General features: G+C 57.3%; 4 protein-coding genes, 1 long non-coding RNA gene and 1 pseudogene across 5 annotated transcripts; 2 read left to right on the top strand and 4 right to left on the bottom strand.

The window, feature by feature from the left end:
* Positions 1 to 48,525: 48,525 nt before the first annotated feature.
* LOC142364756 (acrosin-like) lies at positions 48,526 to 50,603 on the bottom strand (annotated as a pseudogene).
* A 22,713-nt stretch (positions 50,604 to 73,316) lies between these two features.
* LOC142364755 (acrosin-like) lies at positions 73,317 to 74,871 on the top strand. Its single transcript, XM_075444882.1, has 3 exons — positions 73,317 to 73,572; positions 73,875 to 74,020; positions 74,506 to 74,871. Exons 1-3 carry the CDS (start codon positions 73,317 to 73,319, stop codon positions 74,869 to 74,871), a joined length of 768 nt encoding a protein of 255 aa, XP_075300997.1.
* Positions 74,872 to 75,564: 693 nt separating this feature from the next.
* Positions 75,565 to 77,879, top strand: LOC142364749 (uncharacterized). The gene is made up of 3 exons (XR_012766340.1): positions 75,565 to 75,644; positions 75,993 to 76,090; positions 77,805 to 77,879. It is a non-coding gene; the product is annotated as an uncharacterized LOC142364749 (long non-coding RNA).
* A 21,981-nt stretch (positions 77,880 to 99,860) lies between these two features.
* LOC142364754 (acrosin-like) lies at positions 99,861 to 101,932 on the bottom strand. The gene is made up of 4 exons (XM_075444881.1): positions 101,754 to 101,932; positions 101,177 to 101,420; positions 100,712 to 100,834; positions 99,861 to 100,226 (listed from the first exon to the last, which is right to left on the bottom strand). Exons 1-4 carry the CDS (start codon positions 101,930 to 101,932, stop codon positions 99,861 to 99,863), a joined length of 912 nt encoding a protein of 303 aa, XP_075300996.1.
* Positions 101,933 to 110,138: 8,206 nt separating this feature from the next.
* LOC142364753 (acrosin-like) lies at positions 110,139 to 112,210 on the bottom strand. The gene is made up of 4 exons (XM_075444880.1): positions 112,032 to 112,210; positions 111,455 to 111,698; positions 110,990 to 111,112; positions 110,139 to 110,504 (listed from the first exon to the last, which is right to left on the bottom strand). The coding sequence occupies exons 1-4, from the start codon at positions 112,208 to 112,210 to the stop codon at positions 110,139 to 110,141; spliced, it is 912 nt and encodes a 303-aa protein (XP_075300995.1).
* Positions 112,211 to 117,161: 4,951 nt separating this feature from the next.
* LOC142364752 (acrosin-like) lies at positions 117,162 to 235,446 on the bottom strand. The gene is made up of 4 exons (XM_075444879.1): positions 235,413 to 235,446; positions 120,984 to 121,129; positions 120,318 to 120,498; positions 117,162 to 117,178 (listed from the first exon to the last, which is right to left on the bottom strand). Exons 1-4 carry the CDS (start codon positions 235,444 to 235,446, stop codon positions 117,162 to 117,164), a joined length of 378 nt encoding a protein of 125 aa, XP_075300994.1.
* Positions 235,447 to 279,866: the final 44,420 nt, after the last annotated feature.

The following is a 279,866-nucleotide window of genomic DNA, read 5'->3' as shown; positions in this document are numbered from 1 at the left end:
CAGCACACAAGTTGTGGCTGTGGATGGCCCCTCCGTACCAGCGGCTGCTGTTGCAGAGCTTGATATCAATGAGGCGGACCTTGGCCTCCTGCAGGACATAACTTGGTCCCCCAGCTGTCAGCACAGAAAGGAGTTAACAGCCAGCAGCTCGCTGCCACTTCTCCTCTCCTCCCCCCTCCCCTCGCCGGCGTCTGGCTGAAGCCCTGCCCTAGGGCTGGGCTTTGCGTCTCCAGAGGCACTGTGCCGCTGCTGTCTCCCTTCTGTCTTGCTTGGGGTAATGGGCCAGGCCCACCTCTCCATCGGCATGCACCCCGCAGCCCGACTCTGGCTTTCGCCTCTGCTGTCAGGAAGCCCACCCCGCCTCCCCAGTGTGCCCAGCCTGCGCTCAGGACACCACTCCCTTTTGGGAACTCACCTCTTGCAGTCGTGGAACCCCAGCCACTGACGTAGCAGCTTCTCAGCTGCGACACTCTCAGCCAGGCGTCGGGCACACAGGCAAGCTGCACGTAGTAGCCGCACAGGACAGGCCGGTCCAATTCCAGCAAGGCAATGTCGTTCCTCTGCGTGATGTTGTAGTAGTGCTCGTGAACCAGTAGCCGCTTAATAGTGCGCACTTGGGTCTCAGGGCCCAGCTGAGTCAAGTGGCTGGCCCCGATCACCACGTGCCACATAGTGATGTGCCTGCAAGGCAGGTGGAGAGAGGGGTCAGAGGGAGCGCAGCCCCGTGCTGCAAGCAGCCCAGCAGTTGCCTGCCTTCTGCTGCACAGGGCAGAGAGGAAGGCAGCGCTACGGAGGGTGCGACTGCCCTAGCACGCCTTGGGCACAAGGAGTGTCGGGCGGGAGGCTGCTAGGAAGCTGTGGCGTGAGCCCAGCCCTCTCGCGAGCAGTCTCTCAGCTGGGCTTGGCAGTGCCCAGGCACTGGGCGTGCTGCAAGGGAGCGGGATGGGATCCGAGGTACAGAAATGACCACAGTGCCGCATGCAAATACAAGCCTAATTTCATGCACAGTGATGTTATCATGTCATAAGTCGATATCATACAGTACAGTAAAATCGTCTGCCTGACTTTTTCCCCGAGGTAATAAACAGCACGGCAACGAACACATAAAGCAAATATGGGTTTAAATACCAGAGACATTTGATCAAAGTCATAAACATTTTTATCGGCGACTATTTAACTGACACAGAAAAATGATTATAACATAATTTAACAAAATCTAAGAAAACTGTTTTAACTCCCGCTTCTCAGCCCTGCTGTTATTTCCGCGCCACACTTGTGTGCCATATTTAATGTTCTTGTTTGGCTGCAGCCGGCAACAAAAGCGCCATGTGGCCACCCCTCCCCCCCGCCGGGGTGCGGAGGAAAATGGAAAGAAACAGGCAGAAAACTGGTGGGTGGGGATAAGGGCAGTTTAACAGAACAGCAAACAGAGGGAACAGCAACAACAACGTTACAGATGAGGAGAAAAGCACAAGACAAACCGCCCAACCCAGAGAGTCGTTCTCCTGGACCGGACCAGTGCCCGCGCTCCCGAGCCGCGAGTGAGTTCCCGCACCCAGCTGCCCCCCACTGGAACCCAGCATGGTGGCACATGCTATGGAATACCCTGTTCCGTTTGGTCAGGTGGGGTCAGCACCCCCAGCTGTGCCCCTTCCTGGAGTCCGGTGAAAATTCACCCTGTCCTGGCCAAACCCAGGACACTCTGGAACAAAACTCATCTTCTGTCCTAGCACATGCGCACTGTGTGATGCGTCTACCCAGCATGCTTTCTCTTTCTGTTGTAGTTTGCCTTGTGCATCAAAGCTACTGCTTCTTTCTCTTGCAGGTCAAGGTCCAGAATATGGGGCCAGTGGTAAGGATGCCCTGAGTAGGATCCAAAGGCTGATGGCAGAAGGTGGCATGACTGCTGTGGTCCAGCAGGAGCAGAGTACCACCATGGCGTCCATGGGCGGCTTTGGCAACAAAATCATTGTGAGCCACCCGATCCACCGCAGCTCTCAGACTGGTGCAGAGTCTGCCTTCGTTCTGGGCACCGCAGTCCAGCTCACAGTAGCTGGCAGCCGAGCTGGAGGGACGGATCCTGTCGGAGTCTATGCAGCTGTCAGAGCATGGCCTGAGCCCGCGGACAGCCCCTGGTGGGAGTGAAGGACAAAGCGCTGGGGATCGGGACATGCTGGAGCAGGCCCAGTCCTCCATGGACACTGAGGGACCAACTGAGTATGGTGACCTAACTAATAATAACCATCTTCCTGACAGTACCAACTTCTACAGGAATGAGAGCACCAGTGGGGAGTGGCGGAAGAGGGAGAGACTGAGCCGTGTGTTGGTGCTACCCTTGTACTGCTCAGCAGAGACCTGTACCTCACAGCTGGCCAGGAGCTGGAAGAGTAGGGACGTGTGGCTCTGACAGGATGCTGGCGGTTCAGAGGGCTCCTTGATCCTGGGTGAGTGGGAAGGGACAAGGACTGCAAGGGAAGCCATGGGGAAGAAAGCATACTTCACTTGCAACATTCCCACTGCCAAAGCGTTGGCAGGAATATGAACCATACTGGCTGCACATCATGCAGATTTTGAAGCCCCATGGGATCCCCTGAGCTCAGCCCTAACCCTGCAGTTCGGTCAGTGTCATCCTTTGTAAAGCTGCTTTCCTTTCCTCTTTCCTGCCCTTATATGCCTGGGGGCTGGTGAGTAGAGTGAAGAAGGCCTGCAGCATCCTTCTGGAGACAGGCAGTCCTACTGGGCAAACCTGGGCGTGGTGCTCCAGCTCCATCGCTGGAGTGGAGGAGTCTTCAGGCCATAGCCCCGCTCCATGGCACACCACTGCTTGCCCTTTGGAGCATGCTATTCTGAGACCTGTTCTGCCCGCACTGTGGTCTTTTTTGGGAAGAACGGGGCTTTGGCGAAAGCTGCATGGCTCAGGATCTGCTGCTCAGTTGGGGATCTTTCCTTTTTAGAGAGTTAGTTTAGCACTTGGTGGGAACCTAAGCAGAGCTTCTGTACAGAGGGGTAGAGGGACAGCGGCTGCTGCTCTCTAGTCAGGATGCAGTTCGTGCAAGGATGTTCTAAGCTGTGCCAGTATTAACGTGAATGAGCCGTCCCAGTGGCGTGGTGCCAGGACTGAGCTGCACCTCCTTGGCAGGGGGCAGGAAACGTCTTTCAGCTCCAGGCCAGGCTGTGAGGTATGGGTCTGTGATGTAAGGTGTTGCATGTGAAAGCTTGACCTTGTACAGGTAGTTTATAGTGGAGATATCAAGGCTCTGGCATTTTGGTTTTAGTCTCAAATGTGATTTTCCTTTTCATTTGTAACTCTCCATCCCTAGCAGGCTTGTGGAGGAAGGACAGGGAGAGCGTGAGTGCTAATGAGGGAAACACCAAAGATCAATGTCATTAAAATATGACAAACCCTTGCTTGACCTACTGTCTTCATTTGTGTGGTGATTGTCTCTGTGTTCGGCCGTGGGGTAGGTACATCCAGCTCAGAAGCTCAAGGTAGCTTACAAATGTCAGATGATGACCACCCCCTTCGCAGGAGGAAAACAGGCTTAGCCTTTGAGTTGGAAGCCCAAAACTGGGAAATGGGGAGGAGCATTTGGGAGTCTTGCTTGCAAATTGTCTTTTAACCAGTCTAGAGATGAGCAGGCACTTCTGCGTTTCCCACCATTCAAGTACTGCAACAGGGAGAAAGAGGAGCGTTGCTCCTGTCGTGCTTAAAAAGATATGTAGAGATGAGCACCGTCTGTCGTAGGCAAGCAGAGAGTGGTCTTTCTTGCTGACCTCAGAGCAGAAAAGTGGTGCAGTATCTGGCTGTCCTGGATAAAGAAATGCATGCCCTGGTGTTACCACTCTGTGGTGAGGGATGCTTCCACTGCCATCTGAGCACCTGCTGGCAGCTGCTGTGCTCCTGCTCAGCTCCTCTAGACTCTGCGCTGCAAAGACATTACAATAAATAAGGCTGTCATTAGGCAGCACTCAAGCTCCCAGTCAGAAGAGTCTGTTAGAGAACATTAAGCAAATCTTCTCTTAAATCACAGCCTGGAAATGAATCTTAAATCAAATCAGCTGCTGCCAGGCCTCATTGCAGAGTGTTAATGAGTCTCTAAAACCTGCCCTGAGCCAAGCACATCCCTGATCTGACAGGAGAGCAGCCTGAAAAATGGGATTCCCTTGTGTGGCGAGAAGGGTTTCGGGCATCCCTGATTGCCCCAGTGTGGGGTGGCCTGAGGATGTGCTGGCACTTGGGGGCAGGAGGAGCTATGCCTCAGCTGCAGGCTTGGGCAGACAGGGCGGTGCAGGCCTAGGTAGAGCTGTTTACTGCTCTGCTTGAAAACACATTAAACAGAGCCTGGAAAAAAAAACTGCTTCTGTTTCAGCTCAGCCTGGCATCTCCTCTTCTCTCTCCCTGCACAATTCCTGGAAGAGCCTTGAAGGCCTCTTCTTGGTAGATGTGTTGCAGAGCATTTGCAGATGTCCATTTCCATAGCCAGAGCCAAGTGACCTGCAGGACAATTTCCATCACAGTTGGAGAAAGGTCTTCTGGGATGCCTCTCTCTGGCAGATTCTCAGAGACCTGGCACACACCATGGCTGGGCACTCTGGCCTTGGCTGCTGTGCAGAGGCTTGAAACCTGCTCTGCTGAGGACTTCCCCTTAGTCCAGTCCTGCCCCCACTGGAGACAGTGGCAGAGCAGGCAGTGAGCTCCAGTGGGAGCAGGAGCAAACCACAGCTGCTGTCTTTGGACGTGGACTTGTGACATCTCTGAAGCTCCAGAGCAGCTTTTTGTTCGAGGCTTCTAGGGAAACTCTTCCAGATGAGGTAAGGATGGAGGTCTGGTCAGAGCAGGCAGGTTTGATGTTTCTCCTGACCCACTTTGTAGCTCTGGGCCAAAGGCTGGTAACAGCTGCAGCCTGACTTCTGTGTTCATACAGGTTTTAAGCAGGAACAGTGGGCAGGGTGGGTGTGGGTGGCCTTAATCTTCACATGCTGCCTTGGACATGCTTTGTAGATGACCTGCTGTGGCCATACAACTAAGCAGGTGCTCTCAGTGGTGGTGGGCTTGTATGTAAAGAGAGCAATGCTGTTTTTTTGAGTTTCAAACCTAGAATCTGCCAAGCTCAGTTTCTGTCCCTGCCTGAGACCTGATGGAGGGGGATGGGTGGGTGGGAAGAGTGAGGATGGGAGGGAAAATTGAGCACACTTATGCCATGGATTCACTTCCCCCCCCAGTGCAATTTACTTCTGATGCCTTCCATGCTTGTTGTGGAACAAAACTCTCTCTCTGCCTTGGACTACCCTGTTCTGGCCCAGCAGTCTTCCTTGGTTGGTTTGGGCAGGGCTGAGCTGACCTTGTACCCTCAAACAACACCCCTGAACCTGAGGCACAGAGCCCTGCGTGGAACAGGAGGTGGTGGGATTGCCCGGGTCCAGGACAAGCACAGCAGCGGCATGGAGCTCCTTCCCCAAACCTCGCAGCTTACCGGCTCACTGCAGTGTGGTAACGCAGCGCTGAGACCAACACCCTGACAGGAGCGATGTGGAAATTCAGCAAGAGCTGCCCGAGGAAACCAAACCAGAGCTGTGCATGCTTGCTGGCCCAATTAAGGAGGCAAAATGAGAGCTTTGCTGCTTAGGAGGAGGAAATCACCTTCAAAACCAAAAGCTTTCTCAGCCTTAGCCTGTCAGGAGCCTTTAAATGCGATAACAAAATCCTGGGGAAAGGAGAAATACGGTGCAGAGAATTTTATTTAGCTTTCAAAAGGCTTTTGATAAAGTCCCTCAGAAGAGGCTATTAAAGAAACTTGGTCACCTCAAGGGCGAGGGGTAGAGTCCTCCTGGAGATGGAAGCTGTTTGAGGTGGGAATTGGAGTCCAAAGTAACAGCCAGTTCTTGGTGTGGAAAGAGGTTAATGGTGGGTTGGACGGGTTCTCTAGAAGTCCTAATGAGCTGTAAGAGGAGGGGAACAGCTGAAGATATAACATTATTTAGGTTAGCTAGGAAGAGAGAAGGTGCCAGAAGCCTTGGGCAGCAGGAGGAGGTAATGGTTGGAGCTGCTGTGCTGGAAGGGGGCTTTTGTATGAATCCTTCACAGGATTGACCTGCTCGGTTGTTACTGAGCCGGCGGATGCTCTGGCACCCCCGATCCACCTAGTCGAATTCGATCAGCAGGGACATCTTCCAGTAGACCAGGTTGCTCCAAGCAAGCATGCGGATCTAGTTGGACTGGATGACCTTGAAATGTCCCTTCCAACCCCAAACCATTTGATGAGTCTACGACTGGAAGGGTTCCAGGTCAGGCTGGATGGGGGTTGGAGCAACCCCATCTACTGGAACATGTCCCTGGTGATCCAGTTGGACTGGGTGGACCTTGAAGGGTCCCTTCCAACCTCAACCATCCAATGAGTCTGTGATTGGCAGGGTTCAAGGTCAGGTTGGACGGGGCTTGGAGCAAGCGGATCTCCTGGAAGATGTCCCTGGTGATGACTGGGGGGTTGGACTAGGTGGACCTTGAAAGGTGCTTCCAAAGAACTTTCCAACCCCAAACCATTCTCTGAGTCTGAGACTGGAAGGGTTCAAGGTCAGGTTGGATGGGGCTTGGAGCAACTGGATCTTGTGGAAGATGTCCCTGCTGATCTAGTTGGACTGGGTGGACCTTCAAAGGTCCCTTCCAACCCAATCTATTCGAGGAGTCTATGAAGGTTCAATAGACCAAGCCACCGATAATGGTGGCAGCGGGATTCAAAGAGGGATTGTGGGACCAAGACAGCACGGACATTCGTGACGTGGGCACCAGCCATGGCGGAAGAAGCCGGTGGCAGCCCTGTCACCAATGGCAACAGGTCTGTGGGTGCCACGCACCGTGAGCAACGAAACAGTGGTGGCTGTGATGTCACTATGGGTCTCTGACACGGCCACACAGGGGTAAAAAAGGGGTCGCGCGGTGGTGGGGCCTTCACTCTGGAGGAGCCCCCGGAGGAGGAACACAGGGATGAGCTCCCCCGTGGCTATGACCGGGAAGGGGCAACCCGTCACCGTCCGGCGGACCAAGGTGGACTTCTGGAACGGGGCGGGGGTGGGGCACACCTCCATCATGCCCAGCATCACCCCTGAAGGTACAACTACCCACCTCCCCTGCAGCCACATCGTGGTGGCCAACGGTCGCGTGGGAGAGATGCGGGGCTGCGGCCATATCCGGGGTGGCACCATCTGGGGCAGGCGACTGTGACGATGCGTTGCCGCTGCCACCACACCGCGGCGGGAGGAGGCGTGGGAGCGCGGGGTGGTGGTGGATGGTGAGCGTGACCTGGTTTTCTTCTGCTTTCCAGAGCGAACAGCCATCTGGGACAGGGTGGCTGCCTACGTTGAAGAACGTCTCCTGCTGCACAAGGTAGTCCAACACCCGTTGTCCTCCTGACCCACCCGGACATGTGGGGTGACCCCCATCGCCCCATGGCGTGGCCTACACTTACTCTTCCCCACCCCAAAAAGCTGGAAACTCGCCCCAAAATTCCCCCGTCGATGGACAAAAAAGGGCTTGGGTGAGGGTGGGATCACCTCTGGTAGGTGCTCTTGGACCTCAGGGCTGGTCTTGGTGGCTGGAGACCCCCCAGGATGCCTTTTCTCGCTTCTCACGTGAATTGTTGCGCAGACTCAGTCACCCTCTGCCATTGTTCCTTTCTGAGTAGGGGGTCAGTGAGTCAGTGGTCACCATCTCCCCGTGCCGCAATCACCTTTTACCTGTCAGGCTCGCAATCTTGGCAAACCTGGTCAGTCTCTTCAGTCCGTTTCACAGAACCACACTCCATCATTTCTCTTGACAAAAACACAATTACCCACTAGGGTTAGCGTTAATGGTTACCTGGAGAATAGACCTCTGTTCCCAGACCTAATGTCCAGGTGGGTCGGGCTGTACCAGGAACATGGCAGCACTGTTCTTGTTTATGGTCAACTGATTCTATCACCCTGGTTACAGAGGGACTTGGCATCCCTCGCCACTGCCCCGCCTTCATGTCTCTGAACAAGGAAGGGGGGCAAGATCCATCCCGAAGCACCATCCGTGGTCAGGGCCACCTCCAGCTCTTCCCACTGGCCAGTCCTCACCTTTCGCTCCTTCTCTTCTGCTCCAGGGGATCCGAATTCCCACCCTCGGGTGCTTCGACCTCGTCAGTGAGCAGATCCAGGTTGGAGAGGAGGTCGTGACTATCCACTGGCCGGTGTTTCGTCTGGCCAGGAACCTGGCGGAGGTCCGGAACCTGCCGGAAGTCCACAACCTGGTGGACGACAAGGCCTACCTGCCTGGTAAGGTGGTGGATTAGATCTTGGTTGGTCACGCAGTCATGGAGTCCCTTCCCTGGGTCTGAAATTCTTCTCTAAAGCAACTCCCGCTCATCAGAGAAGTCCAAAAAATGGGGTTTTTCTGGGTGACGTGATGGGAAACGCCATCAGAAGGACCATGGCGTGAGCGTCTCCATCCTCATGTGGGTTTTTTTCCAGGCCACAAGGAGCTGGAGCCCCTCAAATACTTCAGGGTGGCCACGGAGGCCTCCGTGTCCCGGAGGAAGGTGGAGGACTGCATCCACGGCACCACGTCCCAGCTCTCTCACTGCTTGGGGACTCGGGAGAACATCGCCTTCATCCTCAAGGACGTTGGGGTGCTGCTGATCGATGGCACGAAGGTGCAGATGAAGTTCTATTACAACTTCATGAAGGCGTTTTCTGGGAAGGAGAACTTGGAAAAAGTCATCTTCAAGGTGAGCGTTGTGGTTTCTCCGTGGCACGGGCGGTCCAATGGCGACGTCCCCGGCTGTGGCCCACCAGGACATGGCCAACCACTCAGGCCAAGAAGGAGCTACAGTCGTCCTACCAACTGCCTCAGGCTCCTGCGATATTGAGTGCCTCAGCCATGTTGAAGACGTCCTGCCCTCTTCCGGTTCCTCCAACGCTGGGTGCCTTGTCCATGCTGAGGACGTCCTCCCACTGTTGGGGTCCTCCAACACTGAGTGCCTTGTCCATGAGAAGGATGTCCTTCTATCTTTGGGCTCCTGCAATATTCAGTTTCTCAGGCATGCGGAGGATGTCCTGCCCTCTTCACGTTCCTCCAATGTTGAGTGCCTTGTCCATGATGATGACATCCTCCCATTTTTGGGCTCCTCCAACGCTGGGTGCCTCATCCATCAGGAGGATATCTTGCCACCTTTGGGCTCTTCCAACGTGGAGTTCCTCACCCATGCTGAGGACATCCTGCCATGTTTTGGCTCCTCCATGACAGGTCCCCCAGCTGCTGGACATGATGGAGTCGTGGCGGACACCTGTGGCTTCACTGACCTCATCTGGCCGTGCCATCGTCTTTCCCGAGTGAGTACGTCGGTGGCTGCAGCCACTGTTTGACGCAGATACAGTTGGTCCTTGTGACCACGGGTGGCCTCTTGATGCCCTCAGGTCGTAGTCGCTCCCAAAAGGGAGATCTGACGGGTAAGAGGGCGATTTAGGCAATGCCTTCTTCCCGTGGTGGCCTGGTGACTCCGTCTCTCTGGGTTGTCCATGAGGTGGGCTTGAGAAAAACATGGTGGGCTTGAGAAAACTGTGGTGGGCTTGGGAAAAGGTGGTGGGCTTGGGAAAACGATGGCCTTCACGACAACGCCAAACATCTGCCCGCGCCTCTTGGGTTACGCCAGTGTCTTCTCCTCGCCTCCAGGTTTGAAATGGAGATTGCGGCCAAACTACCACCCAAGAAGACCTTGAGGTGCGGCTCCCACGATGAGGAGTGGATGAGACGAGAGACTCTGCCACGTCTCGGAGGAGGCCATGAAGGTGAGGCAGCTCCCGGTTCCTTTCCGCCACGCGCAGGAAACCAGACAGGGAACTCACCGGTAATTTCTCCTAATGACTCGTTTGCCTCCACCGAAACGGAGCCCCAGGGTGGGATATCCTCAAGAGTACGGTGGGAGGAAGGTCACCCAAGACCCTTCCTCCTCGGAAATGACCTCCCCCGGCGTCACCCAGCTCCTCGTTCCCAAACCCGGATAGGGGCTGCGAGGGGAGCAGAAGGTCCCTGCGTGTCACCGTCACGGCGACGCTCTTCTGACAAGGTGTCTCCTCCTTGCTTCCAGACGGATTTCCTGGTTTTCGCTTTGCCGACAGCCCAAGGCCGGCCACCAGTCCGGTACCACCATGCTGCAATATCACAGTGAGGCAGAAGAGGAGAAGGTCCCAGGGCAGGTGAGGCTGAAGACTCTGGTGTCTGCACGGGGTCGTTTCTGCCCCAGGAGGTGGGAGACGCCCCATCCCTGGGAATGTTGATGATCAGGTTGGATGGGGCTCTGAGCAACATCATCTACTTGAAGATGTTGAAGACTGGGTGGACCTTGAAAGGTCCTTTCCAACCTCAAATCATTGAAAAGGGTTCAAGGTCAGGTTGGATGAGGCTTGGAGAAACCTTGTCTACTGGAAGATGTCCCTGCTGATCTAGTTAGACTGGGGGGACCTTGAAGGGTTCCTTCCCACCCAAACCATTCCATGAGTCCGTGATTGGAAGGGTTCAAGGTCAGGTTGGATGAGGCTTGGAGCAACTGAATCTACTGGAAGATGTCCCTGCTGATCTACATGGACCTTGAAGGGTCCCTTCCAACCTCCAACCATTCCAGGAGTCTGTGATTGGAAGGGTTCAAGGTCAGGCTGGACGTGGCTTGCAGCAGCCTGATCCAGTTGAAGACGTCCCTGCTGATGGCCGTGGGGTTGGACCCGATGGACTTTAAAAGGTCCCTTCCAATCCCAACCTTTCTACGGCTTTCTGACCCAGCCCCGAACGCTCATGGGGGGAAGGCAATGCCCGGAGGGGTGGAGCTGCCAGGACCCACCCCATTCCCTAAGGCCGGTTCTTCTCCAGCCCTTCAGGAGAACCCCTCGAGCATCCTTAGGTAAGACCTCTCTTGTTGCGTCCCTCCAGGGCGGTCTCCGCTACCAAAATCCCACCTGCGGCCAACCAAGCTAAGGACAAACGCCAGTGGAAAGTCCAAGAACTGCAGCAAAACCCCAAAGAACAAGAAAAAGAAGGAGGAGGAATAGAACCGAGCGACAAATTCCTCATCAATATCGCCGAGAAGATGGTCTTCCCACAGCACGCGGTCTGCCCCTCGATCTCTCCCAAGGACCATGAAGCAGTGCGGGAGTCCTCCCTTCGCACTGCGCATTCAAATCAGTCTCCTGCGGGTGCCATGGACCACAGGAAAGGCTGCCACAACCCGTTGCCTTCCTTGCAGACCCTGAAAGCCATGTACACAATGCTGGAGGAGCTGGTGCTGAATTGTCCTGCCTGCAGAGTCGGCGAGGAGCTGCAGAATATCTTGCAGGTCTGGCATGTGCAAAGAGTCGGCTCCACAGGGGCTGCTCCTCAGCCTAGGGCAGGGGGTGTCCGCTCTTGAGGGGCCAGTCCCCACCGCAGCGCAATGCAGAGAGAGCACACTGCGGGGAGGGTGCCCACCTCCCTTGGGTAACCAGGGGCTGCCCACCAGGCTCTTCTGGGGCACAGTGCCTGCAGAGGGGGTGGCTTCCGCCTCCCTGCAGGGCCATAACATTGGCCTGGGGCCTTTGTCTCAAGCCTGCGAGGCACGCACCACAGGCTTTGCTGGAGGAGATCAGAGGAAGCCTTGATGGACCGTGAGAATCCAGTGTGGGAGTTGAGCAGTGCTGCTTCTGCTGCAGCGGGTGTCTGCCGCTAGGGCTCACCAGCGCTTCTCTCTTCCCAGATGCTGTTGCCTTTCACCAGCTCAGAGAGAGCAGTAGTGGTGCGTAGGAGGACCCTGGGCAGGATCAGGAGCCTGAGCCACTTGCTGGACAACTATCACTCCCTGAAGGTAAGGACCGGGCCCCTGTCAGCCAGACCATCTTCCATTCCCTGCCCAGCGCAGCAGCCAGCAGCTCAGAGGTGCCTGCAGGGCAAGCCTGGGCACGGGTCTGGGCTCTTCACCGGCCTCTGTGCTGCTGCAGGGGTCTTGGTCCATGGGCTGTTCTCTCCAGGACCCCCCTCTGTGCCAGGAGCCAGCTCTGCCCCCGGTGCGCTGTGGGATGGGACAGCCCGGGGAGCGTGGTGGAAGCCCAGGCCTGGCAGCTCTCCCTGCGCGGGGCTGCTGCCCAGGTCGAGCTGCTTTGGGAGTTGGGGCCGGCAGGGCCCTGCACAGCTCTGACGCACCTGCACCAAGCCCCCCAAACACGCTCTGGGGTTCAGGGCTTTGGCCCCAGGTGCCTGTCCTCATCCTTTCTACTGCTCTTCCTCCCTTGCCCAGGCTGCTCAGAAAGAGGACAGCCCTGCCTCCTGCGGACAGATCCAGATCCTGATCCTCGGACAGCTGCCTGGATGTTTCCTCCTCCACATGTCGTTCAAGGAAGAGGAGACTGTGGCTGTCTGCTCCCTCTTCATATTCAACCGCCAGCAAAAATGTAAGAGAAGCTGTGGTGGGCTGCAACCATCCACACACCAACATCACCCGATACATCTGCTTGTCTTCCTGGGTGCTGAGATGGGCCATTCTTGTGCTTGGTGGAGGCACCAGCATGTCACCAGCACGGCCTCTGCCGCTGGCCCACACGCTCTCTCCCAGACTGTTCATCGTCCCATCTGGCCAGAGCTGCTCCTTCACCCAGGAGCAGCCCAAGCCCACATCTTCCCCTCTGCCCTGAAGAGCCTGAATCCCTGCCCCGCAGCCCTCCAGCCGTGTCAGCTGTCCCCCACGTCACCGTTATCCCAGCCATGGTTGAACGGTGGGACAGCACGCAGAGCTCAGCTCCTGGGAGTTTCCCAGGCCAGCATCATTGGCACAAGGACACGGGAGGCCGGGTCGCCCTTTCGTTGATACCACCGTGCACCACCTCCTCCCCTGACTGTGGGCCATAACCTCCCTCCTTAGCCACTCCCAGGTCAGAGCTCTTCCCAGTATTTGGGAAGCTTGCTGGCCCAGCTGCTGTGTCTGACGGACTCTTGTGCGTTTGTCCTGCTCTGCGGGCACGGCACTGCCAGAAGAGACGGCGCAGCTCCAAGCGGAGTGGGAAGCGGAGAGCAGCTCCCTGCGCTCTTTGCCCAGCGCCCGTCACGTTACCGAGGTAATGAGCTCCCCCCTTGCTGGGGCTCTTGTCTGTGGACTCAGCGGGGGGCTTGGGTGAGCAAAGGCATCCAGAATCAGTGGTGATGGTGTGGCCTCTCTGTCCCAGGTGAGAGGGTTCTGGCTGTCCGCGAGCAGGGAGGATGTGAGGGCTGCACTCCAGTGTCCCAGCAGCAGCTCCTGGCCACCAGCAAGCCCTGGTTCTCTGTAGGGCCAGCACACTGTGTCCACTAGTCCAGCCTCCTCCCTCACCCTGGGGCTCTCTGTGCTTATCCTTCCCCGTGCAGTGACTGCAGCCCCAGCTGCCAGCTTTCCGGCGGGCACTGCCACCAGCACTGCCGGGCATCTCTCGCAAGGGTTGCTTGCGCTGCCCAGCTCAGCAGCACAATCAGGGTACTCGGTGTGACTTGTCTTTGCTCCATGCCTTCCTCCCATAGACCTTGGGCAAATACCTCCATCCTTCTGAGAGGACAGACATCCAATCTGTCTCTGAGAGCAGAGACACAACCATCTACCAGATGTCTGAGAGGAGAGACACAACCTTGGGCCAATACCTCCATCCTTCTGAGAGGACAGACATCCCATCTGTCTCTGAGAGCAGAGACACAACCATCTACCAGATGTCTGAGAGGAGAGACACAACCTTGGGCAAATACCTCCATCTTTCTGAGAGGACAAACATCCCATCTGTCTGTGAGAGGAGAGACACAACCATCTACCAGATGTCTGAGAGGAGAGACACAACCTTGGGCCAATACCTCCATCCTTCTGAGAGGACAGACATCCCATCTGTCTCGGAGAGGAGAGACACAACCATCTACCAGATGTCTGAGAGGAGAGACACAACCTTGGGCAAATACCTCCATCCTTCTGAGAGGACAGACATCCCATCTGTCTCTGAGAGGAGAGACACAACCATCTACCAGTTGTCTGAGAGGAGAGACACAACCTTGGGCAAATACCTCCATCCTTCTGAGAGGACAGACATCCCATCTGTCTCTGAGAGCAGAGACACAACCATCTACCAGTTGTCTGAGAGGAGAGACACAACCGTCTACCAGAAACAGGTGGCCAGTAGCGTGATGGATGTGGTCATGGAAGACCCTGACTTGTGGCTGATGGACGCAAGTGGGCTGTGGCTGGATTGCCCTGCCTTCGGCCCCACCAGGCCTTGTTCTGCCTCCCTTTCCATCCCTTCCTCCCTCCCTCCCAAAGCTAGCTGTCTCGGGCACCTGAAGCCACTTCAAGCTGCGTTAGCATGTTAGCAGCCAGGGCCTGGGGTGGTGGGTAAGGTGGTGGCTTTGCCTTGGCTGGCAGTCAGGCGGTGGGGTGACGGCTCCAAGCACCCTCCCTGCCGTGGTGGGGCCCAGTGGCTGCCTGGGGACCTTTCCAGGCACAGACCTTTTCATAAGAAGGAAGTTCTCTTTTGCATACAGGCCAGAAAAATGCAGGTCCTCCTGCCACACCTGATGGAGGTCCTGCAGAAGGGTAATGAACATATCAAGACAAAGGCCCTGGTTGTTACCCAGAACATAATGGGTCGCCTGAAGAAGAGGGAGGCCAGCTCCGTCGCTGTGCAGCTGGCAGAGAAGCTCCTACCGCTCTTTGATGAGGTGAGGCTGATGGGGCAGCCCGAGCCCCGCAGATGGGCACTGGGCAAGGGCAGCTGCCCTTCAGCCCAGCCCTGCGAGCAGCGCTTGGAGCAGCCTCTTCTCCTCTGCTTTCTGCCCTGGGCTCCTGTGGGATGGCTTCGGGTTCTGCAGCCCAGCCCAGCTTCTCCCTGGCAGCTGCTCCCAGAGCCCTGAGGGCTGCCCAGCTGCACTGCGGGGCAGGAGCAGACGTTCTCCCCAGACCACAAGGCAAGGGGCTGAGGCTGAGCTGGTGGGGCATGGCCCGGAGGCATTGCTGAGCACCAGCCCCCTGGTCTCCTCCTCAGCCCGTCCATGGGGAGCTCTTCTCCAGCATGGCTGGTGCCGCTGGTGGGGAGTGCTGGGTGTCTGGGAGAGCGCTCTGAGGCACAGGCTCTGCCTGGAGGAAATCTCCTGAGTGGCCTTTCACGAGCCCATGGCCGTTCAGCTGTGGCTGCAGGTCTGGCCCACAGCTCCCGTGAGCAGAATCCGACTCGGGAGCACCTCCCCTCCCATCAGCCATGCTAACGCTTCTGCTCACATTGGGCAGAGAGCTACTGTTGCTGAAGTCCTGCTGTTCTTCTCCCTACCAGGAGTTCAGCCAGCTGAGAGAGCTCTCCATCAGCCTCTTCAGAGACCTGATGAAGACTGTGCGGGGGAACAACAAGAGGCGGATGAAGACCAATGAGCGAATGGGCCTGCTCCCGCTGTTCTTGCGCATGAGTGACCAAACGCAGAGTGTGTCCAAGGTACAGCTGTCAAAGCTCAGCAGTGGTGCAGGGAAGAGAGCCCCAGCCGCGTGGGCCAGGGCACGTCCCAGCTTCCTAAGGGTGGGATTGGCCCAGGAACAAAGCCAAGAATGGGGGACGCCAAGTCTCCTTCCCTGGCCATGGTGCCATCTCTCATCTTCTGCTGCTCTGCAGGCCTCCGGGGAAGCCCTCCTGGCTGCGGCGAAGCTCCTCGGGTGGAAGCAGCTCAAGCGCCTGGTGTGGACCCAGCAGGCGTGGAGGATCGGCGAGTGCTTGGTGAGGACAACCCCCAAGCCTTCGGGCCCAGGCTGGGTGAGGGCTGCTCCCTGGGTCTCAGCAACGGTGGGTGCTGGAGGAGGGCCTGCTCCGGCCTGCCGGGGAGGCTCTGCGACGTGGCCATGCCCATGTGCTCTCTGCAGCTGGTGCGGGACAGGAGCAGGGCTGAGGAATACCTGGAGCAGAGCCTGTCATACCTGCGGGATGCCCAGGCCCCCGTGCGAGAGGCAGCCATCAGGTTCATCGGTGAGCCACCGCCCCCGGTCCGTCTCTGGGCAGCCTGGACCCAGCCCCCGCTGCTGCGCTGGCAGCGAGGAGCATCCCTGGGGCTGCGGGAGCCCCGGCTGCCCCGTGCGGGGCCTGGGCCTCCCTCTGCCCCGCTGCCCACGCCGGTGGGCTTGGGGGCACCTTGCTCAGCCCCCCTTGGCTGCTGCTCCTCCCGGGGGTCACCCTGCTGATGGGGTGAGGGCGTGCAGCCGAGGCAGCAGGGCCGGGGGCTTCGCTGCTGGCAAGGTGCTGGGGAGCGGGGGGTCTGACGCAGCTTTGTGCCTAGGGCTTGCTGCACGGCCCCTGGGGAAGCAGAACAGGGCGATGGTCTGCGAGATCTGCAGCGGTGAGTAGGGAGCCTGGTCTGGAGGGGATGCCGGGGGGTCTCTGCAGGCACGGGGGCTCATCTCGGCTCTGTTTCTGTCGGTCACAGCCATGCAGACCCTGAAGGAAGACTGCGAACCCTCTGTCCGTGCCCTGGCAGATCAGACCATCCACATCCTGAGCTCTCCCTGGGCGCAGCCGACATCGAGATGGACCCTGCGAGCGCTGCGCTTCTGGCGCCGCTGAGCCGGGCAGAGGGGCAGCTCCTCTTGGGACCGCGGCTCTGTTTCAATAAAGCTGGCACAACAAGCCCAAACCCCCAGTGTCCTTCAGATGTGCAGCGCCCTGAGGGTGCTGAGCCGACAGTGTCGCTCCTGGCCTCTCCCGCTGCCTGCAGGACAGCTCATCCCTCGGCACACTGTGGCTGTCGTTGTGTTTGACACATTGACCCCTCGGCTAGGCTTTCCCCCAAAAGTCGCTGGGTTTGCTCCCCCCTGGAGAACTCTCTTCGTTAGCGGGGCAGGGAGAAAATGGTACATGGCAGCCCCCGGGGGAAGCAGGGTTGCCCAGGGAGCATCCCAATGCCATCCCTTCCCAGCAGCCCAAGGCAGCACAGCGCACGCTGACCCTTGGAGTCCTTACAGCAGAGCCCCAGCTGCCCCCACTGGAGCACAGAGACCCGGAGGGGAGGAGGAGGGGAGACGCTTTAGGCAGCCTGCCCCCTCCCCAGACACCCCCGGGCATGGAAAGGCCCCGCGCCCTGCCAAGCCGGCGAGTCGCCACTCGTGCCGCTGTGCAGAGGCGGCCACCTCCTGCGTGCTCTGGGCTGGCGCAGCCTTGTCCTGAGCCGGGGGAAGGTTCCCTGTGCCTCAGTCCAGAGTCCTCACCTGCAAAGCCTCATTTTCAGGGCAAAAATCCTCATTTTGGGGGCCCCAACCAGTCTGTTCTTGCCCACAGCCGCGTATTTCCCTGTCCCACTTCACCGCTCTCCACAGCTTCCCCAGGAGGGGACGTGAGAGGGAGGTGCTGAGCTCTTCTGCTGGGGTCCAGGAACAGGACGCGTGGGAATGGCTCAGAGCTGCGTCAGGGCGGGTTCAGCTGGGCTCAAGGATCCGTTTCTGCACCGAGAGGGCGGCCGGGCGCTGGGACAGGCTGCCTGAGAGGCGGTCGGTGCCCCCGGCCTGTCCGTGCCCAGGAGCCCTTTGGGCAGTGCCCTCCATGCTCTGCTGTCTGGCCGGGCCAGCCCTGCAGGGCGGGCGGTTGGACGGGGCGATGGCTGCCGCTCCCTCCCCAGCGGAAGCTCCCTGCTCTGCCGTGCCCACAGGGTCACCGCGAGCACCCAGCCCACCCTGTGGAGTCCATCACCACATCGCCTGGGAGCAGGGCAAGCACCGGAGGAGGGGAGAGCGGCCCCTCAGGCAGCCAATAGCGGAGAGCAGCACCTCAGGGGAGGGTGGGCCCCACACCATGGCAGAGCGACAGCCCAGGTAGCCAATCAGAGGTCACATTTCAAATGAAGGGCAGGCACCCAGCGGGGCAGCCTGAACGCAAAGAGGGCCAATCAGAGGCAGCAGCACCTCAGGGGAGCAGACTGACAGCCCTCCCGACCTCTGCCGGCCAAGACTACACTGGAAGGAGGTGGGCCCCGATTGCAGCCAGGCCCAGCTTCACCATGGCTCCTGTGGGGCCTGCCCCGAGGCCGAGCAGTCCCTGGACCAGGCCCAGGGCCCCTCCTCCCCCCTTCCACCGCTCTTCTCTGTCTCCTCTGCACCCCCCAGCTGTCCCCGTGTTCTGGAACCCCCCGTCTCCGTGATGCTGAGGCCGCCGGGGTGGCGGTGGGGTGGACAAGGCTGGGTGGGGGTGATGCTTGCCCTGGGGCCATCGCCTCCCCCACATCCCCTCCCCGCAGCCCCATTGTCCCCGCAGCAGCCTGCAGGGTGGTGAGGAGGGGCAGGACGTGGCTGCCGTCCAGCGTCTGCCCTGAGGTGGCGAGGACGGGGGGGATGTGGGGCTGGGGTCTGCCCCCCGAAGCAGGGGCGTCCCAGGGCTGATGCTCTCCCCCATCCCCACAGCTCCTGCACATCATCTCCTTCCTGAGGCTGCCCGCCCTGCTGAGACGGGGCCAGACCTGCCGCTTCCTCCACGAGGGCTGCGACAGCGAGGCTGCCTGCACCTCCTCTGCACCGCTCTCTGCCCCGCCGCCGCCAGTGCCTGCCCCTGCAAGAGGGCCACCATCCTCAGCTGTGAGTCTGTCATTGCCAAGGGACGGGGTGGGGGTGGCGCTTGGTCTCCAGGACTCATCTTTAGCGTCCAAACTTTTATTGTAGGTTTTAATGCCTTCTTTTTAGGACCCAAAGCCTCCTTTTTAGGGTACAAACCCTCATTTCTAAGTTCCAAACCCACCTTTTAAGGTTCAAATGCTCATATTAAGGGCTCAAAGCAACATTTTGAAGGTGCAGAGCCTCCTTTTCAGAGTCCAAAGCATTGTTTATAGGGTCCAAAGTCTCCATTTGAGGTCTCAATCCTCATCTTTAGCTTCAAAAGCCTGCTTTTCAGGAGCCAAAGCCTCCACGTAGAATGAAAACTGCTCCTTTAGACTTAGAAGCCTTGTTTGTTTAATGTCCCAAGCTTCATTCTGACGGTCTAAAATCCCATTTTAACAGCACAAAGCCCTAGTTTTCAAACCCAAAGCATCACTTCAGGGCTTAAAACCATCAGAATTTCAGGGTTCAATACCTCAATGTAATTTCCAAAGCCCCATTTTCAGGGCCCAATGCTCCATTCTTAAGCCCCAAGCCATCCTTTGGCGGGTCTAAACTCTACTTTGAAGGGTCCCAAGCCCTCTTTTACACCTGAAAGCCTCCACTGGAGTGCCCAGAGCCCTCTATTTGGAACGAAATCTCCATTTCTGGAGGCCATGGAGGAACCAAGTCATTCCCCTCCTTTTCAGGGTCTAAAGCGTCCCTTGTACATCTAGCCTATCCTTTGGAGTGCCCAGAGCCCCATTTTCAGGGCTGAAGCCCTCATTTATGGGATCCAAACCTGTCTTTTATCACTCACAACCTTCTTTTAGGGCCCACAGTTCCATTTTGAGGTCCTAACTCTCATTTTAGAGGCAGAAAGCCTCTTTTTAGGCTCCAGAGCTATATTTCTAGCATCCAAAGCATCATTTTGACTTTCCAAAGTCTTAGCTTTGGTGGCAGAGCAGAGAGCAGCCTGGTCCCACTGAGCGCAAGGCTGCTCTCCCGCCTCGGCTGCCCTCAGCCCGCCGTTGCTCTGCACACCGCTGCCCACGCGATGACCCACAGAGGTCCCTTCCAACCCCTAACACACCGCCCTGGCAGTTTGCCTGTGGAGCGCTGGGGACAGCTGCCCAGGGGAACGGGGAGATGGCTCTGCCCCGTCCTGCTGCGAGAGCAGGGCTCGGCCCTGGTGCTGAGGGCACTGAGCGTCTGCCTTGCTGCTCTCCAGCTCCTCCGGCGTGCGTGGAGCCCTCCGTCACCAGGCATGGGAAGTGTGCGGCTCCAGCGTACGCACCCGTGGGTGTCCCAGGGCACACGTGGAGATCCCGCCTGGACCCGGGGAGTGACAGCTCTGCAGCCGCTCGTTCAGGCGAGGTGAGCACGCTTTGTTTTTGCCCTGCGTTAGTGGGGCACGAAGCACTCAGCCCAGCCCTTGAGCGAGCTGTGCATGCTTTCAGCCAGCTGGCACTTGTGCCGCTGCTCAGGAGAGCCCCTGCAGGTGAAATTGCCGCCTTGGCTTGAAAAACAGGCCAGCACTTCCCTGCTCTTGGGCTGTTGTCCTCTGCCCTAGGTGATTCCTGCCCTGGCAAGTCCAAGAGACGCCTCTGTGAATGCCCGCCTGTGCAGTGCGTGTCCTTCTGGCCTGGGGCCGTCAAAGCAGATCTCCCTGCAGCTAAGTGATGGCTGGGAAATGCGTAGCCTTGCAGCCCCAGTGTCCTCCAGTGACAACCTGCTGGTCAGCTGAGTCACCAGGGCTGGCTCAAAGCCTGCACAGTGGGACGCAACTGCTGCCTCACAAGACCTCTTTCTGTCCTACAAGAGGTCGATGGTGATAGCACCATCTGGAGGGCCCAAAGCCTTTTTTTAGGGTCCAAACCCTCCTTTGCAGGGTCAAACCCTCATTGATAAGTTGTAAGCTTCGCTTTTACAATTCACAGACTCTTATTAAGGGACCAAAGCATTCTCTTGAAGGCCCAGAGTCTGATTTGAGTGTCAAAGGGCTCCTTTTTAGAGTCCAAAGCCTTATTTGTAGGGTCTAAAGTCTCCTTTCATGGCACGAAAGCCTCATTATCTGGATCCATAGCCTAATTTAGAGGATCCAGTCGGCAAGATGGAGGGCCCAAAGCCTCATTTTAGCATCCAAACTGCTCATTTTGGGTACAAAGCCTCACTTGTTTAATGACCGAAGCCTCATTTGGAGGCTCCAAAGACCTGTTTTTAGCATACAGAGCCCTAGCTTTTGGCACCAAAACATCATGTGAGGGCAAAAGTCCTGATTTGAGGGTTCAGCATCTCATTTTCATTTCCAAAGCCTTATTTTCACATCCCAACGCCCCATGCTTCAGGCCCAAACTCTTTTTTGGAGAGTCCAAAGTCTCACTTCTAGGACCAAACCCCTCTTACAGCTCTAGGCCTGCACTGGAGTGTTTCGTTTTATAAGGCAACAGAGGAACCAAGAGGTTCCCCTCCTTTGCAGGGCCCAAAGCGTCATTTGTAGACACTCTCCATCCATTTTAGATCCCAGAGCCTTATTTGCAGGGCGAAAATCCTCATTTTTTTGGGTCCAAAGCTGTCTTTTATTAGCCATAGTCTTTTTTAGGGCACACCGTTCCCTTGTTAGGGTTTAAACCCTCACTTTCAGAGCAGAAAGCATCTTTTTAGGATCCAAAGCTCTATTGGTAGTGACCTCCCCAGGGCCAGGACTCTGCGCTTCCCCTGGCTGCACTTGTTGGGGCTCTGCTGGGGCAGGGTGCGACCCTGGGCTGGTGCAGAGAGCAGCACCACGTCGTGACTCTGTGCAGGAGCAGGGTTTTGGGTGCCACCGTCGCGAGGCTGCGCCCAGCAGTGCAGGCTGGTCGGGGAGCAGCGCCCCGAGACGTGGGGGCAGAGGGTGAGGGAAGAGGGGGACAGGCGTGGGGTGCTGAGCGATGGGGCACGGACTGGCCCTGGAGCCCCCCGGGCTGGAGACATCTGCCCCAGGACCAGTGCAGAGCTGCAGGCCTGGAGCTGGGCAGCACTTGCCTTGGGGAAGAACAACAAAATAGTGCCTGGCACGCGCAGAAGGACCCCTCAGCGTTCACATCCCACCCCTCCCTGTAAAAGAAAAGCTAAAAAGGGTGAGGACAGCAAAGCCATCTGCACTGTTGGTAACACTGAGACTTTTTCTGTCATTTGCATGCGTTTCTTTTATTTGGCTAATGGGATCTGGGAGCCCTTGAGGGCCAGCGTGTGGCGCAGCTGGTGGCCCAGTCCTGGTTCGGCCGTCTGGCGAGGGCCCCTCCAGGGTCCCTGGTGTGGTGCTGGCCTCTTGTTGGCTGGAGAGTCCTCAGAGCTGCTGGTGCTCCACTTTGGTGGTGGCCGTGGCCCCCCGGGGGCGTTCCCTGCCCCAGCTGGTAGTGGAGGGCCTGGGCACAGCCTCCCCAGGCTCCTCCTGGGACTCTTCTTGCTCCGTGGGGATGGCAGCGGGAGCAGCGGGGCAGCTGCCAGGTGCCCACCAACAGCGGTGCATGAGGTGCCGAGGAGCTCGTCTGTGCCGGATGTCGCAGGGCTGCCGGGGGAGGCAGAGACCCTCCTCAGGAGGCAGCGGGGCTGGGGGCATCTTGGTCAACATGGCCATGACGGTGTCTTCCACCATGGCTGCCTCCAACCCCCTGTTGTCAAAGATCTGCTCCAGCTCCTGCTGGACCCAGGGCTGCAGGGTCTGCAGGAGCATTGGGTGGTTCTGGAAAAGGTCCATCCCATTCGGGGTACAATATAATACAGACAATAATAAACTGTATAGCGCAGTCCCATACCTACCATACCCACAATACCCACAATGGCTGCAAAACAATAAAAACTACACAATACGTACTGTACAGAGCAATGCATACTCTACATACAGTAAACGACATGCAACATATTATAAAACAAAATACCTTAGAAAACTAAACACTCGAGAATGACCAAGCGCCACCCCCACCCCGTCCCTTGGCAATGACAGAGCCAGCGTGGAGCGTGCTCCATCTGTGTTTCGCTGTGCTTTGTGCAGGACAGGATGGCAGTGCTTGGCTATGCTTGGTTGATTTGGCTTGCACATCCCTGCTTGCCTGCCGCGGCTGTAAGCAGATTGGCTCTTCAGCCCCCAACCAGGTGCCTACTGCCTGTAGTAGTTCCGTTCTGCGGTGTCAGTTTCTTTGGGAAGGACCTGGTGGCAAGCGGCTGCGCAGAGCGGGGTGGCAGTGAACTTCCCAAAGAGGCTATGGTGCCACACTTGGTTTTCCCGGCTAGCTGTTAGCAGGCAGCACTGGGAGGCAGGCGCTGCTGCCTGCCACGAGGTCTGCAGAGCCTCGTCCCGCAAGCAGAGCATTCAGCGGGGGTCTGCTGGGGGTGTCCGAGCCCAGCTTCTGCCTCCCCTCCTGCTCGGAACCCTCCATGTTGCCCGCCCCCCCCTAGAATCCACCGTGCCTAGCACCCGGAACCAGCCACTCTGTGACATCAGCCACGGGGCCAAGGGTTCCCTGGGCAGCGGGACTGCTGCAGGCACTACGTCGGCTGCTGCACTGCTGGCCACCAGCTCTCGCTTCTTGCAGCTGCCACGTGCCGCTGGCAGCCATGAATTTTCTCCCCGTCCTGGTCCTGCTGGCCGTGTGCTGGCCGGCGTACGGCATGTGGGACAACTGTGGGTAAGTGGCCCGAGGCTGTGGGAGGGAGCTGGGGCAGCCCTTGTGGGCTTCACTGGCGGGTGCTCGCTTTTCCCCCTGGCCACACCAAAGCTTCCCAAACGCCATGTGGGAGCCTCAGTTCCTTGCCAGCAGCCAGGCCGCTGGCACAACTCGCCTACGGGGCTCAAGCACAAACAGGGGTAGATGGACGCATGCCCCACAGGGTTCCGCGGCCCTGCTGTCCATGCAGCGCCTGGTGGGGGGGAAGGGGGCTGACCTGCAGCCTCAACAGCAGCAAGCCACCGAGCAGGACATTCATCAGTTTCTGCTTACAGAGGGACCTGCGGGCACCGGCCCATGGATTCTTACTACGGCATGTCACGCGTCGTGGGTGGCACCGATGCCCAGCTAGGGGCCTGGCCCTGGATCGTCAGCATCCAGAAGCCCATCATAGGAGGCATAGCGCATGTCTGCGGAGGGTCGCTCATCAGCCCACAGTGGGTGCTGACAGCAGCCCACTGCTTCATCACGCCCGGGTAAGGAGGACCAGGGAACAGCCCCACAGCACTAGCACGTGCCCGCTCCACAGCAGCACGTGCTAGCGCCATCCCGCTTCCTTGCAGCACGCCCAGTGCCTGGGCACTGCCAAGCCCAGCTGAGAGACTGCTCGCGAGAGGGCTGGGCTCACGCCACGGCTTCCTAGCAGCCTCCCGCCCGACACTCCTTGTGCCCAAGGCGTGCTAGGGCAGTCGCACCCTCCGTAGCGCTGCCTTCCTCTCTGCCCTGTGCAGCAGAAGGCAGGCAACTGCTGGGCTGCTTGCAGCACGTGGCTGCGCTCCCTCTGACCCCTCTCTCCACCTGCCTTGCAGGCACATCACCATGTGGCACGTGGTGATCGGGGCCAGCCACTTGACTCAGCTGGGCCCTGAGACCCAAGTGCGCACTATTAAGCGGCTACTGGTTCACGAGCACTACTACAACATCACGCAGAGGAACGACATTGCCTTGCTGGAACTGGACCAGCCTGTCCTGTGCGGCTACTACGTGCAGCTTGCCTGTGTGCCCGACGCCTGGCTGAGAGTGTCGCAGCTGATAAGCTGCTACGTCAGTGGCTGGGGTTCCACGACTGCAAGAGGTGAGTTCCCAAAAGGGAGTGGTGTCCTGAGCGCAGGCTGGGCACACTGGGGAGGCGGGGTGGGCTTCCTGACAGCAGAGGCGAAAGCCAGAGTCGGGCTGCGGGGTGCATGCCGATGGAGAGGTGGGCCTGGCCCATTACCCCAAGCAAGACAGAAGGGAGACAGCAGCGGCACAGTGCCTCTGGAGACGCAAAGCCCAGCCCTAGGGCAGGGCTTCAGCCAGACGCCGTGGAGGGGAGGGGGAGGAGAGGAGAAGTGGCAGCGAGCTGCTGGCTGTTAACTCCTTTCTGTGCTGACAGCTGGGGGACCAAGTTATGTCCTGCAGGAGGCCAAGGTCCGCCTCATCGATATCAAGCTCTGCAACAGCAGCCGCTGGTACGGAGGGGCCATCCACAGCAACAACTTGTGTGCTGGCTATCCGCAGGGCGGCATCGACACCTGCCAGGTAGGAGCGTGCTACAAGTCCACCCCCAACAGCACAGACAGCCCTTTGGCAACCGCCCAAACCTGCCCCAGCGTGTGCTTTGCCTGGCAAGTCAGCCTGCCACTGCTGGGTCCCCTCCACTCTTGGGGTTCACCTCCCCTTTCCCAGATGCAGGTCCTTGCCCAGGGCCGCCCTTGTCCCAGAGGCCTGGCTCTCTACCCACAAACCCACGGCAGCACAGCTCACGCTGACCCCTGGAGTCCTTACAGCAGAGCCCCAGCTGCCCCGCTGGAGCACAGAGACCCCGAGGGGAGGAGGAGGGGAGACGCCTTAGGCAGTCTGTTCCCTCCCCAGACACCCCCGGGCACGGAAAGGCCCCCGCACCCTGCCAAGCCGGCGAGTCGCCACTCGTGCCACGGTGCAGAGGTGGCCACCTCCTGCGTGCTCTGGGCTGGCGCAGCCTTGCCCTGAGCCGGGGGAAGGTTCCCTGTGCCTCAGTCCAGAGTCCTCACCTGCAAAGCCTCGTTTTCAGGGCCAAAATCCTCATTTGGGGGCCCCAACAATGGCTGCAAAAGAATAAAAACTACACAATATGTACTGTACAGTGCAATGCATACTCTACATACAGTAAACGACATGCAACATATAATAAAACAAAATACCTTAGAAAAGTAAACACTCTAGAATGAATAAACTGTTATAAATACTGTACCATACAATAGGACAGGACACACACAATGCATACAAGGCAATGCAAGAAAAAAACATGCAATACAATACCTACAACGTGGTGTACAGTATGTACAAGACAATACAGAACAATACAAAACACAGTACCTTTTTTTCAATACGATACCAAAGCAAGGCAAAATACAATGCACAGAATACTATAGAATGCACAGTAGAATGCATCAAATTTAAAACATACTGTATGATAATACATATAATAACAAAATACCCCACAGGACATTAAAATGCACAGATACAGTACAATACATACCATCCCTTACAACACAACACATACAATACATTCCATGTCTTTCAGTAAACAACACAAAATTCACAGTGCGGTGCAAACAACACAAAATGCATTACATGCAATACAGAACACTATACCTACCACACATGCCGTACAAGACACACCATACCACATGTAGCACACGGTACGTAGCATACCATTCCGTACCATACAATACATATCATGAAATACGTACCACACAGTACGATCAGTGCAGTACAGACAATTCACTACATAGAGTAAGCTACGTACATACCATACCCTACAATACCACACGGTTCATAAAATACAGTGCATACAGTACAGTAGATACAATGCAAGAGCACAAAGAATGCAATACAATACAATACAATACAATGCAATACGTACAATACAATAAATACGATAACGTCATATGATACATACGATACACAGTGCAATACACTCGGTAGAATACATACCATACAGTAAAAATACAACACAAAGACATTCAGAATGCCACAGAACACAATACAAAACAATAAATGCCACACCATACAATACAGTGTGTACAACACAACACACACAATGCATGCAATACAATAAATGCCATATCACACAATGCAAAATGCAATACAGTACAATACAGACAGCCCGATGCAAACTATAATGCAATGCGTATAATGCAAAGCAAAATACCATACAGTGCCATGCCATATTGTACCATACCATGCTGCACCACACATTTCCATGCCATACCATACAGTGCCATACCGTACCCTACCCTACCACATCACACCACACCACACCACACCACACCACACCCACCTGTGACGGATGCCCTCCTCCTGTCTGACCTAACTGAACTCTGGTCCAGGCAGGTGCTCAGCAAGTCGGCCTGGCCAAAGTTACTCCTGTTCTGTGAGTGGTCAGTGACAGCTCAGCACCCAAACCAAAAAAAGTGGTTTGGCTGGAGACTTACCTGAGAAGGGAACGAAACTGCATGAACCCAGCAGAAAATCTGACCACAAATCAACCACTTGACGCCCTAAGTATCTGCAGTCATCAGAGTCCGCTGAGCTCTCCCTCCATAGCAGCTGGCTGCGTGGCCGTGATCTCCCCTGGATCTCCCAAGGTCACCCCTCGAGGCTGAGAGGTCCCTGACCTGACCCCAGACACTGGTGGCTCAGTAAGTGACATTCTATGCACGCGTGTGACATTTAAGACACACTTAGTAAGCTTACGCAATAGTCGTTGTATCCCGTACTGCTCCCAATGTAGCAGATGATAGCAGAGTATTGACCGCCAGTCCATCAGTATTTATTAAATATTTTGCATACCGAAATGTACTGATTAGAACTGAATGAATTAGCTGCCAGCTCAGATCTCAGTGATCTCTGACTCTTCTCCTGCGACAATACCATACCTACCACACATACAATACCATACACGCCAAACAAAACCATACATACCATAGACACCCTAAATACCGTAGCTTACCCTAAGGACCATACAATGGCATACCGTACCATACCATACCCACAGCATCACACCGTACCCACTGCATAGTACAAAAGACACGACACCTTACAAAACAAAACACTGTATGTACCATACCATGCCTTACACATACAACAAATGCAACGCAGAATGGAATACAATGCAAAATGTAACGCAAGACGCACAAAACAATACCGTACCGCACCCAATGCCATACCATACCCTCAACCAAAATACCATACCATACCATACCATACCATATGTACCAGACAAACAGTAGAACATACAGTACCAGACCACGCCTACCATACCTACAAACCGTGCCACAGAAACCGCACCACACAGGCAGTGCATACCAGACAATCCTACCAACCCTCACTATACAAAACACAGCACATTGCAAAATGCAACACTGTAAATGCCGTACCATACAAAATAACACAAAATATTGTATGAAACACGCTACACACAGTGCAATAGAAACACGACGACACAAAAAAGACGATACAACACAAAATACAACACGTACAATGGAGCCTATAGCCCTCCATCGCAGCACTCCAGCTGTGGGACTCATTCCGCCGTGTCTCGCTTATCCCAGTGGATCTGCGATGGAATGCAGTACCTGCTGTCTGCACTCTTGTACAAGACAGTCTGCAATACTGCAGGGCCATACAACACAAACCAAAGTCCAGTGCAAGCCATACACTACAGGCTGTACGGTCCAAGCCACGCCACACATAAAGCACACTGCAAAACACATTGCAACGCAAAATGCATTACAGTACGTACAATACAATAAATACCGTACAATACAATACAGTATATAAAATACAATACAAAAACCCCACAATACAATACAGAATTCAATACAATTCAAAATACAGTACGCACAACGCAATAAATACAACACCACGCCCTACAGTACATACCATACAACACCACACACGCAATCCATACCATACAACACATGCATTAACATAATGCCATAGCATGACGTACAGTACATGCAATGCAACGTAACGCAAAAGCCACAGAGTACATACATTCAATAGAAAATACAACACAAGCAACACAACACCTACTATAGCACACACTATATATGTTACATACTATCAAATGCACACAATACAATACAAAATACAGTAGAAAAGAAATTACAGTACCTACAGCACAAAACACACAATATAGAGAAGACAATACACATCGCGCAATACAATACAATGTGTACACAACATACAGTACCCACACACTGTACAAGCTATACAATACATACCATAAAATAGAATACAATCGATACAATGCACAACATAGAATACAATGCACACCATACCATGCATACCATACCATACAATGCATACCATACAATACAGTTCCCAGTAGACTAGAAAATTAAATACAATAAAAAGCATACCATGTACTACACCCAAAATAATACATGGAATACATACAATAAAATAAATACCGTAACATACATTAAAGAAAACACATAAAATACAGTATAGTACATCAAATACATAAAATTCAATGCAAAATACAGTACAATGCCATACCATACAATGCCAGACCATAAATTACCATACCATACACTACCATACTTTACATTACATACCGTACATTACAATATAATACAAAAAAAATACATAAAATACAATAAAAATTAAACCATACAATGCAGACAATACTTACAAGAAATAAATACCACACCTTTCAATACATTGCATACAATCAAAGAAATGCCATACCATAAAACAGAATACCAAACTTACAATACAAACAGTACAATGCAATACAAAAGAGAATCAAACCCCACACAATACACCCAACACAACACACAGAACAGACCAGACCCAGTACTACACAAAACCCCGTGCAATACATCACATACCATACAGTCAGTACCGTTCTGTATTCCACACACCATACATGTAATACAATAAGAAATGCAATGCATAATGAAGCACACCATACAAAATAAATACAATAGAAACAGTTAGACAACACACTGCACAGAGAACAACTGCATACTATACAATAAATAAAATACAATTGCAATAGAAAAATAAAACACAAATTAGAAACATACAACACGATGCAGACAATGCCCTACAATAGATAAAACACAAAACAATACCCACAGTACCATACCATGCCTACCAGACCATACAATACACACAGTACACTACACAAAAAAATAAACAATACAATAAAATTACAGCAGAAAATACATGATGGAATGCAATACAGAAAATAAAATAAATAGGATACAATACAATGCATACAGTACGGTACATACTCTATGACACCATACATACCATTCAACATATGCAACACATACCATACAGTACAACAGACACCACACCATACAACACAGACAATAGGACACTATAAGTAACTTGCCCTTCGATGTACAGCACACCGTTCATGCCAAACAACACCCTGCACGCCAGACAACACCATACACCCCAATGCCACATCCCCAAGACCATACCCCCAATGCCAACAACACAAAATACACCATACTGTACAAAATACACAACATAGACAATGCCGTACACACCACACCATGCATACATTAAACGCAATGCAAAATCTAACGCCAAAAAAAATGTAATGCATGCAGCACAGCACCACACCCCATACCATGCCCAGCGCTGTGCCATACGGGCAGTACAAAACTGAATACAATTCTTACAGTACAGACCATACCGTACCTGCAATACAAAATACCCTACCATACAAAATAAAAAAACATACTATACCAGATACAAAACCATACCATACAAAATACAATAATACATAATACATACCATACAATACATGCACACACTGCACCATGCAAGGCTTACCATCCTATACCATCCTATACCATTCAAAATGCCATCCACACCATCCAAAACACCGGACCACACCATAAATACCTTATCATGCAGTAAACTCCATACCATGCGACAGACCCAACACACAGCAGAGGGTACAGCGCACAACACAGAAGACAGGACACAACACACGCCATCCCAAACAACGCCGTGCCAACCCTTAGCTCACCTCCAGCTCTCCCATGGGTGTCCTCTGACCCCTCCATTTCCGCTTCAAGCCCTCTCCATCTGTCCCGCCGGATGACCGGGGCTGTACCCACATGCCCGGGGCCTCCTCCGATCCCACCGAGGTCCCTGGGAGAGTGAGGAGTGTTCCCCTGACAGCCCCGAGCAGTGACCTGCTGCCACCCCTGCCCAGCCGTTCCCTGTACCTTCCTCCCGGCACACAGACGGCTCCTGGCCCTGCCGCGCTGGCCGACCACACGCCGAGCTGGGCTGTGTGTGCCGCAGATGGCAGAGCCCAGCTCCATGGCTCGGGGTCCCTCCCGGACACCCCTCCACCTGCCCACCCCCTCCTGCAGCTCAGCCCCCGGGCAGAGCCCCACGTCTGCCTGTGGCACCCCGGCCGGCCGGCTGGCTGTCACCCCTCCGGGAACAGCCCCGCGCACCCCTCCGCCGGACCCCCGGGCAGGCGATCGCCTGCGGGGACAGGTGCTGGGGCCGGGCGGCTGCGGGGGCTCTGCCAGGCGCAGGCAGCCCCGGGGAAGCTGAGGACGCCGCGTTCCACCCGCTGCCGGCGCCTGCACTGCCACGTCCCTGGGCATCGCCGTGCCGATGGGTCTGGCCGGCCTCTGTCTGCCGCGGGGCAGTGCCCGTTGGTGGCTGTTGGTGGCTCCGCCCGCTGTGGGTGGTGACCGTTGGTGGCTCCGCCCAGTGCTGTCTCGGCCAATCCGCGGTCTGGACCCGGGGCTGGGGGACCGCCCCCTGGGCCCCACACAGCACAGCAGCCAGCACAGCACTGACAGTGTCACACAGACCATGGGCACAGGGCAGTCGGTACCACAGAATGCAGCAGCACAGCACAGGGAACGCGACAGAGAGCAGACAGGGCAGTGAATCCCACAGCGCAGCACACGCTGCACACCACGCAGTGCACAGGAACGCAGCGCAGAAATCAGGAACATGAAATAAAACGAGGAGCTGACATGTGACTGCTAGTGACGTGCTGTGACAGTTAACGAGTGCATCCTATGTGACACAATTCCTTCAGAGGATGATGTTGGGGTAACACAGAGGTGTTTTTCTCCCCTCTCTCTGTTCCAGGTTTTCTCCAGTAATCGCCAGTCTGACGCGACTCATTCGACAGAAGCTTGCCAGCAGGCGTCACTGTTCCTGTTTGTGGAGGTGAGTTTCTTGTGACAGGGCTGTCTGCCCCAGCGTTTCCTTTTCGGAAGCATCTGATGTTCAGCTGAAAGAGAAATCAAAAATCTTCCACTAAAATTCACGCTTTTCTTTGTTCCTTCTGTTTGGGTTTATGGTCTTGGATCGTTAATTGGCTGGGTACGTCCAACGTGAAGTGCAGGAGCGCGTGTTTAGGAACACGGTGGAAACCCTGGTGCAGTGATGGAGCTCTGGTTTCAGCAGCAATGGAGAGATGTGTCATTCCCGCATTTTACCAGAGTGGTAGTAACTACAGTTTTTACTTGTGTTCTATTGTGGATGTTACATGATGTCCTTCATCTGTTGTGGCTGCTTTAGTTCTTGACTCCATCCAAATCAACTGTAGTGCTGGAAGTTGCAAAATGTTCTCCACTTCTTCTGTTATTTGGTGGTTGTTCCAACCACCAGACAGCTCTGTGCGGCTGTGCTTTAGCTTTGCAATGTGCAACATTTTTGTCAGCAGATTTCCAGTAATTGCTAGAAATGCAACTGTGGTGTTTGGTTTGGTTGTTGCTTTTTTTTATAGCACTAAGTTTTAATGGATTTCATTGGCCAAAGTCACAAGGCATGATTGCACCTTGCTGTTCCAAGGGAAAGTAGTGAAAAGTGCTACAGAACCTCTTTCAGCTTCCCCCCCTCCCCACCCCGCTACTAAAGCTGCTGTTGCTCTTTCAGATGGAAGGGCTGTCATTTTCACAGGGTGTCTTTGTCAAGTTTGGCAAAAATCCCATTCTCTGCTCTGCCACTCCTTACTGGGTACTGTCTATATGCACACATGACTGCATTCAGTGAGCAGAATTACGGTAAGGAATTTGCAGCAGGCTGCTGTCGGCAATGGACAGTGCTACGAAAGAAAATATGGAGAGAGGCAAAGTCGTTATTTCGGCAGTAGCCAAGTAGAGCTGTGAAGAAATGTGAAGTGCACTGAAGTCTGGTGTGCCTTGAGACGTTTGGTGATGTAGACGTAGCATGGGATTCTTTCTTCCTCACAGCCTTGGTTAACCTCTCATCTGTCTGTGTGTCTGTCCCAAGGGCTGGAGTCGTCAATTAAAGCTGCCGAAGGATATGGCTAATGAGGTCTGCCCAGGGGCTTGCCACCACACATGGTGAAATCTCAGGAGTAAGACTTTGCTGGGTCCTGCTGGCGTGCGGGAGAGGGCACTGGTCTGCCAAGATGATGTGACATCCTCAGAAGAGTTTGGTGTCTTTTCTCACTTTTGGAGTGTTGCCACGTTACGCTCTTGGCTTCCTCATTCTGCTCTGATCTTGCAGATGGTCGGTCCTTCTTTTGTCCTTCTCCTGGGCACCTTTCTGGAGAGCCATTCCAGAGGCCCGTGGTGTCTGAGCAGGGGCTGTGTCCCTTAGCGTGGTGGCTGTTGGCGAGCTGTCGGCTCACAGGGGCTGGTGGCTGTCACCCCCTCATCGTGTGAGGGACGCGGAGCAGAAGGGACCCCGTGCTCTCCTGGCCTGACTGGATGTGTGCTTGGCAATGGCTGCTGAGTTGAGAAGAAATAAGAACACCTCTGAGGTTTACTGTGTGAAACTCTCATCCCTTGTGAAACAAAGGAGATGCTTCTGAGAGTGGAAGGCAGGGCAGGGAGGAGCGCCCCAGGGCATGCTGGGAGCTGTAGTCCTGGGGCCTGCCCTGGGGCAGGGGCTGCTGGGTGGCCATGTTATTTCCCAGGACATGCTGGGAGCCGTAGGCCCGGGGCAGGGGCTGCTGCCGGCCATGTTGATGGCCCTGCGAGCAGCACTCAGAGCAAGGCCTTCTCTTCTGCTTTCTGCCCTGGGCTCCTGTGGGATGGCTTCTGGGTTCTGCAGCCCAGCCCAGCTTCTCCCTGGCAGCTGCTTCCAGAGCCCCGAGGGCTCCCCAGCTGCGCTGCAGGGCAGGACCAGACGTTCTCCCCAGACCCCAAGGAAAGGGGCTGAGGCTGAGCCAGTGGGACGTGGCCCGGAGGCATTGCTAAGGAGCAGCCCCCTGGTCTCCTCCTCAGCCGGACCGTGGGGAGCTCTTCTCCAGCACGGCTGGTGCCGCTGGTGGGGAGTGCTGGGTGTCTGGGAGAGCGCTCTGAGGCTCAGGCACTGCCTGGAGGAAATCTCCTGAGTGGCCTTTCACGAGCCCATGGCTGTTCAGCTGTGGCTGCAGGTCTGGCCCACAGCTCCCGTGAGCAGAATCCGACCCGGGAGCACCTCCTCTCCCATCATCCATGCTAACGCTTCTGCTCACTGTGGGCAGAGAGCTGCCGTTGCTGAAGTCCTACTGTTCTTCTCCCTGCCAGGAACTCAGCCAGCTGAGAGAGCTCTCCACCAGGCTCTGCAGACACCTGATGAGCACTGTGGTGGGGAACAGCAAGAGGCAGATGAAGAAGAACATGCAAGGGGGCCTGCTTCTGCTGCTCTTTCATATGAGCGACCAACCGCAGAGCGTGGCCAAGGTACAGCTGTCAAAGCTCAGCAACGGTGCAGGGAAGAAAGTTGCAGCTGTGTGGGCCAGGGCACATCCCAGCTTCCTAAGGGTGGGATCACCCCAGGAGCAAAGGCAAGAGGAGGGAGACACCAGATCTCCTTCCACAAGCCATGGTGCCATCTCCCAGCTTCTGCTGCTCTGCAGGCCTCTGGGGAAGCCCTTCTGGCTGCAGCAGAGCTCCTCAGGTGGAACCAGCTCAGACACCTGGTGTGGACCTAGCAGGCATGAAGGATCAGCGAGTGCTTGGTGAGGACAACCCCCAAGTCCCCGGGCCCAGACTGGGTGAGGACTGCCCCCCGGGTCTCTGCAACAGGGGGTGCTGGAGGAGGGCCTGCTCCTGTGGCCGGGGAGCCTCTGTGACGTGGCCATGCCCACGTGCTCTCTGCAGCTGGCGCGGGACAGGAGCAGGGCTGAGGAATACCTGGAGCAGAGCCTGCCGTACCTGCAGGATGCTAAGGCCAGCTTGCGAGAGGCGGCCGTCAGGTTCATTGGTGAGCCACCGTCCCCGGTCCCTCTCTGGGCAGCCTGGCCCCAGGCCACCGTCCTTCCTGGGGTCACCCTGCTGAGGGGGGAGGCCGTGCAGCTCAGCGGGCAGGGCTAGGGGCCTTGTGTGCTGGGTAGTGGGGGGGTCTGATGGGAGCTCTGTGCCTAGGGCTTGCCGTGCAGCACCTGAGGGAACAGCACGGGGAGAAGCTCTGTGAAGTCTGCGATGGTGAGTGGGGGCAGCACTGGTGGAGCTGAGAACAGACCGGGGACGGGTGCTGCCATGCCTTGCCCAGCTCCAGGGAAACGCTTCACGGACAGGGGTACATCTCGGGGGCGTTTGGAGCAGCAGCTTCCAACTGACCCTTGTGTCCCACCTGCTCCTCCTGGCCAGGGAAAGAGAAGGGTGGGCCTGGCGTGCTCTGGAGGGGATGCCTGGGGGTCTCTGCAGACAGTGGGCTTTCATCTCATCTCATCTCATCTCATCTCATCTCATCTCATCTCATCTCATCTCATCTCATCTCATCTCATCTCTTTCTGTTGCAGCCCTCAAGCTCTTGGAGAAAGACACCAACCCCTCAGTCCGTTCCTTTGCGTCTCAGACCATCCACATCCTGCGATCTGCAAGGGAGCAGCCAACATGGCGATGGACCCTGTGAGCACTGTGCTGCTGGCCCTGCAAAGCCAGCCAGAGGTGAGGCTCTCCTGGGAGAAACAGCTGCCTTTTTGGTTAAAGATGGATCCACAAGCCCAGCCTCCTGGCATCCTTCGCATGGGGAGCACCCTGAGCGTGCTGAGCAGACACGGTCGTTCCTGGCCTCTCCCACAGCCCGCAGAACATCTCATCCCTCAGCACACCCTGGCTGCCCTCTTGTTTGACAAGTTTACCCTCAGCTAGGGTTTCCCCAGAAGTAGCTGGGTTTGTTCCCTCCTGGAGAAGTCTCTCCTTTAGTGGGGCAAAGGGCAAAGGGGACATGGCAGCCCCTGAAGGAAGCAAGGTTGTCCGGGGAGCTTCCCGATGCCGTCCTTTCCCAGCAGCCCACGGCAGCACAGCGCACGCTGACCCAGGGTGTCCTTGCAGCAGAGCCCCAGATGCCCCGCTGGACAACAGAAACACAGAGGGGAGGAGGAGGGGAGACGCTTTAGGCAGCCTGTCCCCTCCTCAGACACCCCCGGGCATGGAAAGGCCCCCGCGCCCTGCCAAGCCGGCGAGTCGCCACTCGTGCCGCGGTGCAGAGGCGGCCACATCCTGCGTGCTCTGGGCTGGCGCAGCCTTGCCCTGAGCCGGGGGAAGATTTCCTGTGCCTCAGTCCAGAGTCCTCACCTGCAAAGCCTCATTTTCAGGGCCAAAATCCTCATTTTTGGGGCCCCAACCTGTCTGTTCTTGCCCACAGCCGTGTGTTACCCTGTCCCACTTCACCGCTCTCCACAGCTTCCCCAGGAGGGGATGTGAGCGGGAGGTGCTGAGCTCTGCTGCTGGGGTCCAGGGACAGGACGCGTGGGAACGGCTCAGAGCTGTGTCAGGGCAGGTTCAGCTGGGTACGAGGATCCGTTTCTGCACCGAGAGGGCGGCCGGGTGCTGGGACAGGCTGCCTGAGAGGCGGTCGGTGCCCCAGGCCTGTCCGTGCCCAAGGGGCCTTTGGGCAATGTCCTCAATGACTCAGTTTGACCTTTGCTCAGTCCTGAAGGTGTCGGGCAGTTGGACTAGATGGTCATTGTAGGTCCCTTCCAAACGAAATTATTCTATTCTATTCTATGCTATGTTTTTTCACCTGCGTGTTGACAAGGCTGGGCCTCCATCCTGAGAACTCATCTCAAATGACAAGGACATAGTCAGAATTATAGGATTAAATTAATCAAGTAATTCTGCATCTGAATGAAGTAAATCTGCAAATTTTCAAGCGGCCCACAGAACAGACCTAGCTGAACAAAAAGAAATGTCTGTGAATTATATATATCCTGAATTTGTGGGGACTGTTGGAGAAGAAAAAGAAATCACAGCTGAAGTTTCTTAACTGTTCTTGTAAGATGAGACTGCCCCTTGGCAAGGGTGCATTTCCCTTTCCTACCTGATTCTTCACAAATCTGGAAATTCAATTGCTAGAGAGTTTAGAATCAGAGAATCATAGAATCATTTAGGACAGAAAAGACCTTTAAGGTCATCGAGTCCAACCACAAACCTCACACTTGATTCGAAGATGCGGTAGGAAAAAAAACCTCACAGTACAATGTATACAGTTCAGCAGGTATTCTTTATTGCGGCGCCGGGCACACGGGGGATTTCTCCTCCAAACGTGCGCGCCAGACACCCTGTTGCTTCAGCTTAAATGCAATCACACAGGTAAATATTCATTATATTTCTCGGAACTAATTAGCATATGTAAATATCTTTCACGCATGTCTGTTAGCATCTTTGGGTGGTCTTCAGGGGTCCCAAGATGAAGGCCCATCCTCTTCATCACGCTGTTCACTGATTGACATTTGTTTCTGCGCAAACTCAGTTCCAGGATCACCTAGATCATGTCCTTCAGGTCGCTTGGCTCCGGTCTTGTTGCCCTCTTGGTGCCTTCTGATCTCTGTAGCTTGGCGCATTTGCCCTCCCAAGGCTGAGCTGTCTGGAGTAGAATCATTTAGGAGTCTCTTTTATCCCACAATTATCCCAATTATTTGCTGAGAACCAAGACCACTTTTGTTTCACTTAATTATTTTGTCTAACGACTAAGTGATAGCTGGTGCCCATGTCCTTTCACTACATTCCTTAATGAGAAAACAGGGATTAGTGCAACAGCCACATCGTTAGATCACTATGCATGCAGAAATACAAGTTACAGTACTAAAGACTACTAAAAACTAGAAAATATTAAGGCTTTTTTGTTATAGTTTCACATTTCTTACAATCCCCTCTATCACACTGCCAAGTCCACCACTAAACCATGCAGACCCCATCCGCAGAAGACACTCTCTTGTTTCGGTCATTCAAGCTGCTCTAGGATTTTGCTACAAGGAAACAACTCTGTTCATCATCTCTGCAGTCACACAGAGACAGCGTTTTCACGGGAACTTCTCCCTACAAGGCCACGCAGGACGCTGCTACAGAGTGGGACCTGCCTGCAAGCTCCTGTGTCACAGGGAGCTGCTGAGGTTGTCCTGCAGCCAAGGGATCTGTGCAGTACACACAGGTCTGAAGGCCACGCTCCATCTACATTGGTCTTCTCGTCAGGGTCAGAGCTCAGGTTTCCCCGGGAGAAGACTGTGCTCCCCCCTGATGCCACCGCTGAGGTGCTGTGGCCCAAACGTGCCCTGCCAGGAGGAGCCCCGTGGCTTGTCACAGCATGGTGGTGTGTTTGGATTCAATGAGATGTGGTGGGACAGCTTGATGAGCTGTGGTGCTGCCGTGAGGACACAGGCTGTGCCGTGGGCAGTGGCGGGGAGGATGAGGACGGGGGGATGTCCCCTGTGTGACGGAGCAGCTCAGATACAGGGAGCTCCTCAAGGAGAGGGGCTGCAGGCTGCATTAGCATGTGCGAGTGAGGATGTCCAGAGGCTGTGGAACATCTCCAGGGACAGAGCTCCACCAGCTCCCGAGGCAGCCTGTGCCACCGCTCGTCACCAGCACAGCACCCTTTGCCTTTCCCCTCGCTGAGCTGCACAAGGCCCCCGCCAGCCCATCTCTCCAGCCTGCCCAGGTCCCCCAGGATGGCGGCATGACCCCCTGGCCTGCGCCGCTCCTCCCCGTCCGGTGCCATCTGCCACCTTGCTGAGGGTGCGCTCGGCCCCACCATCCAGACCCCCAGTGCAGGGAGGTGTTACGCAGGATCGGGCCCGGGCCTGGCCCCTGGGTGGCACCGCCAGCCACCGGCCTTTCCCTGCACTCGGTGCCGCGGAACAGCACCCTCGGGCCCGGCTGTGCAGCCAGTGCTCAGTGCCCCTGGCTGCTGGCTCGTCCAGCCCGTGTCCGCTCGGGGGACGTGAAACCCGTATTTAAAAAGAAGAGATGGCACGATGGGCACATGCCAGCAACAGTACTTTCAAATCCCAAGACACAAACCTCCCACACCAATTGCCCCAACACCTACAGAGACGAAAACACGGCACGAATCTCACAGCCAAGGCCAGCAAGTGCTTTTAATTCCAGCTTTGACCTTTCTGCCAGTCCCCACTGCAGTGCCCTGAGTGTTTGCTCAGCCCGCATCTCTAGGGTACTAAAACCCTCCTCTTCCTCCTCTTCCTCCTCCTCCTCCTCCTCCCTGCTGAGGAGTCGTAGTCCGTGGTGTCCATAAACTGGCTGCGGAGATCACAGCTCTGCCACGGGGATCTGCTCCGCTGTCTCTGCCTCAGCAGGGTTTGCTCCCGAGCAGCCCTGGGTATGGGAGCCCACCCGGAGCTGGCATTGGCGGGCCCTGCAGCTGCATCATCCTCTGGGGCTTGGTCACGATGTGGAGGACCTGCTCTCCACCTCCTGGTTCTCCTCGCTGAGCGGTGGCAGTCCGTGTTCTCCATGAATCGGCTGCGCAGACCATAGCCCTGACCCAGGGACCTGCTCTGCTCTCTCTGTCTTGGCAGGGTTTGCTCCAAAGCAGCGCTGGGTGTGGGAGCAAACTGGGAGCTGCTATCAGAGGGCCTTGCAGCTGCGTCGTCCCTGGCAGCGTGGACACGACTTGGAGGAGCAGTTCTTCTCCTCCCTCTTGCGTGCTCGTAGTCCGTGGTGTCCACGAGCCAGCTGCGGAGATCCCGGCCCCACTGCGGGGATCTGCTCTGGGCCCTCTCCCTGGCACCGCTCCTCTGGCCACGGGCAGCAGGGATGTGTCTGTGCTCCTCTGTGCTGCTGCCCTGTGTCCCGGTGTGCAGCATACAGTCGCATGGCGGACTGCAGTCCAAGCACGCAGCTGTCCTTCTGAACAGCAGCCTCGCACAGCTGCAGAAGAAGCGGTGCAAGCACGAGCCCACTCTGGAGGTGATGCTGAGGCTGCTTGGCCTGATGGGGCACAGCCAGCCTGCAGACACCTCCCGTGCGCCTGCCTCGGTGAGCTGGCTGGGGCTGGCTGGTGCAGAGGAGCTGCTGTCCTCTGGAGAGTCCTCCGTGCCCACCGCCACGTCCTGCAAAGGAAGCAGTGAAAGGTGAAAAGGTCTTCCTGAAAGGATCAGCACAGTGGGGAACAGTGGGGAACCCCCAGAAGCTCTGTCAGGGGACAGCTCAGGGCCTCCCAAAGGCCCTCTCGGATGGCTGCAAAGGCAGAAAGGCCAACGGCAGACAAATGGGACAGATCTCTGTGGGATGATCTGGGAGGCAGTAGAGTTGTGGCTGTGAAGCCAGCTGCAGTGTGTGAGGGAAAAGAGAGCAAGGCCTTGATTCCAGAAAGCAATCCGCCGTCCATCTGGTGCCCTGACCCACCCCCCAGAGTTATCTTAGTCCGACGAGGCAGACCCTGTTACCTAACAGAACCCTAACTGCTTGCTGCCGGCTGCCCACCAACTGAGGAAAGCCTGGGCATATGATGATGCCGGTGAAGGAGAAGTCCTTTCTCCAGTTCACAAATCAGAGCACCTGGAGAAAAAAAAAAGAGTGATCTGCTTTTAGAGCTGCTCTTGCAGCCTCCCCTGGGGTTCAGTCATTTTCTTGGAGCAGTTTCTATGACAAAGAGAAAAGGTAACCAAGACTCCCAATGGGAAATTCGATTGGGGTCTGCCCACCAGGGCTGACCCCATTAGAGCAAGACCTTGTCTTTACTCCCCTTATGGCCTCCATTTCACAGAATCATAGAATCATCACATGGTTTGGGTTGGAAGGAATCATCCAGATCCAACCCCCTGCCACAGGCAGGGACACCTCCCACTCGATCAGGTTATTGAAAGCCCTGTCCAGCCTGGCCTGGAACACTTCCAGGGAGAGGCATCCACAGCTGCTCTGGGCAACCTCTGCCAGTGTCTCACCACCCTCACCGTAAAGAACATCTTCCTAACATCTGACTGAAACCTGCCCTCATTCAGTTTGGAACCGTTACCCCTCGTCCTGTCACTATGCTTCCTGATAAAGAGTCCCTCCCCATCTTTCCTGTAGGCCCCCTGCAAGTCCTCTTCTCCACACTGGCCGGCTGCAGACAGCAGACAGAGAGTAGAATGCTGCAGGGCAGCAGCCTACAGCCCAGGAAGGAAAGATAGCGATTGACGTGGGGTATGTCAGAGTCAAGAGAACTGAGTGATGCTGGCAGTAATTCTCTGCTGTGAGAGAAAGAGAAACACTCGGAGGATGAGAAGAAAACCAGCAAAACCAAGGAAGGAAACATATTCTAAACAGATGTCATTACTTGTTATTACCTGATATAAAACAGCAGATAAGCTTGCTGCCTGAGGACTTTCTTGATGTCACAAAGAACCACAGATGCGTCGTCCATCATGTACCACAGCACATTGCTGGCCTGCAAAGAAGAGATATCTGGAGACGAACTGCATGTCTTCTTAACAGAAATCAGAAAAAAACTGCAGAACCATGAGTACATCAAAACAAATTCAGTCCAGACCGTAAGGAGACCTTCTCTCACCAAGAATCTTGGCTGCCAGTAACGCTGCCATCTCTTCCCCAGCTCACATTTTTCTCTTGTTAGGAAGGAAGTTGCTCTTTACCTTTCATTAGCAGAAATAGTGTCCTGCACGACAGTTGCCACCGCTGTGTACCAGGACAGCATATAAGGTGTAGAGCAGAGGTTCTCCAGTGATCTGAGACATGTATGGGCGAAGATACAAGTACTCGGGATATTCCACAATCTATGGAGAGACCGAGGGGGCTCAGAAAAGATCCTGACCTACTGCAGGAAAGAGCCTTCCAAGACTAAAGGCTGGAGGTGTAGAAATAAATCTTTAGGGATCACAGCAACTGGCTTTTCCCTAAAGCAACGTGTAATGCTTTGCGTGGCAGGAAACTGCTCTCGGCGAAAGCAGCTCTGCTGGAGCAGAGGACATGCTGGTCTTCCCACAAGAACTCTCCTCTCCACGGCAAGGAAGGGGAAAAACCCAACATGACCAACTTGTGAAAGAGACTACTGCTTTGGGAAATCTCCTGCTGCAGGCAGAGAAAATTGCACCCCAACTGCGCACACAGTTGATCACCACAGTTCCCAAAGAGGTAGTGCAGAGGGGACGTGCCTAGGTGGGAAGCAGCCTTCTTTGCTTCAGTCTTCAGTGTCAAGGCAGGCCCTCAAGAATCCCAGGCCCTGGAGGTAAGAGAAGAAACCTAGAGAGAGGACGACTTTCCCTTGGTTGAGGAGGACTGTGTGAGGGATCGATTAAACAATCTGGATACCCACAAATCCATGGGCCCCAATGGAATGCACCCACAAGTGCTGAGGGAGCTGGCAGATGTCATTGCTGAGCCACTCTCCATCATCTTTGAGAGGTCCTGGAGGACAGGAGAGGTGCCCGAGGACTGGAGGAAGGCCAATGTCACTCCAATCTTCTAAAAGGACAAGAAGCAGGACCCAGGGAACTACAGGCCGGTCAGCCTCACCTCCATCCCGGGAAAGGTGATGGAGCAGCTTATCCTGGAGGCCATCATCAAGCAAGTGGAGGAAAAGAAGGTTATCAGGAGTAGTCAGCATGGCTTCACCAAGGGGAAATCATGCCTGACTACTCTGATAGCTTTCTACGATGGCATGACTGGCTGGCTAGATGAAGTTAGAGCCGTGGATGTTTTCTACCTTGACTTCAGCAAGGCTTTCGACACAGTCTCCCTTAATATCCTCCTAGGGAAGCTCAGGAAGTGTGGGCTAGATGAGTGGTTGGTGAAGTGGATTGAGAACTGTCTGAATGGCAGAACTCAGAGGGTTGTAGTCAGCGGCGCTGAGTCTAGTTGGAGACCGGTAACTAGTGGTGTCCCTCAGGGGTCAGTACTAGGCCCAGTCTTGTTTCACTTCTTCATCAACGACCTGGATGAAGAGTTTGAATGCACCCTCAGCATATTTGCTGATGACACCAAACTGGGAGGTGTGGTATATACACCAGAAGGCTGTGCTGCCATTCAGCGTGACCTGGATAGGCTGGAAAGTTGGGCAGAGAGGAACCTGATGCGGTTCAACAAAGGCAAATGCAGAGTCCTGCTCCTGGGGAGGAACAACCCCATGCATCAGTACAGGCTTGGAGTGGATCTGCTGGAGAGCAGCTGTGCGGAGAGGGATCTGGTTGTCCTGGTGAACGACAGGTTAACCATGAGCAAGCAGTATGCCATGGCTGCCAAGAAAGCTAATGGGATCCTGGGATGCATTAGGAGGAGTGTGGCCAGCAGGTCGAGGGAGGATTTTCTTCCCCTTCACACTGCCCTGGTGAGGCCCCATCTGGAACTGTGTTCAGTTCTGGGCTCCCCAGTTCAAGTAAGATGAAGAGCTACTGGAGAGAGTCCAGCGAAGGGCTACGAGGATGGTGAGGGGACTGGAACATCTCTCCTATAAGGAGAGGCTAAGGGAGCTGGGCTTGTTCAGCCTGAAGAGAGAAGGCTGCGAGGGCACCTAATATATACTTACAAATATCTGCAGGGTGGGTGTCAGTAGGATGGGGCCAAGCTCATTTCAGTAGTGCCCAGTGACAGGACAAGGGGCAACGGGCACAAACTGAAGCACAGGAAGTTCCATCTGAACATGAGGAAGAACTTCTTCCCTCTGAGGGTGACAGAGCACTGGAACAGGCTGCCCAGGGAGGTTGTGGAGTCTCCTTCTCGGAGATATTCAAGACCCGCCTGAACAAGGTCCTCTACAGCCTATAGTAGGTGACCCTGCTTGGGCAGGGGGGTTGGACTAGATGACCCACAGAGGTCCCTTCCAACCTCTACCATCTGTGATTCTGTGATTCTATGATCAACCTCCAACATGTTTTTTTTTTTCAAAATTTAGTTGATACTGGTTCAGACAATTACCGGAAAAGTTAGTGCAGTCATGTTATGACAGTTCTGAATTTCTTCAGTCTAGTCCTCTCAAATACCCAAGCTGCACACAAGCCTCTTTCAGACAGTCTGTTTTATCTATTATTGCAATGTCAAGATAGTCCTTCATTTGTTATAGATCGATTGTAAGGCTGGATTGCATTTTGAGATCTTCAAGATAAATCAAACCCCGGGATCAACCCCACAGATTATATAACATATCAAATTCAAAGTAAAAAAATAACAATTCAGGGACAAGAGCAGGCCAAAGACATCTTCATGAGGCAACAACTCAGGAAGCGTATGTGGAAGAAGGTAAAAGAAATTTGAGAGAAGATTAGTTAATATGGGTGCAGTGCTCTGAAGATCAGAAGTGTGAAGCATGAAGTGTACCAAGGAGTGGCAGAGGAGGGGTGGGCACTTGGCCCATGGGGCATGGGAGTCTGTGAAGCATGGGCAGCCTCCATCCACAGGCACAAAGCTGAGTCTAGGGAGAGAAGGCTGAGTGAATTTTGCGCTTTATTTTATGGTATGGCATTTTCTGTATGTATTCTATTGCATGGCATGGTATTTATTTTTCGTAAGTATTGCATGTGCTGTATGGTATATACAGTATGGGGTTTATTGTATTCTATGGTATGGTCTGCTGGTTTTTATTGTATTCTTTGTATTGTAGTTTGTATTATATTGTACTGTATGTTATCTATTGTATGGTATGGTATTGTATGGTATAATGTTACACTGCATTTTGTATTGCATTTTATGTATTTTATGTGTCATAATGTATTTTACGTGTTCTCTTTAATGTATTGTACAGTAAGGCATTGATTTTATTGTAGGTATTTTATGTATTATTTTGTACAGAATATATGGAATGGTGTTTCTTGTACTGTATTTTCTCGACTACTGGGATTTGTATTGTCTAGTATGCATTGCATTGTGTGTCACGTATGATCTATGGTGTATTGTATTTTATGTTCTGAACTGTATCTATTGTATTCTATTTGATGAAGGTTAGGGTATGCACTGTACTGTATGCAGGCATTGTATGTACTGCATGCTGTGTCGGTATTGTATTGTTTATCGTGTGGTGCCTACTGTGTGTTGTATGGTATTGGATGATACGGTGTTGTATGGTGCGGCGTAGATTGCCTTGTCTATATCCTGTGTTTGTGTTGTAGGCATTGTATTTTGGTTTGTATTGTCTTTTGTACTGTATGCATTTGACTGTATGCAGTACACAGTGTATGCTGTAGCATGTGTTGTATGTGATGCGTGTGTTGTATTTTCTATTGTATGTGCTGTGCGTGTTGTGTTGTGGTGCTGGTGTTGTATCCTATATTGTGTTGTATGTCATGCTACGGCATTATTGTAATGCATGTGTTGTATTGTACATATCGTATGTGTTGAGTTGCATGGTATGTATTGCAGGGCCTGGCGTTGCGTTTATTGTACGTACTGTATTTTTTATTGCATTGACTGCTGTATGGTGTTTTGGTTTGTATTGTGGTTTATCACAATCAAAATCAAGTGCTATTAAAGAAAACAAGCAGTCTGTACCGCACCGCAAGCTAATAAGCTTAATGCCTTGGTGATGTGTTTGACCTTTGCTTCTGGGACTTTTTTTCCCCTCTTCTTACTCATTCCATGTTGACTCTGTGAGGAGTCCCCTCTGTGTCTTCCTTCCACTCCAGCCTTCTGCTGCAGGCAAAGACAACAGACATGTCTATGCCATGCAATATTGTGCATTTTAAGAATTGCAAGGCACTCTCACGATCTACTTCTGTCAGTATGACATGGAATTGTACCTTGCAGAAAGAGCTGCTTGGTTGCCTATGTATTGTACTGATTTTAGCTCTGAGCACAGTGCCATGCTGACACAGCTACACGTGGCTTCCAGCTCAGGGCCCGCTTTTTTGTCACTTCCCTGGGAGATCTCTCATCTCTATTCCACTGTGTGACATGTGAAAAAAAGAGAAGTGATCGAGTGTGGTGCTGTTCTAACTTATATTTCAGCATCTAAGGAAACAGGACAAAGCCAACTCAAAACATCTCAGACATCGCTGGAGACTTCAGATGGTGTCTTGATATTCTAAAACGTTTTTAAATTGTACGTTTTTCTAAACAAACTGCTGGGACATGAGGCTAAAACTTTGGTGGTGTATGAAAATGAATATGTGAATAGTCTTCAGACTGCCTGTAAGGAATGGAGAGTGGTAACACGGGGTCCTTCTCGTGCTCCCAGGCGAGAGGCACCTTTATGGCTGGCAGTAAGAAGGGGTTTTAGCCAGTGCGTCCTTCTGCTGCCTCTTTTCCCAGCACCCACGCACGAATTACAAGAAAAGGAAAATGCAAGCAAATCCCTCTTGGTAACAAGAGAGCCGGGTGTGGGACCTGTGGCTGAGCTCGGGACAGGGAGCACCCCTGGAGCAGCCTTGGGGCTTGCTGCCAACCTGCCTTCAAATGAGCTCTCCCAGCAGGTTGGTGCCCAGGAGTTACTTGGAGTTTTGCTCTTCTCCTTCAGGAACCACGTTCGATGCCAAGCACACCCAGAGCCAGGAGAGGACTTCTAGGACAGCTGGGGCTGATGGTGACAGTTCCCACCAGCTGCCCAGGCCAGGGAGATGCAGGTGAGATAGCAGGGAGGAGACACCAACTAATTGCCTCTTCTCTTGCAGGAACAGGCTTTAGCAGCAGGAGAGAGCCAGGCACAAAGGGCCTCTGAGGTCAAAGAAAGTGTCACGCAGCCAGAGCACAAAGAGGCGAAAGGAGAGAAATAGGTGCAGGTCCCATGGCTGGGACAGTGCTTTCAAGGTACCACCTGCCATCGAAACACGAGAACAGCGAAAGGCACTGGCAGGTGATGGAGTGACTGGGAAGAGTGCCTGGCAGAGGGAAGAGCACTGAGAGACAGGAGACAAGACAGAAACGGAGGTGAACCAGATGGTAGGTTGAGACTGAGGGTCTACCAGCTACATTGCTCTTCTGGGCCAACACTGGTGCGGGCAGTCGCACTGCCTGCTATGCGTGGCCACAGACGTGCAATTGGAAGCAGCATGGCTTCATAGGCACTAGAAGACGTCCCCAAACAAACCGCACTCCACGCTGCTTTGGTTTTCAAAAATTGACCTGAAGGTGGTGCCCGATATCTGCTTAGAGCAGGCAGAAGGTGGCCTTGGAGAACGTCACTTGTCTTCTGTGGATACTCTGTGATGCCAGCAGCAGATTTTTGCAGGTGGTTAAGACGGAATGGTGTGAGAGGTGGGCACACTTCAGCAATATGTGAAGGAAGAGCTGGGGTCATTCTGGGGAGAGCACTCTGGCAGAGACAGCTTTGCTTGTTTGGCTGAGCCCTGTCCCTAATCACCACAGCCCCCAAACAGGTAGTGCAGAGGGGACGTGCCTAGGTGGGAAGCAGTTCGGGGTATGCGTGGTCAAGCACCTCCAAGTCCTTCCTGACTCCAGCAGGTGGAGATGTGGCCGGTGGTTGGCAGGCCTGGTCCTCTTGTAAGGTCTGTGAATGCTGGGGCTGATCAGTCAGGTAGGCTGCAGCCACATGCCACCCACGGGACTGAAAAGGTCTCTGTCCTCTTGCTCGAGAGCTAGGCCAGCTTCAGGTTCGCTAGTGCACTGCGCACGCACACAACGCTCCCACCAGGAGCTGGCCCGAGACACTCGGTCTTTCCAACTGCGGGGTCCCTATGACCTGTGTTCCCTTCTGCCATCGCCAGCAGCCAGGCCGCTAGACCCACCCCTCTAGCAGGTACAGAGCGGGGCCACACAGAAAAGGATGTGGAATGGCTCTCAAGAAGAAGGTCGGACAGGCTGTGGGGAGTAGGGACAGGGTTCAGCCAAACAAGCAAAGCAACCGGCACTTTGCTTATGCTCAAGGACGAGCTTCTTGACCCCTCCTTCTCTCCATTTTCCACACTTATTCATCCCCCTCGACTTCCTTGGCTCCTCACTTTCTCTGCCCTTGTCTCCTCCCAATCAAGGGACCTAGCCCCGCCTACTAGTCCCCCTTGCTCCCAGGTCTGTCACATCTGGGAACAGATTGGGTCTTTCAGGGGCTGTTAGCTAGGTCATCTTGGCCTTGCGTGGCATTACTGCAGTGGTTTCCTGGCTACAGCTGTCCCTGCCAGAGTCCTCTCCCCAGAATGACCCCGGCTCTTCCTTCAGATATTGCTGAAGTCTGGCCACCTCTCACACCATTCCCCCTTAACTTCTGGTGACATCTGGCTCTTCCTCATGGCACTGTAACTCCTGCCAGCTTTCTTTCATCTTTCCATTTAGCAAAGGCTTCAACCAGGTCCTAATCATCATCCCCAGAGTTGTCTGCATGTCACATCATTATTTTGCATCCTCTTTCTAGCCTCAATGTGCCAGTCTTCTTCATGCCACGGTGGCTCTGAGCACGCTCCTGTCTGACCAGGCATGGTGTCAGCCCTGCTGAGCGACTCTTGCCCTTTGTGCCCTCCTTGACTGCCTGCAGCCCCATTTTGCTAGGCGTGGAAATGCTTGCCTTGCGCACGAGAGTGAATTGGACTCAGGCACGGTTAACTGTGAAACCTGGCAACTTTATTCCAAGAACTAAGTCAGCTTCAGCATTTGTGTGCACTGGGAAGTGTTGCGGAGGAAGAACCGGACTCGACACGATGATCAATGTGATCACGTACAAGCCGTTTATTAGCCTCAGATAGCTCACTTTTATATTCCCCACTACATACGCGGCGATTCCCCATTGGTGATAATCAATTTAACTCACATAGTAACTCGATTATGATTGGTGTGCATCACTAGCTCACGCGCAGTGCTCGTGGCCTTCTTGCAGGCGGCAAGTTCCTCTTCGGCATCTGGGAGTTGTTTGTCTCTGCATTCTTACTTCCTCATTCCAACTGCAGTTTGTCGTCTGGATGCCCTTGCGGCCTTATGCTAAGGCTCTGCGGCCTTAGGCTAAGGCTTCATGGCCTTCTAGAGAAATGCTGGATTGCTCACATGTCCCCAGTCCTTTAATGCTTCATCCTCCACAGGGAGGAGAGCGGGCAGCACAGAGCAGGCCTTTGATGCTGAGGCTGCCTTTGGAGCAGCAGGCATTGCCCCAGAAGGAAATCATCATGGTCCAGTGCAGCCTGAGCTGGTTCCTGTTGATCCTGCTCCTCAAGCCTTTTTTCCCCTGAGGAACTGCAGGAGCTCCTTCAGAAGAGTAAAGAATTCCACCAGCTTCTGGCGTGGAAATGGACAGGAGCTAATGCTGCCCGACTGTGTTGGTGCTGGTGTTGGCCTTGGCCTCTGAGAGGGGCTTGAGGTGGAGAGAAAATGATTCCATGGCTGTGCTGTTGGAGTATCTCTTCTTGCTGAGCACAGTCCCATCTGTAGCAGGATCCAGTCGTAGAAGTGCTGCGTGGAGGTGTAGACTCCAGGCTGGTTTGGTCTGGCACAGCCTCTCCCCCAGCTGGTCACTCCAACAAGCCAGAAGTAGTCGTTGGTGTTATCTTTGCAGACCAGAGGACCACCGCTGTCACCCTGCAGCGAAGGAGAGAGGGTTAAGGTGGTGTTGGGTGGCCCCTGTCAGCACTCTGTCTGGCTCCTTCTCTCCTGCAACAGCTGCCAGAGCTGTCCTGACTGCACACAAAGGCTCTGCTCAGGTGCTGGAGCCTACAGAAACTTGTCTGTCAGGGGTGGTGGGCCAGTCAGGCAGGGCTCTCTCTCTGTCCTCTTTGCACAGTGATCCTGGATGTGTGGAAGGGGGATGTTGCAGGACTGGGCTCTGGAGCTGTGGGCTGCCAAGAGCACTAGATGGGCTTTGTGGGCAGAGAGCCAGGCCTCTGGGACAAGGGCGGCCCTGGGCAAGGACCTGCATCTGGGCAAGGGGAGGTGAACCCCAAGAGTGGAGGGGACCCAGCAGTGGCAGGCTGACTTGCCAGGCAAAGCACGCGCTGGGGCAGGTTTGGGCGGTTGCCAAAGGGCTGCCTGTGCTGTTGGGGGTGGACTTGTAGCACGCTCCTACCTGGCAGGTGTCGATGCCGCCCTGCGGATAGCCAGCACACAAGTTGTGGCTGTGGATGGCCCCTCCGTACCAGCGGCTGCTGTTGCAGAGCTTGATATCGATGAGGCGGACCTTGGCCTCCTGCAGGACATAACTTGGTCCCCCAGCTGTCAGCACAGAAAGGAGTTAACAGCCAGCAGCTCGCTGCTAGTTCTCCTCTCCTCCCCCCCCCCCCCCCCCCCGGCGTCTGGCTGAAGCCCTGCCCTAGGGCTGGGCTTTGCGTCTCCAGAGGCACTGTGCTGCTGCTGTCTCCCTTCTGTCTTGCTTGGGGTAATGGGCCAGGCCCACCTCTCCATCGGCATGCACCCCGCAGCCCGACTCTGGCTTTCGCCTCTGCTGTCAGGAAGCCCACCCCGCCTCCCCAGTGTGCCCAGCCTGCGCTCAGGACACCACTCCCTTTTGGGAACTCACCTCTTGCAGTCGTGGAACCCCAGCCACTGACTTAGCAGCTTCTCAGCTGCGACACTCTCAGCCAGGTGTCGGGCACACAGGCAAGCTGCACGTAGTAGCCGCACTGGACAGGCTGGTCCAATTCCAGCAAGGCAATGTCGTTCCTCTGCGTGATGTTGTAGTAGTGCTCGTGAACCAGTAGCCGCTTAATAGTGCGCACTTGGGTCTCAGGGCCCAGCTGAGTCAAGTGGCTGGCCCCGATCACCACGTGCCACATGGTGATGTGCCTGCAAGGCAGGTGGAGAGAGGGGTCAGAGGGAGCGCAGCCACGTGCTGCAAGCAGCCCAGCAGTTGCCTGCCTTCTGCTGCACAGGGCAGAGAGGAAGGCAGCGCTACGGAGGGTGCGACTGCCCTAGCACGCCTTGGGCACAAGGAGTGTCGGGCGGGAGGCTGCTAGGAAGCCGTGGCGTGAGCCCAGCCCTCTCGCGAGCAGTCTCTCAGCTGGGCTTGGCAGTGCCCAGGCACTGGGCGTGCTGCAGGGAAGCGGGATGGCGCTAGCACGTGCTGCTGTGGAGCGGGCACGTGCTAGTGCTGTGGGGCTGTTCCCTGGTCCTCCTTACCCGGGCGTGATGAAGCAGTGGGCTGCTGTCAGCACCCACTGTGGGCTGATGAGCGACCCTCCGCAGACATGCGCCATGCCTCCTATGATGGGCTTCTGGATGCTGACGATCCAGGGCCAGGCCCCTAGCTGGGCATCGGTGCCACCCACGACGCGTGACATGCCGTAGTAAGAATCCATGGGCCGGTGCCCGCAGGTCCCTCTGTAAGCAGAAACTGATGAATGTCCTGCTCGGTGGCTTGCTGCTGTTGAGGCTGCAGGTCAGCCCCCTTCCCCCCCACCAGGCGCTGCATGGACAGCAGGGCCGCGGAACCCTGTGGGGCATGCGTCCTTCTACCCCTGTTTGTGCTTGAGCCCCGTAGGTGAGTTGTGCCAGCGGCCTGGCTGCTGGCAAGGAACTGAGGCTCCCACATGGCGTTTGGGAAGCTTTGGTGTGGCCAGGGGGAAAAGCGAGCACCCGCCAGTGAAGCCCACAAGGGCTGCCCCAGCTCCCTCCCACAGCCTCGGGCCACTTACCCACAGTTGTCCCACATGCCGTACGCCGGCCAGCACACGGCCAGCAGGACCAGGACGGGGAGAAAATTCATGGCTGCCAGCGGCACGTGGCAGCTGCAAGAAGCGAGAGCTGGTGGCCAGCAGTGCAGCAGCCGACGTAGTGCCTGCAGCAGTCCCGCTGCCCAGGGAACCCTTGGCCCCGTGGCTGATGTCACAGAGTGGCTGGTTCCGGGTGCTGGGCACGGTGGATTCTAGGGGGGGGCGGGCAACATGGAGGGTTCCGAGCAGGAGGGGAGGCAGAAGCTGGGCTCGGACACCCCCAGCAGACCCCCGCTGAATGCTCTGCTTGCGGGGCGAGGCTCTGCAGACCTCGTGGCAGGCAGCAGCGCCTGCCTCCCAGTGCTGCCTGCTAACAGCTAGCCGGGAAAACCAAGTGTGGCACCATAGCCTCTTTGGGAAGTTCACTGCCACCCCGCTCTGCGCAGCCACTTGCCACCAGGTCCTTCCCAAAGAAACTGACACCGCAGAACGGAACTACTACAGGCAGTAGGCACCTGGTTGGGGGCTGAAGAGCCAATCTGCTTACAGCCGCGGCAGGCAAGCAGGGATGTGCAAGCCAAATCAACCAAGCATAGCCAAACACTGCCATCCTGTCCTGCACAAAGCACAGCGAAACACAGATGGAGCACGCTCCATGCTGGCTCTGTCATTGCCAAGGGAAGGGGTGGGGGTGGCGCTTGGTCATTCTCGAGTGTTTAGTTTTCTAAGGTATTTTGTTTTATAATATGTTGCATGTAGATTACTGTATGTAGAGTATGCATTGCTCTGTACAGTACGTATTGTGTAGTTTTTATTGTTTTGCAGCCATTGTGGGTATCGTGGGTATGGTAGGTATGGGACTGCGCTATACAGTTTATTATTGTCTGTATTATATTGTACCCCGAATGGGATGGACCTTTTCCAGAACCACCCAATGCTCCTGCAGACCCTGCAGCCCTGGGTCCAGCAGGAGCTGGAGCAGATCTTTGACAACAGGGGGTTGGAGGCAGCCATGGTGGAAGACACCGTCATGGCCACGTTGACCAAGATGCCCCCGGCCCTGCTGCCTCCTGAGGAGGGTTTCTGCCTCCCCCGGCAGCCCTGCGAGATCTGGCACGGACGAGCTCCTCGGCACCTCATGCGCCGCTGTTGGTGGGCACCTGGCAGCTGCCCCGCTGCTCCCGCTGCCATCCCCACGGAGCAAGAAGAGCCCCAGGAGGAGCCTGGGGAGGCTGTGCCCAGGCCCTCCACTACCAGCTGGGGCAGGGAACGCCCCCGGGGGGCCACGGCCACACCCAAAGAGGAGCACCAGCAGCTCCGAGGACTTTCCAGCCAACAAGAGGCCAGCACCACACCAGGGACCCTGGAGGGGCCGTCGCCAGACGGCCGAACCAGGACTGGGCCACCAGCTGCGCCACACGCAGGGCCACCTCAAGGGCTCCCAGATCCCATTAGCCAAATAAAAGAATCGCATGCAAATGACAGAAAAAGTCTCAGTGTTACCAACAGTGCAGATGGCTTTGCTGTCCTCACCCTTTTTAGCTTTTCTTTTACAGGGAGGGGTGGGATGTGAACGCTGAGGGGTCCTTCTGCGCGTGCCAGGCACTATTTTGTTGTTCTCCCCCAAGGCAAGTGCTGCCCAGCTCCAGGCCTGCAGCTCTGCGCTGGTCCCGGGGCAGATGTCTCCAGCCCGGGGGGCTCCAGGGCCAGCCCGTGCCCCATCGCTCAGCACCCCACGCCTGTCCCCCTCTTCCCGCACCCTCTGCCCCCACGTCTCGGGGCGCTGCTCCCCGACCAGCCTGCACTGCTGGGCGCAGCCTCGCGACGGTGGCACCCAAAACCCTGCTCCTGCACAGAGTCACGACGTGGTGCTGCTCTCTGCACCAGCCCAGGGTCGCACCCTGCCCCAGCAGAGCCCCAACAAGTGCAGCAAGGGGAAGCGCAGAGTCCTGGCCCTGGGGAGGTCACTACCAATAGAGCTTTGGATCCTAAAAAGATGCTTTCTGCTCTGAAAGTGAGGGTTTAAACCCTAACAAGGGAACGGTGTGCCCTAAGAAAGACTATGGCTAATAAAAGACAGCTTTGGACCCAAAAAAATGAGGATTTCAGCCCTGCAAATAAGGCTCTGGGATCTAAAATGCATGGAGAGTGTCTACAAATGACGCTTTGGGCCCTGCAAAGGAGGGGAACCTCTTGGTTCCTCTGTTGCCCCATAAAACGAAACACTCCAGTGCAGGCCTAGAGCTGTAAGAGGGGTTTGGCCCTAGAAATGAGACTTTGGACTCTCCAAAAAAGAGTTTGGGCCTGAAGCATGGGGCGTTGGGATGTGAAAATAAGGCTTTGGAAATGAAAATGAGATGCTGAACCCTCAAATCAGGACTTTTGCCCTCACATGATGTTTTGGTGCCAAAAGCTAGGGCTCTGTATGCTAAAAACAGGTCTTTGGAGCCTCCAAATGAGGCTTCGGTCATTAAACAAGTGAGGCTTTGTACCCAAAATGAGCAGTTTGGATGCTAAAATGAGGCTTTGGACCCTCCAGCTTGCCGACTGGATCCTCTAAATTAGGCTATGGATCCAGATAATGAGGCTTTGGTGCCATGAAAGGAGACTTTAGACCCTACAAATAAGGCTTTGGACTCTAAAAAGGAGCCCTTTGACACTCAAATCAGACTTTGGGCCTTCAAGAGAATGCTTTGGTCCCTTAATAAGAGTCTGTGAATTGTAAAAGCGAAGCTTGCAACTTATCAATGAGGGTTTGACCCTGCAAAGGAGGGTTTGGACCCTAAAAAAAGGCTTTGTGCCCTCCAGATGGTGCTATCACCATCGACCTCTTGTAGGACAGAAAGAGGTCTTGTGAGGCAGCAGTTGCGTCCCACTGTGCAGGCTTTGAGCCAGCCCTGGGGACTCAGCTGACCAGCAGGTTGTCACTGGAAGACACTGGGGCTGCAAGGGTACGCATTTCCCAGCCATCACTTAGCTGCAGGGAGATCTGCTTTGACAGGCCCCAGGCCAGAAGGACACGCACTGCACAGGCGGGCATTCACAGAGGCGTCTCCTGGACTTGCCAGGGCAGGAATCACCGAGGGCAGAGGACAACAGCCCAAGAGCAGGGATGTGCTGGCCTGTTTTTCAAGCCAAGGCGGCAATTTCACCTGCAGGGGCTCTCCTGAGCAGCGGCACAAGTGCCAGCTGGCTGAAAGCATGCACAGCTCGCTCAAGGGCTGGGCTGAGTGCTTCGTGCCCCACTAACGCAGAGCAAAAACAAAGCGTGCTCACCTCGCCTGAACGAGCGGCTGCAGAGCTGTCACTCCCCGGGTCCAGGCGGGATCTCCACGTGTGCCCTGGGACACCCACGGGTGCGTACGCTGGAGCCGCACACATCCCATGCCTGGTGACGGAGGGCTCCACGCACGCCGGAGGAGCTGGAGAGCAGCAAGGCAGACGCTCAGTGCCCTCAGCACCAGGGCCGAGCCCTGCTCTCACAGCAGGACGGGGCAGAGCCATCTCCCCGTTCCCCTGGGCAGCTGTCCCCAGCGCTCCACAGGCAAACTGCCAGGGCGGTGTGTTAGGGGTTGGAAGGGACCTCTGTGGGTCATCGCGTGGGCAGCGGTGTGCAGAGCAACGGCGGGCAGAGGGCAGCCGAGGCAGGAGAGCAGCCTTGCGCTCAGTGGGACCAGGCTGCTCTCTGCTCTGCCACCAAAGCTAAGACTTTGGAAAGTCAAAATGATGCTTTGGATGCTAGTAATATAGCTCTGGAGCCTAAAAAGAGGCTTTCTGCCTCCAAAATGAGAGTTAGGACCCTCAAAATGGAACTGTGGGCCCTAAAAGAAGGTTGTGAGTGATAAAAGACAGGTTTGGATCCCATAAATGAGGGCTTCAGCCCTGAAAATGGGGCTCTGGGCACTCAAAAGGATGGGCTAGATGCTACAAAGAACGCTTTAGACCCAGAAAAGGAGGGGAATGACTTGGTTCCTCCATGGCCTCCAGAAATGGAGATTTCGTCCCAAATAGAGGGCTCTGGGCACTCCAGTGGAGGCTTTCAGGTGTAAAAGAGGGCTTGGGACCCTTCAAAGTAGAGTTTAGACCCGCCAAAGGATGGCTTGGGGCTTAAGAATGCAACATTGGGCTCTGAAAATGGGGCTTTGGAAATTACATTGAGGCATTGAACCCTGAAATTCTGATGGTTTTAAGCCCTGAAGTGATGCTTTGGGTTTGAAAATCAGAGCTTTGTGCTGTTAAAATGGGATTTTAGACCCTCAGAATGAAGCTTGGGACATTAAACAAACAAGACTTCTAAGTCTAAAGGAGCAGTTTCGATTCTACATGGAGGCTTTGGCTCCTGAAAAGCAGGCTTTTGAAGCTAAAGATGAGGGTTGGGTCCACAAATGGAGACTTTGGACCCTATAAACAATGCTTTGGACTCTGAAAAGGAGGCTCTGCACCTTCAAAATGATGCTTTGAGCCCTTAACATCAGTCTTTAAACCTTAAAAGGTGGGTTTGGAACTTAGAAATGAGGATTTGTACCATAGCAATGAGGATTTGGGTCCTAAAAAAAAGGCATTAAAACCTACAATAAAAGTTTGGACACTAAAGATGAGTCCTGGAGACCAAGCGCCACCCCCACCCCGTCCCTTGGCAATGACAGACTCACAGCTGAGGATGGTGGCCCTCTTGCAAGGGCGGGCACTGGCGGCGGCGAGGCAGAGAGCGGTGCAGAGGAGGTGCAGGCGGCCTCGCTGTCGCAGCCCTCGTGGAGGCAAGGGCAGGTCTGGCCCCGTCTCAGCAGGGCGGGCAGCGTCAGGAAGGAGATGATGTGCAGGAGCTGTGGGGATGGGGGAGAGCATCAGCCCTGGGACGCCCCTGCTTCGGGGGGCAGACCCCAGCCCCACATTCCCCCCGTCCTCGCCATCTCAGGGCAGACGCTGGACGGCAGCCACGTCCTGCCCCTCCTCACCACCCTGCAGGCTGCTGCGGGGTCGCTGGGGCTGCGGGGAGGGGATGTGGGGGAGGCGATGGCCCCAGGGCAAGCATCACCCCCACCCAGCCTTGTCCACCCCACCGCCACCCCGGCGGCCTCAGCATCACGGAGACGGGGGGTTCCAGAACACGGGGACAGCTGGGGGGTGCAGAGGAGACAGAGAGGAGCGGTGGAAGGGGGGAGGAGGGGCCCTGGGCCTGGTCCAGGGGCTGCTCGGCCTCGGGGCAGGCCCCACAGGAGCCATGGTGAAGCTGGGCCTGGCTGCAATCGGGGCCCGCCTCCTTCCCATGTAGTCTTGGCCGGCAGAGGTCGGGAGGGCTGTCAGTCTCCTCCCCTGAGGTGACGCTGCCTCTGATTGGCCCCCTTTGCTTTCAGGCTGCCTTGCTGGGTGCCTGCCCTTCATTTGAAATGTGACCTCTGATTGGCTACCTGGGCTGTCGCTCTGCCATGGTGTGGGGCCCACCCTCCCCTGAGGTGCTGCTCTCCGCTATTGGCTGCCTGAGGGGCCGCTCTCCCCTCCTCCGGTGCCTGCCCTGCTCCCAGGCGATGTGGTGATGAACTCCACAGGGTGGGCTGGGTGCTCGCGGTGACCCTGTGGGCACGGCAGAGCAGGGAGCTTCCGCTGGGGAGGGAGCGGCAGCCATCGCCCCGTCCAACCGCCCGCCCTGCAGGGCTGGCCCGGCCTGACAGCAGAGCATGGAGGGCACTGCCCAAAGGGCTCCTGGGCACGGACAGACCGGGGGCACCGACCGCCTCTCAGGCAGCCTGTCCCAGCGCCCGGCCGCCCTCTCGGTGCAGAAACGGATCCTCGTGCCCAGCTGAACCTGCCCTGACACAGCTCTGAGCCGTTCCCACGCATCCTGTCCCTGGACCCCAGCAGCAGAGCTCAGCACCTCCCTCTCACGTCCCCTCCTGGGGAAGCTGTGGAGAGCGGTGACGTGGGACAGGGAAATACGCGGCTGTGGGCAAGAACAGACAGGTTGGGGCCCCTTAAATGAGGATTTGGGACCGGAAAATGAGACTTTGCAGGTGAGGACTCTGGACTGAGGCACAGGGAATCTTCCCCGGCTCAGGACAAGGCTGCGCCATCCCAGAGCACGCAGGAGGTGGCCGCCTCTGCACCGCGGCACGAGTGGCGACTCGACGGCTTGGCAGGGCGCGGGGCCTTTCCGTGCCCGGGGGTGTCTGGGGAGGGGGCAGGCTGCCTCAAGTGTTTCCCCTCCTCCTCCCCGCCGGGTCTCTGTGCTCCAGTGGGGGCAGCTGGGGCTTTGCTGCAAGGACACCCGGGGTCAGCGTGCGCTGTGCTGCCGTGGGCTGCTGCGAAGTGATGGCATCGGGACGCTCTCCAGGCAACCCTGCTTCCGTGGGTGCTGCCATGTACCATTTTCTCCCTGCCCTGCTAAAGAAGAGACTTCTCCAGGGGGGAGCAAACCCAGCGACTTTTGGGGGAAAGCCTAGCCGAGGGGTCAATGTGTCAAACACAACGACAGCCACATTGTGCCGAGGGATGAGCTGTCCTGCAGGTAGCGGGAGAGGCCAGGAGCGACGCTGTCCGCTCAGCACGCTCAGGGCGCTGCACATCTGAAGGACACTGGGGGTTTGGGCTTGTTGTACCAGCTTTATTGAAACAGAGCCGCGGTCCCAATAGGAGCTGCCGCACTGCCCGGTTCAGCGGCGCCAGAAGCACAGCGCTCGCAGGGTCCATCTCGATGTTGGCTGCGCCCAGGGAGAGCTCAGGATGTGGATGGTCTGATATGCCAGGGCACGGACGGAGGGTTCGCAGTCTTCCTTCAGGGTCTGCATGGCTGTGACCGACAGAAACAGAGCCGAGATGAGCCCCCGTGCCTGCAGAGACCCCCCGGCATCCCCTCCAGACCAGGCTCCCTACTCACCGCTGCAGATCTCGCAGACCATCGCCCTGTTCTGCATCCCCAGGGGCCGTGCAGCAAGCCCTAGGCACAAAGCTGCGTCAGACCCCCCGCTCCCCAGCACCTTGCCGGCAGCGAAGCCCCCGGCCCTGCCGGCTCGGCTGCACGCTCTCACCCCCTCAACAGGGTGACCCCCGGGAGGAGCAGCAGCCAAGGGGGGCTGAGCAAGGTGCCCCCAAGCCCACCGGCATGGGCAGCGGGGCAGAGGGAGGCCCAGGCCCCGCACGGGGCAGCCGGGGCTCCGGCAGCCCCAGGGATGCTCCTCGCTGCCAGCGCAGCGGCGGGGGCTGGGGCCAGGCTGCCCAGAGAGGGACCGGGGGCGGTGGCTCACCGATGAACCTGATGGCCGCCTCTCACACGGGGGCCTGGGCATCCCGCAGGTACGGCAGGCTCTGCTCCAGGTATTCCTCAGCCCTGCTCCTGTCCCACGCCAGCTGCAGAGAGCACATGGACATGGCCACATCGCAGAGCCTCCCCGGCAGGCCGGAGCAGGCCCTCCTCCAGCACCCACCGTTGCTGAGACCCAGGGAGCAGCCCTCACCCAGCCTGGGCCCGAAGGCTTGGGGGTTGTCCTCACCAAGCACTCGCCGATCCTCCACGCCTGCTGGGTCCACACCAGGCGCTTGAGCTGCTTCCACCTGAGGAGCTTCGCCGCAGCCAGGAGGGCTTCCCCGGAGGCCTGCAGAGCAGCAGAAAATGAGAGATGGCACCATGGCCGGGGAAGGAGACTTGGCGTCCCCCACTCTTGGCTTTGTTCCTGGGCCAATCCCACCCTTAGGAAGCTGGGACGTGCCCTGGCCCACGCGGCTGGGGCTCTCTTCCCTGCACCACTGCTGAGCTTTGACAGCTGTACCTTGGACACGCTCTGCATTTGGTCACTCATGCGCAAGAACAGCGGGAGCAGGCCCATTCGCTCATTGGTCTTCATCCGCCTCTTGTTGTTCCCCCGCACAGTCTTCATCAGGTCTCTGAAGAGGCTGATGGAGAGCTCTCTCAGCTGGCTGAACTCCTGGCAGGGAGAAGCACAGCAGGACTTCAGCAACAGTAGCTCTCTGCCCAATGTGAGCAGAAGCGTTAGCATGGCTGATGGGAGGGGAGGTGCTCCCGAGTCGGATTCTGCTCACGGGAGCTGTGGGCCAGACCTGCAGCCACAGCTGAACGGCCATGGGCTCGTGAAAGGCCACTCAGGAGATTTCCTCCAGGCAGAGCCTGTGCCTCAGAGCGCTCTCCCAGACACCCAGCACTCCCCACCAGCGGCACCAGCCATGCTGGAGAAGAGCTCCCCATGGACGGGCTGAGGAGGAGACCAGGGGGCTGGTGCTCAGCAATGCCTCCGGGCCATGCCCCACCAGCTCAGCCTCAGCCCCTTGCCTTGGGGTCTGGGGAGAACGTCTGCTCCTGCCCCGCAGTGCAGCTGGGCAGCCCTCAGGGCTCTGGGAGCAGCTGCCAGGGAGAAGCTGGGCTGGGCTGCAGAACCCGAAGCCATCCCACAGGAGCCCGGGGCAGAAAGCAGAGGAGAAGAGGCTGCTCCAAGCGCTGCTCGCAGGGCTGGGCTGAAGGGCAGCTGCGCTTGCCCAGTGCCCATCTGCGGGGCTCAGGCTGCCCCATCAGCCTCACCTCATCAAAGAGCGGTAGGAGCTTCTCTGCCAGCTGCACAGCGACGGAGCTGGCCTCCCTCTTCTTCAGGCGACCCATTATGTTCTGGGTAACAACCAGGGCCTTTGTCTTGATATGTTCATTACCCTTCTGCAGGACCTCCATCAGGTGTGGCAGGAGGACCTGCATTTTTCTGGCCTGTATGCAAAAGAGAACTTCCTTCTTATGAAAAGGTCTGTGCCTGGAAAGGTCCCCAGGCAGCCACTGGGCCCCACCACGGCAGGGAGGGTGCTTGGAGCCGTCACCCCACCGCCTGACTGCCAGCCAAGGCCAAGCCACCACCTTACCCACCACCCCAGGCCCTGGCTGCTAACATGCTAACGCAGCTTGAAGTGGCTTCAGGTGCCCGAGACAGGTAGCTTTGGGAGGGAGGGAGGAAGGGATGGAAAGGGAGGCAGAACAAGGCCTGGTGGGGCCGAAGGCAGGGCAATCCAGCCACAGCCCACTTGCGTCCATCAGCCACAAGTCAGGGTCTTCCATGACCACATCCATCACGCTACTGGCCACCTGTTTCTGGTAGACGGTTGTGTCTCTCCTCTCAGACAACTGGTAGATGGTTGTGTCTCTGCTCTCAGAGACAGATGGGATGTCTGTCCTCTCAGAAGGATGGAGGTATTTGCCCAAGGTTGTGTCTCTCCTCTCAGACATCTGGTAGATGGTTGTGTCTCTGCTCTCAGAGACAGATGGGATGACTGTCCTCTCAGAAGGATGGAGGTATTTGCCCAAGGTTGTGTCTCTCCTCTCAGATATCTGGTAGATGGTTGTGTCTCTGCTCTCAGAGGCAGATGGGATGTCTGTCCTCTCAGAAGGATGGAGGTATTCGCCCAAGGTTGTGTCTCTCCTCTCAGACATCTGGTAGATGGTTGTGTCTCTCCTCTCCGAGACAGATGGGATGACTGTCCTCTCAGAAGGATGGAGGTATTTGCCCAAGGTCTATGGGAGGAAGGCATGAAGCAAAGACAAGTCACACCGAGTACCCTGATTGTGCTGCTGAGCTGGGCAGCGCAAGCAACCCTGGCGAGAGATGCCCAGCAGTGCTGGTGGCAGTGCCCGCCAGAAAGCTGGCAGCTGGGGCTGCAGTCACTGCACGGGGAAGGATAAGCACAGAGAGCCCCAGGGTGAGGGAGGAGGCTGGACTAGTGGACACAGTGTGCTGGCCCTACAGAGAACCAGGGCTTGCTGGTGGCCAGGAGCTGCTGCTGGGACACTGGAGTGCAGCCCTCACATCCTCCCTGCTCGCGGACAGCCAGAACCCTCTCACCTGGGACAGAGAGGCCACGCCATCACCACTGATTCTGGATGCCTTTGCTCACCCAAGCCCCCCGCTGAGTCCACAGACAAGAGCCCCAGCAAGGGGGGAGCTCATTACCTCGGTAACGTGACGGGCGCTGGGCAAAGAGCGCAGGGAGCTGCTCTCCGCTTCCCACTCCGCTTGGAGCTGCGCCGTCTCTTCTGGCAGTGCCGTGCCCGCAGAGCGGGGCAAACGCACAAGAGTCCGTCAGACACAGCAGCTGGGCCAGCAAGCTTCCCAAATACTGGGAAGAGCTCTGACCTGGGAGTGGCTAAGGAGGGAGGTTATGGCCCACAGTCAGGGGAGGAGGTGGTGCACGGCGGTATCAACGAAAGGGCGACCCGGCCTCCCGTGTCTGTGTGCCAATGATGCTGGCCTGGGAAACTCCCAGGAGCTGAGCTCTGCGTGCTGTCCCACCGTTCAACCATGGCTGGGATAACGGTGATGTGGGGGACAGCTGACACGGCTGGAGGGCTGCGGGGCAGGGATTCAGGCTCTTCAGGGCAGAGGGGAAGATGTGGGCTTGGGCTGCTCCTGGGTGAAGGAGCAGCTCTGGCCAGATGGGACGATGAACAGTCTGGGAGAGAGCGTGTGGGCCAGCGGCAGAGGCCGTGCTGGTGACATGCTGGTGCCTCCACCAAGCACAAGAATGGCCCATCTCAGCACCCAGGAAGACAAGCAGATGTATCGGGTGATGTTGGTGTGTGGATGGTTGCAGCCCACCACAGCTTCTCTTACATTTTTGCTGGCGGTTGAATATGAAGAGGGAGCAGACAGCCACAGTCTCCTCTTCCTTGAATGACATGTGGAGGAGGAAACATCCAGGCAGCTGTCCGAGGATCAGGATCTGGATCTGTCCGCAGGAGGCAGGGCTGTCCTCTTTCTGAGCAGCCTGGGCAAGGGAGGAAGAGCAGTAGAAAGGATGAGGACAGGCACCTGGGGCCAAAGCCCTGAACCCCAGAGCGTGTTTGGGGGGCTTGGTGCAGGTGCGTCAGAGCTGTGCAGGGCCCTGCCGGCCCCAACTCCCAAAGCAGCTCGACCTGGGCAGCAGCCCCGCGCAGGGAGAGCTGCCAGGCCTGGGCTTCCACCACGCTCCCCGGGCTGTCCCATCCCACAGCGCACCGGGGGCAGAGCTGGCTCCTGGCACAGAGGGGGGTCCTGGAGAGAACAGCCCATGGACCAAGACCCCTGCAGCAGCACAGAGGCCGGTGAAGAGCCCAGACCCGTGCCCAGGCTTGCCCTGCAGGCACCTCTGAGCTGCTGGCTGCTGCGCTGGGCAGGGAATGGAAGATGGTCTGGCTGACAGGGGCCCGGTCCTTACCTTCAGGGAGTGATAGTTGTCCAGCAAGTGGCTCAGGCTCCTGATCCTGCCCAGGGTCCTCCTACGCACCACTACTGCTCTCTCTGAGCTGGTGAAAGGCAACAGCATCTGGGAAGAGAGAAGCACTGATGAGCCCTAGCGGCAGACACCCGCTGCAGCAGAAGTAGCACTGCTCAACTCCCACACTGGATTCGCACGGTCCATCAAGGCTTCCTCTGATCTCCTCCAGCAAAGCCTGTGGTGCGTGCCTCGCAGGCTTGAGACAAAGGCCCCAGGCCAACCTTATGGCCCTGCAGGGAGGCGGAAGCCACCCCCTCTGCAGGCACTGTGCCCCAGAAGAGCCTGGTGGGCAGCCCCTGGTTACCCAAGGGAGGTGGGCACCCTCCCCGCAGTGTGCTCTCTCTGCATGGCGCTGCGGTGGGGACTGTCCCCTCAAGAGCGGACACCCCCTGCCCTAGGCTGAGGAGCAGCCCCTGTGGAGCCGACTCTTTGCACATGCCAGACCTGCAAGATATTCTGCAGCTCCTCGTCGACTCTGCAGGCAGGACAATTCAGCACCAGCTCCTCCAGCATTGTGTACATGGCTTTCAGGGTCTGCAAGGAAGGCAACGGGTTGTGGCAGCCTTTCCTGTGGTCCATGGCACCCGCAGGAGACTTATTTGAATGCGCAGTGCGAAGGGAGGACTCCCGCACTGCTTCATGGTGCTTGGGAGAGATCGAGGGGCAGACCGCGTGCTGTGGGAAGACCATCTTCTCGGCGATGTTGATGAGGAATTTGTCGCTCAGTTCTATTCCTCCTCCTCCTTTTTCTCGTTCTTTGGGGTTTTGCTGCAGTTCTTGGACTTTCCACTGGCGTTTGTCCTTAGCTTGGTTGGCCGCAGGTGGGATTTTGGTAGCGGAGACCGCCCTGGAGGGACGCAACAAGAGAGGTCTTACCTAAGGATGCTCGAGGGGTTCTCCTGAAGGGCTGGAGAAGAACCAGCCTTAGGGAATGGGGTGGGTCCTGGCAGCTCCACCCCTCCGGGCATTGCCTTCCCCCCATGAGCGTTCGGGGCTGGGTCAGAAAGCCGTAGAAAGGTTGGGATTGGAAGGGACCTTTTAAAGTCCATCGGGTCCAACCCCACGGCCATCAGCAGGGACGTCTTCAACTGGATCAGGCTGCTGCAAGCCACGTCCAGCCTGACCTTGAACCCTTCCAATCACAGACTCCTGGAATGGTTGGAGGTTGGAAGGGACCCTTCAAGGTCCATGTAGATCAGCAGGGACATCTTCCAGTAGATTCAGTTGCTCCAAGCCCCATCCAACCTGACCTTGAACCCTTCCAATCACGGACTCATGGAATGGTTTGGGTGGGAAGGAACCCTTCAAGGTCCCCCCAGTCTAACTAGATCAGCAGGGACATCTTCCAGTAGACAAGGTTTCTCCAAGCCTCGTCCAACCTGACCTTAAACCCTTTCAGTGATTTGAGGTTGGAAAGGACCTTTCAAGGTCCACCCAGTCTTCAACATCTTCAAGTAGATGATGTTGCTCAGAGCCCCATCCAACCTGATCATCAACATTCCCAGGGATGGGGCGTCTCCCACCTCCTGGGGCAGAAACGACCCCGTGCAGACACCAGAGTCTTCAGCCTCACCTGCCCTGGGACCTTCTCCTCTTCTGCCTCACTGTGATATTGCAGCATGGTGGTACCGGACTGGTGGCCGGCCTTGGGCTGTCGGCAAAGCGAAAACCAGGAAATCCGTCTGGAAGCAAGGAGGAGACACCTTGTCAGAAGAGCGTCGCCGTGACGGTGACACGCAGGGACCTTCTGCTCCCCTCGCAGCCCCTATCCGGGTTTGGGAACGAGGAGCTGGGTGACGCCGGGGGAGGTCATTTCCGAGGAGGAAGGGTCTTGGGTGACCTTCCTCCCACCGTACTCTTGAGGATATCCCACCCTGGGGCTCCGTTTTGGTGGAGGCAAACGAGTCATTAGGAGAAATTACCGGTGAGTTCCCTGTCTGGTTTCCTGCGCATGGTGGAAAGGAACCGGGAGCTGCCTCACCTTCATGGCCTCCTCCGAGACGTGGCAGAGTCTCTCGTCTCATCCACTCCTCATCGTGGGAGCCGCACCTCAAGGTCTTCTTGGGTGGTAGTTTGGCCGCAATCTCCATTTCAAACCTGGAGGCGAGGAGAAGACACTGGCGTAACCCAAGAGGCGCGGGCAGATGTTTGGCGTTGTCGTGAAGGCCATCGTTTTCCCAAGCCCACCACCTTTTCCCAAGCCCACCACAGTTTTCTCAAGCCCACCATGTTTTTCTCAAGCCCACCTCATGGACAACCCAGAGAGACGGAGTCACCAGGCCACCACGGGAAGAAGGCATTGCCTAAATCGCCCTCTTACCCGTCAGATCTCCCTTTTGGGAGCGACTACGACCTGAGGGCATCAAGAGGCCACCCGTGGTCACAAGGACCAACTGTACCTGCGTCAAACAGTGGCTGCAGCCACCGACGTACTCACTCGGGAAAGACGATGGCACGGCCAGATGAGGTCAGTGAAGCCACAGGTGTCCGCCACGACTCCATCATGTCCAGCAGCTGGGGGACCTGTCATGGAGGAGCCAAAACATGGCAGGATGTCCTCAGCATGGGTGAGGAACTCCACGTTGGAAGAGCCCAAAGGTGGCAAGATATCCTCCTGATGGATGAGGCACCCAGCGTTGGAGGAGCCCAAAAATGGGAGGATGTCATCATCATGGACAAGGCACTCAACATTGGAGGAACGTGAAGAGGGCAGGACATCCTCCGCATGCCTGAGAAACTGAATATTGCAGGAGCCCAAAGATAGAAGGACATCCTTCTCATGGACAAGGCACTCAGTGTTGGAGGACCCCAACAGTGGGAGGACGTCCTCAGCATGGACAAGGCACCCAGCGTTGGAGGAACCGGAAGAGGGCAGGACGTCTTCAACATGGCTGAGGCACTCAATATCGCAGGAGCCTGAGGCAGTTGGTAGGACGACTGTAGCTCCTTCTTGGCCTGAGTGGTTGGCCATGTCCTGGTGGGCCACAGCCGGGGACGTCGCCATTGGACCGCCCGTGCCACGGAGAAACCACAACGCTCACCTTGAAGATGACTTTTTCCAAGTTCTCCTTCCCAGAAAACGCCTTCATGAAGTTGTAATAGAACTTCATCTGCACCTTCGTGCCATCGATCAGCAGCACCCCAACGTCCTTGAGGATGAAGGCGATGTTCTCCCGAGTCCCCAAGCAGTGAGAGAGCTGGGACGTGGTGCCGTGGATGCAGTCCTCCACCTTCCTCCGGGACACGGAGGCCTCCGTGGCCACCCTGAAGTATTTGAGGGGCTCCAGCTCCTTGTGGCCTGGAAAAAAACCCACATGAGGATGGAGACGCTCACGCCATGGTCCTTCTGATGGCGTTTCCCATCACGTCACCCAGAAAAACCCCATTTTTTGGACTTCTCTGATGAGCGGGAGTTGCTTTAGAGAAGAATTTCAGACCCAGGGAAGGGACTCCATGACTGCGTGACCAACCAAGATCTAATCCACCACCTTACCAGGCAGGTAGGCCTTGTCGTCCACCAGGTTGTGGACTTCCGGCAGGTTCCGGACCTCCGCCAGGTTCCTGGCCAAACGAAACACCGGCCAGTGGATAGTCACGACCTCCTCTCCAACCTGGATCTGCTCACTGACGAGGTTGAAGCACCCGAGGGTGGGAATTCGGATCCCCTGGAGCAGAAGAGAAGGAGCGAAAGGTGAGGACTGGCCAGTGGGAAGAGCTGGAGGTGGCCGTGACCACGGATGGTGCTTCGGGATGGATCTTGCCCCCCTTCCTGGTTCAGAGACATGAAGGCGGGGCAGTGGCGAGGGACGCCAAGTCCCTCTGTAACCAGGGTGATAGAATCAGTTGACCATAAACAAGAACAGTGCTGCCATGTTCCTGGTACAGCCCGACCCACCTGGACATTAGGTCTGGGAACAGAGGTCTATTCTCCAGGTAACCATTAACGCTAACCCTAGTGGGTAATTGTGTTTTTGTCAAGAGAAATGATGGAGTGTGGTTCTGTGAAACGGACTGAAGAGACTGACCAGGTTTGCCAAGATTGCGAGCCTGATAGGTAAAAGGTGATTGCGGCACGGGGAGATGGTGACCACTGACTCACTGACCCCCTACTCAGAAAGGAACAATGGCAGAGGGTGACTGAGTCTGCGCAACAATTCACGTGAGAAGCGAGAAAAGGCATCCGGGGGGGTCTCCAGCCACCAAGACCAGCCCTGAGGTCCAAGAGCACCTACCAGAGGTGATCCCACCCTCACCCAAGCCCTTTTTTGTCCATCGACGGGGGAATTTTGGGGCGAGTTTCCAGCTTTTTGGGGTGGGGAAGAGTAAGTGTAGGCCACGCCATGGGGCGATGGGGGTCACCCCACATGTCCGGGTGGGTCAGGAGGACAACGGGTGTTGGACTACCTTGTGCAGCAGGAGACGTTCTTCAACGTAGGCAGCCACCCTGTCCCAGATGGCTGTTCGCTCTGGAAAGCAGAAGAAAACCAGGTCACGCTCACCATCCACCACCACCCCGCGCTCCCACGCCTCCTCCCGCCGCGGTGTGGTGGCAGCGGCAACGCATCGTCACAGTCGCCTGCCCCAGATGGTGCCACCCCGGATATGGCCGCAGCCCCGCATCTCTCCCACGCGACCGTTGGCCACCACGATGTGGCTGCAGGGGAGGTGGGTAGTTGTACCTTCAGGGGTGATGCTGGGCATGATGGAGGTGTGCCCCACCCCCGCCCCGTTCCAGAAGTCCACCTTGGTCCGCCGGACGGTGACGGGTTGCCCCTTCCCGGTCATAGCCACGGGGGAGCTCATCCCTGTGTTCCTCCTCCGGGGGCTCCTCCAGAGTGAAGGCCCCACCACCGCGCGACCCCTTTTTTACCCCTGTGTGGGCGTGTCAGAGACCCATAGTGACATCACAGCCACCACTGTTTCGTTGCTCACGGTGCGTGGCACCCACAGACCTGTTGCCATTGGTGACAGGGCTGCCACCGGCTTCTTCCGCCATGGCTGGTGCCCACGTCACTAATGTCTGTGCTGTCTTGGTCCCACAATCCCTCTTTGAATCCCGCTGCCACCATTATCGGTGGCTTGGTCTATTGAACCTTCATAGACTCCTCGAATAGATTGGGTTGGAAGGGACCTTTGAAGGTCCACCCAGTCCAACTAGATCAGCAGGGACATCTTCCACAAGATCCAGTTGCTCCAAGCCCCATCCAACCTGACCTTGAACCCTTCCAGTCTCAGACTCAGAGAATGGTTTGGGGTTGGAAAGTTCTTTGGAAGCACCTTTCAAGGTCCACCTAGTCCAACCCCCCAGTCATCACCAGGGACATCTTCCAGGAGATCCACTTGCTCCAAGCCCCGTCCAACCTGACCTTGAACCCTGCCAATCACAGACTCATTGGATGGTTGAGGTTGGAAGGGACCCTTCAAGGTCCACCCAGTCCAACTGGATCACCAGGGACATGTTCCAGTAGATGGGGTTGCTCCAACCCCCATCCAGCCTGACCTGGAACCCTTCCAGTCGTAGACTCATCAAATGGTTTGGGGTTGGAAGGGACATTTCAAGGTCATCCAGTCCAACTAGATCCGCATGCTTGCTTGGAGCAACCTGGTCTACTGGAAGATGTCCCTGCTGATCGAATTCAACTGGGTGGATCGGGGGTGCCAGAGCATCCGCCGGCTCAGTAACAACCGAGCAGGTCAATCCTGTGAAGGATTCATACAAAAGCCCCCTTCCAGCACAGCAGCTCCAACCATTACCTCCTCCTGCTGCCCAAGGCTTCTGGCACCTTCTCTCTTCCTAGCTAACCTAAATAATGTTATATCTTCAGCTGTTCCCCTCCTCTTACAGCTCATTAGGACTTCTAGAGAACCCGTCCAACCCACCATTAACCTCTTTCCACACCAAGAACTGGCTGTTACTTTGGACTCCAATTCCCACCTCAAACAGCTTCCATCTCCAGGAGGACTCTACCCCTCGCCCTTGAGGTGACCAAGTTTCTTTAATAGCCTCTTCTGAGGGACTTTATCAAAAGCCTTTTGAAAGCTAAATAAAATTCTCTGCACCGTATTTCTCCTTTCCCCAGGATTTTGTTATCGCATTTAAAGGCTCCTGACAGGCTAAGGCTGAGAAAGCTTTTGGTTTTGAAGGTGATTTCCTCCTCCTAAGCAGCAAAGCTCTCATTTTGCCTCCTTAATTGGGCCAGCAAGCATGCACAGCTCTGGTTTGGTTTCCTCGGGCAGCTCTTGCTGAATTTCCACATCGCTGCTGTCAGGGTGTTGGTCTCAGCGCTGCGTTACCACACTGCAGTGAGCCGGTAAGCTGCGAGGTTTGGGGAAGGAGCTCCATGCCGCTGCTGCGCTTGTCCTGGACCCGGGCAATCCCACCACCTCCTGTTCCACGCAGGGCTCTGTGCCTCAGGTTCAGGGGTGTTGTTTGAGGGTACAAGGTCAGCTCAGCCCTGCCCAAACCAACCAAGGAAGACTGCTGGGCCAGAACAGGGTAGTCCAAGGCAGAGAGAGAGTTTTGTTCCACAACAAGCATGGAAGGCATCAGAAGTAAATTGCACTGGGGGGGGGAAGTGAATCCATGGCATAAGTGTACTCAATTTTCCCTCCCGTCCTCACTCTTCCCACCCACCCATCCCCCTCCATCAGGTCTCAGGCAGGGACAGAAACTGAGCTTGGCAGATTTCAGGTTTGAAACTCAAAAAAACAGCATTGCTCTCTTTACATACAAGCCCACCACCACTGAGAGCACCTGCTTAGTTGTGTGGCCACAGCAGGTCATCTACAAAGCATGTCCAAGGCAGCATGTGAAGATTAAGGCCACCCACACCCACCCTGCCCACTGTTCCTGCTTAAAACCTGTATGAACACAGAAGTCAGGCTGCAGCTGTTACCAGCCTTTGGCCCAGAGCTACAAAGTGGGTCAGGAGAAACATCAAACCTGCCTGCTCTGACCAGGCCTCCATCCTTACCTCATCTGGAAGAGTTTCCCTAGAAGCCTCGAACAAAAAGCTGCTCTGGAGCTTCAGAGATGTCTCAAGTCCACATCCAAAGACAGCAGCTGTGGTTTGCTCCTGCTTCCACTGGAGCTCACTGCCTGCTCTGCCACTGTCTCCAGTGGGGGCAGGACTGGACTAAGGGGAAGTCCTCAGCAGAGCAGGTTTCAAGCCTCTGCACAGCAGCCAAGGCCAGAGTGCCCAGCCATGGTGTGTGCCAGGTCTCTGAGAATCTGCCAGAGTGAGGCATCCCAGAAGACCTTTCTCCAACTGTGATGGAAATTGTCCTGCAGGTCACTTGGCTCTGGCTATGGAAATGGACATCTGCAAATGCTCTGCAACACATCTACCAAGAAGAGGCCTTCAAGGCTCTTCCAGGAATTGTGCAGGGAGAGCGAAGAGGAGATGCCAGGCTGAGCTGAAACAGAAGCAGTTTTTTTTTCCAGGCTCTGTTTTAGTTTGTTTTCAAGCAGAGCAGTAAACAGCTCTACCTAGGCCTGCACCGCCCTGTCTGCCCAAGCCTGCAGCTGAGGCATAGCTCCTCCTGCCCCCAAGTGCCAGCACATCCTCAGGCCACCCCACACTGGGGCAATCAGGGATGCCCGAAACCCTTCTCGCCACACAAGGGAATCCCATTTTTCAGGCTGCTCTCCTGTCAGATCAGGGATGTGCTTGGCTCAGGGCAGGTTTTAGAGACTCATTAACACTCTGCAATGAGGCCTGGCAGCAGCTGATTTGATTTAAGATTCATTTCCAGGCTGTGATTTAAGAGAAGATTTGCTTAATGTTCTCTAACAGACTCTTCTGACTGGGAGCTTGAGTGCTGCCTAATGACAGCCTTATTTATTGTAATGTCTTTGCAGCGCAGAGTCTAGAGGAGCTGAGCAGGAGCACAGCAGCTGCCAGCAGGTGCTCAGACGGCAGGGGAAGCATCCCTCACCACAGAGTGGTAACACCAGGGCATGCATTTCTTTATCCAGGACAGCCAGATACTGCACCACTTTTCTGCTCTGAGGTCAGCAAGAAAGACCACTCTCTGCTTGCCTACGACAGACGGTGCTCATCTCTACATATCTTTTTAAGCACGACAGGAGCAACGCTCCTCTTTCTCCCTGTTGCAGTACTTGAATGGTGGGAAACGCAGAAGTGCCTGCTCATCTCTAGACTGGTTAAAAGACAATTTGCAAGCAAGACTCCCAAATGCTCCTCCCCATTTCCCAGTTTTGGGCTTCCAACTCAAAGGCTAAGCCTGTTTTCCTCCTGCGAAGGGGGTGGTCATCATCTGACATTTGTAAGCTACCTTGAGCTTCTGAGCTGGATGTACCTACCCCACGGCCGAACACAGAGACAATCACCACACAAATGAAGACAGTAGGTCAAGCAAGGGTTTGTCATATTTTAATGACATTGATCTTTGGTGTTTCCCTCATTAGCACTCACGCTCTCCCTGTCCTTCCTCCACAAGCCTGCTAGGGATGGAGAGTTACAAATGAAAAGGAAAATCACATTTGAGACTAAAACCAAAATGCCAGAGCCTTGATATCTCCACTATAAACTACCTGTACAAGGTCAAGCTTTCACATGCAACACCTTACATCACAGACCCATACCTCACAGCCTGGCCTGGAGCTGAAAGACGTTTCCTGCCCCCTGCCAAGGAGGTGCAGCTCAGTCCTGGCACCACGCCACTGGGACGGCTCATTCACGTTAATACTGGCACAGCTTAGAACATCCTTGCACGAACTGCATCCTGACTAGAGAGCAGCAGCCGCTGTCCCTCTACCCCTCTGTACAGAAGCTCTGCTTAGGTTCCCACCAAGTGCTAAACTAACTCTCTAAAAAGGAAAGATCCCCAACTGAGCAGCAGATCCTGAGCCATGCAGCTTTCGCCAAAGCCCCGTTCTTCCCAAAAAAGACCACAGTGCGGGCAGAACAGGTCTCAGAATAGCATGCTCCAAAGGGCAAGCAGTGGTGTGCCATGGAGCGGGGCTATGGCCTGAAGACTCCTCCACTCCAGCGATGGAGCTGGAGCACCACGCCCAGGTTTGCCCAGTAGGACTGCCTGTCTCCAGAAGGATGCTGCAGGCCTTCTTCACTCTACTCACCAGCCCCCAGGCATATAAGGGCAGGAAAGAGGAAAGGAAAGCAGCTTTACAAAGGATGACACTGACCGAACTGCAGGGTTAGGGCTGAGCTCAGGGGATCCCATGGGGCTTCAAAATCTGCATGATGTGCAGCCAGTATGGTTCATATTCCTGCCAACGCTTTGGCAGTGGGAATGTTGCAAGTGAAGTATGCTTTCTTCCCCATGGCTTCCCTTGCAGTCCTTGTCCCTTCCCACTCACCCAGGATCAAGGAGCCCTCTGAACCGCCAGCATCCTGTCAGAGCCACACGTCCCTACTCTTCCAGCTCCTGGCCAGCTGTGAGGTACAGGTCTCTGCTGAGCAGTACAAGGGTAGCACCAACACACGGCTCAGTCTCTCCCTCTTCTGCCACTCCCCACTGGTGCTCTCATTCCTGTAGAAGTTGGTACTGTCAGGAAGATGGTTATTATTAGTTAGGTCACCATACTCAGTTGGTCCCTCAGTGTCCATGGAGGACTGGGCCTGCTCCAGCATGTCCAGATCCCCAGCGCTTTGTCCTTCACTCCCACCAGGGGCTGTCCGCGGGCTCAGGCCATGCTCTGACAGCTGCATAGACTCCGACAGGATCCGTCCCTCCAGCTCGGCTGCCAGCTGCTGTGAGCTGGACTGCGGTGCTGATGTGCCCTGAACGAAGGCAGACTCTGCACCAGTCTGAGAGCTGCGGTGGATCCGGTGGCTCACAATGATTTTGTTGCCAAAGCCGCCCATGGACGCCATGGTGGTACTCTGCTCCTGCTGGACCACAGCAGTCATGCCACCTTCTGCCATCAGCCTTTGGATCCTACTCAGGGCATCCTTACCACTGGCCCCATATTCTGGACCTTGACCTGCAAGAGAAAGAAGCAGTAGCTTTGATGCACAAGGCAAACTACAACAGAAAGAGAAAGCATGCTGGGTAGACGCATCACACAGTGCGCATGTGCTAGGACAGAAGATGAGTTTTGTTCCAGAGTGTCCTGGGTTTGGCCAGGACAGGGTGAATTTTCACCGGACTCCAGGAAGGGGCACAGCTGGGGGTGCTGACCCCACCTGACCAAACGGAACAGGGTATTCCATAGCATGTGCCACCATGCTGGGTTCCAGTGGGGGGCAGCTGGGTGCGGGAACTCACTCGCGGCTCGGGAGCGCGGGCACTGGTCCGGTCCAGGAGAACGACTCTCTGGGTTGGGCGGTTTGTCTTGTGCTTTTCTCCTCATCTGTAACGTTGTTGTTGCTGTTCCCTCTGTTTGCTGTTCTATTAAACTGCCCTTATCCCCACCCACCAGTTTTCTGCCTGTTTCTTTCCATTTTCCTCCGCACCCCGGCGGGGGGGAGGGGCGGCCACATGGCGCTTTAGTTGCCGGCGGCAGCCAAACAAGAACATTAAATATGGCACCCAAGTGTGGCGCGGAAATAACAGCAGGGCTGAGAAGCGGGAGTTAAAACAGTTTTCTTAGATTTTGTTAAATTATGTTATACGCATTTTTCTGTGTCAGTTAAATAGTCGCTGGTAAAAATGCTTATGACTTTGATCAAATGTCTCTGGTATTTAAACCCATATTTGCTTTATGTGTTCGTTGCCGTGCTGTTTATTACCTTGGGGAAAAAGTCAGACTGATGATTTTTCTGTACTGTATGATATCGACTTATGACATGATAACATCACTGTGCATGAAATTAGGCTTGTATTTGCATGTGGCACTGTGGTCATTTCTGTACCTCGGATCCCATCCCGCTCCCTTGCAACACGCCCAGTGCCTGGGCACTGCCAAGCCCAGCTGAGAGACTGCTCGCGAGAGGGCTGGGCTCACGCCACGGCTTCCTAGCAGCCTCCCGCCCGACACTCCTTGTGCCCAAGGCGTGCTAGGGCAGTCGCACCCACCGTAGCGCTGCCTTCCTCTCTGCCCTGTGCAGCAGAAGGCAGGCAACTGCTGGGCTGCTTGCAGCACGGGGCTGCGCTCCCTCTGACCCCTCTCTCCACCTGCCTTGCAGGCACATCACCATGTGGCACGTGGTGATCGGGGCCAGCCACTTGACTCAGCTGGGCCCTGAGACCCAAGTGCGCACTATTAAGCGGCTACTGGTTCACGAGCACTACTACAACATCACGCAGAGGAACGACATTGCCTTGCTGGAATTGGACCAGCCTGTCCTGTGCGGCTACTACGTGCAGCTTGCCTGTGTGCCCGACGCCTGGCTGAGAGTGTCGCAGCTGAGAAGCTGTTACGTCAGTGGCTGGGGTTCCACGACTGCAAGAGGTGAGTTCCCAAAAGGGAGTGGTGTCCTGAGCGCAGGCTGGGCACACTGGGGAGGCGGGGTGGGCTTCCTGACAGCAGAGGCGAAAGCCAGAGTCGGGCTGCGGGGTGCATGCCGATGGAGAGGTGGGCCTGGCCCATTACCCCAAGCAAGACAGAAGGGAGACAGCAGCGGCACAGTGCCTCTGGAGACGCAAAGCCCAGCCCTAGGGCAGGGCTTCAGCCAGACGCCGGGGAGGGGTTGGGGGGAGAAGAGGAGAAGTGGCAGCGAGCTGCTGGCTGTTAACTCCTTTCTGTGCTGACAGCTGGGGGACCAAGTTATGTCCTGCAGGAGGCCAAGGTCCGCCTCATCGATATCAAGCTCTGCAACAGCAGCCGCTGGTACGGAGGGGCCATCCACAGCCACAACTTGTGTGCTGGCTATCCGCAGGGCGGCATCGACACCTGCCAGGTAGGAGCGTGCTACAAGTCCACCCCCAACAGCACAGGCAGCCCTGTGGCAACCGCCCAAACCTGCCCCAGCGCGTGCTTTGCCTGGCAAGTCAGCCTGCCACTGCTGGGTCCCCTCCACTCTTGGGGTTCACCTCCCCTTGCCCAGATGCAGGTCCTTGCCCAGGGCCGCCCTTGTCCCAGAGGCCTGGCTCTCTGCCCACAAAGCCCATCTAGTGCTCTTGGCAGCCCACAGCTCCAGAGCCCAGTCCTGCAACATTCCTCTTCCACACATCCAGGATCACTGTGCAAAGAGGACAGAGAGAGAGCCCTGCCTGACTGGCCCACCACCCCCTGCCAGACAAGCTTCTGTAGGCTCCAGCACCTGAGCAGAGCCTTTGTGTGCAGTCAGGACAGCTCTGGCAGCTGCTGCGGGAGAGAAGGAGCCAGCCAGAGTGCTGACCGGGGCCACCCAACACCACCTTAACCCTCTCTCCTCCGCTGCAGGGTGACAGCGGTGGTCCTCTGGTCTGCAAAGATAACACCTACGACTACTTCTGGCTTGTTGGAGTGACCAGCTGGGGGAGAGGCTGTGCCAGACCAAACCAGCCTGGAGTCTACACCTCCACGCAGCACTTCTACGACTGGATCCTGCTACAGATGGGACTGCGCTCAGCAAGAAGAGATAGTCCAACAGCACAGCCATGGAGTCATTTTCTCTCCACCTCAAGCCCCTCTCAGAGGCCAAGGCCAACACCAGCACCAACACAGTCGGGCAGCATTAGCTCCTGTCCATTTCCACGCCAGAAGCTGGTGGAATTCTTTACTCGGCTGAAGGAGCTCCTGCAGTTCCTCAGGGGAAAAAAGGCTTGAGGAGCAAAAAAGCTTGAGCAGCAGGATCAACAGGAACCAGCGCAGGCTGCACTGGACCATGATCATTTCCTTCTGGGGCAATGCCTGCTGCTCCAAAGGCAGGCTCAGCATCAAAGGCCTGCTCTGTGCTGCCCGCTCTCCTCCCCATGCACACAAATGCTGAAGCTGACTTAGTTCTTGGAATAAAGTTACCAGGTTTCACAGTTAACCGTGCCTGAGTCCAATTCACTCTCTTGCGCAAGGCAAGCATTTCCATGCCCGGCAAAATGAGGCTGCAGGCAGTCAAGGAGAGCACAAAGGGCAAGAGTCGCTCAGCAGGGCTGACACCATGCCTGGTCAGACAGGAGCGTGCTCAGAGCCACCATGGCATGAAGAAGACTGGCACATTGAGGCTAGAAAGAGAACGCAAAATAATGATGTGACATGCAGACAACTCTGGGGATGATGATTAGGACCTGGTTGAAGCATCTGCTAATTGGAAATATGAAAGAAAGCTGGCAGGAGTTACAGTGCCATGAGGAAGAGCCAGATGTCACCAGAAGTTAAGGGGGAATGGTGTGAGAGGTGGCCAGACTTCAGCAATATCTGAAGGAAGAGCTGGGGTCATTCTGGAGACAACATCACGCAGAGGAACGACATTGCCTTGCTGGAATTGGACCAGCCTGTCCAGTGCGGCTACTACGTGCAGCTTGTCTGTGTGCCCGACGCCTCGCTGAGAGTGTCGCAGCTGAGAAGCTGCTACATCAGTGGCTGGGGTTCCACGACTGCAAGAGGTGAGTTCCCAAAAGGGACTTGTTTGGCAGGCACAGAGTGACTTCTGCCAGCCCAAGCCCTTACCAAAAGAATGAAGTCCTTCAGCTTCACCTCAGGCAGGCCGGCGTTTCACTGGTCATTTGGCCAACAGAGAAAGTGATGGAGGAAGGTGGGGTCATCCCAGATCACAAAACAACTCTTCTCCAGAGCTGAAACTCAGCTTCTGGAATCTCCTGGCTCCTAGTCCTGGGTAATGTGCTTGATACGTCTGGGCAGAGCTCCTGAATCGTGAAGCAAAAGGTTTTCTTTGTGTAGGGGTGGCGCGACCACAGGTATTTCCAACATATTGTACAACCTCTCTTCTCCAGGAGAAACCTAGACTGAGAGAAGAAATGTGGAAATATCACCAGAGGAGGAGAGAGAAGGAGTGTGAGCTCGGGAAGGTGTGGATGCTGACAAGAAGCAGGTGCTCAAATGTTACTGCTTTGCACACACCCTGTGTGCTCACCTTCTCCCAGAATCCCACAGCTGTGTAGCAGGAGGCTTTGGTAGGGCAGTGTCAGCCTCACCTCAGCTGGGGCCTGGAGCAGAGCCTGCCCCTCCGACACCAGCATGGCTGCCTGGCAGCTGGGTGGGAAAATGGGAAATGGCAGCCCCCGGGGGAAACAGGGTTGCCCGGGGAGCATCCCAATGCCATCCCTTCCCAGCAGCCCACGGCAGCACAGCTCACGCTGACCCCGGGAGTCCTTACAGCAGAGCCCCAGCTGCCCTGCTGGAGCACAGAGACCCCGAGGGGAGAAGGAGGGGAGACGCTTTAGGCAGCCTGCCCCCTCCCCAGACACCCCCGGGCACGAAAAGGTCCCGCGCCCTGCCAAGCCGGCGAGTCGCCAATCGTGCCGCGGTGCAGAGGTGGCCACCTCCTGCGTGCTCTGGGCTGGCGCAGCCTTGCCCTGAGCTGGGGGAAGGTTCCCTGTGCCTCAGTCCAGAGTCCTCACCTGCAAAGCCTCATTTTCAGGGCCAAAATCCTCATTTTTGGGGCCCCAACCTGTCTGTTCTTGCCCACAGCCGCGTATTTCACTGTCCCACTTCACCGCTCTCCACAGCTTCCCCAGGAGGGGACGTGAGAGGGAGGTGCTGAGCTCTGCTGCTGGGGTCCAGGGACAGGACGCATGGGAACGGCTCAGAGCTGCGTCAGGGTGTGTTCAGCTGGGCACGAGGATCCGTTTCTGCACCGAGAGGGCGGCCGGGCGCTGGGACAGGCTGCCTGAGAGGCGGTCGGTGCCCCCAGCCTGTCCGTGCCCAGGAGCCCTTTGGGCAGTGCCCTCCATGCTCTGCTGTCAGGCCGGGCCAGCCCTGCAGGGCGGGCGGTTGGACGAGGCGATGGCTGCCGCTCCCTCCCCAGCGGAAGCTCCCTGCTCTGCCGTGCCCACAGGGTCACCGCGAGCACCCAGCCCACCCTGTGGAGTTCATCACCACATCGCCTGGGAGCAGGGCAGGCACCGGCGGAGGGGAGAGCGGCCCCTCAGGCAGCCAATAGCGGAGAGCAGCACCTCAGGGGAGGGTGGGCCCCACACCATGGCAGAGCGACAGCCCAGGTAGCCAATCAGAGGTCACATTTCAAATGAAGGGCAGGCACCCAGCGGGGCAGCCTGAACACAAAGGGGGCCAATCAGAGGCAGCAGCACCTCAGGGGAGGAGACTGACAGCCCTCCCGACCTCTGCCGGCCAAGACTACATGGGAAGGAGGCGGGCCCCGATTGCAGCCAGGCCCAGCTTCACCATGGCTCCTGTGGGGCCTGCCCCGAGGCCGAGCAGCCCCTGGACCAGGCCCAGGGCCCCTCCTCCCCCCTTCCACTGCTCCTCTCTGTCTCCTCTGCACCCCCCAGCTGTCCCCGTGTTCTGGAACCCCCCGTCTCCGTGATGCTGAGGCCACCGGGGTGGCGGTGGGGTGGACAAGGCTGGGTGGGGGTGATGCTTGCCCTGGGGCCATCGCCTCCCCCACATCCCCTCCCCGTAGCCACATCGTCCCCGCAGCAGCCTGCAGGGTGGTGAGGAGGGGCAGGACGTGGCTGCCGTCCAGTGTCTGCCCTGAGGTGGCGAGGACGGGGGGGATGTGGGGCTGGGGTCTGCCCCCCGAAGCAGGGAGGTCCCAGGGCTGATGCTCTCCCCCATCCCCACAGCTCCTGCACATCATCTCCTTCCTGACGCTGCCCGCCCTGCTGAGACGGGGCCAGATCTGCCGCTGCCTCCACGAGGGCTGCGACAGCGAGGCCGCCTGCACCTACTCTGCACCGCTCTCTGCCCCGCCGCCGCCAGTGCCCGCCCCTGCAAGAGGGCCACCATCCTCAGCTGTGAGTCTGTCATTGCCAAGGGACGGTGTGGGTGTAGCGCTTGGTCTCCAGGACTCATCTTTAGTGTCCAAACTTTTATTGTAGGTTTTAATGCCTTCTTTTTAGGACCCAAAGCCTCCTTTTTAGGGTACAAACCCTCATTTCTAAGTTCCAAACCCACCTTTTAAGGTTCAAATGCTTATATTAAGGGCTCAAAGCAACATTTTGAAGGTGCAGAGCCTCCTTTTCAGAGTCCAAAGCATTGTTTATAGGGTCCAAAGTCTCCATTTGAGGTCTCAATCCTCATCTTTAGCTTCAAAAGCCTGCTTTTCAGGAGCCAAAGCCTTCATGTAGAATCAAAACTGCTCCTTTAGACTTAGAAGCCTTGTTTGTTTAATGTCCCAAGCTTCATTCTGAGGGTCTAAAATCCCATTTTAACAGCACAAAGCCCTGATTTTCAAACCCAAAGCATCACTTCAGGGCTTAAAATCATCAGAATTTCAGGGTTCAATGCCTCAATGTAATTTCCAAAGCCCCATTTTCAGGGCCCAGTGTTGTATTCTTAAGCCCCAAGCCATCCTTTGGCGGGTCTGAACTCTACTTTGAAGGGTCCCAAGCCCTCTTTTACACCTGAAAGCCTCCACTGGAGTGCCCAGAGTCCTCTATTTGGGACAAAATCTCCATTTGTGGAGGCCATGGAGGAACCAAGTCGTTCCCCTCCTTTTCAGGGTCTAAAGCGTCCCTTGTACATCTAGCCTATCCTTTTGAGTGCCCAGAGCCCCATTTTCAGGGCTGAAGCCCTCATTTATGGGATCCAAACCTGTCTTTTATCACTCACAACCTTCTTTTAGGGCCCACAGTTCCATTTTGAGGGTCCTAACTCTCATTTTGGAGGCAGAAAGCCTCTTTTTAGGCTCCAGAGCTATATTTCTAGCATCCAAAGCATCATTTTGACTTTCCAAAGTCTCAGCTTTGGTGGCAGAGCAGAGAGCAGCCTGGTCCCACTGAGCGCAAGGCTGCTCTCCCGCCTCGGCTGCCCTCAGCCCGCCGTTGCTCTGCACACCGCTGCCCACGCGATGACCCACAGAGGTCCCTTCCAACCCCTAACACACCACCCTGGCAGTTTGCCTGTGGAGCGCTGGGGACAGCTGCCCAGGGGAACGGGGAGATGGCTCTGCCCCGTCCTGCTGCGAGAGCAGGGCTCGGCCCTGGTGCTGAGGGCACTGAGCGTCTGCCTTGCTGCTCTCCAGCTCCTCCGGCGTGCATGGAGCCCTCCGTCACCAGGCATGGGAAGTGTGCGGCTCCAGCGTACGCACCCGTGGGTGTCCCAGGGCACACGTGGAGATCCCGCCTGGACCCGGGGAGTGACAGCTCTGCAGCCGCTCGTTCAGGCGAGGTGAGCACGCTTTGTTTTTGCCCTGCGTTAGTGGGGCACGAAGCACTCAGCCCAGCCCTTGAGCGGAGCTGTGCATGCTTTCAGCCAGCTGGCACTTGTGCCGCTGCTCAGGAGAGCCCCTGCAGGTGAAATTGCCGCCTTGGCTTGAAGAACAGGCCAGCACTTCCCTGCTCTTGGGCTGTTGTCCTCTGCCCTCGGTGATTCCTTCCCTGGCGAGTCCAAGAGATGCCTCTGTGAATGCCCGCCTGTGCAGTGTGTGTCCTTCTGGCCTGGGGCCGTCAAAGCAGATCTCCCTGCAGCTAAGTGATGGCTGGGAAATGCGTACCCTTGCAGCCCCAGTGTCCTCCAGTGGCAACCTGCTGGTCAGCTGAGTCCCCAGGGCTGGCTCAAAGCCTGCACAGTGGGACGCAACTGCTGCCTCACAAGACCTCTTTCTGTCCTACAAGAGGTCGATGGTGATAGCACCATCTGGAGGGCCCAAAGCCTTTTTTTAGGGTCCAAACCCTCCTTTGCAGGGTCAAACCCTCATTGATAAGTTGCAAGCTTCGCTTTTACAATTCACAGACTCTTATTAATGGACCAAAGCATTCTCTTGAAGGCCCAAAGTCTGATTTGGGTGTCAAAGGGCTCCTTTTTAGAGTCCAAAGCCTTATTTGTAGGGTCTAAAGTCTCCTTTCATGGCACCAAAGCCTCATTATCTGGATCCATAGCCTAATTTAGAGGATCCAGTCGGCAAGCTGGAGGGTCCAAAGCCTCATTTTAGCATCCAAACTGCTCATTTTGGGTACAAAGCCTCACTTGTTTAATGACCGAAGCCTCATTTGGAGGCTCCAAAGACCTGTTTTTAGCATACAGAGCCCTAGCTTTTGGCACCAAAACATCATGTGAGGGCAAAAGTCCTGATTTGAGGGTTCAGCATCTCATTTTCATTTCCAAAGCCTTATTTTCACATCCCAACGCCCCATGCTTCAGGCTCAAACTCTTTTTTGGAGAGTCCAAAGTCTCATTTCTAGGGCCAAACCCCTCTTACAGCTCTAGGCCAACACTGGAGTGTTTCGTTTTATGGGGCAACAGAGTAACCAAGAGGTTCCCCTCCTTTGCAGGGCCCAAAGCGTCATTTGTAGACACTCTCCATCCATTTTAGATCCCAGAGCCTTATTTGCAGGGCTGAAATCCTCATTTTTTTGGGTCCAAAGCTGTCTTTTATTAGCCATAGTCTTTTTTAGGGCACACCGTTCCCTTGTTAGGGTTTAAACCCTCACTTTCAGAGCAGAAAGCATCTTTTTAGGATCCAAAGCTCTATTGGTAGTGACCTCCCCAGGGCCAGGACTCTGCGCTTCCCCTGGCTGCACTTGTTGGGGCTCTGCTGGGGCAGGGTGCGACCCTGGGCTGGTGCAGAGAGCAGCACCACGTCGTGACTCTGTGCAGGAGCAGGGTTTTGGGTGCCACCGTCGCGAGGCTGCGCCCAGCAGTGCAGGCTGGTCGGGGAGCAGCGCCCCGAGACGTGGGGGCAGAGGGTGCGGGAAGAGGGGGACAGGCGTGGGGTGCTGAGCGATGGGGCACGGGCTGGCCCTGGAGACCCCCGGGCTGGAGACATCTGCCCCGGGACCAGTGCAGAGCTGCAGGCCTGGAGCTGGGCAGCACTTGCCTTGGGGGAGAACAACAAAATAGTGCCTGGCACGCGCAGAAGGACCCCTCAGCGTTCACATCCCACCCCTCCCTGTAAAAGAAAAGCTAAAAAGGGTGAGGACAGCAAAGCCATCTGCACTGTTGGTAACACTGAGACTTTTTCTGTCATTTGCATGCGTTTCTTTTATTTGGCTAATGGGATCTGGGAGCCCTTGAGGGCCAGCGTGTGCCGCAGCTGGTGGCCCAGTCCTGGTTCGGCCGTCTGGCAAGATCCCCTCCAGGGTCCCTGATGTGGTACTGGCCTCTTGTTGGCTGGAGAGTCCTCGGAGCTGCTGGTGCACCGCTTTGGGGGTGGCCGTGGCCCCCCGGGAGCATTCCCTGACCCGGATGAAAGTGGAGGGCCTGGGCACAGCCTCCCCAGGCTCCTCCTGGGGCTCTTCTTGCTCCATGGGGATGGCAGCTGGAGCAGCGGGGTGGCTGCCAGGTGCCCACACACAGTGGCAGATGAGGTGCCGAGGAGCTCGTCCGTGCTGCATCTCGCAGGGCTGCCGGGGGAGGCAGAAACCCTCCTCAGGAGGCAGCGGGGCCGGGGGCATCTTGGTCAACATGGCCATGACGGTGTCATCCACCATGGCTGCCTCCAACCCCCTGTTGTCAAAGATCTGCTCCAGCTCCTGCTGGACCCAGGGCTGCAGTATCTGCAGGAGCATTGGGTGGTTCTGGAAAAGGTTCATCCCGTTCGGGGCAAAATATAACACAGACAATAATAAACTGTATAGCGCAGTCCCATACCTACCATACCCACAATACCCACAATGGCTGCAAAACAATAAAAACTACACAATACGTACTGTACAGTGCAATGCATACTCTACATACAGTAAACGACATGCAACATATAATAAAACAAAATACCTTAGAAAAGTAAACACTCTAGAATGAATAAACTGTTATAAATACTGTACCATACAATAGGACAGGACACACACAATGCATACAAGGCAATGCAAGAAAAAACCATGCAATACAATACCTACAACGTGGTGTACAGTATGTACAAGACAATACAGAACAATACAAAACACAGTACCGTTTTTTCAATACGATACCAAAGCAAGGCAAAATACAATGCACAGAATACTATAGAATGCACAGTAGAATGCATCAAATTTAAAACATACTGTATGATAATACATATAATAACAAAATACCCCACAGGACATTAAAATGCACAGATACAGTACAATACATACCATCCCTTACAACACAACACATACAATACATTCCATGTCTTTCAGTAAACAACACAAAATTCACAGTGCGGTGCAAACAACACAAAATGCATTACATGCAATACAGAACACTATACCTACCACACATGCCGTACAAGACACACCATACCACATGTAGCACACGGTACGTAGCATACCATTCCGTACCATACAATACATATCATGAAATACGTACCACACAGTACAATCAGTGCAGTACAGACAATTCACTACATAGAGTAAGCTACGTACATACCATACCCTACAATACCACACGGTTCATAAAATACAGTGCATACAGTACAGTAGATACAATGCAAGAGCACAAAGAATGCAATACAATACAATACAATACAATACAATAAAATACAATACAATAAATACGATAACGTCATATGATACATACGATACACAGTGCAATACACTCGGTAGAATACATACCATACAGTAAAAATACAACACAAAGACATTCAGAATGCCACAGAACACAATACAAAACAATAAATGCCACACCATACAATACAGTGTGTACAACACAACACACACAATGCATGCAATACACTAAATGCCGTATCACACAATGCAAAATGCAATACAGTACAATACAGACAGCCCGATGCAAACTATAATGCAATGCGTATAATGCAAAGCAAAATACCATACAGTGCCATGCCATATTGTACCATACCATACTGTACCACACATTTCCATGCCATACCATACAGTGCCATACCGTACCCTACCCTACCACATCACACCACACCACACCACACCACACCCACCTGTGACGGATGCCCTCCTCCTGTCTGACCTAACTGAACTCTGGTCCAGGCAGGTGCTCAGCAAGTCGGCCTGGCCAAAGTTACTCCTGTTCTGTGAGTGGTCAGTGACAGCTCAGCACCCAAACCAAAAAAAGTGGTTTGGCTGGAGACTTACCTGAGAAGGGAACGAAACTGCATGAACCCAGCAGAAAATCTGACCACAAATCAACCACTTGACGCCCTAAGTATCTGCAGTCATCAGAGTCCGCTGAGCTCTCCCTCCATAGCAGCTGGCTGCGTGGCCGTGATCTCCCCTGGATCTCCCAAGGTCACCCCTCGAGGCTGAGAGGTCCCTGACCTGACCCCAGACACTGGTGGCTCAGTAAGTGACATTCTATGCACGTGTGTGACATTTAAGACACACTTAGTAAGCTTACGCAATAGTCGTTGTATCCCGTACTGCTCCCAATGTAGCAGATGATAGCAGAGTATTGACCGCCAGTCCATCAGTATTTATTAAATATTTTGCATACCGAAATGTACTGATTAGAACTGAATGAATTAGCTGCCAGCTCAGATCTCAGTGATCTCTGACCCTTCTCCTGCGACAATACCATACCTACCACACATACAATACCATACACGCCAAACAAAACCATACATACCATAGACACCCTAAATACCGTAGCTTACCCTAAGGACCATACAATGGCATACCGTACCATACCATACCCACAGCATCACACCGTACCCACTGCATAGTACAAAAGACACGACACCTTACAAAACAAAACACTGTATGTACCATACCATGCCTTACACATACAACAAATGCAACGCAGAATGGAATACAATGCAAAATGTAACGCAAGACGCACAAAACAATACCGTACCCTACCCAATGCCATACCATATCCACAACCAAAATACCATACCATACCATACCATACCATATGTACCAGACAAACAGTAGAACATACAGTACCAGACCACGCCTACCATACCTACAAACCATGCCACAGAAACCGCACCACACAGGCAGTGCATACCAGACAATCCTACCAACCCTCACTATACAAAACACAGCACATTGCAAAATGCAACACTGTAAATGCCGTACCATACAAAATAACACAAAATATTGTATGAAACACGCTACACACAGTGCAATAGAAACACGACGACACAAAAAAGACGATACAACACAAAATGCAACACGTACAATGGAGCCTATAGCCCTCCATCGCAGCACTCCAGCTGTGGGACTCATTCCGCCGTGTCTCGCTTATCCCAGTGGATCTGCGATGGAATGCAGTACCTGCTGTCTGCACTCTTGTACAAGACAGTCTGCAATACTGCAGGGCCATACAACACAAACCAAAGTCCAGTGCAAGCCATACACTACAGGCTGTACGGTCCAAGCCACACCACACATAAAGCACACTGCAAAATACATTGCAACGCAAAATGCATTACAGTACGTACAATACAATAAATACCGTACAATACAATACAGTATATAAAATACAATACAAAAACCCCACAATACAATACAGAATTCAATACAATTCAAAATACAGTACGCACAACGCAATAAATACAGCACCACGCCCTACAGTACATACCATACAACACCACACACGCAATCCATACCATACAACACGTGCATTAACATAATGCCATAGCATGACGTACAGTACATGCAATGCAACGCAACGCAAAAGCCACAGAGCACATACATTCAATAGAAAATACAACACAAGCAACACAACACCTACTATAGCACACACTATATATGTTACATACTATCAAATGCACACAATACAATACAAAATACAGTAGAAAAGAAATTACAGTACCTACAGCACAAAACACACAATATAGAGAAGACAATACACATCGCGCAATACAATACAATGTGTACACAACATACAGTACCCACACACTGTACAAGCTATACAATACATACCATAAAATAGAATACAATCGATACAATGCACAACATAGAATACAATGCACACCATACCATGCATACCATACCATACAATGCATACCATACAATACAGTTCCCAGTAGACTAGAAAATTAAATACAATAAAAAGCATACCATGTACTACACCCAAAATAATACATGGAATACATACAATAAAATAAATACCGTAACATACATTAAAGAAAACACATAAAATACAGTATAGTACATCAAATACATAAAATTCAATGCAAAATACAGTACAATGCCATACCATACAATGCCAGACCATAAATTACCATACCGTACACTACCATACTTTACATTACATACCGTACATTACAATATAATACAAAAAAAAATACATAAAATACAATAAAAATTAAACCATACAATGCAGACAATACTTACAAAAAATAAATACCACACCTTTCAATACATTGCATACAATAAAAGAAATGCCATACCATAAAACAGAATACCAAACTTACAATACAAACAGTACAATGCAATACAAAAGAGAATCAAACCCCACACAATACACCCAACACAACACACAGAACAGACCAGGCCCAGTACAACACAAAACCCAGTGCAATACATCACACACCATACAGTCAGTACCGTTCTGTATTCCACACACCATACATGCAATACAATAAGAAATGCAATGCATAATGAAGCACACCATACAAAATAAATACAGTAGAAAGAGTTAGACAACACACTGCACAGAGAACAACTGCATACTATACAATAAATAAAATACAATTGCAATAGAAAAATAAAACACAAATTAGAAACATACAACACGATGCAGACAATGCCCTACAATAGATAAAACACAAAACAATACCCACAGTACCATACCATGCCTACCAGACCATACAATACACACAGTACACTACACAAAAAAATAAACAATACAATAAAATTACAGCAGAAAATACATGATGGAATGCAATACAGAAAATAAAATAAATAGGATACAATACAATGCATACAGTACGGTACATACTCTATGACACCATACATACCATTCAACATATGCAACACATACCATACAGTACAACAGACACCACACCATACAACACAGACAATAGGACACTATAAGTAACTTGCCCTTCGATGTACAGCACACCGTTCATGCCAAACAACACCCTGCACGCCAGACAACACCATACACCCCAATGCCACATCCCCAAGACCATACCCCCAATGCCAACAACACAAAATACACCATACTGTACAAAATACACAACATAGACAATGCCGTACACACCACACCATGCATACATTAAACGCAATGCAAAATCTAACGCCAAAAAAAATGTAATGCATGCAGCACAGCACCACACCCCATACCATGCCCAGCGCTGTGCCATACGGGCAGTACAAAACTGAATACAATTCTTACAGTACAGACCATACCGTACCTGCAATACAAAATACCCTACCATACAAAATAAAAAAACATACTATACCAGATACAAAACCATACCATACAAAATACAATAATACATAATACATACCATACAATACATGCACACACTGCACCATGCAAGGCTTACCATCCTATACCATCCTATACCATTCAAAATGCCATCCACACCATCCAAAACACCGGACCACACCATAAATACCTTATCATGCAGTAAACTCCATACCATGCGACAGACCCAACACACAGCAGAGGGTACAGCGCACAACACAGAAGACAGGACACAACACACGCCATCCCAAACAACGCCGTGCCAACCCTTAGCTCACCTCCAGCTCTCCCATGGGTGTCCTCTGACCCCTCCATTTCCGCTTCAAGCCCTCTCCATCTGTCCCGCCGGATGACCGGGGCTGTACCCACATGCCCGGGGCCTCCTCCGATCCCACCGAGGTCCCTGGGAGAGTGAGGAGTGTTCCCCTGACAGCCCCGAGCAGTGACCTGCTGCCACCCCTGCCCAGCCGTTCCCTGTACCTTCCTCCCGGCACACAGACGGCTCCTGGCCCTGCCGCGCTGGCCGACCACACGCCGAGCTGGGCTGTGTGTGCCGCAGATGGCAGAGCCCAGCTCCATGGCTCGGGGTCCCTCCCGGACACCCCTCCACCTGCCCACCCCCTCCTGCAGCTCAGCCCCCGGGCAGAGCCCCACGTCTGCCTGTGGCACCCCGGCCGGCCGGCTGGCTGTCACCCCTCCGGGAACAGCCCCGCGCACCCCTCCGCCGGACCCCCGGGCAGGCGATCGCCTGCGGGGACAGGTGCTGGGGCCGGGCGGCTGCGGGGGCTCTGCCAGGCGCAGGCAGCCCCGGGGAAGCTGAGGACGCCGCGTTCCACCCGCTGCCGGCGCCTGCGCTGCCGCGTCCCTGGGCATCGCCGTGCCGATGGGTCTGGCCGGCCTCCGTCTGCCGCGGGGCAGTGCCCGTTGGTGGCTGTTGGTGGCTCCGCCCGCTGTGGGTGGTGACCGTTGGTGGCTCCACCCAGTGCTGTCTCGGCCAATCCGCGGTCTGGACCCGGGGCTGGGGGACCGCCCCCTGGGCCCCACACAGCACAGCAGCCAGCACAGCACCGACAGTGTCACACAGACCGTGGGCACAGGGCAGTCGGTACCACAGAATGCAGCAGCACAGCACAGGGAACGCGACAGAGAGCAGACAGGGCAGTGAATCCCACAGCACAGCACACGCTGCACACCGCGCAGTGCACAGGAACGCAGCGCAGAAATCAGGAACATGAAATAAAACGAGGAGCTGACATGTGACTGCTAGTGACGTGCTGTGACAGTTAACGAGTGCATCCTATGTGACACAATTCCTTCAGAGGATGATGTTGGGGTAACACAGAGGTGTTTTTCTCCCCTCTCTCTGTTCCAGGTTTTCTCCAGTAATCGCCAGTCTGACGCGACTCATTCGACAGAAGCTTGCCAGCAGGCATCACTGTTCCTGTTTGTGGAGGTGAGTTTCTTGTGACAGGGCTGTCTGCCCCAGCGTTTCCTTTTCGGAAGCATCTGATGTTCAGCTGAAAGAGAAATCAAAAATCTTCCACTAAAATTCACGCTTTTCTTTGTTCCTTCTGTTTGGGTTTATGGTCCTGGATCGTTAATCGGCTGGGTACGTCCAACGTGAAGTGCAGGAGCGCGTGTTTAGGAACACGGTGGAAACCCTGGTGCAGTGATGGAGCTCTGGTTTCAGCAGCAATGGAGAGATGTGTCATTCCCGCATTTTACCAGAGTGGTAGTAACTAAAGTTTTTACTTGTGTTCTATTGTGGATGTTACATGATGTCCTTCATCTGTTGTGGCTGCTTTAGTTCTTGACTCCATCCAACTCAACTGTAGTGCTGGAAGTTGCAAAATGTTCTCCACTTCTTCTGTTATTTGGTGGTTATTCCAACCACCAGACAGCTCTGTGCGGCTGTGCTTTAGCTTTGCAATGTGCAACATTTTTGTCAGCAGATTTCCAGTAATTGCTAGAAATGCAACTGTGGTGTTTGGTTTAGTTGTTGCTTTTTTTTATAGCACTAAGTTTTAATGGATTTCATTGGCCAAAGTCACAAGGCATGATTGCACCTTGCTGTTCCAAGGGAAAGTAGTGAAAAGTGCTACAGAACCTCTTTCAGCTTCCCCCCCTCCCCACCCCGCTACTAAAGCTGCTGTTGCTCTTTCAGATGGAAGGGCTGTCATTTTCACAGGGTGTCTTTGTCAAGTTTGGCAAAAATCCCATTCTCTGCTCTGCCACTCCTTACTGGGTACTGTCTATATGCACACATGACTGCATTCAGAGAGCAGAATTACGGTAAGGAATTTGCAGCAGGCTGCTGTCGGCAATGGACAGTGCTACGAAAGAAAATATGGAGAGAGGCAAAGTCGTTATTTCGGCAGTAGCCAAGTAGAGCTGTGAAGAAATGTGAAGTGCACTGAAGTCTGGTGTGCCTTGAGACGTTTGGTGATGTAGACGTAGCATGGGATTCTTTCTTCCTCACAGCCTTGGTTAACCTCTCATCTGTCTGTGTGTCTGTCCCAAGGGCTGGAGTCGTCAATTAAAGCTGCCGAAGGATATGGCTAATGAGGTCTGCCCAGGGGCTTGCCACCACACATGGTGAAATCTCAGGAGTAAGACTTTGCTGGGTCCTGCTGGCGTGCGGGAGAGGGCACTGGTCTGCCAAGATGATGTGACATCCTCAGAAGAGTTTGGTGTCTTTTCTCACTTTTGGAGTGTTGCCACGTTACGCTCTTGGCTTCCTCATTCTGCTCTGATCTTGCAGATGGTCGGTCCTTCTTTTGTCCTTCTCCTGGGCACCTTTCTGGAGAGCCATTCCAGAGGCCCGTGGTGTCTGAGCAGGGGCTGTGTCCCTTAGCGTGGTGGCTGTTGGCGAGCTGTCGGCTCACAGGGGCTGGTGGCTGTCACCTCCTCATCGTGTGAGGGACGCGGAGCAGAAGGGACCCCGTGCTCTCCTGGCCTGACTGGATGTGTGCTTGGCAATGGCTGCTGAGTTGAGAAGAAATAAGAGCACCTCTGAGGTTTACTGTGTGAAACTCTCATCCCTTGTGAAACAAAGGAGATGCTTCTGGCGAGTGGAAGTCAGGGCAGGGAGGAGCGCCCCAGGGCATGCTGGGAGCTGTAGTCCTGGGGCCTGCCCTGGGGCAGGGGCTGCTGGGTGGCCATGTTATTTCCCAGGACATGCTGGGAGCCGTAGGCCCGGGGCAGGGGCTGCTGCCGGCCATGTTGATGGCCCTGCGAGCAGCACTCAGAGCAAGGCCTTCTCTTCTGCTTTCTGCCCTGGGCTCCTGTGGGATGGCTTCTGGGTTCTGCAGCCCAGCCCAGCTTCTCCCTGGCAGCTGCTTCCAGAGCCCCGAGGGCTCCCCAGCTGCGCTGCAGGGCAGGACCAGACGTTCTCCCCAGACCCCAAGGAAAGGGGCTGAGGCTGAGCCAGTGGGACGTGGCCCGGAGGCATTGCTAAGGAGCAGCCCCCTGGTCTCCTCCTCAGCCGGACCGTGGGGAGCTCTTCTCCAGCACGGCTGGTGCCGCTGGTGGGGAGTGCTGGGTGTCTGGGAGAGCGCTCTGAGGCTCAGGCACTGCCTGGAGGAAATCTCCTGAGTGGCCTTTAACGAGCCCATGGCCGTTCAGCTGTGGCTGCAGGTCTGGCCCACAGCTCCCGTGAGCAGAATCCGACCCGGGAGCACCTCCCCTCCCATCATCCATGCTAACGCTTCTGCTCACTGTGGGCAGAGAGCTGCCGTTGCTGAAGTCCTACTGTTCTTCTCCCTGCCAGGAACTCAGCCAGCTGAGAGAGCTCTCCACCAGGCTCTGCAGACACCTGATGAGCACTGTGGTGGGGAACAGCAAGAGGCAGATGAAGAAGAACATGCAAGGGGGCCTGCTTCTGCTGCTCTTTCATATGAGCGACCAACCGCAGAGCGTGGCCAAGGTACAGCTGTCAAAGCTCAGCAACGGTGCAGGGAAGAAAGTCGCAGCTGTGTGGGCCAGGGCACATCCCAGCTTCCTAAGGGTGGGATCACCCCAGGAGCAAAGGCAAGAGGAGGGAGACACCAGATCTCCTTCCACAAGCCATGGTGCCATCTCCCAGCTTCTGCTGCTCTGCAGGCCTCTGGGGAAGCCCTTCTGGCTGCAGCAGAGCTCCTCAGGTGGAACCAGCTCAGACACCTGGTGTGGACCTAGCAGGCATGAAGGATCAGCGAGTGCTTGGTGAGGACAACCCCCAAGTCCCCGGGCCCAGACTGGGTGAGGACTGCCCCCCGGGTCTCTGCAACAGGGGGTGCTGGAGGAGGGCCTGCTCCTGTGGCCAGGGAGCCTCTGTGACGTGGCCATGCCCACGTGCTCTCTGCAGCTGGCGCGGGACAGGAGCAGGGCTGAGGAATACCTGGAGCAGAGCCTGCCGTACCTGCAGGATGCTAAGGCCAGCTTGCGAGAGGCGGCCGTCAGGTTCATTGGTGAGCCACCGTCCCCGGTCCCTCTCTGGGCAGCCTGGCCCCAGGCCACCGTCCTTCCTGGGGTCACCCTGCTGAGGGGGGAGGCCGTGCAGCTCAGCGGGCAGGGCTAGGGGCCTTGCGTGCTGGGTAGTGGGGCGGTCTGATGGGAGCTCTGTGCCTAGGGCTTGCCGTGCAGCACCTGAGGGAACAGCACGGGGAGAAGCTCTGTGAAGTCTGCGATGGTGAGTGGGGGCAGCACTGGTGGAGCTGAGAACAGACCGGGGACGGGTGCTGCCATGCCTTGCCCAGCTCCAGGGAAACGCTTCACGGACAGGGGTACATCTCGGGGGCGTTTGGAGCAGCAGCTTCCAACTGACCCTTGTGTCCCACCTGCTCCTCCTGGCCAGGGAAAGAGAAGGGTGGGCCTGGCGTGCTCTGGAGGGGATGCCTGGGGGTCTCTGCAGACAGTGGGCTTTCATCTCATCTCATCTCATCTCATCTCATCTCATCTCATCTCATCTCATCTCATCTCATCTCATCTCATCTCATCTCATCTCATCTCATCTCATCTCATCTCATCTCATCTCATCTCTTTCTGTTGCAGCCCTCAAGCTCTTGGAGAAAGACACCAACCCCTCAGTCCGTTCCTTTGCGTCTCAGACCATCCACATCCTGCGATCTGCAAGGGAGCAGCCAACATGGCGATGGACCCTGTGAGCACTGTGCTGCTGGCCCTGCAAAGCCAGCCAGAGGTGAGGCTCTCCTGGGAGAAACAGCTGCCTTTTTGGTTAAAGATGGATCCACAAGCCCAGCCTCCTGGCATCCTTCGCATGGGGAGCACCCTGAGCGTGCTGAGCAGACACGGTCGTTCCTGGCCTCTCCCACAGCCCGCAGAACATCTCATCCCTCAGCACACCCTGGCTGCCCTCTTGTTTGACAAGTTTACCCTCAGCTAGGCTTTCCCCAGAAGTAGCTGGGTTTGTTCCCTCCTGGAGAAGTCTCTCCTTTAGTGGGGCAAAGGGCAAAGGGGACATGGCAGCCCCTGAAGGAAGCAAGGTTGTCCGGGGAGCTTCCCGATGCCGTCCTTTCCCAGCAGCCCACGGCAGCACAGCGCACGCTGACCCCGGGTGTCCTTGCAGCAGAGCCCCAGCTGCCCCGCTGGACAACAGAAACACAGAGGGGAGGAGGAGGGGAGACGCTTTAGGCAGCCTGTCCCCTCCTCAGACACCCCCGGGCATGGAAAGGCCCCCGCGCCCTGCCAAGCCGGCGAGTCGCCACTCGTGCCGCGGTGCAGAGGCGGCCACATCCTGCGTGCTCTGGGCTGGCGCAGCCTTGTCCTGAGCCGGGGGAAGATTCCCTCTGCCTCAGTCCAGAGTCCTCACCTGCAAAGCCTCGTTTTCAGGGCCAAAATCCTCATTTTTAGGGCCCCAACCTGTCTGTTCTTGCCCACAGCCGTGTGTTACCCTGTCCCACTTCACCGCTCTCCACAGCTTCCCCAGGAGGGGATGTGAGCGGGAGGTGCTGAGCTCTGCTGCTGGGGTCCAGGGACAGGACGCGTGGGAATGGCTCAGAGCTGTGTCAGGGCAGGTTCAGCTGGGTACGAGGATCCGTTTCTGCACCGAGAGGGCGGCCGGGTGCTGGGACAGGCTGCCTGAGAGGCGGTCGGTGCCCCAGGCCTGTCCGTGCCCAAGGGGCCTTTGGGCAATGTCCTCAATGACTCAGTTTGACCTTTGCTCAGTCCTGAAGGTGTCGGGCAGTTGGACTAGATGGTCATTGTAGGTCCCTTCCAAACGAAATTATTCTATTCTATGCTATGTTTTTTCACCTGCGTGTTGACAAGGCTGGGCCTCCATCCTGAGAACTCATCTCAAATGACAAGGACATAGTCAGAATTATAGGATTAAATTAATCAAGTAATTCTGCATCTGAATGAAGTAAATCTGCAAATTTTCAAGCGGCCCACAGAACAGACCTAGCTGAACAAAAAGAAATGTCTGTGAATTATATATATCCTGAATTTGTGGGGACTGTTGGAGAAGAAAAAGAAATCACAGCTGAAGTTTCTTAACTGTTCTTGTAAGATGAGACTGCCCCTTGGCAAGGGTGCATTTCCCTTTCCTACCTGATTCTTCACAAATCTGGAAATTCAATTGCTAGAGAGTTTAGAATCAGAGAATCATAGAATCATTTAGGACAGAAAAGACCTTTAAGGTCATCGAGTCCAACCACAAACCTCACACTTGATTCGAAGATGCGGTAGGAAAAAAAACCTCACAGTACAATGTATACAGTTCAGCAGGTATTCTTTATTGCGGCGCCGGGCACACGGGGGATTTCTCCTCCAAACGTGCGCGCCAGACACCCTGTTGCTTCAGCTTAAATGCAATCACACAGGTAAATATTCATTATATTTCTCGGAACTAATTAGCATATGTAAATATCTTTCACGCATGTCTGTTAGCATCTTTGGGTGGTCTTCAGGGGTCCCAAGATGAAGGCCCATCCTCTTCATCACGCTGTTCACTGATTGACATTTGTTTCTGCGCAAACTCAGTTCCAGGATCACCTAGATCATGTCCTTCAGGTCGCTTGGCTCCGGTCTTGTTGCCCTCTTGGTGCCTTCTGATCTCTGTAGCTTGGCGCATTTGCCCTCCCAAGGCTGAGCTGTCTGGAGTAGAATCATTTAGGAGTCTCTTTTATCCCACAATTATCCCAATTATTTGCTGAGAACCAAGACCACTTTTGTTTCACTTAATTATTTTGTCTAACGACTAAGTGATAGCTGGTGCCCATGTCCTTTCACTACATTCCTTAATGAGAAAACAGGGATTAGTGCAACAGCCACATCGTTAGATCACTATGCATGCAGAAATACAAGTTACAGTACTAAAGACTACTAAAAACTAGAAAATATTAAGGCTTTTTTGTTATAGTTTCACATTTCTTACAATCCCCTCTATCACACTGCCAAGTCCACCACTAAACCATGCAGACCCCATCCGCAGAAGACACTCTCCTGTTTCGGTCATTCAAGCTGCTCTAGGATTTTGCTACAAGGAAACAACTCTGTTCATCATCTCTGCAGTCACACAGAGACAGAGTTTTCACGGGAACTTCTCCCTACAAGGCCACGCAGGACGCTGCTACAGAGTGGGACCTGCCTGCAAGCTCCTGTGTCACAGGGAGCTGCTGAGGTTGTCCTGCAGCCAAGGGATCTGTGCAGTACACACAGGTCTGAAGGCCACGCTCCATCTACATTGGTCTTCTCGTCAGGGTCAGAGCTCAGGTTTCCCCGGGAGAAGACTGTGCTCCCCCCTGATGCCACCGCTGAGGTGCTGTGGCCCAAACGTGCCCTGCCAGGAGGAGCCCCGTGGCTTGTCACAGCATGGTGGTGTGTTTGGATTCAATGAGATGTGGTGGGACAGCTTGATGAGCTGTGGTGCTGCCGTGAGGACACAGGCTGTGCCGTGGGCAGTGGCGGGGAGGATGAGGACGGGGGGATGTCCCCTGTGTGACGGAGCAGCTCAGATACAGGGAGCTCCTCAAGGAGAGGGGCTGCAGGCTGCATTAGCATGTGCGAGTGAGGATGTCCAGAGGCTGTGGAACATCTCCAGGGACAGAGCTCCACCAGCTCCCGAGGCAGCCTGTGCCACCGCTCGTCACCAGCACAGCACCCTTTGCCTTTCCCCTCGCTGAGCTGCACAAGGCCCCCGCCAGCCCATCTCTCCAGCCTGCCCAGGTCCCCCAAGATGGCGGCATGACCCCCTGGCCTGCGCCGCTCCTCCCCGTCCGGTGCCATCTGCCACCTTGCTGAGGGTGCGCTCGGCCCCACCATCCAGACCCCCAGTGCAGGGAGGTGTTACGCAGGATCGGGCCCGGGCCTGGCCCCTGGGTGGCACCGCCAGCCACCGGCCTTTCCCTGCACTCGGTGCCGCGGAACAGCACCCTCGGGCCCGGCTGTGCAGCCAGTGCTCAGTGCCCCTGGCTGCTGGCTCGTCCAGCCCGTGTCCGCTCGGGGGACGTGAAACCCGTATTTAAAAAGAAGAGATGGCACGATGGGCACATGCCAGCAACAGTACTTTCAAATCCCAAGACACAAACCTCCCACACCAATTGCCCCAACACCTACAGAGACGAAAACACGGCACGAATCTCACAGCCAAGGCCAGCAAGTGCTTTTAATTCCAGCTTTGACCTTTCTGCCAGTCCCCACTGCAGTGCCCTGAGTGTTTGCTCAGCCCGCATCTCTAGGGTACTAAAACCCTCCTCTTCCTCCTCTTCCTCCTCCTCCTCCTCCTCCCTGCTGAGGAGTCGTAGTCCGTGGTGTCCATAAACTGGCTGCGGAGATCACAGCTCTGCCACGGGGATCTGCTCCGCTGTCTCTGCCTCAGCAGGGTTTGCTCCCGAGCAGCCCTGGGTATGGGAGCCCACCCGGAGCTGGCATTGGCGGGCCCTGCAGCTGCATCATCCTCTGGGGCTTGGTCACGATGTGGAGGACCTGCTCTCCACCTCCTGGTTCTCCTCGCTGAGCGGTGGCAGTCCGTGTTCTCCATGAATCGGCTGCGCAGACCATAGCCCTGACCCAGGGACCTGCTCTGCTCTCTCTGTCTTGGCAGGGTTTGCTCCAAAGCAGCGCTGGGTGTGGGAGCAAACTGGGAGCTGCTATCAGAGGGCCTTGCAGCTGCGTCGTCCCTGGCAGCGTGGACACGACTTGGAGGAGCAGTTCTTCTCCTCCCTCTTGCGTGCTCGTAGTCCGTGGTGTCCACGAGCCAGCTGCGGAGATCCCGGCCCCACTGCGGGGATCTGCTCTGGGCCCTCTCCCTGGCACCGCTCCTCTGGCCACGGGCAGCAGGGATGTGTCTGTGCTCCTCTGTGCTGCTGCCCTGTGTCCCGGTGTGCAGCATACAGTCGCATGGCGGACTGCAGTCCAAGCACGCAGCTGTCCTTCTGAACAGCAGCCTCGCACAGCTGCAGAAGAAGCGGTGCAAGCACGAGCCCACTCTGGAGGTGATGCTGAGGCTGCTTGGCCTGATGGGGCACAGCCAGCCTGCAGACACCTCCCGTGCGCCTGCCTCGGTGAGCTGGCTGGGGCTGGCTGGTGCAGAGGAGCTGCTGTCCTCTGGAGAGTCCTCCGTGCCCACCGCCACGTCCTGCAAAGGAAGCAGTGAAAGGTGAAAAGGTCTTCCTGAAAGGATCAGCACAGTGGGGAACAGTGGGGAACCCCCAGAAGCTCTGTCAGGGGACAGCTCAGGGCCTCCCAAAGGCCCTCTCGGATGGCTGCAAAGGCAGAAAGGCCAACGGCAGACAAATGGGACAGATCTCTGTGGGATGATCTGGGAGGCAGTAGAGTTGTGGCTGTGAAGCCAGCTGCAGTGTGTGAGGGAAAAGAGAGCAAGGCCTTGATTCCAGAAAGCAATCCGCCGTCCATCTGGTGCCCTGACCCACCCCCCAGAGTTATCTTAGTCCGACGAGGCAGACCCTGTTACCTAACAGAACCCACCTGCTTGCTGCCGGCTGCCCACCAACTGAGGAAAGCCTGGGCATATGATGATGCCGGTGAAGGAGAAGTCCTTTCTCCAGTTCACAAATCAGAGCACCTGGAGAAAAAAAAAAGAATGATCTGCTTTTAGAGTTGCTCTTGCAGCCTCCCCTGGGGTTCAGTCATTTTCTTGGAGCAGTTTCTATGACAAAGAGAAAAGGTAACCAAGACTCCCAATGGCAAATTCGATTGGGGTCTGCCCACCAGGGCTGACCCCATTAGAGCAAGACCTTGTCTTTACTCCCCTTATGGCCTCCATTTCACAGAATCATAGAATCATCACATGGTTTGGGTTGGAAGGAATCATCCAGATCCAACCCCCTGCCACAGGCAGGGACACCTCCCACTCGATCAGGTTATTGAAAGCCCTGTCCAGCCTGGCCTGGAACACTTCCAGGGAGAGGCATCCACAGCTGCTCTGGGCAACCTCTGCCAGTGTCTCACCACCCTCACCGTAAAGAACATCTTCCTAACATCTGACTGAAACCTGCCCTCATTCAGTTTGGAACCGTTACCCCTCGTCCTGTCACTATGCTTCCTGATAAAGAGTCCCTCCCCATCTTTCCTGTAGGCCCCCTGCAAGTCCTCTTCTCCACACTGGCCGGCTGCAGACAGCAGACAGAGAGTAGAATGCTGCAGGGCAGCAGCCTACAGCCCAGGAAGGAAAGATAGCGATTGACGTGGGGTATGTCAGAGTCAAGAGAACTGAGTGATGCTGGCAGTAATTCTCTGCTGTGAGAGAAAGAGAAACACTAGGAGGATGAGAAGAAAACCAGCAAAACCAAGGAAGGAAACATATTCTAAACAGATGTCATTACTTGTTATTACCTGATATAAAACAGCAGATAAGCTTGCTGCCTGAGGACTTTCTTGATGTCACAAAGAACCACAGATGCGTCGTCCATCATGTACCACAGCACATTGCTGGCCTGCAAAGAAGAGATATCTGGAGACGAACTGCATGTCTTCTTAACAGAAATCAGAAAAAAACTGCAGAACCATGAGTACATCAAAACAAATTCAGTCCAGACCGTAAGGAGACCTTCTCTCACCAAGAATCTTGGCTGCCAGTAACGCTGCCGTCTCTTCCCCAGCTCACATTTTTCTCTTGTTAGGAAGGAAGTTGCTCTTTACCTTTCATTAGCAGAAATAGTGTCCTGCACGACAGTTGCCACCGCTGTGTACCAGGACAGCATATAAGGTGTAGAGCAGAGGTTCTCCAGTGATCTGAGACATGTATGGGCGAAGATACAAGTACTCAGGATATTCCACAATCTATGGAGAGACCGAGGGGGCTCAGAAAAGATCCTGACCTACTGCAGGAAAGAGCCTTCCAAGACTAAAGGCTGGAGGTGTAGAAATAAATCTTTAGGGATCACAGCAACTGGCTTTTCCCTAAAGCAACGTGTAATGCTTTGCGTGGCAGGAAACTGCTCTCGGCGAAAGCAGCTCTGCTGGAGCAGAGGACATGCTGGTCTTCCCACAAGAACTCTCCTCTCCACGGCAAGGAACGGGAAAAACCCAACATGACCAACTTGTGAAAGAGACTACTGCTTTGGGAAATCTCCTGCTGCAGGCAGAGAAAATTGCACCTCAACTGCGCACACAGTTTATCACCACAGTTCGCAAAGAGGTAGTGCAGAGGGGACGTGCCTAGGTGGGAAGCAGCTCGGGGTATGCGTGGTCCAGCACCTCCAAGTCCTTCCTGACTCCAGCAGGTGGAGATGTGGCCGGTGGTTGGCAGGCCTGGTCCTCTTGTAAGGTCTGTGAACGCTGGGGCTGATCAGTCAGGTAGGCTGCAGCCACATGCCACCCACGGGACTGAAAAGGTCTCTGTCCTCTTGCTCGAGAGCTAGGCCAGCTTCAGGTTCGCTAGTGAACTGCGCACGCACACAGCGCTCCCACCAGGAGCTGGCCCGAGACACTCGGTCTTTCCAACTGCGGGGTCCCTATGACCTGTGTTCCCTTCTGCCATCGCCAGCAGCCAGGCCGCTAGACCCACCCCTCTAGCAGGTACAGAGCGGGGCCACACAGAAAAGGATGTGGAATGGCTCTCAAGAAGAAGGTCGGACAGGCTGTGGGGAGTAGGGACAGGGTTCAGCCAAACAAGCTAAGCAACCGGCACTTTGCTTATGCTCAAGGACGAGCTTCTTGAGCCCCCCTTCTCTCCATTTTCCACACTTATTCATCCCCCTCGACTTCCTTGGCTCCTCACTTTCTCTGCCCTTGTCTCCTCCCATGTCTCCTCCCAATCAAGGGACCTAGCCCCGCCTACTAGTCCCCCTTGCTCCCAGGTCTGTCACATCTGGGAACAGATTGGGTCTTTCAGGGGCTGTTAGCTAGGTCATCTTGGCCTTGCGTGGCATTACTGCAGTGGTTTCCTGGCTACAGCTGTCCCTGCCAGAGTCCTCTCCCCAGAATGACCCCGGCTCTTCCTTCAGATATTGCTGAAGTCTGGCCACCTCTCACACCATTCCCCCTTAACTTCTGGTGACATCTGGCTCTTCCTCATGGCACTGTAACTCCTGCCAGCTTTCTTTCATCTTTCCATTTAGCAAAGGCTTCAACCAGGTCCTAATCATCATCCCCAGAGTTGTCTGCATGTCACATCATTATTTTGCATCCTCTTTCTAGCCTCAATGTGCCAGTCTTCTTCATGCCATGGTGGCTCTGAGCACGCTCCTGTCTGACCAGGCATGGTGTCAGCCCTGCTGAGCGACTCTTGCCCTTTGTGCCCTCCTTGACTGCCTGCAGCCTCATTTTGCCGGGCATGGAAATGCTTGCCTTGCGCACGAGAGTGAATTGGACTCAGGCACGGTTAACTGTGAAACCTGGCAACTTTACTCAAAGAACTAAGTCAGCTTCAGCATTTGTGTGCACTGGGAAGTGTTGCGGAGGAAGAACCGGACTCGACACGATGATCAATGTGATCACGTACAAGCCGTTTATTAGCCTCAGATAGCTCACTTTTATATTCCCCACTACATACGCGGCGATCCCCCATTGGTGATAGTCAATTTAACTCACATAGTAACTCGATTATGATTGGTGTGCGTCACTAGATCACGCGCACTGCTCGTGGCCTTCTTGCAGGCGGCAAGTTCCTCTTCGGCATCTGGGAGTTGTTTGTCTCTGCATTCTTACTTCCTCATTCCAACCGCAGTTTGTCCTCTGGATGCCCTTGCGGCCTTATGCTAAGGCTCTGCGGCCTTAGGCTAAGGCTTCATGGCCTTCTAGAGAAATGCTGGATTGCTCACATGTCCCCAGTCCTTTAATGCTTCATCCTCCACAGGGAGGAGAGCGGGCAGCACAGAGCAGGCCTTTGATGCTGAGGCTGCCTTTGGAGCAGCAGGCATTGCCCCAGAAGGAAATGATCATGGTCCAGTGCAGCCTGCGCTGTTTCCTGTTGATCCTGCTCCTCAAGCCTTTTTTCCCCTGAGGAACTGCAGGAGCTCCTTCAGCCGAGTAAAGAATTCCACCAGCTTCTGGCGTGGAAATGGACAGGAGCTAATGCTGCCCGACTGTGTTGGTGCTGGTGTTGGCCTTGGCCTCTGAGAGGGGCTTGAGGTGGAGAGAAAATGACTCCATGGCTGTGCTGTTGGACTATCTCTTCTTGCTGAGCGCAGTCCCATCTGTAGCAGGATCCAGTCGTAGAAGTGCTGCGTGGAGGTGTAGACTCCAGGCTGGTTTGGTCTGGCACAGCCTCTCCCCCAGCTGGTCACTCCAACAAGCCAGAAGTAGTCGTAGGTGTTATCTTTGCAGACCAGAGGACCACCGCTGTCACCCTGCAGCGGAGGAGAGAGGGTTAAGGTGGTGTTGGGTGGCCCCGGTCAGCACTCTGGCTGGCTCCTTCTCTCCCGCAGCAGCTGCCAGAGCTGTCCTGACTGCACACAAAGGCTCTGCTCAGGTGCTGGAGCCTACAGAAGCTTGTCTGGCAGGGGGTTGTGGGCCAGTCAGGCAGGGCTCTCTCTCTGTCCTCTTTGCACAGTGATCCTGGATGTGTGGAAGGGGGATGTTGCAGGACTGGGCTCTGGAGCTGTGGGCTGCCAAGAGCACTAGATGGGCTTTGTGGGCAGAGAGCCAGGCCTCTGGGACAAGGGCGGCACTGGGCAAGGACCTGCATCTGGGCAAGGGGAGGTGAACCCCAAGAGTGGAGGGGACCCAGCAGTGGCAGGCTGACTTGCCAGGCAAAGCACGCGCTGGGGCAGGTTTGGGCGGTTGCCACAGGGCTGCCTGTGCTGTTGGGGGTGGACTTGTAGCACGCTCCTACCTGGCAGGTGTCGATGCCGCCCTGCGGATAGCCAGCACACAAGTTGTGGCTGTGGATGGCCCCTCCGTACCAGCGGCTGCTGTTGCAGAGCTTGATATCGATGAGGCGGACCTTGGCCTCCTGCAGGACATAACTTGGTCCCCCAGCTGTCAGCACAGAAAGGAGTTAACAGCTGGCAGCTCGCTGCCAGTTCTCCTCTCCTCCCCCCCACCCCGGCTTCTGGCTGAAGCCCTGCCCTAGGGCTGGGCTTTGCGTCTCCAGAGGCACTGTGCCGCTGCTGTCTCCCTTCTGTCTTGCTTGGGGTAATTGGCCAGGCCCACCTCTCCATCGGCATGTATCCCGCAGCCCGACTCTGGCTTTCGCCTCTGCTGTCAGGAAGCCCACCCCGCCTCCCCAGTGTGCCCAGCCTGCGCTCAGGACACCACTCCCTTTTGGGAACTCACCTCTTGCAGTCACGGAACCCCAGCCACTGACGTAGCAGCTTCTCAGCTGCGACACTCTCAGCCAGGCGTCGGGCACACAGGCAAGCTGCACGTAGTAGCCGCACAGGACAGGCTGGTCCAATTCCAGCAAGGCAATGTCGTTCCTCTGCGTGATGTTGTAGTAGTGCTCGTGAACCAGTAGCCGCTTAATTGTGCGCACTTGGGTCTCAGGGCCCAGCTGAGTCAAGTGGCTGGCCCCGATCACCACGTGCCACATGGTGATGTGCCTGCAAGGCAGGTGGAGAGAGGGGTCAGAGGGAGCGCAGCCACGTGCTGCAAGCAGCCCAGCAGTTGCCTGCCTTCTGCTGCACAGGGCAGAGAGGAAGGCAGCGCTACGGAGGGTGCGACTGCCCTAGCACGCCTTGGGCACAAGGAGTGTCGGGCGGGAGGCTGCTAGGAAGCCGTGGCGTGAGCCCAGCCCTCTCGCGAGCAGTCTCTCAGCTGGGCTTGGCAGTGCCCAGGCACTGGGCGTGCTGCAGGGAAGCGGGATGGCGCTAGCACGTGCTGCTGTGGAGCGGGCACGTGCTAGTGCTGTGGGGCTGTTCCCTGGTCCTCCTTACCCGGGCGTGATGAAGCAGTGGGCTGCTGTCAGCACCCACTGTGGGCTGATGAGCGACCCTCCGCAGACATGCGCTATGCCTCCTATGATGGGCTTCTGGATGCTGACGATCCAGGGCCAGGCCCCTAGCTGGGCATCGGTGCCACCCACGACGCGTGACATGCCGTAGTAAGAATCCATGGGCCGGTGCCCGCAGGTCCCTCTGTAAGCAGAAACTGATGAATGTCCTGCTCGGTGGCTTGCTGCTGTTGAGGCTGCAGGTCAGCCCCCTTCCCCCCCACCAGGCGCTGCATGGACAGCAGGGCCGCGGAACCCTGTGGGGCATGCGTCCATCTACCCCTGTTTGTGCTTGAGCCCCGTAGGCGAGTTGTGCCAGCGGCCTGGCTGCTGGCAAGGAACTGAGGCTCCCACATGGCGTTTGGGAAGCTTTGGTGTGGCCAGGGGGAAAAGCGAGCACCCGCCAGTGAAGCCCACAAGGGCTGCCCCAGCTCCCTCCCAGAGCCTCGGGCCACTTACCCACAGTTGTCCCACATGCCGTACGCCGGCCAGCACACGGCCAGCAGGACCAGGACGGGGAGAAAATTCATGGCTGCCAGCGGCACGTGGCAGCTGCAAGAAGCGAGAGCTGGTGGCCAGCAGTGCAGCAGCCGACGTAGTGCCTGCAGCAGTCCCGCTGCCCAGGGAACCCTTGGCCCCGTGGCTGATGTCACAGAGTGGCTGGTTCCGGGTGCTGGGCACGGTGGATTCTAGGGGGGGGCGGGCAACATGGAGGGTTCCGAGCAGGAGGGGAGGCAGAAGCTGGGCTCGGACACCCCCAGCAGACCCCCGCTGAATGCTCTGCTTGCGGGACGAGGCTCTGCAGACCTCGTGGCAGGCAGCAGCGCCTGCCTCCCAGTGCTGCCTGCTAACAGCTAGCCGGGAAAACCAAGTGTGGCACTATAGCCTCTTTGGGAAGTTCACTGCCACCCCGCTCTGCGCAGCCGCTTGCCACCAGGTCCTTCCCAAAGAAACTGACACCGCAGAACGGAACTACTACAGGCAGTAGGCACCTGGTTGAGGGCTGAAGAGCCAATCTGCTTACAGCCGCGGCAGGCAAGCAGGGATGTGCAAGCCAAATCAACCAAGCATAGCCAAGCACTGCCATCCTGTCCTGCACAAAGCACAGCGAAACACAGATGGAGCACGCTCCACGCTGGCTCTGTCATTGCCAAGGGACGGGGTGGGGGTGGCGCTTGGTCATTCTCGAGTGTTTAGTTTTCTAAGGTATTTTGTTTTATAATATGTTGCATGTAGATTACTGTATGTAGAGTATGCATTGCTCTGTACAGTACGTATTGTGTAGTTTTTATTGTTTTGCAGCCATTGTGGGTATCGTGGGTATGGTAGGTATGGGACTGCGCTATACAGTTTATTATTGTCTGTATTATATTGTACCCCGAATGGGATGGACCTTTTCCAGAACCACCCAATGCTCCTGCAGACCCTGCAGCCCTGGGTCCAGCAGGAGCTGGAGCAGATCTTTGAAAACAGGGGGTTGGAGGCAGCCATGGTGGAAGACACCGTCATGGCCATGTTGACTAAGATGCCCCCGACCCCGCTGCCTCCTGAGGAGGGTTTCTGCCTTCCCCGGCAGCCCTGCGAGATCTGGCACGGACGAGCTCCTCGGCACCTCATGCGCCGCTGTTGGTGGGCACCTGGCAGCTGCCCCGCTGCTCCCGCTGCCATCCCCACGGAGCAAGAAGAGCCCCAGGAGGAGCAGGGCTCCCAGCTGGGAGAGGACTACCAGCTGGGGCAGGGAACGCCCCCGGGGGGCCACGGCCACCCCCAAAGCGGTGCACCAGCAGCTCCGAGGACTCTCCAGCCAAGAAGAGGCCAGCACCACACCAGGGACCCTGGAGGGGCCCTCGCCAGACGGCCGAACCAGGACTGGGCCACCAGCTGCGCCACACGCTGGCCCTCAAGGGCTCCCAGATCCCATTAGCCAAATAAAAGAAACGCATGCAAATGACAGAAAAAGTCTCAGTGTTACCAACAGTGCAGATGGCTTTGCTGTCCTCACCCTTTTTAGCTTTTCTTTTACAGGGAGGGGCGGGATGTGAACGCTGAGGGGTCCTTCTGCGCGTGCCAGGCACTATTTTGTTGTTCTTCCCCAAGGCAAGTGCTGCCCAGCTCCAGGCCTGCAGCTCTGCACTGGTCCCGGGGCAGATGTCTCCAGCCCGGGGGGCTCCAGGGCCAGCCCGTGCCCCATCGCTCAGCACCCCACGCCTGTCCCCCTCTTCCCGCACCCTCTGCCCCCACGTCTCGGGGCGCTGCTCCCCGACCAGCCTGCACTGCTGGGCGCAGCCTCGCGACGGTGGCACCCAAAACCCTGCTCCTGCACAGAGTCACGACGTGGTGCTGCTCTCTGCACCAGCCCAGGGTCGCACCCTGCCCCAGCAGAGCCCCAACAAGTGCAGCCAGGGGAAGCGCAGAGTCCTGGCCCTGGGGAGGTCACTACCAATAGAGCTTTGGATCCTAAAAAGATGCTTTCTGCTCTGAAAGTGAGGGTTTAAACCCTAACAAGGGAACGGTGTGCCCTAACAAAGACTATGGCTAATAAAAGACAGCTTTGGACCCAAAAAAATGAGGATTTCAGCCCTGCAAATAAGGCTCTGGGATCTAAAATGGATGGAGAGTGTCTACAAATGACGCTTTGGGCCCTGCAAAGGAGGGGAACCTCTTGGATCCTCTGTTGCCCAAAAAAACGAAACACTCCAGTGCAGGCCTAGAGCTGTAAGAGGGGTTTGGCCCTAGAAATGAGACTTTGGACTCTCCAAAAAAGAGTTTGGGCCTGAAGCATGGGGCGTTGGGATGTGAAAATAAGGCTTTGGAAATGAAAATGAGATGCTGAACCCTCAAATCAGGACTTTTGCCCTCACATGATGTTTTGGTGCCAAAAGCTAGGGCTCTGTATGCTAAAAACTGGTCTTTGGAGCCTCCAAATGAGGCTTCGGTCATTAAACAAGTGAGGCTTTGTACCCAAAATGAGCAGTTTGGATGCTAAAATGAGGCTTTGGACCCTCCAGCTTGCCGACTGGATCCTCTAAATTAGGCTATGGATCCAGATAATGAGGCTTTGGTGCCATGAAAGGAGACTTTAGACCCTACAAATAAGGCTTTGGACTCTAAAAATGAGCCCTTTGACACTCAAATCAGACTTTGGGCCTTCAAGAGAATGCTTTGGTCCCTTAATAAGAGACTGTGAATTGTAAAAGCGAAGCTTGCAACTTATCAATGAGGGTTTGACCCTGCAAAGGAGGGTTTGGACACTAAAAAAAGGCTTTGGGCCCTCCAGATGGTGCTATCACCATCGACCTCTTGTAGGACAGAAAGAGGTCTTGTGAGGCAGCAGTTTCGTCCCACTGTGCAGGCTTTGAGCCAGCCCTGGGGACTCAGCTGACCAGCAGGTTGTCACTGGAGGACACTGGGGCTGCAAGGGTACGCATTTCCCAGCCATCACTTAGCTGCAGGGAGATCTGCTTTGACGGCCCCAGGCCAGAAGGACACGCACTGCACAGGCGGGTATTCACAGAGGCGTCTCTTGGACTTGCCAGGGCAGGAATCACCTAGGGCAGAGGACAACAGCCCAAGAGCAGGGAAGTGCTGGCCTGTTCTTCAAGCCAAGGCGGCAATTTCACCTGCAGGGGCTCTCCTGAGCAGCGGCACAAGTGCCAGCTGGCTGAAAGCATGCACAGCTCGCTCAAGGGCTGGGCTGAGTGCTTCGTGCCCCACTAACGCAGGGCAAAAACAAAGCATGCTCTCCTCGCCTGAACGAACGGCTGCAGAGCTGTCACTCCCTGGGTCCAGGCGGGATCTCCACGTGTGCCCTGGGACACCCACGGGTGCGTACGCTGGAGCCGCACACTTCCCATGCCTGGTGACGGAGGGCTCCACGCACGCCGGAGGAGCTGGAGAGCAGCAAGGCAGACGCTCAGTGCCCTCAGCACCAGGGCCGAGCCCTGCTCTCGCAGCAGGACGGGGCAGAGCCATCTCCCCGTTCCCCTGGGCAGCTGTCCCCAGCGCTCCACAGGCAAACTGCCAGGGCGGTGTGTTAGGAGTTGGAAGGGACCTCTGTGGGTCATCGCGTGGGCAGCGGTGTGCAGAGCAACGGCGGGCTGAGGGCAGCCGAGGCGGGAGAGCAGCCTTGCGCTCAGTGGGACCAGGCTGCTCTCTGCTCTGCCACCAAAGCTAAGACTTTGGAAAGTCAAAATGATGCTTTGGATGCTAGAAATATAGCTCTGGAGCCTAAAAAGAGGCTTTCTGCCTCCAAAATGAGAGTTAGGACCCTCAAAATGGAACTGTGGGCCCTAAAAGAAGGTTGTGAGTGATAAAAGACAGGTTTGGATCCCATAAATGAGGGTGTCAGCCATGAAAATGGGGCTCTGGGCACTCAAAAGGATGGGCTAGATGATACAAAGGATGCTTTAGACCCAGAAAAGGAGGGGAATGACTTGGTTCCTCCATGGCCTCCAGAAATGGAGATTTCGTCCCAAATAGAGGGCTCTGGGCACTGCAGTGGAGGCTTTCAGGTGTAAAACTCCAAAGCAGAGTTTAGACCCGCCAAAGAATGGCTTGGGGCTTAAGAATGGAGCACTGGGCCCTGAAAATGGGGCTTTGGAAATTACACTGAGGCATTGAACCCTGAAATTCTGATGGTTTTAAGCCCTGAAGTGATGCTTTGGGTTTGAAAATCAGGGCTTTGTGCTGTTAAAATGGGATTTTAGACCCTCAGAATGAAGCTTGGGACATTAAACAAACAAGACTTTTAACTCTAAAGGAGCAGTTTCGATTCTACATGGAGGCTTTGGCTCCTGAAAAGCAGGCTTTTGAAGCTAAAGTTGAGGGTTGGGTCCACAAATGGAGACTTTGGACCCTATAAACAATGCTTTGGACTCTGAAAAGGAGGCTCTGCACCTTCAAAATGATGCTTTGAGCCCTTAAGATGAGTGTTTGAACCTTAAAAGTTGGGTTTGGAACTTAGAAATGAGGGTTTGTACCCTAAAAAGGAGGCTTTGGGTCCTAAAAAGATGGCATTAAAACCTACAATAAAAGTTTGGACACTAAAGATGAGTCCTGGAGACCAAGCGCTACACCCACACCGTCCCTTGGCAATGACAGACTCACAGCTGAGGATGGTGGCCCTCTTGCAGGGGCAGGCACTGGCGGCAGCAGGCAGAGAGCGGTGCAGAGGAGGTGCAGGTGGCCTCGCTGTCGCAGCCCTCGTGGAGGCAATGGCAGGTCTGGCCCCGTCTCAGCAGGGCGGGCAGCGTCAGGAAGGAGATGATGTGCAGGAGCTGTGGGGATGGGGGAGAGCATCAGCCCTGGGACCTCCCTGCTTCGGGGGGCAGACCCCAGTCCCACATCCCCCCCGTCCTCGCCACCTCAGGGCAGACGCTGGACGGCAGCCACGTCCTGCCCCTCCTCACCACCCTGCAGGCTGCTGCGGGGTCGCTGGGGCTGCGCGGAGGGGATGTGGGGGAGCCGATGGCCCCAGGGCAAGCATCACCCCCACCCAGCCTTGTCCACCCCACCGCCACCCCGGCGGCCTCAGCATCACGGAGACGGGGGGTTCAAGAACACGGGGACAACTGGGGGGTGCAGAGGAGACAGAGAGGAGCAGTGGAAGAGGGGAGGAGGGGCCCTGGGCCTGGTCCAGGGGCTGCTCGGCCTCGGGGCAGGCCCCACAGGAGCCATGGTGAAGCTGGGCCTGGCTGCAATCGGGGCCCGCCTCCTTCCCATGTAGTCTTGGCCGGCAGAGGTCGGGAGGGCTGTCAGTCTCCTCCCCTGAGGTGCTGCTGCCTCTGATTGGCCCCCGAGTGGTCAGGCTGCTGGGTTACAGTGCCTGCCCTTCACCTGAGGGAATGACCTGCCATTGGCTGACAGTGCTGTCACTCTGCCCAGATGCAATGCCCACCCTCCCCTGAGGTGACGCTGCCTCTGATTGGCCCCCTTTGCGTTCAGGCTGCCCTGCTGGGTGCCTGCCCTTCATTTGAAATGTGACCTCTGATTGGCTACCTGGGCTGTCGCTCTGCCATGGTGTGGGGCCCACCCTCCCCTGAGGTGCTGCTCTCCGCTATTGGCTGCCTGAGGGGCCGCTCTCCCCTCCGCCGGTGCCTGCCCTGCTCCCAGGCAATGTGGTGATGAACTCCACAGGGTGGGCTGGGTGCTCGCGGTGACCCTGTGGGCACGGCAGAGCAGGGAGCTTCCGCTGGGGAGGGAGCGGCAGCCATCGCCCCGTCCAACCGCCCGCCCTGCAGGGCTGGCCCGGCCTGACAGCACAGCATGGAGGGCACTGCCCAAAGGGCTCCTGGGCACGGACAGGCCGGGGGCACCGACCGCCTCTCAGGTAGCCTGTCCCAGCGCCCGGCCGCCCTCTCGGTGCAGAAACGGATCCTCGTGCCCAGCTGAACCTGCCCTGACGCAGCTCTGAGCCGTTCCCATGCGTCCTGTCCCTGGACCCCAGCAGCAGAGCTCAGCACCTTCCTCTCACGTCCCCTCCTGGGGAAGCTGTGGAGAGCGGTGAAGTGGGACAGGGAAATCCGCGGCTGTGGGCAAGAACAGACAGGTTGGGGCCCCCACAATGAGGATTTTGGCCCTGAAAATGAGGCTTTGCAGGTGAGGACTCTGGACTGAGGCACAGGGAACCTTCCCCCGGCTCAGGGCAAGGCTGCGCCAGCCCAGAGCACACAGGAGGTGGCCGCCTCTGCACCGTGGCACGAGTGGCGACTCGCCGGCTTGGCAGGGCGCGGGGCCTTTCCATGCCCGGGGGTGTCTGGGGAGGGGACAGGCTGCCTAAAGCGTCTCCCCTCCTCCTCCCCTCGGGGTCTCTGTGCTCCAGCGGGGCAGCTGGGGCTCTGCTGTAAGGACACCCGGGGTCAGCGTGCGCTGTGCTGCCTTGGGCTGCTGGGAAGGGATGGCATTGGGATGCTCCCCGGGCATCCCTGCTTCCCCCGGGGGCTGCCATTTCCCATTTTCCCACCCAGCTGCCAGGCAGCCATGCTGGTGTCGGAGGGGCAGGCTCTGCTCCAGGCCCCGGCTGAGGTCAGGCTGACACTGCCCTACCAAAGCCCTCCTGCTACACAGCTGTGGGATTCTGGGAGAAGGTGAGCACACAGGGTGTGTGCAAAGCAGTAACATTTGAGCACCTGCTTCTTGTCAGCATCCACACCTTCCCGAGCTCACACTCCTTCTCTCTCCTCCTCTGGTGATATTTCCACATTTCTTCTCTCAGTCTAGGTTTCTCCTGGAGCAGAGAGGTTGTACAATATGTTGGAAATACCTGTGGTCGCGCCACCCCTACACAAAGAAAAACTTTTTCTTCACGATTCAGGAGCTTAGCCCAGACGTATCAAGCACATTACCCAGGACTAGGAGCCAGGAGATTCCAGAAGCTGAGTTTCAGCTCTGGAGAAGAGTTGTTTTGTGATCTGGGATGACCCCACCTTCCTCCATCACTTTCTCTGTTGGCCAAATGCGCAGTGAAACGCCGGCCTGCCTGAGGTGAAGCTGAAGGACTTGTTTCTCTTGGTAAGGGCTTGGGCTGGCAGAAGTCACTCTGTGCCTGCCAAACAAGTCCCTTTTGGGAACTCACCTCTTGCAGTCGTGGAACCCCAGCCACTGATGTAACAGCTTCTCAGCTGCGACACTCTCAGCCAGGCGTCGGGCACACAAGCAAGCTGCACGTAGTAGCCGCACTGGACAGGCTGGTCCAATTCCAGCAAGGCAATGTCGTTCCTCTGCGTGATGTTGTCCCCAGAATGACCCCAGCTCTTCCTTCAGATATTGCTGAAGTCTGGTCACCTCTCACACCATTCCCCCTTAACTTCTGGTGACGTCTGGCTTTTCCTCATGGCACTGTAACTCCTGCCAGCTTTCTTTCATCTTTCCAATTAGCAGATGCTTCAACCAGGTCCTAATCATCATCCCCAGAGTTGTCTGCACGCCACATCATTATTTTGCGTCCTCTTTCTAACCTCAATGTGCCAGTCTTCTTCATGCCATGGTGGCTCTGAGCACGCTCCTGTCTGACCAGGCATGGTGTCAGCCCTGCTGAGCGACTCTTGCCCTTTGTGCCCTCCTTGACTGCCTGCAGCCTCATTTTGCCGGGCATGGAAATGCTTGCCTTGCGCACGAGAGTGAATTGGACTCAGGCACGGTTAACTGTGAAACCTGGCAACTTTATTCCAAGAACTAAGTCAGCTTCAGCATTTGTGTGCACGGGGAGGAGAGCGGGCAGCACAGAGCAGGCCTTTGATGCTGAGGCTGCCTTTGGAGCAGCAGGCATTGCCCCAGAAGGAAATCATCATGGTCCAGTGCAGCCTGCGCTGGTTCCTGTTGATCCTGCTCCTCAAGCCTTTTTTCCCCTGAGGAACTGCAGGAGCTCCTTCAGCCGAGTAAAGAATTCCACCAGCTTCTGGCGTGGAAATGGACAGGAGCTAATACTGCCCGACTGTGTTGGTGCTGGTGTTGGCCTTGGCCTCTGAGAGGGGCTTGAGGTGGAGAGAAAATGACTCCATGGCTGTGCTGTTGGACTATCTCTTCTTGCTGAGCGCAGTCCCATCTGTAGCAGGATCCAGTCGTAGAAGTGCTGCGTGGAGGTGTAGACTCCAGGCTGGTTTGGTCTGGCACAGCCTCTCCCCCAGCTGGTCACTCCAACAAGCCAGAAGTAGTCGTAGGTGTTATCTTTGCAGACCAGAGGACCACCGCTGTCACCCTGCAGCGGAGGAGAGAGGGTTAAGGTGGTGTTGGGTGGCCCCGGTCAGCACTCTGGCTGGCTCCTTCTCTCCCGCAGCAGCTGCCAGAGCTGTCCTGACTGCACACAAAGGCTCTGCTCAGGTGCTGGAGCCTACAGAAGCTTGTCTGGCAGGGGGTGGTGGGCCAGTCAGGCAGGGCTCTCTCTCTGTCCTCTTTGCACAGTGATCCTGGATGTGTGGAAGGGGGATGTTGCAGGACTGGGCTCTGGAGCTGTGGGCTGCCAAGAGCACTAGATGGGCTTTGTGGGCAGAGAGCCAGGCCTCTGGGACAAGGGCGGCACTGGGCAAGGACCTGCATCTGGGCAAGGGGAGGTGAACCCCAAGAGTGGAGGGGACCCAGCAGTGGCAGGCTGACTTGCCAGGCAAAGCACGCGCTGGGGCAGGTTTGGGCGGTTGCCACAGGGCTGCCTGTGCTGTTGGGGGTGGACTTGTAGCACGCTCCTACCTGGCAGGTGTCGATGCCGCCCTGCGGATAGCCAGCACACAAGTTGTGGCTGTGGATGGCCCCTCCGTACCAGCGGCTGCTGTTGCAGAGCTTGATATCGATGAGGCGGACCTTGGCCTCCTGCAGGACATAACTTGGTCCCCCAGCTGTCAGCACAGAAAGGAGTTAACAGCCGGCAGCTCGCTGCCAGTTCTCCTCTCCTCCCCCCCCCCCCGGCTTCTGGCTGAAGCCCTGCCCTAGGGCTGGGCTTTGCGTCTCCAGAGGCACTGTGCCGCTGCTGTCTCCCTTCTGTCTTGCTTGGGGTAATTGGCCAGGCCCACCTCTCCATCGGCATGTATCCCGCAGCCCGACTCTGGCTTTCGCCTCTGCTGTCAGGAAGCCCACCCCGCCTCCCCAGTGTGCCCAGCCTGCGCTCAGGACACCACTCCCTTTTGGGAACTCACCTCTTGCAGTCACGGAACCCCAGCCACTGACGTAGCAGCTTCTCAGCTGCGACACTCTCAGCCAGGCGTCGGGCACACAGGCAAGCTGCACGTAGTAGCCGCACAGGACAGGCTGGTCCAATTCCAGCAAGGCAATGTCGTTCCTCTGCGTGATGTTGTAGTAGTGCTCGTGAACCAGTAGCCGCTTAATTGTGCGCACTTGGGTCTCAGGGCCCAGCTGAGTCAAGTGGCTGGCCCCGATCACCACGTGCCACATGGTGATGTGCCTGCAAGGCAGGTGGAGAGAGGGGTCAGAGGGAGCGCAGCCACGTGCTGCAAGCAGCCCAGCAGTTGCCTGCCTTCTGCTGCACAGGGCAGAGAGGAAGGCAGCGCTACGGAGGGTGCGACTGCCCTAGCACGCCTTGGGCACAAGGAGTGTCGGGCGGGAGGCTGCTAGGAAGCCGTGGCGTGAGCCCAGCCCTCTCGCGAGCAGTCTCTCAGCTGGGCTTGGCAGTGCCCAGGCACTGGGCGTGCTGCAGGGAAGCGGGATGGCGCTAGCACGTGCTGCTGTGGAGCGGGCACGTGCTAGTGCTGTGGGGCTGTTCCCTGGTCCTCCTTACCCGGGCGTGATGAAGCAGTGGGCTGCTGTCAGCACCCACTGTGGGCTGATGAGCGACCCTCCGCAGACATGCGCTATGCCTCCTATGATGGGCTTCTGGATGCTGACGATCCAGGGCCAGGCCCCTAGCTGGGCATCGGTGCCACCCACGACGCGTGACATGCCGTAGTAAGAATCCATGGGCCGGTGCCCGCAGGTCCCTCTGTAAGCAGAAACTGATGAATGTCCTGCTCGGTGGCTTGCTGCTGTTGAGGCTGCAGGTCAGCCCCCTTCCCCCCCACCAGGCGCTGCATGGACAGCAGGGCCGCGGAACCCTGTGGGGCATGCGTCCATCTACCCCTGTTTGTGCTTGAGCCCCGTAGGCGAGTTGTGCCAGCGGCCTGGCTGCTGGCAAGGAACTGAGGCTCCCACATGGCGTTTGGGAAGCTTTGGTGTGGCCAGGGGGAAAAGCGAGCACCCGCCAGTGAAGCCCACAAGGGCTGCCCCAGCTCCCTCCCAGAGCCTCGGGCCACTTACCCACAGTTGTCCCACATGCCGTACGCCGGCCAGCACACGGCCAGCAGGACCAGGACGGGGAGAAAATTCATGGCTGCCAGCGGCACGTGGCAGCTGCAAGAAGCGAGAGCTGGTGGCCAGCAGTGCAGCAGCCGACGTAGTGCCTGCAGCAGTCCCGCTGCCCAGGGAACCCTTGGCCCCGTGGCTGATGTCACAGAGTGGCTGGTTCCGGGTGCTGGGCACGGTGGATTCTAGGGGGGGGCGGGCAACATGGAGGGTTCCGAGCAGGAGGGGAGGCAGAAGCTGGGCTCGGACACCCCCAGCAGACCCCCGCTGAATGCTCTGCTTGCGGGACGAGGCTCTGCAGACCTCGTGGCAGGCAGCAGCGCCTGCCTCCCAGTGCTGCCTGCTAACAGCTAGCCGGGAAAACCAAGTGTGGCACCATAGCCTCTTTGGGAAGTTCACTGCCACCCCGCTCTGCGCAGCCGCTTGCCACCAGGTCCTTCCCAAAGAAACTGACACCGCAGAACGGAACTACTACAGGCAGTAGGCACCTGGTTGGGGGCTGAAGAGCCAATCTGCTTACAGCCGCGGCAGGCAAGCAGGGATGTGCAAGCCAAATCAACCAAGCATAGCCAAGCACTGCCATCCTGTCCTGCACAAAGCACAGCGAAACACAGATGGAGCACGCTCCACGCTGGCTCTGTCATTGCCAAGGGACGGGGTGGGGGTGGCGCTTGGTCATTCTCGAGTGTTTAGTTTTCTAAGGTATTTTGTTTTATAATATGTTGCATGTAGATTACTGTATGTAGAGTATGCATTGCTCTGTACAGTACGTATTGTGTAGTTTTTATTGTTTTGCAGCCATTGTGGGTATCGTGGGTATGGTAGGTATGGGACTGCGCTATACAGTTTATTATTGTCTGTATTATATTGTACCCCGAATGGGATGGACCTTTTCCAGAACCACCCAATGCTCCTGCAGACCCTGCAGCCCTGGGTCCAGCAGGAGCTGGAGCAGATCTTTGACAACAGGGGGTTGGAGGCAGCCATGGTGGAAGACACCGTCATGGCCATGTTGACTAAGATGCCCCCGACCCCGCTGCCTCCTGAGGAGGGTCTCTGCCTTCCCCGGCAGCCCTGCGAGATCTGGCACGGACGAGCTCCTCGGCACCTCATGCGCCGCTGTTGGTGGGCACCTGGCAGCTGCCCCGCTGCTCCCGCTGCCATCCCCACGGAGCAAGAAGAGCCCCAGGAGGAGCCTTGGGAGGCTGTGCCCAGGCCCTCCACTACCAGCTGGGGCAGGGAACGCCCCCGGGGGGCCACGGCCACCCCCAAAGCGGTGCACCAGCAGCTCTGAGGACTCTCCAGCCAAGAAGAGGCCAGCACCACACCAGGGACCCTGGAGGGGCCCTCGCCAGACGGCCGAACCAGGACTGGGCCACCAGCTGCGCCACACGCTGGCCCTCAAGGGCTCCCAGATCCCATTAGCCAAATAAAAGAAACGCATGCAAATGACAGAAAAAGTCTCAGTGTTACCAACAGTGCAGATGGCTTTGCTGTCCTCACCCTTTTTAGCTTTTCTTTTACAGGGAGGGGTGGGATGTGAACGCTGAGGGGTCCTTCTGCGCGTGCCAGGCACTATTTTGTTGTTCTTCCCCAAGGCAAGTGCTGCCCAGCTCCAGGCCTGCAGCTCTGCACTGGTCCCGGGGCAGATGTCTCCAGCCCGGGGGGCTCCAGGGCCAGCCCGTGCCCCATCGCTCAGCACCCCATGCCTGTCCCCCTCTTCCCTCACCCTCTGCCCCCACGTCTCGGGGCGCTGCTCCCCGACCAGCCTGCACTGCTGGGCGCAGCCTCGCGACGGTGGCACCCAAAACCCTGCTCCTGCACAGAGTCACGACGTGGTGCTGCTCTCTGCACCAGCCCAGGGTCGCACCCTGCCCCAGCAGAGCCCCAACAAGTGCAGCCAGGGGAAGCGCAGAGTCCTGGCCCTGGGGAGGTCACTACCAATAGAGCTTTGGATCCTAAAAAGATGCTTTCTGCTCTGAAAGTGAGGGTTTAAACCCTAACAAGGGAACGGTGTGCCCTATAAAAGACTATGGCTAATAAAAGACAGCTTTGGACCCAAAAAAATGAGGATTTCAGCCCTGCAAATAAGGCTCTGGGATCTAAAATGCATGGAGAGTGTCTACAAATGACGCTTTGGGCCCTGCAAAGGAGGGGAACCTCTTGGATCCTCTGTTGCCCAATAAAACGAAACACTCCAGTGCAGGCCTAGAGCTGTAAGAGGGGTTTGGCCCTAGAAATGAGACTTTGGACTCTCCAAAAAAGAGTTTGGGCCTGAAGCATGGGGCGTTGGGATGTGAAAATAAGGCTTTGGAAATGAAAATGAGATGCTGAACCCTCAAATCAGGACTTTTGCCCTCACATGATGTTTTGGTGCCAAAAGCTAGGGCTCTGTATGCTAAAAACAGGTCTTTGGAGCCTCCAAATGAGGCTTCGGTCATTAAACAAGTGAGGCTTTGTACCCAAAATGAGCAGTTTGGATGCTAAAATGAGGCTTTGGACCCTCCAGCTTGCCAACTGGATCCTCTAAATTAGGCTATGGATCCAGATAATGAGGCTTTGGTGCCATGAAAGGAGACTTTAGACCCTACAAATAAGGCTTTGGACTCTAAAAAGGAGCCCTTTGACACTCAAATCAGACTCTGGGCCTTCAAGAGAATGCTTTGGTCCCTTAATAAGAGTCTGTGAATTGTAAAAGCGAAGCTTGCAACTTATCAATGAGGGTTTGACCCTGCAAAGGAGGGTTTGCACCCTAAAAAAAGGCTTTGGGCCCTCCAGATGGTGCTATCACCATCGACCTCTTGTAGGACAGAAAGAGGTCTTGTGAGGCAGCAGTTTCGTCCCACTGTGCAGGCTTTGAGCCAGCCCTGGGGACTCAGCTGACCAGCAGGTTGTCACTGGAGGACACTGGGGCTGCAAGGGTACGCATTTCCCAGCCATCACTTAGCTGCAGGGAGATCTGCTTTGACGGCCCCAGGCCAGAAGGACACGCACTGCACAGGCGGGCATTCACAGAGGCGTCTCTTGGACTTGCCAGTGCAGGAATCACCTAGGGCAGAGGACAACAGCCCAAGAGCAGGGAAGTGCTGGCCTGTTCTTCAAGCCAAGGCGGCAATTTCACCTGCAGGGGCTCTCCTGAGCAGCGGCACAAGTGCCAGCTGGCTGAAAGCATGCACAGCTCGCTCAAGGGCTGGGCTGAGTGCTTCGTGCCCCACTAACGCAGGGCAAAAACAAAGCGTGCTCACCTCGCCTGAACGAACGGCTGCAGAGCTGTCACTCCCTGGGTCCAGGCGGGATCTCCACATGTGCCCTGGGACACCCACGGGTGCGTACGCTGGAGCCGCACACTTCCCATGCCTGGTGACGGAGGGCTCCATGCACGCCGGAGGAGCTGGAGAGCAGCAAGGCAGACGCTCAGTGCCCTCAGCACCAGGGCCGAGCCCTGCTCTCGCAGCAGGACGGGGCAGAGCCATCTCCCCGTTCCCCTGGGCAGCTGTCCCCAGCGCTCCACAGGCAAACTGCCAGGGCGGTGTGTTAGGGGTTGGAAGGGACCTCTGTGGGTCATCGCGTGGGCAGCGGTGTGCAGAGCAACGGCGGGCTGAGGGCAGCCGAGGCGGGAGAGCAGCCTTGCGCTCAGTGGGACCAGGCTGCTCTCTGCTCTGCCACCAAAGCTAAGACTTTGGAAAGTCAAAGTGATGCTTTGGATGCTAGAAATATAGCTCTGGAGCCTAAAAAGAGGCTTTCTGCCTCCAAAATGAGAGTTAGGACCCTCAAAATGGAACTGTGGGCCCTAAAAGAAGGTTGTGAGTGATAAAAGACAGGTTTGGATCCCATAAATGAGGGTGTCAGCCATGAAAATGGGGCTCTGGGCACTCAAAAGGATGGGCTAGATGATACAAAGGATGCTTTAGACCCAGAAAAGGAGGGGAATGACTTGGTTCCTCCATGGCCTCCAGAAATGGAGATTTCGTCCCAAATAGAGGGCTCTGGGCACTGCAGTGGAGGCTTTCAGGTGTAAAACTCCAAAGCAGAGTTTAGACCCGCCAAAGAATGGCTTGGGGCTTAAGAATGGAGCACTGGGCCCTGAAAATGGGGCTTTGGAAATTACACTGAGGCATTGAACCCTGAAATTCTGATGGTTTTAAGCCCTGAAGTGATGCTTTGGGTTTGAAAATCAGGGCTTTGTGCTGTTAAAATGGGATTTTAAACCCTCAGAATGAAGCTTGGAACATTAAACAAACAAGACTTTTAACTCTAAAGGAGCAGTTTCGATTCTACATGGAGGCTTTGGCTCCTGAAAAGCAGGCTTTTGAAGCTAAAGATGAGGGTTGGGTCCACAAATGGAGACTTTGGACCCTATAAACAATGCTTTGGACTCTGAAAAGGAGGCTCTGCACCTTCAAAATGAAGCTTTGAGCCCTTAAGATGAGTGTTTGAACCTTAAAAGGTGGGTTTGGAACTTAGAAATGAGGGTTTGTACCCTAAAAAGGAGGCTTTGGGTCCTAAAAAGATGGCATTAAAACCTACAATAAAAGTTTGGACACTAAAGATGAGTCCTGGAGACCAAGCGCTACACCCACACCGTCCCTTGGCAATGACAGACTCACAGCTGAGGATGGTGGCCCTCTTGCAGGGGCAGGCACTGGCGGCAGCAGGCAGAGAGCGGTGCAGAGGAGGTGCAGGTGGCCTCGCTGTCGCAGCCCTCGTGGAGGCAAGGGCAGGTCTGGCCCCGTCTCAGCAGGGCGGGCAGCGTCAGGAAGGAGATGATGTGCAGGAGCTGTGGGGATGGGGGAGAGCATCAGCCCTGGGACCTCCCTGCTTCGGGGGGCAGACTCCAGCCCCACATCCCCTCCGTCCTCGCCACCTCAGGGCAGACGCTGGACGACAGCCACGTCCTGCCCCTCCTTACCACCCTGCAGGCTGCTGCGGGGTCGCTGGGGCTGCGCGGAGGGGATGTGGGGGAGCCGATGGCCCCAGGGCAAGCATCACCCCCACCCAGCCTTGTCCACCCCACCGCCACCCCGGCGGCCTCAGCATCACGGAGACGGGGGGTTCCAGAACACGGGGACAACTGGGGGGTGCAGAGGAGACAGAGAGGAGCGGTGGAAGGGGGGAGGAGGGGCCCTGGGCCTGGTCCAGGGGCTGCTCGGCCTCGGGGCAGGCCCCACAGGAGCCATGGTGAAGCTGGGCCTGGCTGCAATCGGGGCCCGCCTCCTTCCCATGTAGTCTTGGCCGGCAGAGGTCGGGAGGGCTGTCAGTCTCCTCCCCTGAGGTGCTGCTGCCTCTGATTGGCCCCCGGGTGGTCAGGCTGCTGGGCTGCAGTGCCTGCCCTTCACCTGAGGGAATGACCTGCCATTGGCTGACAGTGCTGTCACTCTGCCCAGATGCAGTGCCCACCCTCCCCTGAGGTGACGCTGCCTCTGATTGGCCCCCTTTGCGTTCAGGCTGCCCTGCTGGGTGCCTGCCCTTCATTTGAAATGTGACCTCTGATTGGCTACCTGGGCTGTCGCTCTGCCATGGTGTGGGGCCCACCCTCCCCTGAGGTGCTGCTCTCCGCTATTGGCTGCCTGAGGGGCCGCTCTCCCCTCCTCCGGTGCCTGCCCTGCTCCCAGGCGATGTGGTGATGAACTCCACAGGGTGGGCTGGGTGCTCGCGGTGACCCTGTGGGCACGGCAGAGCAGGGAGCTTCCGCTGGGGAGGGAGCGGCAGCCATCGCCCCGTCCAACCGCCCGCCCTGCAGGGCTGGCCCGGCCTGACAGCACAGCATGGAGGGCACTGCCCAAAGGGCCCTGAAAATGAGGCTTTGCAGGTGAGGACTCTGGACTGAGGCACAGGGAACCTTCCCCCGGCTCAGGGCAAGGCTGCGCCAGCCCAGAGCACACAGGAGGTGGCCGCCTCTGCACCGTGGCACGAGTGGCGACTCGCCGGCTTGGCAGGGCGCGGGGCCTTTCCATGCCCGGGGGTGTCTGGGGAGGGGGCAGGCTGCCTAAAGCGTCTCCCCTCCTCCTCCCCTCGGGGTCTCTGTGCTCCAGCGGGGCAGCTGGGGCTCTGCTGTAAGGACACCCGGGGTCAGCGTGCGCTGTGCTGCCTTGGGCTGCTGGGAAGGGATGGCATTGGGATGCTCCCCGGGCATCCCTGCTTCCCCCGGGGGCTGCCATTTCCCATTTTCCCACCCAGCTGCCAGGCAGCCATGCTGGTGTCGGAGGGGCAGGCTCTGCTCCAGGCCCCGGCTGAGGTCAGGCTGACACTGCCCTACCAAAGCCCTCCTGCTACACAGCTGTGGGATTCTGGGAGAAGGTGAGCACACAGGGTGTGTGCAAAGCAGTAACATTTGAGCACCTGCTTCTTGTCAGCATCCACACCTTCCCGAGCTCACACTCCTTCTCTCTCCTCCTCTGGTGATATTTCCACATTTCTTCTCTCAGTCTAGGTTTCTCCTGGCGCAGAGAGGTTGTACAATATGTTGGAAATACCTGTGGTCGCGCCACCCCTACACAAAGAAAAACTTTTTCTTCACGATTCAGGAGCTTAGCCCAGACGTATCAAGCACATTACCCAGGACTAGGAGCCAGGAGATTCCAGAAGCTGAGTTTCAGCTCTGGAGAAGAGTTGTTTTGTGATCTGGGATGACCCCACCTTCCTCCATCACTTTCTCTGTTGGCCAAATGCGCAGTGAAACGCCGGCCTGCCTGAGGTGAAGCTGAAGGACTTGTTTCTCTTGGTAAGGGCTTGGGCTGGCAGAAGTCACTCTGTGCCTGCCAAACAAGTCCCTTTTGGGAACTCACCTCTTGCAGTCGTGGAACCCCAGCCACTGATGTAGCAGCTTCTCAGCTGCGACACTCTCAGCCAGGCGTCGGGCACACAAGCAAGCTGCACGTAGTAGCCGCACTGGACAGGCTGGTCCAATTCCAGCAAGGCAATGTCGTTCCTCTGCGTGATGTTGTCCCCAGAATGACCCCAGCTCTTCCTTCAGATATTGCTGAAGTCTGGCCACCTCTCACACAATTCCCCCTTAACTTCTGGTGACGTCTGGCTCTTCCTCATGGCACTGTAACTCCTGCCAGCTTTCTTTCATCTTTCCAATTAGCAGATGCTTCAACCAGGTCCTAATCATCATCCCCAGAGTTGTCTGCACGCCACATCATTATTTTGCGTCCTCTTTCTAACCTCAATGTGCCAGTCTTCTTCATGCCATGGTGGCTCTGAGCACGCTCCTGTCTGACCAGGCATGGTGTCAGCCCTGCTGAGCGACTCTTGCCCTTTGTGCCCTCCTTGACTGCCTGCAGCCTCATTTTGCCGGGCATGGAAATGCTTGCCTTGCGCACGAGAGTGAATTGGACTCAGGCACGGTTAACTGTGAAACCTGGCAACTTTATTCCAAGAACTAAGTCAGCTTCAGCATTTGTGTGCACGGGGAGGAGAGCGGGCAGCACAGAGCAGGCCTTTGATGCTGAGGCTGCCTTTGGAGCAGCAGGCATTGCCCCAGAAGGAAATCATCATGGTCCAGTGCAGCCTGCGCTGGTTCCTGTTGATCCTGCTCCTCAAGCCTTTTTTCCCCTGAGGAACTGCAGGAGCTCCTTCAGCCGAGTAAAGAATTCCACCAGCTTCTGGCGTGGAAATGGACAGGAGCTAATGCTGCCCGACTGTGTTGGTGCTGGTGTTGGCCTTGGCCTCTGAGAGGGGCTTGAGGTGGAGAGAAAATGACTCCATGGCTGTGCTGTTGGACTATCTCTTCTTGCTGAGCGCAGTCCCATCTGTAGCAGGATCCAGTCGTAGAAGTGCTGCGTGGAGGTGTAGACTCCAGGCTGGTTTGGTCTGGCACAGCCTCTCCCCCAGCTGGTCACTCCAACAAGCCAGAAGTAGTCGTAGGTGTTATCTTTGCAGACCAGAGGACCACCGCTGTCACCCTGCAGCGGAGGAGAGAGGGTTAAGGTGGTGTTGGGTGGCCCCGGTCAGCACTCTGGCTGGCTCCTTCTCTCCCGCAGCAGCTGCCAGAGCTGTCCTGACTGCACACAAAGGCTCTGCTCAGGTGCTGGAGCCTACAGAAGCTTGTCTGGCAGGGGGTGGTGGGCCAGTCAGGCAGGGCTCTCTCTCTGTCCTCTTTGCACAGTGATCCTGGATGTGTGGAAGGGGGATGTTGCAGGACTGGGCTCTGGAGCTGTGGGCTGCCAAGAGCACTAGATGGGCTTTGTGGGCAGAGAGCCAGGCCTCTGGGACAAGGGCAGCCCTGGGCAAGGACCTGCATCTGGGCAAGGGGAGGTGAACCCCAAGAGTGGAGGGGACCCAGCAGTGGCAGGCTGACTTGCCAGGCAAAGCACGCGCTGGGGCAGGTTTGGGCGGTTGCCACAGGGCTGCCTGTGCTGTTGGGGGTGGACTTGTAGCACGCTCCTACCTGGCAGGTGTCGATGCCGCCCTGCGGATAGCCAGCACACAAGTTGTGGCTGTGGATGGCCCCTCCGTACCAGCGGCTGCTGTTGCAGAGCTTGATATCGATGAGGCGGACCTTGGCCTCCTGCAGGACATAACTTGGTCCCCCAGCTGTCAGCACAGAAAGGAGTTAACAGCCAGCAGCTCGCTGCCAGTTCTCCTCTCCTCCCCCCACCCCCTCCCCGGCGTCTGGCTGAAGCCCTGCCCTAGGGCTGGGCTTTGCGTCTCCAAAGGCACTGTGCCGCTGCTGTCTCCCTTCTGTCTTGCTTGGGGTAATGGGCCAGGCCCACCTCTCCATCGGCATGCACCCCGCAGCCCGACTCTGGCTTTCGCCTCTGCTGTCAGGAAGCCCACCCCGCCTCCCCAGTGTGCCCAGCCTGCGCTCAGGACACCACTCCCTTTTGGGAACTCACCTCTTGCAGTCGTGGAACCCCAGCCACTGACGTAGCAGCTTCTCAGCTGCGACACTCTCAGCCAGGCGTCAGGCACACAGGCAAGCTGCACGTAGTAGCCGCACAGGACAGGCTGGTCCAATTCCAGCAAGGCAATGTCGTTCCTCTGCGTGATGTTGTAGTAGTGCTCGTGAACCAGTAGCCGCTTAATAGTGCGCACTTGGGTCTCAGGGCCCAGCTGAGTCAAGTGGCTGGCCCCGATCACCACGTGCCACATGGTGATGTGCCTGCAAGGCAGGTGGAGAGAGGGGTCAGAGGGAGCGCAGCCACGTGCTGCAAGCAGCCCAGCAGTTGCCTGCCTTCTGCTGCACAGGGCAGAGAGGAAGGCAGCGCTACGGAGGGTGCGACTGCCCTAGCACGCCTTGGGCACAAGGAGTGTCGGGCGGGAGGCTGCTAGGAAGCCGTGGCGTGAGCCCAGCCCTCTCGCGAGCAGTCTCTCAGCTGGGCTTGGCAGTGCCCAGGCACTGGGCGTGCTGCAGGGAAGCGGGATGGCGCTAGCACGTGCTGCTGTGGAGCGGGCACGTGCTAGTGCTGTGGGGCTGTTCCCTGGTCCTCCTTACCCGGGCGTGATGAAGCAGTGGGCTGCTGTCAGCACCCACTGTGGGCTGATGAGCGACCCTCCGCAGACATGCGCTATGCCTCCTATGATGGGCTTCTGGATGCTGACGATCCAGGGCCAGGCCCCTAGCTGGGCATCGGTGCCACCCACGACGCGTGACATGCCGTAGTAAGAATCCATGGGCCGGTGCCCGCAGGTCCCTCTGTAAGCAGAAACTGATGAATGTCCTGCTCGGTGGCTTGCTGCTGTTGAGGCTGCAGGTCAGCCCCCTTCCCCCCCACCAGGCGCTGCATGGACAGCAGGGCCGCGGAACCCTGTGGGGCATGCGTCCATCTACCCCTGTTTGTGCTTGAGCCCCGTAGGCGAGTTGTGCCAGCGGCCTGGCTGCTGGCAAGGAACTGAGGCTCCCACATGGCGTTTGGGAAGCTTTGGTGTGGCCAGGGGGAAAAGCGAGCACCCGCCAGTGAAGCCCACAAGGGCTGCCCCAGCTGCCTCCCAGAGCCTCGGGCCACTTACCCACAGTTGTCCCACATGCCGTACGCCGGCCAGCACACGGCCAGCAGGACCAGGACGGGGAGAAAATTCATGGCTGCCAGCGGCACGTGGCAGCTGCAAGAAGCGAGAGCTGGTGGCCAGCAGTGCAGCAGCCGACGTAGTGCCTGCAGCAGTCCCGCTGCCCAGGGAACCCTTGGCCCCGTGGCTGATGTCACAGAGTGGCTGGTTCCGGGTGCTGGGCACGGTGGATTCTAGGGGGGGGCGGGCAACATGGAGGGTTCCGAGCAGGAGGGGAGGCAGAAGCTGGGCTCGGACACCCCCAGCAGACCCCCGCTGAATGCTCTGCTTGCGGGACGAGGCTCTGCAGACCTCGTGGCAGGCAGCAGCGCCTGCCTCCCAGTGCTGCCTGCTAACAGCTAGCCGGGAAAACCAAGTGTGGCACCATAGCCTCTTTGGGAAGTTCACTGCCACCCCGCTCTGCGCAGCCGCTTGCCACCAGGTCCTTCCCAAAGAAACTGACACCGCAGAACGGAACTACTACAGGCAGTAGGCACCTGGTTGGGGGCTGAAGAGCCAATCTGCTTACAGCCGCGGCAGGCAAGCAGGGATGTGCAAGCCAAATCAACCAAGCATAGCCAAGCACTGCCATCCTGTCCTGCACAAAGCACAGCGAAACACAGATGGAGCACGCTCCACGCTGGCTCTGTCATTGCCAAGGGACGGGGTGGGGGTGGCGCTTGGTCATTCTCGAGTGTTTAGTTTTCTAAGGTATTTTGTTTTATAATATGTTGCATGTAGATTACTGTATGTAGAGTATGCATTGCTCTGTACAGTACGTATTGTGTAGTTTTTATTGTTTTGCAGCCATTGTGGGTATCGTGGGTATGGTAGGTATGGGACTGCGCTATACAGTTTATTATTGTCTGTATTATATTGTACCCCGAATGGGATGGACCTTTTCCAGAACCACCCAATGCTCCTGCAGACCCTGCAGCCCTGGGTCCAGCAGGAGCTGGAGCAGATCTTTGACAACAGGGGGTTGGAGGCAGCCATGGTGGAAGACACCGTCATGGCCATGTTGACTAAGATGCCCCCGACCCCGCTGCCTTCTGAGGAGGGTTTCTGCCTTCCCCGGCAGCCCTGCGAGATCTGGCACGGACGAGCTCCTCGGCACCTCATGCGCCGCTGTTGGTGGGCACCTGGCAGCTGCCCCGCTGCTCCCGCTGCCATCCCCACGGAGCAAGAAGAGCCCCAGGAGGAGCCTTGGGAGGCTGTGCCCAGGCCCTCCACTACCAGCTGGGGCAGGGAACGCCCCCGGGGGGCCACGGCCACCCCCAAAGCGGTGCACCAGCAGCTCTGAGGACTCTCCAGCCAAGAAGAGGCCAGCACCACACCAGGGACCCTGGAGGGGCCCTCGCCAGACGGCCGAACCAGGACTGGGCCACCAGCTGCGCCACACGCTGGCCCTCAAGGGCTCCCAGATCCCATTAGCCAAATAAAAGAAACGCATGCAAATGACAGAAAAAGTCTCAGTGTTACCAACAGTGCAGATGGCTTTGCTGTCCTCACCCTTTTTAGCTTTTCTTTTACAGGGAGGGGTGGGATGTGAACGCTGAGGGGTCCTTCTGCGCGTGCCAGGCACTATTTTGTTGTTCTTCCCCAAGGCAAGTGCTGCCCAGCTCCAGGCCTGCAGCTCTGCACTGGTCCCGGGGCAGATGTCTCCAGCCCGGGGGGCTCCAGGGCCAGCCCGTGCCCCATCGCTCAGCACCCCATGCCTGTCCCCCTCTTCCCTCACCCTCTGCCCCCACGTCTCGGGGCGCTGCTCCCCGACCAGCCTGCACTGCTGGGCGCAGCCTCGCGACGGTGGCACCCAAAACCCTGCTCCTGCACAGAGTCACGACGTGGTGCTGCTCTCTGCACCAGCCCAGGGTCGCACCCTGCCCCAGCAGAGCCCCAACAAGTGCAGCCAGGGGAAGCGCAGAGTCCTGGCCCTGGGGAGGTCACTACCAATAGAGCTTTGGATCCTAAAAAGATGCTTTCTGCTCTGAAAGTGAGGGTTTAAACCCTAACAAGGGAACGGTGTGCCCTATAAAAGACTATGGCTAATAAAAGACAGCTTTGGACCCAAAAAAATGAGGATTTCAGCCCTGCAAATAAGGCTCTGGGATCTAAAATGCATGGAGAGTGTCTACAAATGACGCTTTGGGCCCTGCAAAGGAGGGGAACCTCTTGGATCCTCTGTTGCCCAATAAAACGAAACACTCCAGTGCAGGCCTAGAGCTGTAAGAGGGGTTTGGCCCTAGAAATGAGACTTTGGACTCTCCAAAAAAGAGTTTGGGCCTGAAGCATGGGGCGTTGGGATGTGAAAATAAGGCTTTGGAAATGAAAATGAGATGCTGAACCCTCAAATCAGGACTTTTGCCCTCACATGATGTTTTGGTGCCAAAAGCTAGGGCTCTGTATGCTAAAAACAGGTCTTTGGAGCCTCCAAATGAGGCTTCGGTCATTAAACAAGTGAGGCTTTGTACCCAAAATGAGCAGTTTGGATGCTAAAATGAGGCTTTGGACCCTCCAGCTTGCCAACTGGATCCTCTAAATTAGGCTATGGATCCAGATAATGAGGCTTTGGTGCCATGAAAGGAGACTTTAGACCCTACAAATAAGGCTTTGGACTCTAAAAAGGAGCCCTTTGACACTCAAATCAGACTCTGGGCCTTCAAGAGAATGCTTTGGTCCCTTAATAAGAGTCTGTGAATTGTAAAAGCGAAGCTTGCAACTTATCAATGAGGGTTTGACCCTGCAAAGGAGGGTTTGCACCCTAAAAAAAGGCTTTGGGCCCTCCAGATGGTGCTATCACCATCGACCTCTTGTAGGACAGAAAGAGGTCTTGTGAGGCAGCAGTTTCGTCCCACTGTGCAGGCTTTGAGCCAGCCCTGGGGACTCAGCTGACCAGCAGGTTGTCACTGGAGGACACTGGGGCTGCAAGGGTACGCATTTCCCAGCCATCACTTAGCTGCAGGGAGATCTGCTTTGACGGCCCCAGGCCAGAAGGACACGCACTGCACAGGCGGGCATTCACAGAGGCGTCTCTTGGACTTGCCAGTGCAGGAATCACCTAGGGCAGAGGACAACAGCCCAAGAGCAGGGAAGTGCTGGCCTGTTCTTCAAGCCAAGGCGGCAATTTCACCTGCAGGGGCTCTCCTGAGCAGCGGCACAAGTGCCAGCTGGCTGAAAGCATGCACAGCTCGCTCAAGGGCTGGGCTGAGTGCTTCGTGCCCCACTAACGCAGGGCAAAAACAAAGCGTGCTCACCTCGCCTGAACGAGCGGCTGCAGAGCTGTCACTCCCTGGGTCCAGGCGGGATCTCCACATGTGCCCTGGGACACCCACGGGTGCGTACGCTGGAGCCGCACACTTCCCATGCCTGGTGACGGAGGGCTCCATGCACGCCGGAGGAGCTGGAGAGCAGCAAGGCAGACGCTCAGTGCCCTCAGCACCAGGGCCGAGCCCTGCTCTCGCAGCAGGACGGGGCAGAGCCATCTCCCCGTTCCCCTGGGCAGCTGTCCCCAGCGCTCCACAGGCAAACTGCCAGGGCGGTGTGTTAGGGGTTGGAAGGGACCTCTGTGGGTCATCGCGTGGGCAGCGGTGTGCAGAGCAACGGCGGGCTGAGGGCAGCCGAGGCGGGAGAGCAGCCTTGCGCTCAGTGGGACCAGGCTGCTCTCTGCTCTGCCACCAAAGCTAAGACTTTGGAAAGTCAAAATGATGCTTTGGATGCTAGAAATATAGCTCTGGAGCCTAAAAAGAGGCTTTCTGCCTCCAAAATGAGAGTTAGGACCCTCAAAATGGAACTGTGGGCCCTAAAAGAAGGTTGTGAGTGATAAAAGACAGGTTTGGATCCCATAAATGAGGGTGTCAGCCATGAAAATGGGGCTCTGGGCACTCAAAAGGATGGGCTAGATGATACAAAGGATGCTTTAGACCCAGAAAAGGAGGGGAATGACTTGGTTCCTCCATGGCCTCCAGAAATGGAGATTTCGTCCCAAATAGAGGGCTCTGGGCACTGCAGTGGAGGCTTTCAGGTGTAAAACTCCAAAGCAGAGTTTAGACCCGCCAAAGAATGGCTTGGGGCTTAAGAATGGAGCACTGGGCCCTGAAAATGGGGCTTTGGAAATTACACTGAGGCATTGAACCCTGAAATTCTGATGGTTTTAAGCCCTGAAGTGATGCTTTGGGTTTGAAAATCAGGGCTTTGTGCTGTTAAAATGGGATTTTAAACCCTCAGAATGAAGCTTGGAACATTAAACAAACAAGACTTTTAACTCTAAAGGAGCAGTTTCGATTCTACATGGAGGCTTTGGCTCCTGAAAAGCAGGCTTTTGAAGCTAAAGATGAGGGTTGGGTCCACAAATGGAGACTTTGGACCCTATAAACAATGCTTTGGACTCTGAAAAGGAGGCTCTGCACCTTCAAAATGAAGCTTTGAGCCCTTAAGATGAGTGTTTGAACCTTAAAAGGTGGGTTTGGAACTTAGAAATGAGGGTTTGTACCCTAAAAAGGAGGCTTTGGGTCCTAAAAAGATGGCATTAAAACCTACAATAAAAGTTTGGACACTAAAGATGAGTCCTGGAGACCAAGCGCTACACCCACACCGTCCCTTGGCAATGACAGACTCACAGCTGAGGATGGTGGCCCTCTTGCAGGGGCAGGCACTGGCGGCAGCAGGCAGAGAGCGGTGCAGAGGAGGTGCAGGTGGCCTCGCTGTCGCAGCCCTCGTGGAGGCAAGGGCAGGTCTGGCCCCGTCTCAGCAGGGCGGGCAGCGTCAGGAAGGAGATGATGTGCAGGAGCTGTGGGGATGGGGGAGAGCATCAGCCCTGGGACCTCCCTGCTTCGGGGGGCAGACTCCAGCCCCACATCCCCTCCGTCCTCGCCACCTCAGGGCAGACGCTGGACGACAGCCACGTCCTGCCCCTCCTCACCACCCTGCAGGCTGCTGCGGGGTCGCTGGGGCTGCGCGGAGGGGATGTGGGGGAGCCGATGGCCCCAGGGCAAGCATCACCCCCACCCAGCCTTGTCCACCCCACCGCCACCCCGGCGGCCTCAGCATCACGGAGACGGGGGGTTCCAGAACACGGGGACAACTGGGGGGTGCAGAGGAGACAGAGAGGAGCGGTGGAAGGGGGGAGGAGGGGCCCTGGGCCTGGTCCAGGGGCTGCTCGGCCTCGGGGCAGGCCCCACAGGAGCCATGGTGAAGCTGGGCCTGGCTGCAATCGGGGCCCGCCTCCTTCCCATGTAGTCTTGGCCGGCAGAGGTCGGGAGGGCTGTCAGTCTCCTCCCCTGAGGTGCTGCTGCCTCTGATTGGCCCCCGGGTGGTCAGGCTGCTGGGCTGCAGTGCCTGCCCTTCACCTGAGGGAATGACCTGCCATTGGCTGACAGTGCTGTCACTCTGCCCAGATGCAGTGCCCACCCTCCCCTGAGGTGACGCTGCCTCTGATTGGCCCCCTTTGCGTTCAGGCTGCCCTGCTGGGTGCCTGCCCTTCATTTGAAATGTGACCTCTGATTGGCTACCTGGGCTGTCGCTCTGCCATGGTGTGGGGCCCACCCTCCCCTGAGGTGCTGCTCTCCGCTATTGGCTGCCTGAGGGGCCGCTCTCCCCTCCTCCGGTGCCTGCCCTGCTCCCAGGCGATGTGGTGATGAACTCCACAGGGTGGGCTGGGTGCTCGCGGTGACCCTGTGGGCACGGCAGAGCAGGGAGCTTCCGCTGGGGAGGGAGCGGCAGCCATCGCCCCGTCCAACCGCCCGCCCTGCAGGGCTGGCCCGGCCTGACAGCACAGCATGGAGGGCACTGCCCAAAGGGCCCTGAAAACGAGGCTTTGCAGGTGAGGACTCTGGACTGAGGCACAGGGAACCTTCCCCCGGCTCAGGGCAAGGCTGCGCCAGCCCAGAGCACACAGGAGGTGGCCGCCTCTGCACCGTGGCACGAGTGGCGACTCGCCGGCTTGGCAGGGCGCGGGGCCTTTCCATGCCCGGGGGTGTCTGGGGAGGGGGCAGGCTGCCTAAAGCGTCTCCCCTCCTCCTCCCCTCGGGGTCTCTGTGCTCCAGCGGGGCAGCTGGGGCTCTGCTGTAAGGACACCCGGGGTCAGCGTGCGCTGTGCTGCCTTGGGCTGCTGGGAAGGGATGGCATTGGGATGCTCCCCGGGCATCCCTGCTTCCCCCGGGGGCTGCCATTTCCCATTTTCCCACCCAGCTGCCAGGCAGCCATGCTGGTGTCGGAGGGGCAGGCTCTGCTCCAGGCCCCGGCTGAGGTCAGGCTGACACTGCCCTACCAAAGCCCTCCTGCTACACAGCTGTGGGATTCTGGGAGAAGGTGAGCACACAGGGTGTGTGCAAAGCAGTAACATTTGAGCACCTGCTTCTTGTCAGCATCCACACCTTCCCGAGCTCACACTCCTTCTCTCTCCTCCTCTGGTGATATTTCCACATTTCTTCTCTCAGTCTAGGTTTCTCCTGGCGCAGAGAGGTTGTACAATATGTTGGAAATACCTGTGGTCGCGCCACCCCTACACAAAGAAAAACTTTTTCTTCACGATTCAGGAGCTTAGCCCAGACGTATCAAGCACATTACCCAGGACTAGGAGCCAGGAGATTCCAGAAGCTGAGTTTCAGCTCTGGAGAAGAGTTGTTTTGTGATCTGGGATGACCCCACCTTCCTCCATCACTTTCTCTGTTGGCCAAATGCGCAGTGAAACGCCGGCCTGCCTGAGGTGAAGCTGAAGGACTTGTTTCTCTTGGTAAGGGCTTGGGCTGGCAGAAGTCACTCTGTGCCTGCCAAACAAGTCCCTTTTGGGAACTCACCTCTTGCAGTCGTGGAACCCCAGCCACTGATGTAGCAGCTTCTCAGCTGCGACACTCTCAGCCAGGCGTCGGGCACACAAGCAAGCTGCACGTAGTAGCCGCACTGGACAGGCTGGTCCAATTCCAGCAAGGCAATGTCGTTCCTCTGCGTGATGTTGTCCCCAGAATGACCCCAGCTCTTCCTTCAGATATTGCTGAAGTCTGGCCACCTCTCACACAATTCCCCCTTAACTTCTGGTGACGTCTGGCTCTTCCTCATGGCACTGTAACTCCTGCCAGCTTTCTTTCATCTTTCCAATTAGCAGATGCTTCAACCAGGTCCTAATCATCATCCCCAGAGTTGTCTGCACGCCACATCATTATTTTGCGTCCTCTTTCTAACCTCAATGTGCCAGTCTTCTTCATGCCATGGTGGCTCTGAGCACGCTCCTGTCTGACCAGGCATGGTGTCAGCCCTGCTGAGCGACTCTTGCCCTTTGTGCCCTCCTTGACTGCCTGCAGCCTCATTTTGCCGGGCATGGAAATGCTTGCCTTGCGCACGAGAGTGAATTGGACTCAGGCACGGTTAACTGTGAAACCTGGCAACTTTATTCCAAGAACTAAGTCAGCTTCAGCATTTGTGTGCACGGGGAGGAGAGCGGGCAGCACAGAGCAGGCCTTTGATGCTGAGGCTGCCTTTGGAGCAGCAGGCATTGCCCCAGAAGGAAATCATCATGGTCCAGTGCAGCCTGCGCTGGTTCCTGTTGATCCTGCTCCTCAAGCCTTTTTTCCCCTGAGGAACTGCAGGAGCTCCTTCAGCCGAGTAAAGAATTCCACCAGCTTCTGGCGTGGAAATGGACAGGAGCTAATGCTGCCCGACTGTGTTGGTGCTGGTGTTGGCCTTGGCCTCTGAGAGGGGCTTGAGGTGGAGAGAAAATGACTCCATGGCTGTGCTGTTGGACTATCTCTTCTTGCTGAGCGCAGTCCCATCTGTAGCAGGATCCAGTCGTAGAAGTGCTGCGTGGAGGTGTAGACTCCAGGCTGGTTTGGTCTGGCACAGCCTCTCCCCCAGCTGGTCACTCCAACAAGCCAGAAGTAGTCGTAGGTGTTATCTTTGCAGACCAGAGGACCACCGCTGTCACCCTGCAGCGGAGGAGAGAGGGTTAAGGTGGTGTTGGGTGGCCCCGGTCAGCACTCTGGCTGGCTCCTTCTCTCCCGCAGCAGCTGCCAGAGCTGTCCTGACTGCACACAAAGGCTCTGCTCAGGTGCTGGAGCCTACAGAAGCTTGTCTGGCAGGGGGTGGTGGGCCAGTCAGGCAGGGCTCTCTCTCTGTCCTCTTTGCACAGTGATCCTGGATGTGTGGAAGGGGGATGTTGCAGGACTGGGCTCTGGAGCTGTGGGCTGCCAAGAGCACTAGATGGGCTTTGTGGGCAGAGAGCCAGGCCTCTGGGACAAGGGCAGCCCTGGGCAAGGACCTGCATCTGGGCAAGGGGAGGTGAACCCCAAGAGTGGAGGGGACCCAGCAGTGGCAGGCTGACTTGCCAGGCAAAGCACGCGCTGGGGCAGGTTTGGGCGGTTGCCACAGGGCTGCCTGTGCTGTTGGGGGTGGACTTGTAGCACGCTCCTACCTGGCAGGTGTCGATGCCGCCCTGCGGATAGCCAGCACACAAGTTGTGGCTGTGGATGGCCCCTCCGTACCAGCGGCTGCTGTTGCAGAGCTTGATATCGATGAGGCGGACCTTGGCCTCCTGCAGGACATAACTTGGTCCCCCAGCTGTCAGCACAGAAAGGAGTTAACAGCCAGCAGCTCGCTGCCAGTTCTCCTCTCCTCCCCCCACCCCCTCCCCGGCGTCTGGCTGAAGCCCTGCCCTAGGGCTGGGCTTTGCGTCTCCAAAGGCACTGTGCCGCTGCTGTCTCCCTTCTGTCTTGCTTGGGGTAATGGGCCAGGCCCACCTCTCCATCGGCATGCACCCCGCAGCCCGACTCTGGCTTTCGCCTCTGCTGTCAGGAAGCCCACCCCGCCTCCCCAGTGTGCCCAGCCTGCGCTCAGGACACCACTCCCTTTTGGGAACTCACCTCTTGCAGTCGTGGAACCCCAGCCACTGACGTAGCAGCTTCTCAGCTGCGACACTCTCAGCCAGGCGTCAGGCACACAGGCAAGCTGCACGTAGTAGCCGCACAGGACAGGCTGGTCCAATTCCAGCAAGGCAATGTCGTTCCTCTGCGTGATGTTGTAGTAGTGCTCGTGAACCAGTAGCCGCTTAATAGTGCGCACTTGGGTCTCAGGGCCCAGCTGAGTCAAGTGGCTGGCCCCGATCACCACGTGCCACATGGTGATGTGCCTGCAAGGCAGGTGGAGAGAGGGGTCAGAGGGAGTGCAGCCACGTGCTGCAAGCAGCCCAGCAGTTGCCTGCCTTCTGCTGCACAGGGCAGAGAGGAAGGCAGCGCTACGGAGGGTGCGACTGCCCTAGCACGCCTTGGGCACAAGGAGTGTCGGGCGGGAGGCTGCTAGGAAGCCGTGGCGTGAGCCCAGCCCTCTCGCGAGCAGTCTCTCAGCTGGGCTTGGCAGTGCCCAGGCACTGGGCGTGCTGCAGGGAAGCGGGATGGCGCTAGCACGTGCTGCTGTGGAGCGGGCACGTGCTAGTGCTGTGGGGCTGTTCCCTGGTCCTCCTTACCCGGGCGTGATGAAGCAGTGGGCTGCTGTCAGCACCCACTGTGGGCTGATGAGCGACCCTCCGCAGACATGCGCTATGCCTCCTATGATGGGCTTCTGGATGCTGACGATCCAGGGCCAGGCCCCTAGCTGGGCATCGGTGCCACCCACGACGCGTGACATGCCATAGTAAGAATCCATGGGCCGGTGCCCGCAGGTCCCTCTGTAAGCAGAAACTGATGAATGTCCTGCTCGGTGGCTTGCTGCTGTTGAGGCTGCAGGTCAGCCCCCTTCCCCCCCACCAGGCGCTGCATGGACAGCAGGGCCGCGGAACCCTGTGGGGCATGCGTCCATCTACCCCTGTTTGTGCTTGAGCCCCGTAGGCGAGTTGTGCCAGCGGCCTGGCTGCTGGCAAGGAACTGAGGCTCCCACATGGCGTTTGGGAAGCTTTGGTGTGGCCAGGGGGAAAAGCGAGCACCCGCCAGTGAAGCCCACAAGGGCTGCCCCAGCTCCCTCCCAGAGCCTCGGGCCACTTACCCACAGTTGTCCCACATGCCGTACGCCGGCCAGCACACGGCCAGCAGGACCAGGACGGGGAGAAAATTCATGGCTGCCAGCGGCACGTGGCAGCTGCAAGAAGCGAGAGCTGGTGGCCAGCAGGGCAGCAGCCGACGTAGTGCCTGCAGCAGTCCCGCTGCCCAGGGAACCCTTGGCCCCGTGGCTGATGTCACAGAGTGGCTGGTTCCGGGTGCTGGGCACGGTGGATTCTAGGGGGGGGCGGGCAACATGGAGGGTTCCGAGCAGGAGGGGAGGCAGAAGCTGGGCTCGGACACCCCCAGCAGAACCCCGCTGAATGCTCTGCTTGCGGGACGAGGCTCTGCAGACCTCGTGGCAGGCAGCAGCGCCTGCCTCCCAGTGCTGCCTGCTAACAGCTAGCCGGGAAAACCAAGTGTGGCACCATAGCCTCTTTGGGAAGTTCACTGCCACCCCGCTCTGCGCAGCCGCTTGCCACCAGGTCCTTCCCAAAGAAACTGACACCGCAGAACGGAACTACTACAGGCAGTAGGCACCTGATTGGGGGCTGAAGAGCCAATCTGCTTACAGCCGCGGCAGGCAGGCAGGGATGTGCAAGCCAAATCAACCAAGCATAGCCAAGCACTGCCATCCTGTCCTGCACAAAGCACAGCGAAACACAGATGGAGCACGCTCCACGCTGGCTCTGTCTGCCACCGCAACACCCTCTGACAGGCTCCGTGTCCTTGCTGTCTACCAGCTACATTGCTCTTCTGGGCCAACACTGGTGCGGGCAGTCGCACTGCCTGCTATGCGTGGCCACAGACGTGCAATTGGAAGCAGCATGGCTTCATAGGCACTAGAAGACGTCCCCAAACAAACCGCACTCCACGCTGCTTTGGTTTTCAAAAATTGACCTGAAGGTGGTGCCCGATATCTGCTTAGAGCAGGCAGAAGATGGCCTTGGAGAACGTCACTTGTCTTCTGTGGATACTCTGTGATGCCAGCAGCAGATTTTTGCAGGTGGTTAAGAGGGAATGGTGTGAGAGGTGGGCACACTTCAGCAATATGTGAAGGAAGAGCTGGGGTCATTCTGGGGAGAGCACTCTGGCAGAGACAGCTTTGCTTGTTTGGCTGAGCCCTGTCCCTAATCACCACAGCCCCCAAACAGGTAGTGCAGAGGGGACGTGCCTAGGTGGGAAGCAGTTCGGGGTATGCGTGGTCAAGCACCTCCAAGTCCTTCCTGACTCCAGCAGGTGGAGATGTGGCCGGTGGTTGGCAGGCCTGGTCCTCTTGTAAGGTCTGTGAATGCTGGGGCTGATCTGTCAGGTAGGCTGCAGCCACATGCCACCCACGGGACTGAAAAGGTCTCTGTCCTCTTGCTCGAGAGCTAGGCCAGCTTCAGGTTCGCTAGTGCACTGCGCACGCACACAGCGCTCCCACCAGGAGCTGGCCCGAGACACTCGGTCTTTCCAACTGCGGGGTCCCTATGACCTGTGTTCCCTTCTGCCATCGCCAGCAGCCAGGCCGCTAGACCCACCCCTCTAGCAGGTACAGAGCGGGGCCACACAGAAAAGGATGTGGAATGGCTCTCAAGAAGAAGGTCGGACAGGCTGTGGGGAGTAGGGACAGGGTTCAGCCAAACAAGCAAAGCAACCGGCACTTTGCTTATGCTCAAGGACGAGCTTCTTGAGCCCCCCTTCTCTCCATTTTCCACACTTATTCATCCCCCTCGACTTCCTTGGCTCCTCACTTTCTCTGCCCTTGTCTCCTCCCAATCAAGGGACCTAGCCCCGCCTACTAGTCCCCCTTGCTCCCAGGTCTGTCACATCTGGGAACAGATTGGGTCTTTCAGGGGCTGTTAGCTAGGTCATCTTGGCCTTGCGTGGCATTACTGCAGTGGTTTCCTGGCTACAGCTGTCCCTGCCAGAGTCCTCTCCCCAGAATGACCCCGGCTCTTCCTTCAGATATTGCTGAAGTCTGGCCACCTCTCACACCATTCCCCCTTAACTTCTGGTGACATCTGGCTCTTCCTCATGGCACTGTAACTCCTGCCAGCTTTCTTTCATCTTTCCATTTAGCAAAGGCTTCAACCAGGTCCTAATCATCATCCCCAGAGTTGTCTGCATGTCACATCATTATTTTGCATCCTCTTTCTAGCCTCAATGTGCCAGTCTTCTTCATGCCATGGTGGCTCTGAGCACGCTCCTGTCTGACCAGGCATGGTGTCAGCCCTGCTGAGCGACTCTTGCCCTTTGTGCCCTCCTTGACTGCCTGCAGCCTCATTTTGCCGGGCATGGAAATGCTTGCCTTGCACACGAGAGTGAATTGGACTCAGGCACGGTTAACTGTGAAACCTGGCAACTTTATTCCAAGAACTAAGTCAGCTTCAGCATTTGTGTGCACTGCGAAGTGTTGCGGAGGAAGAACCGGACTCGACACGATGATCAATGTGATCACGTACAAGCCGTTTATTAGCCTTAGATAGCTCACTTTTATATTCCCCACTACATACGCGGCGATCCCCCATTGGTGATAATCAATTTAACTCACGTAGTAACTCGATTATGATTGGTGTGCGTCACTAGCTCACGCGCAGTGCTCGTGGCCTTCTTGCAGGCGGCAAGTTCCTCTTCGGCATCTGGGAGTTGTTTGTCTCTGCATTCTTACTTCCTCATTCCAACCGCAGTTTGTCCTCTGGATGCCCTTGCGGCCTTATGCTAAGGCTGCGGCCTTAGGCTAAGGCTTCATGGCCTTCTAGAGAAATGCTGGATTGCTCGCATGTCCCCAGTCCTTTAATGCTTCATCCTCCACAGGGAGGAGAGCGGGCAGCACAGAGCAGGCCTTTGATGCTGAGGCTGCCTTTGGAGCAGCAGGCATTGCCCCAGAAGGAAATCATCATGGTCCAGTGCAGCCTGCGCTGTTTCCTGTTGATCCTGCTCCTCAAGCCTTTTTTCCCCTGAGGAACTGCAGGAGCTCCTTCAGCCGAGTAAAGAATTCCACCAGCTTCTGGCGTGGAAATGGACAGGAGCTAATGCTGCCCGACTGTGTTGGTGCTGGTGTTGGCCTTGGCCTCTGAGAGGGGCTTGAGGTGGAGAGAAAATGACTCCATGGCTGTGCTGTTGGACTATCTCTTCTTGCTGAGCGCAGTCCCATCTGTAGCAGGATCCAGTCGTAGAAGTGCTGCGTGGAGGTGTAGACTCCAGGCTGGTTTGGTCTGGCACAGCCTCTCCCCCAGCTGGTCACTCCAACAAGCCAGAAGTAGTCGTAGGTGTTATCTTTGCAGACCAGAGGACCACCGCTGTCACCCTGCAGCGGAGGAGAGAGGGTTAAGGTGGTGTTGGGTGGCCCCGGTCAGCACTCTGGCTGGCTCCTTCTCTCCCGCAGCAGCTGCCAGAGCTGTCCTGACTGCACACAAAGGCTCTGCTCAGGTGCTGGAGCCTACAGAAGCTTGTCTGGCAGGGGGTGGTGGGCCAGTCAGGCAGGGCTCTCTCTCTGTCCTCTTTGCACAGTGATCCTGGATGTGTGGAAGGGGGATGTTGCAGGACTGGGCTCTGGAGCTGTGGGCTGCCAAGAGCACTAGATGGGCTTTGTAGGCAGAGCCAGGCCTCTGGGACAAGGGCGGCCCTGGGCAAGGACCTGCATCTGGGCAAGGGGAGGTGAACCCCAAGAGTGGAGGGGACCCAGCAGTGGCAGGCTGACTTGCCAGGCAAAGCACGCGCTGGGGCAGGTTTGGGCGGTTGCCACAGGGCTGCCTGTGCTGTTGGGGGTGGACTTGTAGCACGCTCCTACCTGGCAGGTGTCGATGCCGCCCTGCGGATAGCCAGCACACAAGTTGTGGCTGTGGATGGCCCCTCCGTACCAGCGGCTGCTGTTGCAGAGCTTGATATCGATGAGGCGGACCTTGGCCTCCTGCAGGACATAACTTGGTCCCCCAGCTGTCAGCACAGAAAGGAGTTAACAGCCAGCAGCTCGCTGCCAGTTCTCCTCTCCTCCCCCCACCCCCTCCCCGGCGTCTGGCTGAAGCCCTGCCCTAGGGCTGGGCTTTGCGTCTCCAAAGGCACTGTGCCGCTGCTGTCTCCCTTCTGTCTTGCTTGGGGTAATGGGCCAGGCCCACCTCTCCATCGGCATGCACCCCGCAGCCCGACTCTGGCTTTCGCCTCTGCTGTCAGGAAGCCCACCCCGCCTCCCCAGTGTGCCCAGCTTGCGCTCAGGACACCACTCCCTTTTGGGAACTCACCTCTTGCAGTCGTGGAACCCCAGCCACTGACGTAGCAGCTTCTCAGCTGCGACACTCTCAGCCAGGCGTCAGGCACACAGGCAAGCTGCACGTAGTAGCCGCACAGGACAGGCTGGTCCAATTCCAGCAAGGCAATGTCGTTCCTCTGCGTGATGTTGTAGTAGTGCTCGTGAACCAGTAGCCGCTTAATAGTGCGCACTTGGGTCTCAGGGCCCAGCTGAGTCAAGTGGCTGGCCCCGATCACCACGTGCCACATGGTGATGTGCCTGCAAGGCAGGTGGAGAGAGGGGTCAGAGGGAGTGCAGCCACGTGCTGCAAGCAGCCCAGCAGTTGCCTGCCTTCTGCTGCACAGGGCAGAGAGGAAGGCAGCGCTACGGAGGGTGCGACTGCCCTAGCACGCCTTGGGCACAAGGAGTGTCGGGCGGGAGGCTGCTAGGAAGCCGTGGCGTGAGCCCAGCCCTCTCGCGAGCAGTCTCTCAGCTGGGCTTGGCAGTGCCCAGGCACTGGGCGTGCTGCAGGGAAGCGGGATGGCGCTAGCACGTGCTGCTGTGGAGCGGGCACGTGCTAGTGCTGTGGGGCTGTTCCCTGGTCCTCCTTACCCGGGCGTGATGAAGCAGTGGGCTGCTGTCAGCACCCACTGTGGGCTGATGAGCGACCCTCCGCAGACATGCGCTATGCCTCCTATGATGGGCTTCTGGATGCTGACGATCCAGGGCCAGGCCCCTAGCTGGGCATCGGTGCCACCCACGACGCGTGACATGCCATAGTAAGAATCCATGGGCCGGTGCCCGCAGGTCCCTCTGTAAGCAGAAACTGATGAATGTCCTGCTCGGTGGCTTGCTGCTGTTGAGGCTGCAGGTCAGCCCCCTTCCCCCCCACCAGGCGCTGCATGGACAGCAGGGCCGCGGAACCCTGTGGGGCATGCGTCCATCTACCCCTGTTTGTGCTTGAGCCCCGTAGGCGAGTTGTGCCAGCGGCCTGGCTGCTGGCAAGGAACTGAGGCTCCCACATGGCGTTTGGGAAGCTTTGGTGTGGCCAGGGGAAAAAGCGAGCACCCGCCAGTGAAGCCCACAAGGGCTGCCCCAGCTCCCTCCCAGAGCCTCGGGCCACTTACCCACAGTTGTCCCACATGCCGTACGCCGGCCAGCACACGGCCAGCAGGACCAGGACGGGGAGAAAATTCATGGCTGCCAGCGGCACGTGGCAGCTGCAAGAAGCGAGAGCTGGTGGCCAGCAGTGCAGCAGCCGACGTAGTGCCTGCAGCAGTCCCGCTGCCCAGGGAACCCTTGGCCCCGTGGCTGATGTCACAGAGTGGCTGGTTCCGGGTGCTGGGCACGGTGGATTCTAGGGGGGGGCGGGCAACATGGAGGGTTCCGAGCAGGAGGGGAGGCAGAAGCTGGGCTCGGACACCCCCAGCAGAACCCCGCTGAATGCTCTGCTTGCGGGACGAGGCTCTGCAGACCTCGTGGCAGGCAGCAGCGCCTGCCTCCCAGTGCTGCCTGCTAACAGCTAGCCGGGAAAACCAAGTGTGGCACCATAGCCTCTTTGGGAAGTTCACTGCCACCCCGCTCTGCGCAGCCGCTTGCCACCAGGTCCTTCCCAAAGAAACTGACACCGCAGAACGGAACTACTACAGGCAGTAGGCACCTGATTGGGGGCTGAAGAGCCAATCTGCTTACAGCCGCGGCAGGCAAGCAGGGATGTGCAAGCCAAATCAACCAAGCATAGCCAAGCACTGCCATCCTGTCCTGCACAAAGCACAGCGAAACACAGATGGAGCACGCTCCACGCTGGCTCTGTCTGCCACCGCAACACCCTCTGACAGGCTCCGTGTCCTTGCTGTCTACCAGCTACATTGCTCTTCTGGGCCAACACTGGTGCGGGCAGTCGCACTGCCTGCTATGCGTGGCCACAGACGTGCAATTGGAAGCAGCATGGCTTCATAGGCACTAGAAGACGTCCCCAAACAAACCGCACTCCACGCTGCTTTGGTTTTCAAAAATTGACCTGAAGGTGGTGCCCGATATCTGCTTAGAGCAGGCAGAAGATGGCCTTGGAGAACGTCACTTGTCTTCTGTGGATACTCTGTGATGCCAGCAGCAGATTTTTGCAGGTGGTTAAGAGGGAATGGTGTGAGAGGTGGGCACACTTCAGCAATATGTGAAGGAAGAGCTGGGGTCATTCTGGGGAGAGCACTCTGGCAGAGACAGCTTTGCTTGTTTGGCTGAGCCCTGTCCCTAATCACCACAGCCCCCAAACAGGTAGTGCAGAGGGGACGTGCCTAGGTGGGAAGCAGTTCGGGGTATGCGTGGTCAAGCACCTCCAAGTCCTTCCTGACTCCAGCAGGTGGAGATTTGGCCGGTGGTTGGCAGGCCTGGTCCTCTTGTAAGGTCTGTGAATGCTGGGGCTGATCTGTCAGGTAGGCTGCAGCCACATGCCACCCACGGGACTGAAAAGGTCTCTGTCCTCTTGCTCGAGAGCTAGGCCAGCTTCAGGTTCGCTAGTGCACTGCGCACGCACACAGCGCTCCCACCAGGAGCTGGCCCGAGACACTCGGTCTTTCCAACTGCGGGGTCCCTATGACCTGTGTTCCCTTCTGCCATCGCCAGCAGCCAGGCCGCTAGACCCACCCCTCTAGCAGGTACAGAGCGGGGCCACACAGAAAAGGATGTGGAATGGCTCTCAAGAAGAAGGTCGGACAGGCTGTGGGGAGTAGGGACAGGGTTCAGCCAAACAAGCAAAGCAACCGGCACTTTGCTTATGCTCAAGGACGAGCTTCTTGAGCCCCCCTTCTCTCCATTTTCCACACTTATTCATCCCCCTCGACTTCCTTGGCTCCTCACTTTCTCTGCCCTTGTCTCCTCCCAATCAAGGGACCTAGCCCCGCCTACTAGTCCCCCTTGCTCCCAGGTCTGTCACATCTGGGAACAGATTGGGTCTTTCAGGGGCTGTTAGCTAGGTCATCTTGGCCTTGCGTGGCATTACTGCAGTGGTTTCCTGGCTACAGCTGTCCCTGCCAGAGTCCTCTCCCCAGAATGACCCCGGCTCTTCCTTCAGATATTGCTGAAGTCTGGCCACCTCTCACACCATTCCCCCTTAACTTCTGGTGACATCTGGCTCTTCCTCATGGCACTGTAACTCCTGCCAGCTTTCTTTCATCTTTCCATTTAGCAAAGGCTTCAACCAGGTCCTAATCATCATCCCCAGAGTTGTCTGCATGTCACATCATTATTTTGCATCCTCTTTCTAGCCTCAATGTGCCAGTCTTCTTCATGCCATGGTGGCTCTGAGCACGCTCCTGTCTGACCAGGCATGGTGTCAGCCCTGCTGAGCGACTCTTGCCCTTTGTGCCCTCCTTGACTGCCTGCAGCCTCATTTTGCCGGGCATGGAAATGCTTGCCTTGCGCACGAGAGTGAATTGGACTCAGGCACGGTTAACTGTGAAACCTGGCAACTTTATTCCAAGAACTAAGTCAGCTTCAGCATTTGTGTGCACTGCGAAGTGTTGCGGAGGAAGAACTGGACTCGACACGATGATCAATGTGATCACGTACAAGCCGTTTATTAGCCTCAGATAGCTCACTTTTATATTCCCCACTACATACGCGGCGATCCCCCATTGGTGATAATCAATTTAACTCACGTAGTAACTCGATTATGATTGGTGTGCGTCACTAGCTCACGCGCAGTGCTCGTGGCCTTCTTGCAGGCGGCAAGTTCCTCTTCGGCATCTGGGAGTTGTTTGTCTCTGCATTCTTACTTCCTCATTCCAACCGCAGTTTGTCCTCTGGATGCCCTTGCGGCCTTATGCTAAGGCTGCGGCCTTAGGCTAAGGCTTCATGGCCTTCTAGAGAAATGCTGGATTGCTCACATGTCCCCAGTCCTTTAATGCTTCATCCTCCACAGGGAGGAGAGCGGGCAGCACAGAGCAGGCCTTTGATGTTGAGGCTGCCTTTGGAGCAGCAGGCATTGCCCCAGAAGGAAATCATCATGGTCCAGTGCAGCCTGCGCTGTTTCCTGTTGATCCTGCTCCTCAAGCCTTTTTTCCCCTGAGGAACTGCAGGAGCTCCTTCAGCCGAGTAAAGAATTCCACCAGCTTCTGGCGTGGAAATGGACAGGAGCTAATGCTGCCCGACTGTGTTGGTGCTGGTGTTGGCCTTGGCCTCTGAGAGGGGCTTGAGGTGGAGAGAAAATGACTCCATGGCTGTGCTGTTGGACTATCTCTTCTTGCTGAGCGCAGTCCCATCTGTAGCAGGATCCAGTCGTAGAAGTGCTGCGTGGAGGTGTAGACTCCAGGCTGGTTTGGTCTGGCACAGCCTCTCCCCCAGCTGGTCACTCCAACAAGCCAGAAGTAGTCGTAGGTGTTATCTTTGCAGACCAGAGGACCACCGCTGTCACCCTGCAGCGGAGGAGAGAGGGTTAAGGTGGTGTTGGGTGGCCCCGGTCAGCACTCTGGCTGGCTCCTTCTCTCCCGCAGCAGCTGCCAGAGCTGTCCTGACTGCACACAAAGGCTCTGCTCAGGTGCTGGAGCCTACAGAAGCTTGTCTGGCAGGGGGTGGTGGGCCAGTCAGGCAGGGCTCTCTCTCTGTCCTCTTTGCACAGTGATCCTGGATGTGTGGAAGGGGGATGTTGCAGGACTGGGCTCTGGAGCTGTGGGCTGCCAAGAGCACTAGATGGGCTTTGTGGGCAGAGAGCCAGGCCTCTGGGACAAGGGCAGCCCTGGGCAAGGACCTGCATCTGGGCAAGGGGAGGTGAACCCCAAGAGTGGAGGGGACCCAGCAGTGGCAGGCTGACTTGCCAGGCAAAGCACGCGCTGGGGCAGGTTTGGGCGGTTGCCACAGGGCTGCCTGTGCTGTTGGGGGTGGACTTGTAGCACGCTCCTACCTGGCAGGTGTCGATGCCGCCCTGCGGATAGCCAGCACACAAGTTGTGGCTGTGGATGGCCCCTCCGTACCAGCGGCTGCTGTTGCAGAGCTTGATATCGATGAGGCGGACCTTGGCCTCCTGCAGGACATAACTTGGTCCCCCAGCTGTCAGCACAGAAAGGAGTTAACAGCCAGCAGCTCGCTGCCAGTTCTCCTCTCCTCCCCCCACCCCCTCCCCGGCGTCTGGCTGAAGCCCTGCCCTAGGGCTGGGCTTTGCGTCTCCAAAGGCACTGTGCCGCTGCTGTCTCCCTTCTGTCTTGCTTGGGGTAATGGGCCAGGCCCACCTCTCCATCGGCATGCACCCCGCAGCCCGACTCTGGCTTTCGCCTCTGCTGTCAGGAAGCCCACCCCGCCTCCCCAGTGTGCCCAGCCTGCGCTCAGGACACCACTCCCTTTTGGGAACTCACCTCTTGCAGTCGTGGAACCCCAGCCACTGACGTAGCAGCTTCTCAGCTGCGACACTCTCAGCCAGGCGTCAGGCACACAGGCAAGCTGCACGTAGTAGCCGCACAGGACAGGCTGGTCCAATTCCAGCAAGGCAATGTCGTTCCTCTGCGTGATGTTGTAGTAGTGCTCGTGAACCAGTAGCCGCTTAATAGTGCGCACTTGGGTCTCAGGGCCCAGCTGAGTCAAGTGGCTGGCCCCGATCACCACGTGCCACATGGTGATGTGCCTGCAAGGCAGGTGGAGAGAGGGGTCAGAGGGAGTGCAGCCACGTGCTGCAAGCAGCCCAGCAGTTGCCTGCCTTCTGCTGCACAGGGCAGAGAGGAAGGCAGCGCTACGGAGGGTGCGACTGCCCTAGCACGCCTTGGGCACAAGGAGTGTCGGGCGGGAGGCTGCTAGGAAGCCGTGGCGTGAGCCCAGCCCTCTCGCGAGCAGTCTCTCAGCTGGGCTTGGCAGTGCCCAGGCACTGGGCGTGCTGCAGGGAAGCGGGATGGCGCTAGCACGTGCTGCTGTGGAGCGGGCACGTGCTAGTGCTGTGGGGCTGTTCCCTGGTCCTCCTTACCCGGGCGTGATGAAGCAGTGGGCTGCTGTCAGCACCCACTGTGGGCTGATGAGCGACCCTCCGCAGACATGCGCTATGCCTCCTATGATGGGCTTCTGGATGCTGACGATCCAGGGCCAGGCCCCTAGCTGGGCATCGGTGCCACCCACGACGCGTGACATGCCATAGTAAGAATCCATGGGCCGGTGCCCGCAGGTCCCTCTGTAAGCAGAAACTGATGAATGTCCTGCTCGGTGGCTTGCTGCTGTTGAGGCTGCAGGTCAGCCCCCTTCCCCCCCACCAGGCGCTGCATGGACAGCAGGGCCGCAGAACCCTGTGGGGCATGCGTCCATCTACCCCTGTTTGTGCTTGAGCCCCGTAGGCGAGTTGTGCCAGCGGCCTGGCTGCTGGCAAGGAACTGAGGCTCCCACATGGCGTTTGGGAAGCTTTGGTGTGGCCAGGGGGAAAAGCGAGCACCCGCCAGTGAAGCCCACAAGGGCTGCCCCAGCTCCCTCCCAGAGCCTCGGGCCACTTACCCACAGTTGTCCCACATGCCGTACGCCGGCCAGCACACGGCCAGCAGGACCAGGACGGGGAGAAAATTCATGGCTGCCAGCGGCACGTGGCAGCTGCAAGAAGCGAGAGCTGGTGGCCAGCAGTGCAGCAGCCGACGTAGTGCCTGCAGCAGTCCCGCTGCCCAGGGAACCCTTGGCCCCGTGGCTGATGTCACAGAGTGGCTGGTTCCGGGTGCTGGGCACGGTGGATTCTAGGGGGGGGGCGGGCAACATGGAGGGTTCCGAGCAGGAGGGGAGGCAGAAGCTGGGCTCGGACACCCCCAGCAGACCCCCGCTGAATGCTCTGCTTGCGGGACGAGGCTCTGCAGACCTCGTGGCAGGCAGCAGCGCCTGCCTCCCAGTGCTGCCTGCTAACAGCTAGCCGGGAAAACCAAGTGTGGCACCATAGCCTCTTTGGGAAGTTCACTGCCACCCCGCTCTGCGCAGCCGCTTGCCACCAGGTCCTTCCCAAAGAAACTGACACCGCAGAACGGAACTACTACAGGCAGTAGGCACCCGATTGGGGGCTGAAGAGCCAATCTGCTTACAGCCGCGGCAGGCAAGCAGGGATGTGCAAGCCAAATCAACCAAGCATAGCCAAGCACTGCCATCCTGTCCTGCACAAAGCACAGCGAAACACAGATGGAGCACGCTCCACGCTGGCTCTGTCTGCCACCGCAACACCCTCTGACAGGCTCCGTGTCCTTGCTGTCTACCAGCTACATTGCTCTTCTGGGCCAACACTGGTGCGGGCAGTCGCACTGCCTGCTATGCGTGGCCACAGACGTGCAATTGGAAGCAGCATGGCTTCATAGGCACTAGAAGACGTCCCCAAACAAACCGCACTCCACGCTGCTTTGGTTTTCAAAAATTGACCTGAAGGTGGTGCCCGATATCTGCTTAGAGCAGGCAGAAGATGGCCTTGGAGAACGTCACTTGTCTTCTGTGGATACTCTGTGATGCCAGCAGCAGATTTTTGCAGGTGGTTAAGAGGGAATGGTGTGAGAGGTGGGCACACTTCAGCAATATGTGAAGGAAGAGCTGGGGTCATTCTGGGGAGAGCACTCTGGCAGAGACAGCTTTGCTTGTTTGGCTGAGCCCTGTCCCTAATCACCACAGCCCCCAAACAGGTAGTGCAGAGGGGACGTGCCTAGGTGGGAAGCAGTTCGGGGTATGCGTGGTCAAGCACCTCCAAGTCCTTCCTGACTCCAGCAGGTGGAGATGTGGCCGGTGGTTGGCAGGCCTGGTCCTCTTGTAAGGTCTGTGAATGCTGGGGCTGATCTGTCAGGTAGGCTGCAGCCACATGCCACCCACGGGACTGAAAAGGTCTCTGTCCTCTTGCTCGAGAGCTAGGCCAGCTTCAGGTTCGCTAGTGCACTGCTCACGCACACAGCGCTCCCACCAGGAGCTGGCCCGAGACACTCGGTCTTTCCAACTGCGGGGTCCCTATGACCTGTGTTCCCTTCTGCCATCGCCAGCAGCCAGGCCGCTAGACCCACCCCTCTAGCAGGTACAGAGCGGGGCCACACAGAAAAGGATGTGGAATGGCTCTCAAGAAGAAGGTCGGACAGGCTGTGGGGAGTAGGGACAGGGTTCAGCCAAACAAGCAAAGCAACCGGCACTTTGCTTATGCTCAAGGACGAGCTTCTTGAGCCCCCCTTCTCTCCATTTTCCACACTTATTCATCCCCCTCGACTTCCTTGGCTCCTCACTTTCTCTGCCCTTGTCTCCTCCCAATCAAGGGACCTAGCCCCGCCTACTAGTCCCCCTTGCTCCCAGGTCTGTCACATCTGGGAACAGATTGGGTCTTTCAGGGGCTGTTAGCTAGGTCATCTTGGCCTTGCGTGGCATTACTGCAGTGGTTTCCTGGCTACAGCTGTCCCTGCCAGAGTCCTCTCCCCAGAATGACCCCGGCTCTTCCTTCAGATATTGCTGAAGTCTGGCCACCTCTCACACCATTCCCCCTTAACTTCTGGTGACATCTGGCTCTTCCTCATGGCACTGTAACTCCTGCCAGCTTTCTCTCATCTTTCCATTTAGCAAAGGCTTCAACCAGGTCCTAATCATCATCCCCAGAGTTGTCTGCATGTCACATCATTATTTTGCATCCTCTTTCTAGCCTCAATGTGCCAGTCTTCTTCATGCCATGGTGGCTCTGAGCACGCTCCTGTCTGACCAGGCATGGTGTCAGCCCTGCTGAGCGACTCTTGCCCTTTGTGCCCTCCTTGACTGCCTGCAGCCTCATTTTGCCGGGCATGGAAATGCTTGCCTTGCGCACGAGAGTGAATTGGACTCAGGCACGGTTAACTGTGAAACCTGGCAACTTTATTCCAAGAACTAAGTCAGCTTCAGCATTTGTGTGCACTGCGAAGTGTTGCGGAGGAAGAACCGGACTCGACACGATGATCAATGTGATCACGTACAAGCCGTTTATTAGCCTCAGATAGCTCACTTTTATATTCCCCACTACATACGCGGCGATCCCCCATTGGTGATAATCAATTTAACTCACGTAGTAACTCGATTATGATTGGTGTGCGTCACTAGCTCACGCGCAGTGCTCGTGGCCTTCTTGCAGGCGGCAAGTTCCTCTTCGGCATCTGGGAGTTGTTTGTCTCTGCATTCCTACTTCCTCATTCCAACCGCAGTTTGTCCTCTGGATGCCCTTGCGGCCTTATGCTAAGGCTGCGGCCTTAGGCTAAGGCTTCATGGCCTTCTAGAGAAATGCTGGATTGCTCACATGTCCCCAGTCCTTTAATGCTTCATCCTCCACAGGGAGGAGAGCGGGCAGCACAGAGCAGGCCTTTGATGTTGAGGCTGCCTTTGGAGCAGCAGGCATTGCCCCAGAAGGAAATCATCATGGTCCAGTGCAGCCTGCGCTGTTTCCTGTTGATCCTGCTCCTCAAGCCTTTTTTCCCCTGAGGAACTGCAGGAGCTCCTTCAGCCGAGTAAAGAATTCCACCAGCTTCTGGCGTGGAAATGGACAGGAGCTAATGCTGCCCGACTGTGTTGGTGCTGGTGTTGGCCTTGGCCTCTGAGAGGGGCTTGAGGTGGAGAGAAAATGACTCCATGGCTGTGCTGTTGGACTATCTCTTCTTGCTGAGCGCAGTCCCATCTGTAGCAGGATCCAGTCGTAGAAGTGCTGCGTGGAGGTGTAGACTCCAGGCTGGTTTGGTCTGGCACAGCCTCTCCCCCAGCTGGTCACTCCAACAAGCCAGAAGTAGTCGTAGGTGTTATCTTTGCAGACCAGAGGACCACCGCTGTCACCCTGCAGCGGAGGAGAGAGGGTTAAGGTGGTGTTGGGTGGCCCCGGTCAGCACTCTGGCTGGCTCCTTCTCTCCCGCAGCAGCTGCCAGAGCTGTCCTGACTGCACACAAAGGCTCTGCTCAGGTGCTGGAGCCTACAGAAGCTTGTCTGGCAGGGGGTGGTGGGCCAGTCAGGCAGGGCTCTCTCTCTGTCCTCTTTGCACAGTGATCCTGGATGTGTGGAAGGGGGATGTTGCAGGACTGGGCTCTGGAGCTGTGGGCTGCCAAGAGCACTAGATGGGCTTTGTGGGCAGAGAGCCAGGCCTCTGGGACAAGGGCAGCCCTGGGCAAGGACCTGCATCTGGGCAAGGGGAGGTGAACCCCAAGAGTGGAGGGGACCCAGCAGTGGCAGGCTGACTTGCCAGGCAAAGCACGCGCTGGGGCAGGTTTGGGCGGTTGCCACAGGGCTGCCTGTGCTGTTGGGGGTGGACTTGTAGCACGCTCCTACCTGGCAGGTGTCGATGCCGCCCTGCGGATAGCCAGCACACAAGTTGTGGCTGTGGATGGCCCCTCCGTACCAGCGGCTGCTGTTGCAGAGCTTGATATCGATGAGGCGGACCTTGGCCTCCTGCAGGACATAACTTGGTCCCCCAGCTGTCAGCACAGAAAGGAGTTAACAGCCAGCAGCTCGCTGCCAGTTCTCCTCTCCTCCCCCCACCCCCTCCCCGGCGTCTGGCTGAAGCCCTGCCCTAGGGCTGGGCTTTGCGTCTCCAAAGGCACTGTGCCGCTGCTGTCTCCCTTCTGTCTTGCTTGGGGTAATGGGCCAGGCCCACCTCTCCATCGGCATGCACCCCGCAGCCCGACTCTGGCTTTCGCCTCTGCTGTCAGGAAGCCCACCCCGCCTCCCCAGTGTGCCCAGCCTGCGCTCAGGACACCACTCCCTTTTGGGAACTCACCTCTTGCAGTCGTGGAACCCCAGCCACTGACGTAGCAGCTTCTCAGCTGCGACACTCTCAGCCAGGCGTCAGGCACACAGGCAAGCTGCACGTAGTAGCCGCACAGGACAGGCTGGTCCAATTCCAGCAAGGCAATGTCGTTCCTCTGCGTGATGTTGTAGTAGTGCTCGTGAACCAGTAGCCGCTTAATAGTGCGCACTTGGGTCTCAGGGCCCAGCTGAGTCAAGTGGCTGGCCCCGATCACCACGTGCCACATGGTGATGTGCCTGCAAGGCAGGTGGAGAGAGGGGTCAGAGGGAGTGCAGCCACGTGCTGCAAGCAGCCCAGCAGTTGCCTGCCTTCTGCTGCACAGGGCAGAGAGGAAGGCAGCGCTACGGAGGGTGCGACTGCCCTAGCACGCCTTGGGCACAAGGAGTGTCGGGCGGGAGGCTGCTAGGAAGCCGTGGCGTGAGCCCAGCCCTCTCGCGAGCAGTCTCTCAGCTGGGCTTGGCAGTGCCCAGGCACTGGGCGTGCTGCAGGGAAGCGGGATGGCGCTAGCACGTGCTGCTGTGGAGCGGGCACGTGCTAGTGCTGTGGGGCTGTTCCCTGGTCCTCCTTACCCGGGCGTGATGAAGCAGTGGGCTGCTGTCAGCACCCACTGTGGGCTGATGAGCGACCCTCCGCAGACATGCGCTATGCCTCCTATGATGGGCTTCTGGATGCTGACGATCCAGGGCCAGGCCCCTAGCTGGGCATCGGTGCCACCCACGACGCGTGACATGCCATAGTAAGAATCCATGGGCCGGTGCCCGCAGGTCCCTCTGTAAGCAGAAACTGATGAATGTCCTGCTCGGTGGCTTGCTGCTGTTGAGGCTGCAGGTCAGCCCCCTTCCCCCCCACCAGGCGCTGCATGGACAGCAGGGCCGCGGAACCCTGTGGGGCATGCGTCCATCTACCCCTGTTTGTGCTTGAGCCCCGTAGGCGAGTTGTGCCAGCGGCCTGGCTGCTGGCAAGGAACTGAGGCTCCCACATGGCGTTTGGGAAGCTTTGGTGTGGCCAGGGGAAAAAGCGAGCACCCGCCAGTGAAGCCCACAAGGGCTGCCCCAGCTCCCTCCCAGAGCCTCGGGCCACTTACCCACAGTTGTCCCACATGCCGTACGCCGGCCAGCACACGGCCAGCAGGACCAGGACGGGGAGAAAATTCATGGCTGCCAGCGGCACGTGGCAGCTGCAAGAAGCGAGAGCTGGTGGCCAGCAGTGCAGCAGCCGACGTAGTGCCTGCAGCAGTCCCGCTGCCCAGGGAACCCTTGGCCCCGTGGCTGATGTCACAGAGTGGCTGGTTCCGGGTGCTGGGCACGGTGGATTCTAGGGGGGGGGCGGGCAACATGGAGGGTTCCGAGCAGGAGGGGAGGCAGAAGCTGGGCTCGGACACCCCCAGCAGACCCCCGCTGAATGCTCTGCTTGCGGGACGAGGCTCTGCAGACCTCGTGGCAGGCAGCAGCGCCTGCCTCCCAGTGCTGCCTGCTAACAGCTAGCCGGGAAAACCAAGTGTGGCACCATAGCCTCTTTGGGAAGTTCACTGCCACCCCGCTCTGCGCAGCCGCTTGCCACCAGGTCCTTCCCAAAGAAACTGACACCGCAGAACGGAACTACTACAGGCAGTAGGCACCTGATTGGGGGCTGAAGAGCCAATCTGCTTACAGCCGCGGCAGGCAAGCAGGGATGTGCAAGCCAAATCAACCAAGCATAGCCAAGCACTGCCATCCTGTCCTGCACAAAGCACAGCGAAACACAGATGGAGCACGCTCCACGCTGGCTCTGTCTGCCACCGCAACACCCTCTGACAGGCTCCGTGTCCTTGCTGTCTACCAGCTACATTGCTCTTCTGGGCCAACACTGGTGCGGGCAGTCGCACTGCCTGCTATGCGTGGCCACAGACGTGCAATTGGAAGCAGCATGGCTTCATAGGCACTAGAAGACGTCCCCAAACAAACCGCACTCCACGCTGCTTTGGTTTTCAAAAATTGACCTGAAGGTGGTGCCCGATATCTGCTTAGAGCAGGCAGAAGATGGCCTTGGAGAACGTCACTTGTCTTCTGTGGATACTCTGTGATGCCAGCAGCAGATTTTTGCAGGTGGTTAAGAGGGAATGGTGTGAGAGGTGGGCACACTTCAGCAATATGTGAAGGAAGAGCTGGGGTCATTCTGGGGAGAGCACTCTGGCAGAGACAGCTTTGCTTGTTTGGCTGAGCCCTGTCCCTAATCACCACAGCCCCCAAACAGGTAGTGCAGAGGGGACGTGCCTAGGTGGGAAGCAGTTCGGGGTATGCGTGGTCAAGCACCTCCAAGTCCTTCCTGACTCCAGCAGGTGGAGATGTGGCCGGTGGTTGGCAGGCCTGGTCCTCTTGTAAGGTCTGTGAATGCTGGGGCTGATCTGTCAGGTAGGCTGCAGCCACATGCCACCCACGGGACTGAAAAGGTCTCTGTCCTCTTGCTCGAGAGCTAGGCCAGCTTCAGGTTCGCTAGTGCACTGCTCACGCACACAGCGCTCCCACCAGGAGCTGGCCCGAGACACTCGGTCTTTCCAACTGCGGGGTCCCTATGACCTGTGTTCCCTTCTGCCATCGCCAGCAGCCAGGCCGCTAGACCCACCCCTCTAGCAGGTACAGAGCGGGGCCACACAGAAAAGGATGTGGAATGGCTCTCAAGAAGAAGGTCGGACAGGCTGTGGGGAGTAGGGACAGGGTTCAGCCAAACAAGCAAAGCAACCGGCACTTTGCTTATGCTCAAGGACGAGCTTCTTGAGCCCCCCTTCTCTCCATTTTCCACACTTATTCATCCCCCTCGACTTCCTTGGCTCCTCACTTTCTCTGCCCTTGTCTCCTCCCAATCAAGGGACCTAGCCCCGCCTACTAGTCCCCCTTGCTCCCAGGTCTGTCACATCTGGGAACAGATTGGGTCTTTCAGGGGCTGTTAGCTAGGTCATCTTGGCCTTGCGTGGCATTACTGCAGTGGTTTCCTGGCTACAGCTGTCCCTGCCAGAGTCCTCTCCCCAGAATGACCCCGGCTCTTCCTTCAGATATTGCTGAAGTCTGGCCACCTCTCACACCATTCCCCCTTAACTTCTGGTGACATCTGGCTCTTCCTCATGGCACTGTAACTCCTGCCAGCTTTCTTTCATCTTTCCATTTAGCAAAGGCTTCAACCAGGTCCTAATCATCATCCCCAGAGTTGTCTGCATGTCACATCATTATTTTGCATCCTCTTTCTAGCCTCAATGTGCCAGTCTTCTTCATGCCATGGTGGCTCTGAGCACGCTCCTGTCTGACCAGGCATGGTGTCAGCCCTGCTGAGCGACTCTTGCCCTTTGTGCCCTCCTTGACTGCCTGCAGCCTCATTTTGCCGGGCATGGAAATGCTTGCCTTGCGCACGAGAGTGAATTGGACTCAGGCACGGTTAACTGTGAAACCTGGCAACTTTATTCCAAGAACTAAGTCAGCTTCAGCATTTGTGTGCACTGCGAAGTGTTGTGGAGGAAGAACCGGACTCGACACGATGATCAATGTGATCACGTACAAGCCGTTTATTAGCCTCAGATAGCTCACTTTTATATTCCCCACTACATACGCGGCGATCCCCCATTGGTGATAATCAATTTAACTCACGTAGTAACTCGATTATGATTGGTGTGCGTCACTAGCTCACGCGCAGTGCTCGTGGCCTTCTTGCAGGCGGCAAGTTCCTCTTCGGCATCTGGGAGTTGTTTGTCTCTGCATTCTTACTTCCTCATTCCAACCGCAGTTTGTCCTCTGGATGCCCTTGCGGCCTTATGCTAAGGCTGCGGCCTTAGGCTAAGGCTTCATGGCCTTCTAGAGAAATGCTGGATTGCTCACATGTCCCCAGTCCTTTAATGCTTCATCCTCCACAGGGAGGAGAGCGGGCAGCACAGAGCAGGCCTTTGATGTTGAGGCTGCCTTTGGAGCAGCAGGCATTGCCCCAGAAGGAAATCATCATGGTCCAGTGCAGCCTGCGCTGTTTCCTGTTGATCCTGCTCCTCAAGCCTTTTTTCCCCTGAGGAACTGCAGGAGCTCCTTCAGCCGAGTAAAGAATTCCACCAGCTTCTGGCGTGGAAATGGACAGGAGCTAATGCTGCCCGACTGTGTTGGTGCTGGTGTTGGCCTTGGCCTCTGAGAGGGGCTTGAGGTGGAGAGAAAATGACTCCATGGCTGTGCTGTTGGACTATCTCTTCTTGCTGAGCGCAGTCCCATCTGTAGCAGGATCCAGTCGTAGAAGTGCTGCGTGGAGGTGTAGACTCCAGGCTGGTTTGGTCTGGCACAGCCTCTCCCCCAGCTGGTCACTCCAACAAGCCAGAAGTAGTCGTAGGTGTTATCTTTGCAGACCAGAGGACCACCGCTGTCACCCTGCAGCGGAGGAGAGAGGGTTAAGGTGGTGTTGGGTGGCCCCGGTCAGCACTCTGGCTGGCTCCTTCTCTCCCGCAGCAGCTGCCAGAGCTGTCCTGACTGCACACAAAGGCTCTGCTCAGGTGCTGGAGCCTACAGAAGCTTGTCTGGCAGGGGGTGGTGGGCCAGTCAGGCAGGGCTCTCTCTCTGTCCTCTTTGCACAGTGATCCTGGATGTGTGGAAGGGGGATGTTGCAGGACTGGGCTCTGGAGCTGTGGGCTGCCAAGAGCACTAGATGGGCTTTGTGGGCAGAGAGCCAGGCCTCTGGGACAAGGGCAGCCCTGGGCAAGGACCTGCATCTGGGCAAGGGGAGGTGAACCCCAAGAGTGGAGGGGACCCAGCAGTGGCAGGCTGACTTGCCAGGCAAAGCACGCGCTGGGGCAGGTTTGGGCGGTTGCCACAGGGCTGCCTGTGCTGTTGGGGGTGGACTTGTAGCACGCTCCTACCTGGCAGGTGTCGATGCCGCCCTGCGGATAGCCAGCACACAAGTTGTGGCTGTGGATGGCCCCTCCGTACCAGCGGCTGCTGTTGCAGAGCTTGATATCGATGAGGCGGACCTTGGCCTCCTGCAGGACATAACTTGGTCCCCCAGCTGTCAGCACAGAAAGGAGTTAACAGCCAGCAGCTCGCTGCCAGTTCTCCTCTCCTCCCCCCACCCCCTCCCCGGCGTCTGGCTGAAGCCCTGCCCTAGGGCTGGGCTTTGCGTCTCCAAAGGCACTGTGCCGCTGCTGTCTCCCTTCTGTCTTGCTTGGGGTAATGGGCCAGGCCCACCTCTCCATCGGCATGCACCCCGCAGCCCGACTCTGGCTTTCGCCTCTGCTGTCAGGAAGCCCACCCCGCCTCCCCAGTGTGCCCAGCCTGCGCTCAGGACACCACTCCCTTTTGGGAACTCACCTCTTGCAGTCGTGGAACCCCAGCCACTGACGTAGCAGCTTCTCAGCTGCGACACTCTCAGCCAGGCGTCAGGCACACAGGCAAGCTGCACGTAGTAGCCGCACAGGACAGGCTGGTCCAATTCCAGCAAGGCAATGTCGTTCCTCTGCGTGATGTTGTAGTAGTGCTCGTGAACCAGTAGCCGCTTAATAGTGCGCACTTGGGTCTCAGGGCCCAGCTGAGTCAAGTGGCTGGCCCCGATCACCACGTGCCACATGGTGATGTGCCTGCAAGGCAGGTGGAGAGAGGGGTCAGAGGGAGTGCAGCCACGTGCTGCAAGCAGCCCAGCAGTTGCCTGCCTTCTGCTGCACAGGGCAGAGAGGAAGGCAGCGCTACGGAGGGTGCGACTGCCCTAGCACGCCTTGGGCACAAGGAGTGTCGGGCGGGAGGCTGCTAGGAAGCCGTGGCGTGAGCCCAGCCCTCTCGCGAGCAGTCTCTCAGCTGGGCTTGGCAGTGCCCAGGCACTGGGCGTGCTGCAGGGAAGCGGGATGGCGCTAGCACGTGCTGCTGTGGAGCGGGCACGTGCTAGTGCTGTGGGGCTGTTCCCTGGTCCTCCTTACCCGGGCGTGATGAAGCAGTGGGCTGCTGTCAGCACCCACTGTGGGCTGATGAGCGACCCTCCGCAGACATGCGCTATGCCTCCTATGATGGGCTTCTGGATGCTGACGATCCAGGGCCAGGCCCCTAGCTGGGCATCGGTGCCACCCACGACGCGTGACATGCCATAGTAAGAATCCATGGGCCGGTGCCCGCAGGTCCCTCTGTAAGCAGAAACTGATGAATGTCCTGCTCGGTGGCTTGCTGCTGTTGAGGCTGCAGGTCAGCCCCCTTCCCCCCCACCAGGCGCTGCATGGACAGCAGGGCCGCGGAACCCTGTGGGGCATGCGTCCATCTACCCCTGTTTGTGCTTGAGCCCCGTAGGCGAGTTGTGCCAGCGGCCTGGCTGCTGGCAAGGAACTGAGGCTCCCACATGGCGTTTGGGAAGCTTTGGTGTGGCCAGGGGAAAAAGCGAGCACCCGCCAGTGAAGCCCACAAGGGCTGCCCCAGCTCCCTCCCAGAGCCTCGGGCCACTTACCCACAGTTGTCCCACATGCCGTACGCCGGCCAGCACACGGCCAGCAGGACCAGGACGGGGAGAAAATTCATGGCTGCCAGCGGCACGTGGCAGCTGCAAGAAGCGAGAGCTGGTGGCCAGCAGTGCAGCAGCCGACGTAGTGCCTGCAGCAGTCCCGCTGCCCAGGGAACCCTTGGCCCCGTGGCTGATGTCACAGAGTGGCTGGTTCCGGGTGCTGGGCACGGTGGATTCTAGGGGGGGGGCGGGCAACATGGAGGGTTCCGAGCAGGAGGGGAGGCAGAAGCTGGGCTCGGACACCCCCAGCAGACCCCCGCTGAATGCTCTGCTTGCGGGACGAGGCTCTGCAGACCTCGTGGCAGGCAGCAGCGCCTGCCTCCCAGTGCTGCCTGCTAACAGCTAGCCGGGAAAACCAAGTGTGGCACCATAGCCTCTTTGGGAAGTTCACTGCCACCCCGCTCTGCGCAGCCGCTTGCCACCAGGTCCTTCCCAAAGAAACTGACACCGCAGAACGGAACTACTACAGGCAGTAGGCACCTGATTGGGGGCTGAAGAGCCAATCTGCTTACAGCCGCGGCAGGCAAGCAGGGATGTGCAAGCCAAATCAACCAAGCATAGCCAAGCACTGCCATCCTGTCCTGCACAAAGCACAGCGAAACACAGATGGAGCACGCTCCACGCTGGCTCTGTCTGCCACCGCAACACCCTCTGACAGGCTCCGTGTCCTTGCTGTCTACCAGCTACATTGCTCTTCTGGGCCAACACTGGTGCGGGCAGTCGCACTGCCTGCTATGCGTGGCCACAGACGTGCAATTGGAAGCAGCATGGCTTCATAGGCACTAGAAGACGTCCCCAAACAAACCGCACTCCACGCTGCTTTGGTTTTCAAAAATTGACCTGAAGGTGGTGCCCGATATCTGCTTAGAGCAGGCAGAAGATGGCCTTGGAGAACGTCACTTGTCTTCTGTGGATACTCTGTGATGCCAGCAGCAGATTTTTGCAGGTGGTTAAGAGGGAATGGTGTGAGAGGTGGGCACACTTCAGCAATATGTGAAGGAAGAGCTGGGGTCATTCTGGGGAGAGCACTCTGGCAGAGACAGCTTTGCTTGTTTGGCTGAGCCCTGTCCCTAATCACCACAGCCCCCAAACAGGTAGTGCAGAGGGGACGTGCCTAGGTGGGAAGCAGTTCGGGGTATGCGTGGTCAAGCACCTCCAAGTCCTTCCTGACTCCAGCAGGTGGAGATGTGGCCGGTGGTTGGCAGGCCTGGTCCTCTTGTAAGGTCTGTGAATGCTGGGGCTGATCTGTCAGGTAGGCTGCAGCCACATGCCACCCACGGGACTGAAAAGGTCTCTGTCCTCTTGCTCGAGAGCTAGGCCAGCTTCAGGTTCGCTAGTGCACTGCTCACACACACAGCGCTCCCACCAGGAGCTGGCGCGAGACACTCGGTCTTTCCAACTGCGGGGTCCCTATGACCTGTGTTCCCTTCTGCCATCGCCAGCAGCCAGGCCGCTAGACCCACCCCTCTAGCAGGTACAGAGCGGGGCCACACAGAAAAGGATGTGGAATGGCTCTCAAGAAGAAGGTCGGACAGGCTGTGGGGAGTAGGGACAGGGTTCAGCCAAACAAGCAAAGCAACCGGCACTTTGCTTATGCTCAAGGACGAGCTTCTTGAGCCCCCCTTCTCTCCATTTTCCACACTTATTCATCCCCCTCGACTTCCTTGGCTCCTCACTTTCTCTGCCCTTGTCTCCTCCCAATCAAGGGACCTAGCCCCGCCTACTAGTCCCCCTTGCTCCCAGGTCTGTCACATCTGGGAACAGATTGGGTCTTTCAGGGGCTGTTAGCTAGGTCATCTTGGCCTTGCGTGGCATTACTGCAGTGGTTTCCTGGCTACAGCTGTCCCTGCCAGAGTCCTCTCCCCAGAATGACCCCGGCTCTTCCTTCAGATATTGCTGAAGTCTGGCCACCTCTCACACCATTCCCCCTTAACTTCTGGTGACATCTGGCTCTTCCTCATGGCACTGTAACTCCTGCCAGCTTTCTTTCATCTTTCCATTTAGCAAAGGCTTCAACCAGGTCCTAATCATCATCCCCAGAGTTGTCTGCATGTCACATCATTATTTTGCATACTCTTTCTAGCCTCAATGTGCCAGTCTTCTTCATGCCATGGTGGCTCTGAGCACGCTCCTGTCTGACCAGGCATGGTGTCAGCCCTGCTGAGCGACTCTTGCCCTTTGTGCCCTCCTTGACTGCCTGCAGCCTCATTTTGCCGGGCATGGAAATGCTTGCCTTGCGCACGAGAGTGAATTGGACTCAGGCACGGTTAACTGTGAAACCTGGCAACTTTATTCCAAGAACTAAGTCAGCTTCAGCATTTGTGTGCACTGCGAAGTGTTGCGGAGGAAGAACCGGACTCGACACGATGATCAATGTGATCACGTACAAGCCGTTTATTAGCCTCAGATAGCTCACTTTTATATTCCCCACTACATACGCGGCGATCCCCCATTGGTGATAATCAATTTAACTCACGTAGTAACTCGATTATGATTGGTGTGCGTCACTAGCTCACGCGCAGTGCTCGTGGCCTTCTTGCAGGCGGCAAGTTCCTCTTCGGCATCTGGGAGTTGTTTGTCTCTGCATTCTTACTTCCTCATTCCAACCGCAGTTTGTCCTCTGGATGCCCTTGCGGCCTTATGCTAAGGCTGCGGCCTTAGGCTAAGGCTTCATGGCCTTCTAGAGAAATGCTGGATTGCTCACATGTCCCCAGTCCTTTAATGCTTCATCCTCCACAGGGAGGAGAGCGGGCAGCACAGAGCAGACCTTTGATGTTGAGGCTGCCTTTGGAGCAGCAGGCATTGCCCCAGAAGGAAATGATCATGGTCCAGTGCAGCCTGCGCTGTTTCCTGTTGATCCTGCTCCTCAAGCCTTTTTTCCCCTGAGGAACTGCAGGAGCTCCTTCAGCCGAGTAAAGAATTCCACCAGCTTCTGGCGTGGAAATGGACAGGAGCTAATGCTGCCCGACTGTGTTGGTGCTGGTGTTGGCCTTGGCCTCTGAGAGGGGCTTGAGGTGGAGAGAAAATGACTCCATGGCTGTGCTGTTGGACTATCTCTTCTTGCTGAGCGCAGTCCCATCTGTAGCAGGATCCAGTCGTAGAAGTGCTGCGTGGAGGTGTAGACTCCAGGCTGGTTTGGTCTGGCACAGCCTCTCCCCCAGCTGGTCACTCCAACAAGCCAGAAGTAGTCGTAGGTGTTATCTTTGCAGACCAGAGGACCACCGCTGTCACCCTGCAGCGGAGGAGAGAGGGTTAAGGTGGTGTTGGGTGGCCCCGGTCAGCACTCTGGCTGGCTCCTTCTCTCCCGCAGCAGCTGCCAGAGCTGTCCTGACTGCACACAAAGGCTCTGCTCAGGTGCTGGAGCCTACAGAAGCTTGTCTGGCAGGGGGTGGTGGGCCAGTCAGGCAGGGCTCTCTCTCTGTCCTCTTTGCACAGTGATCCTGGATGTGTGGAAGGGGGATGTTGCAGGACTGGGCTCTGGAGCTGTGGGCTGCCAAGAGCACTAGATGGGCTTTGTGGGCAGAGAGCCAGGCCTCTGGGACAAGGGCAGCCCTGGGCAAGGACCTGCATCTGGGCAAGGGGAGGTGAACCCCAAGAGTGGAGGGGACCCAGCAGTGGCAGGCTGACTTGCCAGGCAAAGCACGCGCTGGGGCAGGTTTGGGCGGTTGCCACAGGGCTGCCTGTGCTGTTGGGGGTGGACTTGTAGCACGCTCCTACCTGGCAGGTGTCGATGCCGCCCTGCGGATAGCCAGCACACAAGTTGTGGCTGTGGATGGCCCCTCCGTACCAGCGGCTGCTGTTGCAGAGCTTGATATCGATGAGGCGGACCTTGGCCTCCTGCAGGACATAACTTGGTCCCCCAGCTGTCAGCACAGAAAGGAGTTAACAGCCAGCAGCTCGCTGCCAGTTCTCCTCTCCTCCCCCCACCCCCTCCCCGGCGTCTGGCTGAAGCCCTGCCCTAGGGCTGGGCTTTGCGTCTCCAAAGGCACTGTGCCGCTGCTGTCTCCCTTCTGTCTTGCTTGGGGTAATGGGCCAGGCCCACCTCTCCATCGGCATGCACCCCGCAGCCCGACTCTGGCTTTCGCCTCTGCTGTCAGGAAGCCCACCCCGCCTCCCCAGTGTGCCCAGCTTGCGCTCAGGACACCACTCCCTTTTGGGAACTCACCTCTTGCAGTCGTGGAACCCCAGCCACTGACGTAGCAGCTTCTCAGCTGCGACACTCTCAGCCAGGCGTCAGGCACACAGGCAAGCTGCACGTAGTAGCCGCACAGGACAGGCTGGTCCAATTCCAGCAAGGCAATGTCGTTCCTCTGCGTGATGTTGTTGTAGTGCTCGTGAACCAGTAGCCGCTTAATAGTGCGCACTTGGGTCTCAGGGCCCAGCTGAGTCAAGTGGCTGGCCCCGATCACCACGTGCCACATGGTGATGTGCCTGCAAGGCAGGTGGAGAGAGGGGTCAGAGGGAGTGCAGCCACGTGCTGCAAGCAGCCCAGCAGTTGCCTGCCTTCTGCTGCACAGGGCAGAGAGGAAGGCAGCGCTACGGAGGGTGCGACTGCCCTAGCACGCCTTGGGCACAAGGAGTGTCGGGCGGGAGGCTGCTAGGAAGCCGTGGCGTGAGCCCAGCCCTCTCGCGAGCAGTCTCTCAGCTGGGCTTGGCAGTGCCCAGGCACTGGGCGTGCTGCAGGGAAGCGGGATGGCGCTAGCACGTGCTGCTGTGGAGCGGGCACGTGCTAGTGCTGTGGGGCTGTTCCCTGGTCCTCCTTACCCGGGCGTGATGAAGCAGTGGGCTGCTGTCAGCACCCACTGTGGGCTGATGAGCGACCCTCCGCAGACATGCGCTATGCCTCCTATGATGGGCTTCTGGATGCTGACGATCCAGGGCCAGGCCCCTAGCTGGGCATCGGTGCCACCCACGACGCGTGACATGCCATAGTAAGAATCCATGGGCCGGTGCCCGCAGGTCCCTCTGTAAGCAGAAACTGATGAATGTCCTGCTCGGTGGCTTGCTGCTGTTGAGGCTGCAGGTCAGCCCCCTTCCCCCCCACCAGGCGCTGCATGGACAGCAGGGCCGCGGAACCCTGTGGGGCATGCGTCCATCTACCCCTGTTTGTGCTTGAGCCCCGTAGGCGAGTTGTGCCAGCGGCCTGGCTGCTGGCAAGGAACTGAGGCTCCCACATGGCATTTGGGAAGCTTTGGTGTGGCCAGGGGAAAAAGCGAGCACCCGCCAGTGAAGCCCACAAGGGCTGCCCCAGCTCCCTCCCAGAGCCTCGGGCCACTTACCCACAGTTGTCCCACATGCCGTACGCCGGCCAGCACACGGCCAGCAGGACCAGGACGGGGAGAAAATTCATGGCTGCCAGCGGCACGTGGCAGCTGCAAGAAGCGAGAGCTGGTGGCCAGCAGTGCAGCAGCCGACGTAGTGCCTGCAGCAGTCCCGCTGCCCAGGGAACCCTTGGCCCCGTGGCTGATGTCACAGAGTGGCTGGTTCCGGGTGCTGGGCACGGTGGATTCTAGGGGGGGGCGGGCAACATGGAGGGTTCCGAGCAGGAGGGGAGGCAGAAGCTGGGCTCGGACACCCCCAGCAGACCCCCGCTGAATGCTCTGCTTGCGGGACGAGGCTCTGCAGACCTCGTGGCAGGCAGCAGCGCCTGCCTCCCAGTGCTGCCTGCTAACAGCTAGCCGGGAAAACCAAGTGTGGCACCATAGCCTCTTTGGGAAGTTCACTGCCACCCCGCTCTGCGCAGCCGCTTGCCACCAGGTCCTTCCCAAAGAAACTGACACCGCAGAACGGAACTACTACAGGCAGTAGGCACCTGATTGGGGGCTGAAGAGCCAATCTGCTTACAGCCGCGGCAGGCAAGCAGGGATGTGCAAGCCAAATCAACCAAGCATAGCCAAGCACTGCCATCCTGTCCTGCACAAAGCACAGCGAAACACAGATGGAGCACGCTCCACGCTGGCTCTGTCTGCCACCGCAACACCCTCTGACAGGCTCCGTGTCCTTGCTGTCTACCAGCTACATTGCTCTTCTGGGCCAACACTGGTGCGGGCAGTCGCACTGCCTGCTATGCGTGGCCACAGACGTGCAATTGGAAGCAGCATGGCTTCATAGGCACTAGAAGACGTCCCCAAACAAACCGCACTCCACGCTGCTTTGGTTTTCAAAAATTGACCTGAAGGTGGTGCCCGATATCTGCTTAGAGCAGGCAGAAGATGGCCTTGGAGAACGTCACTTGTCTTCTGTGGATACTCTGTGATGCCAGCAGCAGATTTTTGCAGGTGGTTAAGAGGGAATGGTGTGAGAGGTGGGCACACTTCAGCAATATGTGAAGGAAGAGCTGGGGTCATTCTGGGGAGAGCACTCTGGCAGAGACAGCTTTGCTTGTTTGGCTGAGCCCTGTCCCTAATCACCACAGCCCCCAAACAGGTAGTGCAGAGGGGACGTGCCTAGGTGGGAAGCAGTTCGGGGTATGCGTGGTCAAGCACCTCCAAGTCCTTCCTGACTCCAGCAGGTGGAGATGTGGCCGGTGGTTGGCAGGCCTGGTCCTCTTGTAAGGTCTGTGAATGCTGGGGCTGATCTGTCAGGTAGGCTGCAGCCACATGCCACCCACGGGACTGAAAAGGTCTCTGTCCTCTTGCTCGAGAGCTAGGCCAGCTTCAGGTTCGCTAGTGCACTGCTCACGCACACAGCGCTCCCACCAGGAGCTGGCGCGAGACACTCGGTCTTTCCAACTGCGGGGTCCCTATGACCTGTGTTCCCTTCTGCCATCGCCAGCAGCCAGGCCGCTAGACCCACCCCTCTAGCAGGTACAGAGCGGGGCCACACAGAAAAGGATGTGGAATGGCTCTCAAGAAGAAGGTCGGACAGGCTGTGGGGAGTAGGGACAGGGTTCAGCCAAACAAGCAAAGCAACCGGCACTTTGCTTATGCTCAAGGACGAGCTTCTTGAGCCCCCCTTCTCTCCATTTTCCACACTTATTCATCCCCCTCGACTTCCTTGGCTCCTCACTTTCTCTGCCCTTGTCTCCTCCCAATCAAGGGACCTAGCCCCGCCTACTAGTCCCCCTTGCTCCCAGGTCTGTCACATCTGGGAACAGATTGGGTCTTTCAGGGGCTGTTAGCTAGGTCATCTTGGCCTTGCGTGGCATTACTGCAGTGGTTTCCTGGCTACAGCTGTCCCTGCCAGAGTCCTCTCCCCAGAATGACCCCGGCTCTTCCTTCAGATATTGCTGAAGTCTGGCCACCTCTCACACCATTCCCCCTTAACTTCTGGTGACATCTGGCTCTTCCTCATGGCACTGTAACTCCTGCCAGCTTTCTTTCATCTTTCCATTTAGCAAAGGCTTCAACCAGGTCCTAATCATCATCCCCAGAGTTGTCTGCATGTCACATCATTATTTTGCATCCTCTTTCTAGCCTCAATGTGCCAGTCTTCTTCATGCCATGGTGGCTCTGAGCACGCTCCTGTCTGACCAGGCATGGTGTCAGCCCTGCTGAGCGACTCTTGCCCTTTGTGCCCTCCTTGACTGCCTGCAGCCTCATTTTGCCGGGCATGGAAATGCTTGCCTTGCGCACGAGAGTGAATTGGACTCAGGCACGGTTAACTGTGAAACCTGGCAACTTTATTCCAAGAACTAAGTCAGCTTCAGCATTTGTGTGCACTGCGAAGTGTTGCGGAGGAAGAACCGGACTCGACACGATGATCAATGTGATCACGTACAAGCCGTTTATTAGCCTCAGATAGCTCACTTTTATATTCCCCACTACATACGCGGCGATCCCCCATTGGTGATAATCAATTTAACTCACGTAGTAACTCGATTATGATTGGTGTGCGTCACTAGCTCACGCGCAGTGCTCGTGGCCTTCTTGCAGGCGGCAAGTTCCTCTTCGGCATCTGGGAGTTGTTTGTCTCTGCATTCTTACTTCCTCATTCCAACCGCAGTTTGTCCTCTGGATGCCCTTGCGGCCTTATGCTAAGGCTGCGGCCTTAGGCTAAGGCTTCATGGCCTTCTAGAGAAATGCTGGATTGCTCACATGTCCCCAGTCCTTTAATGCTTCATCCTCCACAGGGAGGAGAGCGGGCAGCACAGAGCAGGCCTTTGATGTTGAGGCTGCCTTTGGAGCAGCAGGCATTGCCCCAGAAGGAAATCATCATGGTCCAGTGCAGCCTGCGCTGGTTCCTGTTGATCCTGCTCCTCAAGCCTTTTTTCCCCTGAGGAACTGCAGGAGCTCCTTCAGCCGAGTAAAGAATTCCACCAGCTTCTGGCGTGGAAATGGACAGGAGCTAATGCTGCCCGACTGTGTTGGTGCTGGTGTTGGCCTTGGCCTCTGAGAGGGGCTTGAGGTGGAGAGAAAATGACTCCATGGCTGTGCTGTTGGACTATCTCTTCTTGCTGAGCGCAGTCCCATCTGTAGCAGGATCCAGTCGTAGAAGTGCTGCGTGGAGGTGTAGACTCCAGGCTGGTTTGGTCTGGCACAGCCTCTCCCCCAGCTGGTCACTCCAACAAGCCAGAAGTAGTCGTAGGTGTTATCTTTGCAGACCAGAGGACCACCGCTGTCACCCTGCAGCGGAGGAGAGAGGGTTAAGGTGGTGTTGGGTGGCCCCGGTCAGCACTCTGGCTGGCTCCTTCTCTCCCGCAGCAGCTGCCAGAGCTGTCCTGACTGCACACAAAGGCTCTGCTCAGGTGCTGGAGCCTACAGAAGCTTGTCTGGCAGGGTGTGGTGGGCCAGTCAGGCAGGGCTCTCTCTCTGTCCTCTTTGCACAGTGATCCTGGATGCGTGGAAGGGGGATGTTGCAGGACTGGGCTCTGGAGCTGTGGGCTGCCAAGAGCACTAGATGGGCTTTGTGGGCAGAGAGCCAGGCCTCTGGGACAAGGGCAGCCCTGGGCAAGGACCTGCATCTGGGCAAGGGGAGGTGAACCCCAAGAGTGGAGGGGACCCAGCAGTGGCAGGCTGACTTGCCAGGCAAAGCACGCGCTGGGGCAGGTTTGGGCGGTTGCCACAGGGCTGCCTGTGCTGTTGGGGGTGGACTTGTAGCACGCTCCTACCTGGCAGGTGTCGATGCCGCCCTGCGGATAGCCAGCACACAAGTTGTGGCTGTGGATGGCCCCTCCGTACCAGCGGCTGCTGTTGCAGAGCTTGATATCGATGAGGCGGACCTTGGCCTCCTGCAGGACATAACTTGGTCCCCCAGCTGTCAGCACAGAAAGGAGTTAACAGCCAGCAGCTCGCTGCCAGTTCTCCTCTCCTCCCCCCACCCCCTCCCCGGCGTCTGGCTGAAGCCCTGCCCTAGGGCTGGGCTTTGCGTCTCCAAAGGCACTGTGCCGCTGCTGTCTCCCTTCTGTCTTGCTTGGGGTAATGGGCCAGGCCCACCTCTCCATTGGCATGCACCCCGCAGCCCGACTCTGGCTTTCGCCTCTGCTGTCAGGAAGCCCACCCCGCCTCCCCAGTGTGCCCAGCCTGCGCTCAGGACACCACTCCCTTTTGGGAACTCACCTCTTGCAGTCGTGGAACCCCAGCCACTGACGTAGCAGCTTCTCAGCTGCGACACTCTCAGCCAGGCGTCAGGCACACAGGCAAGCTGCACGTAGTAGCCGCACAGGACAGGCTGGTCCAATTCCAGCAAGGCAATGTCGTTCCTCTGCGTGATGTTGTAGTAGTGCTCGTGAACCAGTAGCCGCTTAATAGTGCGCACTTGGGTCTCAGGGCCCAGCTGAGTCAAGTGGCTGGCCCCAATCACCACGTGCCACATGGTGATGTGCCTGCAAGGCAGGTGGAGAGAGGGGTCAAAGGGAGTGCAGCCACGTGCTGCAAGCAGCCCAGCAGTTGCCTGCCTTCTGCTGCACAGGGCAGAGAGGAAGGCAGCGCTACGGAGGGTGCGACTGCCCTAGCACGCCTTGGGCACAAGGAGTGTCGGGCGGGAGGCTGCTAGGAAGCCGTGGCGTGAGCCCAGCCCTCTCGCGAGCAGTCTCTCAGCTGGGCTTGGCAGTGCCCAGGCACTGGGCGTGCTGCAGGGAAGCGGGATGGCGCTAGCACGTGCTGCTGTGGAGCGGGCACGTGCTAGTGCTGTGGGGCTGTTCCCTGGTCCTCCTTACCCGGGCATGATGAAGCAGTGGGCTGCTGTCAGCACCCACTGTGGGCTGATGAGCGACCCTCCGCAGACATGCGCTATGCCTCCTATGATGGGCTTCTGGATGCTGACGATCCAGGGCCAGGCCCCTAGCTGGGCATCGGTGCCACCCACGACGCGTGACATGCCATAGTAAGAATCCATGGGCCGGTGCCCGCAGGTCCCTCTGTAAGCAGAAACTGATGAATGTCCTGCTCGGTGGCTTGCTGCTGTTGAGGCTGCAGGTCAGCCCCCTTCCCCCCCACCAGGCGCTGCATGGACAGCAGGGCCGCGGAACCCTGTGGGGCATGCGTCCATCTACCCCTGTTTGTGCTTGAGCCCCGTAGGCGAGTTGTGCCAGCGGCCTGGCTGCTGGCAAGGAACTGAGGCTCCCACATGGCGTTTGGGAAGCTTTGGTGTGGCCAGGGGAAAAAGCAAGCACCCGCCAGTGAAGCCCACAAGGGCTGCCCCAGCTCCCTCCCAGAGCCTCGGGCCACTTACCCACAGTTGTCCCACATGCCGTACGCCGGCCAGCACACGGCCAGCAGGACCAGGACGGGGAGAAAATTCATGGCTGCCAGCGGCACGTGGCAGCTGCAAGAAGCGAGAGCTGGTGGCCAGCAGTGCAGCAGCCGACGTAGTGCCTGCAGCAGTCCCGCTGCCCAGGGAACCCTTGGCCCCGTGGCTGATGTCACAGAGTGGCTGGTTCCGGGTGCTGGGCACGGTGGATTCTAGGGGGGGGCGGGCAACATGGAGGGTTCCGAGCAGGAGGGGAGGCAGAAGCTGGGCTCGGACACCCCCAGCAGAACCCCGCTGAATGCTCTGCTTGCGGGACGAGGCTCTGCAGACCTCGTGGCAGGCAGCAGCGCCTGCCTCCCACTGCTGCCTGCTAACAGCTAGCCGGGAAAACCAAGTGTGGCACCATAGCCTCTTTGGGAAGTTCACTGCCACCCCGCTCTGCGCAGCCGCTTGCCACCAGGTCCTTCCCAAAGAAACTGACACCGCAGAACGGAACTACTACAGGCAGTAGGCACCCGATTGGGGGCTGAAGAGCCAATCTGCTTACAGCCGCGGCAGGCAAGCAGGGATATGCAAGCCAAATCAACCAAGCATAGCCAAGCACTGCCATCCTGTCCTGCACAAAGCACAGCGAAACACAGATGGAGCACGCTCCACGCTGGCTCTGTCTGCCACCGCAACACCCTCTGACAGGCTCCGTGTCCTTGCTGTCTACCAGCTACATTGCTCTTCTGGGCCAACACTGGTGCGGGCAGTCGCACTGCCTGCTATGCGTGGCCACAGACGTGCAATTGGAAGCAGCATGGCTTCATAGGCACTAGAAGACGTCCCCAAACAAACCGCACTCCACGCTGCTTTGGTTTTCAAAAATTGACCAGAAGGTGGTGCCCGATATCTGCTTAGAGCAGGCAGAAGATGGCCTTGGAGAACGTCACTTGTCTTCTGTGGATACTCTGTGATGCCAGCAGCAGATTTTTGCAGGTGGTTAAGAGGGAATGGTGTGAGAGGTGGGCACACTTCAGCAATATGTGAAGGAAGAGCTGGGGTCATTCTGGGGAGAGCACTCTGGCAGAGACAGCTTTGCTTGTTTGGCTGAGCCCTGTCCCTAATCACCACAGCCCCCAAACAGGTAGTGCAGAGGGGACGTGCCTAGGTGGGAAGCAGTTCGGGGTATGCGTGGTCAAGCACCTCCAAGTCCTTCCTGACTCCAGCAGGTGGAGATGTGGCCGGTGGTTGGCAGGCCTGGTCCTCTTGTAAGGTCTGTGAATGCTGGGGCTGATCTGTCAGGTAGGCTGCAGCCACATGCCACCCACGGGACTGAAAAGGTCTCTGTCCTCTTGCTCGAGAGCTAGGCCAGCTTCAGGTTCGCTAGTGCACTGCGCACGCACACAGCGCTCCCACCAGGAGCTGGCCCGAGACACTCGGTCTTTCCAACTGCGGGGTCCCTATGACCTGTGTTCCCTTCTGCCATCGCCAGCAGCCAGGCCGCTAGACCCACCCCTCTAGCAGGTACAGAGCGGGGCCACACAGAAAAGGATGTGGAATGGCTCTCAAGAAGAAGGTCGGACAGGCTGTGGGGAGTAGGGACAGGGTTCAGCCAAACAAGCAAAGCAACCGGCACTTTGCTTATGCTCAAGGACGAGCTTCTTGAGCCCCCCTTCTCTCCATTTTCCACACTTATTCATCCCCCTCGACTTCCTTGGCTCCTCACTTTCTCTGCCCTTGTCTCCTCCCAATCAAGGGACCTAGCCCCGCCTACTAGTCCCCCTTGCTCCCAGGTCTGTCACATCTGGGAACAGATTGGGTCTTTCAGGGGCTGTTAGCTAGGTCATCTTGGCCTTGCGTGGCATTACTGCAGTGGTTTCCTGGCTACAGCTGTCCCTGCCAGAGTCCTCTCCCCAGAATGACCCCGGCTCTTCCTTCAGATATTGCTGAAGTCTGGCCACCTCTCACACCATTCCCCCTTAACTTCTGGTGACATCTGGCTCTTCCTCATGGCACTGTAACTCCTGCCAGCTTTCTTTCATCTTTCCATTTAGCAAAGGCTTCAACCAGGTCCTAATCATCATCCCCAGAGTTGTCTGCATGTCACATCATTATTTTGCATCCTCTTTCTAGCCTCAATGTGCCAGTCTTCTTCATGCCATGGTGGCTCTGAGCACGCTCCTGTCTGACCAGGCATGGTGTCAGCCCTGCTGAGCGACTCTTGCCCTTTGTGCCCTCCTTGACTGCCTGCAGCCTCATTTTGCCGGGCATGGAAATGCTTGCCTTGCGCACGAGAGTGAATTGGACTCAGGCACGGTTAACTGTGAAACCTGGCAACTTTATTCCAAGAACTAAGTCAGCTTCAGCATTTGTGTGCACTGCGAAGTGTTGCGGAGGAAGAACCGGACTCGACACGATGATCAATGTGATCACGTACAAGCCGTTTATTAGCCTCAGATAGCTCACTTTTATATTCCCCACTACATACGCGGCGATCCCCCATTGGTGATAATCAATTTAACTCACGTAGTAACTCGATTATGATTGGTGTGCGTCACTAGCTCACGCGCAGTGCTCGTGGCCTTCTTGCAGGCGGCAAGTTCCTCTTCGGCATCTGGGAGTTGTTTGTCTCTGCATTCTTACTTCCTCATTCCAACCGCAGTTTGTCCTCTGGATGCCCTTGCGGCCTTATGCTAAGGCTGCGGCCTTAGGCTAAGGCTTCATGGCCTTCTAGAAAAATGCTGGATTGCTCACATGTCCCCAGTCCTTTAATGCTTCATCCTCCACAGGGAGGAGAGCGGGCAGCACAGAGCAGGCCTTTGATGTTGAGGCTGCCTTTGGAGCAGCAGGCATTGCCCCAGAAGGAAATCATCATGGTCCAGTGCAGCCTGCGCTGGTTCCTGTTGATCCTGCTCCTCAAGCCTTTTTTCCCCTGAGGAACTGCAGGAGCTCCTTCAGCCGAGTAAAGAATTCCACCAGCTTCTGGCGTGGAAATGGACAGGAGCTAATGCTGCCCGACTGTGTTGGTGCTGGTGTTGGCCTTGGCCTCTGAGAGGGGCTTGAGGTGGAGAGAAAATGACTCCATGGCTGTGCTGTTGGACTATCTCTTCTTGCTGAGCGCAGTCCCATCTGTAGCAGGATCCAGTCGTAGAAGTGCTGCGTGGAGGTGTAGACTCCAGGCTGGTTTGGTCTGGCACAGCCTCTCCCCCAGCTGGTCACTCCAACAAGCCAGAAGTAGTCGTAGGTGTTATCTTTGCAGACCAGAGGACCACCGCTGTCACCCTGCAGCGGAGGAGAGAGGGTTAAGGTGGTGTTGGGTGGCCCCGGTCAGCACTCTGGCTGGCTCCTTCTCTCCCACAGCAGCTGCCAGAGCTGTCCTGACTGCACACAAAGGCTCTGCTCAGGTGCTGGAGCCTACAGAAGCTTGTCTGGCAGGGGGTGGTGGGCCAGTCAGGCAGGGCTCTCTCTCTGTCCTCTTTGCACAGTGATCCTGGATGTGTGGAAGGGGGATGTTGCAGGACTGGGCTCTGGAGCTGTGGGCTGCCAAGAGCACTAGATGGGCTTTGTGGGCAGAGAGCCAGGCCTCTGGGACAAGGGCGGCACTGGGCAAGGACCTGCATCTGGGCAAGGGGAGGTGAACCCCAAGAGTGGAGGGGACCCAGCAGTGGCAGGCTGACTTGCCAGGCAAAGCACGCGCTGGGGCAGGTTTGGGCGGTTGCCACAGGGCTGCCTGTGCTGTTGGGGGTGGACTTGTAGCACGCTCCTACCTGACAGGTGTCGATGCCGCCCTGCGGATAGCCAGCACACAAGTTGTGGCTGTGGATGGCCCCTCCGTACCAGCGGCTGCTGTTGCAGAGCTTGATATCGATGAGGCGGACCTTGGCCTCCTGCAGGACATAACTTGGTCCCCCAGCTGTCAGCACAGAAAGGAGTTAACAGCCAGCAGCTCGCTGCCAGTTCTCCTCTCCTCCCCCCACCCCTCCCCGGCGTCTGGCTGAAGCCCTGCCCTAGGGCTGGGCTTTGCGTCTCCAGAGGCACTGTGCCGCTGCTGTCTCCCTTCTGTCTTGCTTGGGGTAATGGGCCAGGCCCACCTCTCCATCGGCATGCACCCCGCAGCCCGACTCTGGCTTTCGCCTCTGCTGTCAGGAAGCCCACCCCGCCTCCCCAGTGTGCCCAGCCTGCGCTCAGGACACCACTCCCTTTTGGGAACTCACCTCTTGCAGTCACGGAACCCCAGCCACTGACGTAGCAGCTTCTCAGCTGCGACACTCTCAGCCAGGCGTCGGGCACACAGGCAAGCTGCACGTAGTAGCCGCACAGGACAGGCTGGTCCAATTCCAGCAAGGCAATGTCGTTCCTCTGCGTGATGTTGTTGTAGTGCTCGTGAACCAGTAGCCGCTTAATAGTGCGCACTTGGGTCTCAGGGCCCAGCTGAGTCAAGTGGCTGGCCCCGATCACCACGTGCCACATGGTGATGTGCCTGCAAGGCAGGTGGAGAGAGGGGTCAGAGGGAGCGCAGCCACGTGCTGCAAGCAGCCCAGCAGTTGCCTGCCTTCTGCTGCACAGGGCAGAGAGGAAGGCAGCGCTACGGAGGGTGCGACTGCCCTAGCACGCCTTGGGCACAAGGAGTGTCGGGCGGGAGGCTGCTAGGAAGCCGTGGCGTGAGCCCAGCCCTCTCGCGAGCAGTCTCTCAGCTGGGCTTGGCAGTGCCCAGGCACTGGGCGTGCTGCAGGGAAGCGGGATGGCGCTAGCACGTGCTGCTGTGGAGCGGGCACGTGCTAGTGCTGTGGGGCTGTTCCCTGGTCCTTCTTACCCGGGCGTGATGAAGCAGTGGGCTGCTGTCAGCACCCACTGTGGGCTGATGAGCGACCCTCCGCAGACATGCGCTATGCCTCCTATGATGGGCTTCTGGATGCTGACGATCCAGGGCCAGGCCCCTAGCTGGGCATCGGTGCCACCCACGACGCGTGACATGCCGTAGTAAGAATCCATGGGCCGGTGCCCGCAGGTCCCTCTGTAAGCAGAAACTGATGAATGTCCTGCTCGGTGGCTTGCTGCTGTTGAGGTTGCAGGTCAGCCCCCTTCCCCCCCACCAGGCGCTGCATGGACAGCAGGGCCGCGGAACCCTGTGGGGCATGCGTCCATCTACCCCTGTTTGTGCTTGAGCCCCGTAGGCGAGTTGTGCCAGCGGCCTGGCTGCTGGCAAGGAACTGAGGCTCCCACATGGCGTTTGGGAAGCTTTGGTGTGGCCAGGGGGAAAAGCGAGCACCCGCCAGTGAAGCCCACAAGGGCTGCCCCAGCTCCCTCCCAGAGCCTCGGGCCACTTACCCACAGTTGTCCCACATGCCGTACGCCGGCCAGCACACGGCCAGCAGGACCAGGACGGGGAGAAAATTCATGGCTGCCAGCGGCACGTGGCAGCTGCAAGAAGCGAGAGCTGGTGGCCAGCAGTGCAGCAGCCGACGTAGTGCCTGCAGCAGTCCCGCTGCCCAGGGAACCCTTGGCCCCGTGGCTGATGTCACAGAGTGGCTGGTTCCGGGTGCTGGGCACGGTGGATTCTAGGGGGGGGCGGGCAACATGGAGGGTTCCGAGCAGGAGGGGAGGCAGAAGCTGGGCTCGGACACCCCCAGCAGAACCCCGCTGAATGCTCTGCTTGCGGGACGAGGCTCTGCAGACCTCGTGGCAGGCAGCAGCGCCTGCCTCCCACTGCTGCCTGCTAACAGCTAGCCGGGAAAACCAAGTGTGGCACCATAGCCTCTTTGGGAAGTTCACTGCCACCCCGCTCTGCGCAGCCGCTTGCCACCAGGTCCTTCCCAAAGAAACTGACACCGCAGAACGGAACTACTACAGGCAGTAGGCACCTGGTTGGGGGCTGAAGAGCCAATCTGCTTACAGCCGCGGCAGGCAAGCAGGGATGTGCAAGCCAAATCAACCAAGCATAGCCAAGCACTGCCATCCTGTCCTGCACAAAGCACAGCGAAACACAGATGGAGCACGCTCCACGCTGGCTCTGTCATTGCCAAGGGACGGGGTGGGGGTGGCGCTTGGTCATTCTCGAGTGTTTAGTTTTCTAAGGTATTTTGTTTTATAATATGTTGCATGTCGTTTACTGTATGTAGAGTATGCATTGCTCTGTACAGTACGTATTGTGTAGTTTTTATTGTTTTGCAGCCATTGTGGGTATTGTGGGTATGGTAGGTATGGGACTGCGCTATACAGTTTATTATTGTCTGTATTATATTGTACCCCGAATGGGATGGACCTTTTCCAGAACCACCCAATGCTCCTGCAGACCCTGCAGCCCTGGGTCCAGCAGGAGCTGGAGCAGATCTTTGACAACAGGGGGTTGGAGGCAGCCATGGTGGAAGACACCATCATGGCCATGTTGACTAAGATGCCCCCGAACCCGCTGCCTCCTGAGGAGGGTCTCTGCGTCCCCCGGCAGCCCTGCGAGATCTGGCACGGACGAGCTCCTCGGCACCTCATGCGCCGCTGTTGGTGGGCACCTGGCAGCTGCGCCGCTGCTCCCGCTGCCATCCACACGGAGCAAGAAGAGCCCCAGGAGGAGCGTGGGGAGGCTGTGCCCAGGCCCTCCACTACCAGCTGGGGCAGGGAACGCCCCCGGGGGGCCACGGCCACCCCCAAAGAGGAGCACCAGCAGCTCTGAGGACTCTCCAGCCAAGAAGAGGCCAGCACCACACCAGGGGCCCTGGAGGGGCCCTCGCCAGACGGCCGAACCAGGACTGGGCCACCAGCTGCGGCACACGCTGGCCCTCAAGGGCTCCCAGATCCCATTAGTCAAATAAAAGAAACGCATGCAAATGACAGAAAAAGTCTCAGTGTTACCAACAGTGCAGATGGCTTTGCTGTCCTCACCCTTTTTAGCTTTTCTTTTACAGGGAGGGGTGGGATGTGAACGCTGAGGGGTCCTTCTGCGTGTGCCAGGCACTATTTTGTTGTTCTTCCCCAAGGCAAGTGCTGCCCAGCTCCAGGCCTGCAGCTCTGCACTGGTCCAGGGGCAGATGTCTCCAGCCCGGGGGGCTCCAGGGCCAGCCCGTGCCCCATCGCTCAGCACCCCACGCCTGTCCCCCTCTTCCCTCACCCTCTGCCCCCACGTCTCGGGGCGCTGCTCCCCGACCAGCCTGCACTGCTGGGCGCAGCCTCGCGACGGTGGCACCCAAAACCCTGCTCCTGCACAGAGTCACGACGTGGTGCTGCTCTCTGCACCAGCCCAGGGTCGCACCCTGCCCCAGCAGAGCCCCAACAAGTGCAGCCAGGGGAAGCGCAGAGTCCTGGCCCTGGGGAGGTCACTACCAATAGAGCTTTGGATCCTAAAAAGATGCTTTCTGCTCTGAAAGTGAGGGTTTAAACCCTAACAAGGGAACGGTGTGCCCTATAAAAGACTATGGCTAATAAAAGACAGCTTTGGACCCAAAAAAATGAGGATTTCAGCCCTGCAAATAAGGCTCTGGGATCTAAAATGGATGGAGAGTGTCTACAAATGACACTTTGGGCCCTGCAAAGGAGGGGAACCTCTTGGATCCTCTGTTGCCCCATAAAACGAAACACTCCAGTGCAGGCCTAGAGCTGTAAGAGGTTTTTGGCCCTAGAAATGAGACTTTGGACTCTCCAAAAAAGAGTTTGGGCCTGAAGCATGGGGCGTTGGGATGTGAAAATAAGGCTTTGGAAATGAAAATGAGATGCTGAACCCTCAAATCAGGACTTTTGCCCTCACATGATGTTTTGGTGCCAAAAGCTAGGGCTCTGTATGCTAAAAACAGGTCTTTGGAGCCTCCAAATGAGGCTTCGGTCATTAAACAAGTGAGGCTTTGTACCCAAAATGAGCAGTTTGGATGCTAAAATGAGGCTTTGGACCCTCCAGCTTGCCGACTGGATCCTCTAAATTAGGCTATGGATCCAGATAATGAGGCTTTGGTGCCATGAAAGGAGACTTTAGACCCTACAAATAAGGCTTTGGACTCTGAAAAGGAGCCCTTTGACACCCAAATCAGACTTTGGGCCTTCAAGAGAATGCTTTGGTCCCTTAAAAGGAGTCTGTGAATTGTAAAAGCGAAGCTTGCAACTTATCAATGAGGGTTTGACCCTGCAAAGGAGGGTTTGCACCCTAAAAAAAGGCTTTGGGCCCTCCAGATGGTGCTATCACCATCGACCTCTTGTAGGACAGAAAGAGGTCTTGTGAGGCAGCAGTTTCGTCCCACTGTGCAGGCTTTGAGCCAGCCCTGGGGACTCAGCTGACCAGCAGGTTGTCACTGGAGGACACTGGGGCTGCAAGGGTACGCATTTCCCAGCCATCACTTAGCTGCAGGGAGATCTGCTTTGACGGCCCCAGGCCAGAAGGACACGCACTGCACAGGCGGGCATTCACAGAGGCGTCTCTTGGACTTGCCAGGGCAGGAATCACCTAGGGCAGAGGACAACAGCCCAAGAGCAGGGAAGTGCTGGCCTGTTCTTCAAGCCAAGGCGGCAATTTCACCTGCAGGGGCTCTCCTGAGCAGCGGCACAAGTGCCAGCTGGCTGAAAGCATGCACAACTCGCTCAAGGGCTGGGCTGAGTGCTTCGTGCCCCACTAACGCAGGGCAAAAACAAAGCGTGCTCACCTCGCCTGAACGAGCGGCTGCAGAGCTGTCACTCCCCGGGTCCAGGCGGGATCTCCACGTGTGCCCTGGGACACCCACGGGTGCGTACGCTGGAGCCGCACACTTCCCATGCCTGGTGACGGAGGGCTCCACGCACGCCGGAGGAGCTGGAGAGCAGCAAGGCAGACGCTCAGTGCCCTCAGCACCAGGGCCGAGCCCTGCTCTCGCAGCAGGACGGGGCAGAGCCATCTCCCCGTTCCCCTGGGCAGCTGTCCCCAGCGCTCCACAGGCAAACTGCCAGGGCGGTGTGTTAGGAGTTGGAAGGGACCTCTGTGGGTCATCGCGTGGGCAGCGGTGTGCAGAGCAACGGCGGGCTGAGGGCAGCCGAGGCGGGAGAGCAGCCTTGCGCTCAGTGGGACCAGGCTGCTCTCTGCTCTGCCACCAAAGCTAAGACTTTGGAAAGTCAAAATGATGCTTTGGATGCTAGAAATATAGCTCTGGAGCCTAAAAAGAGGCTTTCTGCCTCCAAAATGAGAGTTAGGACCCTCAAAATGGAACTGTGGGCCCTAAAAGAAGGTTGTGAGTGATAAAAGACAGGTTTGGATCCCATAAATGAGGGTTTCAGCCATGAAAATGGGGCTCTGGGCACTCAAAAGGATGGGCTAGATGATACAAAGGATGCTTTAGACCCAGAAAAGGAGGGGAATGACTTGGTTCCTCCATGGCCTCCAGAAATGGAGATTTCGTCCCAAATAGAGGGCTCTGGGCACTGCAGTGGAGGCTTTCAGGTGTAAAACTCCAAAGCAGAGTTTAGACCCGCCAAAGAATGGCTTGGGGCTTAAGAATGGAGCACTGGGCCCTGAAAATGGGGCTTTGGAAATTACACTGAGGCATTGAACCCTGAAATTCTGATGGTTTTAAGCCCTGAAGTGATGCTTTGGGTTTGAAAATCAGGGCTTTGTGCTGTTAAAATGGGATTTTAGACCCTCAGAATGAAGCTTGGGACATTAAACAAACAAGACTTTTAACTCTAAAGGAGCAGTTTCGATTCTACATGGAGGCTTTGGCTCCTGAAAAGCAGGCTTTTGAAGCTAAAGATGAGGGTTGGGTCCACAAATGGAGACTTTGGACCCTATAAACAATGCTTTGGACTCTGAAAAGAAGGCTCTGCACCATCAAAATGATGCTTTGAGCCCTTAAGATTAGTGTTTGAACCTTAAAAGTTGGGTTTGGAACTTAGAAATGAGGGTTTGTACCCTAAAAAGGAGGCTTTGGGTCCTAAAAAGATGGCATTAAAACCTACAATAAAAGTTTGGACACTAAAGATGAGTCCTGGAGACCAAGCGCCACCCCCACCCCGTCCCTTGGCAATGACAGACTCACAGCTGAGGATGGTGGCCCTCTTGCAGGGGCAGGCACTGGCGGCAGCAGGCAGAGAGCGGTGCAGAGGAGGTGCAGGTGGCCTCGCTGTCGCAGCCCTCGTGGAGGCAAGGGCAGGTCTGGCCCCGTCTCAGCAGGGCGGGCAGCGTCAGGAAGGAGATGATGTGCAGGAGCTGTGGGGATGGGGGAGAGCATCAGCCCTGGGACCTCCCTGCTTCGGGGGGCAGACTCCAGCCCCACATCCCCCCCGTCCTCGCCACCTCAGGGCAGACGCTGGACGGCAGCCACGTCCTGCCCCTCCTCACCACCCTGCAGGCTGCTGCGGGGTCGCTGGGGCTGCGCGGAGGGGATGTGGGGGAGCCGATGGCCCCAGGGCAAGCATCACCCCCACCCAGCCTTGTCCACCCCACCGCCACCCCGGCGGCCTCAGCATCACGGAGACGGGGGGTTCCAGAACACGGGGACAACTGGGGGGTGCAGAGGAGACAGAGAGGAGCGGTGGAAGGGGGGAGGAGGGGCCCTGGGCCTGGTCCAGGGGCTGCTCGGCCTCGGGGCAGGCCCCACAGGAGCCATGGTGAAGCTGGGCCTGGCTGCAATCGGGGCCCGCCTCCTTCCCATGTAGTCTTGGCCGGCAGAGGTCGGGAGGGCTGTCAGTCTCCTCCCCTGAGGTGCTGCTGCCTCTGATTGGCCCCCGGGTGGTCAGGCTGCTGGGTTACAGTGCCTGCCCTTCACCTGAGGGAATGACCTGCCATTGGCTGACAGGGCTGTCACTCTGCCCAGATGCAGTGCCCACCCTCCCCTGAGGTGACGCTGCCTCTGATTGGCCCCCTTTGCGTTCAGGCTGCCCCGCTGGGTGCCTGCCCTTCATTTGAAATGTGACCTCTGATTGACTACCTGGGCTGTCGCTCTGCCATGGTGTGGGGCCCACCCTCCCCTGAGGTGCTGCTCTCCGCTATTGGCTGCCTGAGGGGCCGCTCTCCCCTCCGCCGGTGCCTGCCCTGCTCCCAGGCGATGTGGTGATGAACTCCACAGGGTGGGCTGGGTGCTTGCGGTGACCCTGTGGGCACGGCAGAGCAGGGAGCTTCCGCTGGGGAGGGAGCGGCAGCCATCGCCCCGTCCAACCGCCCACCCTGCAGGGCTGGCCCGGCCTGACAGCAGAGCATGGAGGGCACTGCCCAAAGGGCTCCTGGGCACGGACAGGCCGGGGGCACCGACCGCCTCTCAGGCAGCCTGTCCCAGCGCCCGGCCGCCCTCTCGGTGCAGAAACGGATCCTCGTGCCCAGCTGAACCTGCCCTGACGCAGCTCTGAGCCGTTCCCACGCGTCCTGTCCCTGGACCCCAGCAGCAGAGCTCAGCACCTTCCTCTCACGTCCCCTCCTGGGGAAGCTGTGGAGAGCGGTGAAGTGGGACAGGGAAATACGCGGCTGTGGGCAAGAACAGACAGGTTGGGGCCCCAAAAATGAGGATTTTGGCCCGGAAAATGAGGCTTTGCAGGTGAGGACTCTGGACTGAGGCACAGGGAACCTTCCCCCGGCTCAGGACAAGGCTGCGCCAGCCCAGAGCACACCGGAGGTGGCCGCCTCTGCACCGTGGCACGAGTGGCGACTCGCCGGCTTGGCAGGGCGCGGGGCCTTTCCATGCCCGGGGGTGTCTGGGGAGGGGGCAGGCTGCCTAAAGCGTCTCCCCTCCTCCTCCCCTCGGGGTCTCTGTGCTCCAGCGGGGCAGCTGGGGCTCTGCTGTAAGGACACCCGGGGTCAGCGTGCGCTGTGCTGCCTTGGGCTGCTGGGAAGGGATGGCATTGGGATGCTCCCCGGGCATCCCTGCTTCCCCCGGGGGCTGCCATTTCCCATTTTCCCACCCAGCTGCCAGGCAGCCATGCTGGTGTCGGAGGGGCAGGCTCTGCTCCAGGCCCCGGCTGAGGTCAGGCTGACACTGCCCTACCAAAGCCCTCCTGCTACACAGCTGTGGGATTCTGGGAGAAGGTGAGCACACAGGGTGTGTGCAAAGCAGTAACATTTGAGCACCTGCTTCTTGTCAGCATCCACACCTTCCCGAGCTCACACTCCTTCTCTCTCCTCCTCTGGTGATATTTCCACATTTCTTCTCTCAGTCTAGGTTTCTCCTGGAGCAGAGAGGTTGTACAATATGTTGGAAATACCTGTGGTCGCGCCACCCCTACACAAAGAAAAACTTTTTCTTCACGATTCAGGAGCTTAGCCCAGACGTATCAAGCACATTACCCAGGACTAGGAGCCAGAAGATTCCAGAAGCTGAGTGTCAGCTCTGGAGAAGAGTTGTTTTGTGATCTGGGATGACCCCACCTTCCTCCATCACTTTCTCTGTTGGCCAAATGCGCAGTGAAACGCCGGCCTGCCTGAGGTGAAGCTGAAGGACTTGTTTCTCTTGGTAAGGGCTTGGGCTGGCAGAAGTCACTCTGTGCCTGCCAAACAAGTCCCTTTTGGGAACTCACCTCTTGCAGTCGGGGAACCCCAGCCACTGATGTAGCAGCTTCTCAGCTGCGACACTCTCAGCCAGGCGTCGGGCACACAAGCAAGCTGCACGTAGTAGCCGCACTGGACAGGCTGGTCCAATTCCAGCAAGGCAATGTCGTTCCTCTGCGTGATGTTGTCCCCAGAATGACCCCAGCTCTTCCTTCAGATATTGCTGAAGTCTGGCCACCTCTCACACCATTCCCCCTTAACTTCTGGTGACATCTGGCTCTTCCTCATGGCACTGTAACTCCTGCCAGCTTTCTTTCATCTTTCCATTTAGCAAAGGCTTCAACCAGGTCCTAATCATCATCCCCAGAGTTGTCTGCATGTCACATCATTATTTTGCATCCTCTTTCTAACCTCAATGTGCCAGTCTTCTTCATGCCATGGTGGCTCTGAGCACGCTCCTGTCTGACCAGGCATGGTGTCAGCCCTGCTGAGCGACTCTTGCCCTTTGTGCCCTCCTTGACTGCCTGCAGCCTCATTTTGCCGGGCATGGAAAAGCTTGCCTTGCGCACGAGAGTGAATTGGACTCAGGCACGGTTAACTGTGAAACCTGGCAACTTTATTCCAAGAACTAAGTCAGCTTCAGCATTTGTGTGCACGGGGAGGAGAGCGGGCAGCACAGAGCAGGCCTTTGATGCTGAGGCTGCCTTTGGAGCAGCAGGCATTGCCCCAGAAGGAAATCATCATGGTCCAGTGCAGCCTGCGCTTGTTCCTGTTGATCCTGCTCCTCAAGCCTATTTTCCCCTGAGGAACTGCAGGAGCTCCTTCAGAAGAGTAAAGAATTCCACCAGCTTCTGGCGTGGAAATGGACAGGAGCTAATGCTGCCCGACTGTGTTGGTGCTGGTGTTGGCCTTGGCCTCTGAGAGGGGCTTGAGGTGGAGAGAAAATGACTCCATGGCTGTGCTGTTGGACTATCTCTTCTTGCTGAGCGCAGTCCCATCTGTAGCAGGATCCAGTCGTAGAAGTGCTGCGTGGAGGTGTAGACTCCAGGCTGGTTTGGTCTGGCACAGCCTCTCCCCCAGCTGGTCACTCCAACAAGCCAGAAGTAGTCGTTGGTGTTATCTTTGCAGACCAGAGGACCACCGCTGTCACCCTGCAGCGGAGGAGAGAGGGTTAAGGTGGTGTTGGGTGGCCCCGGTCAGCACTCTGGCTGGCTCCTTCTCTCCCGCAGCAGCTGCCAGAGCTGTCCTGACTGCACACAAAGGCTCTGCTCAGGTGCTGGAGCCTACAGAAGCTTGTCTGGCAGGGGGTGGTGGGCCAGTCAGGCAGGGCACTCTCTCTGTCCTCTTTGCACAGTGATCCTGGATGTGTGGAAGGGGGATGTTGCAGGACTGGGCTCTGGAGCTGTGGGCTGCCAAGAGCACTAGATGGGCTTTGTGGGCAGAGAGCCAGGCCTCTGGGACAAGGGCGGCACTGGGCAAGGACCTGCATCTGGGCAAGGGGAGGTGAACCCCAAGAGTGGAGGGGACCCAGCAGTGGCAGGCTGACTTGCCAGGCAAAGCACGCGCTGGGGCAGGTTTGGGCGGTTGCCACAGGGCTGCCTGTGCTGTTGGGGGTGGACTTGTAGCACGCTCCTACCTGGCAGGTGTCGATGCCGCCCTGCGGATAGCCAGCACACAAGTTGTGGCTGTGGATGGCCCCTCCGTACCAGCGGCTGCTGTTGCAGAGCTTGATATCGATGAGGCGGACCTTGGCCTCCTGCAGGACATAACTTGGTCCCCCAGCTGTCAGCACAGAAAGGAGTTAACAGCCAGCAGCTCGCTGCCAGTTCTCCTCTCCTCCCCCCACCCCCTCCCCGGCGTCTGGCTGAAGCCCTGCCCTAGGGCTGGGCTTTGCGTCTCCAGAGGCACTGTGCCGCTGCTGTCTCCCTTCTGTCTTGCTTGGGGTAATGGGCCAGGCCCACCTCTCCATCGGCATGCACCCCGCAGCCCGACTCTGGCTTTCGCCTCTGCTGTCAGGAAGCCCACCCCGCCTCCCCAGTGTGCCCAGCCTGCGCTCAGGACACCACTCACTTTTGGGAACTCACCTCTTGCAGTCGTGGAACCCCAGCCACTGACGTAGCAGCTTCTCAGCTGCGACACTCTCAGCCAGGCGTCGGGCACACAGGCAAGCTGCACGTAGTAGCCGCACAGGACAGGCTGGTCCAATTCCAGCAAGGCAATGTCGTTCCTCTGCGTGATGTTGTTGTAGTGCTCGTGAACCAGTAGCCGCTTAATAGTGCGCACTTGGGTCTCAGGGCCCAGCTGAGTCAAGTGGCTGGCCCCGATCACCACGTGCCACATGGTGATGTGCCTGCAAGGCAGGTGGAGAGAGGGGTCAGAGGGAGCGCAGCCACGTGCTGCAAGCAGCCCAGCAGTTGCCTGCCTTCTGCTGCACAGGGCAGAGAGGAAGGCAGCGCTACGGAGGGTGCGACTGCCCTAGCACGCCTTGGGCACAAGGAGTGTCGGGCGGGAGGCTGCTAGGAAGCCGTGGCGTGAGCCCAGCCCTCTCGCGAGCAGTCTCTCAGCTGGGCTTGGCAGTGCCCAGGCACTGGGCGTGCTGCAGGGAAGCGGGATGGCGCTAGCACGTGCTGCTGTGGAGCGGGCACGTGCTAGTGCTGTGGGGCTGTTCCCTGGTCCTTCTTACCCGGGCGTGATGAAGCAGTGGGCTGCTGTCAGCACCCACTGTGGGCTGATGAGCGACCCTCCGCAGACATGCGCTATGCCTCCTATGATGGGCTTCTGGATGCTGACGATCCAGGGCCAGGCCCCTAGCTGGGCATCGGTGCCACCCACGACGCGTGACATGCCGTAGTAAGAATCCATGGGCCGGTGCCCGCAGGTCCCTCTGTAAGCAGAAACTGATGAATGTCCTGCTCGGTGGCTTGCTGCTGTTGAGGCTGCAGGTCAGCCCCCTTCCCCCCCACCAGGCGCTGCATGGACAGCAGGGCCGCGGAACCCTGTGGGGCATGCGTCCATCTACCCCTGTTTGTGCTTGAGCCCCGTAGGCGAGTTGTGCCAGCGGCCTGGCTGCTGGCAAGGAACTGAGGCTCCCACATGGCGTTTGGGAAGCTTTGGTGTGGCCAGGGGGAAAAGCGAGCACCCGCCAGTGAAGCCCACAAGGGCTGCCCCAGCTCCCTCCCAGAGCCTCGGGCCACTTACCCACAGTTGTCCCACATGCCGTACGTCGGCCAGCACACGGCCAGCAGGACCAGGACGGGGAGAAAATTCATGGCTGCCAGCGGCACGTGGCAGCTGCAAGAAGCGAGAGCTGGTGGCCAGCAGTGCAGCAGCCGACGTAGTGCCTGCAGCAGTCCCGCTGCCCAGGGAACCCTTGGCCCCGTGGCTGATGTCACAGAGTGGCTGGTTCCGGGTGCTGGGCACGGTGGATTCTAGGGGGGGGCGGGCAACATGGAGGGTTCCGAGCAGGAGGGGAGGGAGAAACTGGGCTCGGACACCCCCAGCAGACCCCCGCTGAATGCTCTGCTTGCGGGACGAGGCTCTGCAGACCTCGTGGCAGGCAGCAGCGCCTGCCTCCCAGTGCTGCCTGCTAACAGCTAGCCGGGAAAACCAAGTGTGGCACCATAGCCTCTTTGGGAAGTTCACTGCCACCCCGCTCTGCGCAGCCGCTTGCCACCAGGTCCTTCCCAAAGAAACTGACACCGCAGAACGGAACTACTACAGGCAGTAGGCACCTGGTTGGGGGCTGAAGAGCCAATCTGCTTACAGCCGCGGCAGGCAAGCAGGGATGTGCAAGCCAAATCAACCAAGCATAGCCAAGCACTGCCATCCTGTCCTGCACAAAGCACAGCGAAACACAGATGGAGCACGCTCCACGCTGGCTCTGTCATTGCCAAGGGACGGGGTGGGGGTGGCGCTTGGTCATTCTCGAGTGTTTAGTTTTCTAAGGTATTTTGTTTTATAATATGTTGCATGTCGTTTACTGTATGTAGAGTATGCATTGCTCTGTACAGTACGTATTGTGTAGTTTTTATTGTTTTGCAGCCATTGTGGGTATTGTGGGTATGGTAGGTATGGGACTGCGCTATACAGTTTATTATTGTCTGTATTATATTGTACCCCGAATGGGATGGACCTTTTCCAGAACCACCCAATGCTCCTGCAGACCCTGCAGCCCTGGGTCCAGCAGGAGCTGGAGCAGATCTTTGACAACAGGGGGTTGGAGGCAGCCATGGTGGAAGACACCATCATGGCCATGTTGACTAAGATGCCCCCGAACCCGCTGCCTCCTGAGGAGGGTCTCTGCGTCCCCCGGCAGCCCTGCGAGATCTGGCACGGACGAGCTCCTCGGCACCTCATGCGCCGCTGTTGGTGGGCACCTGGCAGCTGCGCCGCTGCTCCCGCTGCCATCCACACGGAGCAAGAAGAGCCCCAGGAGGAGCGTGGGGAGGCTGTGCCCAGGCCCTCCACTACCAGCTGGGGCAGGGAACGCCCCCGGGGGGCCACGGCCACCCCCAAAGAGGAGCACCAGCAGCTCTGAGGACTCTCCAGCCAAGAAGAGGCCAGCACCACACCAGGGGCCCTGGAGGGGCCCTCGCCAGACGGCCGAACCAGGACTGGGCCACCAGCTGCGGCACACGCTGGCCCTCAAGGGCTCCCAGATCCCATTAGTCAAATAAAAGAAACGCATGCAAATGACAGAAAAAGTCTCAGTGTTACCAACAGTGCAGATGGCTTTGCTGTCCTCACCCTTTTTAGCTTTTCTTTTACAGGGAGGGGTGGGATGTGAACGCTGAGGGGTCCTTCTGCGTGTGCCAGGCACTATTTTGTTGTTCTTCCCCAAGGCAAGTGCTGCCCAGCTCCAGGCCTGCAGCTCTGCACTGGTCCCGGGGCAGATGTCTCCAGCCCGGGGGGCTCCAGGGCCAGCCCGTGCCCCATCGCTCAGCACCCCACGCCTGTCCCCCTCTTCCCTCACCCTCTGCCCCCACGTCTCGGGGCGCTGCTCCCCGACCAGCCTGCACTGCTGGGCGCAGCCTCGCGACGGTGGCACCCAAAACCCTGCTCCTGCACAGAGTCACGACGTGGTGCTGCTCTCTGCACCAGCCCAGGGTCGCACCCTGCCCCAGCAGAGCCCCAACAAGTGCAGCCAGGGGAAGCGCAGAGTCCTGGCCCTGGGGAGGTCACTACCAATAGAGCTTTGGATCCTAAAAAGATGCTTTCTGCTCTGAAAGTGAGGGTTTAAACCCTAACAAGGGAACGGTGTGCCCTATAAAAGACTATGGCTAATAAAAGACAGCTTTGGACCCAAAAAAATGAGGATTTCAGCCCTGCAAATAAGGCTGTGGGACCTAAAATGGGTGGAGAGTGTCTACAAATGACGCTTTGGGCCCTGCAAAGGAGGGGAACCTCTTGGTTCCTCTGTTGCCCCATAAAACGAAACACTCCAGTGCAGGCCTAGAGCTGTAAGAGGGGTTTGGCCCTAGAAGTGAGACTTTGGACTCTCCAAAAAAGAGTTTGGGCCTGAAGCATGGGGCGTTGGGATGTGAAAATAAGGCTTTGGAAATGAAAATGAGATGCTGAACCCTCAAATCAGGACTTTTGCCCTCACATGATGTTTTGGTGCCAAAAGCTAGGGCTCTGTATGCTAAAAACAGGTCTTTGGAGCCTCCAAATGAGGCTTCGGTCATTAAACAAGTGAGGCTTTGTACCCAAAATGAGCAGTTTGGATGCTAAAATGAGGCTTTGGACCCTCCAGCTTGCCGACTGGATCCTCTAAATTAGGCTATGGATCCAGATAATGAGGCTTTGGTGCCATGAAAGGAGACTTTAGACCCTACAAATAAGGCTTTGGACTCTAAAAAGGAGCCCTTTGACACTCAAATCAGACTTTGGGCCTTCAAGAGAATGCTTTGGTCCCTTAATAAGAGTCTGTGAATTGTAAAAGCGAAGCTTGCAACTTATCAATGAGGGTTTGACCCTGCAAAGGAGGGTTTGGACCCTAAAAAAAGGCTTTGGGCCCTCCAGATGGTGCTATCACCATCGACCTCTTGTAGGACAGAAAGAGGTCTTGTGAGGCAGCAGTTTCGTCCCACTGTGCAGGCTTTGAGCCAGCCCTGGGGACTCAGCTGACCAGCAGGTTGTCACTGGAGGACACTGGGGCTGCAAGGGTACGCATTTCCCAGCCATCACTTAGCTGCAGGGAGATCTGCTTTGACGGCCCCAGGCCAGAAGGACACGCACTGCACAGGCGGGCATTCACAGAGGCGTCTCTTGGACTTGCCAGGGCAGGAATCACCTAGGGCAGAGGACAACAGCCCAAGAGCAGGGAAGTGCTGGCCTGTTCTTCAAGCCAAGGCGGCAATTTCACCTGCAGGGGCTCTCCTGAGCAGCGGCACAAGTGCCAGCTGGCTGAAAGCATGCACAACTCGCTCAAGGGCTGGGCTGAGTGCTTCGTGCCCCACTAACGCAGGGCAAAAACAAAGCGTGCTCACCTCGCCTGAACGAGCGGCTGCAGAGCTGTCACTCCCCGGGTCCAGGCGGGATCTCCACGTGTGCCCTGGGACACCCACGGGTGCGTACGCTGGAGCCGCACACTTCCCATGCCTGGTGACGGAGGGCTCCACGCACGCCGGAGGAGCTGGAGAGCAGCAAGGCAGACGCTCAGTGCCCTCAGCACCAGGGCCGAGCCCTGCTCTCGCAGCAGGACGGGGCAGAGCCATCTCCCCGTTCCCCTGGGCAGCTGTCCCCAGCGCTCCACAGGCAAACTGCCAGGGCGGTGTGTTAGGAGTTGGAAGGGACCTCTGTGGGTCATCGCGTGGGCAGCGGTGTGCAGAGCAACGGCGGGCTGAGGACAGCCGAGGCGGGAGAGCAGCCTTGCGCTCAGTGGGACCAGGCTGCTCTCTGCTCTGCCACCAAAGCTAAGACTTTGGAAAGTCAAAGTGATGCTTTGGATGCTAGAAATATAGCTCTGGAGCCTAAAAAGAGGCTTTCTGCCTCCAAAATGAGAGTTAGGACCCTCAAAATGGAACTGTGGGCCCTAAAAGAAGGTTGTGAGTGATAAAAGACAGGTTTGGATCCCATAAATGAGGGTTTCAGCCATGAAAATGGGGCTCTGGGCACTCAAAAGGATGGGCTAGACGATACAAAGGATGCTTTAGACCCAGAAAAGGAGGGGAATGACTTGGTTCCTCCATGGCCTCCACAAATGGAGATTTCGTCCCAAATAGAGGGCTCTGGGCACTTCAGTGGAGGCTTTCAGGTGTAAAACTCCAAAGCAGAGTTTAGACCCGCCAAAGAATGGCTTGGGGCTTAAGAATGGAGCACCGGGCCCTGAAAATGGGGCTTTGGAAATTACACTGAGGCATTGAACCCTGAAATTCTGATGGTTTTAAGCCCTGAAGTGATGCTTTGGGTTTGAAAATCAGGGCTTTGTGCTGTTAAAATGGGATTTTAGACCCTCAGAATGAAGCTTGGGATATTAAACAAACAAGACTTTTAACTCTAAAGGAGCAGTTTCAATTCTACATGGAGGCTTTGGATCCTGAAAAGCAGGCTTTTGAAGCTAAAGTTGAGGGTTGGGTCCACAAATGGAGACTTTGGACCCTATAAACAATACTTTGGACTCTGAAAAGGAGGCTCTGCACCTTCAAAATGAAGCTTTGAGCCCTTAAGATGAGTGTTTGAACCTTAAAAGTTGGGTTTGGAACTTAGAAATGAGGGTTTGTACCCTAAAAAGGAGGCTTTGGGTCCTAAAAAGATGGCATTAAAACCTACAATAAAAGTTTGGACACTAAAGATGAGTCCTGGAGACCAAGCGCTACACCCACACCGTCCCTTGGCAATGACAGACTCACAGCTGAGGATGGTGGCCCTCTTGCAGGGGCAGGCACTGGCGGCAGCAGGCAGAGAGCGGTGCAGAGGAGGTGCAGGTGGCCTCGCTGTCGCAGCCCTCGTGGAGGCAAGGGCAGGTCTGGCCCCGTCTCAGCAGGGCGGGCAGCGTCAGGAAGGAGATGATGTGCAGGAGCTGTGGGGATGGGGGAGAGCATCAGCCCTGGGACCTCCCTGCTTCGGGGGGCAGACTCCAGCCCCACATCCCCCCCCGTCCTCGCCACCTCAGGGCAGACGCTGGACGGCAGCCACGTCCTGCCCCTCCTCACCACCCTGCAGGCTGCTGCGGGGTCACTGGGGCTGCGCGGAGGGGATGTGGGGGAGCCGATGGCCCCAGGGCAAGCATCACCCCCACCCAGCCTTGTCCACCCCACCGCCACCCCGGCGGCCTCAGCATCACGGAGACGGGGGGTTCCAGAACACGGGGACAACTGGGGGGTGCAGAGGAGACAGAGAGGAGCGGTGGAAGGGGGGAGGAGGGGCCCTGGGCCTGGTCCAGGGGCTGCTCGGCCTCGGGGCAGGCCCCACAGGAGCCATGGTGAAGCTGGGCCTGGCTGCAATCGGGGCCCGCCTCCTTCCCATGTAGTCTTGGCCGGCAGAGGTCGGGAGGGCTGTCAGTCTCCTCCCCTGAGGTGCTGCTGCCTCTGATTGGCCCCCGGGTGGTCAGGCTGCTGGGTTACAGTGCCTGCCCTTCACCTGAGGGAATGACCTGCCATTGGCTGACAGGGCTGTCACTCTGCCCAGATGCAGTGCCCACCCTCCCCTGAGGTGACGCTGCCTCTGATTGGCCCCCTTTGCGTTCAGGCTGCCCTGCTGGGTGCCTGCCCTTCATTTGAAATGTGACCTCTGATTGGCTACCTGGGCTGTCGCTCTGCCATGGTGTGGGGCCCACCCTCCCCTGAGGTGCTGCTCTCCGCTATTGGCTGCCTGAGGGGCCGCTCTCCCCTCCGCCGGTGCCTGCCCTGCTCCCAGGCGATGTGGTGATGAACTCCACAGGGTGGGCTGGGTGCTCGCGGTGACCCTGTGGGCACGGCAGAGCAGGGAGCTTCCGCTGGGGAGGGAGCGGCAGCCATCGCCCCGTCCAACCGCCCGCCCTGCAGGGCTGGCCCGGCCTGACAGCAGAGCATGGAGGGCACTGCCCAAAGGGCTCCTGGGCACGGACAGGCCGGGGGCACCGACCGCCTCTCAGGCAGCCTGTCCCAGCGCCCGGCCGCCCTCTCGGTGCAGAAACGGATCCTCGTGCCCAGCTGAACCTGCCCTGACGCAGCTCTGAGCCGTTCCCATGCGTCCTGTCCCTGGACCCCAGCAGCAGAGCTCAGCACCTTCCTCTCACGTCCCCTCCTGGGGAAGCTGTGGAGAGCGGTGAAGTGGGACAGGGAAATACGCGGCTGTGGGCAAGAACAGACAGGTTGGGGCCCCCAAAATGAGGATTTTGGCCCGGAAAATGAGGCTTTGCAGGTGAGGACTCTGGACTGAGGCACAGGGAACCTTCCCCCGGCTCAGGACAAGGCTGCGCCAGCCCAGAGCACACCGGAGGTGGCCGCCTCTGCACCGTGGCACGAGTGGCGACTCGCCGGCTTGGCAGGGCGCGGGGCCTTTCCATGCCCGGGGGTGTCTGGGGAGGGGGCAGGCTGCCTAAAGCGTCTCCCCTCCTCCTCCCCTCGGGGTCTCTGTGCTCCAGCGGGGCAGCTGGGGCTCTGCTGTAAGGACACCCGGGGTCAGCGTGCGCTGTGCTGCCTTGGGCTGCTGGGAAGGGATGGCATTGGGATGCTCCCTGGGCATCCCTGCTTCCCCCGGGGGCTGCCATTTCCCATTTTCCCACCCAGCTGCCAGGCAGCCATGCTGGTGTCGGAGGGGCAGGCTCTGCTCCAGGCCCCGGCTGAGGTCAGGCTGACACTGCCCTACCAAAGCCCTCCTGCTACACAGCTGTGGGATTCTGGGAGAAGGTGAGCACACAGGGTGTGTGCAAAGCAGTAACATTTGAGCACCTGCTTCTTGTCAGCATCCACACCTTCCCGAGCTCACACTCCTTCTCTCTCCTCCTCTGGTGATATTTCCACATTTCTTCTCTCAGTCTAGGTTTCTCCTGGAGAAGAGAGGTTGTACAATATGTTGGAAATACCTGTGGTCGCGCCACCCCTACACAAAGAAAAACTTTTTCTTCACGATTCAGGAGCTTAGCCCAGACGTATAAAGCACATTACCCAGGACTAGGAGCCAGAAGATTCCAGAAGCTGAGTTTCAGCTCTGGAGAAGAGTTGTTTTGTGATCTGGGATGACCCCACCTTCCTCCATCACTTTCTCTGTTGGCCAAATGCGCAGTGAAACGCCGGCCTGCCTGAGGTGAAGCTGAAGGACTTGTTTCTCTTGGTAAGGGCTTGGGCTGGCAGAAGTCACTCTGTGCCTGCCAAACAAGTCCCTTTTGGGAACTCACCTCTTGCAGTCGTGGAACCCCAGCCACTGATGTAGCAGCTTCTCAGCTGCGACACTCTCAGCCAGGCGTCGGGCACACAAGCAAGCTGCACGTAGTAGCCGCACTGGACAGGCTGGTCCAATTCCAGCAAGGCAATGTCGTTCCTCTGCGTGATGTTGTCCCCAGAATGACCCCAGCTCTTCCTTCAGATATTGCTGAAGTCTGGCCACCTCTCACACCATTCCCCCTTAACTTCTGGTGACATCTGGCTCTTCCTCATGGCACTGTAACTCCTGCCAGCTTTCTTTCATCTTTCCATTTAGCAAAGGCTTCAACCAGGTCCTAATCATCATCCCCAGAGTTGTCTGCATGCCACATCATTATTTTGCGTCCTCTTTCTAACCTCAATGTGCCAGTCTTCTTCATGCCATGGTGGCTCTGAGCACGCTCCTGTCTGACCAGGCATGGTGTCAGCCCTGCTGAGCGACTCTTGCCCTTTGTGCCCTCCTTGACTGCCTGCAGCCTCATTTTGCCGGGCATGGAAAAGCTTGCCTTGCGCACGAGAGTGAATTGGACTCAGGCACGGTTAACTGTGAAACCTGGCAACTTTATTCCAAGAACTAAGTCAGCTTCAGCATTTGTGTGCACGGGGAGGAGAGCGGGCAGCACAGAGCAGGCCTTTGATGCTGAGGCTGCCTTTGGAGCAGCAGGCATTGCCCCAGAAGGAAATCATCATGGTCCAGTGCAGCCTGCGCTTGTTCCTGTTGATCCTGCTCCTCAAGCCTTTTTTCCCCTGAGGAACTGCAGGAGATCCTTCAGCCGAGTAAAGAATTCCACCAGCTTCTGGCGTGGAAATGGACAGGAGCTAATGCTGCCCGACTGTGTTGGTGCTGGTGTTGGCCTTGGCCTCTGAGAGGGGCTTGAGGTGGAGAGAAAATGACTCCATGGCTGTGCTGTTGGACTATCTCTTCTTGCTGAGCGCAGTCCCATCTGTAGCAGGATCCAGTCGTAGAAGTGCTGCGTGGAGGTGTAGACTCCAGGCTGGTTTGGTCTGGCACAGCCTCTCCCCCAGCTGGTCACTCCAACAAGCCAGAAGTAGTCGTTGGTGTTATCTTTGCAGACCAGAGGACCACCGCTGTCACCCTGCAGCGGAGGAGAGAGGGTTAAGGTGGTGTTGGGTGGCCCCGGTCAGCACTCTGGCTGGCTCCTTCTCTCCCGCAGCAGCTGCCAGAGCTGTCCTGACTGCACACAAAGGCTCTGCTCAGGTGCTGGAGCCTACAGAAGCTTGTCTGGCAGGGGGTGGTGGGCCAGTCAGGCAGGGCACTCTCTCTGTCCTCTTTGCACAGTGATCCTGAATGTGTGGAAGGGGGATGTTGCAGGATTGGGCTCTGGAGCTGTGGGCTGCCAAGAGCACTAGATGGGCTTTGTGGGCAGAGAGCCAGGCCTCTGGGACAAGGGCGGCACTGGGCAAGGACCTGCATCTGGGCAAGGGGAGGTGAACCCCAAGAGTGGAGGGGACCCAGCAGTGGCAGGCTGACTTGCCAGGCAAAGCACGCGCTGGGGCAGGTTTGGGCGGTTGCCACAGGGCTGCCTGTGCTGTTGGGGGTGGACTTGTAGCACGCTCCTACCTGGCAGGTGTCGATGCCGCCCTGCGGATAGCCAGCACACAAGTTGTGGCTGTGGATGGCCCCTCCGTACCAGCGGCTGCTGTTGCAGAGCTTGATATCGATGAGGCGGACCTTGGCCTCCTGCAGGACATAACTTGGTCCCCCAGCTGTCAGCACAGAAAGGAGTTAACAGCCAGCAGCTCGCTGCCAGTTCTCCTCTCCTCCCCCCACCCCCTCCCCGGCGTCTGGCTGAAGCCCTGCCCTAGGGCTGGGCTTTGCGTCTCCAGAGGCACTGTGCCGCTGCTGTCTCCCTTCTGTCTTGCTTGGGGTAATGGGCCAGGCCCACCTCTCCATCGGCATGCACCCCGCAGCCCGACTCTGGCTTTCGCCTCTGCTGTCAGGAAGCCCACCCCGCCTCCCCAGTGTGCCCAGCCTGCGCTCAGGACACCACTCCCTTTTGGGAACTCACCTCTTGCAGTCGTGGAACCCCAGCCACTGACGTAGCAGCTTCTCAGCTGCGACACTCTCAGCCAGGCGTCGGGCACACAGGCAAGCTGCACGTAGTAGCCGCACAGGACAGGCTGGTCCAATTCCAGCAAGGCAATGTCGTTCCTCTGCGTGATGTTGTTGTAGTGCTCGTGAACCAGTAGCCGCTTAATAGTGCGCACTTGGGTCTCAGGGCCCAGCTGAGTCAAGTGGCTGGCCCCGATCACCACGTGCCACATGGTGATGTGCCTACAAGGCAGGTGGAGAGAGGGGTCAGAGGGAGCGCAGCCACGTGCTGCAAGCAGCCCAGCAGTTGCCTGCCTTCTGCTGCACAGGGCAGAGAGGAAGGCAGCGCTACGGAGGGTGCGACTGCCCTAGCATGCCTTGGGCACAAGGAGTGTCGGGCGGGAGGCTGCTAGGAAGCCGTGGCGTGAGCCCAGCCCTCTCGCGAGCAGTCTCTCAGCTGGGCTTGGCAGTGCCCAGGCACTGGGCGTGCTGCAGGGAAGCGGGATGGCGCTAGCACGTGCTGCTGTGGAGCGGGCACGTGCTAGTGCTGTGGGGCTGTTCCCTGGTCCTCCTTACCCGGGCGTGATGAAGCAGTGGGCTGCTGTCAGCACCCACTGTGGGCTGATGAGCGACCCTCCGCAGACATGCGCTATGCCTCCTATGATGGGCTTCTGGATGCTGACGATCCAGGGCCAGGCCCCTAGCTGGGCATCGGTGCCACCCACGACGCGTGACATGCCGTAGTAAGAATCCATGGGCCGGTGCCCGCAGGTCCCTCTGTAAGCAGAAACTGATGAATGTCCTGCTCGGTGGCTTGCTGCTGTTGAGGCTGCAGGTCAGCCCCCTTCCCCCCCACCAGGTGCTGCATGGACAGCAGGGCCGCGGAACCCTGTGGGGCATGCGTCCATCTACCCCTGTTTGTGCTTGAGCCCCGTAGGCGAGTTGTGCCAGCGGCCTGGCTGCTGGCAAGGAACTGAGGCTCCCACATGGCGTTTGGGAAGCTTTGGTGTGGCCAGGGGGAAAAGCGAGCACCCGCCAGTGAAGCCCACAAGGGCTGCCCCAGCTCCCTCCCAGAGCCTCGGGCCACTTACCCACAGTTGTCCCACATGCCGTACGCCGGCCAGCACACGGCCAGCAGGACCAGGACGGGGAGAAAATTCATGGCTGCCAGCGGCACGTGGCAGCTGCAAGAAGCGAGAGCTGGTGGCCAGCAGTGCAGCAGCCGACGTAGTGCCTGCAGCAGTCCCGCTGCCCAGGGAACCCTTGGCCCCGTGGCTGATGTCACAGAGTGGCTGGTTCCGGGTGCTGGGCACGGTGGATTCTAGGGGGGGGCGGGCAACATGGAGGGTTCCGAGCAGGAGGGGAGGCAGAAGCTGGGCTCGGACACCCCCAGCAGACCCCCGCTGAATGCTCTGCTTGCGGGACGAGGCTCTGCAGACCTCGTGGCAGGCAGCAGCGCCTGCCTCCCAGTGCTGCCTGCTAACAGCTAGCCGGGAAAACCAAGTGTGGCACCATAGCCTCTTTGGGAAGTTCACTGCCACCCCGCTCTGCGCAGCCGCTTGCCACCAGGTCCTTCCCAAAGAAACTGACACCGCAGAACGGAACTACTACAGGCAGTAGGCACCTGGTTGGGGGCTGAAGAGCCAATCTGCTTACAGCCGCGGCAGGCAAGCAGGGATGTGCAAGCCAAATCAACCAAGCATAGCCAAGCACTGCCATCCTGTCCTGCACAAAGCACAGCGAAACACAGATGGAGCACGCTCCACGCTGGCTCTGTCATTGCCAAGGGACGGGGTGGGGGTGGCGCTTGGTCATTCTCGAGTGTTTAGTTTTCTAAGGTATTTTGTTTTATAATATGTTGCATGTAGATTACTGTATGTAGAGTATGCATTGCTCTGTACAGTACGTATTGTGTAGTTTTTATTGTTTTGCAGCCATTGTGGGTATCGTGGGTATGGTAGGTATGGGACTGCGCTATACAGTTTATTATTGTCTGTATTATATTGTACCCCGAATGGGATGGACCTTTTCCAGAACCACCCAATGCTCCTGCAGACCCTGCAGCCCTGGGTCCAGCAGGAGCTGGAGCAGATCTTTGACAACAGGGGGTTGGAGGCAGCCATGGTGGAAGACACCATCATGGCCATGTTGACTAAGATGCCCCCGAACCCGCTGCCTCCTGAGGAGGGTCTCTGCGTCCCCCGGCAGCCCTGCGAGATCTGGCACGGACGAGCTCCTCGGCACCTCATGCGCCGCTGTTGGTGGGCACCTGGCAGCTGCGCCGCTGCTCCCGCTGCCATCCACACGGAGCAAGAAGAGCCCCAGGAGGAGCGTGGGGAGGCTGTGCCCAGGCCCTCCACTACCAGCTGGGGCAGGGAACGCCCCCGGGGGGCCACGGCCACCCCCAAAGAGGAGCACCAGCAGCTCTGAGGACTCTCCAGCCAAGAAGAGGCCAGCACCACACCAGGGGCCCTGGAGGGGCCCTCGCCAGACGGCCGAACCAGGACTGGGCCACCAGCTGCGCCACACGCTGGCCCTCAAGGGCTCCCAGATCCCATTAGTCAAATAAAAGAAATGCATGCAAATGACAGAAAAAGTCTCAGTGTTACCAACAGCGCAGATGGCTTTGCTGTCCTCACCCTTTTTAGCTTTTCTTTTACAGGGAGGGGTGGGATGTGAACGCTGAGGGGTCCTTCTGCGTGTGCCAGGCACTATTTTGTTGTTCTCCCCCAAGGCAAGTGCTGCCCAGCTCCAGGCCTGCAGCTCTGCACTGGTCCCGGGGCAGATGTCTCCAGCCCGGGGGGCTCCAGGGCCAGCCCGTGCCCCATCGCTCAGCACCCCACGCCTGTCCCCCTCTTCCCTCACCCTCTGCCCCCACGTCTCGGGGCGCTGCTCCCCGACCAGCCTGCACTGCTGGGCGCAGCCTCGCGACGGTGGCACCCAAAACCCTGCTCCTGCACAGAGTCACGACGTGGTGCTGCTCTCTGCACCAGCCCAGGGTCGCACCCTGCCCCAGCAGAGCCCCAACAAGTGCAGCCAGGGGAAGCGCAGAGTCCTGGCCCTGGGGAGGTCACTACCAATAGAGCTTTGGATCCTAAAAAGATGCTTTCTGCTCTGAAAGTGAGGGTTTAAACCCTAACAAGGGAACGGTGTGCCCTATAAAAGACTATGGCTAATAAAAGACAGCTTTGGACCCAAAAAAATGAGGATTTCAGCCCTGCAAATAAGGCTCTGGGATCTAAAATGGATGGAGAGTGTCTACAAATGACGCTTTGGGCCCTGCAAAGGAGGGGAACCTCTTGGATCCTCTGTTGCCCCATAAAACGAAACACTCCAGTGCAGGCCTAGAGCTGTAAGAGGGGTTTGGCCCTAGAAATGAGACTTTGGACTCTCCAAAAAAGAGTTTGGGCCTGAAGCATGGGGCGTTGGGATGTGAAAATAAGGCTTTGGAAATGAAAATGAGATGCTGAACCCTCAAATCAGGACTTTTGCCCTCACATGATGTTTTGGTGCCAAAAGCTAGGGCTCTGTATGCTAAAAACAGGTCTTTGGAGCCTCCAAATGAGGCTTCGGTCATTAAACAAGTGAGGCTTTGTACCCAAAATGAGCAGTTTGGATGCTAAAATGAGGCTTTGGACCCTCCAGCTTGCCGACTGGATCCTCTAAATTAGGCTATGGATCCAGATAATGAGGCTTTGGTGCCATGAAAGGAGACTTTAGACCCTACAAATAAGGCTTTGGACTCTAAAAAGGAGCCCTTTGACACTCAAATCAGACTTTGGGCCTTCAAGAGAATGCTTTGGTCCCTTAATAAGAGTCTGTGAATTGTAAAAGCGAAGCTTGCAACTTATCAATGAGGGTTTGACCCTGCAAAGGAGGGTTTGGACCCTAAAAAAAGGCTTTGGGCGCTCCAGATGGTGCTATCACCATCGACCTCTTGTAGGACAGAAAGAGGTCTTGTGAGGCAGCAGTTTCGTCCCACTGTGCAGGCTTTGAGCCAGCCCTGGGGACTCAGCTGACCAGCAGGTTGTCACTGGAGGACACTGGGGCTGCAAGGGTACGCATTTCCCAGCCATCACTTAGCTGCAGGGAGATCTGCTTTGACGGCCCCAGGCCAGAAGGACACGCACTGCACAGGCGGGCATTCACAGAGGCGTCTCTTGGACTTGCCAGGGCAGGAATCACCTAGGGCAGAGGACAACAGCCCAAGAGCAGGGAAGTGCTGGCCTGTTCTTCAAGCCAAGGCGGCAATTTCACCTGCAGGGGCTCTCCTGAGCAGCGGCACAAGTGCCAGCTGGCTGAAAGCATGCACAACTCGCTCAAGGGCTGGGCTGAGTGCTTCGTGCCCCACTAACGCAGGGCAAAAACAAAGCGTGCTCACCTCGCCTGAACGAGCGGCTGCAGAGCTGTCACTCCCCGGGTCCAGGCGGGATCTCCACGTGTGCCCTGGGACACCCACGGGTGCGTACGCTGGAGCCGCACACTTCCCATGCCTGGTGACGGAGGGCTCCACGCACGCCGGAGGAGCTGGAGAGCAGCAAGGCAGACGCTCAGTGCCCTCAGCACCAGGGCCGAGCCCTGCTCTCGCAGCAGGACGGGGCAGAGCCATCTCCCCGTTCCCCTGGGCAGCTGTCCCCAGCGCTCCACAGGCAAACTGCCAGGGCGGTGTGTTAGGAGTTGGAAGGGACCTCTGTGGGTCATCGCGTGGGCAGCGGTGTGCAGAGCAACGGCGGGCTGAGGACAGCCGAGGCAGGAGAGCAGCCTTGCGCTCAGTGGGACCAGGCTGCTCTCTGCTCTGCCACCAAAGCTAAGACTTTGGAAAGTCAAAGTGATGCTTTGGATGCTAGAAATATAGCTCTGGAGCCTAAAAAGAGGCTTTCTGCCTCCAAAATGAGAGTTAGGACCCTCAAAATGGAACTGTGGGCCCTAAAAGAAGGTTGTGAGTGATAAAAGACAGGTTTGGATCCCATAAATGAGGGTTTCAGCCATGAAAATGGGGCTCTGGGCACTCAAAAGGATGGGCTAGACGATACAAAGGATGCTTTAGACCCAGAAAAGGAGGGGAATGACTTGGTTCCTCCATGGCCTCCACAAATGGAGATTTCGTCCCAAATAGAGGGCTCTGGGCACTTCAGTGGAGGCTTTCAGGTGTAAAACTCCAAAGCAGAGTTTAGACCCGCCAAAGAATGGCTTGGGGCTTAAGAATGGAGCACTGGGCCCTGAAAATGGGGCTTTGGAAATTACACTGAGGCATTGAACCCTGAAATTCTGATGGTTTTAAGCCCTGAAGTGATGCTTTGGGTTAGAAAATCAGGGCTTTGTGCTGTTAAAATGGGATTTTAGACCCTCAGAATGAAGCTTGGGATATTAAACAAACAAGACTTTTAACTCTAAAGGAGCAGTTTCAATTCTACATGGAGGCTTTGGATCCTGAAAAGCAGGCTTTTGAAGCTAAAGTTGAGGGTTGGGTCCACAAATGGAGACTTTGGACCCTATAAACAATACTTTGGACTCTGAAAAGGAGGCTCTGCACCTTCAAAATGATGCTTTGAGCCCTTAAGATGAGTGTTTGAACCTTAAAAGTTGGGTTTGGAACTTAGAAATGAGGGTTTGTACCCTAAAAAGGAGGCTTTGGGTCCTAAAAAGATGGCATTAAAACCTACAATAAAAGTTTGGACACTAAAGATGAGTCCTGGAGACCAAGCGCTACACCCACACCGTCCCTTGGCAATGACAGACTCACAGCTGAGGATGGTGGCCCTCTTGCAGGGGCAGGCACTGGCGGCAGCAGGCAGAGAGCGGTGCAGAGGAGGTGCAGGTGGCCTCGCTGTCGCAGCCCTCGTGGAGGCAAGGGCAGGTCTGGCCCCGTCTCAGCAGGGCGGGCAGCGTCAGGAAGGAGATGATGTGCAGGAGCTGTGGGGATGGGGGAGAGCATCAGCCCTGGGACCTCCCTGCTTCGGGGGGCAGACTCCAGCCCCACATCCCCCCCGTCCTCGCCACCTCAGGGCAGACGCTGGACGGCAGCCACGTCCTGCCCCTCCTCACCACCCTGCAGGCTGCTGCGGGGTCACTGGGGCTGCGCGGAGGGGATGTGGGGGAGCCGATGGCCCCAGGGCAAGCATCACCCCCACCCAGCCTTGTCCACCCCACCGCCACCCCGGCGGCCTCAGCATCACGGAGACGGGGGGTTCCAGAACACGGGGACAACTGGGGGGTGCAGAGGAGACAGAGAGGAGCGGTGGAAGGGGGGAGGAGGGGCCCTGGGCCTGGTCCAGGGGCTGCTCGGCCTCGGGGCGGGCCCCACAGGAGCCATGGTGAAGCTGGGCCTGGCTGCAATCGGGGCCCGCCTCCTTCCCATGTAGTCTTGGCCGGCAGAGGTCGGGAGGGCTGTCAGTCTCCTCCCCTGAGGTGCTGCTGCCTCTGATTGGCCCCCGGGTGGTCAGGCTGCTGGGTTACAGTGCCTGCCCTTCACCTGAGGGAATGACCTGCCATTGGCTGACAGGGCTGTCACTCTGCCCAGATGCAGTGCCCACCCTCCCCTGAGGTGACGCTGCCTCTGATTGGCCCCCTTTGCGTTCAGGCTGCCCTGCTGGGTGCCTGCCCTTCATTTGAAATGTGACCTCTGATTGGCTACCTGGGCTGTCGCTCTGCCATGGTGTGGGGCCCACCCTCCCCTGAGGTGCTGCTCTCCGCTATTGGCTGCCTGAGGGGCCGCTCTCCCCTCCGCTGGTGCCTGCCCTGCTCCCAGGCGATGTGGTGATGAACTCCACAGGGTGGGCTGGGTGCTCGCGGTGACCCTGTGGGCACGGCAGAGCAGGGAGCTTCCGCTGGGGAGGGAGCGGCAGCCATCGCCCCGTCCAACCGCCCGCCCTGCAGGGCTGGCCCGGCCTGACAGCAGAGCATGGAGGGCACTGCCCAAAGGGCTCCTGGGCACGGACAGGCCGGGGGCACCGACCGCCTCTCAGGCAGCCTGTCCCAGCGCCCGGCCGCCCTCTCGGTGCAGAAACGGATCCTCGTGCCCAGCTGAACCTGCCCTGACGCAGCTCTGAGCCGTTCCCATGCGTCCTGTCCCTGGACCCCAGCAGCAGAGCTCAGCACCTTCCTCTCACGTCCCCTCCTGGGGAAGCTGTGGAGAGCGGTGAAGTGGGACAGGGAAATCCGCGGCTGTGGGCAAGAACAGACAGGTTGGGGCCCCAAAAATGAGGATTTTGGCCCTGAAAATGAGGCTTTGCAGGTGAGGACTCTGGACTGAGGCACAGGGAACCTTCCCCCGGCTCAGGGCAAGGCTGCGCCAGCCCAGAGCACACAGGAGGTGGCCGCCTCTGCACCGTGGCACGAGTGGCGACTCGCCGGCTTGGCAGGGCGCGGGGCCTTTCCATGCCCGGGGGTGTCTGGGGAGGGGGCAGGCTGCCTAAAGCGTCTCCCCTCCTCCTCCCCTCGGGGTCTCTGTGCTCCAGCGGGGCAGCTGGGGCTCTGCTGTAAGGACACCCGGGGTCAGCGTGCGCTGTGCTGCCTTGGGCTGCTGGGAAGGGATGGCATTGGGATGCTCCCCGGGCATCCCTGCTTCCCCCGGGGGCTGCCATTTCCCATTTTCCCACCCAGCTGCCAGGCAGCCATGCTGGTGTCGGAGGGGCAGGCTCTGCTCCAGGCCCCGGCTGAGGTCAGGCTGACACTGCCCTACCAAAGCCCTCCTGCTACACAGCTGTGGGATTCTGGGAGAAGGTGAGCACACAGGGTGTGTGCAAAGCAGTAACATTTGAGCACCTGCTTCTTGTCAGCATCCACACCTTCCCGAGCTCACACTCCTTCTCTCTCCTCCTCTGGTGATATTTCCACATTTCTTCTCTCAGTCTAGGTTTCTCCTGGAGAAGAGAGGTTGTACAATATGTTGGAAATACCTGTGGTCGCGCCACCCCTACACAAAGAAAAACTTTTTCTTCACGATTCAGGAGCTTAGCGCAGACGTGTCAAGCACATTACCCAGGACTAGGAGCCAGAAGATTCCAGAAGCTGAGTGTCAGCTCTGGAGAAGAGTTGTTTTGTGATCTGGGATGACCCCACCTTCCTCCATCACTTTCTCTGTTGGCCAAATGCGCAGTGAAACGCCGGCCTGCCTGAGGTGAAGCTGAAGGACTTGTTTCTCTTGGTAAGGGCTTGGGCTGGCAGAAGTCACTCTGTGCCTGCCAAACAAGTCCCTTTTGGGAACTCACCTCTTGCAGTCGTGGAACCCCAGCCACTGATGTAGCAGCTTCTCAGCTGCGACACTCTCAGCCAGGCGTCGGGCACACAAGCAAGCTGCACGTAGTAGCCGCACTGGACAGGCTGGTCCAATTCCAGCAAGGCAATGTCGTTCCTCTGCGTGATGTTGTCCCCAGAATGACCCCAGCTCTTCCTTCAGATATTGCTGAAGTCTGGCCACCTCTCACACCATTCCCCCTTAACTTCTGGTGACATCTGGCTCTTCCTCATGGCACTGTAACTCCTGCCAGCTTTCTTTCATCTTTCCATTTAGCAAAGGCTTCAACCAGGTCCTAATCATCATCCCCAGAGTTGTCTGCATGCCACATCATTATTTTGCGTCCTCTTTCTAACCTCAATGTGCCAGTCTTCTTCATGCCATGGAGGCTCTGAGCACGCTCCTGTCTGACCAGGCATGGTGTCAGCCCTGCTGAGCGACTCTTGCCCTTTGTGCCCTCCTTGACTGCCTGCAGCCTCATTTTGCCGGGCATGGAAAAGCTTGCCTTGCGCACGAGAGTGAATTGGACTCAGGCACGGTTAACTGTGAAACCTGGCAACTTTATTCCAAGAACTAAGTCAGCTTCAGCATTTGTGTGCACGGGGAGGAGAGCGGGCAGCACAGAGCAGGCCTTTGATGCTGAGGCTGCCTTTGGAGCAGCAGGCATTGCCCCAGAAGGAAATCATCATGGTCCAGTGCAGCCTGCGCTGGTTCCTGTTGATCCTGCTCCTCAAGCCTTTTTTCCCCTGAGGAACTGCAGGAGCTCCTTCAGAAGAGTAAAGAATTCCACCAGCTTCTGGCGTGGAAATGGACAGGAGCTAATGCTGCCCGACTGCCAAGAGCACTAGATGGGCTTTGTGGGCAGAGAGCCAGGCCTCTGGGACAAGGGCGGCACTGGGCAAGGACCTGCATCTGGGCAAGGGGAGGTGAACCCCAAGAGTGGAGGGGACCCAGCAGTGGCAGGCTGACTTGCCAGGCAAAGCACGCGCTGGGGCAGGTTTGGGCGGTTGCCACAGGGCTGCCTGTGCTGTTGGGGGTGGACTTGTAGCACGCTCCTACCTGGCAGGTGTCGATGCCGCCCTGCGGATAGCCAGCACACAAGTTGTGGCTGTGGATGGCCCCTCCGTACCAGCGGCTGCTGTTGCAGAGCTTGATATCGATGAGGCGGACCTTGGCCTCCTGCAGGACATAACTTGGTCCCCCAGCTGTCAGCACAGAAAGGAGTTAACAGCCGGCAGCTCGCTGCCAGTTCTCCTCTCCTCCCCCCCCCCCCGGCTTCTGGCTGAAGCCCTGCCCTAGGGCTGGGCTTTGCGTCTCCAGAGGCACTGTGCCGCTGCTGTCTCCCTTCTGTCTTGCTTGGGGTAATTGGCCAGGCCCACCTCTCCATCGGCATGCACCCCGCAGCCCGACTCTGGCTTTCGCCTCTGCTGTCAGGAAGCCCACCCCGCCTCCCCAGTGTGCCCAGCCTGCGCTCAGGACACCACTCCCTTTTGGGAACTCACCTCTTGCAGTCACGGAACCCCAGCCACTGACGTAGCAGCTTCTCAGCTGCGACACTCTCAGCCAGGCGTCGGGCACACAGGCAAGCTGCACGTAGTAGCCGCACAGGACAGGCTGGTCCAATTCCAGCAAGGCAATGTCGTTCCTCTGCGTGATGTTGTAGTAGTGCTCGTGAACCAGTAGCCGCTTAATTGTGCGCACTTGGGTCTCAGGGCCCAGCTGAGTCAAGTGGCTGGCCCCGATCACCACGTGCCACATGGTGATGTGCCTGCAAGGCAGGTGGAGAGAGGGGTCAGAGGGAGCGCAGCCACGTGCTGCAAGCAGCCCAGCAGTTGCCTGCCTTCTGCTGCACAGGGCAGAGAGGAAGGCAGCGCTACGGAGGGTGCGACTGCCCTAGCACGCCTTGGGCACAAGGAGTGTCGGGCGGGAGGCTGCTAGGAAGCCGTGGCGTGAGCCCAGCCCTCTCGCGAGCAGTCTCTCAGCTGGGCTTGGCAGTGCCCAGGCACTGGGCGTGCTGCAGGGAAGCGGGATGGCGCTAGCACGTGCTGCTGTGGAGCGGGCACGTGCTAGTGCTGTGGGGCTGTTCCCTGGTCCTCCTTACCCGGGCGTGATGAAGCAGTGGGCTGCTGTCAGCACCCACTGTGGGCTGATGAGCGACCCTCCGCAGACATGCGCTATGCCTCCTATGATGGGCTTCTGGATGCTGACGATCCAGGGCCAGGCCCCTAGCTGGGCATCGGTGCCACCCACGACGCGTGACATGCCGTAGTAAGAATCCATGGGCCGGTGCCCGCAGGTCCCTCTGTAAGCAGAAACTGATGAATGTCCTGCTCGGTGGCTTGCTGCTGTTGAGGTTGCAGGTCAGCCCCCTTCCCCCCCACCAGGCGCTGCATGGACAGCAGGGCCGCGGAACCCTGTGGGGCATGCGTCCATCTACCCCTGTTTGTGCTTGAGCCCCGTAGGCGAGTTGTGCCAGCGGCCTGGCTGCTGGCAAGGAACTGAGGCTCCCACATGGCGTTTGGGAAGCTTTGGTGTGGCCAGGGGGAAAAGCGAGCACCCGCCAGTGAAGCCCACAAGGGCTGCCCCAGCTCCCTCCCAGAGCCTCGGGCCACTTACCCACAGTTGTCCCACATGCCGTACGCCGGCCAGCACACGGCCAGCAGGACCAGGACGGGGAGAAAATTCATGGCTGCCAGCGGCACGTGGCAGCTGCAAGAAGCGAGAGCTGGTGGCCAGCAGTGCAGCAGCCGACGTAGTGCCTGCAGCAGTCCCGCTGCCCAGGGAACCCTTGGCCCCGTGGCTGATGTCACAGAGTGGCTGGTTCCGGGTGCTGGGCACGGTGGATTCTAGGGGGGGGCGGGCAACATGGAGGGTTCCGAGCAGGAGGGGAGGGAGAAACTGGGCTCGGACACCCCCAGCAGACCCCCGCTGAATGCTCTGCTTGCGGGACGAGGCTCTGCAGACCTCGTGGCAGGCAGCAGCGCCTGCCTCCCAGTGCTGCCTGCTAACAGCTAGCCGGGAAAACCAAGTGTGGCACCATAGCCTCTTTGGGAAGTTCACTGCCACCCCGCTCTGCGCAGCCGCTTGCCACCAGGTCCTTCCCAAAGAAACTGACACCGCAGAACGGAACTACTACAGGCAGTAGGCACCTGGTTGGGGGCTGAAGAGCCAATCTGCTTACAGCCGCGGCAGGCAAGCAGGGATGTGCAAGCCAAATCAACCAAGCATAGCCAAGCACTGCCATCCTGTCCTGCACAAAGCACAGCGAAACACAGATGGAGCACGCTCCACGCTGGCTCTGTCATTGCCAAGGGACGGGGTGGGCTGGCGCTTGGTCATTCTCGAGTGTTTAGTTTTCTAAGGTATTTTGTTTTATAATATGTTGCATGTAGATTACTGTATGTAGAGTATGCATTGCTCTGTACAGTACGTATTGTGTAGTTTTTATTGTTTTGCAGCCATTGTGGGTATCGTGGGTATGGTAGGTATGGGACTGCGCTATACAGTTTATTATTGTCTGTATTATATTGTACCCCGAATGGGATGGACCTTTTCCAGAACCACCCAATGCTCCTGCAGACCCTGCAGCCCTGGGTCCAGCAGGAGCTGGAGCAGATCTTTGACAACAGGGGGTTGGAGGCAGCCATGGTGGAAGACACCATCATGGCCATGTTGACTAAGATGCCCCCGAACCCGCTGCCTCCTGAGGAGGGTCTCTGCGTCCCCCGGCAGCCCTGCGAGATCTGGCACGGACGAGCTCCTCGGCACCTCATGCGCCGCTGTTGGTGGGCACCTGGCAGCTGCGCCGCTGCTCCCGCTGCCATCCACACGGAGCAAGAAGAGCCCCAGGAGGAGCGTGGGGAGGCTGTGCCCAGGCCCTCCACTACCAGCTGGGGCAGGGAACGCCCCCGGGGGGCCACGGCCACCCCCAAAGAGGAGCACCAGCAGCTCTGAGGACTCTCCAGCCAAGAAGAGGCCAGCACCACACCAGGGGCCCTGGAGGGGCCCTCGCCAGACGGCCGAACCAGGACTGGGCCACCAGCTGCGCCACACGCTGGCCCTCAAGGGCTCCCAGATCCCATTAGTCAAATAAAAGAAATGCATGCAAATGACAGAAAAAGTCTCAGTGTTACCAACAGTGCAGATGGCTTTGCTGTCCTCACCCTTTTTAGCTTTTCTTTTACAGGGAGGGGTGGGATGTGAACGCTGAGGGGTCCTTCTGCGTGTGCCAGGCACTATTTTGTTGTTCTTCCCCAAGGCAAGTGCTGCCCAGCTCCAGGCCTGCAGCTCTGCACTGGTCCCGGGGCAGATGTCTCCAGCCCGGGGGGCTCCAGGGCCAGCCCGTGCCCCATCGCTCAGCACCCCACGCCTGTCCCCCTCTTCCCTCACCCTCTGCCCCCACGTCGAGCTCGGGGCGCTGCTCCCCGACCAGCCTGCACTGCTGGGCGCAGCCTCGCGACGGTGGCACCCAAAACCCTGCTCCTGCACAGAGTCACGACGTGGTGCTGCTCTCTGCACCAGCCCAGGGTCGCACCCTGCCCCAGCAGAGCCCCAACAAGTGCAGCCAGGGGAAGCGCAGAGTCCTGGCCCTGGGGAGGTCACTACCAATAGAGCTTTGGATCCTAAAAAGATGCTTTCTGCTCTGAAAGTGAGGGTTTAAACCCTAACAAGGGAACGGTGTGCCCTATAAAAGACTATGGCTAATAAAAGACAGCTTTGGACCCAAAAAAATGAGGATTTCAGCCCTGCAAATAAGGCTCTGGGATCTAAAATGGATGGAGAGTGTCTACAAATGACGCTTTGGGCCCTGCAAAGGAGGGGAACCTCTTGGATCCTCTGTTGCCCCATAAAACGAAACACTCCAGTGCAGGCCTAGAGCTGTAAGAGGGGTTTGGCCCTAGAAATGAGACTTTGGACTCTCCAAAAAAGAGTTTGGGCCTGAAGCATGGGGCGTTGGGATGTGAAAATAAGGCTTTGGAAATGAAAATGAGATGCTGAACCCTCAAATCAGGACTTTTGCCCTCACATGATGTTTTGGTGCCAAAAGCTAGGGCTCTGTATGCTAAAAACAGGTCTTTGGAGCCTCCAAATGAGGCTTCGGTCATTAAACAAGTGAGGCTTTGTACCCAAAATGAGCAGTTTGGATGCTAAAATGAGGCTTTGGACCCTCCAGCTTGCCGACTGGATCCTCTAAATTAGGCTATGGATCCAGATAATGAGGCTTTGGTGCCATGAAAGGAGACTTTAGACCCTACAAATAAGGCTTTGGACTCTAAAAAGGAGCCCTTTGACACTCAAATCAGACTTTGGGCCTTCAAGAGAATGCTTTGGTCCCTTAATAAGAGTCTGTGAATTGTAAAAGCGAAGCTTGCAACTTATCAATGAGGGTTTGACCCTGCAAAGGAGGGTTTGGACCCTAAAAAAAGGCTTTGGGCCCTCCAGATGGTGCTATCACCATCGACCTCTTGTAGGACAGAAAGAGGTCTTGTGAGGCAGCAGTTTCGTCCCACTGTGCAGGCTTTGAGCCAGCCCTGGGGACTCAGCTGACCAGCAGGTTGTCACTGGAGGACACTGGGGCTGCAAGGGTACGCATTTCCCAGCCATCACTTAGCTGCAGGGAGATCTGCTTTGACGGCCCCAGGCCAGAAGGACACGCACTGCACAGGCGGGCATTCACAGAGGCGTCTCTTGGACTTGCCAGGGCAGGAATCACCTAGGGCAGAGGACAACAGCCCAAGAGCAGGGAAGTGCTGGCCTGTTCTTCAAGCCAAGGCGGCAATTTCACCTGCAGGGGCTCTCCTGAGCAGCGGCACAAGTGCCAGCTGGCTGAAAGCATGCACAACTCGCTCAAGGGCTGGGCTGAGTGCTTCGTGCCCCACTAACGCAGGGCAAAAACAAAGCGTGCTCACCTCGCCTGAACGAGCGGCTGCAGAGCTGTCACTCCCCGGGTCCAGGCGGGATCTCCACGTGTGCCCTGGGACACCCACGGGTGCGTACGCTGGAGCCGCACACTTCCCATGCCTGGTGACGGAGGGCTCCACGCACGCCGGAGGAGCTGGAGAGCAGCAAGGCAGACGCTCAGTGCCCTCAGCACCAGGGCCGAGCCCTGCTCTCGCAGCAGGACGGGGCAGAGCCATCTCCCCGTTCCCCTGGGCAGCTGTCCCCAGCGCTCCACAGGCAAACTGCCAGGGCGGTGTGTTAGGAGTTGGAAGGGACCTCTGTGGGTCATCGCGTGGGCAGCGGTGTGCAGAGCAACGGCGGGCTGAGGACAGCCGAGGCAGGAGAGCAGCCTTGCGCTCAGTGGGACCAGGCTGCTCTCTGCTCTGCCACCAAAGCTAAGACTTTGGAAAGTCAAAGTGATGCTTTGGATGCTAGAAATATAGCTCTGGAGCCTAAAAAGAGGCTTTCTGCCTCCAAAATGAGAGTTAGGACCCTCAAAATGGAACTGTGGGCCCTAAAAGAAGGTTGTGAGTGATAAAAGACAGGTTTGGATCCCATAAATGAGGGTTTCAGCCATGAAAATGGGGCTCTGGGCACTCAAAAGGATGGGCTAGACGATACAAAGGATGCTTTAGACCCAGAAAAGGAGGGGAATGACTTGGTTCCTCCATGGCCTCCACAAATGGAGATTTCGTCCCAAATAGAGGGCTCTGGGCACTTCAGTGGAGGCTTTCAGGTGTAAAACTCCAAAGCAGAGTTTAGACCCGCCAAAGAATGGCTTGGGGCTTAAGAATGGAGCACTGGGCCCTGAAAATGGGGCTTTGGAAATTACACTGAGGCATTGAACCCTGAAATTCTGATGGTTTTAAGCCCTGAAGTGATGCTTTGGGTTAGAAAATCAGGGCTTTGTGCTGTTAAAATGGGATTTTAGACCCTCAGAATGAAGCTTGGGATATTAAACAAACAAGACTTTTAACTCTAAAGGAGCAGTTTCAATTCTACATGGAGGCTTTGGATCCTGAAAAGCAGGCTTTTGAAGCTAAAGTTGAGGGTTGGGTCCACAAATGGAGACTTTGGACCCTATAAACAATACTTTGGACTCTGAAAAGGAGGCTCTGCACCTTCAAAATGATGCTTTGAGCCCTTAAGATGAGTGTTTGAACCTTAAAAGTTGGGTTTGGAACTTAGAAATGAGGGTTTGTACCCTAAAAAGGAGGCTTTGGGTCCTAAAAAGATGGCATTAAAACCTACAATAAAAGTTTGGACACTAAAGATGAGTCCTGGAGACCAAGCGCTACACCCACACCGTCCCTTGGCAATGACAGACTCACAGCTGAGGATGGTGGCCCTCTTGCAGGGGCAGGCACTGGCGGCAGCAGGCAGAGAGCGGTGCAGAGGAGGTGCAGGTGGCCTCGCTGTCGCAGCCCTCGTGGAGGCAAGGGCAGGTCTGGCCCCGTCTCAGCAGGGCGGGCAGCGTCAGGAAGGAGATGATGTGCAGGAGCTGTGGGGATGGGGGAGAGCATCAGCCCTGGGACCTCCCTGCTTCGGGGGGCAGACTCCAGCCCCACATCCCCCCCGTCCTCGCCACCTCAGGGCAGACGCTGGACGGCAGCCACGTCCTGCCCCTCCTCACCACCCTGCAGGCTGCTGCGGGGTCACTGGGGCTGCGCGGAGGGGATGTGGGGGAGCCGATGGCCCCAGGGCAAGCATCACCCCCACCCAGCCTTGTCCACCCCACCGCCACCCCGGCGGCCTCAGCATCACGGAGACGGGGGGTTCCAGAACACGGGGACAACTGGGGGGTGCAGAGGAGACAGAGAGGAGCGGTGGAAGGGGGGAGGAGGGGCCCTGGGCCTGGTCCAGGGGCTGCTCGGCCTCGGGGCGGGCCCCACAGGAGCCATGGTGAAGCTGGGCCTGGCTGCAATCGGGGCCCGCCTCCTTCCCATGTAGTCTTGGCCGGCAGAGGTCGGGAGGGCTGTCAGTCTCCTCCCCTGAGGTGCTGCTGCCTCTGATTGGCCCCCGGGTGGTCAGGCTGCTGGGTTACAGTGCCTGCCCTTCACCTGAGGGAATGACCTGCCATTGGCTGACAGGGCTGTCACTCTGCCCAGATGCAGTGCCCACCCTCCCCTGAGGTGACGCTGCCTCTGATTGGCCCCCTTTGCGTTCAGGCTGCCCTGCTGGGTGCCTGCCCTTCATTTGAAATGTGACCTCTGATTGGCTACCTGGGCTGTCGCTCTGCCATGGTGTGGGGCCCACCCTCCCCTGAGGTGCTGCTCTCCGCTATTGGCTGCCTGAGGGGCCGCTCTCCCCTCCGCTGGTGCCTGCCCTGCTCCCAGGCGATGTGGTGATGAACTCCACAGGGTGGGCTGGGTGCTCGCGGTGACCCTGTGGGCACGGCAGAGCAGGGAGCTTCCGCTGGGGAGGGAGCGGCAGCCATCGCCCCGTCCAACCGCCCGCCCTGCAGGGCTGGCCCGGCCTGACAGCAGAGCATGGAGGGCACTGCCCAAAGGGCTCCTGGGCACGGACAGGCCGGGGGCACCGACCGCCTCTCAGGCAGCCTGTCCCAGCGCCCGGCCGCCCTCTCGGTGCAGAAACGGATCCTCGTGCCCAGCTGAACCTGCCCTGACGCAGCTCTGAGCCGTTCCCATGCGTCCTGTCCCTGGACCCCAGCAGCAGAGCTCAGCACCTTCCTCTCACGTCCCCTCCTGGGGAAGCTGTGGAGAGCGGTGAAGTGGGACAGGGAAATCCGCGGCTGTGGGCAAGAACAGACAGGTTGGGGCCCCCACAATGAGGATTTTGGCCCTGAAAATGAGGCTTTGCAGGTGAGGACTCTGGACTGAGGCACAGGGAACCTTCCCCCGGCTCAGGGCAAGGCTGCGCCAGCCCAGAGCACACAGGAGGTGGCCGCCTCTGCACCGTGGCACGAGTGGCGACTCGCCGGCTTGGCAGGGCGCGGGGCCTTTCCATGCCCGGGGGTGTCTGGGGAGGGGGCAGGCTGCCTAAAGCGTCTCCCCTCCTCCTCCCCTCGGGGTCTCTGTGCTCCAGCGGGGCAGCTGGGGCTCTGCTGTAAGGACACCCGGGGTCAGCGTGCGCTGTGCTGCCTTGGGCTGCTGGGAAGGGATGGCATTGGGATGCTCCCCGGGCATCCCTGCTTCCCCCGGGGGCTGCCATTTCCCATTTTCCCACCCAGCTGCCAGGCAGCCATGCTGGTGTCGGAGGGGCAGGCTCTGCTCCAGGCCCCGGCTGAGGTCAGGCTGACACTGCCCTACCAAAGCCCTCCTGCTACACAGCTGTGGGATTCTGGGAGAAGGTGAGCACACAGGGTGTGTGCAAAGCAGTAACATTTGAGCACCTGCTTCTTGTCAGCATCCACACCTTCCCGAGCTCACACTCCTTCTCTCTCCTCCTCTGGTGATATTTCCACATTTCTTCTCTCAGTCTAGGTTTCTCCTGGAGAAGAGAGGTTGTACAATATGTTGGAAATACCTGTGGTCGCGCCACCCCTACACAAAGAAAAACTTTTTCTTCACGATTCAGGAGCTTAGCGCAGACGTGTCAAGCACATTACCCAGGACTAGGAGCCAGAAGATTCCAGAAGCTGAGTGTCAGCTCTGGAGAAGAGTTATTTTGTGATCTGGGATGACCCCACCTTCCTCCATCACTTTCTCTGTTGGCCAAATGCGCAGTGAAACGCCGGCCTGCCTGAGGTGAAGCTGAAGGACTTGTTTCTCTTGGTAAGGGCTTGGGCTGGCAGAAGTCACTCTGTGCCTGCCAAACAAGTCCCTTTTGGGAACTCACCTCTTGCAGTCGTGGAACCCCAGCCACTGATGTAGCAGCTTCTCAGCTGCGACACTCTCAGCCAGGCGTCGGGCACACAAGCAAGCTGCACGTAGTAGCCGCACTGGACAGGCTGGTCCAATTCCAGCAAGGCAATGTCGTTCCTCTGCGTGATGTTGTCCCCAGAATGACCCCAGCTCTTCCTTCAGATATTGCTGAAGTCTGGCCACCTCTCACACCATTCCCCCTTAACTTCTGGTGACATCTGGCTCTTCCTCATGGCACTGTAACTCCTGCCAGCTTTCTTTCATCTTTCCATTTAGCAAAGGCTTCAACCAGGTCCTAATCATCATCCCCAGAGTTGTCTGCATGCCACATCATTATTTTGCGTCCTCTTTCTAACCTCAATGTGCCAGTCTTCTTCATGCCATGGAGGCTCTGAGCACGCTCCTGTCTGACCAGGCATGGTGTCAGCCCTGCTGAGCGACTCTTGCCCTTTGTGCCCTCCTTGACTGCCTGCAGCCTCATTTTGCCGGGCATGGAAAAGCTTGCCTTGCGCACGAGAGTGAATTGGACTCAGGCACGGTTAACTGTGAAACCTGGCAACTTTATTCCAAGAACTAAGTCAGCTTCAGCATTTGTGTGCACGGGGAGGAGAGCGGGCAGCACAGAGCAGGCCTTTGATGCTGAGGCTGCCTTTGGAGCAGCAGGCATTGCCCCAGAAGGAAATCATCATGGTCCAGTGCAGCCTGCGCTGGTTCCTGTTGATCCTGCTCCTCAAGCCTTTTTTCCCCTGAGGAACTGCAGGAGCTCCTTCAGAAGAGTAAAGAATTCCACCAGCTTCTGGCGTGGAAATGGACAGGAGCTAATGCTGCCCGACTGCCAAGAGCACTAGATGGGCTTTGTGGGCAGAGAGCCAGGCCTCTGGGACAAGGGCGGCACTGGGCAAGGACCTGCATCTGGGCAAGGGGAGGTGAACCCCAAGAGTGGAGGGGACCCAGCAGTGGCAGGCTGACTTGCCAGGCAAAGCACGCGCTGGGGCAGGTTTGGGCGGTTGCCACAGGGCTGCCTGTGCTGTTGGGGGTGGACTTGTAGCACGCTCCTACCTGGCAGGTGTCGATGCCGCCCTGCGGATAGCCAGCACACAAGTTGTGGCTGTGGATGGCCCCTCCGTACCAGCGGCTGCTGTTGCAGAGCTTGATATCGATGAGGCGGACCTTGGCCTCCTGCAGGACATAACTTGGTCCCCCAGCTGTCAGCACAGAAAGGAGTTAACAGCCGGCAGCTCGCTGCCAGTTCTCCTCTCCTCCCCCCCCCCCCGGCTTCTGGCTGAAGCCCTGCCCTAGGGCTGGGCTTTGCGTCTCCAGAGGCACTGTGCCGCTGCTGTCTCCCTTCTGTCTTGCTTGGGGTAATTGGCCAGGCCCACCTCTCCATCGGCATGCACCCCGCAGCCCGACTCTGGCTTTCGCCTCTGCTGTCAGGAAGCCCACCCCGCCTCCCCAGTGTGCCCAGCCTGCGCTCAGGACACCACTCCCTTTTGGGAACTCACCTCTTGCAGTCACGGAACCCCAGCCACTGACGTAGCAGCTTCTCAGCTGCGACACTCTCAGCCAGGCGTCGGGCACACAGGCAAGCTGCACGTAGTAGCCGCACAGGACAGGCTGGTCCAATTCCAGCAAGGCAATGTCGTTCCTCTGCGTGATGTTGTAGTAGTGCTCGTGAACCAGTAGCCGCTTAATTGTGCGCACTTGGGTCTCAGGGCCCAGCTGAGTCAAGTGGCTGGCCCCGATCACCACGTGCCACATGGTGATGTGCCTGCAAGGCAGGTGGAGAGAGGGGTCAGAGGGAGCGCAGCCACGTGCTGCAAGCAGCCCAGCAGTTGCCTGCCTTCTGCTGCACAGGGCAGAGAGGAAGGCAGCGCTACGGAGGGTGCGACTGCCCTAGCACGCCTTGGGCACAAGGAGTGTCGGGCGGGAGGCTGCTAGGAAGCCGTGGCGTGAGCCCAGCCCTCTCGCGAGCAGTCTCTCAGCTGGGCTTGGCAGTGCCCAGGCACTGGGCGTGCTGCAGGGAAGCGGGATGGCGCTAGCACGTGCTGCTGTGGAGCGGGCACGTGCTAGTGCTGTGGGGCTGTTCCCTGGTCCTCCTTACCCGGGCGTGATGAAGCAGTGGGCTGCTGTCAGCACCCACTGTGGGCTGATGAGCGACCCTCCGCAGACATGCGCTATGCCTCCTATGATGGGCTTCTGGATGCTGACGATCCAGGGCCAGGCCCCTAGCTGGGCATCGGTGCCACCCACGACGCGTGACATGCCGTAGTAAGAATCCATGGGCCGGTGCCCGCAGGTCCCTCTGTAAGCAGAAACTGATGAATGTCCTGCTCGGTGGCTTGCTGCTGTTGAGGTTGCAGGTCAGCCCCCTTCCCCCCCACCAGGCGCTGCATGGACAGCAGGGCCGCGGAACCCTGTGGGGCATGCGTCCATCTACCCCTGTTTGTGCTTGAGCCCCGTAGGCGAGTTGTGCCAGCGGCCTGGCTGCTGGCAAGGAACTGAGGCTCCCACATGGCGTTTGGGAAGCTTTGGTGTGGCCAGGGGGAAAAGCGAGCACCCGCCAGTGAAGCCCACAAGGGCTGCCCCAGCTCCCTCCCAGAGCCTCGGGCCACTTACCCACAGTTGTCCCACATGCCGTACGCCGGCCAGCACACGGCCAGCAGGACCAGGACGGGGAGAAAATTCATGGCTGCCAGCGGCACGTGGCAGCTGCAAGAAGCGAGAGCTGGTGGCCAGCAGTGCAGCAGCCGACGTAGTGCCTGCAGCAGTCCCGCTGCCCAGGGAACCCTTGGCCCCGTGGCTGATGTCACAGAGTGGCTGGTTCCGGGTGCTGGGCACGGTGGATTCTAGGGGGGGGCGGGCAACATGGAGGGTTCCGAGCAGGAGGGGAGGGAGAAACTGGGCTCGGACACCCCCAGCAGACCCCCGCTGAATGCTCTGCTTGCGGGACGAGGCTCTGCAGACCTCGTGGCAGGCAGCAGCGCCTGCCTCCCAGTGCTGCCTGCTAACAGCTAGCCGGGAAAACCAAGTGTGGCACCATAGCCTCTTTGGGAAGTTCACTGCCACCCCGCTCTGCGCAGCCGCTTGCCACCAGGTCCTTCCCAAAGAAACTGACACCGCAGAACGGAACTACTACAGGCAGTAGGCACCTGGTTGGGGGCTGAAGAGCCAATCTGCTTACAGCCGCGGCAGGCAAGCAGGGATGTGCAAGCCAAATCAACCAAGCATAGCCAAGCACTGCCATCCTGTCCTGCACAAAGCACAGCGAAACACAGATGGAGCACGCTCCACGCTGGCTCTGTCATTGCCAAGGGACGGGGTGGGCTGGCGCTTGGTCATTCTCGAGTGTTTAGTTTTCTAAGGTATTTTGTTTTATAATATGTTGCATGTAGATTACTGTATGTAGAGTATGCATTGCTCTGTACAGTACGTATTGTGTAGTTTTTATTGTTTTGCAGCCATTGTGGGTATTGTGGGTATGGTAGGTATGGGACTGCGCTATACAGTTTATTATTGTCTGTATTATATTGTACCCCGAATGGGATGGACCTTTTCCAGAACCACCCAATGCTCCTGCAGACCCTGCAGCCCTGGGTCCAGCAGGAGCTGGAGCAGATCTTTGACAACAGGGGGTTGGAGGCAGCCATGGTGGAAGACACCATCATGGCCATGTTGACTAAGATGCCCCCGAACCCGCTGCCTCCTGAGGAGGGTCTCTGCGTCCCCCGGCAGCCCTGCGAGATCTGGCACGGACGAGCTCCTCGGCACCTCATGCGCCGCTGTTGGTGGGCACCTGGCAGCTGCGCCGCTGCTCCCGCTGCCATCCACACGGAGCAAGAAGAGCCCCAGGAGGAGCGTGGGGAGGCTGTGCCCAGGCCCTCCACTACCAGCTGGGGCAGGGAACGCCCCCGGGGGGCCACGGCCACCCCCAAAGAGGAGCACCAGCAGCTCCGAGGACTCTCCAGCCAACAAGAGGCCAGCACCACACCAGGGACCCTGGAGGGGCCCTCGCCAGACGGCCGAACCAGGACTGGGCCACCAGCTGCGCCACACGCTGGCCCTCAAGGGCTCCCAGATCCCATTAGCCAAATACAAGAAACGCATGAAAATGACAGAAAAAGTCTCAGTGTTACCAACAGTGCAGATGGCTTTGCTGTCCTCACCCTTTTTAGCTTTTCTTTTACAGGGAGGGGTGGGATGTGAACGCTGAGGGGTCCTTCTGCGTGTGCCAGGCACTATTTTGTTGTTCTTCCCCAAGGCAAGTGCTGCCCAGCTCCAGGCCTGCAGCTCTGCACTGGTCCCGGGGCAGATGTCTCCAGCCCGGGGGTCTCCAGGGCCAGCCCGTGCCCCATCGCTCAGCACCCCACGCCTGTCCCCCTCTTCCCTCACCCTCTGCCCCCACGTCTCAGGGCGCTGCTCCCCAACCAGCCTGCACTGCTGGGCGCAACCTCGCGACGGTGGCACCCAAAACCCTGCTCCTGCACAGAGTCACGACGTGGTGCTGCTCTCTGCACCAGCCCAGGGTCGCACCCTGCCCCAGCAGAGCCCCAACAAGTGCAGCCAGGGGAAGCGCAGAGTCCTGGCCCTGGGGAGGTCACTACCAATAGAGCTTTGGATCCTAAAAAGATGCTTTCTGCTCTGAAAGTGAGGGTTTAAACCCTAACAAGGGAACGGTGTGCCCTAAGAAAGACTATGGCTAATAAAAGACAGCTTTGGACCCAAAAAAATGAGGATTTTCGCCCTGCGAATAAGGCTGTGGGACCTAAAATGGGTGGAGAGTGTCTACAAATGACGCTTTGGGCCCTGCAAAGGAGGGGAACCTCTTGGTTCCTCTGTTGCCCCATAAAACGAAACACTCCAGTGCAGGCCTAGAGCTGTAAGAGGGGTTTGGCCCTAGAAGTGAGACTTTGGACTCTCCAAAAAAGAGTTTGGGCCTGAAGCATGGGGCGTTGGGATGTGAAAATAAGGCTTTGGAAATGAAAATGAGATGCTGAACCCTCAAATCAGGACTTTTGCCCTCACATGATGTTTTGGTGCCAAAAGCTAGGGCTCTGTATGCTAAAAACAGGTCTTTGGAGCCTCCAAATGAGGCTTCGGTCATTAAACAAGTGAGGCTTTGTACCCAAAATGAGCAGTTTGGATGCTAAAATGAGGCTTTGGACCCTCCAGCTTGCCGACTGGATCCTCTAAATTAGGCTATGGATCCAGATAATGAGGCTTTGGTGCCATGAAAGGAGACTTTAGACCCTACAAATAAGGCTTTGGACTCTAAAAAGGAGCCCTTTGACACTCAAATCAGACTTTGGGCCTTCAAGAGAATGCTTTGGTCCCTTAAAAGGAGTCTGTGAATTGTAAAAGCGAAGCTTGCAACTTATCAATGAGGGTTTGACCCTGCAAAGGAGGGTTTGCACCCTAAAAAAAGGCTTTGGGCGCTCCAGATGGTGCTATCACCATCGACCTCTTGTAGGACAGAAAGAGGTCTTGTGAGGCAGCAGTTTCGTCCCACTGTGCAGGCTTTGAGCCAGCCCTGGGGACTCAGCTGACCAGCAGGTTGTCACTGGAGGACACTGGGGCTGCAAGGGTACGCATTTCCCAGCCATCACTTAGCTGCAGGGAGATCTGCTTTGACGGCCCCAGGCCAGAAGGACACGCACTGCACAGGCGGGCATTCACAGAGGCGTCTCTTGGACTTGCCAGGGCAGGAATCACCTAGGGCAGAGGACAACAGCCCAAGAGCAGGGAAGTGCTGGCCTGTTCTTCAAGCCAAGGCGGCAATTTCACCTGCAGGGGCTCTCCTGAGCAGCGGCACAAGTGCCAGCTGGCTGAAAGCATGCACAACTCGCTCAAGGGCTGGGCTGAGTGCTTCGTGCCCCACTAACGCAGGGCAAAAACAAAGCGTGCTCACCTCGCCTGAACGAGCGGCTGCAGAGCTGTCACTCCCCGGGTCCAGGCGGGATCTCCACGTGTGCCCTGGGACACCCACGGGTGTGTACGCTGGAGCCGCACACTTCCCATGCCTGGTGACGGAGGGCTCCACGCACGCCGGAGGAGCTGGAGAGCAGCAAGGCAGACGCTCAGTGCCCTCAGCACCAGGGCCGAGCCCTGCTCTCGCAGCAGGACGGGGCAGAGCCATCTCCCCGTTCCCCTGGGCAGCTGTCCCCAGCGCTCCACAGGCAAACTGCCAGGGCGGTGTGTTAGGAGTTGGAAGGGACCTCTGTGGGTCATCGCGTGGGCAGCGGTGTGCAGAGCAACGGCGGGCTGAGGACAGCCGAGGCGGGAGAGCAGCCTTGCGCTCAGTGGGACCAGGCTGCTCTCTGCTCTGCCACCAAAGCTAAGACTTTGGAAAGTCAAAGTGATGCTTTGGATGCTAGAAATATAGCTCTGGAGCCTAAAAAGAGGCTTTCTGCCTCCAAAATGAGAGTTAGGACCCTCAAAATGGAACTGTGGGCCCTAAAAGAAGGTTGTGAGTGATAAAAGACAGGTTTGGATCCCATAAATGAGGGTTTCAGCCATGAAAATGGGGCTCTGGGCACTCAAAAGGATGGGCTAGACGATACAAAGGATGCTTTAGACCCAGAAAAGGAGGGGAATGACTTGGTTCCTCCATGGCCTCCACAAATGGAGATTTCGTCCCAAATAGAGGGCTCTGGGCACTTCAGTGGAGGCTTTCAGGTGTAAAACTCCAAAGCAGAGTTTAGACCCGCCAAAGAATGGCTTGGGGCTTAAGAATGGAGCACTGGGCCCTGAAAATGGGGCTTTGGAAATTACACTGAGGCATTGAACCCTGAAATTCTGATGGTTTTAAGCCCTGAAGTGATGCTTTGGGTTAGAAAATCAGGGCTTTGTGCTGTTAAAATGGGATTTTAGACCCTCAGAATGAAGCTTGGGATATTAAACAAACAAGACTTTTAACTCTAAAGGAGCAGTTTCAATTCTACATGGAGGCTTTGGATCCTGAAAAGCAGGCTTTTGAAGCTAAAGTTGAGGGTTGGGTCCACAAATGGAGACTTTGGACCCTATAAACAATGCTTTGGACTCTGAAAAGGAGGCTCTGCACCTTCAAAATGATGCTTTGAGCCCTTAAGATGAGTGTTTGAACCTTAAAAGTTGGGTTTGGAACTTAGAAATGAGGGTTTGTACCCTAAAAAGGAGGCTTTGGGTCCTAAAAAGATGGCATTAAAACCTACAATAAAAGTTTGGACACTAAAGATGAGTCCTGGAGACCAAGCGCTACACCCACACCGTCCCTTGGCAATGACAGACTCACAGCTGAGGGTGGTGGCCCTCTTGCAGGGGCAGGCACTGGCGGCAGCAGGCAGAGAGCGGTGCAGAGGAGGTGCAGGTGGCCTCGCTGTCGCAGCCCTCGTGGAGGCAAGGGCAGGTCTGGCCCCGTCTCAGCAGGGCGGGCAGCGTCAGGAAGGAGATGATGTGCAGGAGCTGTGGGGATGGGGGAGAGCATCAGCCCTGGGACCTCCCTGCTTCGGGGGGCAGACTCCAGCCCCACATCCCCCCCGTCCTCGCCACCTCAGGGCAGACGCTGGACGGCAGCCACGTCCTGCCCCTCCTCACCACCCTGCAGGCTGCTGCGGGGTCACTGGGGCTGCGCGGAGGGGATGTGGGGGAGCCGATGGACCCAGGGCAAGCATCACCCCCACCCAGCCTTGTCCACCCCACCGCCACCCCGGCGGCCTCAGCATCACGGAGACGGGGGGTTCCAGAACACGGGGACAACTGGGGGGTGCAGAGGAGACAGAGAGGAGCGGTGGAAGGGGGGAGGAGGGGCCCTGGGCCTGGTCCAGGGGCTGCTCGGCCTCGGGGCGGGCCCCACAGGAGCCATGGTGAAGCTGGGCCTGGCTGCAATCGGGGCCCGCCTCCTTCCCATGTAGTCTTGGCCGGCAGAGGTCGGGAGGGCTGTCAGTTTCCTCCCCTGAGGTGCTGCTGCCTCTGATTGGCCCCCGGGTGGTCAGGCTGCTGGGTTACAGTGCCTGCCCTTCACCTGAGGGAATGACCTGCCATTGGCTGACAGGGCTGTCACTCTGCCCAGATGCAGTGCCCACCCTCCCCTGAGGTGACGCTGCCTCTGATTGGCCCCCTTTGCGTTCAGGCTGCCCTGCTGGGTGCCTGCCCTTCATTTGAAATGTGACCTCTGATTGGCTACCTGGGCTGTCGCTCTGCCATGGTGTGGGGCCCACCCTCCCCTGAGGTGCTGCTCTCCGCTATTGGCTGCCTGAGGGGCCGCTCTCCCCTCCGCCGGTGCCTGCCCTGCTCCCAGGCGATGTGGTGATGAACTCCACAGGGTGGGCTGGGTGCTCGCGGTGACCCTGTGGGCACGGCAGAGCAGGGAGCTTCCGCTGGGGAGGGAGCGGCAGCCATCGCCCCGTCCAACCGCCCGCCCTGCAGGGCTGGCCCGGCCTGACAGCAGAGCATGGAGGGCACTGCCCAAAGGGCTCCTGGGCACGGACAGGCCGGGGGCACCGACCGCCTCTCAGGCAGCCTGTCCCAGCGCCCGGCCGCCCTCTCGGTGCAGAAACGGATCCTCGTGCCCAGCTGAACCTGCCCTGACGCATCTCTGAGCCGTTCCCATGCGTCCTGTCCCTGGACCCCAGCAGCAGAGCTCAGCACCTTCCTCTCACGTCCCCTCCTGGGGAAGCTGTGGAGAGCGGTGAAGTGGGACAGGGAAATACGCGGCTGTGGGCAAGAACAGACAGGTTGGGGCCCCCAAAATGAGGATTTTGGCCCTGAAAATGAGGCTTTGCAGGTGAGGACTCTGGACTGAGGCACAGGGAACCTTCCCCCGGCTCAGGACAAGGCTGCGCCAGCCCAGAGCACACCGGAGGTGGCCGCCTCTGCACCGTGGCACGAGTGGCGACTCGCCGGCTTGGCAGGGCGCGGGGCCTTTCCATGCCCGGGGGTGTCTGGGGAGGGGGCAGGCTGCCTAAAGCGTCTCCCCTCCTCCTCCCCTCGGGGTCTCTGTGCTCCAGCGGGGCAGCTGGGGCTCTGCTGTAAGGACACCCGGGGTCAGCGTGCGCTGTGCTGCCTTGGGCTGCTGGGAAGGGATGGCATTGGGATGCTCCCCGGGCATCCCTGCTTCCCCCGGGGGCTGCCATTTCCCATTTTCCCACCCAGCTGCCAGGCAGCCATGCTGGTGTCGGAGGGGCAGGCTCTGCTCCAGGCCCCGGCTGAGGTCAGGCTGACACTGCCCTACCAAAGCCCTCCTGCTACACAGCTGTGGGATTCTGGGAGAAGGTGAGCACACAGGGTGTGTGCAAAGCAGTAACATTTGAGCACCTGCTTCTTGTCAGCATCCACACCTTCCCGAGCTCACACTCCTTCTCTCTCCTCCTCTGGTGATATTTCCACATTTCTTCTCTCAGTCTAGGTTTCTCCTGGAGAAGAGAGGTTGTACAATATGTTGGAAATACCTGTGGTCGCGCCACCCCTACACAAAGAAAAACTTTTTCTTCACGATTCAGGAGCTTAGCCCAGACGTATCAAGCACATTACCCAGGACTAGGAGCCAGAAGATTCCAGAAGCTGAGTGTCAGCTCTGGAGAAGAGTTGTTTTGTGATCTGGGATGACCCCACCTTCCTCCATCACTTTCTCTGTTGGCCAAATGCGCAGTGAAACGCCGGCCTGCCTGAGGTGAAGCTGAAGGACTTGTTTCTCTTGGTAAGGGCTTGGGCTGGCAGAAGTCACTCTGTGCCTGCCAAACAAGTCCCTTTTGGGAACTCACCTCTTGCAGTCGTGGAACCCCAGCCACTGATGTAGCAGCTTCTCAGCTGCGACACTCTCAGCCAGGCGTCGGGCACACAAGCAAGCTGCACGTAGTAGCCGCACTGGACAGGCTGGTCCAATTCCAGCAAGGCAATGTCGTTCCTCTGCGTGATGTTGTCCCCAGAATGACCCCGGCTCTTCCTTCAGATATTGCTGAAGTCTGGCCACGTCTCACACCATTCCCCCTTAACTTCTGGTGACATCTGGCTCTTCCTCATGGCACTGTAACTCCTGCCAGCTTTCTTTCATCTTTCCATTTAGCAAAGGCTTCAACCAGGTCCTAATCATCATCCCCAGAGTTGTCTGCATGCCACATCATTATTTTGCGTCCTCTTTCTAACCTCAATGTGCCAGTCTTCTTCATGCCATGGTGGCTCTGAGCACGCTCCTGTCTGACCAGGCATGGTGTCAGCCCTGCTGAGCGACTCTTGCCCTTTGTGCCCTCCTTGACTGCCTGCAGCCTCATTTTGCCGGGCATGGAAAAGCTTGCCTTGCGCACGAGAGTGAATTGGACTCAGGCACGGTTAACTGTGAAACCTGGCAACTTTATTCCAAGAACTAAGTCAGCTTCAGCATTTGTGTGCACGGGGAGGAGAGCGGGCAGCACAGAGCAGGCCTTTGATGCTGAGGCTGCCTTTGGAGCAGCAGGCATTGCCCCAGAAGGAAATGATCATGGTCCAGTGCAGCCTGCGCTTGTTCCTGTTGATCCTGCTCCTCAAGCCTATTTTCCCCTGAGGAACTGCAGGAGCTCCTTCAGCCGAGTAAAGAATTCCACCAGCTTCTGGCGTGGAAATGGACAGGAGCTAATGCTGCCCGACTGTGTTGGTGCTGGTGTTGGCCTTGGCCTCTGAGAGGGGCTTGAGGTGGAGAGAAAATGACTCCATGGCTGTGCTGTTGGACTATCTCTTCTTGCTGAGCGCAGTCCCATCTGTAGCAGGATCCAGTCGTAGAAGTGCTGCGTGGAGGTGTAGACTCCAGGCTGGTTTGGTCTGGCACAGCCTCTCCCCCAGCTGGTCACTCCAACAAGCCAGAAATAGTCGTAGGTGTTATCTTTGCAGACCAGAGGACCACCGCTGTCACCCTGCAGCGGAGGAGAGAGGGTTAAGGTGGTGTTGGGTGGCCCCGGTCAGCACTCTGGCTGGCTCCTTCTCTCCCGCAGCAGCTGCCAGAGCTGTCCTGACTGCACACAAAGGCTCTGCTCAGGTGCTGGAGCCTACAGAAGCTTGTCTGGCAGGGGGTGGTGGGCCAGTCAGGCAGGGCTCTCTCTCTGTCCTCTTTGCACAGTGATCCTGGATGTGTGGAAGGGGGATGTTGCAGGACTGGGCTCTGGAGCTGTGGGCTGCCAAGAGCACTAGATGGGCTTTGTGGGCAGAGAGCCAGGCCTCTGGGACAAGGGCGGCCCTGGGCAAGGACCTGCATCTGGGCAAGGGGAGGTGAACCCCAAGAGTGGAGGGGACCCAGCAGTGGCAGGCTGACTTGCCAGGCAAAGCACGCGCTGGGGCAGGTTTGGGCGGTTGCCACAGGGCTGCCTGTGCTGTTGGGGGTGGACTTGTAGCACGCTCCTACCTGGCAGGTGTCGATGCCGCCCTGCGGATAGCCAGCACACAAGTTGTGGCTGTGGATGGCCCCTCCGTACCAGCGGCTGCTGTTGCAGAGCTTGATATCGATGAGGCGGACCTTGGCCTCCTGCAGGACATAACTTGGTCCCCCAGCTGTCAGCACAGAAAGGAGTTAACAGCCAGCAGCTCGCTGCCAGTTCTCCTCTCCTCCCCCCCCCCGCCTCCCCGGCGTCTGGCTGAAGCCCTGCCCTAGGGCTGGGCTTTGCGTCTCCAGAGGCACTGTGCCGCTGCTGTCTCCCTTCTGTCTTGCTTGGGGTAATGGGCCAGGCCCACCTCTCCATCGGCATGCACCCCGCAGCCCGACTCTGGCTTTCGCCTCTGCTGTCAGGAAGCCCACCCCGCCTCCCCAGTGTGCCCAGCCTGCGCTCAGGACACCACTCCCTTTTGGGAACTCACCTCTTGCAGTCACGGAACCCCAGCCACTGACGTAGCAGCTTCTCAGCTGCGACACTCTCAGCCAGGCGTCGGGCACACAGGCAAGCTGCACGTAGTAGCCGCACAGGACAGGCTGGTCCAATTCCAGCAAGGCAATGTCGTTCCTCTGCATGATGTTGTAGTAGTGTTCGTGAACCAGTAGCCGCTTAATAGTGCGCACTTGGGTCTCAGGGCCCAGCTGAGTCAAGTGGCTGGCCCCGATCACCACGTGCCACATGGTGATGTGCCTGCAAGGCAGGTGGAGAGAGGGGTCAGAGGGAGCGCAGCCACGTGCTGCAAGCAGCCCAGCAGTTGCCTGCCTTCTGCTGCACAGGGCAGAGAGGAAGGCAGCGCTACGGAGGGTGCGACTGCCCTAGCACGCCTTGGGCACAAGGAGTGTCGGGCGGGAGGCTGCTAGGAAGCCGTGGCGTGAGCCCAGCCCTCTCGCGAGCAGTCTCTCAGCTGGGCTTGGCAGTGCCCAAGCACTGGGCGTGCTGCAGGGAAGCGGGATGGCGCTAGCACGTGCTGCTGTGGAGCGGGCACGTGCTAGTGCTGTGGGGCTGTTCCCTGGTCCTCCTTACCCGGGTGTGATGAAGCAGTGGGCTGCTGTCAGCACCCACTGTGGGCTGATGAGCGACCCTCTGCAGACATGCGCTATGCCTCCTATGATGGGCTTCTGGATGCTGACGATCCAGGGCCAGGCCCCTAGCTGGGCATCGGTGCCACCCACGACGCGTGACATGCCGTAGTAAGAATCCATGGGCCGGTGCCCGCAGGTCCCTCTGTAAGCAGAAACTGATGAATGTCCTGCTCGGTGGCTTGCTGCTGTTGAGGCTGCAGGTCAGCCCCCTTCCCCCCCACCAGGCGCTGCATGGACAGCAGGGCCGCGGAACCCTGTGGGGCATGCGTCCATCTACCCCTGTTTGTGCTTGAGCCCCGTAGGCGAGTTGTGCCAGCGGCCTGGCTGCTGGCAAGGAACTGAGGCTCCCACATGGCGTTTGGGAAGCTTTGGTGTGGCCAGGGGGAAAAGCGAGCACCCGCCAGTGAAGCCCTCAAGGGCTGCCCCAGCTCCCTCCCAGAGCCTCAGGCCACTTACCCACAGTTGTCCCACATGCCGTACGCCGGCCAGCACACGGCCAGCAGGACCAGGACGGGGAGAAAATTCATGGCTGCCAGCGGCACGTGGCAGCTGCAACAAGCGAGAGCTGGTGGCCAGCAGTGCAGCAGCCGACGTAGTGCCTGCAGCAGTCCCGCTGCCCAGGGAACCCTTGGCCCCGTGGCTGATGTCACAGAGTGGCTGGTTCCGGGTGCTGGGCACGGTGGATTCTAGGGGGGGGCGGGCAACATGGAGGGTTCCGAGCAGGAGGGGAGGCAGAAGCTGGGCTCGGACACCCCCAGCAGACCCCCGCTGAATGCTCTGCTTGCGGGACGAGGCTCTGCAGACCTCGTGGCAGGCAGCAGCGCCTGCCTCCCAGTGCTGCCTGCTAACAGCTAGCCGGGAAAACCAAGTGTGGCACCATAGCCTCTTTGGGAAGTTCACTGCCACCCCGCTCTGCGCAGCCGCTTGCCACCAGGTCCTTCCCAAAGAAACTGACACCGCAGAACGGAACTACTACAGGCAGTAGGCACCTGGTTGGGGGCTGAAGAGCCAATCTGCTTACAGCCGCGGCAGGCAAGCAGGGATGTGCAAGCCAAATCAACCAAGCATAGCCAAGCACTGCCATCCTGTCCTGCACAAAGCACAGCGAAACACAGATGGAGCACGCTCCACGCTGGCTCTGTCTGCCACCGCAACACCCTCTGACAGGCTCCGTGTCCTTGCTGTCTACCAGCTACACTGCTCTTCTGGGCCAACACTGGTGCGGGCAGTCGCACTGCCTGCTATGCGTGGCCTCAGACGTGCAATTGGAAGCAGCATGGCTTCATAGGCCCTAGAAGACGTCCCCAAACAAACCGCACTCCACGCTGCTTTGGTTTTCAAAAATTGACCTGAAGGTGGTGCCCGATATCTGCTTAGAGCAGGCGGAAGGTGGCCTTGGAGAATGTAACTTGTCTTCTGTGGATACTCTGTGATGCCAGCAGCAGATTTTTGCAGGTGGTTAAGAGGGAATGGTGTGAGAGGTGGGCACACTTCAGCAATATGTGAAGGAAGAGCTGGGGTCATTCTGGGGAGAGCACTCTGGCAGAGACAGCTTTGCTTGTTTGGCTGAGCCCTGTCCCTAATCACCACAGCCCCCAAACAGGTAGTGCAGAGGGGACGTGCCTAGGTGGGAAGCAGCTCGGGGTATGCGTGGTCAAGCACCTCCAAGTCCTTCCTGACTCCAGCAGGTGGAGATGTGGCCGGTGGTTGGCAGGCCTGGTCCTCTTGTAAGGTCTGTGAATGCTGGGGCTGATCTGTCAGGTAGGCTGCAGCCACAGGCCACCCACGGGACTGAAAAGGTCTCTGTCCTCTTGCTCGAGAGCTAGGCCAGCTTCAGGTTCGCTAGTGCACTGCGCACGCACACAGCGCTCCCACCAGGAGCTGGCCCGAGACACTCGGTCTTTCCAACTGCGGGGTCCCTATGACCTGTGTTCCCTTCTGCCATCGCCAGCAGCCAGGCCGCTAGACCCACCCCTCTAGCAGGTACAGAGCGGGGCCACACAGAAAAGGATGTGGAATGGCTCTCAAGAAGAAGGTCGGACAGGCTGTGGGGATTATTGAGAGGGCTTTAAACAGAGCTGGCGGGGCTCATTGAGAGGGCTTTAAACGAGGTTCAAAGGGGGAAGGGGACATCACCCAGCTCACTAGGGAAGAGCCCAGGTTTGGCGTGCCAGGGTCAGGGGTGAGATTTGCTGTCCAGCTCAAGTGTGTCTATACCAACGCACGTAGCATGAGCAAAAACAGGAGGAGCTGGAAGCCATTATACAGCAGGACGGCTATGACTTGGTCGCCATCACAGAAACGCAGTCGGACAACTCGCATGACTGGCATGCTGTCATGGATGGCTACAGACTCTTTAGGAAAGACAGGCCAACAAGGAGAGGTGGTGGAGTTGCTCTATATGTGAGGGAGCAACTGGAATGCATTGAGGTTGGCCTGGGGGCAAATGAGGAACGAGTTGAGAGCTTGTGGATAAGAATTAAGGGACAGTCTCACACGGGTGACATTACAGTGCCACCTGACCAGGAGGAGGAAATTGATGAGGCTTTCTACAGGCAGCTACAAGCAGCCTCAAAATCACAGGCCCTGGTTCTCATGGGGACTTCAACCACCCTGACATCAGCTGGGAAGACCATACAGCTAGTCAGGCACAATCCAGGAGGTTCTTACAGAGCATCGATGATAACTTTCTGACGCAAGTGGTGAAGGAACCCACAAGGAAAGGCACTCTACTGGACCTTGTATTAAGAAACAAGGAGGGACTGGTGGAGGCTGTGAAGGTCGGAGGTAGACTCAGCTGCAGTGACCATGGAATGGTCGAGTTCAGAATCCTGCATGGAGGAAGCAGGGCGATAAGCAGGATCAAAACCTTGGACCTCAGAAGGGCTAACTTTGGCGTCTTCAGGGAGCTACTGGGAAGAATCCCATGGGTCAGGGCTTTCGAAGGCAGGAAGGTCCAAGAGTGCTGGTCGCTGTTTAAATGTCACTTCCTCCACGCTCAGGAGCGGTGCATCCCCCTGAGAAAGAAGTATAACAAAGGAGGAAGGAGACCTGCATGGTTGAACAAGGAGATTCTAGTGGAGATCAGGTGGAAGAGAAAGGTCCGTGGAATGTGGAAAGAGGGGCAGGCCACTTGGGAAGAGTACAAAAACGTGGTGAGAGCGTGCAGGGATGTGACGAGGAAGGCCAAGACCCACTTGGAATTGGAGCTGGCAAGGGATGTCAAAAACAACAAGAAGGGCTTCTTCAAGTACATCAGCAGCAAAAGAAAGGCTAGGGACAATGTGGGGCCGCTGCTGAATGAGGTGGGTGTCCTGGTGACAGAGGATGCAGAGAAGGCAGAGCTACTGAATGCCTTCTTTGCTTCAGTCTTCAGTGTCAAGGCAGGCCCTCAAGAATCCCAGGCCCTGGAGGTAAGAGAAGAAACCTAGAGAGAGGACGACTTTCCCTTGGTTGAGGAGGACTGTGTGAGGGATCGATTAAACAATCTGGATACCCACAAATCCATGGGCCCCAATGGAATGCACCCACAAGTGCTGAGGGAGCTGGCAGATGTCATTGCTGAGCCACTCTCCATCATCTTTGAGAGGTCCTGGAGGACAGGAGAGGTGCCCGAGGACTGGAGAAAGGCCAATGTCACTCCAATCTTCTAAAAGGACAAGAAGGAGGACCCAGGGAACTACAGGCCGGTCAGCCTCACCTCCATCCCGGGAAAGGTGATGGAGCAGCTTATCCTGGAGGCCATCATCAAGCAAGTGGAGGAAAAGAAGGTTATCAGGAGTAGTCAGCATGACTTCACCAAGGGGAAATCATGCCTGACTAATCTGATAGCTTTCTACGATGGCATGACTGGCTGGCTAGATGAAGTTAGAGCCGTGGATGTTTTCTACCTTGACTTCAGCAAGGCTTTCGACACAGTCTCCCATAATATCCTTCTAGGGAAGCTCAGGAAGTGTGGGCTAGATGAGTGGTTGGTGAAGTGGATTGAGAACTGTCTGAATGGCAGAACTCAGAGGGTTGTAGTCAGCGGCGCTGAGTCTAGTTGGAGACCGGTAACTAGTGGTGTCCCTCAGGGGTCAGTACTAGGCCCAGTCTTGTTTCACTTCTTCATCAACGACCTGGATGAAGAGTTAGAATGTACCCTCAGCATATTTGCTGATGACACCAAACTGGGAGGTGTGGTATATACACCAGAAGGCTGTGCTGCCATTCAGCGTGACCTAGATAGACTGGAAAGTTGGGCAGAGAGGAACCTGATGCGGTTCAACAAAGGCAAATGCAGAGTCCTGCTCCTGGGGAGGAACAACCCCATGCATCAGTACAGGCTTGGAGTGGATCTGCTGGAGAGCAGCTGTGCGGAGAGGGATCTGGTTGTCCTGGTGAACGACAGGTTAACCATGAGCAAGCAGTATGCCATGGCTGCCAAGAAAGCTAATGGGATCCTGGGATGCATTAGGAGGAGTGTGGCCAGCAGGTCGAGGGAGGATTTTCTTCCCCTTCACACTGCCCTGGTGAGGCCCCATCTGGAACTGTGTTCAGTTCTGGGCTCCCCAGTTCAAGTAAGATGAAGAGCTACTGGAGAGAGTCCAGCGAAGGGCTACGAGGATGGTGAAGGGACTGGAACATCTCTCCTATAAGGAGAGGCTAAGGGAGCTGGGCTTGTTCAGCTTGAAGAGAGAAGGCTGCGAGGGCACCTAATATATACTTACAAATATCTGCAGGGTGGGTGTCAGTAGGATGGGGCCAAGCTCTTTTCAGTAGTGCCCAGTGACAGGACAAGGGGCAACGGGCACAAACTGAAGCACAGGAAGTTCCGTCTGAACATGAGGAAGAACTTCTTCCCTCTGAGGGTGACAGAGCACTGGAACAGGCTGCCCAGGGAGGTTGTGGAGTCTCCTTCTCGGAGATATTCAAGACCCGCCTGAACAAGGTCCTCTACAGCCTATAGTAGGTGACCCTGCTTGGGCAGGGGGGTTGGACTAGATGACCCACAGAGGTCCCTTCCAACCTCTACCATCTGTGATTCTGTGATTCTATGATCAACCTCCAACATGCTTTTTTTTTTCAAAATTTAGTTGATACTGGTTCAGACAATTACCGGAAAAGTTAGTGCAGTCATGTTATGACAGTTCTGAATTTCTTCAGTCTAGTCCTCTCAAATACCCAAGCTGCACACAAGCCTCTTTCAGACAGTCTGTTTTATCTATTATTGCAATGTCAAGATAGTCCTTCATTTGTTATAGATCGATTGTAAGGCTGGATTGCATTTTGAGATCTTCAAGGTAAATCAAACCCCAGGATCAACCCCACAGATTATATAACATATCAAATTCAAAGTAAAAAAATAACAATTCAGGGACAAGAGCAGGCCAAAGACATCTTCATGAGGCAACAACACAGGAAGCGTATGTGGAAGAAGGTAAAAGAAATTTGAGAGAAGATTAGTTAATATTGGTGCAGTGCTCTGAAGATCAGAAGTGTGAAGCATGAAGTGTACCAAGGAGTGGCAGAGGAGGGGTGGGCACTTGGCCCATGGGGCATGGGAGTCTGTGAAGCATGGGCAGCCTCCATCCACAGGCACAAACCTGAGTCTAGGGAGAGAAGGCTGAGTGAATTTTGCGCTTTATTTTATGGTATGGCATTTTCTGTATGTATTCTATTGCATGGCATGGTATTTATTTTTCGTAAGTATTGCATGTGCTGTATGGTATATACAGTATGGGGTTTATTGTATTCTATGGTATGGTCTGCTGGTTTTTATTGTATTCTTTGTATTGTAGTTTGTATTATATTGTACTGTATGTTATCTATTGTATGGTATGGTATTGTATGGTATAATGTTACACTGCATTTTGTATTGCATTTTATGTATTTTATGTGTCATAATGTATTTTACGTGTTCTCTTTAATGTATTGTACAGTAAGGCATTGATTTTATTGTAGGTATTTTATGTATTATTTTGTACAGAATATATGGAATGGTGTTTCTTGTACTGTATTTTCTCGACTACTGGGATTTGTATTGTCTAGTATGCATTGCATTGTCTGTCACGTATGGTATATGGTGTATTGTATTTTATGTTCTGCACTGTATCTATTGTATTCTATTTGATGAAGGTTAGGGTATGCACTGTACTGTATGCAGGCATTGTATGTACTGCATGCTGTGTCGGTATTGTATTGTTTATCGTGTGGTGCCTACTGTGTGTTGTATGGTATTGGATGATACGGTGTTGTATGGTGCGGCGTAGATTGCCTTGTCTATATCCTGTGTTTGTGTTGTAGGCATTGTATTTTGGTTTGTACTGTCTTTAGTACTGTATGCATTTGACTGTATGCAGTACACAGTGTATGCTGTAGCATGTGTTGTATGTGATGCGTGTGTTGTATTTTCTATTGTATGTGCTGTGCGTGTTGTGTTGTGGTGCTGGTGTTGTATCCTATATTGTGTTGTATGTCATGCTACGGCATTATTGTAATGCATGTGTTGTATTGTACGTATCGTATGTGTTGAGTTGCATGGTATGTATTGCAGGGCCTGGCGTTGCGTTTATTGTACGTACTGTATTTTTTATTGCATTGACTGCTGTATGGTGTTTTGGTTTGTATTGTGGTTTATCACAATCAAAATCAAGTGTTATTAAAGAAAACAAGCAGTCTGTACCGCACCGCAAGCTAATAAGCTTAATGCCTTGGTGATGTGTTTGACCTTTGCTTCTGGGACTTTTTCCCCTCTTCTTACTCATTCCATGTTGACTCTGTGAGGAGTCCCCTCTGTGTCTTCCTTCCACTCCAGCCTTCTGCTGCAGGCAAAGACAACAGACATGTCTATGCCATGCAATATTGTGCATTTTAAGAATTGCAAGGCACTCTCACGATCTACTTCTGTCAGTATGACATGGAATTGTACCTTGCAGAAAGAGCTGCTTGGTTGCCTATGTATTGTACTGATTTTAGCTCTGAGCACAGTGCCATGCTGACACAGCTACACGTGGCTTCCAGCTCAGGGCCCGCTTTTTTGTCACTTCCCTGGGAGATCTCTCATCTCTATTCCACTGTGTGACATGTGAAAAAAAGAGAAGTGATCGAGTGTGGTGCTGTTATAACTTATATTTCAGCATCTAAGGAAACAGGACAAAGCCAACTCAAAACATTTCAGACATCGCTGGAGACTTCAGATGGTGTCTTCATATTCTAAAACGTTTTTAAATTGTACGTTTTTCTAAAAAAACTGCTGGGACATGAGGCTAAAACTTTGGTGGTGTATGAAAATGAATATGTGAATAGTCTTCAGACTGCCTGTAAGGAATGGAGAGTGGTAACACGGGGTCCTTCTCGTGCTCCCAGGCGAGAGGCACCTTTATGACTGGCAGTAAGAACGGGTTTTAGCCAGTGCGTCCTTCTGCTGCCTCTTTTCCCAGCACCCACGCACGAATTACAAGAAAAGGAAAATGCAAGCAAATCCCTCTTGGTAACAAGAGAGCCGGGTGTGGGACCTGTGGCTGAGCTCGGGACAGGGAGCACCCCTGGAGCAGCCTTGGGGCTTGCTGCCAACCTGCCTTCAAATGAGCTCTCCCAGCAGGTTGGTGCCCAGGAGTTACTTGGAGTTTTGCTCTTCTCCTTCAGGAACCACGTTCGATGCCAAGCACACCCAGAGCCAGGAGAGGACTTCTAAGACAGCTGGGGCTGATGGTGACAGTTCCCACCAGCTGCCCAGGCCAGGGAGATGCAGGTGAGATAGCAGGGAGAAGACACCAACTAATTGCCTCTTCTCTTGCAGGAACAGGCTTTAGCAGCAGGAGAGAGCCAGGCACAAAGGGCCTCTGAGGTCAAAGAAAGTGTCTCGCAGCCAGAGCACAAAGAGGCGAAAGGAGAGAAATAGGTGCAGGTCCCATGGCTGGGACACTGCTTTCAAGGTACCACCTGCCATCGAAACACGAGAACAGCGAAAAGCACTGGCAGGTGATGGAGTGACTGGGAAGAGTGCCTGGCAGAGGGAAGAGCACTGAGAGACAGGAGACAAGACAGAAACGGAGGTGAACCAGATGGCAGGTTAAGACTGAGGGTCTACCAGCTACATTGCTCTTCTGGGCCAACACTGGTGCGGGCAGTCGCACTGCCTGCTATGCGTGGCCACAGACGTGCAATTGGAAGCAGCATGGCTTCATAGGCACTAGAAGACGTCCCCAAACAAACCGCACTCCACGCTGCTTTGGTTTTCAAAAATTGACCTGAAGGTGGTGCCCGATATCTGCTTAGAGCAGGCGGAAGGTGGCCTTGGAGAACGTCACTTGTCTTCTGTGGATACTCTGTGATGCCAGCAGCAGATTTTTGCAGGTGGTTAAGAGGGAATGGTGTGAGAGGTGGGCACACTTCAGCAATATGTGAAGGAAGAGCTGGGGTCATTCTGGGGAGAGCACTCTGGCAGAGACAGCTTTGCTTGTTTGGCTGAGCCCTGTCCCTAATCACCACAGCCCCCAAACAGGTAGTGCAGAGGGGACGTGCCTAGGTGGGAAGCAGTTCGGGGTATGCGTGGTTAAGCACCTTCAAGTCCTTCCTGACTCCAGCAGGTGGAGATGTGGCCGGTGGTTGGCAGGCCTGGTCCTCTTGTAAGGTCTGTGAATGCTGGGGCTGATCAGTCAGGTAGGCTGCAGCCACATGCCACCCACGGGACTGAAAAGGTCTCTGTCCTCTTGCTCGAGAGCTAGGCCAGCTTCAGGTTCGCTAGTGCACTGCGCACGCACACAGCGCTCCCACCAGGAGCTGGCGCGAGACACTCGGTCTTTCCAACTGCGGGGTCCCTATGACCTGTGTTCCCTTCTGCCATCGCCAGCAGCCAGGCCGCTAGACCCACCCCTCTAGCAGGTACAGAGCGGGGCCACACAGAAAAGGATGTGGAATGGCTCTCAAGAAGAAGGTCGGACAGGCTGTGGGGAGTAGGGACAGGGTTCAGCCAAACAAGCTAAGCAACCGGCACTTTGCTTATGCTCAAGGACGAGCTTCTTGAGCCCCCCTTCTCTCCATTTTCCACACTTATTCATCCCCCTCGACTTCCTTGGCTCCTCACTTTCTCTGCCCTTGTCTCCTCCCAATCAAGGGACCTAGCCCCGCCTACTAGTCCCCCTTGCTCCCAGGTCTGTCACATCTGGGAACAGATTGGGTCTTTCAGGGGCTGTTAGCTAGGTCATCTTGGCCTTGCGTGGCATTACTGCAGTGGTTTCCTGGCTACAGCTGTCCCTGCCAGAGTCCTCTCCCCAGAATGACCCCGGCTCTTCCTTCAGATATCGCTGAAGTCTGGCCACCTCTCACACCATTCCCCCTTAACTTCTGGTGACATCTGGCTCTTCCTCATGGCACTGTAACTCCTGCCAGCTTTCTTTCATCTTTCCATTTAGCAAAGGCTTCAACCAGGTCCTAATCATCATCCCCAGAGTTGTCTGCATGTCACATCATTATTTTGCATCCTCTTGCTAGCCTCAATGTGCCAGTCTTCTTCATGCCATGGTGGCTCTGAGCACTCTCCTGTCTGACCAGGCATGGTGTCAGCCCTGCTGAGCGACTCTTGCCCTTTGTGCCCTCCTTGACTGCCTGCAGCCTCATTTTGCCGGGCGTGGAAATGCTTGCCTTGCGCACGAGAGTGAATTGGACTCAGGCACGGTTAACTGTGAAACCTGGCAACTTTATTCCAAGAACTAAGTCAGCTTCAGCATTTGTGTGCACTGGGAAGTGTTGCGGAGGAAGAACCGGACTCGACACGATGATCAATGTGATCACGTACAAGCCGTTTATTAGCCTCAGATAGCTCACTTTTGTATTCCCCACTACATACGCGGCGATTCCCCATTGGTGATAATCAATTTAACTCACATAGTAACTCGATTATGATTGGTGTGCGTCACTAGCTCACGCGCAGTGCTCGTGGCCTTCTTGCAGGCGGCAAGTTCCTCTTCGGCATCTGGGAGTTGTTTGTCTCTGCATTCTTACTTCCTCATTCCAACCGCAGTTTGTCCTCTAGATGCCCTTGCGGCCTTATGCTAAGGCTCTGCGGCCTTAGGCTAAGGCTTCATGGCCTTCTAGAGAAATGCTGGATTGCTCACATGTCCCCAGTCCTTTAATGCTTCATCCTCCACAGGGAGGAGAGCGGGCAGCACAGAGCAGGCCTTTGATGCCGAGGCTGCCTTTGGAGCAGCAGGCATTGCCCCAGAAGGAAATGATCATGGTCCAGTGCAGCCTGCGCTGGTTCCTGTTGATCCTGCTCCTCAAGCCTTTTTTCCCCTGAGGAACTGCAGGAGCTCCTTCAGAAGAGTAAAGAATTCCACCAGCTTCTGGCGTGGAAATGGACAGGAGCTAATGCTGCCCGACTGTGTTGGTGTTGGCCTTGGCCTCTGAGAGGGGCTTGAGGTGGAGAGAAAATGACTCCATGGCTGTGCTGTTGTTCTTGCTGAGCGCAGTCCATCTGTAGCAGGATCCAGTCGTAGAAGTGCTGCGTGGAGGTGTAGACTCCAGGCTGGTTTGGTCTGGCACAGCCTCTCCCCCAGCTGGTCACTCCAACAAGCCAGAAGTAGTCGTTGGTGTTATCTTTGCAGACCAGAGGACCACCGCTGTCACCCTGCAGCGGAGGAGAGAGGGTTAAGGTGGTGTGGGGTGGCCCCGGTCAGCACTCTGGCTGGCTCCTTCTCTCCCGCAGCAGCTGCCAGAGCTGTCCTGACTGCACACAAAGGCTCTGCTCAGGTGCTGGAGCCTACAGAAGCTTGTCTGGCAGGGGGTGGTGGGCCAGTCAGGCAGGGCTCTCTCTCTCTGTCCTCTTTGCACAGTGATCCTGGATGTGTGGAAGGGGGATGTTGCAGGACTGGGCTCTGGAGCTGTGGGCTGCCCAGAGCACTAGATGGGCTTTGTGGGCAGAGAGCCAGGCCTCTGGGACAAGGGCGGCCCTGGGCAAGGACCTGCATCTGGGCAAGGGGAGGTGAACCCCAAGAGTGGAGGGGACCCAGCAGTGGCAGGCTGACTTGCCAGGCAAAGCACGCGCTGGGGCAGGTTTGGGCGGTTGCCACAGGGCTGCCTGTGCTGTTGGGGGTGGACTTGTAGCACGCTCCTACCTGGCAGGTGTCGATGCCGCCCTGCGGATAGCCAGCACACAAGTTGTGGCTGTGGATGGCCCCTCCGTACCAGCGGCTGCTGTTGCAGAGCTTGATATCGATGAGGCGGACCTTGGCCTCCTGCAGGACATAACTTGGTCCCCCAGCTGTCAGCACAGAAAGGAGTTAACAGCCAGCAGCTCGCTGCCAGTTCTCCTCTCCTCCCCCCCCCCGCCTCCCCGGCGTCTGGCTGAAGCCCTGCCCTAGGGCTGGGCTTTGCGTCTCCAGAGGCACTGTGCCGCTGCTGTCTCCCTTCTGTCTTGCTTGGGGTAATGGGCCAGGCCCACCTCTCCATCGGCATGCACCCCGCAGCCCGACTCTGGCTTTCGCCTCTGCTGTCAGGAAGCCCACCCCGCCTCCCCAGTGTGCCCAGCCTGCGCTCAGGACACCACTCCCTTTTGGGAACTCACCTCTTGCAGTCACGGAACCCCAGCCACTGACGTAGCAGCTTCTCAGCTGCGACACTCTCAGCCAGGCGTCGGGCACACAGGCAAGCTGCACGTAGTAGCCGCACAGGACAGGCTGGTCCAGTTCCAGCAAGGCAATGTCGTTCCTCTGCGTGATGTTGTTGTAGTGCTCGTGAACCAGTAGCCGCTTAATAGTGCGCACTTGGGTCTCAGGGCCCAGCTGAGTCAAGTGGCTGGCCCCGATCACCACGTGCCACATGGTGATGTGCCTGCAAGGCAGGTGGAGAGAGGGGTCAGAGGGAGCGCAGCCACGTGCTGCAAGCAGCCCAGCAGTTGCCTGCCTTCTGCTGCACAGGGCAGAGAGGAAGGCAGCGCTACGGAGGGTGCGACTGCCCTAGCACGCCTTGGGCACAAGGAGTGTCGGGCGGGAGGCTGCTAGGAAGCCGTGGCGTGAGCCCAGCCCTCTCGCGAGCAGTCTCTCAGCTGGGCTTGGCAGTGCCCAGGCACTGGGCGTGCTGCAGGGAAGCGGGATGGCGCTAGCACGTGCTGCTGTGGAGCGGGCACGTGCTAGTGCTGTGGGGCTGTTCCCTGGTCCTCCTTACCCGGGCGTGATGAAGCAGTGGGCTGCTGTCAGCACCCACTGTGGGCTGATGAGCGACCCTCCGCAGACATGCGCTATGCCTCCTATGATGGGCTTCTGGATGCTGACGATCCAGGGCCAGGCCCCTAGCTGGGCATCGGTGCCACCCACGACGCGTGACATGCCGTAGTAAGAATCCATGGGCCGGTGCCCGCAGGTCCCTCTGTAAGCAGAAACTGATGAATGTCCTGCTCGGTGGCTTGCTGCTGTTGAGGCTGCAGGTCAGCCCCCTTCCCCCCCACCAGGCGCTGCATGGACAGCAGGGCCGCGGAACCCTGTGGGGCATGCGTCCATCTACCCCTGTTTGTGCTTGAGCCCCGTAGGCGAGTTGTGCCAGCGGCCTGGCTGCTGGCAAGGAACTGAGGCTCCCACATGGCGTTTGGGAAGCTTTGGTGTGGCCAGGGGGAAAAGCGAGCACCCGCCAGTGAAGCCCACAAGGGCTGCCCCAGCTGCCTCCCAGAGCCTCGGGCCACTTACCCACAGTTGTCCCACATGCCGTACGCCGGCCAGCACACGGCCAGCAGGACCAGGACGGGGAGAAAATTCATGGCTGCCAGCGGCACGTGGCAGCTGCAAGAAGCGAGAGCTGGTGGCCAGCAGTGCAGCAGCCGACGTAGTGCCTGCAGCAGTCCCGCTGCCCAGGGAACCCTTGGCCCCGTGGCTGATGTCACAGAGTGGCTGTTTCCGGGTGCTGGGCACGGTGGATTCTAGGGGGGGGCGGGCAACATGGAGGGTTCCGAGCAGGAGGGGAGGCAGAAGCTGGGCTCGGACACCCCCAGCAGACCCCCGCTGAATGCTCTGCTTGCGGGACGAGGCTCTGCAGACCTCGTGGCAGGCAGCAGCGCCTGCCTCCCAGTGCTGCCTGCTAACAGCTAGCCGGGAAAACCAAGTGTGGCACCATAGCCTCTTTGGGAAGTTCACTGCCACCCCGCTCTGCGCAGCCGCTTGCCACCAGGTCCTTCCCAAAGAAACTGACACCGCAGAACGGAACTACTACAGGCAGTAGGCACCTGGTTGGGGGCTGAAGAGCCAATCTGCTTACAGCCGCGGCAGGCAAGCAGGGATGTGCAAGCCAAATCAACCAAGCATAGCCAAGCACTGCCATCCTGTCCTGCACAAAGCACAGCGAAACACAGATGGAGCACGCTCCACGCTGGCTCTGTCATTGCCAAGGGACGGGGTGGGGGTGGCGCTTGGTCATTCTCGAGTGTTTAGTTTTCTAAGGTATTTTGTTTTATAATATGTTGCATGTAGATTACTGTATGTAGAGTATGCATTGCTCTGTACAGTACGTATTGTGTAGTTTTTATTGTTTTGCAGCTATTGTGGGTATTGTGGGTATGGTAGGTATGGGACTGCGCTATACAGTTTATTATTGTCTGTATTATATTGTATCCCGAACGGGATGGACCTTTTCCAGAACCACCCAATGCTCCTGCAGATCCTGCAGCCCTGGGTCCAGCAGAAGCTGGAGCAGATCTTTGACAACAGGGTGTTGGAGGCAGCCATGGTGGAAGACACCATCATGGCCATGTTGACCAAGATGCCCCCGGCCCCGCTGCCTCCTGAGGAGGGTCTCTGCCTCCCCCAGCAGCCCTGCAAGATCCGGCACGGACGCGCTCCTCGGCACCTCCTGCGCCGCTGTTGGTGGGCACCTGGCAGCTGCCCCCCTGCTCCCGCTGCCATCCCCACGGAGCAAGAAGAGTCCCAGGAGGAGCCTGGGGAGGCTGTGCCCAGGCCCTCCACTACCAGCTGGGGCAGGGAACGCCCCCGGGGGGCCACGGCCACCCCCAAAGAGGAGCACCAGCAGCTCCGAGGACTTTCCAGCCAACAAGAGGCCAGCACCACACCAGGGACCCTGGAGGGGCCCTCGCCAGACGGCCGAACCAGGACTGGGCCACCAGCTGCGCCACACGCTGGCCCTCAAGGGCTCCCAGATCCCATTAGCCAAATACAAGAAACGCATGCAAATGACAGAAAAAGTCTCAGTGTTACCAACAGTGCAGATGGCTTTGCTGTCCTCACCCTTTTTAGCTTTTCTTTTACAGGGAGGGGTGGGATGTGAACGCTGAGGGGTCCTTCTGCGTGTGCCAGGCACTATTTTGTTGTTCTCCCCCAAGGCAAGTGCTGCCCAGCTCCAGGCCTGCAGCTCTGCACTGGTCCCGGGGCAGATGTCTCCAGCCCGGGGGTCTCCAGGGCCAGCCCGTGCCCCATCGCTCAGCACCCCACGCCTGTCCCCCTCTTCCCTCACCCTCTGCCCCCACGTCTCGGGGCGCTGCTCCCCGACCAGCCTGCACTGCTGGGCGCAGCCTCGCGACGGTGGCACCCAAAACCCTGCTCCTGCACAGAGTCACGACGTGGTGCTGCTCTCTGCACCAGCCCAGGGTCGCACCCTGCCCCAGCAGAGCCCCAACAAGTGCAGCCAGGGGAAGCGCAGAGTCCTGGCCCTGGGGAGGTCACTACCAATAGAGCTTTGGATCCTAAAAAGATGCTTTCTGCTCTGAAAGTGAGGGTTTAAACCCTAACAAGGGAACGGTGTGCCCTAAGAAAGACTATGGCTAATAAAAGACAGCTTTGGACCCAAAAAAATGAGGATTTTCGCCCTGCGAATAAGGCTGTGGGACCTAAAATGGGTGGAGAGTGTCTACAAATGACGCTTTGGGCCCTGCAAAGGAGGGGAACCTCTTGGTTCCTCTGTTGCCCCATAAAACGAAACACTCCAGTGCAGGCCTAGAGCTGTAAGAGGGGTTTGGCCCTAGAAATGAGACTTTGGACTCTCCAAAAAAGAGTTTGGGCCTGAAGCATGGGGCGTTGGGATGTGAAAATAAGGCTTTGGAAATGAAAATGAGATGCTGAACCCTCAAATCAGGACTTTTGCCCTCACATGATGTTTTGGTGCCAAAAGCTAGGGCTCTGTATGCTAAAAACAGGTCTTTGGAGCCTCCAAATGAGGCTTCGGTCATTAAACAAGTGAGGCTTTGTACCCAAAATGAGCAGTTTGGATGCTAAAATGAGGCTTTGGACCCTCCAGCTTGCCGACTGGATCCTCTAAATTAGGCTATGGATCCAGATAATGAGGCTTTGGTGCCATGAAAGGAGACTTTAGACCCTACAAATAAGGCTTTGGACTCTAAAAAGGAGCCCTTTGACACCCAAATCAGACTTTGGGCCTTCAAGAGAATGCTTTGGTCCCTTAAAAGGAGTCTGTGAATTGTAAAAGCGAAGCTTGCAACTTATCAATGAGGGTTTGACCCTGCAAAGGAGGGTTTGGACCCTAAAAAAAGGCTTTGGGCCCTCCAGATGGTGCTATCACCATCGACCTCTTGTAGGACAGAAAGAGGTCTTGTGAGGCAGCAGTTTCGTCCCGCTGTGCAGGCTTTGAGCCAGCCCTGGGGACTCAGCTGACCAGCAGGTTGTCACTGGAGGACACTGGGGCCGCAAGGGTATGCATTTCCCAGCCATCACTTAGCTGCAGGGAGATCTGCTTTGACGGCCCCAGGCCAGAAGGACACGCACTGCACAGGCGGGCATTCACAGAGGCGTCTCTTGGACTTGCCAGGGCAGGAATCACCTAGGGCAGAGGACAACAGCCCAAGAGCAGGGAAGTGCTGGCCTGTTCTTCAAGCCAAGGCGGCAATTTCACCTGCAGGGGCTCTCCTGAGCAGCGGCACAAGTGCCAGCTGGCTGAAAGCATGCACAGCTCCGCTCAAGGGCTGGGCTGAGTGCTTCGTGCCCCACTAACGCAGGGCAAAAACAAAGCGTGCTCACCTTGCCTGAACGAGCGGCTGCAAAGCTGTCACTCCCCGGGTCCAGGCGGGATCTCCACGTGTGCCCTGGGACACCCACGGGTGCGTACGCTGGAGCCGCACACTTCCCATGCCTGGTGACGGAGGGCTCCACGCACGCCGGAGGAGCTGGAGAGCAGCAAGGCAGACGCTCAGTGCCCTCAGCACCAGGGCTGAGCCCTGCTCTCGCAGCAGGACGGGGCAGAGCCATCTCCCCGTTCCCCTGGGCAGCTGTCCCCAGCGCTCCACAGGCAAACTGCCAGGGCGGTGTGTTAGGGGTTGGAAGGGACCTCTGTGGGTCATCGCGTGGGCAGCGGTGTGCAGAGCAACGGTGGGCTGAGGGCAGCCGAGGCGGGAGAGCAGCCTTGCGCTTAGTGGAACCAGGCTGCTCTCTGCTCTGCCACCAAAGCTAAGATTTTGGAAAGTCAAAATGATGCTTTGGATGCTAGAAATATAGCTCTGGAGCCTAAAAAGAGGCTTTCTGCCTCCAAAATGAGAGTTAGGACCCTCAAAATGGAACTGTGGGCCCTAAAAGAAGGTTGTGAGTGATAAAAGACAGGTTTGGATCCCATAAATGAGGGCTTCAGCCCTGAAAATGGGGCTCTGGGCACTCAAAAGGATGGGCTAGATGATACAAAGAACGCTTTAGACCCTGAAAAGGAGGGGAACGACTTGGTTCCTCCATGGCCTCCACAAATGGAGATTTCGTTCCAAATAGAGGGCTCTGGGCACTCCAGTGGAGGCTTTCAGGTGTGAAAGAGGGCTTCGGACCCTCCAAAGTAGAGTTTAGACCCGCCAAAGGATGGCTTGGGGCGTAAGAATGGAGCACTGGGCCCTGAAAATGGGGCTTTGGAAATTACATTGAGGCATTGAACCCTGAAATTCTGATGATTTTAAGCCCTGAAGTGATGCTTTGGGTTTGAAAATCAGGGCTTTGTGCTGTTGAAATGGGATTTTAGACCGTCAGAATGAAGCTTGGGACATTAAACAAACAAGACTTCTAAGTCTAAAGGAGCAGTTTTGATTCTACATGGAGGCTTTGGCTCCTGAAAAGCAGGCTTTTGAAGCTAAAGATGAGGGTTGGGTACATAAATGGAGACTTTGGACCCTATAAACAATGCTTTGGACTCTGAAAAGGAGGCTCTGCACCGTCAAAATGTTGCTTTGAGCCCTTAATATGAGCTTTGAACCTTAAAAGGTGGGTTTGGAACTTAGAAATGAGGGTTTGTACCCTAAAAAGGAGGCTTTGGGTCCTAAAAAGAAGGCATTAAAACCTACAATAAAAGTTTGGACGCTAAAGATGAGTCCTGGAGACCAAGCGCCACCCCCACCCCGTCCCTTGGCAATGACAGACTCACAGCTGAGGATGGTGGCCCTCTTGCAGGGGCAGGCACTGGCGGTTGCGGGGCAGAGAGCGGTGCAGAGGAGGTGCAGGCGGCCTCGCTGTCGCAGCCCTCGTGGAGGCAAGGGCAGGTCTGGCCCCGTCTCAGCAGGGCGGGCAGTGTCAGGAAGGAGATGATGTGCAGGAGCTGTGGGGATGGGGGAGAGCATCAGCCCTGGGACCCCCCTGCTTCGGGGGGCAGACCCCAGCCCCACATCCCCCCCGTCCTCGCCACCTCAGGGCAGACACTGGACGGCAGCCACGTCCTGCCCCTCCTCACGACCCTGCAGGCTGCTGCGGGGTCGCTGGGGCTGCGCGGAGGGGATGTGGGGGAGCCGATGGCCCCAGGGCAAGCATCACCCCCACCCAGCCTTGTCCACCCCACCGCCACCCCGGCGGCCTCAGCATCACGGAGACGGGGGGTTCCAGAACACGGGGACAGCTGGGGGGTGCAGAGGAGACAGAGAGGAGCGGTGGAAGGGGGGAGGAGGGGCCCTGGGCCTGGTCCAGGGGCTGCGCGGCCTCGGGGCAGGCCCCACAGGAGCCATGGTGAAGCTGGGCCTGGCTGCAAGCAGGGCCCGCCTCCTTCCCATGTAGTCTTGGCCGGCAGAGGTCGGGAGGGCTGTCAGTCTCCTCCCCTGAGGTGCTGCTGCCTCTGATTGGCCCCCGGGTGGTCAGGCTGCTGGGTTACAGTGCCTGCCCTTCACCTGAGGGAATGACCTGCCATTGGCTGCCAGGGCTGTCACTCTGCCCAGATGCAATGCCCACCCGCCCCTGAGGTGCTGCTGCCTCTGATTCGAACCCAGGTGGTCAGGCTGCTGGGCTGCAGTGCCCGCCCTTCACCTGAAGTGATGACCTGCCATTGGCTGACAGTGCTGTCACTCTGCCCAGATGCAGTGCCCACCCTCCCCTGAGGTGACGCTGCCTCTGATTGGCCCCCTTTGCGTTCAGGCTGCCCTGCTGGGTGCCTGCCCTTCATTTGAAATGTGACCTCTGATTGGCTACCTGGGCTGTCGCTCTGCCATGGTGTGGGGCCCACCCTCCCCTGAGGTGCTGCTCTCCGCTATTGGCTGCCTGAGGGGCCACTCTCCCCTCCGCCGGTGCCTGCCCTGCTCCCAGGCGATGTGGTGATGAACTCCACAGGGTGGGCTGGGTGCTCGCGGTGACCCTGTGGGCACGGCAGAGCAGGGAGCTTCCGCTGGGGAGGGAGCGGCAGCCATCGCCCCGTCCAATCGCCCGCCCTGCAGGGCTGGCCCGGCCTGACAGCACAGCATGGAGGGTACTGCCCAAAGGGCTCCTGGGCACGGACAGGCCGGGGGCACCGACCACCTCTCAGGCAGCCTGTCCCAGCGCCCGGCCGCACTCTCGGTGCAGAAACGGATCCTTGAGCCCAGCTGAACCCGCCCTGACGCAGCTCTGAGCCGTTCCCATGCGTCCTGTCCCTGGACCCCAGCAGCAGAGCTCAGCACCTCCCTCTCACGTCCCCTGCTGGGGAAGCTGTGGAGAGCGAAGTGGGACAGGGAAATACGCGGCTGTGGGCAAGAACAGACAGGTTGGGGCCCCAAAAATGAGGATTTTGGCCCGGAAAAGGAGGCTTTGCAGGTGAGGACTCTGGACTGAGGCACAGGGAACCTTCCCCTGGCTCAGGGCAAGGCTGCGCCATCCCAGAGCACGCAGGAGGTGGCCACCTCTGCACCGCGGCACGAGTGGCGACTCGCCGGCTTGGCAGGGCGCGGGGCCTTTCCATGCCCGGGGGTGTCTGGGGAGGGGGCAGGCTGCCTAAAGCGTCTCCCCTCCTCCTCCCCTCCAGGTCTCTGTGCTCCAGCGGGGCAGCTGGGGCTCTGCTGTAAGGACACCCGGGGTCAGCATGCGCTGTGCTGCCGTGGGCTGCTGGGAAGGGATGGCATTGGGATACTCCCCGGGCAACCCTGCTTCCCCCGGGGGCTGCCATTTCCCATTTTCCCACCCAGCTGCCAGGCAGCCATGCTGGTGTCGGAGGGGCAGGCTCTGCTCCAGGCCCCGGCTGAGGTGAGGCTGACACTGCCCTACCAAAGCCTCCTGCTACACAGCTGTGGGATTCTGGGAGAAGGTGAGCACACAGGGTGTGTGCAAAGCAGTAACATTTGAGCACCTGCTTCTTGTCAGCATCCACACCTTCCCGAGCTCACACTCCTTCTCTCTCCTCCTCTGGTGATATTTCCACATTTCTTCTCTCAGTCTAGGTTTCTCCTGGAGAAGAGAGGTTGTACAATATGTTGGAAATACCTGTGGTCGCGCCACCCCTACACAAAGAAAAACTTTTTCTTCACGATTCAGGAGCTTAGCCCAGACGTATCAAGCACATTACCCAGGACTAGGAGCCAGGAGATTCCAGAAGCTGAGTTTCAGCTCTGGAGAAGAGTTGTTTTGTGATCTGGGATGACCCCACCTTCCTCCATCACTTTCTCTGTTGGCCAAATGCGCAGTGAAACGCCGGCCTGCCTGAGGTGAAGCTGAAGGACTTGTTTCTCTTGGTAAGGGCTTGGGCTGGCAGAAGTCACTCTGTGCCTGCCAAACAAGTCCCTTTTGGGAACTCACCTCTTGCAGTCGTGGAACCCCAGCCACTGATGTAGCAGATTCTCAGCTGCGACACTCTCAACCAGGCGTCGGGCACACAGGCAAGCTGCACGTAGTAGCCGCACTGGACAGGCTGGTCCAATTCCAGCAAGGCAATGTCGTTCCTCTGCGTGATGTTGTCCCCAGAATGACCCCAGCTCTTCCTTCAGATATTGCTGAAGTCTGGCCACCTCTCACACCATTCCCCCTTAACTTCTGGTGACATCTGGCTCTTCCTCATGGCACTGTAACTCCTGCCAGCTTTCTTTCATCTTTCTGTTTAGCAAAGGCTTCAACCACGTCCTAATCATCATCCCCAGAGTTGTCTGCACGTCACATCATTATTTTGCATCCTCTTTCTAGCCTCAATGTGCCAGTCTTCTTCATGCCATGGTGGCTCTGAGCACGCTCCTGTCTGACCAGGCATGGTGTCAGCCCTGCTGAGCGACTCTTGCCCTTTGTGCCCTCCTTGACTGCCTGCAGCCTCATTTTGCCGGGCGTGGAAATCCTTGCCTTGCGCACGAGAGTGAATTGGACTCAGGCACGGTTAACTGTGAAACCTGGCAACTTTATTCCAAGAACTAAGTCAGCTTCAGCATTTGTGTGCACTAGGAAGTGTTGCGGAGGAAGAACTGGACTCGACACGATGATCAATGTGATCACGTACAAGCCGTTTATTAGCCTCAGATAGCTCACTTTTATATTCCCCACTACATACGCGGCGATCCCCCATTGGTGATAATCAATTTAACTCACACAGTAACTCGATTATGATTGGTGTGCGTCACTAGCTCACGCGCAGTGCTCGTGGCCTTCTTGTAGGCCGCAAGTTCCTCTTTGGCATCTGGGAGTTGTTTGTCTCTGCATTCTTACTTCCTCATTCCAACCGCAGTTTGTCCTCTGGATGCCCTTGCGGCCTTATGCTAAGGCTCTGCGGCCTTAGGCTAAGGCTTCATGGCCTTCTAGAGAAATGCTGGATTGCTCACGTCCCCAGTCCCTTACTGCTTCATACTCCACAGGGAGGAGAGCGGGCAGCACAGAGCAGGCCTTTGATGCTGAAGCTGCCTTTGGAGCAGCAGGCATTGCCCCAGAAGGAAATGATCATGGTCCAGTGCAGCCTGCGCTGGTTCCTGTTGATCCTGCTCCTCAAGCCTTTTTTCCCCTGAGGAACTGCAGGAGCTCCTTCAGAAGAGTAAAGAATTCCACCAGCTTCTGGCGTGGAAATGGACAGGAGCTAATGCTGCCCGACTGTGTTGGTGCTGGTGTTGGCCCTGGCCTCTGAGAGGGGCTTGAGGTGGAGAGAAAATGACTCCATGGCCGTGCTGTTGGACTATCTCTTCTTGCTGAGCGCAGTCCCATCTGTAGCAGGATCCAGTCGTAGAAGTGCTGCGTGGAGGTGTAGACTCCAGGCTGGTTTGGTCTGGCACAGCCTCTCCCCCAGCTGGTCACTCCAACAAGCCAGAAGTAGTCGTAGGTGTTATCTTTGCAGACCAGAGGACCACCGCTGTCACCCTGCAGCGGAGGAGAGAGGGTTAAGGTGGTGTTGGGTGGCCCCGGTCAGCACTCTGGCTGGCTCCTTCTCTCCCGCAGCAGCTGCCAGAGCTGTCCTGACTGCACACAAAGGCTCTGCTCAGGTGCTGGAGCCTACAGAAGCTTGTCTGGCAGGGGGTGGTGGGCCAGTAAGGCAGGGCTCTCTCTCTGTCCTCTTTGCACAGTGATCCTGGATGTGTGGAAGGGGGATGTTGCAGGACTGGGCTCTGGAGCTGTGGGCTGCCAAGAGCACTAGATGGGCTTTGTGGGCAGAGAGCCAGGCCTCTGGGACAAGGGCGGCCCTGGGCAAGGACCTGCATCTGGGCAAGGGGAGGTGAACCCCAAGAGTGGAGGGGACCCAGCAGTGGCAGGCTGACTTGCCAGGCAAAGCACGCGCTGGGGCAGGTTTGGGCGGTTGCCACAGGGCTGCCTGTGCTGTTGGGGGTGGACTTGTAGCACGCTCCTACCTGGCAGGTGTCGATGCCGCCCTGCGGATAGCCAGCACACAAGTTGTGGCTGTGGATGGCCCCTCCGTACCAGCGGCTGCTGTTGCAGAGCTTGATATCGATGAGGCGGACCTTGGCCTCCTGCAGGACATAACTTGGTCCCCCAGCTGTCAGCACAGAAAGAAGTTAACAGCCAGCAGCTCGCTGCCAGTTCTCCTCTCCTCCCCACACCCCCCCCGGCGTCTGGCTGAAGCCCTGCCCTAGGGCTGGGCTTTGCGTCTCCAGAGGCACTGTGCCACCGCTGTCTCCCTTCTGTCTTGCTTGGGGTAATGGGCCAGGCCCACCTCTCCATCGGCATGCACCCCGCAGCCCGACTCTGGCTTTTGCCTCTGCTGTCAGGAAGCCCACCCCGCCTCCCCAGTGTGCCCCACCTGCGCTCAGGACACCACTCCCTTTTGGGAACTCACCTCTTGCAGTCGTGGAACCCCAGCCACTGACGTAGCAGCTTCTCAGCTGCGACACTCTCAGCCAGGCGTCGGGCACACAGGCAAGCTGCACGTAGTAGCCGCACAGGACAGGCTGGTCCAGTTCCAGCAAGGCAATGTCGTTCCTCTGCGTGATGTTGTTGTAGTGCTCGTGAACCAGTAGCCGCTTAATAGTGCGCACTTGGGTCTCAGGGCCCAGCTGAGTCAAGAGGCTGGCCCCGATCACCACGTGCCACATGGTGATGTGCCTGCAAGGCAGGTGGAGAGAGGGGTCAGAGGGAGCGCAGCCACGTGCTGCAAGCAGCCCAGCAGTTGCCTGCCTTCTGCTGCACAGGGCAGAGAGGAAGGCAGCGCTACGGAGGGTGCGACTGCCCTAGCACGCCTTGGGCACAAGGAGTGTCGGGCGGGAGGCTGCTAGGAAGCCGTGGCGTGAGCCCAGCCCTCTCGCGAGCAGTCTCTCAGCTGGGCTTGGCAGTGCCCAGGCACTGGGCGTGCTGCAAGGAAGCGGGATGGCGCTAGCACGTGCTGCTGTGGAGCGGGCACGTGCTAGTGCTGTGGGGCTGTTCCCTGGTCCTCCTTACCCGGGCGTGATGAAGCAGTGGGCTGCTGTCAGCACCCACTGTGGGCTGATGAGCGACCCTCCGCAGACATGCGCTATGCCTCCTATGATGGGCTTCTGGATGCTGACGATCCAGGGCCAGGCCCCTAGCTGGGCATCGGTGCCACCCACGACGCGTGACATGCCGTAGTAAGAATCCATGGGCCGGTGCCCGCAGGTCCCTCTGTAAGCAGAAACTGATGAATGTCCTGCTCGGTGGCTTGCTGCTGTTGAGGCTGCAGGTCAGCCCCCTTCCCCCCCACCAGGCGCTGCATGGACAGCAGGGCCGCGGAACCCTGTGGGGCATGCGTCCATCTACCCCTGTTTGTGCTTGAGCCCCGTAGGCGAGTTGTGCCAGCGGCCTGGCTGCTGGCAAGGAACTGAGGCTCCCACATGGCGTTTGGGAAGCTTTGGTGTGGCCAGGGGGAAAAGCGAGCACCCGCCAGTGAAGCCCACAAGGGCTGCCCCAGCTGCCTCCCAGAGCCTCGGGCCACTTACCCACAGTTGTCCCACATGCCGTACGCCGGCCAGCACACGGCCAGCAGGACCAGGACGGGGAGAAAATTCATGGCTGCCAGCGGCACGTGGCAGCTGCAAGAAGCGAGAGCTGGTGGCCAGCAGTGCAGCAGCCGACGTAGTGCCTGCAGCAGTCCCGCTGCCCAGGGAACCCTTGGCCCCGTGGCTGATGTCACAGAGTGGCTGGTTCCGGGTGCTGGGCACGGTGGATTCTAGGGGGGGGCGGGCAACATGGAGGGTTCCGAGCAGGAGGGGAGGCAGAAGCTGGGCTCGGACACCCCCAGCAGACCCCCGCTGAATGCTCTGCTTGCGGGACGAGGCTCTGCAGACCTCGTGGCAGGCAGCAGCGCCTGCCTCCCAGTGCTGCCTGCTAACAGCTAGCCGGGAAAACCAAGTGTGGCACCATAGCCTCTTTGGGAAGTTCACTGCCACCCCGCTCTGCGCAGCCGCTTGCCACCAGGTCCTTCCCAAAGAAACTGACACCGCAGAACGGAACTACTACAGGCAGTAGGCACCTGGTTGGGGGCTGAAGAGCCAATCTGCTTACAGCCGCGGCAGGCAAGCAGGGATGTGCAAGCCAAATCAACCAAGCATAGCCAAGCACTGCCATCCTGTCCTGCACAAAGCACAGCGAAACACAGATGGAGCACGCTCCACGCTGGCTCTGTCATTGCCAAGGGACGGGGTGGGGGTGGCGCTTGGTCATTCTCGAGTGTTTAGTTTTCTAAGGTATTTTGTTTTATAATATGTTGCATGTAGATTACTGTATGTAGAGTATGCATTGCTCTGTACAGTACGTATTGTGTAGTTTTTATTGTTTTGCAGCTATTGTGGGTATTGTGGGTATGGTAGGTATGGGACTGCGCTATACAGTTTATTATTGTCTGTATTATATTGTATCCCGAACGGGATGAACCTTTTCCAGAACCACCCAATGCTCCTGCAGACCCTGCAGCCCTGGGTCCAGCAGAAGCTGGAGCAGATCTTTGACAACAGGGGGTTGGAGGCAGCTATGGTGGAAGACACCATCATGGCCATGTTGACCAAGATGCCCCCGGCCCCGCTGCCTCCTGAGGAGGGTCTCTGCCTCCCCCGGCAGCCCTGCAAGATCCGGCACGGACGAGCTCCTCGGCACCTCATGCGCCGCTTTTGGTGGGCACCTGGCAGCTGCCCCGCTGCTCCCGCTGCCATCCCCACGGAGCAAGAAGAGTCCCAGGAGGAGCCTGGGGAGGCTGTGCCCAGGCTCTCCACTACCAGCTGGGGCAGGGAACGCCCCCGGGGGGCCACGGCCACCCCCAAAGAGGAGCACCAGCAGCTCCGAGGACTCTCCAGCCAACAAGAGGCCAGCACCACACCAGGGACCCTGGAGGGGCCCTCGCCAGACGGCCGAACCAGGACTGGGCCACCAGCTGCGCCACACGCTGGCCCTCAAGGGCTCCCAGATCCCATTAGCCAAATACAAGAAACGCATGAAAATGACAGAAAAAGTCTCAGTGTTACCAACAGCGCAGATGGCTTTGCTGTCCTCACCCTTTTTAGCTTTTCTTTTACAGGGAGGGGTGGGATGTGAACGCTGAGGGGTCCTTCTGCGCGTGCCAGGCACTATTTTGTTGTTCTCCCCCAAGGCAAGTGCTGCCCAGCTCCAGGCCTGCAGCTCTGCACTGGTCCCGGGGCAGATGTCTCCAGCCCGGGGGTCTCCAGAGCCAGCCCGTGCCCCATCGCTCAGCACCCCAGGCCTGTCCCCCTCTTCCCGCACCCTCTGCCCCCACGTCTCGGGGCGCTGCTCCCCGACCAGCCTGCACTGCTGGGCGCAGCCTCGCGACGGTGGCACCCAAAACCCTGCTCCTGCACAGAGTCACGACGTGGTGCTGCTCTCTGCACCAGCCCAGGGTCGCACCCTGCCCCAGCAGAGCCCCAACAAGTGCAGCCAGGGGAAGCGCAGAGTCCTGGCCCTGGGGAGGTCACTACCAATAGAGCTTTGGATCCTAAAAAGATGCTTTCTGCTCTGAAAGTGAGAGTTTAAACCCTAACAAGGGAACGGTGTGCCCTAAGAAAGACTATGGCTAATAAAAGACAGCTTTGGACCCAAAAAAATGAAGATTTTCGCCCTGCGAATAAGGCTGTGGGACCTAAAATGGGTGGAGAGTGTCTACAAATGACGCTTTGGGCCCTGCAAAGGAGGGGAACCTCTTGGTTCCTCTGTTGCCCCATAAAACGAAACACTCCAGTGCAGGCCTAGAGCTGTAAGAGGGTTTTGGCCCTAGAAATGAGACTTTGGACTCTCCAAAAAAGAGTTTGGGCCTGAAGCATGGGGCATTGGGATGTGAAAATAAGGCTTTGGAAATGAAAATGAGATGCTGAACCCTCAAATCAGGACTTTTGCCCTCACATGATGTTTTGGTGCCAAAAGCTAGGGCTCTGTATGCTAAAAACAGGTCTTTGGAGCCTCCAAATGAGGCTTCGGTCATTAAACAAGTGAGGCTTTGTACCCAAAATGAGCAGTTTGGATGCTAAAATGAGGCTTTGGGCCCTCCAGCTTGCCAACTGGATCCTCTAAATTAGGCTATGGATCCAGATAATGAGGCTTTGGTGCCATGAAAGGAGACTTTAGACCCTACAAATAAGGCTTTGGACTCTAAAAAGGAGCCCTTTGACACCCAAATCAGACTTTGGGCCTTCAAGAGAATGCTTTGGTCCCTTAAAAGGAGTCTGTGAATTGTAAAAGCGAAGCTTGCAACTTATCAATGAGGGTTTGACCCTGCAAAGGAGGGTTTGGACCCTAAAAAAAGGCTTTGGGCCCTCCAGATGGTGCTATCACCATCGACCTCTTGTAGGACAGAAAGAGGTCTTGTGAGGCAGCAGTTTCGTCCCACTGTGCAGGCTTTGAGCCAGCCCTGGGGACTCAGCTGACCAGCAGGTTGTCACTGGAGGACACTGGGGCCGCAAGGGTACGCATTTCCCAGCCATCACTTAGCTGCAGGGAGATCTGCTTTGACGGCCCCAGGCCAGAAGGACACGCACTGCACAGGCGGGCATTCACAGAGGCGTCTCTTGGACTTGCCAGGGCAGGAATCACCTAGGGCAGAGGACAACAGCCCAAGAGCAGGGAAGTGCTGGCCTGTTTTTCAAGCCAAGGCGGCAATTTCACCTGCAGGGGCTCTCCTGAGCAGCGGCACAAGTGCCAGCTGGCTGAAAGCATGCACAGCTCCGCTCAAGGGCTGGGCTGAGTGCTTCGTGCCCCACTAACGCAGGGCAAAAACAAAGCGTGCTCACCTCGCCTGAACGAGCGGCTGCAGAGCTGTCACTCCCCGGGTCCAGGCGGGATCTCCACGTGTGCCCTGGGACACCCACGGGTGCGTACGCTGGAGCCGCACACTTCCCATGCCTGGTGACGGAGGGCTCCACGCACGCCGGAGGAGCTGGAGAGCAGCAAGGCAGACGCTCAGTGCCCTCAGCACCAGGGCTGAGCCCTGCTCTCGCAGCAGGACGGGGCAGAGCCATCTCCCCGTTCCCCTGGGCAGCTGTCCCCAGTGCTCCACAGGCAAACTGCCAGGGCGGTGTGTTAGGGGTTGGAAGGGACCTCTGTGGGTCATCGCGTGGGCAGCGGTGTGCAGAGCAACGGTGGGCTGAGGGCAGCCGAGGCGGGAGAGCAGCCTTGCGCTTAGTGGAACCAGGCTGCTCTCTGCTCTGCCACCAAAGCTAAGATTTTGGAAAGTCAAAATGATGCTTTGGATGCTAGAAATATAGCTCTGGAGCCTAAAAAGAGGCTTTCTGCCTCCAAAATGAGAGTTAGGACCCTCAAAATGGAACTGTGGGCCCTAAAAGAAGGTTGTGAGTGATAAAAGACAGGTTTGGATCCCATAAATGAGGGCTTCAGCCCTGAAAATGGGGCTCTGGGCACTCAAAAGGATGGGCTAGATGATACAAAGAACGCTTTAGACCCTGAAAAGGAGGGGAACGACTTGGTTCCTCCATGGCCTCCACAAATGGAGATTTCGTTCCAAATAGAGGGCTCTGGGCACTCCAGTGGAGGCTTTCAGGTGTAAAAGAGGGCTTCGGACCCTCCAAAGTAGAGTTTAGACCCACCAAAGCATGGCTTGGGGCTTAAGAATGGAGCACCGGGCCCTGAAAATGGGGCTTTGGAAATTACATTGAGGCATTGAACCCTGAAATTCTGATGATTTTAAGCCCTGAAGTGATGCTTTGGGTTTGAAAATCAGGGCTTTGTGCTGTTGAAATGGGATTTTAGACCGTCAGAATGAAGCTTGGGACATTAAACAAACAAGACTTCTAAGTCTAAAGGAGCAGTTTTGATTCTACATGGAGGCTTTGGCTCCTGAAAAGCAGGCTTTTGAAGCTAAAGATGAGGGTTGGGTACATAAATGGAGACTTTGGACCCTATAAACAATGCTTTGGACTCTGAAAAGGAGGCTCTGCACCGTCAAAATGTTGCTTTGAGCCCTTAATATGAGCATTTGAACCTTAAAAGGTGGGTTTGGAACTTAGAAATGAGGGTTTGTACCCTAAAAAGGAGGCTTTGGGTCCTAAAAAGAAGGCATTAAAACCTACAATAAAAGTTTGGACGCTAAAGATGAGTCCTGGAGACCAAGCGCCACCCCCACCCCGTCCCTTGGCAAAGACAGACTCACAGCTGAGGATGGTGGCCCTCTTGCAGGGGCGGGCGCTAGCGGCGGCAGGCAGAGAGCGGTGCAGAGGAGGTGCAGGCGGCCTCGCTGTCGCAGCCCTCGTGGAGGCAAGGGCAGGTCTGGCCCCGTCTCAGCAGGGCGGGCAGCGTCAGGAAGGAGATGATGTGCAGGAGCTGTGGGGATGGGGGAGAGCATCAGCCCTGGGACCCCCCTGCTTCGGGGGGCAGACCCCAGCCCCACATCCCCCCCGTCCTCGCCACCTCAGGGCAGACACTGGACGGCAGCCACGTCCTGCCCCTCCTCACGACCCTGCAGGCTGCTGCGGGGTCGCTGGGGCTGCGCGGAGGGGATGTGGGGGAGCCGATGGCCCCAGGGCAAGCATCACCCCCACCCAGCCTTGTCCACCCCACCGCCACCCCGGCGGCCTCAGCATCACGGAGACGGGGGGTTCCAGAACACGGGGACAGCTGGGGGGTGCAGAGGAGACAGAGAGGAGCGGTGGAAGGGGGGAGGAGGGGCCCTGGGCCTGGTCCAGGGGCTGCGCGGCCTCGGGGCAGGCCCCACAGGAGCCATGGTGAAGCTGGGCCTGGCTGCAAGCAGGGCCCGCCTCCTTCCCATGTAGTCTTGGCCGGCAGAGGTCGGGAGGGCTGTCAGTCTCCTCCCCTGAGGTGCTGCTGCCTCTGATTGGCCCCCTTGTGGTCAGGCTGCTGGGTTACAGTGCCTGCCCTTCACCTGAGGGAATGACCTGCCATTGGCTGCCAGGGCTGTCACTCTGCCCAGATGCAATGCCCACCCTCCCCTGAGGTTCTGCTGCCTCTGATTGGACCCCGGGTGGTCAGGCTGCTGGGCTGCAGTGCCCGCCCTTCACCTGAAGTGATGACCTGCCATTGGCTGACAGTGCTGTCACTCTGCCCAAATGCAGTGCCCACCTTCCCCTGAGGTGACGCTGCCTCTGATTGGCCCCCTTTGCGTTCAGGCTGCCCCGCTGGGTGCCTGCCCTTCATTTGAAATGTGACCTCTGATTGGCTACCTGGGCTGTCGCTCTGCCATGGTGTGGGGCCCACCCTCCCCTGAGGTGCTGCTCTCCGCTATTGGCTGCCTGAGGGGCCGCTCTCCCCTCCGCCGGTGCCTGCCCTGCTCCCAGGCGATGTGGTGATGAACTCCACAGGGTGGGCTGGGTGCTCCCGGTGACCCTGTGGGCACGGCAGAGCAGGGAGCTTCCGCTGGGGAGGGAGCGGCAGCCATCGCCCCATCCAATCGCCCGCCCTGCAGGGCTGGCCCGGCCTGACAGCAGAGCATGGAGGGCACTGCCCAAAGGGCTCCTGGGCACGGACAGGCCGGGGGAACCGACCGCCTCTCAGGCAGCCTGTCCCAGCGCCCGGCCGCCCTCTCGGTGCAGAAACGGATCCTTGAGCCCAGCTGAACCCGCCCTGACGCAGCTCTGAGCCGTTCCCATGCGTCCTGTCCCTGGACCCCAGCAGCAGAGCTCAGCACCTCCCTATCACGTCCCCTCCCGGGGAAGCTGTGGAGAGCGGTGAAGTGGGACAGGGAAATACGCGGCTGTGGGCAAGAACAGACAGGTTGGGGCCCCAAAAATGAGGATTTTGGCCCTGAAAATGAGGCTTTGCAGGTGAGGACTCTGGACTGAGGCACAGGGAACCTTCCCCCGGCTCAGGGCAAGGCTGCGCCAGCCCAGAGCACGCAGGAGGTGGCCACCTCTGCACCGCGGCATGAGTGGCGACTCGCCGGCTTGGCAGGGCGCGGGGCCTTTCCATGCCCGGGGGTGTCTGGGGAGGGAACAGACTGCCTAAAGCGTCTCCCCTCCTCCTCCCCTCGGGGTCTCTGTGCTCCAGCAGGGCAGCTGGGGCTCTGCTGTAAGGACACCCGGGGTCAGCATGCGCTGTGCTGCCTTGGGCTGCTAGGAAGGGATGGCATTGGGATACTCCCCGGGCAACCCTGCTTCCCCCGGGGGCTGCCATTTCCCATTTTCCCACCCAGCTGCCAGGCAGCCATGCTGGTGTCGGAGGGGCAGGCTCTGCTCCAGGCCCCGGCTGAGGTCAGGCTGACACTGCCCTACCAAAGCCTCCTGCTACACAGCTGTGGGATTCTGGGAGAAGGTGAGCACACAGGGTGTGTGCAAAGCAGTAACATTTGAGCACCTGCTTCTTGTCAGCATCCACACCTTCCCGAGCTCACACTCCTTCTCTCTCCTCCTCTGGTGATATTTCCACATTTCTTCTCTCAGTCTAGGTTTCTCCTGGAGAAGAGAGGTTGTACAATATGTTGGAAATACCTGTGGTCGCGCCACCCCTACACAAAGAAAAACTTTTTCTTCACGATTCAGGAGCCTAGCCCAGACGTATCAAGCACATTTCCTAGGACTCGGAGCCAGGAGATTCCAGAAGCTGAGTTTCAGCTCTAGAGAAGAGTTGTTTTGTGATCTGGGATGACCCCACCTTCCTCCATCACTTTCTCTGTTGGCCAAATGCGCAGTGAAACGCCGGCCTGCCTGAGGTGAAGCTGAAGGACTTGTTTCTCTTGGTAAGGGCTTGGGCTGGCAGAAGTCACTCTGTGCCTGCCAAACAAGTCCCTTTTGGGAACTCACCTCTTGCAGTCGTGGAACCCCAGCCACTGATGTAGCAGATTCTCAGCTGCGACACTCTCAACCAGGCGTCGGGCACACAGGCAAGCTGCACGTAGTAGCCGCACTGGACAGGCTGGTCCAATTCCAGCAAGGCAATGTCGTTCCTCTGCGTGATGTTGTCCCCAGAATGACCCCAGCTCTTCCTTCAGATATTGCTGAAGTCTGGCCACCTCTCACACCATTCCCCCTTAACTTCTGGTGACATCTGGCTCTTCCTCATGGCACTGTAACTCCTGCCAGCTTTCTTTCATCTTTCTGTTTAGCAAAGGCTTCAACCACGTCCTAATCATCATCCCCAGAGTTGTCTGCACGTCACATCATTATTTTGCATCCTCTTTCTAGCCTCAATGTGCCAGTCTTCTTCATGCCATGGTGGCTCTGAGCACGCTCCTGTCTGACCAGGCATGGTGTCAGCCCTGCTGAGCGACTCTTGCCCTTTGTGCCCTCCTTGACTGCCTGCAGCCTCATTTTGCCGGGCGTGGAAATCCTTGCCTTGCGCACGAGAGTGAATTGGACTCAGGCACGGTTAACTGTGAAACCTGGCAACTTTATTCCAAGAACTAAGTCAGCTTCAGCATTTGTGTGCACTAGGAAGTGTTGCGGAGGAAGAACTGGACTCGACACGATGATCAATGTGATCACGTACAAGCCGTTTATTAGCCTCAGATAGCTCACTTTTATATTCCCCACTACATACGCGGCGATCCCCCATTGGTGATAATCAATTTAACTCACATAGTAACTCGATTATGATTGGTGTGCGTCACTAGCTCACGCGCAGTGCTCGTGGCCTTCTTGTAGGCCGCAAGTTCCTCTTTGGCATCTGGGAGTTGTTTGTCTCTGCATTCTTACTTCCTCATTCCAACCGCAGTTTGTCCTCTGGATGCCCTTGCGGCCTTATGCTAAGGCTCTGCGGCCTTAGGCTAAGGCTTCATGGCCTTCTAGAGAAATGCTGGATTGCTCACGTCCCCAGTCCCTTACTGCTTCATACTCCACAGGGAGGAGAGCGGGCAGCACAGAGCAGGCCTTTGATGCTGAAGCTGCCTTTGGAGCAGCAGGCATTGCCCCAGAAGGAAATGATCATGGTCCAGTGCAGCCTGCGCTGGTTCCTGTTGATCCTGCTCCTCAAGCCTTTTTTCCCCTGAGGAACTGCAGGAGCTCCTTCAGAAGAGTAAAGTATTCCACCAGCTTCTGGCGTGGAAATGGACAGGAGCTAATGCTGCCCGACTGTGTTGGTGCTGGTGTTGGCCCTGGCCTCTGAGAGGGGCTTGAGGTGGAGAGAAAATGACTCCATGGCCGTGCTGTTGGACTATCTCTTCTTGCTGAGCGCAGTCCCATCTGTAGCAGGATCCAGTCGTAGAAGTGCTGCGTGGAGGTGTAGACTCCAGGCTGGTTTGGTCTGGCACAGCCTCTCCCCCAGCTGGTCACTCCAACAAGCCAGAAGTAGTCGTAGGTGTTATCTTTGCAGACCAGAGGACCACCGCTGTCACCCTGCAGCGGAGGAGAGAGGGTTAAGGTGGTGTTGGGTGGCCCCGGTCAGCACTCTGGCTGGCTCCTTCTCTCCCGCAGCAGCTGCCAGAGCTGTCCTGACTGCACACAAAGGCTCTGCTCAGGTGCTGGAGCCTACAGAAGCTTGTCTGGCAGGGGGTGGTGGGCCAGTAAGGCAGGGCTCTCTCTCTGTCCTCTTTGCACAGTGATCCTGGCTGTGTGGAAGGGGGATGTTGCAGGACTGGGCTCTGGAGCTGTGGGCTGCCAAGAGCACTAGATGGGCTTTGTGGGCAGAGAGCCAGGCCTCTGGGACAAGGGCGGCCCTGGGCAAGGACCTGCATCTGGGCAAGGGGAGGTGAACCCCAAGAGTGGAGGGGACCCAGCAGTGGCAGGCTGACTTGCCAGGCAAAGCACGCGCTGGGGCAGGTTTGGGCGGTTGCCACAGGGCTGCCTGTGCTGTTGGGGGTGGACTTGTAGCACGCTCCTACCTGGCAGGTGTCGATGCCGCCCTGCGGATAGCCAGCACACAAGTTGTGGCTGTGGATGGCCCCTCCGTACCAGCGGCTGCTGTTGCAGAGCTTGATATCGATGAGGCGGACCTTGGCCTCCTGCAGGACATAACTTGGTCCCCCAGCTGTCAGCACAGAAAGAAGTTAACAGCCAGCAGCTCGCTGCCAGTTCTCCTCTCCTCCCCCCACCCCCCCCCGGCGTCTGGCTGAAGCCCTGCCCTAGGGCTGGGCTTTGCGTCTCCAGAGGCACTGTGCCACCGCTGTCTCCCTTCTGTCTTGCTTGGGGTAATGGGCCAGGCCCACCTCTCCATCGGCATGCACCCCGCAGCCCGACTCTGGCTTTCGCCTCTGCTGTCAGGAAGCCCACCCCGCCTCCCCAGTGTGCCCAAACTGCGCTCAGGACACCACTCCCTTTTGGGAACTCACCTCTTGCAGTCGTGGAACCCCAGCCACTGACGTAGCAGCTTCTCAGCTGCGACACTCTCAGCCAGGCGTCGGGCACACAGGCAAGCTGCACGTAGTAGCCGCACAGGACAGGCTGGTCCAGTTCCAGCAAGGCAATGTCGTTCCTCTGCGTGATGTTGTTGTAGTGCTCGTGAACCAGTAGCCGCTTAATAGTGCGCACTTGGGTCTCAGGGCCCAGCTGAGTCAAGTGGCTGGCCCCGATCACCACGTGCCACATGGTGATGTGCCTGCAAGGCAGGTGGAGAGAGGGGTCAGAGGGAGCGCAGCCACGTGCTGCAAGCAGCCCAGCAGTTGCCTGCCTTCTGCTGCACAGGGCAGAGAGGAAGGCAGCGCTACGGAGGGTGCGACTGCCCTAGCACGCCTTGGGCACAAGGAGTGTCGGGCGGGAGGCTGCTAGGAAGCCGTGGCGTGAGCCCAGCCCTCTCGCGAGCAGTCTCTCAGCTGGGCTTGGCAGTGCCCAGGCACTGGGCGTGCTGCAGGGAAGCGGGATGGCGCTAGCACGTGCTGCTGTGGAGCGGGCACGTGCTAGTGCTGTGGGGCTGTTCCCTGGTCCTCCTTACCCGGGCGTGATGAAGCAGTGGGCTGCTGTCAGCACCCACTGTGGGCTGATGAGCGACCCTCCGCAGACATGCGCTATGCCTCCTATGATGGGCTTCTGGATGCTGACGATCCAGGGCCAGGCCCCTAGCTGGGCATCGGTGCCACCCACGACGCGTGACATGCCGTAGTAAGAATCCATGGGCCGGTGCCCGCAGGTCCCTCTGTAAGCAGAAACTGATGAATGTCCTGCTCGGTGGCTTGCTGCTGTTGAGGCTGCAGGTCAGCCCCCTTCCCCCCCACCAGGCGCTGCATGGACAGCAGGGCCGCGGAACCCTGTGGGGCATGCGTCCATCTACCCCTGTTTGTGCTTGAGCCCCGTAGGCGAGTTGTGCCAGCGGCCTGGCTGCTGGCAAGGAACTGAGGCTCCCACATGGCGTTTGGGAAGCTTTGGTGTGGCCAGGGGAAAAAGCGAGCACCCGCCAGTGAAGCCCACAAGGGCTGCCCCAGCTCCCTCCCAGAGCCTCGGGCCACTTACCCACAGTTGTCCCACATGCCGTACGCCGGCCAGCACACGGCCAGCAGGACCAGGACGGGGAGAAAATTCATGGCTGCCAGCGGCACGTGGCAGCTGCAAGAAGCGAGAGCTGGTGGCCAGCAGTGCAGCAGCCGACGTAGTGCCTGCAGCAGTCCCGCTGCCCAGGGAACCCTTGGCCCCGTGGCTGATGTCACAGAGTGGCTGGTTCCGGGTGCTGGGCACGGTGGATTCTAGGGGGGGGCGGGCAACATGGAGGGTTCCGAGCAGGAGGGGAGGCAGAAGCTGGGCTCGGACACCCCCAGCAGAACCCCGCTGAATGCTCTGCTTGCGGGACGAGGCTCTGCAGACCTCGTGGCAGGCAGCAGCGCCTGCCTCCCAGTGCTGCCTGCTAACAGCTAGCCGGGAAAACCAAGTGTGGCACCATAGCCTCTTTGGGAAGTTCACTGCCACCCCGCTCTGCGCAGCCGCTTGCCACCAGGTCCTTCCCAAAGAAACTGACACCGCAGAACGGAACTACTACAGGCAGTAGGCACCTGGTTGGGGGCTGAAGAGCCAATCTGCTTACAGCCGCGGCAGGCAAGCAGGGATGTGCAAGCCAAATCAACCAAGCATAGCCAAGCACTGCCATCCTGTCCTGCACAAAGCACAGCGAAACACAGATGGAGCACGCTCCACGCTGGCTCTGTCATTGCCAAGGGACGGGGTGGGGGTGGCGCTTGGTCATTCTCGAGTGTTTAGTTTTCTAAGGTATTTTGTTTTATAATATGTTGCATGTAGATTACTGTATGTAGAGTATGCATTGCTCTGTACAGTACGTATTATGTAGTTTTTATTGTTTTGCAGCTATTGTGGGTATTGTGGGTATGGTAGGTATGGGACTGCGCTATACAGTTTATTATTGTCTGTATTATATTGTATCCCGAACGGGATGAACCTTTTCCAGAACCACCCAATGCTCCTGCAGACCCTGCAGCCCTGGGTCCAGCAGAAGCTGGAGCAGATCTTTGACAACAGGGGGTTGGAGGCAGCTATGGTGGAAGACACCGTCATGGCCATGTTGACCAAGATGCCCCCGGCCCCGCTGCCTCCTGAGGAGGGTTTCTGCCTTCCCCGGCAGCCCTGCGAGATCTGGCACGGACGAGCTCCTCGGCACCTCATGCGCCGCTGTTGGTGGGCACCTGGCAGCTGCCCCGCTGCTCCCGCTGCCATCCCCACGGAGCAAGAAGAGCCCCAGGAGGAGCGTGGGGAGGCTGTGCCCAGGCCCTCCACTACCAGCTGGGGCAGGGAACGCCCCCGGGGGGCCACGGCCACCCCCAAAGAGGAGCACCAGCAGCTCCGAGGACTCTCCAGCCAACAAGAGGCCAGCACCACACCAGGGACCCTGGAGGGGCCCTCGCCAGACGGCCGAACCAGGACTGGGCCACCAGCTGCGCCACACGCTGGCCCTCAAGGGCTCCCAGATCCCATTAGCCAAATACAAGAAACGCATGAAAATGACAGAAAAAGTCTCAGTGTTACCAACAGCGCAGATGGCTTTGCTGTCCTCACCCTTTTTAGCTTTTCTTTTACAGGGAGGGGTGGGATGTGAACGCTGAGGGGTCCTTCTGCGCGTGCCAGGCACTATTTTGTTGTTCTCCCCCAAGGCAAGTGCTGCCCAGCTCCAGGCCTGCAGCTCTGCACTGGTCCCGGGGCAGATGTCTCCAGCCCGGGGGTCTCCAGGGCCAGCCCGTGCCCCATCGCTCAGCACCCCACGCCTGTCCCCCTCTTCCCTCACCCTCTGCCCCCACGTCTCGGGCGCTGCTCCCCGACCAGCCTGCACTGCTGGGCGCAGCCTCGCGACGGTGGCACCCAAACCCTGCTCCTGCACAGAGTCACGACGTGGTGCTGCTCTCTGCACCAGCCCAGGGTCGCACCCTGCCCCAGCAGAGCCCCAACAAGTGCAGCCAGGGGAAGCGCAGAGTCCTGGCCCTGGGGAGGTCACTACCAATAGAGCTTTGGATCCTAAAAAGATGCTTTCTGCTCTGAAAGTGAGAGTTTAAACCCTAACAAGGGAACGGTGTGCCCTAAGAAAGACTATGGCTAATAAAAGACAGCTTTGGACCCAAAAAAATGAAGATTTTCGCCCTGCGAATAAGGCTCTGGGACCTAAAATGGGTGGAGAGTGTCTACAAATGACGCTTTGGGCCCTGCAAAGGAGGGGAACCTCTTGGTTCCTCTGTTGCCCCATAAAACGAAACACTCCAGTGCAGGCCTAGAGCTGTAAGAGGGGTTTGGCCCTAGAAATGAGACTTTGGACTCTCCAAAAAAGAGTTTGGGCCTGAAGCATGGGGCGTTGGGATGTGAAAATAAGGCTTTGGAAATGAAAATGAGATGCTGAACCCTCAAATCAGGACTTTTGCCCTCACATGATGTTTTGGTGCCAAAAGCTAGGGCTCTGTATGCTAAAAACAGGTCTTTGGAGCCTCCAAATGAGGCTTCGGTCATTAAACAAGTGAGGCTTTGTACCCAAAATGAGCAGTTTGGATGCTAAAATGAGGCTTTGGACCCTCCAGCTTGCCGACTGGATCCTCTAAATTAGGCTATGGATCCAGATAATGAGGCTTTGGTGCCATGAAAGGAGACTTTAGACCCTACAAATAAGGCTTTGGACTCTAAAAAGGAGCCCTTTGACACCCAAATCAGACTTTGGCCTTCAAGAGAATGCTTTGGTCCCTTAAAAGGAGTCTGTGAATTGTAAAAGCGAAGCTTGCAACTTATCAATGAGGGTTTGACCCTGCAAAGGAGGGTTTGGACCCTAAAAAAAAGGCTTTGGGCCCTCCAGATGGTGCTATCACCATCGACCTCTTGTAGGACAGAAAGAGGTCTTGTGAGGCAGCAGTTTCGTCCCGCTGTGCAGGCTTTGAGCCAGCCCTGGGGACTCAGCTGACCAGCAGGTTGTCACTGGAGGACACTGGGGCCGCAAGGGTACGCATTTCCCAGCCATCACTTAGCAGCAGGGAGATCTGCTTTGACGGCCCCAGGCCAGAAGGACACGCACTGCACAGGCGGGCATTCACAGAGGCGTCTCTTGGACTTGCCAGGGCAGGAATCACCTAGGGCAGAGGACAACAGCCCAAGAGCAGGGAAGTGCTGGCCTGTTCTTCAAGCCAAGGCGGCAATTTCACCTGCAGGGGCTCTCCTGAGCAGCGGCACAAGTGCCAGCTGGCTGAAAGCATGCACAGCTCCGCTCAAGGGCTGGGCTGAGTGCTTCGTGCCCCACTAACGCAGGGCAAAAACAAAGCGTGCTCACCTTGCCTGAACGAGCGGCTGCAAAGCTGTCACTCCCCGGGTCCAGGCGGGATCTCCACGTGTGCCCTGGGACACCCACGGGTGCGTACGCTGGAGCCGCACACTTCCCATGCCTGGTGACGGAGGGCTCCACGCACGCCGGAGGAGCTGGAGAGCAGCAAGGCAGACGCTCAGTGCCCTCAGCACCAGGGCTGAGCCCTGCTCTCGCAGCAGGACGGGGCAGAGCCATCTCCCCGTTCCCCTGGGCAGCTGTCCCCAGCGCTCCACAGGCAAACTGCCAGGGCGGTGTGTTAGGGGTTGGAAGGGACCTCTGTGGGTCATCGCGTGGGCAGCGGTGTGCAGAGCAACGGTGGGCTGAGGGCAGCCGAGGCGGGAGAGCAGCCTTGCGCTTAGTGGAACCAGGCTGCTCTCTGCTCTGCCACCAAAGCTAAGATTTTGGAAAGTCAAAATGATGCTTTGGATGCTAGAAATATAGCTCTGGAGCCTAAAAAGAGGCTTTCTGCCTCCAAAATGAGAGTTAGGACCCTCAAAATGGAACTGTGGGCCCTAAAAGAAGGTTGTGAGTGATAAAAGACAGGTTTGGATCCCATAAATGAGGGCTTCAGCCCTGAAAATGGGGCTCTGGGCACTCAAAAGGATGGGCTAGATGATACAAAGAACGCTTTAGACCCTGAAAAGGAGGGGAACGACTTGGTTCCTCCATGGCCTCCACAAATGGAGATTTCGTTCCAAATAGAGGGCTCTGGGCACTCCAGTGGAGGCTTTCAGGTGTGAAAGAGGGCTTCGGACCCTCCAAAGTAGAGTTTAGACCCGCCAAAGGATGGCTTGGGGCGTAAGAATGGAGCACTGGGCCCTGAAAATGGGGCTTTGGAAATTACATTGAGGCATTGAACCCTGAAATTCTGATGATTTTAAGCCCTGAAGTGATGCTTTGGGTTTGAAAATCAGGGCTTTGTGCTGTTGAAATGGGATTTTAGACCGTCAGAATGAAGCTTGGGACATTAAACAAACAAGACTTCTAAGTCTAAAGGAGCAGTTTTGATTCTACATGGAGGCTTTGGCTCCTGAAAAGCAGGCTTTTGAAGCTAAAGATGAGGGTTGGGTACATAAATGGAGACTTTGGACCCTATAAACAATGCTTTGGACTCTGAAAAGGAGGCTCTGCACCGTCAAAATGTTGCTTTGAGCCCTTAATATGAGCTTTGAACCTTAAAAGGTGGGTTTGGAACTTAGAAATGAGGGTTTGTACCCTAAAAAGGAGGCTTTGGGTCCTAAAAAGAAGGCATTAAAACCTACAATAAAAGTTTGGACGCTAAAGATGAGTCCTGGAGACCAAGCGCCACCCCCACCCCGTCCCTTGGCAATGACAGACTCACAGCTGAGGATGGTGGCCCTCTTGCAGGGGCAGGCACTGGCGGTTGCGGGGCAGAGAGCGGTGCAGAGGAGGTGCAGGCGGCCTCGCTGTCGCAGCCCTCGTGGAGGCAAGGGCAGGTCTGGCCCCGTCTCAGCAGGGCGGGCAGTGTCAGGAAGGAGATGATGTGCAGGAGCTGTGGGGATGGGGGAGAGCATCAGCCCTGGGACCCCCCTGCTTCGGGGGGCAGACCCCAGCCCCACATCCCCCCCGTCCTCGCCACCTCAGGGCAGACACTGGACGGCAGCCACGTCCTGCCCCTCCTCACGACCCTGCAGGCTGCTGCGGGGTCGCTGGGGCTGCGCGGAGGGGATGTGGGGGAGCCGATGGCCCCAGGGCAAGCATCACCCCCACCCAGCCTTGTCCACCCCACCGCCACCCCGGCGGCCTCAGCATCACGGAGACGGGGGGTTCCAGAACACGGGGACAACTGGGGGGTGCAGAGGAGACAGAGAGGAGCGGTGGAAGGGGGGAGGAGGGGCCCTGGGCCTGGTCCAGGGGCTGCGCGGCCTCGGGGCAGGCCCCACAGGAGCCATGGTGAAGCTGGGCCTGGCTGCAAGCAGGGCCCGCCTCCTTCCCATGTAGTCTTGGCCGGCAGAGGTCGGGAGGGCTGTCAGTCTCCTCCCCTGAGGTGCTGCTGCCTCTGATTGGCCCCCGGGTGGTCAGGCTGCTGGGTTACAGTGCCTGCCCTTCACCTGAGGGAATGACCTGCCATTGGCTGCCAGGGCTGTCACTCTGCCCAGATGCAATGCCCACCCGCCCCTGAGGTGCTGCTGCCTCTGATTCGAACCCAGGTGGTCAGGCTGCTGGGCTGCAGTGCCCGCCCTTCACCTGAAGTGATGACCTGCCATTGGCTGACAGTGCTGTCACTCTGCCCAGATGCAGTGCCCACCCTCCCCTGAGGTGACGCTGCCTCTGATTGGCCCCCTTTGCGTTCAGGCTGCCCTGCTGGGTGCCTGCCCTTCATTTGAAATGTGACCTCTGATTGGCTACCTGGGCTGTCGCTCTGCCATGGTGTGGGGCCCACCCTCCCCTGAGGTGCTGCTCTCCGCTATTGGCTGCCTGAGGGGCCACTCTCCCCTCCGCCGGTGCCTGCCCTGCTCCCAGGCGATGTGGTGATGAACTCCACAGGGTGGGCTGGGTGCTCGCGGTGACCCTGTGGGCACGGCAGAGCAGGGAGCTTCCGCTGGGGAGGGAGCGGCAGCCATCGCCCCGTCCAATCGCCCGCCCTGCAGGGCTGGCCCGGCCTGACAGCACAGCATGGAGGGTACTGCCCAAAGGGCTCCTGGGCACGGACAGGCCGGGGGCACCGACCACCTCTCAGGCAGCCTGTCCCAGCGCCCGGCCGCACTCTCGGTGCAGAAACGGATCCTTGAGCCCAGCTGAACCCGCCCTGACGCAGCTCTGAGCCGTTCCCATGCGTCCTGTCCCTGGACCCCAGCAGCAGAGCTCAGCACCTCCCTCTCACGTCCCCTGCTGGGGAAGCTGTGGAGAGCGAAGTGGGACAGGGAAATACGCGGCTGTGGGCAAGAACAGACAGGTTGGGGCCCCAAAAATGAGGATTTTGGCCCGGAAAAGGAGGCTTTGCAGGTGAGGACTCTGGACTGAGGCACAGGGAACCTTCCCCTGGCTCAGGGCAAGGCTGCGCCATCCCAGAGCACGCAGGAGGTGGCCACCTCTGCACCGCGGCACGAGTGGCGACTCGCCGGCTTGGCAGGGCGCGGGGCCTTTCCATGCCCGGGGGTGTCTGGGGAGGGGGCAGGCTGCCTAAAGCGTCTCCCCTCCTCCTCCCCTCCAGGTCTCTGTGCTCCAGCGGGGCAGCTGGGGCTCTGCTGTAAGGACACCCGGGGTCAGCATGCGCTGTGCTGCCGTGGGCTGCTGGGAAGGGATGGCATTGGGATACTCCCCGGGCAACCCTGCTTCCCCCGGGGGCTGCCATTTCCCATTTTCCCACCCAGCTGCCAGGCAGCCATGCTGGTGTCGGAGGGGCAGGCTCTGCTCCAGGCCCCGGCTGAGGTGAGGCTGACACTGCCCTACCAAAGCCTCCTGCTACACAGCTGTGGGATTCTGGGAGAAGGTGAGCACACAGGGTGTGTGCAAAGCAGTAACATTTGAGCACCTGCTTCTTGTCAGCATCCACACCTTCCCGAGCTCACACTCCTTCTCTCTCCTCCTCTGGTGATATTTCCACATTTCTTCTCTCAGTCTAGGTTTCTCCTGGAGAAGAGAGGTTGTACAATATGTTGGAAATACCTGTGGTCGCGCCACCCCTACACAAAGAAAAACTTTTTCTTCACGATTCAGGAGCTTAGCCCAGACGTATCAAGCACATTACCCAGGACTAGGAGCCAGGAGATTCCAGAAGCTGAGTTTCAGCTCTGGAGAAGAGTTGTTTTGTGATCTGGGATGACCCCACCTTCCTCCATCACTTTCTCTGTTGGCCAAATGCGCAGTGAAACGCCGGCCTGCCTGAGGTGAAGCTGAAGGACTTGTTTCTCTTGGTAAGGGCTTGGGCTGGCAGAAGTCACTCTGTGCCTGCCAAACAAGTCCCTTTTGGGAACTCACCTCTTGCAGTCGTGGAACCCCAGCCACTGATGTAGCAGATTCTCAGCTGCGACACTCTCAACCAGGCGTCGGGCACACAGGCAAGCTGCACGTAGTAGCCGCACTGGACAGGCTGGTCCAATTCCAGCAAGGCAATGTCGTTCCTCTGCGTGATGTTGTCCCCAGAATGACCCCAGCTCTTCCTTCAGATATTGCTGAAGTCTGGCCACCTCTCACACCATTCCCCCTTAACTTCTGGTGACATCTGGCTCTTCCTCATGGCACTGTAACTCCTGCCAGCTTTCTTTCATCTTTCTGTTTAGCAAAGGCTTCAACCACGTCCTAATCATCATCCCCAGAGTTGTCTGCACGTCACATCATTATTTTGCATCCTCTTTCTAGCCTCAATGTGCCAGTCTTCTTCATGCCATGGTGGCTCTGAGCACGCTCCTGTCTGACCAGGCATGGTGTCAGCCCTGCTGAGCGACTCTTGCCCTTTGTGCCCTCCTTGACTGCCTGCAGCCTCATTTTGCCGGGCGTGGAAATCCTTGCCTTGCGCACGAGAGTGAATTGGACTCAGGCACGGTTAACTGTGAAACCTGGCAACTTTATTCCAAGAACTAAGTCAGCTTCAGCATTTGTGTGCACTAGGAAGTGTTGCGGAGGAAGAACTGGACTCGACACGATGATCAATGTGATCACGTACAAGCCGTTTATTAGCCTCAGATAGCTCACTTTTATATTCCCCACTACATACGCGGCGATCCCCCATTGGTGATAATCAATTTAACTCACACAGTAACTCGATTATGATTGGTGTGCGTCACTAGCTCACGCGCAGTGCTCGTGGCCTTCTTGTAGGCCGCAAGTTCCTCTTTGGCATCTGGGAGTTGTTTGTCTCTGCATTCTTACTTCCTCATTCCAACCGCAGTTTGTCCTCTGGATGCCCTTGCGGCCTTATGCTAAGGCTCTGCGGCCTTAGGCTAAGGCTTCATGGCCTTCTAGAGAAATGCTGGATTGCTCACGTCCCCAGTCCCTTACTGCTTCATACTCCACAGGGAGGAGAGCGGGCAGCACAGAGCAGGCCTTTGATGCTGAAGCTGCCTTTGGAGCAGCAGGCATTGCCCCAGAAGGAAATGATCATGGTCCAGTGCAGCCTGCGCTGGTTCCTGTTGATCCTGCTCCTCAAGCCTTTTTTCCCCTGAGGAACTGCAGGAGCTCCTTCAGAAGAGTAAAGAATTCCACCAGCTTCTGGCGTGGAAATGGACAGGAGCTAATGCTGCCCGACTGTGTTGGTGCTGGTGTTGGCCCTGGCCTCTGAGAGGGGCTTGAGGTGGAGAGAAAATGACTCCATGGCCGTGCTGTTGGACTATCTCTTCTTGCTGAGCGCAGTCCCATCTGTAGCAGGATCCAGTCGTAGAAGTGCTGCGTGGAGGTGTAGACTCCAGGCTGGTTTGGTCTGGCACAGCCTCTCCCCCAGCTGGTCACTCCAACAAGCCAGAAGTAGTCGTAGGTGTTATCTTTGCAGACCAGAGGACCACCGCTGTCACCCTGCAGCGGAGGAGAGAGGGTTAAGGTGGTGTTGGGTGGCCCCGGTCAGCACTCTGGCTGGCTCCTTCTCTCCCGCAGCAGCTGCCAGAGCTGTCCTGACTGCACACAAAGGCTCTGCTCAGGTGCTGGAGCCTACAGAAGCTTGTCTGGCAGGGGGTGGTGGGCCAGTAAGGCAGGGCTCTCTCTCTGTCCTCTTTGCACAGTGATCCTGGCTGTGTGGAAGGGGGATGTTGCAGGACTGGGCTCTGGAGCTGTGGGCTGCCAAGAGCACTAGATGGGCTTTGTGGGCAGAGAGCCAGGCCTCTGGGACAAGGGCGGCCCTGGGCAAGGACCTGCATCTGGGCAAGGGGAGGTGAACCCCAAGAGTGGAGGGGACCCAGCAGTGGCAGGCTGACTTGCCAGGCAAAGCACGCGCTGGGGCAGGTTTGGGCGGTTGCCACAGGGCTGCCTGTGCTGTTGGGGGTGGACTTGTAGCACGCTCCTACCTGGCAGGTGTCGATGCCGCCCTGCGGATAGCCAGCACACAAGTTGTGGCTGTGGATGGCCCCTCCGTACCAGCGGCTGCTGTTGCAGAGCTTGATATCGATGAGGCGGACCTTGGCCTCCTGCAGGACATAACTTGGTCCCCCAGCTGTCAGCACAGAAAGAAGTTAACAGCCAGCAGCTCGCTGCCAGTTCTCCTCTCCTCCCCACACCCCCCCCGGCGTCTGGCTGAAGCCCTGCCCTAGGGCTGGGCTTTGCGTCTCCAGAGGCACTGTGCCACCGCTGTCTCCCTTCTGTCTTGCTTGGGGTAATGGGCCAGGCCCACCTCTCCATCGGCATGCACCCCGCAGCCCGACTCTGGCTTTTGCCTCTGCTGTCAGGAAGCCCACCCCGCCTCCCCAGTGTGCCCCACCTGCGCTCAGGACACCACTCCCTTTTGGGAACTCACCTCTTGCAGTCGTGGAACCCCAGCCACTGACGTAGCAGCTTCTCAGCTGCGACACTCTCAGCCAGGCGTCGGGCACACAGGCAAGCTGCACGTAGTAGCCGCACAGGACAGGCTGGTCCAGTTCCAGCAAGGCAATGTCGTTCCTCTGCGTGATGTTGTTGTAGTGCTCGTGAACCAGTAGCCGCTTAATAGTGCGCACTTGGGTCTCAGGGCCCAGCTGAGTCAAGAGGCTGGCCCCGATCACCACGTGCCACATGGTGATGTGCCTGCAAGGCAGGTGGAGAGAGGGGTCAGAGGGAGCGCAGCCACGTGCTGCAAGCAGCCCAGCAGTTGCCTGCCTTCTGCTGCACAGGGCAGAGAGGAAGGCAGCGCTACGGAGGGTGCGACTGCCCTAGCACGCCTTGGGCACAAGGAGTGTCGGGCGGGAGGCTGCTAGGAAGCCGTGGCGTGAGCCCAGCCCTCTCGCGAGCAGTCTCTCAGCTGGGCTTGGCAGTGCCCAGGCACTGGGCGTGCTGCAAGGAAGCGGGATGGCGCTAGCACGTGCTGCTGTGGAGCGGGCACGTGCTAGTGCTGTGGGGCTGTTCCCTGGTCCTCCTTACCCGGGCGTGATGAAGCAGTGGGCTGCTGTCAGCACCCACTGTGGGCTGATGAGCGACCCTCCGCAGACATGCGCTATGCCTCCTATGATGGGCTTCTGGATGCTGACGATCCAGGGCCAGGCCCCTAGCTGGGCATCGGTGCCACCCACGACGCGTGACATGCCGTAGTAAGAATCCATGGGCCGGTGCCCGCAGGTCCCTCTGTAAGCAGAAACTGATGAATGTCCTGCTCGGTGGCTTGCTGCTGTTGAGGTTGCAGGTCAGCCCCCTTCCCCCCCACCAGGCGCTGCATGGACAGCAGGGCCGCGGAACCCTGTGGGGCATGCGTCCATCTACCCCTGTTTGTGCTTGAGCCCCGTAGGCGAGTTGTGCCAGCGGCCTGGCTGCTGGCAAGGAACTGAGGCTCCCACATGGCGTTTGGGAAGCTTTGGTGTGGCCAGGGGGAAAAGCGAGCACCCGCCAGTGAAGCCCACAAGGGCTGCCCCAGCTCCCTCCCAGAGCCTCGGGCCACTTACCCACAGTTGTCCCACATGCCGTACGCCGGCCAGCACACGGCCAGCAGGACCAGGACGGGGAGAAAATTCATGGCTGTCAGCGGCACGTGGCAGCTGCAAGAAGCGAGAGCTGGTGGCCAGCAGTGCAGCAGCCGACGTAGTGCCTGCAGCAGTCCCGCTGCCCAGGGAACCCTTGGCCCCGTGGCTGATGTCACAGAGTGGCTGGTTCCGGGTGCTGGGCACGGTGGATTCTAGGGGGGGGCGGGCAACATGGAGGGTTCCGAGCAGGAGGGGAGGCAGAAGCTGGGCTCGGACACCCCCAGCAGACCCCCGCTGAATGCTCTGCTTGCGGGACGAGGCTCTGCAGACCTCGTGGCAGGCAGCAGCGCCTGCCTCCCAGTGCTGCCTGCTAACAGCTAGCCGGGAAAACCAAGTGTGGCACCATAGCCTCTTTGGGAAGTTCACTGCCACCCCGCTCTGCGCAGCCGCTTGCCACCAGGTCCTTCCCAAAGAAACTGACACCGCAGAACGGAACTACTACAGGCAGTAGGCACCTGGTTGGGGGCTGAAGAGCCAATCTGCTTACAGCCGCGGCAGGCAAGCAGGGATGTGCAAGCCAAATCAACCAAGCATAGCCAAGCACTGCCATCCTGTCCTGCACAAAGCACAGCGAAACACAGATGGAGCACGCTCCACGCTGGCTCTGTCATTGCCAAGGGACGGGGTGGGGGTGGCGCTTGGTCATTCTCGAGTGTTTAGTTTTCTAAGGTATTTTGTTTTATAATATGTTGCATGTAGATTACTGTATGTAGAGTATGCATTGCTCTGTACAGTACGTATTGTGTAGTTTTTATTGTTTTGCAGCTATTGTGGGTATTGTGGGTATGGTAGGTATGGGACTGCGCTATACAGTTTATTATTGTCTGTATTATATTGTATCCCGAACGGGATGAACCTTTTCCAGAACCACCCAATGCTCCTGCAGACCCTGCAGCCCTGGGTCCAGCAGAAGCTGGAGCAGATCTTTGACAACAGGGGGTTGGAGGCAGCTATGGTGGAAGACACCATCATGGCCATGTTGACCAAGATGCCCCCGGCCCCGCTGCCTCCTGAGGAGGGTCTCTGCCTCCCCCGGCAGCCCTGCAAGATCCGGCACGGACGAGCTCCTCGGCACCTCATGCGCCGCTTTTGGTGGGCACCTGGCAGCTGCCCCGCTGCTCCCGCTGCCATCCCCACGGAGCAAGAAGAGTCCCAGGAGGAGCCTGGGGAGGCTGTGCCCAGGCTCTCCACTACCAGCTGGGGCAGGGAACGCCCCCGGGGGGCACGGCCACCCCCAAAGAAGGAGCACCAGCAGCTCCGAGGACTCTCCAGCCAACAAGAGGCCAGCACCACACCAGGGACCCTGGAGGGGCCCTCGCCAGACGGCCGAACCAGGACTGGGCCACCAGCTGCGCCACACGCTGGCCCTCAAGGGCTCCCAGATCCCATTAGCCAAATACAAGAAACGCATGAAAATGACAGAAAAAGTCTCAGTGTTACCAACAGCGCAGATGGCTTTGCTGTCCTCACCCTTTTTAGCTTTTCTTTTACAGGGAGGGGTGGGATGTGAACGCTGAGGGGTCCTTCTGCGCGTGCCAGGCACTATTTTGTTGTTCTCCCCCAAGGCAAGTGCTGCCCAGCTCCAGGCCTGCAGCTCTGCACTGGTCCCGGGGCAGATGTCTCCAGCCCGGGGGTCTCCAGAGCCAGCCCGTGCCCCATCGCTCAGCACCCCAGGCCTGTCCCCCTCTTCCCGCACCCTCTGCCCCCACGTCTCGGGGCGCTGCTCCCCGACCAGCCTGCACTGCTGGGCGCAGCCTCGCGACGGTGGCACCCAAAACCCTGCTCCTGCACAGAGTCACGACGTGGTGCTGCTCTCTGCACCAGCCCAGGGTCGCACCCTGCCCCAGCAGAGCCCCAACAAGTGCAGCCAGGGGAAGCGCAGAGTCCTGGCCCTGGGGAGGTCACTACCAATAGAGCTTTGGATCCTAAAAAGATGCTTTCTGCTCTGAAAGTGAGAGTTTAAACCCTAACAAGGGAACGGTGTGCCCTAAGAAAGACTATGGCTAATAAAAGACAGCTTTGGACCCAAAAAAATGAAGATTTTCGCCCTGCGAATAAGGCTGTGGGACCTAAAATGGGTGGAGAGTGTCTACAAATGACGCTTTGGGCCCTGCAAAGGAGGGGAACCTCTTGGTTCCTCTGTTGCCCCATAAAACGAAACACTCCAGTGCAGGCCTAGAGCTGTAAGAGGGTTTTGGCCCTAGAAATGAGACTTTGGACTCTCCAAAAAAGAGTTTGGGCCTGAAGCATGGGGCATTGGGATGTGAAAATAAGGCTTTGGAAATGAAAATGAGATGCTGAACCCTCAAATCAGGACTTTTGCCCTCACATGATGTTTTGGTGCCAAAAGCTAGGGCTCTGTATGCTAAAAACAGGTCTTTGGAGCCTCCAAATGAGGCTTCGGTCATTAAACAAGTGAGGCTTTGTACCCAAAATGAGCAGTTTGGATGCTAAAATGAGGCTTTGGGCCCTCCAGCTTGCCAACTGGATCCTCTAAATTAGGCTATGGATCCAGATAATGAGGCTTTGGTGCCATGAAAGGAGACTTTAGACCCTACAAATAAGGCTTTGGACTCTAAAAAGGAGCCCTTTGACACCCAAATCAGACTTTGGGCCTTCAAGAGAATGCTTTGGTCCCTTAAAAGGAGTCTGTGAATTGTAAAAGCGAAGCTTGCAACTTATCAATGAGGGTTTGACCCTGCAAAGGAGGGTTTGGACCCTAAAAAAAGGCTTTGGGCCCTCCAGATGGTGCTATCACCATCGACCTCTTGTAGGACAGAAAGAGGTCTTGTGAGGCAGCAGTTTCGTCCCACTGTGCAGGCTTTGAGCCAGCCCTGGGGACTCAGCTGACCAGCAGGTTGTCACTGGAGGACACTGGGGCCGCAAGGGTACGCATTTCCCAGCCATCACTTAGCTGCAGGGAGATCTGCTTTGACGGCCCCAGGCCAGAAGGACACGCACTGCACAGGCGGGCATTCACAGAGGCGTCTCTTGGACTTGCCAGGGCAGGAATCACCTAGGGCAGAGGACAACAGCCCAAGAGCAGGGAAGTGCTGGCCTGTTTTTCAAGCCAAGGCGGCAATTTCACCTGCAGGGGCTCTCCTGAGCAGCGGCACAAGTGCCAGCTGGCTGAAAGCATGCACAGCTCCGCTCAAGGGCTGGGCTGAGTGCTTCGTGCCCCACTAACGCAGGGCAAAAACAAAGCGTGCTCACCTCGCCTGAACGAGCGGCTGCAGAGCTGTCACTCCCCGGGTCCAGGCGGGATCTCCACGTGTGCCCTGGGACACCCACGGGTGCGTACGCTGGAGCCGCACACTTCCCATGCCTGGTGACGGAGGGCTCCACGCACGCCGGAGGAGCTGGAGAGCAGCAAGGCAGACGCTCAGTGCCCTCAGCACCAGGGCTGAGCCCTGCTCTCGCAGCAGGACGGGGCAGAGCCATCTCCCCGTTCCCCTGGGCAGCTGTCCCCAGTGCTCCACAGGCAAACTGCCAGGGCGGTGTGTTAGGGGTTGGAAGGGACCTCTGTGGGTCATCGCGTGGGCAGCGGTGTGCAGAGCAACGGTGGGCTGAGGGCAGCCGAGGCGGGAGAGCAGCCTTGCGCTTAGTGGAACCAGGCTGCTCTCTGCTCTGCCACCAAAGCTAAGATTTTGGAAAGTCAAAATGATGCTTTGGATGCTAGAAATATAGCTCTGGAGCCTAAAAAGAGGCTTTCTGCCTCCAAAATGAGAGTTAGGACCCTCAAAATGGAACTGTGGGCCCTAAAAGAAGGTTGTGAGTGATAAAAGACAGGTTTGGATCCCATAAATGAGGGCTTCAGCCCTGAAAATGGGGCTCTGGGCACTCAAAAGGATGGGCTAGATGATACAAAGAACGCTTTAGACCCTGAAAAGGAGGGGAACGACTTGGTTCCTCCATGGCCTCCACAAATGGAGATTTCGTTCCAAATAGAGGGCTCTGGGCACTCCAGTGGAGGCTTTCAGGTGTAAAAGAGGGCTTCGGACCCTCCAAAGTAGAGTTTAGACCCACCAAAGCATGGCTTGGGGCTTAAGAATGGAGCACCGGGCCCTGAAAATGGGGCTTTGGAAATTACATTGAGGCATTGAACCCTGAAATTCTGATGATTTTAAGCCCTGAAGTGATGCTTTGGGTTTGAAAATCAGGGCTTTGTGCTGTTGAAATGGGATTTTAGACCGTCAGAATGAAGCTTGGGACATTAAACAAACAAGACTTCTAAGTCTAAAGGAGCAGTTTTGATTCTACATGGAGGCTTTGGCTCCTGAAAAGCAGGCTTTTGAAGCTAAAGATGAGGGTTGGGTACATAAATGGAGACTTTGGACCCTATAAACAATGCTTTGGACTCTGAAAAGGAGGCTCTGCACCGTCAAAATGTTGCTTTGAGCCCTTAATATGAGCATTTGAACCTTAAAAGGTGGGTTTGGAACTTAGAAATGAGGGTTTGTACCCTAAAAAGGAGGCTTTGGGTCCTAAAAAGAAGGCATTAAAACCTACAATAAAAGTTTGGACGCTAAAGATGAGTCCTGGAGACCAAGCGCCACCCCCACCCCGTCCCTTGGCAAAGACAGACTCACAGCTGAGGATGGTGGCCCTCTTGCAGGGGCGGGCGCTAGCGGCGGCAGGCAGAGAGCGGTGCAGAGGAGGTGCAGGCGGCCTCGCTGTCGCAGCCCTCGTGGAGGCAAGGGCAGGTCTGGCCCCGTCTCAGCAGGGCGGGCAGCGTCAGGAAGGAGATGATGTGCAGGAGCTGTGGGGATGGGGGAGAGCATCAGCCCTGGGACCCCCCTGCTTCGGGGGGCAGACCCCAGCCCCACATCCCCCCCGTCCTCGCCACCTCAGGGCAGACACTGGACGGCAGCCACGTCCTGCCCCTCCTCACGACCCTGCAGGCTGCTGCGGGGTCGCTGGGGCTGCGCGGAGGGGATGTGGGGGAGCCGATGGCCCCAGGGCAAGCATCACCCCCACCCAGCCTTGTCCACCCCACCGCCACCCCGGCGGCCTCAGCATCACGGAGACGGGGGGTTCCAGAACACGGGGACAGCTGGGGGGTGCAGAGGAGACAGAGAGGAGCGGTGGAAGGGGGGAGGAGGGGCCCTGGGCCTGGTCCAGGGGCTGCGCGGCCTCGGGGCAGGCCCCACAGGAGCCATGGTGAAGCTGGGCCTGGCTGCAAGCAGGGCCCGCCTCCTTCCCATGTAGTCTTGGCCGGCAGAGGTCGGGAGGGCTGTCAGTCTCCTCCCCTGAGGTGCTGCTGCCTCTGATTGGCCCCCTTGTGGTCAGGCTGCTGGGTTACAGTGCCTGCCCTTCACCTGAGGGAATGACCTGCCATTGGCTGCCAGGGCTGTCACTCTGCCCAGATGCAATGCCCACCCTCCCCTGAGGTTCTGCTGCCTCTGATTGGACCCCGGGTGGTCAGGCTGCTGGGCTGCAGTGCCCGCCCTTCACCTGAAGTGATGACCTGCCATTGGCTGACAGTGCTGTCACTCTGCCCAAATGCAGTGCCCACCTTCCCCTGAGGTGACGCTGCCTCTGATTGGCCCCCTTTGCGTTCAGGCTGCCCCGCTGGGTGCCTGCCCTTCATTTGAAATGTGACCTCTGATTGGCTACCTGGGCTGTCGCTCTGCCATGGTGTGGGGCCCACCCTCCCCTGAGGTGCTGCTCTCCGCTATTGGCTGCCTGAGGGGCCGCTCTCCCCTCCGCCGGTGCCTGCCCTGCTCCCAGGCGATGTGGTGATGAACTCCACAGGGTGGGCTGGGTGCTCCCGGTGACCCTGTGGGCACGGCAGAGCAGGGAGCTTCCGCTGGGGAGGGAGCGGCAGCCATCGCCCCATCCAATCGCCCGCCCTGCAGGGCTGGCCCGGCCTGACAGCAGAGCATGGAGGGCACTGCCCAAAGGGCTCCTGGGCACGGACAGGCCGGGGGAACCGACCGCCTCTCAGGCAGCCTGTCCCAGCGCCCGGCCGCCCTCTCGGTGCAGAAACGGATCCTTGAGCCCAGCTGAACCCGCCCTGACGCAGCTCTGAGCCGTTCCCATGCGTCCTGTCCCTGGACCCCAGCAGCAGAGCTCAGCACCTCCCTATCACGTCCCCTCCCGGGGAAGCTGTGGAGAGCGGTGAAGTGGGACAGGGAAATACGCGGCTGTGGGCAAGAACAGACAGGTTGGGGCCCCAAAAATGAGGATTTTGGCCCTGAAAATGAGGCTTTGCAGGTGAGGACTCTGGACTGAGGCACAGGGAACCTTCCCCCGGCTCAGGGCAAGGCTGCGCCAGCCCAGAGCACGCAGGAGGTGGCCACCTCTGCACCGCGGCATGAGTGGCGACTCGCCGGCTTGGCAGGGCGCGGGGCCTTTCCATGCCCGGGGGTGTCTGGGGAGGGAACAGACTGCCTAAAGCGTCTCCCCTCCTCCTCCCCTCGGGGTCTCTGTGCTCCAGCAGGGCAGCTGGGGCTCTGCTGTAAGGACACCCGGGGTCAGCATGCGCTGTGCTGCCTTGGGCTGCTAGGAAGGGATGGCATTGGGATACTCCCCGGGCAACCCTGCTTCCCCCGGGGGCTGCCATTTCCCATTTTCCCACCCAGCTGCCAGGCAGCCATGCTGGTGTCGGAGGGGCAGGCTCTGCTCCAGGCCCCGGCTGAGGTCAGGCTGACACTGCCCTACCAAAGCCTCCTGCTACACAGCTGTGGGATTCTGGGAGAAGGTGAGCACACAGGGTGTGTGCAAAGCAGTAACATTTGAGCACCTGCTTCTTGTCAGCATCCACACCTTCCCGAGCTCACACTCCTTCTCTCTCCTCCTCTGGTGATATTTCCACATTTCTTCTCTCAGTCTAGGTTTCTCCTGGAGAAGAGAGGTTGTACAATATGTTGGAAATACCTGTGGTCGCGCCACCCCTACACAAAGAAAAACTTTTTCTTCACGATTCAGGAGCCTAGCCCAGACGTATCAAGCACATTTCCTAGGACTCGGAGCCAGGAGATTCCAGAAGCTGAGTTTCAGCTCTAGAGAAGAGTTGTTTTGTGATCTGGGATGACCCCACCTTCCTCCATCACTTTCTCTGTTGGCCAAATGCGCAGTGAAACGCCGGCCTGCCTGAGGTGAAGCTGAAGGACTTGTTTCTCTTGGTAAGGGCTTGGGCTGGCAGAAGTCACTCTGTGCCTGCCAAACAAGTCCCTTTTGGGAACTCACCTCTTGCAGTCGTGGAACCCCAGCCACTGATGTAGCAGATTCTCAGCTGCGACACTCTCAACCAGGCGTCGGGCACACAGGCAAGCTGCACGTAGTAGCCGCACTGGACAGGCTGGTCCAATTCCAGCAAGGCAATGTCGTTCCTCTGCGTGATGTTGTCCCCAGAATGACCCCAGCTCTTCCTTCAGATATTGCTGAAGTCTGGCCACCTCTCACACCATTCCCCCTTAACTTCTGGTGACATCTGGCTCTTCCTCATGGCACTGTAACTCCTGCCAGCTTTCTTTCATCTTTCTGTTTAGCAAAGGCTTCAACCACGTCCTAATCATCATCCCCAGAGTTGTCTGCACGTCACATCATTATTTTGCATCCTCTTTCTAGCCTCAATGTGCCAGTCTTCTTCATGCCATGGTGGCTCTGAGCACGCTCCTGTCTGACCAGGCATGGTGTCAGCCCTGCTGAGCGACTCTTGCCCTTTGTGCCCTCCTTGACTGCCTGCAGCCTCATTTTGCCGGGCGTGGAAATCCTTGCCTTGCGCACGAGAGTGAATTGGACTCAGGCACGGTTAACTGTGAAACCTGGCAACTTTATTCCAAGAACTAAGTCAGCTTCAGCATTTGTGTGCACTAGGAAGTGTTGCGGAGGAAGAACTGGACTCGACACGATGATCAATGTGATCACGTACAAGCCGTTTATTAGCCTCAGATAGCTCACTTTTATATTCCCCACTACATACGCGGCGATCCCCCATTGGTGATAATCAATTTAACTCACATAGTAACTCGATTATGATTGGTGTGCGTCACTAGCTCACGCGCAGTGCTCGTGGCCTTCTTGTAGGCCGCAAGTTCCTCTTTGGCATCTGGGAGTTGTTTGTCTCTGCATTCTTACTTCCTCATTCCAACCGCAGTTTGTCCTCTGGATGCCCTTGCGGCCTTATGCTAAGGCTCTGCGGCCTTAGGCTAAGGCTTCATGGCCTTCTAGAGAAATGCTGGATTGCTCACGTCCCCAGTCCCTTACTGCTTCATACTCCACAGGGAGGAGAGCGGGCAGCACAGAGCAGGCCTTTGATGCTGAAGCTGCCTTTGGAGCAGCAGGCATTGCCCCAGAAGGAAATGATCATGGTCCAGTGCAGCCTGCGCTGGTTCCTGTTGATCCTGCTCCTCAAGCCTTTTTTCCCCTGAGGAACTGCAGGAGCTCCTTCAGAAGAGTAAAGTATTCCACCAGCTTCTGGCGTGGAAATGGACAGGAGCTAATGCTGCCCGACTGTGTTGGTGCTGGTGTTGGCCCTGGCCTCTGAGAGGGGCTTGAGGTGGAGAGAAAATGACTCCATGGCCGTGCTGTTGGACTATCTCTTCTTGCTGAGCGCAGTCCCATCTGTAGCAGGATCCAGTCGTAGAAGTGCTGCGTGGAGGTGTAGACTCCAGGCTGGTTTGGTCTGGCACAGCCTCTCCCCCAGCTGGTCACTCCAACAAGCCAGAAGTAGTCGTAGGTGTTATCTTTGCAGACCAGAGGACCACCGCTGTCACCCTGCAGCGGAGGAGAGAGGGTTAAGGTGGTGTTGGGTGGCCCCGGTCAGCACTCTGGCTGGCTCCTTCTCTCCCGCAGCAGCTGCCAGAGCTGTCCTGACTGCACACAAAGGCTCTGCTCAGGTGCTGGAGCCTACAGAAGCTTGTCTGGCAGGGGGTGGTGGGCCAGTAAGGCAGGGCTCTCTCTCTGTCCTCTTTGCACAGTGATCCTGGCTGTGTGGAAGGGGGATGTTGCAGGACTGGGCTCTGGAGCTGTGGGCTGCCAAGAGCACTAGATGGGCTTTGTGGGCAGAGAGCCAGGCCTCTGGGACAAGGGCGGCCCTGGGCAAGGACCTGCATCTGGGCAAGGGGAGGTGAACCCCAAGAGTGGAGGGGACCCAGCAGTGGCAGGCTGACTTGCCAGGCAAAGCACGCGCTGGGGCAGGTTTGGGCGGTTGCCACAGGGCTGCCTGTGCTGTTGGGGGTGGACTTGTAGCACGCTCCTACCTGGCAGGTGTCGATGCCGCCCTGCAGATAGCCAGCACACAAGTTGTGGCTGTGGATGGCCCCTCCGTACCAGCGGCTGCTGTTGCAGAGCTTGATATCGATGAGGCGGACCTTGGCCTCCTGCAGGACATAACTTGGTCCCCCAGCTGTCAGCACAGAAAGAAGTTAACAGCCAGCAGCTCGCTGCCAGTTCTCCTCTCCTCCCCCCACCCCCCCCCGGCGTCTGGCTGAAGCCCTGCCCTAGGGCTGGGCTTTGCGTCTCCAGAGGCACTGTGCCACCGCTGTCTCCCTTCTGTCTTGCTTGGGGTAATGGGCCAGGCCCACCTCTCCATCGGCATGCACCCCGCAGCCCGACTCTGGCTTTCGCCTCTGCTGTCAGGAAGCCCACCCCGCCTCCCCAGTGTGCCCAAACTGCGCTCAGGACACCACTCCCTTTTGGGAACTCACCTCTTGCAGTCGTGGAACCCCAGCCACTGACGTAGCAGCTTCTCAGCTGCGACACTCTCAGCCAGGCGTCGGGCACACAGGCAAGCTGCACGTAGTAGCCGCACAGGACAGGCTGGTCCAGTTCCAGCAAGGCAATGTCGTTCCTCTGCGTGATGTTGTTGTAGTGCTCGTGAACCAGTAGCCGCTTAATAGTGCGCACTTGGGTCTCAGGGCCCAGCTGAGTCAAGTGGCTGGCCCCGATCACCACGTGCCACATGGTGATGTGCCTGCAAGGCAGGTGGAGAGAGGGGTCAGAGGGAGCGCAGCCACGTGCTGCAAGCAGCCCAGCAGTTGCCTGCCTTCTGCTGCACAGGGCAGAGAGGAAGGCAGCGCTACGGAGGGTGCGACTGCCCTAGCACGCCTTGGGCACAAGGAGTGTCGGGCGGGAGGCTGCTAGGAAGCCGTGGCGTGAGCCCAGCCCTCTCGCGAGCAGTCTCTCAGCTGGGCTTGGCAGTGCCCAGGCACTGGGCGTGCTGCAGGGAAGCGGGATGGCGCTAGCACGTGCTGCTGTGGAGCGGGCACGTGCTAGTGCTGTGGGGCTGTTCCCTGGTCCTCCTTACCCGGGCGTGATGAAGCAGTGGGCTGCTGTCAGCACCCACTGTGGGCTGATGAGCGACCCTCCGCAGACATGCGCTATGCCTCCTATGATGGGCTTCTGGATGCTGACGATCCAGGGCCAGGCCCCTAGCTGGGCATCGGTGCCACCCACGACGCGTGACATGCCGTAGTAAGAATCCATGGGCCGGTGCCCGCAGGTCCCTCTGTAAGCAGAAACTGATGAATGTCCTGCTCGGTGGCTTGCTGCTGTTGAGGCTGCAGGTCAGCCCCCTTCCCCCCCACCAGGCGCTGCATGGACAGCAGGGCCGCGGAACCCTGTGGGGCATGCGTCCATCTACCCCTGTTTGTGCTTGAGCCCCGTAGGCGAGTTGTGCCAGCGGCCTGGCTGCTGGCAAGGAACTGAGGCTCCCACATGGCGTTTGGGAAGCTTTGGTGTGGCCAGGGGAAAAAGCGAGCACCCGCCAGTGAAGCCCACAAGGGCTGCCCCAGCTCCCTCCCAGAGCCTCGGGCCACTTACCCACAGTTGTCCCACATGCCGTACGCCGGCCAGCACACGGCCAGCAGGACCAGGACGGGGAGAAAATTCATGGCTGCCAGCGGCACGTGGCAGCTGCAAGAAGCGAGAGCTGGTGGCCAGCAGTGCAGCAGCCGACGTAGTGCCTGCAGCAGTCCCGCTGCCCAGGGAACCCTTGGCCCCGTGGCTGATGTCACAGAGTGGCTGGTTCCGGGTGCTGGGCACGGTGGATTCTAGGGGGGGGCGGGCAACATGGAGGGTTCCGAGCAGGAGGGGAGGCAGAAGCTGGGCTCGGACACCCCCAGCAGAACCCCGCTGAATGCTCTGCTTGCGGGACGAGGCTCTGCAGACCTCGTGGCAGGCAGCAGCGCCTGCCTCCCAGTGCTGCCTGCTAACAGCTAGCCGGGAAAACCAAGTGTGGCACCATAGCCTCTTTGGGAAGTTCACTGCCACCCCGCTCTGCGCAGCCGCTTGCCACCAGGTCCTTCCCAAAGAAACTGACACCGCAGAACGGAACTACTACAGGCAGTAGGCACCTGGTTGGGGGCTGAAGAGCCAATCTGCTTACAGCCGCGGCAGGCAAGCAGGGATGTGCAAGCCAAATCAACCAAGCATAGCCAAGCACTGCCATCCTGTCCTGCACAAAGCACAGCGAAACACAGATGGAGCACGCTCCACGCTGGCTCTGTCATTGCCAAGGGACGGGGTGGGGGTGGCGCTTGGTCATTCTCGAGTGTTTAGTTTTCTAAGGTATTTTGTTTTATAATATGTTGCATGTAGATTACTGTATGTAGAGTATGCATTGCTCTGTACAGTACGTATTATGTAGTTTTTATTGTTTTGCAGCTATTGTGGGTATTGTGGGTATGGTAGGTATGGGACTGCGCTATACAGTTTATTATTGTCTGTATTATATTGTATCCCGAACGGGATGAACCTTTTCCAGAACCACCCAATGCTCCTGCAGACCCTGCAGCCCTGGGTCCAGCAGAAGCTGGAGCAGATCTTTGACAACAGGGGGTTGGAGGCAGCTATGGTGGAAGACACCGTCATGGCCATGTTGACCAAGATGCCCCCGGCCCCGCTGCCTCCTGAGGAGGGTTTCTGCCTTCCCCGGCAGCCCTGCGAGATCTGGCACGGACGAGCTCCTCGGCACCTCATGCGCCGCTGTTGGTGGGCACCTGGCAGCTGCCCCGCTGCTCCCGCTGCCATCCCCACGGAGCAAGAAGAGCCCCAGGAGGAGCGTGGGGAGGCTGTGCCCAGGCCCTCCACTACCAGCTGGGGCAGGGAACGCCCCCGGGGGGCCACGGCCACCCCCAAAGAGGAGCACCAGCAGCTCCGAGGACTCTCCAGCCAACAAGAGGCCAGCACCACACCAGGGACCCTGGAGGGGCCCTCGCCAGACGGCCGAACCAGGACTGGGCCACCAGCTGCGCCACACGCTGGCCCTCAAGGGCTCCCAGATCCCATTAGCCAAATACAAGAAACGCATGAAAATGACAGAAAAAGTCTCAGTGTTACCAACAGCGCAGATGGCTTTGCTGTCCTCACCCTTTTTAGCTTTTCTTTTACAGGGAGGGGTGGGATGTGAACGCTGAGGGGTCCTTCTGCGCGTGCCAGGCACTATTTTGTTGTTCTCCCCCAAGGCAAGTGCTGCCCAGCTCCAGGCCTGCAGCTCTGCACTGGTCCCGGGGCAGATGTCTCCAGCCCGGGGGTCTCCAGGGCCAGCCCGTGCCCCATCGCTCAGCACCCCACGCCTGTCCCCCTCTTCCCTCACCCTCTGCCCCCACGTCTCGGGGCGCTGCTCCCCGACCAGCCTGCACTGCTGGGCGCAGCCTCGCGACGGTGGCACCCAAAACCCTGCTCCTGCACAGAGTCACGACGTGGTGCTGCTCTCTGCACCAGCCCAGGGTCGCACCCTGCCCCAGCAGAGCCCCAACAAGTGCAGCCAGGGGAAGCGCAGAGTCCTGGCCCTGGGGAGGTCACTACCAATAGAGCTTTGGATCCTAAAAAGATGCTTTCTGCTCTGAAAGTGAGAGTTTAAACCCTAACAAGGGAACGGTGTGCCCTAAGAAAGACTATGGCTAATAAAAGACAGCTTTGGACCCAAAAAAATGAAGATTTTCGCCCTGCGAATAAGGCTCTGGGACCTAAAATGGGTGGAGAGTGTCTACAAATGACGCTTTGGGCCCTGCAAAGGAGGGGAACCTCTTGGTTCCTCTGTTGCCCCATAAAACGAAACACTCCAGTGCAGGCCTAGAGCTGTAAGAGGGGTTTGGCCCTAGAAATGAGACTTTGGACTCTCCAAAAAAGAGTTTGGGCCTGAAGCATGGGGCGTTGGGATGTGAAAATAAGGCTTTGGAAATGAAAATGAGATGCTGAACCCTCAAATCAGGACTTTTGCCCTCACATGATGTTTTGGTGCCAAAAGCTAGGGCTCTGTATGCTAAAAACAGGTCTTTGGAGCCTCCAAATGAGGCTTCGGTCATTAAACAAGTGAGGCTTTGTACCCAAAATGAGCAGTTTGGATGCTAAAATGAGGCTTTGGACCCTCCAGCTTGCCGACTGGATCCTCTAAATTAGGCTATGGATCCAGATAATGAGGCTTTGGTGCCATGAAAGGAGACTTTAGACCCTACAAATAAGGCTTTGGACTCTAAAAAGGAGCCCTTTGACACCCAAATCAGACTTTGGGCCTTCAAGAGAATGCTTTGGTCCCTTAAAAGGAGTCTGTGAATTGTAAAAGCGAAGCTTGCAACTTATCAATGAGGGTTTGACCCTGCAAAGGAGGGTTTGGACCCTAAAAAAAGGCTTTGGGCCCTCCAGATGGTGCTATCACCATCGACCTCTTGTAGGACAGAAAGAGGTCTTGTGAGGCAGCAGTTTCGTCCCGCTGTGCAGGCTTTGAGCCAGCCCTGGGGACTCAGCTGACCAGCAGGTTGTCACTGGAGGACACTGGGGCCGCAAGGGTATGCATTTCCCAGCCATCACTTAGCTGCAGGGAGATCTGCTTTGACGGCCCCAGGCCAGAAGGACACGCACTGCACAGGCGGGCATTCACAGAGGCGTCTCTTGGACTTGCCAGGGCAGGAATCACCTAGGGCAGAGGACAACAGCCCAAGAGCAGGGAAGTGCTGGCCTGTTCTTCAAGCCAAGGCGGCAATTTCACCTGCAGGGGCTCTCCTGAGCAGCGGCACAAGTGCCAGCTGGCTGAAAGCATGCACAGCTCCGCTCAAGGGCTGGGCTGAGTGCTTCGTGCCCCACTAACGCAGGGCAAAAACAAAGCGTGCTCACCTCGCCTGAACGAGCGGCTGCAGAGCTGTCACTCCCCGGGTCCAGGCGGGATCTCCACGTGTGCCCTGGGACACCCACGGGTGCGTACGCTGGAGCCGCACACTTCCCATGCCTGGTGACGGAGGGCTCCACGCACGCCGGAGGAGCTGGAGAGCAGCAAGGCAGACGCTCAGTGCCCTCAGCACCAGGGCTGAGCCCTGCTCTCGCAGCAGGACGGGGCAGAGCCATCTCCCCGTTCCCCTGGGCAGCTGTCCCCAGCGCTCCACAGGCAAACTGCCAGGGCGGTGTGTTAGGGGTTGGAAGGGACCTCTGTGGGTCATCGCGTGGGCAGCGGTGTGCAGAGCAACGGCGGGCTGAGGGCAGCCGAGGCGGGAGAGCAGCCTTGCGCTTAGTGGAACCAGGCTGCTCTCTGCTCTGCCACCAAAGCTAAGATTTTGGAAAGTCAAAATGATGCTTTGGATGCTAGAAATATAGCTCTGGAGCCTAAAAAGAGGCTTTCTGCCTCCAAAATGAGAGTTAGGACCCTCAAAATGGAACTGTGGGCCCTAAAAGAAGGTTGTGAGTGATAAAAGACAGGTTTGGATCCCATAAATGAGGGCTTCAGCCCTGAAAATGGGGCTCTGGGCACTCAAAAGGATGGGCTAGATGATACAAAGAACGCTTTAGACCCTGAAAAGGAGGGGAACGACTTGGTTCCTCCATGGCCTCCACAAATGGAGATTTCGTTCCAAATAGAGGGCTCTG

This window comes from Opisthocomus hoazin, chromosome 29 (assembly GCF_030867145.1).
Source record: "Opisthocomus hoazin isolate bOpiHoa1 chromosome 29, bOpiHoa1.hap1, whole genome shotgun sequence".
NCBI classification, from domain to species: Eukaryota; Metazoa; Chordata; class Aves; order Opisthocomiformes; family Opisthocomidae; genus Opisthocomus; species Opisthocomus hoazin.
This window is presented reverse-complemented; position numbering and strand designations above follow the sequence as displayed.

What these genes read in the sequence shown, in the direction of transcription:
- LOC142364755 (XM_075444882.1), top strand. Translation starts at nt 73,317, where the DNA reads ATGTGGCACGTGGTGATCGGGGCCAGCCACTTGACTCAGCTGGGCCCT. An exon ending in GGGTTCCACGACTGCAAGAG is followed by an intron (nt 73,573 to 73,874) that starts GTGAGTTCCCAA and finishes CTGTGCTGACAG; the next exon opens with CTGGGGGACCAAGTTATGTC. An exon ending in GCGGCATCGACACCTGCCAG is followed by an intron (nt 74,021 to 74,505) that starts GTAGGAGCGTGC and finishes CCTCCGCTGCAG; the next exon opens with GGTGACAGCGGTGGTCCTCT.
- LOC142364754 (XM_075444881.1), bottom strand. Translation starts at nt 101,932, where the DNA reads ATGGATTCTTACTACGGCATGTCACGCGTCGTGGGTGGCACCGATGCC. An exon ending in GAAGCTGCTACGTCAGTGGC is followed by an intron (nt 100,835 to 101,176) that starts TGGGGTTCCGTG and finishes AGTTATGTCCTG; the next exon opens with CAGGAGGCCAAGGTCCGCCT. An exon ending in GCGGCATCGACACCTGCCAG is followed by an intron (nt 100,227 to 100,711) that starts GTAGGAGCGTGC and finishes CCTCCGCTGCAG; the next exon opens with GGTGACAGCGGTGGTCCTCT.
- LOC142364753 (XM_075444880.1), bottom strand. Translation starts at nt 112,210, where the DNA reads ATGGATTCTTACTACGGCATGTCACGCGTCGTGGGTGGCACCGATGCC. An exon ending in CACTGCTTCATCACGCCCGG is followed by an intron (nt 111,699 to 112,031) that starts GTAAGGAGGACC and finishes CCTGCCTTGCAG; the next exon opens with GCACATCACCATGTGGCACG. An exon ending in GCGGCATCGACACCTGCCAG is followed by an intron (nt 110,505 to 110,989) that starts GTAGGAGCGTGC and finishes CCTCCGCTGCAG; the next exon opens with GGTGACAGCGGTGGTCCTCT.
- LOC142364752 (XM_075444879.1), bottom strand. Translation starts at nt 235,446, where the DNA reads ATGGCTGGGAAATGCATACCCTTGCGGCCCCAGT. An exon ending in CATACCCTTGCGGCCCCAGT is followed by an intron (nt 121,130 to 235,412) that starts GTCCTCCAGTGA and finishes CTGTGCTGACAG; the next exon opens with CTGGGGGACCAAGTTATGTC. An exon ending in GCGGCATCGACACCTGCCAG is followed by an intron (nt 120,499 to 120,983) that starts GTAGGAGCGTGC and finishes CCTCCGCTGCAG; the next exon opens with GGTGACAGCGGTGGTCCTCT.